Source organism: Notamacropus eugenii, chromosome 2 (genome assembly GCF_028372415.1).
Source record: "Notamacropus eugenii isolate mMacEug1 chromosome 2, mMacEug1.pri_v2, whole genome shotgun sequence".
NCBI classification, from domain to species: domain Eukaryota; kingdom Metazoa; phylum Chordata; class Mammalia; order Diprotodontia; family Macropodidae; genus Notamacropus; species Notamacropus eugenii.
In genome coordinates, this window is record NC_092873.1 from 523,066,140 (window position 1) to 523,311,113 (window position 244,974).

At 44.5% G+C, this 244,974-nt stretch overlaps 3 protein-coding genes and 4 long non-coding RNA genes across 10 annotated transcripts; 5 read left to right on the forward strand and 2 right to left on the reverse strand.

The window, feature by feature from the left end:
- The first annotated feature begins 1,906 nt into the window (after positions 1-1,906).
- USP1 (ubiquitin specific peptidase 1) lies at positions 1,907-13,534 on the forward strand. The gene is made up of 10 exons (XM_072649713.1): positions 1,907-2,031; positions 2,283-2,474; positions 2,630-2,756; positions 2,849-2,956; positions 3,983-4,143; positions 5,017-5,684; positions 6,286-6,456; positions 7,263-7,464; positions 7,881-8,618; positions 10,539-13,534. The coding sequence occupies exons 2-10, from the start codon at positions 2,305-2,307 to the stop codon at positions 10,615-10,617; spliced, it is 2,424 nt and encodes an 807-aa protein (XP_072505814.1). The 5' UTR covers positions 1,907-2,031; positions 2,283-2,304; the 3' UTR covers positions 10,618-13,534.
- On the reverse strand, positions 13,221-170,345 carry DOCK7 (dedicator of cytokinesis 7). Of its 4 annotated transcripts, XM_072649712.1 has the most exons (50): positions 170,188-170,314; positions 148,524-148,629; positions 143,172-143,347; positions 142,752-142,820; positions 134,783-134,912; positions 134,468-134,680; positions 133,838-133,923; positions 128,265-128,331; positions 126,707-126,856; positions 122,387-122,467; positions 118,951-119,116; positions 118,066-118,208; positions 117,728-117,821; positions 116,798-116,960; positions 86,424-86,541; positions 80,542-80,612; positions 76,572-76,710; positions 76,127-76,228; positions 73,931-74,017; positions 69,838-70,069; positions 66,035-66,199; positions 64,703-64,872; positions 61,047-61,139; positions 59,771-59,860; positions 58,775-58,870; positions 58,411-58,551; positions 58,195-58,308; positions 57,858-58,028; positions 53,918-54,057; positions 49,913-50,082; positions 48,571-48,725; positions 45,872-46,054; positions 45,592-45,727; positions 42,708-42,804; positions 35,313-35,409; positions 34,002-34,136; positions 33,158-33,310; positions 31,601-31,759; positions 31,323-31,423; positions 30,379-30,571; positions 29,380-29,523; positions 28,644-28,775; positions 27,430-27,444; positions 18,497-18,622; positions 17,473-17,562; positions 17,105-17,341; positions 16,614-16,757; positions 15,595-15,701; positions 15,165-15,332; positions 13,221-13,674 (listed from the first exon to the last, which is right to left on the reverse strand). In XM_072649712.1, exons 1-50 carry the CDS (start codon positions 170,223-170,225, stop codon positions 13,632-13,634), a joined length of 6,396 nt encoding a protein of 2,131 aa, XP_072505813.1. In that variant the 5' UTR covers positions 170,226-170,314; the 3' UTR covers positions 13,221-13,631. The 4 variants fall into 4 exon arrangements, with proteins under 4 accessions (XP_072505813.1, XP_072505811.1, XP_072505810.1 ...); XM_072649710.1 differs by lacking the exon at positions 61,047-61,139 and having other exon boundaries at positions 170,188-170,345; XM_072649709.1 differs by lacking the exon at positions 27,430-27,444 and having other exon boundaries at positions 18,497-18,631; positions 170,188-170,345.
- ANGPTL3 (angiopoietin like 3) lies at positions 97,382-106,694 on the forward strand. The gene is made up of 7 exons (XM_072649714.1): positions 97,382-97,942; positions 98,497-98,607; positions 99,851-99,965; positions 100,693-100,806; positions 102,993-103,088; positions 105,377-105,643; positions 106,464-106,694. The coding sequence occupies exons 1-7, from the start codon at positions 97,448-97,450 to the stop codon at positions 106,646-106,648; spliced, it is 1,383 nt and encodes a 460-aa protein (XP_072505815.1). The 5' UTR covers positions 97,382-97,447; the 3' UTR covers positions 106,649-106,694.
- Positions 126,220-133,666, forward strand: LOC140530265 (uncharacterized). The gene is made up of 2 exons (XR_011975882.1): positions 126,220-126,368; positions 133,099-133,666. It is a non-coding gene; the product is annotated as an uncharacterized lncRNA (long non-coding RNA).
- A 43-nt stretch (positions 170,346-170,388) lies between the features above and the next one.
- Positions 170,389-174,752, forward strand: LOC140530266 (uncharacterized). Its single transcript, XR_011975883.1, has 4 exons — positions 170,389-171,179; positions 171,512-171,695; positions 172,392-172,452; positions 172,762-174,752. It is a non-coding gene; the product is annotated as an uncharacterized lncRNA (long non-coding RNA).
- Positions 174,753-187,674: 12,922 nt separating this feature from the next.
- Positions 187,675-194,467, reverse strand: LOC140530267 (uncharacterized). Its single transcript, XR_011975884.1, has 2 exons — positions 190,263-194,467; positions 187,675-189,558 (listed from the first exon to the last, which is right to left on the reverse strand). It is a non-coding gene; the product is annotated as an uncharacterized lncRNA (long non-coding RNA).
- A 14,055-nt stretch (positions 194,468-208,522) lies between these two features.
- Positions 208,523-215,427, forward strand: LOC140524229 (uncharacterized). The gene is made up of 5 exons (XR_011973619.1): positions 208,523-208,607; positions 210,921-211,165; positions 212,709-212,763; positions 213,524-213,585; positions 213,953-215,427. It is a non-coding gene; the product is annotated as an uncharacterized lncRNA (long non-coding RNA).
- Positions 215,428-244,974: the final 29,547 nt, after the last annotated feature.

Below are 244,974 nucleotides of genomic sequence, written 5' to 3' on the forward strand. Positions count from 1 at the left end.
GTGACCACTTGGCATTTGTCTTTGAAGCTTCACAAGTGGCTGTGATTTCCTTGTCTCATTTGGGTCGGAACCCCCATCTCCATCACCATACTAACCATTTAGGGGCAGGTTCTTTTTCTGCAGTTTACTCATTTTAAAAGCATCCCCCTTCTTGGCTGTTAACTTTGTCTTCGGTTTCTCGGTTCCCAACGTGTGGGAGAGAGGGCTGAGAAGGGGGTATCCTCCCAGGGATCGCCCCTCTGGGCACAGCCCTTCCCGGGTGGGGCACCGGTGCATGGTTGGGGCAGCTGTGACTCAGGCAAAGAGATTCTGCTGCCAGGGGTTTGCCCCAAGGACATCGCCGATCAAAACACAGCAGCGCTTCGTGGGCTCCCAAAGAGCCCCCAGTGGCTGCCCATCAAGTGGGGAGTGGTGGAGGTGATGGCCCTGAGGAAGTGACCGCCCTGGGGAGGTGACAGTCCTGAGGAGGTGACCGCCCTGGGCAGGTGACCATCCTGCGGGGGTGACCCGTCGCTGGTGTGGAACGTGACCGGACACACACAGAGCCCGCGGTGCATGACCCGGAGCAGCACCGACAGCGGGCACTGCCTGGCAGTCCTCGCCCCTCCCCGTGCCAGCGGCCCGGGCAGGGGTTCTCAGGCGTCCTTTCCTCTGTGGCGGGGCTGCTCCGGGGAGCCTAGCCCAGGTAGACATAAAAGATCGGGATGGCGAAGGGCCCGGGGCACGCCGCGGTCCAAACGCGGCTCTGCCCCACGAGGCGCGCTAGGTAATCAGCACTGGGGGTCCTTCTCCCCCTCCACCCAGCGCAGACCGGGCACAAGGGCGGCCCGAGGCTGGGGGCCGGCGCGGCACGCTCGGCCTAAAGATGACCGCCCATGACAGAAAGAAAGCGCAGCCGGGTCAGGACCGCTAACCTGCGGAAGAAGGGAGAGGCGGAAGTCGGGGCGGAGGTCCCTGCTAGAGGGAGACGGGAAGGGAGAAGCCGGAACTGCCGAGAAGAGCTCCGGATGCCCCGCCCACTTCCGCTCTCGTCCAGGCCAGGCCCCGCCCCCGCTCGGCCACCGTCCTTCGGGGGCGCGCGGATCCGCCGCCGTTTTATTTAAAATCTGGTTTCCCCGGTAACGGAGGGGAGCTAGGAATGGGACGCCAGGGCCAACGTTCCCTCTCTCCCTCCCCTCCCCTGGTCCAAGCCTCATCGCTCAGAGCGAGGCAATCCTAGCTCGCGCCCACCGGGAGCCACCGCCCCCGGAACCCACTCCCAGCGCAAAGCGCGGAGCGAGAACGCGAGGGAGAGGGGCGCGCGGCGTCTTTGGGATGTTTCCCCGCCGTGATTGGTGCAGGCCGTGCCGCACCGCCCTCGCTCCCGCCCACCACCTCTCCGATTGGCTGCCCGGGAACGCGCCGGAACTCGAGTTCCGTCGCGGATTGGCCGGTTCGAGTAATTGGCGGCAGCCCTCCTCCGTCGGGGAGCTCCTGCCCCGCCTCCCCGCGCTCTGGGCCGTCTCCCGACCCGTACGTTTCGCTTTCGTCCCGCGCGCTCAGGGCTGGTGGGGGCGGGGAGAGCGAGCGCCCGCGAGAGCTTCGGCGGCTCGATCCCGGCGGCCAGGCCTCGGCCGGCACGCGCGCGCCCAGCGAGGACCCCGCGAGCTGCCCGCGCCGCCGCCTGCGCCCTTCGAAACCGCACAGCCGCCCGTTAGGTGCCCGGGGGCAGCCGCCGTTCGAGCCGGCCCCGGAGCCTGGGCGCGTCGCGGGGACTAGCGGCGGCGGCAGCGCTGGGCTCGGCCTGCCGGGCCCGAGGCCGCGGAGCCCGCCCCGGCGTTTCCGAGCGGCGCCTGGCAGGGTCGCGGCGCCCGGCGCGGGGGTCCTGGCGCCGCGGAAAACGCGCCAAGCCTGCGCCGGCGGCGGCCGCGTCCGGACCCCGCCGAGCCTCCCGAGCCCCGGAGCGCCCCCTCCGCCCCGCCCGGGGCCCCGGACCGCCGCCCGGCCCCGCCCCGGGGATGGAGCCGCGCCGGCGGCCGCTGCCATGAGCCAGTAAGCGCGCGGGCCCCGCGGGGAAACTGAGGCTGGCGGCCCGCCCTGCCCCGCGGAGGAGGGCGCGGGTGGAGACGGGCGGCCCTCCCCCCAGCCCCGTACGCCCGGGGGTAGGCCGGGGGTCCGGGGGAGGGTCGGGGGGGGGCTCCGGGCAGGTGGGGGCGTTGCCGGGGAGCGCTCGCGCCCACGCCCCGCCCCCAGCGGGGGGGGGGGTCCCGCGCGCGGGGTCGTGACCTGTGCGCGCCCGGCAGGTGCCGCGGGTGACGGGGAGAGATGCCCGGGGTGGTGCCGAGCGAGAGCCAGGGCCCGGCGGCCCGGGGGAGCCCCAAGAAGAGCCGCCTGTCCCTCAAGTTCTTCCAGAGGAAGGAGACGAAGCGCGCCCTGGACTTCGCGGACGCGCAGGACGAGGAGGAGCGGGACGGGGACGGCGCGGGCCCGGACGTGTGCGTGTGCGCGTGCGCGTGCACGCGGGGGGACCCCGGGAGGGACGGGAGACCCCCGGGAGGGGCACCGACTCTGGGGGAGGGACGGGGGGATCCCCGGGGAGGGGGAGGGGCACGGACCCCCGGGGCTCATCCGCGCGCTCCGCCCTCCCCAGGGACCAGGTGGTGCCCGCGGCCGCCGCCCAGCCCTCGCCCCTCGGCTGCGAGAAGCGGGAGAATCTGCTGCCCTTCGTGGGGCTCAACAACCTGGGCAACACCTGCTACCTGAACAGCGTCCTGCAGGTGAGGGGGCGGGGCCTCCGGGTGAGGGGCGGGGCGTGGGCGGGGCGTCCAGCGAGGGGCGGGGCCCGCGCCTGACGCCGCCCTCTCCGCAGGTGCTGTACTTCTGTCCTGGGTTTAAAACTGGAGTCAAACACCTGTTCAACGTCATTACGAGGAAGAGGGAGAGCCTGAAGGAGGAGGCCGATGCCAAGGCGGACAAGGTGAGGGGCCGGTGCGGCCGCCGGGACCTGGGCTGGGTCACCCCGGAGCCTTCCCCGGGAGTGCCGGGTTCTCTGCCGAAGCCTGGCTTCCTTTGGGGGTCTGCGGTTCTGTCTGAAGCGGTGCTGAGCCCCTGCGGTGCGGGCCCCCTGCGGAGACAGCAGGACCGGCTTGTTACCTGGAGTCCCTCTCTTACGGGGGAAGACAAGCCAGAGGCTGTGTGCCCTCGGGGGTGCATCGTCTGGCACCGCAGGAAAGCCTGGAATGACCAGCTTTGAGGTGGAGTCCTTCCTAATGTCCCGGACAGGGCTCATCTTGCCTCCACGATTAAATCTTAGGGGAGGTTAGGGCAAGGCCTGCTTCCTTCTCACACCTGTCACACTTGTCACAAACAAGCAGCTTCACTGATCTCTGTGTCTGGCTCTCAAAATAGAATTGCCAATTTAGACTGGCATAGGTTGTTCATTGTTGAGGTTAACCATAGAATTTAAGATCCAAGTGCCTTGGGCATTGTGTCCAGGGAAAGGGTGAGACATCCAACTTGATGGGCAATTTCTGAGACTCTCCGTTAACAGGCGTAGAAGTGATGTGTAAAATTGGGCAGTTTAATCTGTATTCAAACGAAATGCTGATGTTCCAGCTAATAAGGAAACATTTGAGTTGGTTTGGGAATAAGGAAGTGCAGGTTATTTAGAGGGTAGGCTTGTGTGGTCTTCCTGGCTCTGGCACCTGCCATGTGGACAATTTGAGTGAGCATCAAGACAGGAGCCTGCTAAAGCTTTCTGTCGGAAGCAAAAAGTTGTTTAGCCATATAGAAAAGCTTCAAGTTGTCTTTGAAGTAAAAGGTAAAATGAATTCCCTTTACTCAAGCTAAATTTTTATTTTGGCATGTGCAGGTAGCAAGAGATTGCTTCTGGAAACTACTCTTAGATGTTATTTTTTATAGTATGTAGAAAGGAATGAAGAAAAGGGGAAAATCCTTGTATTCATAGATATCAGATTGGTTTATTTACGTTTCTTTCTTGCAGGGAAATTGCAAAGAAGACAGCCTGGCAAGCTACGAATTAATATGCAGCTTACAGTCTTTAATAATTTCAGTGGAACAACTTCAGGCCAATTTTCTTTTGAACCCAGAGAAATACACTGATGAACTTGCTACTCAGCCACGGCGGCTGCTTAACACTCTGAGGTAAAGCCTAGAGTGAAATTTAAATGTTTTCTCCAAACTGGTGAGCACAGTGCAGCAGAACATTGATGTCAGAGCTGCGGTGTGTATGTTGTACGTGTTATATAAGTTCAGCCTTTTAAACATTGTCTGTGCAAACCCCACCCACTGCCACAGCAAGAAGCAGTTTAAATTGAGTCTAGGACTCTCTGGGGAGCTAGGTGGTGCGGTGGATAGAGTGCTGGGCCTGGGGTCAGGAAGACTTGTCTTTTCTGAGTTCAGATATGGCCTAAGATACTTACTATCTGTGTAACTCTGGGCAAGTCATTTTACACAGTTCGCCTCAGTTTCCTCATCTGTGAAGGAGTTGGAGAATGAAATGCAAACCACTCCATTGTCTCTGCCAAGGTTAAAAACCCCCCAAATCACAGAAATTTATACATGACTAAAATGACCAAATAACAGTTAATTGCTAGGTTCTTTTTGTTTATTGAATCATTTTTTGAAATTTTGAAAAGCATCAACTTTGGCTGCATGCTTCCTGAACAGGCGAAGGAGAAAAACTGGAGGTTCGGTGCATTTGTATACTGATTAAAAGAGAAAGGCCCTTATTGTTAAATTCTAATCTATTTCCTAGTGAGCGGTTCTTGGTCTTGACTCACCTGCTTTTTTGCTGGTTTGTTTGGTATTTGGGTATTTTGGTTGTGTTTTCTGGGGCAAGGGGAGAGATGTTGATTTTGGTCATTAAAAGGAGATGCACTATGTGGGAAGGAGGGGGGGTCTTATTTAAGAATATTGTCAATGTCACTGGCTAATGGCGCTATTTTAAATGGAAAGAATGAAGTTGCGTGTTAGAGAACAGTGGCAGTCATTTGAGTGACAGCTTGTTCTTTGCAGGGAGCTGAACCCCATGTATGAAGGCTACCTGCAACATGATGCTCAGGAGGTACTGCAGTGCATCTTGGGAAACATTCAGGAGACATGCCAGCTCCTGAAGAAGGAAGAGCTGAGAAGCGCGCCAGCAGAAGCATCACCTCCCCCTCCTCCTCCCAAAGAAGGTAGTGAAACAAACACCATTGAGGATGACGGAGAAGGGAAAGACAGGTTCCTGAAGGGAAATGGGAAAAGGAAAAGTGACAGCGAAGTGGGAAACCCCAAGAAGAAGTCTAAGCTGTCCAAGGAGCCCACGGCAGCCGAAGAAAACCAGAGGCAGACGCGGTCCAAGAGAAAAGCTGCTGGGGACGCTCGCTTGGAAAGTTCTCCTGAAACGATGCCTAAAAGTGCTGCTGATGGAGATAGTGCCCGGCCGAACCACAAGAAATCAAGGCTCAAAGTAAACTGGCTGAAGCCTGCTACCAAACAGCCCAGCATCCTTTCCAAGTTCTGCAGTCTGGGGAAAATCACCACACATTCAGGACCCAAAGGGCCTTTGAAAGAAACTGATGGCAGTTGTGAGGAGGACTTGAAAAGGGAAACCAAGGGCACCTTGAAAGATGACTCTGGGGAGCCTGCACCCCCAGAGAACAGTGTGGAAGACAAAGAAATGCAGTCTTTGAGAAACAAAGGTCAGTACTGATGCCTTCCCAGAATCCACCAGAAGCAGAGTGGAGCTTGACCCTCCTTTGTCGGGCTCAGCCCCAGGCACTTGGGGTAGGGGGAGTACTCTGGGGTGGGGGAGTGTTTTAAGGTGGGAAGATTTGGAGTCAGTGTTTAAAGGCAGCAGCAGAGTCAGCACCATAGACTTCTGTCTTTTGACTATTTATCTAGGCCTCTCATTAACAGTTTTAAAACTTTTAATTACTCTTGGCTGCTGTAGGGTTCTAGGAAAAATGAGTGCTATAGTGGGGGTGAGCTGTCATTGTGCTGATAGTGCCAGCTGGACTGCGGTACCCAGGTAGTTGAAAGGGCATATGGAGAAATTGCTTGAATCACCCTGATTTTCTGTAGAGGTGCCTTAAACAAGGAAAACCAAACCTTTGGGACTTTGTCCTAGAAGAGAAAGGAAGGTGATTCAGTATGCAGTGTTTCCTTTCAGGCTGTGCTGACTGGCTGAGAGAGTAGAGTGGGTCAGAAAAAAAGAGCTTCAAGTTTGCTCATGTGGTGTTCATTTAAGACACTTGGAGTGGGAGTTCTCAGTGTTTGAGTCGGAGTTCACCTTCCTTGTAGGGGTGGAACAAGTTTGTTTCGAGTTGGTGGAGAAATTATTCCAAGGCCAGCTGGTGCTGAGAACTCGGTGCTTGGAGTGTGAAAGTTTAACAGAGAGGAGGGAAGACTTCCAAGACATCAGCGTCCCAGTCCAAGAGGAGGAGTTTTCCAAAGTGCAGGAAAGTTCAGAGAGTGAGTATGATGAGCAACATCAGCGAAGCCCGCTAGGCACTGCTCTTGGCTGAAAAAAGGTGAATCGAGGCATGTGTGATTCCAAACAAGTTGGCTGTTACATCATAAGTGTAAACCAGTCTCCTGTTGAGAGCTGTTCCAAGGCTAGGGTTCCCCCTATCTAGTGTCATTGTCATTACATGTATCTGAAGACTGAAACCCTGCTCAGATGTCCCTGTGTAACAGTGTCCCTGTAGAACAACACTGTCTTGCTGTGTTTAAGTGGGGGATTCCTGGAAGCATTATTTGGGGGAAGCAAGACATTTTTGGATTCTCGTTAGATTGCACTCAAAGGTTGACTTTGAGGGACTTTTTGACCTCCACCCTTTTTAGGTCTCCCATGTGGTGAGTTGGTTTTTCTTTCTGCCCCTTGTTTTAATGGCTTTCAACCGTCTTCCACTTTAAAAGCATGTTGGGTGCCTCATTTTCTTGATTTTGGAAATTTATAAAATCTGGCTTATGTGATACAGGTCACGCTACACATATGAACTAGAAGAGGAGATTAAATTTTAGCTCCTTGACTCTCACCTTCCAAGAGCCATTTCTTACCATCAGCAAATGCACACTTGACAGTAACATTTGGTGTAGGCAAACAATGGTATCCTGCATGTATCTAGAAGGCGGCCAGCTTCTGAATCTGACCACCATCCATTCGCCTGAGCAAGTCCTGGCTTTTCTTTTAGTACTCATTTTGAGGTTTTGTGATTTTGTTAAATGTGACCAAGAAACAATGTATGTGAGTGACAGAACATGATTTTCTTGTGCAGTTTCTCCAGAGCCCAAGACAGAGCTGAAGAGTTTGAAGTGGGCCATCTCTCAGTTTGCTTCCGTGGAGAGGATCGTGGGTGAGGACAAATACTTCTGCGAGAATTGTCATCATTACACAGAGGCGGAAAGAAGCCTCCTTTTTGACAAGATGCCTGAGGTGATAACCATCCACTTGAAGTGTTTTGCTGCCTCTGGCTTGGAGTGAGTATCAGACAAAGTTTGATCAAAGTGGTGGTACCCAAACATCCTAGCACACACTCCCCAGCATTCCAGCTCTCTAGGGGGTGCTACCATTATCAGGGGAGAGGTGAGAAGTCTCTTCACAAATGGGGACCTGTTTTTCCTCATAGTATACATGGAATGTGACAGTCAAAGGACCAGAGGTCATGTAGCGTAAAAGACAAATGTCTCCTTTATATCATCCTGCAGTTGTGAGGCAGACCAGATACTTAATTTGTCCTCAGACTTTTGTCATGAATCCATTCATCAGAATGTTTGAACTACACACCAGAAACAAATTCAATTAGGGTTGTCATTTCATAATCCAAGTGGGCCCAGATGAAATATTTTTTGTCTGTGCGATGAATATTACACGACTTGTCTTTTCCTTTTGACAGATTTGATTGTTATGGTGGAGGACTCTCCAAGATCAATACTCCCTTGTTGACACCCCTGAAGCTGTCCCTAGAAGAGTGGAGCACCAAGCCAACCAATGATAGCTACGGACTGTTCGCAGTGGTAATGCACAGTGGGATCACCATCAGCAGCGGCCACTATACTGCTTCTGTTAAAGTCACCGACCTTAATAGTCTGGAACTCGATACGGAGAATTTTGTGGTGGACCAAGTGTATGAGATGGCTAAGCCTGACCCACTGAACGACGATGCCGCCAAGGCTCTGGCTGACGATTACGATGACGAAGTGTCCTTCCGAGTCAGCGGGAGCGCACAGCCCAGCAAAGTCCTGAGCAAAAAAAGTGTGGAAGCTGTTGGCCTTCTTGGGGGACAGAAGAGTAGGCCGGACTATGACTTCTGCAGCAGCCACCGAGCATCCAACGCAGAGAAGGGCATCGGGACCTTGCCTGAAAACAGAAGCCCCGAGTCCAGCAGCACAAACGGGACCCAGGAGCTGGACAGAAGCAAGGAGCCCAATGGCCAGATGGATGCTAATGCAAACAGGCCAGAAAGCAAAGTGTCCGATGTGCTGCAGAGCTTGAAAGAGTATGAGGGCAAGTGGCTGCTCTTTGATGATTCTGAAGTGAAAGTGACGGAAGAAAAAGACTTTCTGAATTCACTTTCCCCTGCGACATCCTCCACGTCTACTCCTTACCTACTGTTTTATAAGAAAATTATAGAGTGAGTGTATTTTCCTTGTGTATATAAACAGATTACAGCAAGGACTCCTGAGGTAGCAGCTCATTGGCCTTTGGAAGCTCCTGGGTTATTACTGGTCTCTAGTTTTTGTATGAATAGTGAAATCTGAATGACTGAAAACCTGGTTAATTTCTAGAATTCATTTTCCATGTTCACTAACCACTCTGCTGGAGACTAGCAATACATTAGCTTCTGAGGACAAACTTGTGTAGGTTCTGGAACAATTTGTCCAAATAGAGCTATTTAAAAAACACTTTTTAAAGAAAGTTTTACACCTGTCTCTTGTATTGGCTTTTAAAAATAAAGTGCTGTATTTGTATTTTCCATATTTTGGAATAATTATATCTACTGCCAATGTTTATAGATCGTGTGGTTTTGTAAATTAGGAGGCAGTCATCTCATTGCATTTAGTTTTATAACAAAGTTATGAAGCAGAATCCTTGAAGGTTGTTAAGACACACAGATTCTAGAACTTGCATGTTCACACTGGCGTGAATTCTGTGCCTTGGATCACTTTGGAAGGTGTATCTCAGAAGCCCTTGGACAACATCCTTGCCCATCACTACCTTAGGAGGATTTTATAGATATATATATATTTATGATTATGATTTTGTACTTTAGATCAGTCTAGGTTTGGACAAGAGTAGTCTGTATTTCTTCATAGTCACATTGCTATATAATTTGTAAATAGGATATAAAAGTTTAGAAGTATGACCTTTAGGGTTTTTTTTTTTTTTTAGAGAGGGAGGGCATTCAATTTAAAATGTTTAGCAGCAATGTATACAAACTCACTAAAGTTTTGTACTTACAGCTTTCTACCCTAAAGCATCTGGTTACTTTCAAGAATAGAATTTGTGTATATATGTGGAATAAACATTCATAATTACCTTTACAACATTATTTTCTTGTATGAAAAGTAATATACTAGCTTTACCAGTCCTTAAAGAATGATTCAGGGTGCTGTTTACCTTATGGTGGTCACTGTTTTACATGAAAAATGGGGAGGGCCCTACTCAGTAACATTTGGAACAAGCCAATGTGTCGATTCAAAATCACTCGTGATTTGATGGAATGATATTTGACCACAATTAAGATTTATCTGCATGGAAATTTTAAATATCGTAAAAGTAAAGCTTACTACCTGGAAAAGACCATTGTAAATGGTAAAGTCTTAGGGCTGTGTTTGGGTATTGCTTATTAACTAACAGTCATGATCTAAAATGTTCTAAGGAAATATTTTAAAGAAATGATTATTTCTGTACCACATTTATACGTTAAGTTTCAGCGTTAATTTGAAGTTCACCAAAATTTCTATCAGAATGAAGATATTCTACAAGGAAAAAGATAGTGTGGAGGTGAAAGTATTAGAGAGTGAGTGCCTACTATGTTAGGAAACATTGTTGGATGCCTATTCCTACGTTAAGATGCTGGAAAAAAAAGACCATATAGAGGAGGAAACTGGGACTTGAGAGTGAAATGATTTATGTAAGGCCACTGCTTGTTAAAAGTAAAATGTTAAATTGGGCCTAATGTTACTCCCTCTAACATCTGCTTAGTACCCACCTAGGCCCACTTGGTTACCACAAACCCTAAGATGTAGTCACCTCAGCTCTGCGTACTTGACAGGCCTTGAAGGATGGGCCGCACCACATGTGGCTCCAACGTCAGTTTTTCATCATCTAGCAGGATGGCCAGGAGTAGCCTCCCTAAAAGCACCCTGCAGTGGTCCTTGTTTTGTTGTTTGGGGGATGAGAACAACTCTTCCTTCATCCCATGTGTTACCCTTCAAATAATGGACAACTTTGGTTCCATGCGCGCACAGGCTTTTATAGATCAAATATCCATTCAGCTCCGTTGGGAAAGTCCCCTCACTGTTGTTTGTGCCCACAATTTACCTTCTAGATGGTGGTTTCCAGAAATGGACCCAGTACTCGGGGTATGTGCTGCTGCAAGGCTTGGCTTTTATTCCGGATATCGTTAAGGCTGCCTAAGGTTGCATGCAGTTTTTTGACTATGCTGTGCTGTTGATTCAGACAATGAACAGGGGCTGCATAATAGCCGTCACACATGGTAATGTGTTGTCTGAAGACTGGGTAAGGCGTTTTTTCAATAATAAAAATAAGTTAGGAAGTGCTTGAGATGGAATGTTTCGAGGTTTCTTCTTCCCTTAAGGCAAAGGTCCCCTATGTGAAGGGACTGGGTTATGAGTCTGAAGGTGGTCTTCAGAGGCAGGAAGTCAGACCCTGGGGCTAATTTGCTCTTGAACTGTTCTTGTGACAAGCCAGAGGGGCTCAGATGGGCAAGTTTTTCAGTCAGATATTTTTGTAAATAGGAACCAAATCCATGACGTGGCCATTAAGGGTATTCTGAATCACTAAGGAATCCTTTCTCTTCGCTGGGCTTGTAGGGTTAATTTGCAGCTTAATTATGTGGTATCGCTGGGACTGCATGGGAGACGAGCATCTCATATGACTTCAAGCTGAAGCGTGCCTGAGCTCCAATTCTTCATATTGTGTCACTTAACTGCTGGGAAGACTTGGCAAAGCCAAGAAATGAAAGAGCTTTAACTGAGATCAGTTTAGAGAAGGCAGACAGGAAGCTACGAGAGGCTGGCCAGACCTTTCAGGAAGCATACTTACACTGGAAGGAATCCTAAGGGTCCAATGAGAAGGCTGCAAAACCGCTTCAGTCCATGAGACCTCAGTAGCAATGGGTGAGGGCTGCCTCCATCAGTCTCTGCTCACATCCCTGACTTCCCCATCACAAATGCATCAGTTCTTAGCAGTCTTAGTGACTCATCCCTGGGAACATCAACGCAGTTGGGCTCCGTTAAGACGGCTCAGACGTGGTCCTGGCTGCAGGCAGAGGGGCTTCCTTCCCTTCCCTAGGACATGGGGCTTGTCAAATAGCCTTCCGCTCAGACCAAATGGGTAGCACCTCAGAGCCCCCCTTACTTTCTGGATGAGGAAAAAAGGAGCTGACTTACCCAGACACAGAAGGAGTAAAATGCCAATGCTCTAGCAGCTAATTATGCAGTGGAAAGTGTGCTGGGCCTGGAGGCAGGAAGATCCAAGTTCAAATCCAGCCCCAGACACCTCCTAGCCTTGGACACCTGGGCAAGTCACTTCATTGCTGCCTCAGTATCCTCATCTGTAAAAGGGTGATAATAACACCTGCCTCCCAGGGTGGTTGTGAGGATCACTGCTTAGTTCAGTGCTGGACGCACAGCAGGCATCTCAGAAATGTGAGCTGTTAGCATCCCCATCATTGTCATCATCGTCGTCATCATCGTCGTCGTCGTCGTCGTCGTCGTCGTCGTCATCATCATCATCATCATCATCATCATCTGGAGCTAGAAGTGTAGTGCCCCACCTTCCTTACTTCATGTTTTCCCCTCCAGCCAGACCTGAGTGATTCTCTGGGAGAGGATACATGAGGGTCTTTCTAGGCACCTACCTTTGGGTGCCCATCAACAGCCAGCCTTGGTATACATACACATACAGGCCAGACTAGACACTGCTCTCTGCTCTGGGTCAGTCAGACTTGATACTGCTAGAAGTCAGCTCAAGATGGTCTTGCCCATTTGGACATGTTTTACAGAATCTGGCTCCTTGTTTGGCTGTCACCAGCAGAAAGAAGTCATGTGCTGAAATACTGGCTCACTTGTAGACAGAAGAAAGATCTGCTTCCCTGGGATCAATGAACAATATCATTCAAATACAGGATACAATCCAATGATCGGAAATGCTATCAGAGCGTCAATTTGCAAAATCTCCAAAGATATTCAAATGTGTTCTCAATCCAGACACAAATGTTTCTTTCCTGCAAGAGGATTAAGTATTAACTGAGAACTTACAAATGACACCGTCCTCCATCTGGTACTTAGTGACAATAATCAATTTCTCCCTAGAAAATCTTTTTGAGGTGCTGACATAATCAGAGGTATGATTTTTCTTCAAGTAACAGGCAAGACAGATTCTGAAAACCAATCCAGCACCATTTCACAATCATGTTGAAATGACCTGACGCTCCCTTGGAGGTGGCTGATACTCTAGGAAAACCAGGTGCTGGGGTGTGGTTAATTGCTGTTTCACTGGCTGAACTGTCCAGGAATAAATACCCTGAATCCAGAGAACCAGACCAGAACATGCTCTAAACTCCCCCTCCCAACGCGTGGCCCCCTGCCACCATTTGGGACAGTCTAGCTTAGCGTCACATGTCTTCCTTCCATCCCTTGGCTAGAATCCCCAGGAATCCTCCCTGTTACATCAAGTCCTTGCCCCAGAGGATGCCCACCTGTTGTGTGTGTCCCGGCTGGGTCCTTTCTGCTCCTTGGCAATTGCTGTCAATGGCCGCCAGGACCCAGGAGAACTGAAGGGTGTAAGCTAACCTGTCATGTTTTCATTCTACAACTTCATAAGCTCCAATTATCCATCTCCAAGCAAGTCTGTTGGTCTTATTTGGTCCTACATGGTCATCAGTCATAATTTTCATTTCAACAGCTTTGAAAGCAATAGCTATAAATCAGTTTTCTATCAGCTTCTGCCACCATCACCAAATGGGAATGTTCACATCACAATAAAATAGGTGAAAACATCCACATATTTAATAAGTACCTTTAAAATAAACATTACTACATTAAAATGGTTCAAAAATGCATCTGGAAAAGCTCCTAATATAAATTAAATCTATGAACTTGATGTAAATAAATTTAACATTAAGTATGCTATAAATAATAGTAAATGTATTTAGTGTACCTTTGAATCTTAGAAATGGCTTTTGAAAAGCTTACACCATCTCCCAGGACACTGGAAACCACAGCCAGGATTTTTATGCAGTAACAGTCTACATTGGACAGTCCAGTATCATTCTGACCACCAAACTCTTCCACAGAAGGACATGAAGACACGTTGTCCAAAACGAAGTCCCAGGTTCTGACTGTGTTGAGAACATGACTTTCTTTTCAATAAACCGGGGCAAGTGCTCTGTCTTTCCCTAGAGGTCCACTTTGCGAAGACTCATTCTGCTGAAGGAATCTCTGCGGGGACAAAGAAGGAAAATAAGGTTCCCTGCCCCTCATGCCCCCAGTTTCTCTTAACTCAGCAAAAGGAATCTCAGGACGTCCTCTTGAGTTCTCCAGGCTGGAATGCGCTCCGCCCTGCATCCCTCCTTTTGAGGCCTCGCGAAGGTAAGATGGCGGTCAGGCACCATCTCCTGTGCAGCTGCTGCCCTCCCTCCTCCACTGTCTGGTCTGAATGACTGTCTAGGTTTACATTTGTTAACTTAATACTGACATTGCACATCTTTTTATATGACCGGCTGTCTCCCCATGAGAATGTAAGCTTACTGTGAGCAAGGATCACTTGCCTCCTTATACCTGCAGTAACCCCAGTGGCTAACCCCCAGTGGGCCTGATGCCTAGGAGGCACTTCGGAAATATTTGCTGATGGATTGCTTAATTCTCTGTCCTCTCCTGCATGCCCAAGGGTCTCTCTCATCTTTCTTACCCTCTCTAGAGCCCCAGATGCCTTGGAGCTCCCATTGACCCTCCCAGAGCCCAAGGCTCTTTGTCCCTCTGTTGGCCTGGCCCCTACCTCCCCAGCTGGTCCCCTCCCCTCCACACCTTCACCTGTCTTCATCTCCCTCTGGTGCCGTTTCTGCTGGACAGATGGCAGGAAAAATCTTGGTGACCCTAGCACTCTGCACAGAGCCTCACTTAATAATGTTGCTGGCCTCTCAAGATGCCCTCTCTCCCTCATTCTTCTGTCTCGCAGGCTCTTTGCCCCCTTGCTGTCCTTCCTTCTCTGACCCCTCCAGCTCCTCAGCAGCTCTGTGCACAGGATCGTCTCCTCTCCTGAGCTCCAGGATACTCCACCAGCCCTCTGTCCTGCAGGTGTCTCATCCCCTCGTGAGGCTCACCCCATCCTGATCATGGCACTGCCATTCTCCCAGTGACCCCCTCACTTATGCTTGCCATAGATGACCATCTATTGTCCTGTAGCTTCTACCTTCACTGCAGTCTCACCTACATCCCACCCCCTGGATGCCTGGCTGGTCTCCTTCCCTAGAACCTCTCCACACCCGCCTTTCCAGGTGAACCCTGATGATAACAAGGGCTGTTTTCTAGGGGAAAGGGTGACCTTCCTCCCACTCTGTGGACCCTCCAGGGCCGCTCCTTCCCCCAAATGGCTGCAGTGAGAGCAATGGGTCCTCACTTTGGACTTAGTCCTGGGCGGGGGGGAGGGGGGAGGGGCGGGCTGTCTGGATTACCGTGGTTTACACTTGTTCTAGGAGACAAGGGATTCAGGAATCCAGGTAACAGGAAGGCCACCCAGGAAGTGAGCTGGTGCGGCTGTTCAGGCAGTGCGCATGCCCCTCTCTAATACCCCTGGCAGGGTGCCGTCTCTCCAGCTCAAAGGTTTCCAAAGGTGGGACTTGTCAATGAGAACTACCCCTCTCCTCCCTGCCTTCCATTCACTCGTCTGGGCTCTGCCTTCAGGCCCTTCAGAGCAGCCTTGGGCCCAGTACCTGTGGCCAGTGCTAGGCAGCAAGGCCTTGTACAGCTGGGGGATCTTCCTGCTGATGAGTGGCTGCAGGGCCTCCTTCAGCCGGTGGTAGTTCCTTTCCAGCTCCCTCTGGTACTCCTTCTGGTCTGGTCCGATCAAACTTTTGTTCTTCCTTAAGGCATCCTCACACCTGTGAGATAAGACTGGTCAGTGGGCCACCACAAGCCCATGGAGCCCACTTTGAGCTCATGTTCACCTCGCTCCGCAGCTACAGCCTGAACGAGTGGACTGTCTAGACTCACATTCACACTAAGCTCAGGCCCCAGTCAATCACCTGGAAGGCTGAGGAGGCAAGAGCTTGGCAGCCCTGGTTGTGAATGTGCCCCCACCTAGCCAGGGGTCTGGGGCCTGCAGTGGGGCCAGCCACTCCCACTCCATCGCCCACCAACTACCTTTTAGTAAAGTCTTTGAAGCATAGACGCAGCTTGTTATGGTGTCTGAAGAGCTTGGGGTCATGGGGTATTTCTGACAGGAAAACTTGGGCCACTTCTAAGGGTCCCTGCAAGACAGAAAGATCCATCAAGTGAGGGGCATGCATGGCACAGAAAGACCCTGTCTGCCCACTCTTCTGAAACCACTGCAAACAAGCAATGATGAAAGTAACAACAAGCATAAAGAGAATGGCAATGCCCAGCTGGCACGTGAGTCACTTTACCAACATCTCACCGATCCTCACCACAGGCCCAGGAGGGGCTACAATCCCATTTGTTGTGTAAAACTTGGACTCAGTCAAAGGGCCACCCCCCAAGGACTTGGACTAGACTATAAGCTGCCTGAAGGGGCTGCTGCCTTCTGTCTGTGCCTCTCCAGCAACCAGGAAGGGCCTGGCTTCTAGCAGGTGCTTACTAAGAGGCTAATGAAACAGATGCATGGATGCATGACCTGGTCCTGATCTGTGTGTAGCCAGGATTAAACTCTCTGAAACACATTTCTACAAGGACTCCCTGAAGATAACAAACAACGTTTTCAGCTGATTTATTCTTTCCCTATCCATGGTCCTGATCATTCTCCTGCAGTTGTAGCTTTGTGGCTGTGAGTCACAGAACAATCACGAGTATGGCTCAGAGGGCAACAGGGAGGCAGCCCTTGGTGGCAAGAGAAGGCCGTGCACAGCACAAACAAGGGACCAGGGAAGACTGGAGCCTGGGTGTCATCAAAGAAAATGGAGAAGGGTGGACTGGTCACATGGTGAGAGAGACAGAACATGTTCAGGAATGCCCCAGAATGCTGGGCAGGCAGGCAAAGGTGGCTGCAATCTGTATCTTTGCAAGGGATGCTGAGTGATGGACCCAGATTCGATCCACTTGTACATTTTTAAGTGTTTACTAACCACCACCACAACAAAGAAACTCTGCTAACCATGGGACTCCAGATGACACCGAGCAGCGCTGCTTTCCTCTGGTGGCCTCACCTGGTTCACTGTTGTGCCCACAGACCCTTGGAGGACCATCTGAAGCATCTTGGGGTCTGCTGGGTCCTGGTGTGTGGCAAAAGCCAGCTCTTGGGTCTTTTTTTGCATGTCTTCAATAGCAACCTCAATGGGGGTCAATATGATCTATGAGAAACAGCATTCACAAGATGAGCACAGAGCCAGTTAAGGAATTTCTTTAAAATGACTGAATTCATAGAGTTAATGAAAATTGATGAATTTCACTTGAAACTAAGAAGTTCATTGTGGATTCTAGCCTCATCCTTTATTTCTAAACCCTGGTTACCCCCACAAAGAACCAAAGCTTCCAGGCAAAAAGCACCTGCTGGCCGAAGGGCCTGCTGTTATTCTGCTGCATTGGTGATAAGAGGCACAGCCCATGGTGCAAGGGTCCTGCTGGGCCATGAGGCTTAGCCAGCACCCACCCCTTCCTCCAAACCATTCTATCCCTGACCCTAAGCCACCGATCTCACCTCCTCCTTGTGAATGACATTGATTCTGGTTTTAATGTAAGGAAAGGCGTGGGATGTGGTGAGGACGGTCTTCCGTTTGAACTGCTCGTGCAGCTCCCCGTGGGCACGGCCATCTAACGTGAAGGGCGTGCAGTACAGGAAACGTCGGAGATTATAGTTTTTGTCAAAGTATGTGATTCTGTCCTTCATTTCATATGTGTCAAAGTAGGGCTCCACATATGTGATCTGAATATATGCCTAAGAGAAGAAAGACCACCTTGGTTCCTTCAACGTCACATCACGTCATCATCAATTTAGCTTTTCCCAAAGAAATCAGGGTGCATCTCCAAGGTGTCATTATACTTGATGTCTCTCTATTGTCACCATACCTTATTAGGATCTAATTTGCACTTGTCCACAGGGTTAGAATCTTTGATTACTTCAACTACATCCTCTCCAAATCTTTCTCCATAAAATCCCTAAAATAAAGAGAAAAAATTTCACTTGAAGGCTCTATTTTACACAAAATTAAAAGGTAAGAAAAGAGCTGTTGTGAAGACAGCTCAGAGAACATGAACATTTTAGATGACTTTAATGTGTAAAGCAGCCACGGGAATAACTTTAAGAAATCATTTGTTTCCCATGCCAACAAAACAGGCCCTCGAACTTCACACTGACTGCTCCAATTTCCTCTTTTCCTCCAATCTATCAAAAGTAAAAAAGGAACAAGCACACACATTTAGAAAATATACAGTCCTCAATACAGACTTTCAAAAAAACCAAACAATAAGGGAACAGGAAGGAAGGGTAGGTCACATTTAATTTCTTTGATGCCTAGGGTCTAGTTTTTATTGGCTTGGAAAGATGGAGACCACGTAAGTACAGTAAAAATTTGAAAGGGAATATTAGCCAAAAACTACGGATTAATCAACAAGGAAAAGCTCACAATATGCAGGTCAGACTGTTTCCAGGTGAGGTGCTGTCTGGGTAATGAAGTGCTTTCAGTGGCATGCTGGCTGATCTGGGAAATATCAGCGCCTAACAGAGAGGGGACTGCTCCCGTAACGCGAACAATTGGATTCTAATCCCGGTTCTATTAATAACGGTCATTTAATTTCTCTGCCCTTCATTACCTGTTATCTATAAAATGTGCATAATACACATCCCTAATTACCTTGCAGGGATCCTGAGGGGCAAATGAAATGTTGCATGGAAACTGGTTGGAATATCTTGAAACATGGAATTCGTATGATTATTATTTTAGTATTCTAATGGTGCTAAAAATGAATTTGGAGAAAGCCATGCTGGAAGCCCCTTGAACTCTGAGCACGAGCTTGTCATTGGCTGGACCCTTAGGGTGGCAACAAGAGACCAAACCAGGGACAACAGTGGCCGAACTGTCTGAGCGCTCACCTCCAGTCTGTGCGAGATCTCAGCAAGTTTAGTTATCGCGGGCTCTTTATATACGAACTCCTGCTCATCCAAGTCCCCAAACTTGGTCCCATAAAAACCCACGCGGAAATAGGTCCCAAACATCCGCTTGCCATCCTAAGTAAAGACAATGAATACTTCTTAACACAAAGAGCTGTTTTACACCATACCCGACATCCACATCATGGCTAACTGGCTTCTATTCACAAAATACATCAGTGCAAATTCACAAAATGGAAAATTCTAGAGGCAAAATGACTAGGTATTTTTTTTTTAGTTAAGAAAGGATTTAAAATAGAGAACATAGCATTATGTCCAAATTACTAAATGACTATTTTAAGCAGACAGCGAACAGATCACACGTGATGTTCTGACTGAAAGCTAAGCAGCTGAATGTCATTCTCTTCTGAGTTAAAGAAGCGTGTGTTGACATGTGCTTCTTACATATGCATCATGTCAGTGATGTCAGCGTCTAAAACAACAATCATGCGTGTGCTTCTTACACAGTCTGTCTTAGACAATATTGAAAGCCCTTCAGAGACCCTCTCTGCCAGCAAAAACGGAAGAGAGTGACCTGTGCTTGGAGGACGACTGTGAAGCAAAAATGCCAAGCAGAAACTCACATTCTGAGGGGAAGGTTGATTTATTTTTCTAAAAACCAAAAGCTGTCCAATGAAGAAACTATGACAAGCTCCCTTTTACTCTCACAAAAAACACAGAGAATCCAAATGTAAAGTAGTTTAAAAAAATGATTGAGATGCTTTGTGTCCCCCAGAAACACATTTGCTATTCAGGTTCACTGTTAGAGCTTTGGGTTATTATGCCTGCACAGAGACACCCACCAACTGAGTTGACATTGAATCCACATCTCATTTCATGCTCTCTCATTCTTATTCTCTCAATACCAGGTCAGAGGTGTTGACACAGTCAGTCATGAAAAATGGCATATAATGTAAGGGATGTGGGGAAAATGCAAGTCGCAGGTCTGCAGGTTGCCTTATACTGGCACCACAATCTCAGCAGGGGATGGAATCATGGAGCCTTTTTAGACTTCGGATCCACAGCTAGACTTGGGGACATTCCATGAACTTTAATGGGGGGAGATTATATTTTTATTTTCACTGAAATTTACCCTTTCTTTCAATTATAAATGGAAACACATACACATACTACTCTGAAATGGGGTTCTAGGTTTCAGCAGACTGCCAAAGGGGGCCAGGCCAATCTGGACCTGACTAGGAGAGCCATTTAATACACCCTGGACAAGGCATCACCCAGTCTTTGCATGAAGACACTGATTATGCTCTAAAGGCAGTGCGCACATTTCATCTTCAGACAGCTCAGCTGCCAGGAGTGCAGACCTGCCTGTCTTTCTGCTGCTGGGCCTAGTTCTGAGACCAGGCAGAACCAGGCTGGAGAAGAGCTGTCTTGGAAAGCTCTTGACCTGCTTTGTGTTGTTAATACTTCAGGTAAAGGAGTGGCCCCGAACACTTGCAGAGCTGAGTGTGAGTTGCGCTTATCAGGTTAACATCTTTCTCTTGGGATGGTTCATTTTGGTTCTGTGTCCCCAGCCCAGGGGCTTAGGGTCTAAATGTGATTCTATCAGCACTTGTGGAACTAACTGAAATCTTAACGTTTCCTACCTCAAAGGGATGGTGACCTCAAATAAATTACACAAATAACTACCCTGCTTTACTACAGATATGAACATCTCTCTAATGGTTCTAATTATAAACTAGATATCAACTGACTTCTCCTAGTTGAAAAACAAAAACCTTGTTAACAGTATTGGCATTTCAAAATCTGATATTCAAGTAGTCACCTAAAAACATCTTCCATTCTCATATACATGTATAGAAAACACATACACCCCCCCACAAACACACACACACACACACACACACACACACACACACACACACCCCCCTACTGTAAATACACATATTTATAGCAGCTCTTTTTGTAGGGCAAACAATTAGAAACCAAGGGGACATCCATTGATTGGAATGACTAAACCCCAAGTATAGCACATGACTGTCAGAGAATGTAATTGTGCTGTATAAACCTTTGCACGAACTGATGCAGAGGGGAGGGAGCAGAACCCGGGGACGATCGATAAAATACTATCAACACTATACAGAGGAAGAACTTAAAAGACTAAAGATCTCTAGTGAATATAATGATCAATCAGAACTCCAAAGCATCAGTGATAAAAGAAAGCTGCCCCATCCTGAGGGAGATGAGGAACTGATGTCCAGAATGAGAACAATGCCAATAGAGGGAGTTGTTCTGCTTGACTCTGCTCACTTGTTAAGAGAGTTTCGGGATGGAAAAGACAATCAGTGTCTGATAATAGGAAAAAAGACCTAATCAAATGCAATAAAAATAATCTGTACAATCTGAAGCTGGAGGAGGAAAACTCTCCATTTAGATTGAAGCAAACTCATTCAAGACATTAACTAAAAGTCTAGGGATGAGAATGACCCCAGAGATCCTTGGAATCCCTTCATCGCATCCTCGAGCAATGCAGGCAAGCGTTGGTTAGGAACCTGTGAGTTCACATTCTTCTGGAGGAGGCAACGGGTGCATAGACAAGTCAACGCAAAATGTTTTTCTTGTTGATCAGCCACCATGTGGGGTTTTCTTGACCTTGATACTGGAACAGTTTGTCATTTCCTTTTCCAGCTCCTTTTATAGATGAGGAGAATGAAGCCAAGAGGGTAAAATGACTTGCCCAGGGTCACACAGCTGGATGTGAACTCAGATCTCTCTGACTCTGAGCCTGGTGCTCCAACCATTAAACCTTGCTGCCCAATACAAAAGACAGACCAGGTAACTTGTGGCAGGAGGCAGCATTAACAAGAGGTGGGGCAGGACAAGAAAGGTCTTGAGATGAAGGAGGTGATGAAGGAGGGAGACAGATGTAAGGAAGGAGAGAGTCTGCGAGGGAGTCTTTGCACAGCTTGTGCAGAGAGGGATCTGGCTGAGAATCTTTGGAAGAACCGAGGGAGGGAGGAGCCTATTCATGGTTGAACTGCTTCCCCCCTCCTCAACCCTGGAGTCTCAGCTCTGCTCCCTGGAGCCCCAAACAAGAACCGGAACCCTCCCTGCACAACATCACTCTGTCCTTCAAATGCCCAAAGAAAGTGCCCCTGTCTCCCCCACTCTGTCTCTCTCTATGAACATGGATATACATAAAGAGCTTTGTTAACATACAGAGCTCCTACTGGTCCTCCAGGACCAGTCCTCATAGAACAGGATTTCCAGACCCTCACCCTCCTGGATTTAACTTTCCTGGAGATGCTTTAGCCTTTTATGGTCATATTTTCACTGTGGTTCTTGATTAACCAGTCTGTCAATTTTTAAAATAATGTCATTGCAGTCTGTCCTTTCTTTCTGAAGACTCATGATATCATGGGTGACATTTTTAAATTTTATTTATTTATTTTTAGTTTTCAACATTCATTTCCTCAAGATTTTGAGTTTCAAATTTTCTCCCCAGCTCTCTCCTCTCTCCCCAAACACCATGCATTCTGATAACCCCTTCTCCCAATCTACCCTCCCTTCTATCACACCCCTCCCTTCCCTTATCTCCATCTTCTCTCTTTTCTTGTAGGGCAAGATAGATTTCTATACCCCATTACCTGTATTTCTTATTTCCTAGTTCCATGCTAAAAACAATTCTCAACATTCGCTCCTAAAACTTTCAGTTCCAACTTCTCTCCCTTCCTCCCTCCCCACCCATCCCCACTGAGAAGGCAAGCAACTCAATATAGGCTGTATATGTGTAGTTTTGCTAAAGACTTCCATAATAGTCATGTTGTGAAAGACTAGCTATATTTCCCTCCATCCTATCCTGCCCCCCATTTATTCTATTCTCTCTTTTGACCTTATCCTTCCCCAAAAGTATTTCCTTCTAATTACCCCCCTCCTCTCATTTTCCCTCCCTATCATCCCTCCATACTTCACTTATCCCCTTCCCTAATTTCCTGCAGTGTAAAATAGATTTGCATGCCAAATTGAGGGCGCATGTTATTCCCTCATTAAGGCAAATGTGAAGAGAGTAAGCTTCACTTTTTCCCTCACCTCCCCCTTTTCTCCTCCATTGAAAAAGCTTTTTCTTGCCTTTTTTATGAGATAATTTTTTCTCTTTTTTCTTCCCAATATATTCTTCTCCCACCCCTTAATTTTACTTTTTTAGCTATCCCTTCCTATTCACTCTGTGCCCTCTGTGTGTGTGTGTGTGTGTGTGTGTGTGTGTGTGTGTAAAATTCCCTCCAATTACCCAAATATTCAGAAAAGTTGCAGGAGTTACAAATATTATCTTTCCATTTAGGAATGTAAAGAAGTCAACTTCAGTAAGTCCTTTATGATTTCTCTTTCCTGTTTACCTTTTCATGCTTCTCTTTATTCTTGTGTTTGAAAGTCAAATTTTCTATTCAACTGTGGTCTTTTCGTCAAGAATGCTTGAAAGTCCTCTATTTCATTGAATGACCATTTTTTCCCTTGAAGTGTTATACTCAGTTTTGCTAGGTAGGTGATTCTTGGTTTTAATCCTAGTTCCTTTGACTTCTGGACTATCCTATTCCAAGCCCTTTGATCCCTTAATGTTGAAGCTGCCGGATCCTGTGTTATCCTGATTGTATTTCCACAATACTCAAATTGTTTCTTTCTGGCTGCTTGCAATATTTCCTTCTTGACTTGGGAACTCTGGAATTTGGCCACAATGTTCCTAGGGGTTTTTCTTTTCGGATCTCTTTCAGGAGGTGATCGGTGAATTCTTTCAATATTGATTTTGCCCTCTGGTTCCAGAATATCAGGGTAGTTTTCCTTGATGATGTCTAGGCTCTTTTTTTGATCATGGCTTTCAGGTCATGGGTGACATATTAACTCACCTATGAACTGGACTGAAGTGGGTACGGCTGCACAAAGTTGTCAGCCTCACTCTTTGTTCCAGTCATCAGAGTCCAGTGGCAGAACAACAGTCAGGATGACTTGATGCAATGACGCAGTGGACCACCTTGGCATCTTCTGTGTCTGACAGAGCTCTCAGTTCTCCATGGCACTTGCTCTGGCCACCTTCTTGGCTACTGGAACAAACTGTTCTCATCCATCCACTCTGCCTGGGAAAGTCTCCACCTGATTGGGGCAGGCACCATCCTTCTCTTTCTGACTCCCTCCCCTCTGACAGCAGTCTCCCTGGGGCTGGATCTCGAACCTGCTCAGTCTCCTCCTACACTAGGCAAGTCACAGAACTGCACCAGTGTGGTGCTGAGCTGAGCTCAGTGGAGAGCTGCACTGCGGAGGGCAGGCTGGCTGTGCTGGGGCCAGATCTAACCCGGCGGGAAGAGCTGACTGTTACATTTCCAGGGTGAGCATCCAATCCTCAGGAAACAGCAACCTGCACATCAAGGCTTGACTGACACTCTGCTGACTTGTCTGGACTTAAGCAACTGCTGATTAGCCTGAAGAGCATGTGAGCATCCATTTGTTTTCAGGACAGCCCCAGCAGGCTGGACTTGTTCCACAAACAGGGTTTAAGCCTGGCAGGGGTCAGGGAGCGGTTCGGGGGGTGAAGGGAGCCCCAGTCTTGGGGCTGGGGGCTGCTCAGGACTCAGGACTGGCTTGGATGCTGCGCCTCAAGATCTAAGGCACCAGGGACCAGGTTATGTCAAGGTTTGACACTAGTGGTCACTGCTGAGGTGGGTGAAGCTCACAAACCCCCAGAAATGCTGGCAGAAGTCTGAGCCTGAGGGGCACACAGTTCATCACAGACATTTTTGGAAGAAAGAAGAAGAGGTTTTACTCTAAAAAATGGAATGAGAATTTAAGTGTGTTTCTGTCTTTGAAATGAATTCTGATTCCAAAGGCTGTCAGACCAGCCAGTGATATGCACTAGCTCACTCTGCCTGGGCACCTGTCCCACACAGACACAGATCATTCCCTAAGAAACAAAGGCAGAATAATGATTAATCAGCCTCAGGCCAGAGCACGACTCTGCATAATGCTTACTGGCCCCACTGTCACAGACTGGGTTCCCAGGCCCACTCTGCTGGGCTGACAGGAAAGGCAAGGGCCAGGGAGACCTCAGGACTCTAGCACTGACCACCAGGGCTCCAGGGATCTGCCTAACCCAGAAGTAAACTGTGCAGAGCATAAGGCAGTCTACAGATGCGTGGAGGTGACTGCATGCAGGGAGTCATCCTTCTTGAGGAAGACAAGACTCTAGAGAGGCAGGTCTCCCTGCCGGGGAGGTGTCCCTGCTAAAGTCTTTCTTTGATAAAAGGGCAGCGGGCAGCAACACTGTTGGCCAGGGAGAGTTAGGTCCCATAGTAAAACAGGACAGAGAATCAGAATTCTCAAGAACAAAGGCACTGGAAAAAAGAGGAGAGGAGGCGTCCTAGCTTGGCCACAAGACTCAGGTTTCCTTCCTCATGTATTCTGAGGCTAGCTGCTTTCCCAGTTCCACGGCAGCATATGAACAAAAAGACCAGGTGCTGTCCTTCCCAATCTGCTGTGATGGGGAGAGAGAGGGCTGGCTGTTTCTCAGGACCCCCACATCAAAGGTCATCTATCCATGGCCAGCCCCATTCTTTCCCCTGGTCACCTGCTGGACTGAGCAGCCACCAACCCAGCCCCTTGCCTCCTGTACAGATGATGGCATTCTTCTCAAAGAAATACATTTTATGTTTTCAAGAAATGAGAAAAAGTGTCTGGCTGAATGTTTGCTGTCAATACTTAGGGGTTACTCTCTCTAAAAACTGGAGGTTAATTTGAAAATCTGGACATGGTCTTATCTAGTCACATTCTACCAGTTATAGGACAAAGACAAAACCTCTGTATATATCCCACTAGAAAATTAGACCAGTTCACATTAATAATTGAAAAAAAAAATCACACTAGGAAACATGCCACACACATGCCACCATTTTCTAGACTGAAATTCAGAAAAAACTCAAATGCCTGGAAACTCATGTCTTTGAACCAGAGCAACAAATGCAGCCCCAAGAAAAGGAGTGATTAAAATGCATTTTCTTTTCTATTATTTTGAGAAAAATAATAGGGCTCAATAGAAGAGAGGATGGAGGTGAAGACTGCGCAGCCAGAACGGATTTGCAAGAGTAGAATGAAGCTGCTGCGATTCACGAAGAGCTCAGGATCGGAACTGCGAGGAATCAAGTCTCAAGAGTTATCTTGGATACAAACACACACAGAGCCAAAATGCTTTGCCAACTCAAGAAGCAATTTGTTCCAATTCAAAGAGGATGACGGGCAGCTCCAGCATCCTCCCAGCACAAGTTCTCCACTCACACTGCCCTGTTTGGAGGCTAGAATGACTCTCACTGGATGTCAATCCAGGGAGTGAATTTTGTCAAGTTTTTGGCAACTGATTGGCAGAGCTCTTTGACACAATGGAATTACTGGGGCTGCCACGGAGTCAAAAAGAAAAATATTCACAAAGAACAAACTTACCACAACAGACAATAGTAAAAGTGGGAAGGAGGGTCAGCAACCAGGGGCAAGAGAAGAGAAAACAGAAAGTATTTTAATTAGAAGAATTTCAATACAAATAAGCAGCAAATGGTAGCAAATAAATTTAAAAATGCAAGCATCCATTCAAGTATTTACAAAAGAAAAGCAAAAACCAAACATGCAACAAACTTGGAAGCTCAAAAGCTCGAGGTCCAGCAGAGGCGGACGGCAGAGTGATCGGACAGGACCGGGACATGAGGTGTCTCTGAACATGCAGTAACACGATGACACTCTAGCTAATGAGAAGGATCAAGCTCAGGGGTCGATTTAGCGTCAGGCCAGCTGGCAACAGCGGCGGCTTAGAGGTTCTAACTCTCATTCTTCGAGGTCTCATTTTTTAGTTGACTGATTAAGCCAAGTGCTCCAGGGGAGGGATATCAGAGGAAAGCCTTTGACTGATGAGACCCCCTGGAGGCACAGAAATGAGTTTCATTTCAGGCTGATGGTGATGACACGTTTTAAACATCAAACTGTTAAATTAACTTCACTGGCAAATTAGTTGCTTCATATGGAAGAAAAATAAAAGGTAGGTACTGATTTTGGTGGAGGAAAAAAATCTGGATGCAACAGAATTTTTTTACATTTTTAGGTTTAGACCCATAAATCTGGGTCATGCTGCCTTATCCCAAACATGGGAGCATGTGAATAGCAAAGATGTCACCTAATAGCTCAGCCTCACTTTACTGGTAAAACCTCGAGAATGGCTGCGTCTGACTTCCTTTTTGAAGTGTACTGGGTGGCATCTGAAATTCTTTGCTATAACTAAAAGGAATTGTAACAGAATTCCTCTGAAGTGCTAGTTCCAGTACTCGTTTTTCTGTGGATTCTAAAGTAAGTTTTATTTACACGCAGCTCTCCAATCACTGCGATAGTGACTACAGTTAACACCCAAGGGTATTTCCCTAGACCCTGTCCCATTGCTGAGAGGCATCCAGAAGTCTGGGAGAGTGAGGGGCTGTCTACATCTCCCACTCTCCCCTAGGACCAGGCTCAGCGTGGCTGCTTTCAGGCTTGGGCCTCTGAACAACATCCATAAATCGACCTCTGGGGTAGGAGGAGCACCACATGGCCTTAACCAAAGAGGATATTCTGTGCCAGGTGACAGGAAACATTTAAAAGATGCAAACAGATGAGGGGGATGGCACGGGGCTCATTCACCAGGGATTCTCATTAGTGACACATCTCGTTCTCCATGCACGGCCACAACTGCCCTCAGGTCAGTGTCTACAATGGACAGTGCTCCGAACAACATCTTTGGTTAATGAATGTGGTCAAGAGCAGACAGCAACACAGTGCCCACAGCTAGCACATGTGGGCCAAGCATGGGCACAAGGAATCGGATCAATCTAGGAGCGGCTTTACCTCGCTAAGATGGTACCTACCTCCCAGCCCGTGCTCTGTGTGATAGAAAGCAGAAAAGGCACGTCACAGACAAGCCAGTTCGGGGGCCGGGCCAAATCAGTCCCCTGAGACCCTGACTTCCTCCCCAAGTGCTCCCTGGGGCCTCCTCCCAGTTACTGCTGCTCACCCTGTCCCCTCCTCCATCGATGGGAGAGCTGAGGGGCCAAGTCCCTCTTGGCCAGCTGCTGCAGTGCGTCAAGTTTCCAGCTAGCTGCCCCGCACTCAGATCATCACTCTGTTCAACTAAGTCTTACACAAAGCCATGAAAGTTTCTTAGGAACACAGCTTTGGTGACCAAGATTGGGAGGGCATCATTTGCACATAGGCCAGCTTGGACCCAGGGCCTGATCTGGGGTGGATCTGTGTTTCGCCATGAGGGGCTGTAGTGCCCTGTCTCAGCCTTCTAGACTGGGCTCCTCAGCCCCCCAAGCAGAGGCTGAGCTAGCCCCTTAAGGGGCAGGGGCCCAGGAAGCGAGTCCCTTCTCCCAAGAGGGAGCCTGTAACAAGCAGCCAGGGAACAGAGGGCAGGAGAGGCCGGGAGGTTCCAGCCAAGTTCTAGGGGCAGCCTCTGCCTTATTCATGGGGACCCTCTGAGTGCTTGTGGGGGGCTTCATGGGGTGATTCCCAAGAACAGACACCAGAATGAAAGAAGCTGCTGTGGGACAAGGCCCCGGCCCGTAGGGACGCCCTGGGTTTTCTATCACGTACTTGCACAGAAGAAAGCAAGCAAAGGAGCATCTGAATACTGAAGCCCTGGGAAAAAATGAGAGCTCATCAGGACTCGTCTAAACCACAGAGAACCTGGAGGAGCTTTTCATATCACTTGGTGAGAAACTAAACTAAATACAAAAAGCTGCAGAGAAAAGCACAGACTTTGCATTTAAAACCCCAAGCTACTAAAAATGGAGGAGCACTCCATCATGTCATCATTCTAAAAAACTGCAGGGCCGATCCCACCCCCAGCCCCGTCACTACAGGCCCCATTCCCATGCATGGGCTGCCCATGGCTCCCAAGCTGAATTCTTGACTTGAAAATGGGCCCCACTTTGGCCCCAGACCATGACTCTGACCTTGTCCAGTTGTAACCTAATTAAAACGGTCAGTGCAGAGGACCTGGTCTGACGGGGTGCACAGCCCCACTGCCGCACTCCAACGTTCCTCTCCATTTATGGAGTGTTGTACATGGGGATCTTACCTGATGCACAATTTTGCTGAACGCCTCTTGGAGTTTACCATGAATTATGGACAGCTTCTTGGCATCCCGATTCGCTTCGTGGATAGGAATGAGCACTTTGTAAACCTCATTGACTGCTTCATACATGCCCGCCTGGGAAGGAATGAGAACAAAGTTGGTCAGGGGCATTCCGTGCTCGCTCTGAGAGAAGGCTGACAAGCTCCCAATGCACACAATCTAATGCAGCGCACAATCTAATGCAGCGCACACACACCAAAGACAGCAATGGGGACACTGTGGTCGGATTCCCGTGTGCTGGGCTTCCACCCATGTCCTCATGGAAAACATTTCCCTGAGAGTCTACACAGTGAGTCATCCCCCCAGAGATGACGTCTACAGGACCTTCTGCTGTCATTCAACCCACGATTATGTCAGGAGGGCAGATTCATAAATGTGCACATTGAAGAGTGTGGGGGTGCGTGAATATGCGTATGTATGTGTGTGTATGTGTGTGTCTGTGTGTGCATATATGTGTGAATGTGTTTGTGTCTATGTGTGTGCATATATGTGTGTGAATGTGTGTATGTGTGTATGTGTATATGTGTGTATATCTGTGAGTGTGAGCATGTGTGTGTATGTGTATGAGTGGGTGCCTCTATGTATGTGTGTGAGGTATTTCTGCATGGACTGTCTGAGATTTAGCCACCTGCCCACCCAACAATGACTTAGGAAAGGGGCCGCGGCCATGCTCGCCTACCATGGAGAAGGAGGCGGCTGCCTGCTCCAGCAGCCCCACCAGCCCAGCCTCGGTGAAGTACTTTCCCGAGCATATCCCCTCTTCATCGGGAGACACAACGTCGTCCGACACAGCTGACTCCTCCAGGACGTTGGACGAGATGTTCTGTGGAGGCAAGTCCCTGCCCAATGAGTAAACAGTGGCACTGGAAGGTCATCTAGGCCAAGGCCCCTCACTGGACAGGTGAGGAAACTGAGGCGCTGCCCCAGGTCATGTCAATGGGGGAATGGAGGAAGCCAGGGCCTGTGCTCACAACTCTACAGTCACAACCACCCTTGGGGGCAGGTGCTGTTATGATCCCCATTTTACAGATGAGGACACTGAGGCAGTAACTTGCTGAGTATCATCCAGCAAGGAAGTGTCTGAGACTAGATTTGAACTCAGGTTCCGCCAGCTCTCGGCCCGGCACTCGAACCCTTGCACTCCTTGCTGCCTATAAACAAAGAGGGAGTGCCAGGCCTTTGACCTAACATCTGGCTGAGGGTCTTGGCTTGGTTCCAAGACCAAATCCACCACCAAAATGCAGGCGTCCGATTCTCACACCCTATGGCTGAGAAGAGGGCAGCAGGGGAGAGGAGATGGAGCACGGGGTTCAAATCCTGCCTCTTCCACTGAACCGATCTAGAATCACGGCGACGCTCTCGCCTTTGTTTCCGTCTCCATTTCCTTCTGCATAAAACAGGGTTAATAGCACCTGTACTACAAGGCCCTGGGCAGGATCCACCGTGGAGGGGGAGTGACTGCCCTGCCACTCACTGAGACAAGGCACTGCCATGGCCGGAGCAGGCCAGCCACCTTTTCTGTCCCCTGTAACCTCCAGCACTAAGAGGGCAGGTCCCTGGCCCAGCATTACACAGACCAGGGAAGTCAAAGGTAGGACCTGAACCCAGTTCTTTGACCAATGCACTCAGAACAGACCCCGTCGCCCTCCCAGATGCCCCCAAACCCCACGGGGACCACCTGGAAAGTCACGCATCCCACAGGCAGGTACTTCCGATCCTCCAGCATGCTCAGGTACTCAGCCACCAGGGCAGCTGAGTGGACCAAGCACTGGGCAGCTTCGGCATGGTTGCTCCTCTCTGAGTGCTTGCCAGCCATGTTCTGCAGCCAGGTCAGACGCAGGTCTGGTGATGTTTGGTAGCCCTTGGCGATTCTAGTTGGGACAGAAATGCCACTGAGCTAGCGCCAGGCCACAGAGCTTCATGGGAAGACCTTCAGGAGACATGGAGTGCACCCGTCCAGGCCCCAGAGGTCAGTGCTGCACCATTCTCTTTGGCCATCCCCATGCCAGGAGCACCCTGGCCACCGACCTCCCCTCTCGCTTCCTGTCTCCTCTTCCCTCCACTGCCCAGGGCTGGTCTCAACAGGGCTGTCTGTCTGTCTGTTGTCTCTCCCCATCCTGATTAGGCTGTCCACTCCTCCTTCTATATCCCCAGCACACAATAGGTGCTTAACAACTGCAGACTGACTACTTCATTAAGGTGAGGATGAAGTCTGAGACGTGAGGAAAATACAGGAAAAAAAAGAGAAGGTGTCACCTCCGTGAAGGATTTGTCTGCCACCCGTGAGGATGCCACCAGGTCCCAAGTGTCTGGGCAAAAAACCCAACACCAACAACACTGAGTCCCACTGGCCCTGGGTTCAAATCTCAGTTACTACACTGACAAGTGGCCCACCCTGGGGTGGTGGTGGGGATGCCATCCTTTGTAAAATGAGGGGGCTGGACGAGGTGACCTCTGGGGTCCTAGAAGCCTGTCATCTGCAGAGTGGGGATGGCGGGGTCTGGGCTACCCGCCCACAAGACACTGGTGGGAGGAGATGAGCGTGAGCTGTGGCGGTGGGAGAAAAGGGAGCCCTGAGGGGGCTGGTGCTGGGGCTCAGCACTGCCCCCCACTCTGCCCTACCTGTACATGAGATCAATGAGCATCTCGGGGTCCTCTTGGTGTTCCTTCATCTTCACTGTGTCCGAGAGGATCATGTGTAGGTTGAAGACAAGATCCTGCACCTGAAGCCCAGAGACCACATCAGGGAGGCCTCCTCCATGGTGGCAGAGGTTGGCCACAGGTGCCCTATGCCCCTGTCCCTGGGACCACCCCAGTGCTATGTCCCAAGAGGGTCTAGATGCTGCCCAAATTTATGTGGAGAGGCCCAGAGGCAGGGCCGGGCTGGGTCAGCCACTGACCTGGTCTGGGAACGTGGTCTCACGCAGTTCTAGGTCCTCCTCAGCGTAGGTCAGGATGGTCTTCAAGGAGCGCCGCAGGAACTCCTCATTAAAGCTCTGCGATGTGCCCACCAGTGACGACAGAGACATGGTCACCTGCATCTTGACGCGGGCAAAATTCTGCAGCGAGACAAGGGTGGGCAGAGAGCATGCTGCTGTGGGACGGGCACACTCCTACTCAACACACATGCCCACCCCATGGGAGCACAGCTCACGCTCACCATGGCGGGGTAGCACCAGCCTGTGCGCACCCTCATCAGACGTTCACTGGACACTCGCCAAGGGATGGCTGACCCCACCCCCACTTGTCTGCCTCCTCATCCCAGTGGAACTGCTGCCAACAGCTCCTCTTCCTTTTGGCATGGCCAGGTTTTAGTGACTTTTCACTGTATTAGAATTAGAGGCCACAGAGTCATGCCTCTAAAGCTACTGCAAGCAGGGGCAGCCGGGATGCACAGAGCACAGTGTGCACAGAGTGCACAGAATGCCGGGTCTACAGTTCAAATTTGGCCACAGACACTTCCCAGCTATGTGACCCTGGGCAAGTCACTTCACCCTGTTTGTCTCAGTTTCCTCATCTGTAAAATGGGCTGGAGAAGGAAATGGCAAACCACTCAATATCTCTGACAAGAAAACTCTGGACACGGCTAATCAGCTGAACACCTGACCCAACTCCTCCATTTTACCAGTATGGAAACTGAGGCCCAGGCAGGCTGTGGGACTGCCCAGGGTCACCCAAGCAGTAAGTGGCAGAGGCAGGGTATGAACCTGGGGTCTGTGCACACGGAGCCAAGGCTCTTTCCACTGCCCACCCTGCCTTCTTCCTTTGGGCCCCTCACTCATTTTAGGACACCAGGCATTCTAAAGCACTACAAGGAAGTCTTCAGAAGCTCCCAGGAGGGGGATCCAGTGCACAGGCAGATGGCTGAGGGCAAGGGGCTTCCCCTGGACAGTGAGTCAAGGCAAGGCTGCTCCAGTTGGAGATTCTCCCTTTCTTGATCACCGTTTCCTTCTCGCCCCAAAACATCCTAGGAGCCTGGGGTGGTGCAAAGGTGTTGGCTACCACCAACACCGAGTACATCCGTCCCAGGCACCCAAACGACGTGCCATCAAGCGGTTCTCAGGCCGAGACCGTGAAAAGGAAAGACCGCCCCATGATTTCATGGAGCATGAGCAAGTTTCTCATTCAACAAAAGACAAGGAGGAATGACCCTCATGATAAGGACGGCTAATGTCTATGTACTGGCAGTGACCGAGGCAAAGAGACCCATCTGCAGCTACTAAGGAAATGCACTAAGACTCAAACTCAGGTCTTTCTGATCTCAAGCACTCAGCCCACCAGGCCATACTGCCTCCTTTGGGAACTGACATGGAAGAGGGGTTCCAATGCCACTTAAATCAGTGCTTGGAGGTGCCTGCCTCCAGCACAGCTCAGCCACAGCCGCCAGCTGAGTGGGAGGTGGGCAGCTGGCACTCTGGGGCAGGGAGGGGGTCTGCCCCTCTACCAGCAGGGCTTACGTTGCCAATCTCGAAGTTCTGCCTCATCAGGAGGTAAAGGGAGGCGCTGGCATGGGAGCGGATGGAGCTGACGCTGCTGCTGCAGTGGCGCAGGAGGCGCAGGCAGAGGTCCGCACACTGCTCTGTCTCCTCTTCAAAGAGCAGCTCAGGGAACTGTAAGGAAATGAGACTGTGATTGGAGAGGGGTACACTCCTGGCTCCAGCTTCACAGGAAGAGGAGGAAACACGCCAGTGCACAGCTTCCATTGATGATGCTCCCAGATGTCCTGTGCCCTCAGAACCTGAGAAAGTCTCCCATGCTGGGCTCCAGACCTTCGGGGGTTCATGTGCCCATCTGGCAGGGTGGTAGCAATGAGGGATCCCTTATCAGAAGAATGGTTTTTACAAAATACTCATAATCACAGGAAAAGCCAAAATTTCAGTTACAGTTCAGTGATATAATAAAGACGTAATTTTTTGACCCATCCAAGTTCATGGGCCTCTCAAGTCCATCCATAGGCTGCTTAGTACCCTAGCCATAGACCCCACTTTAAGAGCTGGTGTGCTAAAGGGGAATGGGTATAATGGGAGAATAAAACTCAAGAAACCCCAAGGTAAATCTAGCCATTAATTTCAATCTCTTCTACCCTTAAAACTTTTTACTTGGGTCTGGTCTGAGTTTCTTCTCTGCTACCAGAATCCCATCATTCCCCTGTGAAAGGAATCCCTTCATCCCTCTGGCACGTACAGAACACTGGCTAGGTGATGTGCAGGTTCACACACAAAATCCTGAAGCCTTGGAGGGAGTGAAGACAATGAGCCGCCCCGAGAAACAATTCTCTGAAAATGGTTGTAGGCTACCCACCTTGGAGACCAGGGCTCGCTGCGTGGCAAAGCAGTGCTGCAGGTAGAGGGCGCTCTGGTGGCAGGCCATGCTGTGCAGGAGCACCTTGAGCACGCCACCCAGGATGCTTTCTTTGGATTCTGCCAGGGAGACCGTCTGAAATACACAAACAAAACCACGGTGGAGAGACGTCAGCGACCCCAGAGATATGCCCTTGGTGGGATACTGCCTCTTACTGGGGCCCTCCACACCCTTAAAGGAGCTTTCCCTTCTGGGCAAGAAAACCAAGCCCTGAGGCTGAGGCTAAAACCATGCCCAACCTGTTCCCTGGCATGCCCCACTGTTCATGGCAGGGAAGGCGCCTGTGTATGAAGACATGCACAGACCTTTTCCTCTGGGGTTTCCCCTCACAGATAAGCAGGAAAGGGGGCACAGACAGAAGACCAGTGCCAAGGAACATCAGAAGTCCAAGTAGGGGAGATCACTGGCCAGAACAAGGTGAGTGAAAACTCCACAGCCCTGTGCCCGGTTCAGATCACAGCTGGAGCAGCCCTGGGCCAATTCTAGGAAGGTCATGAAGACAACAGAGAGGGTCTGCAGACAAGCACCAGAATGGGAACGGCCACATGAGACTCAATGGGTTGGTCTTCCTGTTTCAACATGCTACTCTGCATGGCCCCAGAGGGGAGGGCCAGAAGCAATAGGGACAAGCTGCAAAAAGGCAAATGTGGGTTGGATGTGGAGAAGAATTGAGTGATTGAAACCAGCCAGGATGGAGTGGATGCCATAGAGCACTGGGTTCCCTCTCCTTTGGAGCCCTGTCAGACATGTTGTGCAGGTGATCACACAGCAGTGCTGTCTACCAAAAAGGGGGTTGAGGGGGAGGCCAGTCTTGGGAAGAAGATTTGGGGAGTTTCTACGCAGGCGCTCCTACTCATTCTTCTAACGGGGACTTTTGGAGACTTTCTTCTATCACCTTAGAAATGTCACTCGGACATTCACTACACACACTTGTGTGGGTTTCTATGTAGAAATATTCACTTCTACCACACGGTGTTTGCTGGGCACATACTCTGGCAGCTCTGAGGACTGAGAAGTACAAGGGTTTCAGATTTTGGTTGTCATATGACAGAGCAGCAGAGGCTAGGGAGGACAAAAGCCAGCAGATTTTGCCTTAGAATCAGTCACTTTAGAGAAGAGTAAGTTTCTCTTCCTCCGAGGCCACGGTGCAGCTGCTCCTCAGCAAGAAGTCGTGTCCACCTCTGGATTCCATGAAACAGGGCGGCATCCTTCTGCACTCTGCCAGTTCTGAGACCTCTGTGTGACACTCACCTGCACGATGATCTCTAACGTATCCAGGATGATGAGGTTCGCTTCCGTTGCAAGGTTTCCATCAATAAGGGCTTCATGCTCAATCTCTGCCCTTGACCTAATGAAACGAAGTCAATGAAAATCAGCTACAAGTACATTTCAGCAAATCTCTCAAAAATGTAAAATATATTCTACAGGAAAAGAGGAGGACTTGAGCCAAGACCAAGACACAAGGCTAGGCCTCCGCCTTCCCCGGCTTCACACGGCCGCACACGGGAGAAGCGCCTTCACAGTCCTTTCTTGGGGCTCAAATGTGCAGCGCATTCCCAAGGGGCTTGCCTGCTCACTGGCTTATTACCATTCCAAGGATGTTCAAGAAATTTCTTTGGGATAAAAGCATTTATTTTCTCCAAAGATAAATTTGTTTCCCCAGAAAATTGGGCACATCTAATCACTTAATGCAACTTAATGCAAGGAAATAACTTTTCATCTTCATTCTCACAAATGATTTTTGTTACTATAAAAATACTAAGTATAACTATGGGTAAATATTTGTGTCCCGCTAACAAAGGCTAACAATTGTACATAGGACAGATGCACAGATACAAGAGGAAAGGACGCTGACATTATGATGGCTAATTCCTAAAACTCTCCCACCTAGACGTCTACGAATTCCCATGCACCGCATCATCACTATTATTTTCCCACTTACTCAGCAAAGGAAAGTTAACGGAATATTAGAGTTAAAACAGGTAAGTATGCTACCCATCAAGCAATGTTTAAACCTTCTAGAGCAGAGACTCAAGAAAAGACAAGTAAGGCATTTTTCTGCCTTTCCTCCAAACCCAGCAAAGTTAATGCAGAAAGAAAGCAAGGACACCAAAGTGTGGCAGCTTCTACAAAGCATGGCAGGAGGAGAAGTCCATCGAGGGAGGGATCAGGACAGAGAGTGGAGGAGGAAATGCACTCAGGCTTCAAGGAGTGAAGTTATGGCAAGTAGCTTTCACACCCTCCTTCACTCCCTGATTAAGTCTGTGTTGTATCTTCAGACCTTGGCCACAGAGACTCATTAAAGCCGCCTCTGACTCTCATTGTTTTGTAACAGGGCAGACTGGCAGAGAACTCAGTCTGCATTAATTAGCCTATAAAAGTATTTTTTAGGTCACCCCCAACCTGCATTAATAGAGTAGTAACTCACTTTACATCTTTAAGGAGATTCTGACACTTAACAATCTGAAGCATCTGTGCCCATGTGGGCATCTACCCCACCACAGACGACAACCCACTCCACATGATTCCGAGCTCGTGGCATTATTGTCTGGTTCGACTCTTTATAGACTTGGCCATGGACAGAATAAAGAATTGTACTGATTAGCTATATATAGGGTCCCTTCCCTTCCTAGCCTTAAGGCAGCAGTAAATTTAGCTCTGCTCCACCAAGTGAACCTGTCTGCCGGGTCCTAAGAGAGCCTAGAAAATATCTATCTCAAAATGGGGGACCTGAGATGTTGCTGTCTGTTATTTATCAATGTTACTGCCAGCGCACATTCTTCAACGTGGAGACTTTCAATCTCTAATCCCTGTTCACTCCACAGATGTAGCTCTGGCTGGCCCACATTCACTAAGCCCAGTTTCATCTGGGTCCTTGATGGTGTTCTCTGAGACCCAGGATCTCTTTGTACCACTTGCTTCATGCGTTTCTAAGCCGCTCTGTGCCTTTTTGATGCCTTTCTGCATCTCCCACTCCCACTAAGTCCCAAATCATGATGATCTTGGCGACCAAGGAAGCTACAATTCTCTTTACCTCTGCCTTTTGTTATTACATCATTTTTCCTGTTCTCTTTATTTCCAGAACACCAGATATCGCTCCTCCCCTTGCGATGCTCCACACCCTGCTCTTGGCCTGCTTTTAAGGGCTCTTACTCCCTCCATCATTCCCTTTAGTACTCCACCTACAATGTCCTTCTTGAACTCAGTCCTCAAACTGTGAACTACCAGGACCCTCTTGTTGCCTCAAGCAACCACAAGACATGTCTTCTCATGATAATGACCCACTTCCTCTTCTCCTATTTGATGAGATCTGGGGTACATCACTTAACCTCTCCTCACTTCAGTTGCTTGACTTGTAAAAAATCTAACAAGGCTTGATAAAATTCTATTGAATTGAATTGGTGAAAACATGAATGTATAGAAAATGTAACAGGGAAGAAAACTGCCCCCAAAGATCTAGTCAAGGAAAATTGCCCCATGGACCAAGCATGATAGTGAGGTGAATATGGCAAACAAGGACATAGAAACAGAAAGGTACAGCAGAGAAGGCAGGCAAGGAATCCATGGGAGAATCCAAGAAGTGAACTAGACACAAAATGCACAAAGTCCACCAAAAGCAGAGAGAACTAGATGCCAAAGTGCAAGGGGCCAAGTGTAATCTGGCTGTGGCCACTGAGACTCCTCAGCATCTTGCGAAGGAGTGAGGAAGAATCACACGAGGAGCTTGGAAAATCGATCACAAACTGACATAGAAGATGATATCGTGCTAATAGGATAATGATTGGGAAATCTTCCAGAGCATGTTCCTTCTCTCCCCTCTGTCTCCTCTATCTTTCTTTCCAAAGAGGAACAGCTAATCAATTTAATTTTAATTTTTTAAATTGAAAAGTTTTTGCACAAACAAACCCAATGCAACCAAGATTAGGAAGGAAGTTTCCCAGAAAACTGGGAAAGAATTTTTGCAACAAGTGTCTGTGATAAAGGCCTCATTTCTAAAATATATAGAGAACTGAGTCAAATGTACAAGAATACAAGTCATACCCCAATTGATAAGTGGTCAAAGGGTATGAACAGGGAATTTTCAGAGAAAGAAATTAAAGCTATCTATGACCATATGAAAAAATGTTCTAATCACTATTGATTAGAGAGATGCAAATCAAAGCAACTCTGAGGTACCACATCGCACCTATCAGATTGGCAAACATGACAGAACAGGAAGACAATAAATGTTGAAGAAGATGTGGTAGAGTTGGAACACTAATTCATTGTTGGTGGAGCTGTGAGCTGATCCAGTCATTCTAGAGAGCAATTTGGAACTATGCCCAAAGGGCTACAAAATTGTGCATACCCTTTGACCCAGCAATATCGCTTTTGGGACTGTATCCCAAAGAGATCATAGAAATGGAAAAGGGTCCCAAAGGTACAAAAATATTTATAGCAGCACTCTTTGTGGTGGCCGAAAACTGGAAATCGAGGGGATGCCCATCAACTGGGGAATGGTTGAACAAGTTGTGGTATATGAATGTAATGGAATACTATTGTGCTATAAGAAATGATGAGCTGGAAGACTTCAGAGAAGCCTGGAAAGACTTTTATGAACTGATGCTGAGTGAAAGGAGCAGAACCAGGAGAACTTTGTACACAGCAACAACCACAGTGAGCGAGGAATTTTTCTGGTAGACTTAGTACTTCATTAAAATGAATGGACTTAAAAAATTTCCAATGGACTCTTGAGGCAAAACGCTTTCCACATCCAGAGAAAGAACTATGGAATTGGACTGCAGATAGAAACAGATGATTTTCCTTTGTGTTATGTTTTGTTTTGTTTTATGGCTTCTCCCATTCATTTTAATTCTTCTATGCAACATGCATTTAATAGGAATATGTGTGTAGAACCTATATATAAGATTGTATGCCATCTCAGGGAGGGAGTGAGGAGAAATTGGGGAATGAGAGGGCGGGAGTGGAAAAAAATCTAAGATATATGGAAGTGATTGTTGAACACTAAAACAAATAAAATAATTCAATTAAAAAAATCTTTTTTCAAAAGTTCAAGGAAGTGACTGGGGGGTCACTATTTTGGGCTTGGTTTTGACCATAAGGACATTGGTTGCTTAACTGGAAAGGAGGGGAATTTGGGAATAGGACTCTCCATCATGGAATCCATGACAGGTAAGGAGAGGAAAGACAAGCCTCAGCTGATGCGCACAGCTCTCAATGGGTTAAGGCAAAGGATAAGTAGGATCCATGAGAGATTCAAGCTTCTCCAGATCCCAACAGTAGTGCCTGCAATGAGGAGGAAAAGGGAGCGCTACCAAGGTGCCCAGTAAAGAAGGCAGAGGGGACTGACAGACAGAGGAGAAGCAAACAGCTGGATGTGAATACAGAAGCAGTCACAGCCTTGTAGGAAGAGCACCACAGCCTGAAGCTTGGACACTAAGATGAGAAGGGGCGAAGGGGTGGCCTGGCTTTTGTAAAACAAACAAAAAACACCAAACCATTAAGGTTCAGAGAGCATTTTTAAAGGATGCTTGAGACCACAGCTTAGGAGAGGGCATGACAGTCTCCCCAGGAACAAATGCCAAGGGCCCTGAGCTGGCACCCTCCACTCTCTACCTGCTTCCATGCAGGCCTGTGGCGGCCCCTCGTGCTTCACTAGCGATCGGGCAATAGCCGATCTGTGTTCTGGAAAGACTGACTTAGGTGGGATTGAAGTGACTCAGGACTTCCCCGGAGTGCACCTTAATGAGGATTTGTGATTAGGGCAAAGGATATACTTTCAAGACAGCATAGGAGACTTTAAAGCAGTATTTTCTCCATTATTTTCTCCTCTTCCTTATTATTTTCACTATTATTATTATTCTGACTACAAACGTCATGCCCTTTTGTCCATGACAGGCTGCACCAGGAGATTACAGTGCTCAAATGAGAGACAGGAAGGCCACTCAGAGATCACATAATACAACCTAGAGGTGACTGAGTTTAAGGATGGCACCGAGAAAATAGTCTTTTTGGCAAGTGTACATTATGCATTCAAACAACATGGCCAGTCCATCAGACTTGCGCTCTCTGGAGCATAGTTTGAATACTTGGCAGTTCAGCTCAAGCAAGGACTTCAGCATCTGGTACCTTATCCTGCCAGGTGATCCTTAGAATTTTTCTAAGACAGTTCAAGTGGAAGCGATTCAGTTTCCTGGCATGGTGCTGGTAGACTGTCCATGTTTCACAAGCATATAACAATGAAGTCAGCACAACGTATCTGTAGACCTTCAGTTTGGTAGTCAGTCTAATACCTCTTCTCTCCCAAACTTTTCTTCGGAGCCTCCCAAACACTGAGCTAGCTCTGGCAATATGTGCATTAACCTCATTGTCAATGTGTTCATCCCTGGAAAGTATACTACCAAGGTAAGTGAATTTATCCATAGCATTCAAAACTTCTCCATTTGTTGTAACCAATGGTTCCATGTATGGATGGTGTGGTGGTGGCTGATGGAGCACCTGTGTTTTCTTGGTGTTAATTATTAGGTCAAAATTAGCACAGGAAGCAGAGAATTGATCCATACTTTGCTGCATCTCAGCTTCAGAGGCTGCACTGAGTGCACAATCATCTGCAAACAGAAAACCGTGCCCCAACACTCCCTCCACTTTGGTCTTGGCTTGTAGCTTTTTCAAATTGAAGAACTTGCCATCAGTATGGTTGTTGACCTTGATGCCATGTTCATTCTCATTGAAAGCATTTGTCAACATGGCTGAAAACGTCATGCTTAAAAAACATGGGAGCAAACACACAGCTCTGTTTCACTCCATTGGTGACTGGGAAGGCAAGAGAACTTTGTCCATTATCCAGAACCTGGGCAAACATGCCATCGTGAAACTGATGTACAATATTGATGAACTTCTACGGGCAACCAAATTTTGACATAATTTGACAAAATTTGACATGATAAGCCCTCACAACTAACAGTGTCAAAGGCCTTGGTCAGATCCACAAACGTTGTGCACAGACCTCTATTCTGCTCCTGGCATTTGTCCTGGAGTTGTCAGGCAGCAAACAGTATCCACTGAAGAGTGATGACAGTAGAGACAGACCTTCTGTTGGGGAGGAGCTTGGGACCATCAAAAGAGCTGCTGTTTCCCAAAGACAATCTAGTCCCTTCTCCTCCAGCTCCATTCTGGCTGCCCACGCTTGCTCCTAGATCCTCTAATTCTTTTCTTATAATATTTTTAATCTCAGTAAAAGAATTCAGAATCAGACCTTCAATCACAGCCTTGCCAGCCTCCGGGGTCGAGCATCTCTGTACCAGGACGGTCCTCAGGCAGTGGGGATATCTGATTTACTGGAAGCTCCCAAGATGGAAGGACAGACCCTGGCAGAATTTTCTCTCTGCCACCAGAGGCTCCAAAGTCAGGATTCACCTCCACACCATAATGGGGCACCAGAAGGGGACCTGGGTACAGGCATGTGCACCTACTTTTCTTAGCACTGTTCAAGTTACTGTGGAGTTGTATGTAACTAGTATTTAGGCAACAAAGTATATTGATTTTTTTTTCATTTTTTTCAGACTAGGATTCTTTCTGATTTCATTCTACACTTGCTAGGTCATCCCTCTCTAAGCAGAACACCTCTGTTGACAGGTAGCAGGTGCTTGGTTTTCAGGCCAAAGTGCCAAGTTCAATCAAGATGGGACACCTAAAAATCCAAACATATTTCAGTGACCCCCAAGAGGCTGCTCCCCACGGGCCACAGAAATATAGACCCCTTACACTGACGTTCAAGGTCCTCCACCATCTGAACCTCCATTATCTACTAACTACTCCTCCCCAGGGAACCCACCAACTGGGGTCTCGGTGCACTCCATACAGGGACTCGCTCCCACTGTTGCCCTCCTAGGGGAAGGGTCTTCCCCCTTCTCTTTGTTTTCAGACCCAGCCCCCTTTCTCAGGATTCAGCTCAGTCACCACATCCCCATGAGCCCATCTCTGCCCACTGCCACCACTGCCCCCAAGTCCCGTTCTTTGAAAGTGTGCAGCACTAGATCCCTTTAACTCATTCCAGTAGCCCCAGTCTCCATAGGGGTGTGCCTTCTACTCCCAGACTAGATTTCAACATCCTTGAGGACTAAGGGGTCTTGTATTCCTACTGGACTACTTAAGGCACCCAGAGGAGAACAAGGCTCACAGTACACTTAGTAATCATGTGCAGAATTAATGGATTTTGGATGAGAGTCAAAGCAGAAAATGTTCTCCAACAGAATGTCCTGTCACCTGATCATCACCTATATCTAGAGATGCTGACGTTCCCTGTGGGGATGAGGAGGATCACAGTGGCATTCCTGTGACCCAAGTGTTAGACACTGGTAAGTAGTGGCCCAGACATATGAGGCCTCAGAACAGGCCTCCAGGGCTGTCAGACCAGCTCCCTCTATCTCTGCAGTCTCTCTTGAATTTATTTACTTTAAAATAACTTTGGCCTTATGGACAAAGTAAAGTCTTTTCCCTTCCCCAAGGCTTCCTGGAATCCTAACAACAACATGGAAACAGCAGAAAATCAAACATCTCTAAAAGAACTTCCTCCAAATCAATCGTGTTCCCGGAGCACTCATCCTATGACCAGCCCATCAGTAACACAAGACAAGGCTCTATTACTTGTCCAATTTCTCTGTGTTCTGGCGCCAATGGGTCATGTCCTTCCTCCACCTCAGGTTTTCTTGGCTTCCGAAGGCACTTCCTGACGGGCTTCTCTCTGCCAAGTGAATGGAAGAACCAATCTGTAAATGGGATTTCCATTTGAACCATGCACATGTTTGCTTGCAAATGTACGGAAACCTGCACTAGAAAATTCATTTTACTCAGCGTTCTACACTTGAAAGCTCTGCTGAAACACCTATCATCACTACAGTTACAAATCACCTCTATAATCACGTGAAATGCAGTTTTTAAAAGGCAGTATAGGAACAAATTAAACTTGCAAAGAACAAAATGTGACCATTTTTGGAATCACAGTGTTTCCTTCACTCATCTTACAGTGACGCATCTTGACCCACATTTCTCACGGGTTGTGCTGGTTCCTATCTAACGCTTCTCCTTGTGTCCACACCTGTGGCCTTGGGCAGTGATGGATACAAAGCAGGCCTTCAATAAAGACTGGCTGCTTCCTTAGCTATGTTAATGGGAGTCAGAAGGACTCTGATGTTTTTAGAATACCACCTGAAGCACATGTTGTCTCTCTGTGGTTGGTGTTAGAAGCAGAACAGCATAGAGCCCCTCCAAAGGACAGAAACCCACCCACCCAGTGCCAAATAGTTTACACAATTGTCTCCATCCAGCATTCAGCTGCCAAAGTGACAAAGCATGACATGTTTTATGAGTTTACTTTTTTTTTAAAGAAACACTTGGCCAAATTATCTAGACCAGGCCAAACTGTAATAATTGGCTAATTTCATATTTAAATTCTTAGAGGAAAGTTATCACAGGTGCCTAATAAGTTAGAGTAATTCATATTAATTAAGGATCAGTAAACTTGGCCTCCATATTTCTTTCTTCTTCAGACCAAGGTAAAAGTCTCTTTTTGATATAAAACTATTCCTTCTCAGAATTTAAAAGTATACGTAAAATAGCCTGTTTCTTGGCTACAATCCCCCTCTTCTGCAGGAAGCCTTTATCAACTGCCCCTAATTTCAGTGCCCTCCCTCTGTTAATTCTTTCCCATTTTTCTAGTACAGAGCTTGCTTGTACATCACTGTTTGCCTCTTGTCTCCCCCAGAGGGACTGTGAGCTCCTTAAGGCTAGGCTGTCCTTCTGTGTATCCCTAGCACTTAACATAGTGCCTAGCACATAGGAGAGACTTGAGAGATGTTTGCTGACTGACTGAGAACCTCTCTCAGCCTCAGTTCCCTTATTTGTGAAATGGAGAGAACAATGCTTTCCTCCAAGGGGAGTTGTGAGGTTCAGAGGAAGTCAGGCATGGAAAGGCATTCACAAACTTTAGAACCCTACGTAAAGATCAGCTACTGCTGAGTTGGGAGCTTTGGTCAGGCCTAGGCTGGATCTGGCGGCTCCCAAGTCTCTTCCACATGAAATGCTGCAAGTGCAGGTGGTCACAGTGCACAGAGGAAGGAAAAGAGGACCAAAGGCTGGACCATAGGGGTCACCCGTGCTAAGGTGGTGACACAGAGAAGAAAGAGATCCAGGCCAATGCAGAGTCTCTGACATTAACAAAGCAGAGGGATCTGATCCAATCCAATCAGCAACTGCCAAGTACCTGTTCATGTAAGTCACCAAAAGGACTGAGCCAAAGACAGTCTAGTGACCCTCAAAGGAGGACAGGGTAGCAAACAGGAAGCATGAGATGCTATAGAGAGGGCCAGGAAAATGGGTCCCACTTTGGTCATGCTGAGACATGAACCAGAGACAAGCAGGCTGGGTCCAGACATCTGAGAAGCGGCTGAATGCCCAGTGGCCTACTGCTCAGGTCAGCCTGAGGAGTCTGGCAGGTGACACTGGAACCCAGGGGAGCTGGGAGGTCAGCCTCTTTTTTGTGACCTCCATGACCCCCTCAGTATCCAGTGCCACGGCCACCACCTCCAGGAAGCCTTCCCTGATGATCCTTCTGGAGACCCTGCCCAGCACTCACTCACCTCCTCTCGGGGGTGTGTTCTGTAAATTATTTGGGGAGGAGTCATATTGTCCCAGTGGGCTGGCTGAGCTCCATGAGCAAAGGAACCCCGTCCAATTTACTGGTCCTTTTTCTCTTCTAGTGCTAATACAGCATTCAGTGCTGGCACCAAGGACGGGCTGCCCAGGCACTGCTCCAGGACAAGGCTGGGTCTTGGGAGAGAAGAAGGGTGGGCTTTAGGCATCCCAAGAGATCACCACCAACAACTGTGGCTTATTCTACCTTCTGGTAGAAGTGACGGGTATGGCAGGGAGCCAGTCCATAAGCAAGGACTCTGTCCACACAACAAACTGAGGAGGGGGAGGAGCTCTGGTGTTTGTTCCCTAGCTAGGAGAGAAAAGTCCCTTTTATGAGAAGATGCAATCACTATATTTGGTGGGGGCAGACTGGGGAAATGATGAGGCAGAGAATTCAAAAGACTGTATCAAAGATCTGTGGGGGAAAATATTGGGAGAGCCGAGTTCAGCAGAAAAATGCACAAAGAAAAATTCTGGAAGTTGCCAGTACTAAGAAAAAAAGCCAGTCAAAGAAATACATATGCACACGCCAATCAATCTAATCAGTAAGCATTTATGAAGACCTACTATGTGCCCGCCTCTGGGCAACGCGCGGGGAACTCAAAACAAAACATGAGCAGTCTTGCCTCAGGAGACAACGAGAGCACATAAATTGGTATCGTGCACACGTATCAGAATCACATACAAAATAAATACAGGGTATGGGGAGGTGGGCAAGGCTGAGTGGGTCAGAAAAGGCCTTGTCTAGCAGATGTTGCTGCAGAATGGCCATGCCCCAAGATGCTCACCTAATGAAGAGTACAGACCCTCCCCAGCAAGGGAGCTCCGGGCTACCTACCAAGCTGCCCTCGGCTTCGACGCACCATTTCTTGCCTGGCTCCAATGCTTCCAAGGATGGCTTCTTCAAGCTTGGCTCTCATGTCTTTGGATTTCTTAAAGGTCAAACTATTCATCCTTTCAAAGACCTTTTTTCCCTAAAGTGGAAGCACAATACAACAGGGATATGCTGGAGAAAGGACCTCTTTCTCCTCTCTCCTCTTCTTCTCCTCCTTCCTCTCCTCCTCCCACTCCCCCTGCCCCTCACACAATGAGCCCAGGACTGCAGGCTCCCCACCTACTTTGTACTCGAAGCAAGACACACAGAGGTAGAGCAGATCTAGTAGTCGGTTGAGCTGCAGGACCGAGAGGTCTGTGAACCACTTCTGCAGGACCGTCTCATCGGCATTCTTGAGGACCCACAGCAGGCAGATGAGAAGACTCCTGCTTGATTCTGCTGAAAACATGGAGTGCTGTCGGCCGCTCTGAAAGCAAGGAGAAATAGAACAGACCATGCCGATGGCGGTAACTCACTGTTTTCTTTTCTCAAATTAAGTTCTGATTAGTTAAGTACATTAATACAAATAATTCAGGTCTTGTGATTTCATCAGCAGGGAAACTCCCTGAGTGGGACCCCCCAACCCCCAATCACAGACGCTGCTCTATCGAAAATGTCTATTTTTGGAGAGCTGCCCGATGCCCCTGAGCATCATCAGAGCGCAGAATCAGAAACTGAAAATACAAAATGATGGGGGGAGAGTCCATGACTTCCCCAAGATCCCACAGCTCAAATCGGAGGCAGTGTGCAAAGCCGGGTCTTCTAGACACCATGGCCAGCCCTCTGACCCTGCGCCCCAAGCTACAATGTATGATGAACTTGTATGACAGGTGATGGTTACTTAGACTGGCCTTTCAAGGGGGCTTGGGACCATGACTTCATGTCCCTGCAAAGGGCTGAACAAAGAAGAAACAGCTTAGTCTGTAATATGCATTTCAGAATGGAAGGAGACTGGGCGAGAGCCTTGTTTTCTTTCTTTAAGGCAATCTACGACGACAATTCATAACAGCTGAAAAGTGAGTGAAGAAAACGAGAAGAAACGTGAACAGATATCTAATAAACATAAGACATCATCCAGCAGCAAAAGAAAATGGAATAAAGGCAAAGGAGCTCCCACACATACACACCAAAAACAGGGCGGCTAGGGGGCACAGTGGATTGGAGTCAGGAGGACAGGAGTTCAAATCTAGCCTTAGATCCTTGACTGGGCGACCCTGGACAAGTCACTTAACCCTGAATGATGATGATGAAGAAGAAAGAACAAGAGAATCCCCGATTCCTCCAAGCCATGGTTCCTAACTCAGCCACTTCTCTCATCACAACCTTTGGTTTGTACTCACTCTCAGACAGTTTGGACCATCCAACTCTACCCCTGCCTTCAGGTTAAGCTGCCCCTTCATAAAAATTAAGGCCCTGTAGGACTGATCTCTCAAATCTGTTTTGATACAGTCATAAAAGCTGGTTATTCTGCCCCCAATCAGGAGGCAGCATTTCAGAGATATCACTGCATTGCTGTACACAGGCCATTTCCACAACTGACCTGTTCAGTGCTACATGGATGTCCATGGCTGGATCTAACTGCCACCCACACAGAGGCAGCACAGCTGTATAGGGAAAACACTTTCAGTCTTCCCGACAGCTTCTCCACTGAAGCGGAATGCTGCCTCTGTGGCAGTTCTGAAGTGGACATGGAAAGCTTTGTTGGTGTTTAGGCAAAACATTGGGGATCTCTATTTTTTTCTCTCCAGTTTTATGCTACTTGAGGTCATCAGGCACAGGTTTACTTTCACCTTTCTCTGGCTTCTTTCAAAGTATAAAGTAAGAAATCTCTAATGACTTTTATCTTTTTTTATTACAAACCTAACCAGAAACACAAACATTTTAATACACAAAGAACAGAAGAGAGAAGAGTCCAAGAAGCCACAAGCTTCTAACCCACATGTTTTCAAAAGAAAGGATGGACTGAATTTAACCTGAGAGCAAACAGAATCTTTCTGCTTGGCTTGTTGCCTTTTCAATTTTCTCCCATGTATTTTTAAGGTTTCTTCAAACATTTTTCTTCCCTTCCCCACCTCCTTCCCCATCATGCACTACGTCACACATGAGAGCTAGATTCTAGATTGGTCCAGATTCTTCCTCTGGTCCAGACCCCTCACATCTGGGATCATGCTTTTTTGATCACATGCCACATTTTCTCTCAGAGATTTTAGGCATCGTGACCTACTAGTGCTTCTTAAAATGTGAGTCACAGCCCATACAGGGCCATGAAAAATTTGGCAAAAATAAAGGTTTCTGAAAGCACAACGACCAAAAATTAACTAAAAATCAAGCGTGTGATGGATCTGAGGCATTTCTAGCAGTGCCTGCCCAAGCTGCATCACACAAGTGCACTGCAGCCTTGGTTCTGAACACACAGCATGGGCACTTGGTGCCATTAGGCCACACCATGCCAACTAGGGGTCACAAGTGGGAAGAATTGAAGATGCCCTAATTCAACCAATGCCAGGGCAGGTCACATAAAACATTTTAGTTTTAGAAAATACTACTGTATTTTCTCTAAAGGGAAAGATGGTTTAGAAATCTGCTTTAGTCCTCTTTTAAAGAGTGGGGGAAAACACAGCCTGGAGTGAATATATCATTTTTTTAAACATAAAAAAGTTATTTCCTTATACAAATGAAAGGATATTTGTCATACTTACCTCACTCAGACAAAAAAAATCTCAAAGCTGATAAAGAATAGGCCCTAAACAAGTATTTTGGGCTAATAAATGACTGAAAACAGGCCTACATAGTATCAAATCTCAGGTCTCATCCTCTAACTTGGGGGTCCTACACAACATGTTTCCCAGAGTCGCTGGACCAACTGCCCATCCCAGCAGGGGCTCTACTGTCCTTCTGTAGATCAGTATTTCCATAAAAGAAGTTTCAGTTATGTTTTTATACCGAAGATGTCAGCAGAAAACTGCTGGGCCTTGCAAGCTGGGGGACCGGCGCACCAGCGATTGCCATGGCCACCGTCTGGCTTATCATATTTCCACCCTCACTTTCATAATCCTCAATTGCCACACAGCTCGGCCTTCCTCGCTGATTGTGAGTCTCTGGAGAGAGTCCAAAAGAAATAAACATCACATGTAAGTTCTGTATCTCCTTTCCCCTCACTGCTGCTACCACCTGCTCACCCCTCTGCAAAACACTGTGTGCATTAACTACTGCAGGAGCCCCATCTTCAAAGCTAAAATTACTGGGAAAAACGGAAATCTGCAGGAAGAGTAAAGGAGAACTCTCCCTCTTAGGGGAAGGGAGTCTGGTCTGGTGCTCAGAATACCCCACTGGGAATTCAGGCCCCAAGGGGCACTGCTTCCATTCAACGCAACTCTGCTGTCCTGAAATATTAAATGACAACAACTGCTTGGCATTTACAGCTTTTCAGCTGGCCAAACTCTGGATACCCTCTCCACTGCCTTTCACAAGACTCTGAGGGTTTCGCTGGGGTTTTTGTTTCTTTTGGACCAGTGACTTCCTTGGTGTTGGGAGCTCGGGGTGGGTGACAAAACAGCCGTGCCTGGATCCACACAGGCAGGGAGCTGAGCCAGGCCTCCTGATTCTGACCGTGGCCCTCCACAGATGAAGCCAAGTCAGGGCCAGCGAGGCAGGCAGTGGGAATCATCCGACAGAAGTGCACAGCCAAAGCAGCAGCACTCTGAGAGTTCTTGTAAAACCAACGGCTGTCTTCAGAGGAGGAATGAGCCTCACAAAGAGTTGCTTTTCTGGGTGCCAATGGACACCAGAATCGAAAGCAAAGCCAACCAGTTTTACTTGGCCATTTTGTAGAACTCGCTTTATTGAGCCTGAGAGAGGCTTCATGACCTGGGCCATTTTTCTTTCAGATTTTCTTCAGATGATACAAACATATGCATTCTGAAATGCTGGGTACAAAGGGGGATTTTAGATGGGATCTTTTACATTCAATTTCTATTTAAAGAAACTTTTCACTTCTAAACTGAAGATTGTTAAAGCATATGGAAAATCACCTCCTAACTTACCACTTGGACAAATGTATTTTTTACATGAGATTCTTTTAAAATAAAGCATACATGTACACCCCTCCATGACCATCTTAAACTGTAAAGCACAGTTTTAAGGGAAAGGTATAACTGACTTTACCACCAAGAAATAATAAATTAACAGGCCATATAATAAAAGGCTGAATTTCAGAACAAATTAACTGCTTGCTTCTTCCCAGGTGGGAATGTGCATGACAAGCAGTCTTCAATGTAACAGATACCTGTGAAATCGTACAGCTGAGGCACAGTTTCCATGATGATGCCAATCAAAGGCAGATAGAGCATGGCCACCCTGGCCTTTACCTGGGGGTCAGAGTACCGCGGGTCTGAGTCATGGCTGGACAGTAAGTTGTGTACCATGCTGATAACCTTCTTATGCAATCCAAACAAACTATTAAAGAAAGGGAAGGGAGGTCACAGAGATTAGCAGACATCTGGAAAACAAACAATACTTTGCAACAGAAGCACTAATAGAAAAACCAGGAGCAAATCTTTTTTTCCCTCTAGCTAACATTACACACACACTACATATTCTTATAAAGCATTTCTAATATAGAATGAAAATGGGCCCATTTACAAAAAAAAAAAATTAGAAGAAAAACTATAGTGAGGTCATTGAGCTTCAGGTTATTTACATGAGGTGTTCATGGCAAGGATTGAGAGAGAACACACAAAGGTGCCACCTGGTCCATGATTCTAAAAAGGAAGAAAGAGTCCCGAGTGAAGGAAAATTCACAGACTTTGTCACATGAACCTAGAACGGCTCCAACTGCTTGAACCCAGGCCTTCACTTATAGCACAACAGTATTCCATTACAATCATATACCACAACTAGTTCAGACATCCCCCAACTGAAATAACTTCACATTTTTTGCCACCACAAAAAGAGCTGCTATAAATATTTCTGTACAAATGGGTTCTTTTCCCTTTTCTTTGATTCCTTTGGGAAACAGACCTAGTAGTGGTACTGCTGGGTCAAAGGGTATGTACAATTTTATAGCCCTTTGGGCATAGCTTCAACTTGCTCTCCAAAATGGCTAGACCAGTTCAGAACTCCAGCAAGTGTATTGGTGTTCTTATTTTTCCATATTTCCTCCAACATTTATCATTTTCCTTTTCTGTCATGACAGCCAGTCTGATAGATGTGAAGTAGTATCTCAGAATTACTTTAATTTATTTTTCCCTAATTAGTAGTGATTTAGAGCATTTTTTCATGTGAATACTGACAGCTTTGATTTCTTCTTCCGAAAACTGTTGATTCATATCCACTGACCATTTATCAATTGGGGAATGGCTCTTATTTTTATAATTTTGGTGTAGTTTCCTGTATATTTGAGAAGTGAGACCTTTTTTTAAACCAATTTCCTGTTTTCCTTTTAATTTTTGCTGCATTACTTTTGTTTGTGCAAAAGCTTCTTAATCTCATGTAATCAAAATTATCTCTTGCATCTTGTAATTTCCTCTATCCCTTGTTTGGTCCTATGTGCTTCTCTTATTCATGGGCTGGTATATTTTTTCATGTTCCCTTAATTTACTTATGATACCCCTTTATATCTAAATCATTTATCCATCTTAACCTTATCTTGGTATATGATTTGAGATGTTGGTCTGTGCCGAGTTTCCACCAAACCACTTTCTAGTTCTCCCAGTAATTTTGTGTCAAGTGTTGAGTTCTTACCCCAAAAGTTTGAATCTACGGATTCATCAACCACGAGATTACTATGGTCATTTACCATCGTGTATTGTGTACTAATCTATTCCAATGCTCTCCCTCTCTCTTTCTTAGCCAATACCAGATTGTTTTGATGCCGGCCACACTGTAGTATTGTTTGAAATCCAGAATGACTAGGCTACCTTCCTTCACATTTTTTTCACCGACTCTAAATATTCTTGACCTTTCGTTTTTCCAGATGAATTTTACTATTTTTTCTAGCTCTATAAAATAATTCTTTGGTAGTCTGTTATGACACTGAATAGGTAAATTAACTTAGGTAGAATTGTCATTTTATCATATTGGCTTGGCCTAACCACAAGCAATTAACATTTCTCCACTTGTGCAGGTCTATCTTTAGTTGTGTGAAAAGTGTTTTGTAATCGTGTTCATATAATCCCTAGGTTTCTCTTGGCAGGTAGACTCCCAAGTATTTTACATTGTCTGCAGTTATTTTAAATGAAATTTCTCTGGGAGTCTATAAAAACACTGATGATTTTTGTGAGTTTCTTACATATTCTGCAATTCTGATAAAATTGTTAATTGTTCCAACTAGTTTTATTGAAATATGCTGTCTAGACTCCTTCTTTGACCATGGCTTTCAGGTAATCCAATAATTCTTAAATTATCTCTTCGTGATCTATTTTCCAAGTCAGTTGTTTTTCCAATGGGAAATATCAATTTTCTTCCATTTTTTCATTCCTTTGACTTTATTTTACTGTTTCTTGATGTCTCATGGAGTCATTAGCTTCCATTTGTCCAATTCTAATTTTTAAGGTATTATTTTCTTCAGTGAGCTTTTGTATCTCTTTTTCCATCTGGCCAATTCTGTTTTTTTTTAAGGTTTTTTTGTTTTGTTTTTTACTATTTTGGGGTGACTTTTTCCAATATATTGTCTTTTCATTATTTTCTTCCCTTTCATTTCATTACCTAATTTTTTTCTCCTATCACTCTGATTTTGAAAATAATTTTTTAAACTCTTCTAGGAATTCTTGTCAGGATTGTGTCACATATTTTTGTATATTTTTTCTTTGATACTTTGCTTATAGCTGTTTTGACTCCACTATCTTCCTATTAGTTTGTGTCTTGATCTTCCCTGTCACCACAGTAGCTTTTTATGGTCAGGTTCTTCTTTTGTTTATTTACTCATTTTCTCACCCTAGTTATTGAGGTGGAACTTTATGTTCATGGTGGGCTCTGTTCCCAGCGTGGCAGGTGGAGGAGCACTATTTCAAGTTTCAGGCTTTTTTGAACTGCTGTTTTCAGAGCTATTTCTGAAAGTTTTCAGTGTTTCTAAGTGGTGCGGCCTAGTCAATATAGATATAGTCTTGGTTTGTACCTGGTCCTTACCCAGGAAGGGTCCCTGATACCTTGGGATTACATTTGATCTGCCCCTCAGGGTCCCTTCTCCCTTGGGAACAGAAGCGATAATGCCCCTCAGGTTCCCTGATTCCTTGAGGCTAGAAGTGACACTGCCCCCTGAGGGTTTCCATTCCTTTGACTGAAAGTGTTCTTCCTCCTCTCTGCCTTTGAAATACAGCTCAGAAGTGGTACTGAAAATGGAGCTGCCAAATAGTACCTGGTCCTACATCTAGTGCTAGCATGGGGGCACCCTATAATCTCTTTCTGAGAATTTGCCAGGTCTCCCTACCATCTCTTAATTGAGAGTTCTGGAAGCTGCTGTTGCTTGAATCTCTACCACCAACTCCCACCGTTGGTGTTTTCATCCACTTGGGTTCCAGGGTGGCCTCCTCCCCTATGTCACAGATCCCTCATTCTGACCTCCTGTTGTCTTGGATTGGGAGGATGTCTTACTCTGACCTTTTCTTGGTTTGCCACTCCAGAATTCACTGTGAAGGGCAAAGGGCAAAGGGATGAGCTCAGCCTAAGGCTCTGCATCTCAACAGACAAGGGGAACTGTCAGTGGTTCGAGCAAGCTGTTTGGTTCGCTCTGAATACCAGCATCTGCAAAAAGGGCTTCTGCTGATACAGACTGATGTCACCAGCATCTGACATTCCACTAGATGAGGGCTCTGAGTAACACACATGCCCCCTTTTTTTTTTAAAAGAAATGATTCTTCTTTCTGGCCTGAAAAGAACTCTGAATAGAATGCAGAGTGGAGAGAGGGGTCAGTCTTTACCAATAGTAGTGCAGGAGTAATAGATGCTTCACAGACAAAGCTCAAGTGAGAAAACTCTCAGTGTTCTCTCTCCAGGCTCCACTCCTGGCTCTTTGGACATTCCCTACAGGGCTACTTTGTCCCTGGGCTTCTCACCCTGGACTTTGGCTGTCTCTTCGGATTGGCTGGCTCCTCCCAAAACCTCCACTTTAGGGAGAGTGCCCAGGCTTACCTGAGGGCAGGGACCTTTCTGCTTCTACTTGCATTCTCGGCGATTAGGCTTGCGCCTGGCACACAGCAGCTGAACCAGAATCTGAACTCAGTTCCAGACTACAAAGAGACAGGAGGGACATTTCTTTGCCCACTCTGTTCCTGGTAAAGACTGACTCACTCACCCATCTGCATCAGGATCTAAAATGATTGCCAGTTCAGTCAGCACAAGTCCCGCCAGATAATGCTGCTGACGGAAGGGTAGGGACAGCTCAAACATGTTCGCTGTCTTCTGGTCTTGGACATTTGTGGAAAAGCCAGAGCTCTGTGGAAAAACCCAAGGAGACAGCATAAGAAGGGCAGAGCCAAAGGAAGGGGACCCTCATCTTCAGGGGAGAGAATTAAAGGGGCCTTGATCTGACCAGCCCATCTCCAAGTTTCTTTTATTCTTGGTGAGAACATTTTTCACTTAAAAAAATTATTTTCAGAGCAATAATATACATATAAAAGCACACACATAAATCCACACAAAAATACACACATAAAAACAAACACCAAAACCCCCTTTCTCCCAGATTTGTTTAATGATTTTCCTCAGAGTGCAAAAGAAACACTTGTAAACTCTGAGATCATTTCCAGAAAAATCATGAACTATTTAAAGGGAACTTCACACACTAACGGGTGTATTCACTTCCTGATCCCTTCAGAGTTCAGCAGGGAGAGACCAAGAAAGAAAATGATCACATTTGCTTGGCAAATGGTTACAAGTATATTCAAGAAGTTTTAACTGATCTCATTTGCAAAATATTTTCATTTCTAATAAACATATTTTTGCTCCTGATGGTTAAACCCATGAATGACTGGATTTTCACATGACTTATAGAAAACTGTCATCATGAATTTACTATTTTCAACAAGAAAACATCTCTGAATTCCTAACTAAAATTAAAATTTAGTATGTGTTCTGGTGACCTTTGAAATGATGATTTGCAAGTGAATTTATGTGATAGTCTAACATTAGTCAAAAAAAGGAAAAGATTATATAAAATAATAAAATAATAATGTTAACTTTTATTTAAGTGAGGACACAGAAATTTATGATGATTCGCCAAGTGTTTTCCTTTTAATTCTGCTCAGTTATGTGTATTAATTAAATATGGCTTGCTTCTTTTAGGAATTTAAAAAATTATAACAATTCATACCTACACCTATAATATTAAAATAAGATTATTAGTTCTCCTTGATTCCCCAAGCGCCATCATTTCTCTATGTACTTTTGCAATCCCAATGCTGCCATAGAAGGCACAGTGCCAGAAGCATTTAGCATTCCTGAAATCAGAATTTCAAATCCCCTATGCATCCTGGAAAACTTGAGTTTGATGTTTCATTTAGAAAAACATGATTTTTCTTAGTCACAAAGCAGACACAAACTCATTAGTAAAATGAGTTAGAAAAGAGACATTTTACTAAATAATTCAAAGAAGTATGCATGAAAGTGGTCCTCTATCAAGATAGTGGTTCACAATGCATTTGAATACCAATTTCTTTCCTTTTTAAGAAAATCTACAAGTACATTTTCTTTCTCTTCCATTACATCCCAATTATGGGGAAAAAAAATCCTTGTAAGAAATATTCACAACTAAGCAAAACAAACTCTCATACAGACCATGTCCAAAGAAATACCAATATACATTTTTAAAGTGCCTACTGTGTGCAAGGACAGCAGAGGTGCTGATGATACAATGACAAAGTTAAAAAACCAAACCAGTCCCTCCCTGCACGGAGCTTCCATTGGACTAAGAATTCTAGCATGTCCTGGATACCTGGCGGGGAGGAAGGTGAGAAGCAGGGACAGTGAGCAAGTGAGCACTAACCTCGGGAGCTGGGAGGGCTTCACAGGGGTGGTGCCATAGCAGAGATGGGACGTAGAAGGTCCAGTATGGAAAACAAATAAGAGGCTAGTTTGATGGAACACTCGTGTGCTTTAATGAGCCTGGCCTGGGAACACATTTTTTTTTTTTCACTTTGAGGCCATAGTAAGTCACTGGAACTTCTCAAGTAGGAGCAGGACACAGCCAAATGTGTGCTTCAAAGAGATTATTTTGGCAGGTGAATGGAGGAGGCATTGGAGAAGCCACTTGGTAACTTGCTGGATGTTGGGATCAAGGAGAGCAAGGGAAGAGATAAGTGGAGAATGAACACCAGGTGGTATCTCCACTAGAAAGAAGGAAGTTTAGAAGAGGGCCAGATTTTGTTGGGGAAGATGCCAAGTTCCATCTTGGACGTGTTGTATGTGGGATGCCTATGGAACATCATCCAGCTGGGAGAGCTGATGTAGGAAACGGTGAGTGGGGGCCTCAGAAAAGAAAGGAAAGGTCAATACCCAGATCTGAGAAGGGCCTGAATCCTTGGTCATGGTTGAGGTGATTAAGAGAATATGGCAGGAGAGATGAGGGCCCAAGCAGAGATGTGAGCAGCACGAAGGGTTAGGAGGCAGACCATGGTTCTTGTCAGGAAATGCAACATTGTTCTATAATAGCTCCAGAATAACGACCCAATGGAGTTCTAAACAAAGCCTCCAACTCAAGTTTTCCACGATGCATACAACATTCGATATTCTGATTTCGGGAATGCTAAAACTCTTTCAGAGACAACCCAAAGTCCATTAACATTCAGAAGTTAATGCGCCTGGACCAACATTTTCTTTGTGGTAACAAATGTGAATTTTTCCTTCCATTCTTTCTCCTTCCTGCTTTCTCTGGCTTTGACTTTTCCTTTGTTTTTTCAGGGCTCTTTCTGAATCAATCTGGTTTGGTTCCTCATTGCTTCTCACCTGGATCATCCCAGCCAAAGTCACCTTCCTAAAGGATGCCATTTCGTATCCCACTCACTGAGGTCCAAGGGATCAAATATACACGGAGCCCCCTCTGACACTTAATCTTTCTCACAACCTTCTCTAACTTCCTTTTCCTGTCTTCTTTGATTCTGCTCCTCTGTGTGCTTTCCTATCCAGATCCAACTAGTCTTTCTGCCCTTCCACGACATGCCCTCCTTTGGCCTCAGCCTCTTTCTGAGATGCCCTCCCTCCTCCTCCCTATCCTTGGAGCTTTCAGATCAAGTGCTAGCTCCCATGGAAGACCAGTCTTGATCATCGCAGAGGCTGCCATTTCCTTCTCCACAACTTAATGTGCATGTGTGCATGTGGATGTATGTATATGTGTACGTGTGTGCGTGCATGCGCATGTGCATGTATTTCCAACAGGCAGATAGGCACAAGAGTCTGGAAGTCTGGAGAGTGGTACTACCCCAGCACCACCCCCACCACCAGATCACCAGTCCTGCTTTCAGCATACACTTTACAGTCATTATCTGGGAAACAGGTCCTGGAGACAAGGGGGCAGCCATCATCCATGGACAGGTCAGCCAATCTAACTGAAGTGTCAGGGGTCCCTGAAGGAGCCAGGCGAGTCAGATCACTATTTCTCCCTTGACTCTTTACTCCCTTTACTCCCCCCTCAGATCTTGACTGGGACAGCCCAGTACCCTGAACCTAGGAGCCTCAGTCGTCATCCTGGGAAGCCCCCCCCACAGAGATGCTGACCAGGGACTGCTCCAGAAGATGCTGTAGCTCCTGGATACCCAGAAGGGAAAGGTCTTGTGACCATGGCCCTGCCCAATAGCTCAACCTGACAAACTGATGATCTTATCAGTGAGAATGACATAGAAGAAGAGGCCTGAGCACCTGCTTTGCTGTTTCACTGTAAGGACCAGGAGACCTTTATTTCTCTCTGGCTTGTGGCTGTAATAGTACTGTACAGTCCGAGTAGACTGTAAGTCCCTATAAGCAGGGGCTGCCTGGTTTCTCCCAGTGATTGGGATACAATAAGCACTCAACAGAAGCTTTATCTGCATACACACATGCGTGTCCCCATCTATCTTACAAAGGTACGCACTGACTTCTCCCCAGCCCATAAGCTTGTTGTGGACAGGGCTGCTTAGTCTGTCTCTGTACCCTCAGCCCCTGGCACAGCACTTGGTGCACAGCAGGCAGTTCATAGAGGCTCAATGACTGACTCCTACTGGTCTACTCCCTCCTCCCTGCAGGAAGCGCTCCCCTTCACTCGCCTGAGATGTGGCAGAAGACACAGATGGGGAAGGTGAGGCCGGTGGAGTGAGCAGACTGCAGGGCAGGTTCAGGGTGACATAGTGTTCATGGCTGCAGATGACCCTCAGGAAGTCTAACCTCAAGGACACCAAGAGACTTGGGTTTGGTAGCGAATAAAGCTTCGAAGACACCTGGTGGCCAAACAGAATGGAAGATTAGTGGGAAAAGGACCCGAGGAGCAAGGGCCAGGCCCTGAGAGAAAACGTGACACTTGGGAGGGCATAGGTCTGAGTCATTCCACTCTAAGCTCCCTACATGCCCCGCTGGCGCTTGAGAGGGGAGCCCAACACATCTCACCTGCTTGTAGCAGGCCTTGACGAGGCTGAACACGAAGCCTCGGTCCATGACAGACAACAAATCGTTGAGGAAGAAGGCAAGGCTCATGTTGAGTCTTTCCACCATTTCTGTGTCCTAGAGAAGAGGAGATAGGAAAACAGAATTAAGGAGTTACTCACTAAAAAGCTTGGCTTTTCCCCAAAAGCTGGTTTTGAACAAGAATGACATCTTCCTCACCTTCTGAAACCGTGAAACAACATCACTGGCGATTGTGCTGACAAGAGCAGCGATATCATCCATGAAGCGTTCTGGAAAGCGGTTTTTCCTTGGAGCATCAAGTTTATCAGTGAAATATAAATGGTGGACCATGCTTTTTACCTGAGGAGAATGAGAACTGCCAGTCACAAACACTTATGATGAAGAGTTACAGATGCTGCAAACTCTGGGACTGTTTCCTTTCATACGACCCGATGTCAGAAAGAGCTGAAGACGTGTGACCTGGCAAATAGCCAAGCCAATCGTCCAACCCTCTGCCCTGGAAGAATGGGAAGCCCAAAGTGGCAAAGAAGAACCACGTGAACCATGTGTGTGGCCTGCTCACCATCAGTTCAAAGAAGAACCAGGCCTGCTGCAAAGCTGCCTCGCGGACACTACCGCTGCAGACGACCCACTGCAAAGCCAGCTCCTCATGGAAAAGCTGTGCAGGAGGAAATGCAGAGTTAATACAGGGCATCATCAGGCAGAGCTCGGGGGCAATGCCAACACTGGGACAAAAAATACAGAGAAAACAATGAAAAGAAGCAAAGGGAGGCACATGACCAATCCGGGGGATGCAGTGATGACGTCCATTAACGAAACGACTGTGCAACCATGTAAGACAATGGGGTGCTGGCAGCCGAAAACATTACATGGCATCTTGGAATAAAATGGAATTTTACAAGGCCAGATGGAAAGAGTCCTTAAATTGTGCCTGCAAATATAAACCAGAACTAGCTCTTGTCTGTGGCATGGAATATTTTTCACATACTTTGTGGGTACAATTTAAGTAACACCTCTGAAAATCTGGCCTTTCTTCTTCATGTTATCAGGAACATAAGTTCATTTTCAAAAAATACAAAACTCCTTCCTCATTCTTATAGAATAATGGATATGCATACAAAGCAATTTGCAAATGAGTGCATATTAATTAATATGAGAAAGGACTAACAAAACTGTGCACGAGGGAAGCAAATTAACGTATCTTACTAAGAGTGATAATTTTTCTAACTCATCTTCCTTTCCCTGGAGATGTAAACACAAAACAGAAGCAGTATTAAGGGCTGATCCATTTTTGCAGTGAAACTAAATGACTAAACTTGAATTCACCAGGCTCTGAGTAAAGAGTCAATCCCAGTGGATTATCTATCAGATAAAAGAATCTACATTTGGCAGGTGCAGCAGAACAGCCCCCAGCCCCCAGTGAGAGAGAGAGGGGAGCCCTCTAGCTGGCATTTCGGTGCCACTAGTGGAAATATTCCTATGAGCCAGCCGGCTAAAGAGCAGTGACAAATTTGATGGTGTTTTCCCCCAAAGATCAATTGTCTTCACTTGAATCTACCTTTTTAGTTGGTAAACGTCCCGTTAATGTTTGTAAGAAACTTGACGTCTCTGTGTGCGAAGACATACGATTACAACTTCGATCCATTGCCTATGGAGTGAAGATGAATGAATGATGACAGAACATTAAAGTCCATTGGGGGTGACTTTGCAGCTCAAGGATAATGTACAACTTTAAATACTTGTAATATGGTTTAATTTCTGATGTCAAAAACCAGCATTTTTTTTCTTCCTAGTAGGCTATCCACCATCTTGAGCTGCTTCAGACAGATTGACAACAACGTATAAAAAAAGTTCAAATGGACTAAAAAAAGGGTTAAGAAAATGTGGGTATCTTTATGGAACTACATATAACTATTGCTGCAAAGAATGAAACCTTCATAGTCGTAGTATGTAAACATGCACATATCCAGTGAGGGAAAACACACTTTTTTTACAGCAACATACTTCTCAACGGTCACAGAACAAATACTCGAACAATTTTGCCCAATGAACACTGACAAAGTTTGAAGGTGTTATTTTTCTTTTGGTTGGTTTGTTGGTGGGGCGCAGCCAACGTTCTACAAATCCTTGCATTAGGAATAGCCATTTGTTATGCATTCGTTGTGCCATCTGTAATGATAATTACGAGGCAGCATGTTTGGGGATCAAGTGAACTTTCCTTCCGAGCTCAAAGACAGTTGAGATGTATGTTCCATGTCATGCAGTATCTAAAAGCAGCAGGCAACTAGAATTAAAGAAGTGATTTCAACTATTTCAACTAAGTTACTACCAATTTCATCCTTTGCAACACAACACAAATCAAAACATATCTTTGCTTTTGGTTCTTCATCTTTCAGTTAAAATTCAGCTTTGGTCTAACACCATTTTTGACTCTTCAGTGTTACGTAAATATGACAACATACGAAACATTTTATGAAAGCGGTAAAATGATCAGAGACTTTAAATCAAAGTGGAAAACTGTGGTTTTGCAGACAGGAGTGAGGACCAGCCCACCAGACAGGTGATGGACCTAAAGAAGACCCAAGCTCCATAAGCAGCATCCACGGAAATATAGGTGGGAGTGGGGAAGGGGAGTGGGGGAGGAGACATCACTGGTATGGTTGGCGATATTCATGCATGCATGTGGTGGGGGAAATGTGCTAATTAAAAAAAATCATGAACTTTCCAAAATTGAGAAAAGCAAGCCACTGAAACCATAGTATGGACTAAAAAGTAACGTTCTAGAGGGAAATATCAGCAGCCAATAAAGAAACCTCTGATGCTGTAGACACCACCTGTGTTGACTCTGCACTTGGACTGGGGTTGGATCCCCATGGGGCAGCCTTTGGACCACCAGTGTTAACCCAGGAATTGGAGCGGTCTAAGCCCTAAGCATATAATAGAAAGCAGTTGGGAAAGGAAAGAAAGATTACATGTTGCATGCCATAGAGAATTCTTAAAGAAATCCAGTCTTTTAAGAATTAATGTGTTCAATGCCAACATGTCTTTCATTAGTACTGTTAAAGGAACCTACATTTTTAGGCACTTGTCAAGTACTTTACTTCATTCAAGTTATCTGATTACACCCTACTATGTAAGAGACTACAAAAACTTATTAAATAGCTTCCTGGAATAATATAACGTTCTCAATTTCTACTTATGAAAAAAAACAAACAATCTGAGACGCCAGAGACTGAAGCTTTATTTTTCAAACGGGCATGATCTAATCATTATAAAGTGAGGGCTCAGGGTACACATGTGGATGAATGGGGGGATGAAGCTGGCAGGGCCAAGGGGCGTAAGAGTGCCAAACAAGGACATTCTTGTTCTTGCTGGGTTAAATTTCGTTTTATTCTGAACTTAACAAACATGGCGACTGTTTCCACGCAGGAAGCAGCCCAGAAGAGCGTGGCTGTGAACACTCTATTCAAAGCTGTCCCGATTGTTTCTATTTCCTTCTGTTCTCCTTGGGTGTTAAAAAAATGCTTCCACAAGCCTCTTGGTTACTTTTCTTCCCTTTAATAAAGCTTTGCTTTTTCTTTTTGGAAAGGTTTTCATTCCATTCAGTTGCTAAAGAGCTGATTAAGGAATGCCCGCAGAACACTCTTCCTCATGTCCTGCTCCTGCCTCTCCTGGGTCTGACCAGCTCCAAAGGCCATGAGCCTGTCCTGGGCTGGAAAGTAGGCCAGAACATGAGGAGGAACCCCCTGCTGGCTCCTTTTCTTCTTCCAGGCTACTCCCCAGCTCGCCCGCTCAGCTGTTTGCTCCCTGGCCAAAATGCCCGGTGATGTCAGCCCAGAAGATGGGCTAGGAGTCAAACAAGCCTATGCTGGGAGAGTTTTGTTTTGAATACACCTGTATAGTACCTGGAAATGCCTGCTTTATTTAGATGACTGTATTCCTAGAGCCCAGCACTGGGCCTGGCACACAGAAGGCAATTAATAAATGCTTGTTGATTTATGGATGCCACAAAGACAGTGGCTTAGGTTCAGACTTTCTATGGTTTTGATAAAATTCATTAATACCTGACTTTAAAGTCTTCCATTCATATTACATAAATTAATAAAGGAAAATATTTTTTCTTATCAATGAATTTGAAATGTGTAAAATACAGATAATAAATGATATTTTTGGTGACAGAAAAGAATAAAATCTGGATTTTTTACAATCTCAAAATTTTGTTTCTTCCTTTCTTAAACGCACGTTTCCCATTAGGATGTCTACTATGTGCCCAATATCACATGGATGGGTGACTGTCAGCCAGTCTAAGAAGAAGAGATGAGCTGAAATGCCCTCAAGGGAGCCCTACTTTCTTTTAGCCCTACCTTCCCAACAGTCTTGACCTGCCTGCCTCCCTCCCCTCACCCCTCTCCAGTCCAGCCAAGCTTCTTCTCACCCTGCTCGGGGCAGTCCCATGACTCCCTATCACTGGCAGGAGCCACACAAAAATGGTGTGCTCTCATCCAGCCCAAGGGCCCCTGCATCAAACCCTTCATCTCCAGGCTCTAGGTCTTTGTACGAGCTGGACCCCTGTCTGGCCTGGCCTGGATCCTCACCCAAACGTCCTGGAGTTCAACATGGCCTGAGACCCTCCCTGCCCCCACTGCTTTGCATGCATGTTGTTTCCTTCATTTTTATGGACACAGATCCTAAAATAGCCTTCAAGTTCCTTGAGGGCAGGAAATGTTTAATTTTTGTCTTTGTAGCCCTAGCTACTAGCACAGTGCTTAGACCATTTCAGGTCTTAATAAATGTTTTCATTGTTTTATAAAAGGTCCATGTTACTGCAGCCTAACTGCCCATCAAGGGCGGTCACTTTGGAAAAGTGTACGGACACTGTTAAAGTGGCTCCAACCAACGCTGTATCCCAATTACTTTGTTAAATATTCTAAAACCAAAATACATCACAAAGGGGCCAAGCCCTCTGCGAAGTCACCTACTTCTAACTTGTTTCTAAAGCAGAAATAACCACATTATGTCATTGAACGTACTTATTCCTAAAATATTGCTTGAATTAGGGATGAAGTCATTCTGAAATATTTACTATTTCTTGTCCTAACACCTTTTGATCCTTGGCAAGACAAGTCTTGGGTCAGTAATACTCCAGGAGGCTTCAATGGTAATGGGATATAAGAAATGCAGAGCATTCTACTTAGAATCCAAGGCCTCAGGCTGGGCGACCCACAGGTCACACTCACTTTCTGAGGGAATCCCACTTTCAAGTTCAGAAATGAAATGAAATCCTGGACTCAGCCTGTTCCCTGGAAGAGCTTCCTAAGGTGCAGGCTTTCCATCGTACTGTGTGGGTAAAAACGACTTTGGTCCCAGGATCCCCCGTGTGTCTGTGCTGGCCGTCCCTCAGGCCCCTCACAAAAGGTCGACTGCCTAACCTAGGAGGTACCAAAGTGGATCTTTATAGTCTTGGAGTCCTGTTTTAATGTTTTGTTTTGTTTTTTATAATTTTAAAATTATTAGGTTAAAGAATTTGCCTTGCATGTAAGAAATTACAGGTCAGTTTAAAAAGGAGTGGTGTGCAACAAGTTATCATGAAGGCTGATCAGAGAAAGCATGGCTATTGTGATGTGCAGATGGGTCAGGTCCATGACCCAGGGCCAACACAACAGCTCTTAAGTCTGGCAAGCTGAGGGTCTGCTAAACACCAGTGTCATCAGCCAACAAAGACAAGCCATTAGTAGGAACCTCCTACCTATTACTTCCTCTCTAAGACCCTAAAGTGCAGGGCAGGGGCCTCTCACATGAGGAGGGGGGAACCCCCTCTACCCAATCAAACTTCCCATTATGGCCTCATTCCCTAAAGCAAGGCAATCAAGACACTCCCTCCAGCAAAGGCTATCTACACAAGAGAAAAAAGTCAAGAAAACAGGCCTGGCTGTGGGACAAGAGCCCACCTCAATTCAATGTGATCAAACAAGCATTTATTAACCAAAACTAAGTTTATAATGAGTCACCAGGCACAGCTTTGTCTGAAGAACTGACAGTGAGTGTCCAGAAGAGTACCTCTGTCTGAGGCTGCGGAGGGTCACAAACTCAGAGATGCTGCTGTTGACAGGGGAATAGTGAGATGTGCATGGTCTACCTGACAGTTTCTACAGTAGAAAGGAGAGATTGCTTGGTACATATAGATTTGCATTAGATTGGCTTCAGTGTTCCTGGCCCAGATGATCAGATTTGGCACCCAGATTTGGGTTCTTTAGAGATTATGTTTTCTACAAAATACATGAGGTAGTTCATGATAATAGGGATATTTACATTAACATAAAAAATTCAATTATCTATTCAGACAACAATACCTACACATAATTCCCAGCTATCTGCCACTCCAAAGCATCTCAGAAATAAAGACTACAAACAACTGGAAATTTCCCCTCCTCACACTATTCATCAAATGCAAACAAAACTCCCAGAAATACACGACATTTTCTCAGCTTACCTTGTTTCCAATGATTGACCGTACTTCGTCATCTGGAGATGTGGGAGTCCCGGATATATCTGGATTACTGTTACTGAGGCTCCGGGAGCGATTGAAGTGAAGGCTGGCAGGTCTCACAGCAGATCGAGCCATGGTAGCATAGTGCACGGACCCTCCCAAACCCCCAGGTCCTTCAGGAGTTCATGAAATAGCACATAATCACACAAATGGAAGTCCATCAAAAAGGCTTCACACCCTGAACAAGCTTGATTAAATTTTTACCCCTTCCCTCAAGTTCCGGCACAAAGATAAACGACCTCTGCATTGAAAGGTAAACTAGATGGAAAGAAGGAAAATGTAGATCCTCAACACTCAAGACTAAATGGTCACTGGATAAAGAGAGTTCCATTGTAACTGCTTCAGCAGAGCCACAGAAACGTAAGGATTCCACTGTGACCTCCCATGGCCAAAAATGTCCATGATTGCCCAGTGAGAACCACAGTCTAGAGCATCTTCCTGACTCCTGGCTCTCTCATCACTCACCAGGAAATCCCCCCTCCTCATGCCACTCATGCTTTTTATCTACACAACCAACCAAGGAGACTTCTCTAGATTTGCTGCAAAGAATTATTTTTTTTCCCCAGTTAGGTTTCAAGAAAAATAAAAAGGCTACCAAAGGCCCTTCTCCTTCATTAAAAACAAGACCTAAGAAGATCTTCTGGGTTGAACAGACTAAAATTTGCTAGCTTGAGGACCACCAATAGGAAGTCCGCTGTAACTGTACAGCACCGTGCCTGGCATTCTCAACACCTTGAAAGAGTCAATCATTCCAGGCACTAGCAGTGAGTCACAGATCACGTGGTTAAAAAACCAAGAACTCACTGATAGCAGGAATGGCATATGCCTCACTGATTTGGGAGGAAAGGGCAGAAGTGGTCCAAACTTGGGGCGTGATTCTCACAATCCCTAAAGGGCTGCTCTGGGTGACTGCCTCTGACCTTCAGGAGATCACATCACCACAGACAACAACTGGTTCTCAAAGACTTGGGGTTGAACATTTTCTTTTCTTATGAATAGAAATATCTTTAATGAAAGGCAAACAAAAAATTCAAGTACTCTGATCGCAGCTGAGTAAGCAAATGTGGGTCTGTAGCCCAGAATCAGGCTGTATTTAGCCTTGTTTGCCAAGAGTGAGACAAAAATCCCAGATGAGGAGTCCTGGGCACGACCAGCGAGGCACACTGCCCACTGTCCAGCCTCCCAGACCATCATGCAGTTACCCCACCCACCCAAGAATACCCACAGTGAATCACATGGAGCTCAATCCGCTGTCAGCATCAAAGAATCAAGTACCTGGCGATGGAGAGTTGGGACAAGTGTTGGGCAGGCGAAAAACGTAATAAATGTACGATGTCAGGAGGCTGTTTCGGCCGTGCTGGTCCTGATTCCCTTCTAAGTTTTTGTGCAGTCGGTTGACGATGGAAGCCATGGCTTCGAAAGAGGCTTGTCCGAGGTTCACTTCAGAAGACAAGGAGGAAAGCTTTGTGTTATTTGGGCCGTCGGGCCGTGAGGGCTAACTCTCTGCCCTCTCTGTCTCTAGGAGGAAATACCGATGTCAATGGCAATGACAATTTTGAGGTTTTCCTTGTCCTGACTTGTTCATCAAAATACATTGCCCCCAATGGGCACGTGCAGTCCCATCATCAGGCCCCTATTAAGTGTCTACTGTGTGCCAGATAGAGGGCTAAGTACAGGCAATACCAGAAGAGGCAAAAAGACAGCCCCTGCCCTCCAGGAGCTCATGGCTGAGAGGTCTCTGCACTCATAAACGCAGGTGACAACAGCTGCCAGACACATGAAGAGAAAGGTATCTTAACCAGGCCTCTGAACACACAGCATCTGCTTCATTTAAAAGAGAATACTAAAGAATCTCATCAAGGCTAAAGTCTCAAAACGCATCGCAAGGAAAAATTAACGTTGCTTTTCAAAATTGTACATATTTCAACCCATAATAAAACAGTCACAGAATCTCAGAACTGGGAAGAATCTCAGAAGTCATGGAGTCCAGCTGATACCTGAACTAGAACCTTCTTCAACAACGATATTTGGCATTTATAGTGTTTTAAGGTTTGTAAAGCATTTCATATCTGTTATCTGAAGCATATGCTGCTATTAACCACCTCTTACAGATGAGGAAACTGAGGCAAACAGAGGTTAAGTGACTTGTGCTGTCTGGGTTTCACAGGCATACAACAATGAGGTCAGCACAATGGCTCTGTAGACCTTCGGTTTGGTAGTCAGTCTAATACCTCTTCTCTCCCATACTTTCATCCTGAGCCCCCAAACACTGAGCTAGCTCTAGCAATGTGTGCATCAACCTCATTGTCAATGTGTACATCCCTGGAAAGGACACTACCAAGGTAAGTGAACTTATCCATAGCTTTCAAAACTTCTCCACCTGCTGTAACAGATGGTTCCACGTATGGATGGTGTGGTGGTGGTTGATGGAGCACCTGTGTTATCTGGATGTTAACTGTTAAGTCAGAATTAGTCCAGGCAGCAGAGAATCAATCCATACTTTCTTGCATCTCAGCTTCAGAGGCTGCACTGGGTGCACAATCAGTCATGCACCCTACACTTTAGACTTAGCTCGTAGCCTAGAAAAGTTAAATAACTCACCATCAGTGTGGTAGCTGACTTTGATGCTGTTTTCATCCTTGTTGAAGGCATCTGAAACATGGCTGAAAATATCTTGCTAAAAAGCATGGGACCAAACACACAGTCTTGCTTCACTACACTGCTGACTGGGAAAGTGCAAGAGCACAGTCCATTATCCAGACCCTGGGCAAGCACGCTGTCATGGAACTGGCACACAGTACTGATGAACTTCTCTGGGCAACTAAATTCTGACAATTTTTCACAAGCCCACATGACTGACAGTATCAAAGGCCTTGGTCAGATCTACACATGTTGTGTACACACCTGTGTTATGCTCCTGGCATTTCTCCTGGACCTGTCAGGTAGCAAACACCATAGCAACTGTTCCTTGGTCCTTTCTGAAGCCACACTGACTCTCATTTAGATGATCATCTTCCAGGGAAGGATCAGGCTATTAAGGAGGACTCTAGAAAGAATCTTGTCAGCAATGGCCAAGAGAGAAACTCCTGTGACTGTCACAGGATTATCTATTTCCTTTACCTTTATGGAGACAAACAACGGAGGCATCCTTGAACTCCTGGGGGATAACCTCCTCTTGTCATATAACCTGGAACATTTCAGTCAGCTTCAGTCCCCCTACCTTGTAAATCTCAGCTGGAACAGAATCATTAACATGTGCTTTGCCACATGAGAGGAGCCTCATGGCATTCAAAACCTCTTCTTCCATTGGAAGTTCGCTAAAGAGAGACTGACCTAAGATATACAGTCAATGGCTTCAGTCTTGACGTTCTTTTGAGTACACTAGAAAGCGTTTAGCCCATCTCTCTTGGGTCATGTCCTTATCTCTATTTAATGTGGCTCCATCAGCATTCAGTAGCTGAGATGCACCATAGGGCTTTGGCCCATAAATAGCCTTCAGGGCAACAGAAAAGCACTTTGGATTGTTACTATGAGAGTAAAGCTGAATTCTACCCACCTTCTTGCTCAGCCAAGTATCCTGCACCTCTCTAAGCTTTGCTTGCACTTTACTTTTGATGGAGTTAAATGCTGCCTTCTTAGAAATGGATGAACTATCCTGCTGGTAAATAAATCCTGTGGAATTTTCATTATTTCTGAATTTCCCCATCATTTTTGTCAAATAAGTCTTGGGGTTCGTGAGTGTTCTGGCCCAGATGAGTAAATGCAGTGCTGTACACCCTATCTCTGAAAGCTGCCCACTCCCTTTCTGATCCACTGCTGCCAACTGTGTGTTGGTTCAGTTTTCCCTCCAAGTCAGCAATGAACTGTTCCCGCTAAGAGAAGTGATCTAACCTGTAGATATTAAGTCTTCTAGTAATTGTCTTGCATTGGGGCCACTGCTTTTACTGAATTTGAATACTTTGCTTAGAAAGGATAAATCTATGATTGGTCCAGCACTCTGTGCCACACATCGCCTTCATCACTGTCACAGCCTGTCTGTCTCATTATATCAGGAGATCCTCGAAGGCAGGATTTGTCTTTTGCCTTTTTGTATCCTCAGCATCTGACATGGTCCCTGGCACACAGTAGGCACTTAATAAATGCTTGTTACCTGGACAATCTCTCAGTTGCAAGTGACACTGCTGACCATTCTCTCCACTGAGTTTTCCTAACTCTCTCCCTTGGTTCACCTCTCTGACACCTTCTCTCCTTTTCAGTTGCCTTTGCTGGATCATTATCCATACTATAAATATGGCTGTCTCTGGGTCTCTTCTCTCTCTCTCTCTGCGGCTCTCATCAGTTCCCAGAGATTTAATTATCATCCCTAGGTGGCCTCGTGATCTCCTGAGCCCCACTCCCACACCACATTTCAAGCCAGTGTCTTGTAGACAATCAAAATGCAGCTGTGCAGAACAGAACGTCACCCTCAAAGAACTGTCTTCACTTCTGCCCTGGGCTGCACCATTCTTTCAGTTTCTTGGGACACCATCTCTAATTCCACACTCCGCAGATCCAGCCAGCTACCAAGCCTTGTCATTTCTATCTCCACAATGCCCCATTCACCTAGCTACCACCATAGTCAGTTGATTAACATTTATTAATGCCTACTATCTAACCTTATCTTTCCAGCCTGATTTCAAAATATTTCTCCTCTTTTGCTGAATATACTCTAGATTTTCTGGTCTCCAGGCAGGTTCCATTCTCTCAGTCCCAGAATGTCCTTCCTTTGCCTCTTTGCTGTTCAGACCCATCTCATCTTTAAAGTCCAAAGGAAAAGCACAACTTTCATACAAGCTTTCCCTGATGTCTAATCAGTAAAGTTGTTCCCCCACCTCACCCCAGCTTCAGAGAGCAGTTTCTTATACACTTATACTGTATTATTTTGTATTAAAATTACTTATCCCTTATCCAGAGTGTAAACTGATTTTCCCTTGAGGGATGGACATAATTCTGCCCTCACAAAAGGCCTGTACGTTGTCCTAGCCTGCCCAAGATGTCAGTTTATCAGGTTCAGGCCTGCTTACTCAGGGGTACATTACCTATCTGGCCAGCAATGACAGGCGGCCGTACAACGAGAAGAATCAGCTTGTCAAGCAGGAGGTGAAGAAATCGCACCACTGGCTCCAACTGAGATGAATTCAGTGCTGAAATACTGCTTTTCAATTCGTTTTCCAAATTATTTTCCATAATCCTCATGTCTCCTATTCGCACTGGGAACATGTGCTCATCCAAAGCATTAACCAGAGCAAAGAACTTGTCCAGGTAAGGATCCTAAAGGAGAGAACACAACAGGAGCAGGTGATGGGCATTTGCTGATACTTTCCCGGGTTTCTAGACTATGTACCAGGAAGGCTTAGTCGGAGCACTAGGGAAGTAAGGGAGGAGCGAGGGAGAGGTCAGTTTGACACACATTCAGTTTAAGATTCTGAAAGGCAGTCTGAGATGCAAGATGGGAGTGGTATCAGAGACGAGAAGGGGGCATAGTCAAGAGAGGCTGCAGAGGTGAAATCCACAGTCCCCGGCAACAGATTAAACATGAGGAAGGAGTTAGTGAAATAACAGGGAGGGTGAGAGGGGTGGGATAATGAGTTAAGTTTTACAAATATTAAATAAAAGATGTCTACAGAACATCCAGTTTGAAAAGGAGAAAGGCAGCTGGAGATGACAGAATCTGAGAATCTTCAGCACAGGAACAGTCATTAAATCCACGGGAACTGATGAGCTCACCAAGTCAAGCAGTACAGAAGGAGAAGAGAAGAGGGCCCAGGATAAAACTCTGAGGGACACCTGTGCTTAGGGGGCATGATCTGGGGGAGAACCCAGCAAAGGAGGTAGAGGAGGAGTGGGCAGAGAGGGAGGAGGAGAACCAGGAGCAGGCACCGTGTCCTGAGACCCTAGAGAGAAAAGAGGACCCAGGAGGAGAGAGTAAAGAACAGTCAGAGGCTGCAGAGAGGCCAAGGAGAATGAGGATTGAGGAAAGGCCACTGGGTTTGGCCAATAAGAGATTCTTGGTACCTTTGGAGGGAGCAGTTTCAGTGGAAGTCAGATTGTAAGAGGTTAAGAAGAGAGCAAGGAGATAAAGTGGAGGTGCCCAGTGTAGACAGCCTTCTCACAGAGTTGAGCCACAAAGGGTAGAAGAGAATTGGAATGATCATTAGCAGCGGGGGAAGGATCAAATGAGCATTTTGGGGAGCTGGGGAGACAAGAGCACATTTACAGGCAGGAGGGAAGGAGTTGCTGGGGAGGGAGAGACTGAAGAGAAGTGAGACAATGGGGAGGAGAGAAGAGAGGATGGAAGGGGGTTGCCTGCACAGGCAGAGAGCAAGCAAAGCCTGCTAAACCAGGACAAGGGAGATGGCCTGGGAAAGGACGGAGGGGTGAGGGATCAGAGGACATGAGATGGGAGAGACACACAGCCAAGAGATGGAGGACAACACAGAGATGCTATGATGGGTGATGGCAAGATCTAGAGAAGGACCACCTTTGTGTGTGACTGGGGAAGGATTAGAGAGTAGAGAGAGGGAGGTGAGTGGGTGGAGGGAAAGTCAACACGTATCTGGAAGTCCCCAAGGATGAGGGCTGGAGCTGGGGAAGTGAAAACCTTCCTTCCCTTCTCCCATCCTTCCTCCATGAAGCTGTCAAGCCCATGTTCCCAGTTCACCCAATGACTACATCACCCTTCCTTGGGCAAAAGCTCTTTCTGGTCTCACTTCCATTATTCTCCCCTGTGAATCCTGTATTCCACCTCTCACCTCCACTTTCACAGGGACAGGCAGTGTCCAGAGGCTGGAATGCTCTCCTGCCTCACTTCTGATTTCTGGGAATCCACAGCTCTGCCTAGCCCCAAATGACTTCTTATTCACTTTGTATCCATTTGAATTGGCTTATCCTTGTCCATAATCTTTCCCCTTGCTAAAGTGTAAGCTCCTTGAGGGAATGGACTATCTTCCTTTTGTCCTCACATTTCTAGAGCCGATCATGGTGCCATGTACATGGAAGGTGCAGCGTGAACCGACCAGAATTCAAGACTCTGCTTATAGACCCTGTGTATACTCAAAAGGAGAAGCTACTTGAGAAGGCTTTTCTGTCCAGAATATAAGATCTTCTGTTGTCATTCTCGCTCAGTGGGGCCTGATTCTTCATGATCCCTTTTGGGGTTTTGTTGGCAAAGATACTAGAATGGTTTTGCCATGTCCTTCTCAGATGACGAAACTGAGACAAACAGGGCTAAGTGACTTGACCAGGGTCATATAGCTAGCAAGTGTCTAAGGTCAGATTTGAACTCAGGAAGATGAGTCTTCCTGATTCCAAGTCCACTGCACTCAGCACAGTGCCACTTGGCTGCCATTATATAATCTAGGTCAATAATTTTATTAAAATACTACTTTCTACATTATGCAATACAAAATGGATAATTTCGATTACATTAAATTGGAAAGTTTTTGCACAAAGCTAATGCAATCAAGATTAGGAGGGAAGCAGAAAACTGGGAAAGAATTTTTACATCTAGGGTTTCTGATAAAGGTCTTGTTTCTAAAACATAGAATTGAGTCAAATTTACAAGAATACAAGTCACTCCTCAATTGATAAATGGTCAAAGGATATGAACAGGCAGTTTTCCAAAGAAGAAACTAAAGCTATCTATATTCATATGAAAAAAATGCTCCAAATCACTATTGATTAGAGAGATACAAATCAGAACAGCTCTGAGGTACCACATCACACCTATCAGATTGGCTAACATGACAAAACGGGAAAATGATACATGTTGGAGAAGAAGTGGGAGAGCTGGAACACTAATTCATTGCTGGTGGAGCTGTGAGCTGATCCAACCATTCTAGAGAGCAAACTGGAACTATACCCAAAGGGCTACAAAAATGTGCATACCCTTTTACCCAGCAATACCACTTCTAGGGTTGTATCCCAAAGAGATCACAAAAATGAGAAAAGGACCCACGTATACTAAAATATAGCAGCTCTCTTCATGGTGGCCAAGAAGTGGAAGTGTGCAAAAATTGGGGAATGGCTGAATAAGTTGTGGTATATGAATGTAATGGAATACTATAGGATCCTATAAGATGAACAGGCTGACTTCAGAAAATCCTGGAAACATTTATATGAACTGATTCTGAGAAAAGTGAGCAGAACCAGGAGAACATTACTCACAAAAGCAGCCCCAGTGTGTAATGATTGGTTTTGAAAGACTTAGCCCTTCTCATCAATTCAAGGACCTAAAACAATTCCAAAGGATTCATGATGGAAAATGCCATCCACATCCAGAGAAAGAATTACGGAGCTGGAAAGCAAAGCGAAGCAAACTCTTTTCTGTTTTGTTTTGTTCTTTCTTTCTCATGGCTTCTCCACTTTGTTAGAATTTTTCTATGCAACATGACTAATGTGAAAATGTGTCTAATAGGAATGGATGTGTACAGCCCATATCAGATTGCATGCCATCTTGGGGAGGGAGGGAGAAAGAGACGGAGAAAATGTAAAACTTATGGAAGTGAATGTTGACAACTAAAAATAAATGAAATAAAAATAAAATACTGCTCTTTTCATTGTAAAAGAGTTTCTTTCCAAGGGGTGCATTATTTTCATAATAGTATCTTAAAGGTACCAAAGGTACAAAGTTTTTTGTTTCTAACCAGACCCATGAATTCATCAGTGCTGGTGAAGTGATCCCTCTACCAATGCAGACAGATTCAAATTCTACAACTTTCAGTCTTAAAAAGTTAATTCCCTATGCCACTGTGAAGGTCAAGGAAGTGTCTGGGGTCACAAATCTGGCATACCAACTCAAATTTTGTGGCACATCTAGGCCTACTCGAAGGAGCCACAGGACTGAATCATGGTAAGGTACCCTCCTACTGTCCATCAGAATCAGAATGCCACTCGCTTTCACAGTCCTGTGTCAATCAGGACATTCAAGCACATATGCCAGCACAAAAGGACTGAATGAAGTCGATTAGAAGTGAACAAGTGGAAAGCTTAGCCCATCGAATGGAGTCCATAGCCAGAGCCCTTTAAGAGCCACATTTCTTCACACAGAATCCTTTTGTGAAATCATCCCACACACAGCAAGTCTTACACTGTTACAAATGAGAGCTGAGCACAGATTCACTGCACACTCACCTGGGTATGAACAGAAGACACAGCAACCACTTCGACATTAAAAACACCCTTGTGGTTGTCCACCCACTTCATTCCGGGAAGAGGCACCTGTAACGAATGACCAGAGCAATGCTCGGCTACGTCCGTTAGTTACTGACCCAGACATCCCCAACACAGCACCACCCTCCACCTCTCCACCACATGCCTTTTCACCAGCAATGCTCTACCTTCCCACACCTCTGGGCTTCCTGCAAGCTCAGGCTAAAGTGGCACCTTTGGCAACAGGACTCAGGTGTGTTCTCATGTACTGTCCCCCTCAGAATGGGGGGTCCCTGAAGGCAAAGACTGTTTTTACCTTTTTTCTGCATTCCCAGTACTTAACACAATGCCAGTACACAGCAAGCACTTAGTAAATGTTGGCCAACGGACCTAAGCCAACAGATCAGTGAGGGAAGAAAAGACTCCCGAGAGTGCTGTTCCATCAGCTCATGGCCACAAGAACAGCTCGGTTTAGAAAAGGATCTTACAAAGAGAGTGGGAGAGACTTGCTGGATGTCTGTCACTCCGATGGGAGAAAGTGTACAGAAGCAAAACATCAGTGTTCTCTTCCAAAACGGGGTTCAAAGAGATAAAATGATGCACTCATGTCTGAAGGGAAATAGGCAGCTGGGAGTTGTGCCACTGAGGCCCTGGCAGCCACCCAGCTGGAACAAGAAAAAACCCAAGGAAAAGGGAGCATTCTGGCCAAGTCATGCAAATGATCCGAAAACCAGGACATCTGCGGCGAGCCCAGGCTCTGAGAACACGCAGAGGGCTCCACTGTAGGCGGCAAGGGTAAGTCATCGCAGGCAGGACGATCAAAGAGGGAAAAGACCCCTGTACACAGACGATGATTTTATTTCTTTAGATCTGTTCTATGTTTTAGAGGACCCAGCAAGTGCAGTTTTCATTTTCCTGGACAGTATGCACTTATAACCACATATCGTCCTAGTATACTTGAATGTATATCCTATATAATTTCTGTGACTACGAGATGGAAGGAGAGGGAAGGTGATGGGACAGGAAAGACGCAGAGCAGCATAGGAAGCCCTCTCTGCGTGAACCTGTGCAGAGTGAAGGGAGCAGGGCCGGGCGTAGGTGCCCACGAGGAAAGGAAGGCCATCAAAGCATCCTGGCCAAGCCCATGCCCCAAGGAAAGGAGACAAGCACCCATTGAGCACCGGCTGGGCCTCTGCTGTGCACTGGGCAAACATTATCTCATCGGATCCTCACCATGCCCCTGAAAGGCAGGTGCTAGGAAGGCACCCATTTTACAGAAAAGGAAAGACGAACCACTCTCCCTTCTTGGCAGAGGGGAGCAGGGTCTACAGGTGTGGAAACTGTCAGAACTGGCTGATGGATTAACTTTTGCAGAACTCTTTTTTTTTTTTCTCTTCAGAATAACACGGGAAGTCCCTTAACAATATATTTTCTATTGAAAAGCCTATTGAAGGCTCTTTTGATGAAGCATGTATTAGATAAAGAGTTCAGGACTAAGTGAAAAGGAGGCTAGAAATGTACTTCCTGCAAAGGAGTGATCCTAGAAATTAGACTTTCATAAACAACTGCTTTATCGTTGCATATTTTCATAATGATTTATCTCAATTTTGGATCAATCACTAATGAACAGGGCTTGTTCCAACTGAACTTTCAGCTCCTTGGCCTTCCCAGTTTTAGTTGACTCAGTTGCCTTTACACCAGCTTGGGAACCAAAAGGAAGCCTGGAGTGAATCGTTTTGAATGATTTTCTCTAGGTGGAGTTTTCACAGACTGTCCATGACACCAGAGGCACAAAGCCAGCCCGTGGTCCTTGCAGTAGAGGCCTGAGTAGAGCTGCTGTGGGTCTTCATCTCAGTGGGACCAGCTCCCAGGACGAGCCAAACGGCCCACAACAGCCTCCCGAATAGGACAAGCCAGCTCGATGCTGAACACGCTCTGTGTGTTTCTGGGCACAGAAACTCCCAGAGAGTGTCTGCCCAGGAATGGAAAGGTTGTCATCCCTGGTGGTGGAGGGAGCTCTCATGCAAACGAAATCACACACCCTCAAACAATCAGAATCACTTTGTTTCCCAAAAGGACCCACTTCAGTAAAGCAGCCCAACAGAATTTTTTTCATATTTTCTTGGATTTTTACTTCTTTCTTAATTTCTCTAGAATGTCAGCATGAGAGATACTGACCTCAGGAGAGAGCACCGAATAAGCCTGTGGCGGCTTTTCCAAGGAGACAGGCAAGCAGAACTGACCAGTCTTCAGCCGTCCATTCTGAAGCATTGGTATCCACTTTAAAAAAAAAAAAGGAACAGGAGCTTAGATATCAGTCTATTTTATAAAAGACCCTATTTATGATAGAATGTTATCTGGTACAAAGAAGGTCTGTCTTGGTCTGATCCCAAAAGGACTTTAGTTAATGAAAAACCAAAAGAATGGTTCTAAGTTAACTGGCTTTCCCTGGCACAGGACCCTAGGATGTGGTGGGTTATAGCTGTAAGACTCATGACCATGAAGAAAAGAAACCTTTTTCTTCTTGAAAACAGTCATTCTTAGAACTATGATATTTACATCCAGCAATAGCTTAAATGTGATAGTTATTAATGTACAATACTTTCTCCTTGTCAATAACTACCGTGTAGCCAACTGGAGTCTCCAGGGGAGTGTTCTGCTTCTGCTGACAGCTCACATGATAGAAAGTAAAAAGCAGGTGGTGGTGGTCAGTTAAGGTGGCCGGAAGTTTCACTTTAATTTCTTCATGGAAATCTGGGGATCTTAACAGAAAAACAAAGATGCTTTGATTAAAAGTCAGCGATACAGTGCAAATGCACTGTCTATTTTAAAGTCACTCTTGGCTATTCATGGAGTTTACAACAATATTTATAATTATATGCTGACCTCAACACAATCAAAGGACACAAAAGGAAAGACACTTTCTTATAAGCAGATGTTTCACTCCTAAACTTTATTTCTACAGCACATAAGACTTCTGAAAAGAAACAAAACAGAACACTGCAACTTAAAAATTATTCCTCAATGGTCCTTTGGGAAAAAGAAGTTGATTGGGTGAGGCATACTATACGTTCACTGTGTCATCTTTTTTCTTTTGGAAGATAAAAAGCACTGTCCTACTTGGATCCATGGCACAAAAAAGCTTCCCATGACTACTGTAAACCATTTCTTTCTTCTACAATGAACAGTTAAAAGAAAATAAATCCAATTCTGTGGGCTTCCCAGTTTAGTCTTGTTCCCAAATGCTATGGTAATCAGAGATTCCCGTCAAGCTCCTACAATGACTGGCCCAGGATTCTGTGTCTATGAGTAGCAGCTTGGGATATTTTTGAAGAAAGTCTTGCTGACCTCCATGACACTTAGACTTCAGAGTTTGGAGCAGACTCTAAACATCACGGGCCTAATGTCCACAATCATTTCACTCAAGGGTTATACACAATCAAACTGAGGCTACAACGGACTCAAGCAGGATTCTTGCTCCTAACTGGCCAATGCCCATCACTCTCCCACAGAAACATCTCCTTGTCCTTTTTCTGCCATGTCTTTTTCCCCCACTGGCTTCAGGTGCTTTCATACCAAAGTCGAACTGGGAAGGAATGCCACTTGAGTGATTCACAAGCCACCACCCTAAAAGTCTTCACTAGCCTAGAATGTCCTTCATTCCCAAACTGGCATTTCTCCACTCTGGATAGCCCTCATCTTTGGCTTTCTCCACTCTGGCTCCCAAGCTGTTGAGCATTCATGGAAAATGGTCACGTATTCAAACTGAGAATACCTGCCACAGATCTTCTAACTTCACATAGGCCAATCCTCCCCTATGGGGCTCAGCAACCTTTCCATTCATGTCGACAAAGATTTACTTATGAAGCTCCCATTAGGTAGCAGACGTTGTGCAAGACAGAAATCAACCAACCGACCAAGACCCCGCCCTCGCCTTACACCTCCTTCTGTTCTCTCCCTCACTCCCCACAAGGGTCCAGACCTTTCCCTCTCACTTCCACCCAACTCAAGCTTTGGACTGTGATGCACACAGAAGTCCTATTATCTCTCTGCCCCAGGGGACAGCCTGCCATTCCTGCTGCAGGGACTAAAGCTAGACTCCAGATGCCATTCCTAATATATTAGTATTCCATTTCTCCCTCTCTGCTATTTCCTTCCCATGCTTACAAACAAGCTCAATTCTAATGAAGCTCTCCCTGGACCTTCTTATATCATTTCATTTACCATTTCATCCATCTCATTCTCTTTACAGAAAAAACTTCCTGAAAATAGTGTCTGTATCTGATGCCTGTATTTTTCCATCTTTAATCTGGTTTCTGCCCTTGCTCATGTCCTCCCCTCCCGCTTCTAATCATGAAATTCACTGGCCTGTTGTTGGTCCTCAAGCATCTTGTCTTTTTCCTTACACAATCTTAGACATGGAGACAAAGAACCCATATAGAAGGCTAGAGGTTACAAGTGTTCAGAGAAGGAAAGATTACTTCTTGCTAGGGCCAGTCAGGGAAGAATCTGTGGTCCTGAGATGGACACAGGAGACCCAGAGGAAAGAAACAAGAGAGAAGGTGCCAGATAAGGGAAACTCTCAAATGTCCAGCTAAGGATCTGGGGCTTCATTTACTAAAAAACTAAGGGAATCTTTATAAGTCATCTATTAAGGACAGGAATGAGAGCTATAACTTGGAAGATCAGTGTAATAACAACCCACTGGAGAGACCATGAAGAAAGAAGCCATGTGCAGGCACCACTCCAAAGGCCCTTAGAAGGGTTAATCTGGACAAGAGGCAATGAGAGTCTGAGTTGGGATGCTGGCCATGGGGAGAGAATGGGGCCAAGGGAGACCAAAGACACAGAGGGGGTGGGATAAACCAGACCCTTCTGCCCATGGATAGAGGAGGTGAGGGAGAAAGGAAATGAGGGTGATCCCAAAGTATGGTGGGAGAAAGGCAAAATGAATGGGAATCAGGAAATCATATCTACAAATGCTGGTGAAGACACAGAATGTAGATGTTTTGGGACAGTTTGCACTGAAAGGACTGCCAGGACATAGAGGCAATGGGTCAGCAGCTCAGGTTGGAACACTCGCCTTGAGTTCAAATCCTGCCTCAGACACTGACTAGCTGTGTGACCCTCGCTACCTCAGCTTCCTCATCTGTCAAATGGGTCTGATACTAGCACCTACCTCCCAAGGTTGCTGTGAAGGCCAAATAAAAGCCCCTCTTTTTACAGGAAGCCTTTTGCAATCCCCCCTAATGCTCCTTAGTGCCCTCCTTTTGCTATTTCCTGTTCATTCTGTCTAGAGCTTGTTTCTACATGGTTATTTGCATGTACAATCTCTTCAAAGGCAGGGAATGTCTTTTGCCTTTCTTTGTATCCTGAGGGCTTAGCTCAGTGCCTGGCACCTACTATGTGTCTATTTGTGAAGTGCTTTGCAAACCAGAAAGCACCATGTAAGTACATCCAATAGCCACTAAAATGTGTGATGGGAGGATGGCCCCTTGGCATGGGAAGGCAGAAGACAGGCAGGGGTTAGATCTGGTCCCTCATAGAGTGGTCAGAGGGAGCATGAGCACAGAAGTGTAACATAAGGCCATGGGGAGCAGGTAAGGAGATGCCAACCCAGGAGAGCAGAGGGAAGGAGCAGCCAAAAGAGAGGGGGATGGGGAAAGAGGAAGGACGTTAGCTCTAGGGACACCAGGCCAGGAGCCTTCTTTCTGTGTTGTGTGTCTGTGGAAGGGGAGACCTGAGCTCTGAGTCTGAGCCCAAAGGCGAGTCAGGGGATGAAACCTTGGAAGGGTTTCCATAGGACAGCAGAGGCACCGTCAGAGAACGCAGGAGCTGGAAGAGTCTGGAAGTCATCAAGGCCACACTAGAAGTAAAGGGAATGTTTTTGGTAGGGACGCAAGGTGGGCAGACTACTGGGGTGAAAAGGAAGGTTTAGCAAAGTCCATTTGTATCCACTGCTCTTACCTCTGCCCTCAGAGCAGAAGCTCATCTGGTGAGATCGACCAACGGAAGGTGGAAACAGAGGAACATAGACTCAGAAGTGGGAGGGACTTTGGGGGCTGCTGAATCCAATTTCACTATTTTACAGGTGAGGAAACTGAGGCAGACAAAGGTGATTTATCTAGGAAGAGTCAGAGTTTGAAACCAGATCTTTCTGACTCCAAGGTCACCCACTCTATCCAATGCACCACACTGTCATTCAGAGGGAAAAGACTATAAAGGTTTGGACGTATTGGATATGAAATATCGGATAAGCAGTTAACTAGAGATGAAATAAAGATAAGAACATCATCCAAGGTCCAGCAAAGGTCGGACACCTTGAATGTGGAGCAGACTTAGGAAGCACAACGTTGATTCTTCCAGCAACACTCAGCCCCCAGGGCGTCCGGGGTTCAAAACTGCCGTGTGGGATAAAGAGTCAGCGTGAACCAACAGGAAGGAGGCAATCACAAGCATGACAGTAGTGTTCTAGAATCGGGCACACTAATGAAGTACAACACACAGAAAACACAGGAAAGGCTCCATAATCATGTTAATGAGCAAGTACTTGGGAAGAGGGGACTGTGAAAGAAATCATGGGAATTTGGTACCTGTTGTGATACACTACAGCTGTGTAGGCTTCCTTTGAAAATTCTGAACAGCTCGATTTGCCAAAGATCACCTGGAACAAATAACAGTGCGTTGTTGAAATTGGGTCATCATAAAGCTGAATGCCGCATGCTGACGCAGGAGGAGCTCACCGTGCCTCGGCGGCCGGGCACGGAGCGTGATCATCAGCAGGAGAATCGACAGACCTGCTTCCAAACCCATTCGTAAATTCATGTTCCTTCACGTCTGATCCAAGGGTAATTTAAACAGTCACCAAAAATTCTTCAAGTCTTACTGACACCTAATGAGAGGCAAGAAACTACCTTCTCTTTTCTTCATTTTAAATTTCATTATGAAAGTAAATTATAATTTATACTTTATAAATAAACATGTAGGTTTGAATAGAGGGCCAATTCCAATTCTCCGATGCTGTGACCCTATGAAACACGGAAATATGTTCTCAATTTGAGGTTAAACATGCCCTGTTTTGGTGAAGCACCACTGAGAGGTTAAGCCTAAATAACAGCACTGTTCTCAGTCAAATATGCATAAACTGGTAGGATAATAAATGACAAGAAGGTTTCTATTTGTAGCTCATTAAGTACGAACATGGTCACCTAGGAGGGAAGAGGAACAGTGCAGAGAGGAAGGGATGCTGACGCAGAAGACCAGCCCCTGAAATTTAGAGGCAACAGGTTGTTGGGAAAGAGTCGCATCCAAAGCATGGAACATTCCTGGGTCTCAATTTTCTGGTCTACAAAATGAAGGAACTGGAGCAGATGACCTCCCGGGTCCCTTTCCGCTTGCTGACCTGGGCTCAAGTCTTTGACCCTGCCCCTGCTAGCTAGCAGCTGTGTGTGCAGGCAGTGGGACCCTGAACTTCCTCTACTGCAAAATGGGAAACGTGCCACTTGTTTTGTCTAACTTGTTTTGTTGACCTGAAAATGGAACGAGAGGGGCTGAGCCCTCTCTGAAGGCCAGCTGCCAAGACACCAGGGAGTGTTCTGTGAAGGTGTATGACACACTCTGGCCCCCACCTCCCCTTGTGCCTTGTATCATTGGTAGAGGCTGTCTCGGTACCCAGGAGCCGGAAAGGTTCTGCTCTGGGAAAGTGCCCAAGCAGGCACTGGTTGGGGATGTGGATTGTCTGTGCATATCTGTCTCTCCCACAAAGAGTAAACCCTGGCTATAGACTTTAGCCTCTCTGTAAACCAATGACCACTTACCTCCCTGGAAGCTGTGAGAATCCACACACTGCTCTGGGACAGGCTAGAGGAGAAGAAGATGCCATTGCGCACTACGACTTACAGAGGACGTCCACAGAGCTTCTTCACTGACAGGCCCAGAGGAGACAGAGGATGGGCCCAAAGTCACACAGGGGAATAAAATCCATGCCCTCTGGCTCCTGATCCTGCCTCCCCCACAGCTTCCTAGGTCAGGAGCAGTCTGAGAGGACACTGCTAAGGATAACATGGTAATGCCACAGAAGACCTTCAGCCCGCCCTGCCCCCATCTGACCCACAAAAGCCTCATGGGAGGCTTGGGCAAGCATCATGACTCCTGCTTTAGACAGGAGGAAACTGAGACAGGAAGAGGGGATGGTAACGTAACCAAGAGGGAGAAGCAGAACTCACACTCAGGTCCTCTACATGATATTCTCACCAGTACAAAAATAATATTACATCCAAATTGTGAACACAAATTACACATAATGACAATGCCCTTGAACGTGCTGTACTCCTTATACACATGACTGCTCAGCTGCACGGTGCTGACCGTGCCAGAGCTCATTGGTCCGAGGTCAGTAGCCGGGCGATTCTGAATGACCCTCTGCTCTATGTAGTTTGATTATTGCCCACACCTATAAACATACAGATTACTCAGCTCTGGAAGTCTCACCAACACACGTCGTCCTAAGCACTGAGGCAAACCTACCAATGACATCTATGTGAGGAACCAAAATAAACAGAATTTTCAGGGACAGGCCTCAGCTGTGGACACGTCCAGCCCAGAGGTGATGGCCCCCCGCAGCCTGCAGCATTCTGCTTCAATGGACAAAGAGGAAGGATCTGGCCTGGGCAAAGCTGGCCAAGTGACTTCTGAGCATGGCCTGCCTGGAGGACATGGAAGCCCTTGAGCTCTTGTCATGAATTCATGCATGCATGCATTCATTCATTCTACAGATCTCTACTGACAGCTCTCAACATACCCCCCAACAGAAGAGAGAGAGGGGGAGACGTGCAGGGAAATCCTATCCTGAGGAGGCCCAGTGAGGAAGAGAGAGTCCAGCGAAGAAGGGAGGGCGTCCATCCAAGAGCTGACCCTTGCAAGTCAACTCCACAAATACGGATTGGCCTTCTATGTGATGTGGGGCTGGGCTATGGCAGCAGGAAGGAAGCAGACCCTGCCCTCAGTGCACTTCCACTCATGGGCAAGGACATGCCACGTGCACAGGTAAAGTGATTCCATAAAGGGGAGTGGGCCATAAGGGGCAAGAGGAAAGGGCCAGCTAGGAAGGAAACCAAGTCTTCCCAGGGGCCATGGCAAGATGAGGGCATCCCCCAGATCTGGGTGACAGATGGATGAGTGCTGTGTGGAGGGGTGGAATGTCGTAACCAAAGGGTAGCAAGCAGGCTGGTGGGAAGGGGAAAGAGTGCACAAGGGGCACACATTTATTTTTAATAAATTTATTTTATTTTAAATTAAATTAAATTAAAATTAAAAATTAAAATTTAATTTATTTTTAAGCATGTACTAAAGCGTCTACTGCGTGCCAATCACTTCACAAGTATTATCTCATCGTAGCTTCATGACAACTTGGGTCATAGATTGGGAAACACCAGGCAGAGGTGAAACGACCCACTCAGGGTCACATAACCAGGGATTGTCTGCAGCCACATCTGAACTCAGGTTTTCCCAACCCCAGGCCCAGTGCTCTACCCACAGCACTACCTAGGGATTTATTATACTGTAGGTCATATTTATTATAATTAAATAACTTTAAATTATAATAATTATACAAATGGTGGTGCAATGGATAGAATGCTTAGCCTGGAGTCAGGAAGACTCACTTTCCTGAGTTCAGACACTCACTAGCTGTGTGACCTTGGACAAGTCACTTCACCTTGTTTGCCTCAGTTTCCTCATCTATAAAATGAGCTGAAGCAGGAAATGGTAAAGCCACTCCAGTATCTTTGCCAAGAAAACCCCAAACGGGGTCATGGAGAGTCAGACACGTCTGAAAGAGCCCTCAACAATCTTTTAGATGCTTACTATTGCCTTATCGGGGCATAATAAGAAAGAAGACTAGAAACATAAATGGGGGCTTTAAATGCCTGGCTGAGGGTTGTGGTTTTGTCCTAATGGGAGCCACAGAGGATTCTGGGCAGTGAGTTATTAGATGCAGACTTTGGGGGTCTCAATGTGGCTGCCGCATGGAGACGGGGAAGAGGAAAAAGATGGAAAGCCTGCGGCCAAGGCCCATGGCCTCTCTCCAGCCCGCCCCGTCCTCCTCATGCAGACCCTGGCCCTGTGCAGCAGCTGTGGGGCTCTGCCTGTCTGTGGCTCCTCAGCCACTCAAGTGATGTCCCTAAAGCTCAAGTCTGACCCCATCACCCTGCCCTCACTCCATGACCTTCCACGGCTCCCTGAGGCCTTCAGAACAAAGCTGGAGCACTGTCTGGCACTGCAGGCCCTCCCTGAGAGGCCCTCTCCTGCCTTCCCAGTCTTCTGACACCTCACACCTCGACCCATCCTCTCAACCCCATGACGCCAGTCTCCTTGCATCACTGCAAACCAAATCCTCCACATCTCGGCTCCGGGCACTTTCTCTGCCATCCCTCATGCCTAGAATGCCCTGTCTGCTCTGACTGACCTCCCTGGCCTCCTTCTCATGGAAGCCTCCCCCAACCCCTCTCTATTCCAGTGCCTTTCCCAGGGTCTCACTTGCTTTGTATCTCTCTGTCTGCGTGTTGTCCCACCACTAGACTGGAAGGCCCTTGAGAGCAGGGACTGCCTCCTGCCCCCTTTGTATTCCCCAGCTTAGCAGCACCTGACTCACAGCAGGGGCTTGATCTGCATTGCCTGACAGACCCAACAGGGAAACTGGTTACAAGACAGTGACAAGGTGGCTAGGCCTGAACTAGCACCGAGTGGACAAAAAGGGAGTACCGTGTGGGCACGAAAGGGAAGGACCGAGGCTCCCTATGACACAGCTGGTGCCAACATCATAATAGTGTTTGAAGGTTGGCAATGCCCTTCACATGCATCTTCAGGGTGATGGTGAGGTGGGGGTAATGGGTCACCAGCAGGAGCAGCTGAGCCTGGTCTGTGCTGCCCCACCAAAGGATGAGAATGTCCAGGGAGGCTGGGCTTCAGACACCACTGGTGTGGGCCTGGGCAGGTGGGAAATACAGGAGCAGCAGGTGAGAGAGAGAGAGGACAGAAAAGCAGTCCCAGCAGAGAGTGTAGACAGAGCAGAGGTCCCAGGAGCCATGGAGACTCCCCAGAAGCATGATTGTTCCCACTTGGCAGATAAGCTCACTGATCAGTTAAACAGTCACCCCACTAGTGAGGGGCAGACAGCAGGAGACGCTGGACCCAGCTCTCACATCCCTGCCCTCCTAGTCTAAAGGCCTCACTGCCGATAGCCCACAGGGCCAACACCTTCAGCACTGGAGCTGGCTGCCACTCTCATTCCTTCTTCCCATCAAATTCCTCCCCAATGCTGATGGCTCTGTGTACAGGCACAGGGGCTGGGAAATATTTAATAACCTCCTCCCCAACACACGCACACAGACACACATGCGCACATACGCATACGCACATTCACCCAGATGCATGCGCACACACACACACACACACACACACACGCGCACACACACGTGTTTTGGCTGCCATACTGCCATTTTCTTCACCATGTTCTTCAGTATAAACAGCCAAGAAAACACCAAACCAAGCCCAGCCTCCCAGCTTTTGCCTATTTCTGATGAAATGTTGATGCTCCCACTGAGAACCTGGCAGCCGAGAGCCAGTTCAAGTTGGCTCTGGCACACACGTGTGCACACGTGCTCTTCCAGGTCAAGCTCCAGGGAACCCCCACAATCCCAGGCCCTCAGACTAAAAAGGACTCCAAGGACACTTGGTCTGGAATCACAGACTCTTGGACATGGTGGCCTCAGAGGCGCTTCAGTCCGACAGAGAGCTGAACAAGGATGCTCTCCAACAAAAGTAACATGAGGCCATCCCCAATTCCACTGAAGACCCCTGTGGAGGGGTGAGCCAGCCCTTCCTGAGGGACCCCCTCCCCCTACATGTGCCTCCTCCATGGCTCTGTTCCCTACACAGAACCCTGTAGTTCAGGCACGTAGAATCTTCCATTCCTCAACATGCCCCTCACTTAGTGACCACCACACCTTTGTTCAGTCTGGGAATGCCTTCCCACCAGAGCTCCCCTGACAGACCCTGTCCCTGCAACGCCAATTTAAATCAGGCCCGTCCTGATCTTCCCAGCCAACAGTTTACCGGCTGACCCAGCTGGAGCGCTCTTACATGACGGGTCTATCACACATTGCCTCATGCTACAATTATCTGCAGGTATGCCCATTTTCTCAACTACACGATAAACTCCCTAGATAAGACACTACCTAACTTGCTCGTGGCTGTATTTCCCTGATCATGTAGACCAGTCCATTAATATTGGTTGAATGAACGAACATTTAACTTGGTTTGGAAATACACACATTTATATCCACACAGACAGCTCCATACTTAGATAGTTTTAACAGATAATTTGACAATTTGAGTTTTTTGGCTCCTACCCAAGTGTGAGAAAACAAAACCACAGATGGACAGGAAAGGAAGAAAGACAAATCCCATTCCTTACCGGCATAGCATTGCTTGGATCCTCTCCATACATAAACTGGACCTTTACAGTAATGTTTCTGGCAGAACCTTGGCGATTTGCAAAATTGAGGCTTTGGGGATACACATAGAGGAGATTCCTGTGAAGTCAACAGGGCAAAAAAGAGTTAGTTTTCACGTAAAGAAAAAACATATCACCAAACATCCTTAAAAGAAAAAATGACTTGAATAATAACGAATCAAAACGAGCCTGGATTCAGACACCAGTTTGAAGTTTACAAGACGTCTGTAATTTGAACCAATCCCATCTAGTAAACGTTAATTGGTCACAGTAGTTCTAGGTCACGGCAAGTTCTTCAAAACAAAGTTTTCCAGGAGGTTCTGTTTCTAGAGTCTGACGTAAACTAGTAATGGACAACTTCGGAGGAAGAGATACTAGCTTGGACCTTAAGAGGGAGAAATCCAGTTCTCATCGTGGCCATCTTATTTCACTCAAAACCCTAAACGTGAGGCTGGAAAGGTGAGGTTTTTCATTATAATGACCTAGGTCATCAAAGGCCGAGCCTGATTTCTGCATAAATGGTATTGTATAAAATGTTATACATGTTGTTTTAATACATAATTATATATGATATACAGTCAATAATATAATTATATATGTGTGTATGTATATACTATATATGTGTGTGTATATATATATATATAGATAATCATAAAATCATACCAACTCTGAAAATACCAGGAAAAATCTAGGAAGACAGGAATGAAAGAGGGGATGCCCGACAGAAGAAGGGCTGACATTCTGGAATCATGCATGTAGAGACTTCAAAGACCTCAGAAACTGCAGGCAGCTGGACTGTCCAGTCTCAGTTCCAAGCACATGAAGGGGGCATTCTATGTCACACCATGTCACCACTGAAGGGCTGGAGGTCTAGACCCAGAGAAGTCCTAGAAATGCAGTAAAGGGGCTGGTGCCACGTCCCAGTCAGCCCAGGCCTCGAAGCCTGAAGGCAGGCCTCCTTCCATCCTTGATGCCACAGAGCAAGAGACAAAAAGCTTCTCAGAACCCAAGTAAGAATTCAAAGGAATAGACAGAAATAGCCTCCTCGCAGCGGTGACCACTAAACATGGCTCCAAGACATGGCTTAGACACAGTGAAAGGGAAGGGTTAATCACAGGGAGAACACTGGGGGAGGGGGATGGAAGAAAGCTGCAGAAAGGACAACCAAAGCCTTCCCCACGTGGCCTCCTCCGAGTCTCAGCCAAGCCCCCCAGGCCTCCTTCACCTCAGAGCCTTCCCTCTGGTACTTATCCTGCCCCAGTCATCCCCAGCCCCGGTCCATCCCAACTGGAGTTTCCCTCTGTCCCCCATTAGTCGGTGAGCTCCCTGAGGGCAGGGACCCTTCTGCCCTCCCTCTGCATCCCCAGTGCCTCATAAATGCATGAGGACAACGGCCATCACTTGCACAACAGCCACCAAGTTCCTTTTGGCCACTTTCTTGGATTTAAGAATTTTAAATACCTCTGTCATTAGCTGCTTTCATTAAATTTAATTCAATCAATAGCTTTCAAAACACCCAGGATTCTCCTATCAGCAGACATTCACATGAATGTTAGCGTAGCACTGTTACAAATCAGTGTTTACCCGGGGCTCTGTCCTAGCTCCACAGTGCCCGGAGCCGCTCTTTGATCCGGACAGCATCACAAATCCTGAGCGCGCTTCCTCACTGATGATACAGGAATGATAACATTTCTGCTACCCACCCCCTCAGGATGTGACAGCACAAACCTATGTTTATGTATGTATATATGTGTGCGTACATATATGCTTGCATATATATGCATTACATGTATATGTGTTATTTCAATGTTTCTTAGGCATATTAAAAACTTAGGTGACATCAGCCCATAAAAGACCAGATGACTTCTCAGGTTCCTTCCAGACCTAACATTAAATAATTCTATGACCTTTGTTTACAATCCTTGGACTGTGAGGACAAACTGCCTTTGTGGACCCACTGTTAAACACAGCCACAGAATCCGGTTTGGAAGCACAGCAGTGAGAGGATTCACTGAGGAACATCCCAACCAGCGTGGGACAGAGGGAGCTGATGCTGGTCTTGGCTGGATTTGTCCAGGATCAGGCTACCAGAATCTCCATCCCGCTAACAAGGGAGGCTCTGCCATTTGATAAGCTCCCTCCAGGGTCTGCTGGTCCTTCAAGGCCCTCAGCCACCTAGAGGGCCCCCAAACGCTTTTGTGGCCAGTGCCCATCACTGCTCTCCATGAATGGCAGGTTCCGATCCCACAAGCCTTCTGCTCTTGCCTCACCTCCTGCCTGCACCCTAGACCTGCAAGGCTCTCCCTCCTCACCTCTGTCTCTCAGAATCCCAGGTTTCCTTAAAGTCTCAGCTCAAGCTTCACCTTCCCCAGGATGTTTTTCCTGACCCTCATCAGCTGCTTGTGCCTTTTATCCAAAGCACCTCGTATTTACTTGGCTTCCATTTTGTACAAAGTTATTTAAGTTGTCTCTACCAGCTAGGCAAGAAGCCCCTTTCACATCTCCTGCCACTGAGTGCCAGGCCCATAGTAGGTGTTCCTCCCACGCTGCCTGGCACTTAACAGGTGTTCAATACCAAATGCTTCTTCACCTCTCACCTATCCTTGCTGCTACCTTCTACATCTCTTTTAAAAATTTAACTGGGCTCGAGTATCCTCTGCATGTGTGCACCATTCTCTCCCTCATGAATCTCCCTCTCCCTTTAAACTGTTTCTCTTTGTTGCTGCAGCCCCCTTCCTGTGTTTGCTGAGGATGGCTTCCCTTGCAGAGCGTCAGTGCTTGGGCTTTCTCCAGACCCTTTAAAATCTGTTCTCCAAAAACCTACACTGCTTCTCAGACTTGGCTCGGCTGTCCTCTCTTCTAGTCTAAATTCTACAATCATGTGGTCACTTCTGCCCAAGCTTCCCATCATTTCTGTGCCAGCAACCAGTTCCTCCTTGCGGGGGAGGCTCGGATTTGCAGTCCCCAGCATTGATTCTGCTGCTTGGGAAGGACAGACGCACCAAGTCTGGCTGACACGTGATTAGATGCTCAGTCGACAGGCCTTTACTCAATGGAAGTCAAAGGTGAATGGGACACAGACATTGAAATAGTGGATCAGAAAGTAAGAATTCCCGAATGAGAAACCATTGGGGCAATCCACCCACTGCATGAGTAACCACAACTACGGGTCTACCTGGCAGAGGCCGGTCCTAGGAGTTCATAACTCCTTTGTCACACTATAGGCGAGTCAGCTCTGCCAGGAGCTGGGACCTCCAAATCAGACAAGGCTGTTGGCTCAGGACAGGTGTTCACTGAACCCTTCTCATTCTCACATCACAGGTACTTATCTCCAAGCAAAGCCCCTTGATTTGACACCACTGGGGGCTCAGCTCAGGACCTGGAAGAGACCTCAGAAAGCATCCAGTCTAATGCCATCATGGTCCAAAGAAGGTGATCTGCCTCCCAAGGTCACACAGGCGGCAAGCGACAGAGAGAGGCGCCAACTCTCTGGAGCCACACCAGGCTGGGCACTGACCACTTCTAACCTGGGACAGAGGAGATGCTCCCTCTTCAAATGTCCTCTGGTACTTGGGCCTAAACCTGTCCTTGACACTTGCACCACACGCCCTTTCAGGCTCAAGGCGGTATGGTGCGGTGTGGTGCTGGAATTAGTCAGGACGTCCTTGCCTCCACATCCTGTCTCCCACGTCAACCAACTGTATGACCTCACGTCAAGTTACCACCTCATTCAGCTTCTATGAGAAATGCAGATGATAGTATCCCATTCACTGATCTGCTTGCCATATCCCACTGATGAGTCATAATGATCCTCCAGTGAGTTCACTAAAACCCTCAGGTCTTTTTCAGGCAAGCAGCTGCCCATTTTATACTTGAAGAGCTAGCTTTTTAAAATCAAATCTAAACTTTTCCATGTTGCCCTCCTAAAAATTCCCTCTTACTTGATTCACGTCTGCCATGTTAGTGAGGCCACTTAGCTCTGTGCCATCTGCATGCCGACAGGGATATCTCCATCCCTTATCCAAATCCAGGTAGATGAACAGGAAGGTATCGCTTGCACATCAGTCCCTTGATCTACCTTGAGCATACCTCAGACCTTTCACTCCAAGCACCTTGCACAAAGCTTCTGAATAAATGCTTAAGGTCTCATGGCGTGGATATGCATGTGAGGCCTCCCTTCACATGTTTAACTCTCTCACCCAGTCTTCATTACAGGTGACAAAAATTAGCCAGTTGAGGCAAGATCATATACCCACATAAGAACAGAATGTCTTATGGAAACTTGTCCTCAACAACACAGATAATATATTTCTCCACTTGTGGAGAAATGTTTATGTTGAACAGATTTGCAAAGAATTAAAAAATTGCTACAGGGTTTCCTTTTACTATTCTTAGGTTGTCAAATTGGGGTAAGAGTGGAGGACTGAGAAGGTCTGAGAATAAAGCAGAGGCCAGGACACAGACAAGACTTAATTCATCATTATTTCATGAAGGGCAAGCTCATGCTGACTTCTTCTATTGCTGTTCTTAGTGCTATTAGTAATTATCTGTAAAGACCAGGGAGATAATTAGCTTTCCAAATATGCCACAAGATTCACATGTCCTACATCTATACTTGAGTAATCTTTTCCTGAATCAAATCCAAGTCATCCATCATGACCCACTGGATCATGTTAGGTGAACAGAGAAGCACTTCCTTATTCTTGCAGTTCTCCCAGGGAGCACAACGAAGCCCTACAGAAATCATGGTGAGAATACGCTGGCACGGAGGAATTCACAGGACAAGGGGAGAAGGTATGTACGGATTTCATTTTTACCCCAGTCAGTATAGGAACTTATTGACAGAATCTGGTCTTCTAACTCTCGGTTCATCTTTCCTGCATTCCACAAGGCTCGGCTGACATGAACACTAAGAATTTCTGTTTAGACAAAATGTACGAGTAAATGACAAAATCCAAATGCTTCTGTTCAATAAAACTGATGTAAAATTAATGAAATATGAAGATAAACTAGTAAGTGGAGACAAATCCTGACATAAAGTTCCACTGATGAAAGTATAGAATCCAACATGCATGAGGCATTGACACTGAGAAAGTGAAGAAGCCCTCCTCTAAGAGACAAGCTGTCAAACGAAACAAGGAGCTTTCAGAGAGAAAACTGGCACTTGCTGCAGAAGAAAAATTGTGATTAAAGAGGGAGATCATTAATCGTAGGATGGATAAATAACTGTGATGTAAGAAACACCTACTGGGAGAAATCCAGAGTGATATGAGAAGAATCAAATGAACAGATGCAAGGGATGAGGCAGAAACAGGAGGAAAACACATGGGACAAGAGGACAAGGCTGTACATGAAGGCATCCCTCGAGGTCAGCAGCCTCAGCTCAGAGGCAATGATCAATACGGGTGCAGGGAGCCTCCCTTCTCTTGGGGGAGAGGCGGAAGGAGAAAGGGCACAAAGTTCCACCCCTGGACTCAGCACTAAGCACAGCTTTTGATTTTGCTGCCACTGTTATGATAGAATTCACTAAGGGGGAGGGATGATTGGAAAGGAAATATGACATTAAAATACACTGATAAAAATGAATCACTGCTTAGATGCTGAGTTGGTTATTCTGGTCATGCCTCACTGTACAATATTGATCAATGGCAGCCTGCTAGATATAGGACTTTCTTAATACAAGAGGGAAATGAGCACCATGGCTGATCCTTTAACCATCCGACCCCAGGCTCTTCCACCCATCTGCTACATTCTCCAGACCACTGGATCACATGCCAGAGGCCCTGCAAGGAAACCCTCAGGATGCCTGGGCCTTGCCACTGACCCCTCAGTGGAACCCTCTTACATGTACCATCTCTTCTAATCAGAATATGAGCTCCTTGGAAAGTAGGTATGCTCTGGGGATACGCAGCTTCCTAGGAGGCTACAGTGAACGGATCCCTTCAGTTAGGCAGTTTTGAGCTGAAGGGGGTTCTGCCAACAGAGTGTCTTATTGGGGGTGGTCTGCCGGGCTGCTTAAGGAGGGATAGACCCACCCAGGCTGGAAACAGAGCAGGACAAAGCTCTGGTGCCCATCAGGGGCAGTATCAGGCTCACGAGTGGCCCCTAAACTCTCAGCCAGGGCAAGAATAGAGGAGTCAGTCTTTTAAAAAAGAAAACCTACTTGCATTTCCACAACTTAGCACAATACTTGAAAGTAAGTGCTTACTAAACACTTTTTTCATTCATTCAACAGGAATAAGCACCAATATACTTGTGATTTTCTTCCTTAAACTTCTTCTTATTATAAATATCTCCTGGAACGCAGTAAATAAATAACAAATAACTGCTGACTGGGTGACTGTGGATTTCTAAGCATTATCTCTTTCTGAGCAAGTGGAGGGAGTGAAATCTGGCTTCTTTTCGGCTGATTAAATCAATTATCACTCATTCATGTCAATGGGCATGTGCAGATTGCAATACTTTAATTAGGACCTTTTCAATGAGTATTAGAGGCTACCTGAGGAATGTGTAGGCAAAATACAAACTGAAGAGGTAATAAGACAAAATAATGGAGTGTGCCAGAAAATAAAAACAAATAAAACCAGCGGCAGTGTTCTAAGAAGCCCAGAAGCCCCGTGTTATATTAGGAAATCACACCTTCGTGGGATTTCACAACCACCACCCCTGAACAACCAAGGGAGGAAAAAGGACTTTGCTTTCCTGCTATTTCAAACAAGGCTAAAAGGTATCCAAATATTCAAAGGCCTGAGAGATCTGGGTTGCTCTAAGGTTTGTAAAGTTAAAGAATTCTCTTTTAACTTGCTCGGCAAATTTCCCAGTTGTCTTGAAAGCTGATCTTTTTAGTAATTGGGCTATTCTATAAGATAATTAGCTATGTCAATTTTATTTGCATAAAGGGAAGTTCAAGGAAAACAGGAGTTCTTTTTCCCTCAACATATAGTGTAAGTCAGACAGAAGAAATCAAAAAGACAAATGAAAATAATTTCTAAAAAATGCCACTTTTATCCACCTTTCCCTCCTGAAGCTCCTTTTCTAGCTTTTTACTCCTTTGAGTATCCTGTCAAATCCAGAGGTGATCCTCAAGAAAATTAAAGGCATGAACATGAGTAGGAAGGGGTCCTTCCTGAAGCAGGACAGTGAGAGCCCTATGGCATTGTGTTGTTCAGACTGCATGTGGAATAACATGTTCTAAACTCCACATTTCAGGAAATTCATTTTTAAGTTGGAGAATGTGCAGAGGAGGGCAGCAAAGAGTGGTGATGATGTGATGAGGCCCAGCATAAAGAACAGGGATGTTTAGCCAAGGGAAGGGGACGGGACAGCTGCCTTCAGGCATCTCAAGGTGGGGACTGCTGTTTAGCTTGAGGGCCAAATCAGGGACAAGGGAGAGAGGATGTAAAGAGGTCATTTAAGTCTGAGTCACTAGAGGGAAACGTTTTCCAACAATGCCCTGGTCACTCGTGGTCTTCAAGCTGGATGACCTCTTGTCACAGCAGGCTTTGGGTGGGACTAGCTGGCCACTGACTTTCCCTCCAGTTTATAAGCCTGGCAGACATGCCCACTGTCCCCATGGGAACAAGCCATGTGTGTCTGCATCTAAAGGGCTTTTCCTTCGGGACAGAGTGAGGGTTGCCAAGGGCAACCTTGTCCAAGTACCCGTCAACCATGGGCAGAACACATCTGGCAAACCAGTTCTAGGCAAGATGGCTTAGGAAGAACCTGCATAAATGAATGTCCAGAGGATGGTATTGGGGGTGATGCAGAACTGGGGCATCAAACCAAGGAATGGGGATGTTTTAACTTGGAAAAGAGGACATGTAGTGAAGTCACTATGGTCGTCTACAACTATCTGAAGGGCTAACAGACAGAAAAGGGTTATATCCTTCTTCTGCATGGTCTCAGAGGGAAGAAAGAGGGGTAAGAGGTAGAGACTGAAAACAGACAAATTAAATTTGATATTAGCTATCAAACAACTGAAGCTACTCCAAAGAGAAAAAGGTAGTCCTTCTTAGGGTGGGCAGTCAAATAAAGTCTAACTGACCAGTTCTTAGGATGCCGAAGACGACCTTCTTGTTCAGGGCCAGGCTGGACCAAATGGCCTCTTAAGTCTTTTCCAAATCTCAGATTCTGTGCTAGAGGTCAACCGAGAGTCTCTGGCCCTAAGTGCTGACACAGCCCAAGAAGTGTGAGCTTTACCAGACCAGAAGTCAGACAGTCATGGATGGGATCACAATTCTGGTTCTTGTGAATCAGAAATTTTTAGCCAATTAATCTCTTTGAGCCTCAGTTTTAACATCTGTAAAATGAAGATAATGGTATTAGTTCTGCTTACAGAGTTTTCAGAGATTAAAATTAATCAATTGAGATAAAAAAGTGAAAGTCCTTTAAAATGGTAACGTTATAAAAATCTAACATGCAAATTAAGATAGACAAATAATGCAGTGAGATGAGATAATTGAACAAGACATACATATACGATAATCAATTGATTCTATGCACGTATCAATGCCAGGAGCACAAACTTCAATTTCAGATTCTCAAATAAGTTTTACTCTGGAGCCTTCTCTGGTTCCCGAACACCCAGGAATGCCCTTGGTAAGCGCCCTCAAGGAGTCCTTCCTCCTCCTCTTCCTCTCTCAATGAAAACCACAAACACTAAAGTGTCGGCTGCAGCCAAAATGATGCCTATGCCAACGGTGGCCTGCCTGCCTTGGAAGCTGCTGCTTCTGTTACTGGCTGGCTGCTGCTTTTATCTCTTCATCATCTTCTGAAGAAGGTAAGAAGGCAGGCAGGAAAGAAGGAGTAAACAGAGCATTTATTAAGCATTTCCTGTGCTCCAAGCAGGGTGTGAAGTGCAGGGGAGACGGAGAAAAGACAACAGCTCTGGATCTCACGGTGCTCAGGTTCTAATGACAGCGGAGACAAATACCCAACCAAGCTGGGTAAATGTGAGAGGAGATTGGGGAGACAGGCATGGGAGACAGGAAGGGCCAAGATAAAGATCCTGGGGAGAAAGAGACAAGGAAAGGAGAGTTGGGCGTCTGTCCGTCAATGTGCACGCGTACAACGGGCTTCAGTATGTTTGTATTTATGTGTGATTTGTTTGAAAGAAAGATCTCAGTAACTCTGTTAGCTACCACATCTGCCTTAGCAGGGTTTCTGGTCTAAGTCAATGAAGGTGGAACTTTACAGTGGGTTTCAAAATCCCCATTAGCAACCTGGCACAAACAGAACCAGCTTTCTAGAGTCACAGTTTCCCTGCAGAGGTTGGGGAACTCTTGGAGAGCCACAAGGTTGATGTGTAAAAAAAAGCTGCCCAAGGTCCAGCCACTCTCCCTTCTCTGGGACCCTCTGGATGGCCACGCATTTCCACATTCTCAGCCTCCTGCTGCGCTCAAGGGAGACTCTTGGCCGCTAAGTGGTCCCTTCCTGCGGGTGACATGGGAGGCTGGGTGGCAGATAAACTCTTGGCACTCTTCAGCATAGCTGAACACCCTCACAGATGCACGACTGAACAAAGATGCCCCTACACACCCCTGGGACGGGAAAGAACCCAGTATTATAGGAGTGTGAGAGGGTCAGAAGGCAAGCATGAGGAAAAGCAACAGAAACTTGGCAGGGTGGGCAAAGCAAAGGTCATCCCTGATGGCACCATAAGTGAGAGGCAGCACTATCCCTTTCTCCCAACCTAACAGTCCCCTGGCAATCTCAAGCTAGGTTACAAGGGGTTGATTCTGTGTGGTAGGTGTTTTGAAAATTAAAATGTCTCTCTAGCAAAGACCTCTAACTCTTGGCATCGATGAGCCATCCACCTCACCCAGGAAAGCCTCTTCATGGCAAATATTAATATGTTTACTATAACGATAAATATAAACCCTACCAAGTGCTAAATGATTGTTAAAATTTCAGTATTTCCAAAAGCACAGGGAGGCATCCATGTTTTATCCATTACTTCCTCAAGGTCAACTGCACTCCATTTTCTGTGAGATAGAGGGACTCATTTCTGCTTCATAATTTGTTTTAGTAACGTCATAACCTAAAACCAGCTTTGGAAAACTGAAGAGAAAAAAAGGCAAGATTTAATCAAAAGAGAAAAATGCTGATGAACACTGTTCTAGACTATTTAAAGTCACTAGACATTAGACGGTTGGGATATGGATGTGGCACAGGAAATGACGAGGTGATGAACTTAGAAACATATGGAGAGACTTGGATTTATGAAGGAAGAGGGTGTCTCCCCTCAGAGAAACAGAGGACAAACAAGTACAGTAGGGTCTTACATAGATACATATAAATGCATATGTCGATGTGAGTATGACTACAGATATCTAAGCATATGTATGTGTACATATACGGATCTATGTGTATATGTGCATGTACACGTATGTGGGTGTACATCCACACTTAACTGTAGCCTTGGGGGTGGGAAGGAAGGGAGAAAAAAGGAGAAAGTAAAAAGTGCACAGCAGAGAACCAAAGAAAACTTAGTAGGAAGCAATGAAGAGATGGACAGCTCTCAACACAACACGAAGTATTTCTTATAAAGGCATTTTTGAAGTGGAAATGTATGGCTGTGTATTTTGAATCCTCTCATGTTCTGCTGTGTACATGGCAATGCGTTTTTTCTTTTCTTATTTTGTATTTAAGTTTTAATATCTCAGTTTATAAAATGTTTTTTTCTTTTCTTATTGTATATTTAAGTTTAAAATAAATTAATTTAAAAAAGAAAAAAAGGCCTCCACACATCATTCCACGTTCAACTTTTAACCCATTTGCTTTATAATTTCCTAAAAGTATGGCTTGGTAAAGCTGACCTAACTGAATAAAGAGAGTGGTTACCTTTGCTCAGGTTTACACAGCTTAATGATCAACTATCTCTTCTTCTGCAGCTCAGGATATATATAGAGTTCAGAAATCTGGGTCCATTACAAGAGGAAAGTCATTCCAAACCTCTTCTAAATAACACCAATCAGAAAAAAAAAATGAGAGCAATTTCCCTCTTCTTTTTAATTGTCCCTCTTGTTATTTCCTCTAGAACTGACCAGGAACATCCCCTGCTAGATGCTCCCCCTCCAGAGCCAAAATTGAGATTCGCTATGCTGGATGATGTCAAGATCCTGGCCAACGGTCTCCTTCAGCTAGGACATGGTCTCAAGGACTTTGTTCACAAGACCAAGAGTCAAATTAACGACATATTTCAAAAACTGAACATATTCGACAAGTCTTTTTATGATCTCTCACTACAAACCAATGAGATCAAAGAAGAAGAAAGAGAGCTCCGTGAAACAACCTCAAGTCTTCAGGCTAAAAATGAAGAAATGAAAAATCTATCCCTCGAACTGAACTCAAAGCTTGAAGATCTCTTAGAGGAAAAGATTCAACTCCACCAAAAAGTGAGGACGCTGGAAGAGAAGCTAATCAGGTTAATGAGCAGCCAGCCCGAAGGCCAGGAACACCAGGAGGTGGCCCTCCTCAAGGTAAGGACGGCATGGGCTTGTCTTCTGGGGCAGGTGTCTAAACACTGTGACCTCAAACAGGCCGGATCTGCAGAAAAGACCTTTGGGAAAATCAAAGCTCATCTAATGTTTCAAATCAAACTTCACTATTAAACTGAAAAAAAAAATCAAAGCAAAGTGGCTTTGAAATCATTAGTCATTTATCAGCAAAATTATATAAGATCAAATGAGTAGAAAACCAAATTATGAAATGAAAATTTTAAACAACTATTAAGTGGGAAACATTTAGGATGATTACCCATGACTAAAAGGCAGGTCTGTTTTGGGGGTTTTTTTTAAGGAATTTTAAAAAAATTCTCTACTGTTGAAATATTGCATTTTTACCACATCCATCTATGGAATGTTATGCTAAAAGAGTCAGTTCAGTAAAAGCTATAAAGAATATTGCCTTGGAATCCAACATAAAAGCACATATGGAGACGCCCAGGGAGATATGGTAGACAAGGGCTCCAGGGACAAAGGGTCAGGGTGGGACAGGCCGGGCAGGGTGACCTCTAACCAGACCCCATCTCCAGACTTTTGTAGAACAGCAAGATCACAGCATCAAAGAGCTTTTCCAAACGGTCCAAGAACAGTACCAGCAGCTTACCAAGCAGCACGGCCAAATAAAGGAGATGGAAAACCAGGTAAGGTCATAGTGAAAGGAGCGTCCCTAGGCTCTGCAGAAAGCTACCAGGCAGGTGCTCAGGAAAGGAGGCGAGTGCTTCCTCAGCTCCTGTCCAGAAAAGTCCCTCAATTTCAGCAAGACTCAGTTTCTTCTTCTGTAAAATGGGGATATGGTCATTTGCACCACCTATGCCACAGGGCTGCTATGTCTGTAAGCCATAGAATACCACTATCATTAAATGTATTGCTATTCTCCAGTAGGGTCTCCTTCACTGCCTTCTCAACCGGTGGCAGTGAGTGTGGTTGTTGACGAGTCCCCTTGTGCCAGGGGGCCCAAATCTTAAAGGTTCCAAGTGTGAGCCTTGGGGCAGCCTGTAGGCCGGCTGTCTAAGGGCCTCCTGAGCTCCTGGACAAATGCTCGCCTCCAAGGGGGCAGGTGACCTTCTCTGCTACAGCAGCCTCTAAGTAGCACAGACAAATTAGAGAAGGAATATCTGGTTGCATCCGGCAACTCTTGTTAACAGTCCTTCAGATGCTGAGATAAGTGCTTACACTGTTTTCGTGGTGAGTGGGAGAGGGACCATGGTGCCTCAGTCACATACCTTTCTTGAGACCTGCAGTGGGGAGAGTTCTGGGAATGGACTGTGTAAGAAAGGTGCAAAGGCTGGCTCTGGCATTTGTTAGCTGTGCAAACTTGGTAGCCCTGCCTCACAGGAATGTTTATAAAGAATCCCTTTGGAAAGGAGGAGAGGAAACATCAGTCTGCCAGGACTCTCACTGGCTGGGAGGGGTTGGGCTCTCAGAGTCTGTTTCCTCATCTGTCAAATAAGAATGAGTACTTGCACTACTAGCTTAATAGGGTTGTTGTGAGGAAAGAGGATCAGAGCATTCAAAGCATCCCCTCCACGTGAGGAGGGTGGTAGCCCCAGCATTCCTCCAACATTGGTGGGCAGTGAATTAAACCATCCTCTATGGAGCTGTATAAATGACAGTGTTCTACCGAGGAAGCCCCGGGGATGGGGCCGCTCGGATCTGGGCTCTCATCCCTGGGCAGGCTTCCCCCTAATGCCAAGTAGGGAGCTCTGAGGTCACAGGAGGTGAGGTTCCCTCTAGGCACAAAACAGGAAGACCAGGGGCATTTGAGTCACCCATGAAAAATGGGAACGTTGTATGTGTTCCTTGTCCTGGCACTTACCCCACCCTCCCCAGCCTGTCCTAGAGGTTTTTAGGAGATTGATCCTATGTCCATGTTTCTCTTATCAGCTAAGAAGAACAAGTTTCCAAGAACCTACAGACTATTCCCTTTCTTCAAAGCAAAGAGCACCAAGGACAATTCCTTCTCTTCAGCCCAATGAAACAAAGTCCACAGAACACAACAGTAAGATTGCTGAGTGTCTGTAAAACCTGTTTGGCAGGATCCCCCAGGCAAACCTTTCTGAACCAGGAATGTTCCACTAAGCCAATGGATTGAGCCTGAACAATACAAAACAAAGCTGGCTGATGGGAGCCCCAAGTATGTCCCTCTATAACACTCCCTGGGTAGAACTTTCCACACAGAGGCGAGAGAGGAGCTGAGAGGCTTCCCAAGTCATGGGATTTATTCCCAGATATACCACAATAGGCAGGGAACGCAGTTAGTGTAAGAAGCAACCTTGAAAATGACCGAGTCCAAGCCCATCACTTTGCACACGAAGCAACTTAAGCCCAAAGAGTCTGATCTCTCCACACTACACAAGTAATGAGGGGCAGGCCCACAGATGGGAGGCACGACTCTGCCCCAAACCCAAGCATTCTGAGAAACCGGCCTTTGGCCTTTTCCATCTTTCCTGCATCTACCACAAGGTGCAATGACTTTTCTCAGACACATTCTGTAAGTGTTTCCTCAAAGAAAAACCTGATCCATCACCAATTTCTTGGCTTTAAAACCTCATCAGATGCATTCATTGCATACCAGTACGCAGTAGAAGGAGCCCTGATAATGAAGCATTCTGTAGGCAGACACAGAAAAGCCTCAGACAAAACAGCTTGGGTTCTCCATCTACATCCTGCCACCTTCTGGAGTCCTTACTCTGCTCTGCTCATACTCTGCTCTACCCTAATTTTAGATGGTCCATCCGACTGTGCTGCCCTTTACGATGGAGGTCTGCGTTCGAGCGGCATATACGCCATCAAGCCCAGCCAATCTGAAGTCTTCAATGTCTACTGTGAAATGAAATCAGGTAAAAAGGCAAGCAAAGGAGAAGCAGTGACTGGGCAGGAGGGGAGCCTCTGTAATGGCAATGGCACAGCCAGGAGCTGGTCCAATCCAGTGACCTTTTAAAGTTAGCCCTCACCTTCAAGACTCCTCTGAAGTGCCTCATTCAATAATTAAATATTTAGTAATGCCTACTATGTGCCATGCAGCATGCCGAATGCTAAAATGAATCAGCTATTCTGGCATTTCTTAGGCTTTGCATTGAAAGCACTTTGATACGTTCTGGGGATATAAAGGAGAAAAGAACGGCAGCCCCTGGCCTCAAAGGTCGATTCACATGTGGAAGATTTTAGCTGCAAGTCATACAGAAAGGCCTGATGGTTCTTCAGGGGCGACAGCAAAGGAGAGTGGGGGTGAGAAGGCTAGGGAGGACAGCGGTTAGCGTGGCTTGAAGCCAGGAAGAGCCGAGTTCCTCAGACGCTTCCTAGCTGTGTGTCCCTGGGCAAACCACTTGATCTCTGTCTGTCTCCATTTGGCCATCCATAAAACAGGGACAACGGTAACACCTACCTCCCAGAGTTGTTGTCGTGTGTGTGTGTGCGCGCGCGTGTTTATTAGAAAATGTGATCCAAATCAACAAATATTCAGTGTCCAATGTGCCCTATGCCTGATGATACAAAGCTAAAAATTAATATAGTTCCTGTCTTGAAGAACTTATAGTCAATTGGGATTTTGGGGGGCGGTTGGTTCTTTTTAGATTAATTTTAATTTTTTTAACTAACAAATTGATTTTTTCATCTCCTCCCACTGTATCCACACCATTAAAAAAAGATAAAATCTTTGTAATAAAAAAAAAATAGGAGAGCCAAGCAAATTCACACATGGCCCTGTACCCAAGTCTTTCAGCCTCACTCTGCCACCTGACTCAATCCCCTCCTCTCAGGAGGGAGGAGCACACTTCATCCTAAATGCTTTGGAATCACAGGTGGTCATGGCCCTAGCCAGAGGCCTCAGAGCTGCCGTTACTGTAGAAATGCCTTTCCCGGCTTTGCTCGTTTCACTGTGGGTCAGTCAGTTCACATAAGTCTTCCCAGGCTTCACTGAAACTCTCCTTCAGCATGCCTACCACACAAAGCATTCTATTGCCTCTGGAATCCCTTTCTTATTCAGGCTCTTCCTCACTGATAGCCACTCCTGGATGTCCAGCTCTCAGCCACTACAGTGACTTCTGCGCACTCCTGCATTCACCTCCTTGGCTCACAGGTCTAGGAGTGCTCCCAAATGTGCCAGCTGAGTAAGCTTGTGGGCTTCATGCCAAACTGCTCTTCCAGAAGCCAGGCCAGTTGGCCAGACCAGGTGCACCTGACTTTCTGCAGACCCTTCAACGTCCACCATTCCTTTCTTTTTTTTTTTTTTTGGTCAGCTTTGCTTGTTGGTTGGGGAGGAGATGGAACCCAAGAACTGATTTGTTTGCATCACGACCCAAAGTGGTTTTTAGATGGCTATTGATAGCTTGGATTTCTTCATCAGAAAGCTCTCTGGTCATGAGCACTACCTGAAAGGGGCTCCCGATACACCTCCAGAAGGGGAGGTTTACCAGTGAGCAGGTGCCCATTCTCATCTGGTCTTTGTAGCCAGCGACAAGCACAGCAGCGTCCAGAGAGTGAGCAGTTAATGAATGCATACCAAGAGACATCAAGCACATCCTAATTAAAATCTATTGGAGCCCAAGGAGAAGAGATGACGTGATGAGCTTTCCAGGTGGTCTTTGTTCAGCTTTTCTAGACTTCTGTAAGTCACAATAAGGAAAGGGGAAAGGAACAGGCATTTATGGAACGGCCTGCTAGGTGCCAGGCCCCATAAGAAGCCCTTTACAACTAGGATCTCATTTGCTCCTCACAACAACCCTGGGAGGTAGGTGCTATTAGCACTCCCATTTTACAGTTGAGGAAATGGAGGCAATCAGAGGCTAAATGACTGGCCCAGGACCACACAGCCGCGAAGCGTCTGAGGCCAGATTTGAACTCTGGTCTTCCTGACTCCAAGCCCAGCGCTTTATTCACAGGACCACCCACCAGAAAAGCAGCCCAGATTTGTAACTATCATACGTTACAATGGAGCATAAAAATCTGTATTTCTGCACATATTCTCTCTTTGTGAGCTTTAAAGAAGTCACTCCACGTAACTGAAAATGTTCTTCACCCTTCTCAGGCAGCTCGTGGACAGTGATCCAACACCGAATGGACGGATCACAAAATTTCAATGAAACCTGGGAGCACTATCAGCACGGCTTTGGGAGTCTTGACGGTAAGGCCACCCGCTGCCCTTATTCACCCCCAGAACTGCAGAGGGAAAAAAGAGCTCTCTAGGCAGCTGTACAAGTGCAGGTCGGACCCAGAGCAATGGGGCTGGATGCGGGGCTTTGCTGGTGTGTAACGAGTCCTCTGATCAGGACGCCCTTCACTGCAGCTGGTGATCTTAGACTTAGATTTGATGATTCTCAATCTTTGGAGGTCTCAGGTTCCCTTTATTCTCTTAAAAATTGAGGACCCCTTCCAGGAGCAAATATGCTTCTGTGGGTTACATCTCAATATCTACCATGTTGGAAATTAATACTGATCAATTTTTGAAATATGTTAATTCATTTAAAAATAACAAACAAGTTACATAGTACATTTATAAATGTACTAAATAATAAATAGTACATTTTTATGAGGTAAATATTTTAAAAAACAAACATTTTGTGGGAAAAACAGCTTTGTTTTATATCTTTTTACAAATCTTTTCCAAGTCTATGGTAGAAAACAGCTGGATTCTCTCGTATCCCATCTGTTCCAAGAAGCCAGCCTCACACAGATATGTAGGTAGAGAAAGGGAGAGTATTTCCATAGGTCTTTAAAAACAGCTCTGACCTTGAGGACTCTCTGAAGGGGCCTCAAGGAGCTCCCCTTGGGGAGCCACTGGCCCACAAAGCTGGGGGGCTGGCTCAGGCAGGACTATCCACACTGTACGTGTCACAGAACCAGGTCTACAGACCCCAGGGCCAACTCCTTATCTATTGCACCACAAACATCTCACACAGAAAGTCTAATATTATATATAAAAATTTGTGATAGAGTGTTGGCTGACAGCAAATAAATTTATCCAAAGCATCTATCTGAGACATAAACTTTCTATGAACAAAAATACTAAACCTGTTAGTGGTGACCAAGGACTTTGCAGACTCCATTTTCCATCTCTTGAATGAAATAATAACAAAATTCACTGCAATTCAAGCTTCCTTTCTTAAAAATGCCAAATTTGATATGTTGTCAACTAACCTTTCCTAAAATGAATCTTTCCTCCAAATATCCTATTTATAATTTAAAGTGGGTGATTATTAATGTGATGCCCCACTGATTACCCAGTCTCATCAAGTCCATCCCTACGATTTCTGCATGACAGACGGGGAGGTAAGGCAGAAAGAATCCTGGGTTCCAATCCTGCCTCTGATGCTCACTACTGGGTGACCTTTGGAATATCACTGAACCTCACTGGGTCTCAGTAAAAGGAAGGGGCTGGACTAGATGGTGCTGAAAATCCACTCCAGCCCTAGATCCATGACCTTATGCACATTTAAGATACTAGTGACTTTCCATACCCATTGCTGAGTTGGCAGAACTCTGGGAATGGAGCATGGCCAAGAAGGACTACCGGGCCCCAAGGCTGCCACGTCAAAAGCAAACACTCGGCATCTGCAGGCTCCTTATCCTTAAATCGCAGCCTTTCTCCTCTGAGGTTCATGCATAAAGAAGCCAGCCAGCAATTACAGACAGTGATGGCCTCCTTCCCCCACCCCCTCCATCAGATGCTCTGTCTACCCTCAAAAGTCCATGGACCAAACCTCTACCCAGAGGGCCGACTACAGATGTGAGCAGTGCACTTTCAAGGACAAATGTCTGGGTTTGTCCATGTTGTAGTATGTTGTGCCGACTGAAGGTTACTCAACTTTTAATTTTAAAAAAAGTATAAAAATATATTCACATATCAAGCTTCAACTAGACAAAAACATATATTACATACTTCCGGAAGACATCAGGAAAGACAAGACCAAGTCTACATGTGAAGAGATAAAAGTGGTTTCAATTTAAGGCATTTAGAAACCAATTTATATTGCTGCTAAGTTTAAAAAACGATAACCTTCTGATGGCGTCTGAAATAGTTAATCCTCTTAATAAATAACTCGTCATATGTAACTGTATCCAACAATAGATTTGGAAAATCATCCAACGCAGAGCTGACCTAAACAGTTTTCTACAAATGGAACTACCTAGCAAGGCTCACATATATCACAGGCTGTCCCTTTTAAAAAGCAAGCTTCCAACTCAACCTGCAGATTTTAATTTTTTCTAAAATGTAAGATGTCACATTCTTATCCCAATCCCTCAGTTTTACTCCCCATGAAAGTAAACAAAGAGGAATACTTCCAGAGACCATCTGAAAGGCCCAGAATATTAATAAAATTGATTTAATTAAATCAACAGATCAAAGTCTTTTAAGCAACTGTGCCCTACCTGCAATTCCTACTTACAGATGCATGAAACTTCTCTTTGCAGGAGAATTCTGGCTGGGCCTAGAGAAGATCTACTCCATAGTTAAGCAATCCGACTACATCCTGCGCATCGAGCTGGAGGACTGGAAGGACAACAAGCGTTCCATCGAGTACTCGTTTAGCCTGGGAAGTAAAGAAACAGACTACACCCTGCACCTGTCTGAGATCCTGGGCAACATTCCCAATGCGATCCCGGAACACAAAGACCTCACCTTCTCAACTTGGGATCATAATGCAAAGAATTATGTGAACTGCCCAGAAAGCTATTCAGGTACTCTTGTTCAGACCAATATTAACATTTTATTTGCACGTATGAGAAATGCTGTGCTAAGGAAGTGAATAAAAATAATATGGAAGTCCTGCTTACATGCAAAAACTTAAAGAATTAGGGTCAGCTTTACCTTCTATCAGCAAAGCCTCGCAACTATCATGAAAAAAGAAATTCATCTGGTGCCAGCTGAGTGAGGAGATCTGCCTTTTTTAAAGCCCCAGGAATTCGCCTTTAGCACATTTGGTGAAATAAGCAATGTTTGCCAATGTATTCAAGTTCATAACACACGAGACGTTATCTTATTTAGAGAAAATAAAAGTGCACTCCCCAGGCAGACTTGGTAACAGCATCTAGAAGCGATCCCAACATTGACTGGGATGGGGCTCAGAAGTTAGTCGGAGGGACACATTCCGGTTCTGAGCATGATGACCTTTGCGTATACTTCAGAAGGTCACCTTACCTTTTCTGCCCCAATGAATTACCCTGAGAACATCATGGGCATCTGAACTGCAGTGGATAGTGTAGCTAAAATCCAAGGCCTAAACAGGAATGCAGAACGAGTAGCATGAGGCCTTCCTCATCCCCTCGAGCCACCACAGGCCTGGTCCTAAGGCCCTAAACGTGGCCCACAAGTACCTGGGCTTCTTGGCTGCTAAGCTCTAGGAAGGTCGAGAACAGGACCCAGCCTGGGGAGAGCAGAGGCCGACCAGCACAGCTGAGAACCTCTAAGTGCTCCAGGCCAGCGAGATCATCTGGTCCCTGGGGAACCAAGAAGGGAAGGCAGGGTGCTCTTGTGTGTCATACAGCCTCTCTTCCATAGGTGGCTGGTGGTGGGACAACGTATGTGGAGAAACCAACCTGAACGGCAAGTACAACAAGGCGCGACTGAAAGGCAAACCCGAGAAGAAAAGAGGCCTGTACTGGAAGTCTCCCAAAGGCAGGCTCTACTCCCTCAAGACAACCAAAATGTTAATCCACCCAACAGACCTGGAAAGCTTTGAATGAACGCAGGCAAGTTTCCAAAAAACAATAAATTGAACATTAAACTCAACCCAACTTACTGTGGTTTAATAATCAGCAAGTAAGGCCTTAAAAAGGCATTCAGAGCTAATTGATGTTCTAGGGTGTTTGCTAGGTCAATTTCACATAGCTATTTCTTCTTTAACAAGAATTTATCTGGAGTTTAAAACGATTACAAATGTATTTCAAGGTCAAAGCTGTCATCACACCACCTCATGAACTTTACCTTTCAAAATCAGATGCCTTCTGACATCGACTGTGCAAATATTTCATGATGTTGTAATCAATTTTAGATGGACTTTTCTAAACAACCTTGAACACCACAGCAAGGGCATGCCTATTTTCCATTTAAGGATCACCCTATTAACTGGAACCTTACAAAGAAGTATTTTGTTTTTAATATTCATAATGCAGTCTGATTTCACAGTCTCACCAAGTTCTTTAAAAACATAAACATGAATAAATGTGAAGGTCAGATACTTCTCCATTTATGAAGTATTGTCATATTATTAATTTAAAACTTGAACTCAATCTGTTCAGCAGCACATATGAAAATCCATAATGTAAAACTTAAAAACTGGAGAAAAATTTGTCACATCTTTTTATACTTTATTTATGAAACCAAAAGAAGCAGGGTAAATTACTGTATTTCAATTGGTTCACGGTTGTTAAGTAAATGCAGTTGATCATCATCATTAAGTCATATTGACTTTTATATTTTATATCACTGTATCTTATTAACAAATCTTTTGTACTTTATGGGAGTGTATTAATTTTATAGCATTTTGACACTGGCACCTGTAAAAATACTTCAAAAATTATCTTGTCAGAATATAACAAAAGGATAAATCAAAGTGCTACACCAAAGACAAGTGGATCCGGGACATCAGTCCCCTAAAACAGATACAAGAAATGATGCTGTTGGAAACTTCCAAGTAAAAAAAGAACAATTAACATTCTGAGAAAAAAAATGAGCAAATGACTTTGAACTGAAGCAGTAACTCTGATAGGCCTGTATGTACATTTTGCAATTCAATAAATAAAAGTCTATGTCTAAAGTGACTGTAACATGTCTAAAGAGTCCGAGTCTCTCGAACACTGAATGGTGGACCCTTCACTAAAATGGGGGGGCCTCATAATTACTCACCCTCCAGTCACAAAACCTTCTTTCCTGTTGCTCATTCTGAGACACTTTAGCCCCAAAATAAATAAGTCTAAGATAATGGAGCCTATAAAACCATGACTAGCAGCTCAAACACTGAGGCCGGAGAGATCACTAAACTGTACGCCAGGATAGACCAGCAACCGAGCTGAGTTTTCGAAGGAACTCTGCAGTAGCAAGCCAGAAAGTCAAATGTTTATCTAAACATAGTTTTTAGAGGCAATAGGGCTGTCATTTCAACACTGTTTAACCAAAAGTCCAGTGTTGCTTTAAAAGATCCCATAAAAATAAAATCATTTTGCAACAAACGATTTTTTAAAAAATAAAGAAAAAGCCTTCTTTTGTAACTAAGTAACGATCTTTACACTGCCTTTTCAAAATTCAAAATAACACTAGATTTACAATTTATTTATTCATTTAGTGATCTTTTTAAAAATTCCAAATAACCACCCCCAAAATAAATAAATATCTAGCCAGGTTACACAATAGTTTGAGTGTGGAATTCAGGAAGACCTGAATTCAAATCTAACCGCAGACACTAACTCTAATGTCACTTCTCCATCTAACATCACATGTCCTTTCAGACACCTTGAGCTAGATGCCTGGTTGACACCTTAAACTCAATGTCCAAAACTAAACTCATGAGAAATTCTCCCCTCCACCTTCCCCCCTCTTCCCAGCCCATCAGACTCACGATGCAGGAGGCATCCTGGACTTGTCACCATCTCTCCCCTCCAAGCTGTCACCAAGGTTTGTGGATTTCCCATTCCTAACATCTCAAATGCGCTCCCTTCTCCCCCTGCCTGCATCGCTGCCATCGCTGCTGGGCATCCTCCAGTCTCTCCCCACTCGAATCCATCCTTCAGCCACCAAAGTGATTTTTTTAAAGTACAGGTACAACCATGTCCGCCCCTATTCAATAAACCCCAGTGGCTCCCTACTGCCCCTAGAATCAAACATAAAATGCTGTTTGGCATTCAGAGCCCTTCCTAACCTGCCCCCTCCACCCTTCCCAGTCTTCTTCCGCCTCATTCTCCCACACCTACCCTTCATGGGCCCCCAGAATATCCCCCAACCAGACCCCCCATCTTGTAGCTCTTCCACTCCAACGGCTGACCTTGCTGGAGTCCTTGAAGAACCCTCTAAAATCCCCCTCCTATGGGAAGCCTTCCCCAATCCCCACTACTGCCTGTTTGCTGTCTCCCCCAAGAGACTCGTAATTCTCTGAGGGCAGGGGCTGTCCTTTGCCAGTGCTTAGCACAGTACCTGGTACACAGCAGATGCTTAATAAATGATCATTAATTCATTACCCTGGCCAAGTCACTTGCTCTTGGTCTTAGTTTCCTCACCTGTAAAAGGGTAATAATTAAAGCCTTTACTTCCTGGGTTGTGATGATCAAGCAAGATAATATTTCTAAAAAAATGTTACATAAATCCTGCTGTTATTGGATTGCAAAATTATTTATCGTTGAATTTTCTCTTAACTTTTCCTAATCGTCTTTCACAACTTCTACCTTGTGACACTATAAAAATAGAGCATTTCTCTTCGTTCCATTAATTCTATTAAGTTCAGCTTGAATAGACAGTGCATGGGCTCTGTGGGATGAGTTATTAGATGCTACAAAGTTAGAATGGATTCTGTCCCTGTCAATTAGCAAGCACTTATTAAGCACCTGCTGAATATGAGGTGCTGCCCTCTGCCCTCCATGGTGACCAATGAAATCCAAACTGCCCACTCTAGAGACCTTGGTTTAGCCCTTATCCCCTGACCTCTCTGGTGGTTAAGACAAGTCTTCCTCACAATACCCACTGCTCCCCCAGCCCCACCTTGCTTCTGGATACACAATACAGTTTCATCTCTCCACTGGTTCTCAATGTGACTCCTGCAGTGATTTCCTTTCCACTTCCTCAGGCTCCTGGAGAACCAGGCTTCAGCCCTTACATTTCTGAATCTTCTTTTCTTAGGAAACTCATCCTATTTTTAAAAAAAATGCCTCTGTGTGTGTTTGAAATGTCTATTCATGCCTTTTGTTTTTACACTCTAGTAACTGCTGGCCCTACTTTCTGCATCTTTCCCTCTGCTCCCAGTCACACATGGAGTGACTCTTGGTTTTTGTGGCAATTCCTTGTTGTACATATTGGATACTACACAGTTAGCAGCAATATTTAAGGCAAAGATGGTTCTCCCCATTCAAGAGTCTTTCTTTATTCTACATGGACTGTCTGTGCAAAAGCTTCCAAATTTTACAAAAAGAAAACTGCCTAAAATGATCACCTGAATCCTTTAATTAAGAATTTTCTGACTAGAGACATTTGTGAAAGGAATCTCCTCCTGTTCTCTTTAAAGAAAAACAAACACTACGCCACTGACACTTTTTACGCTGGCATTCAGAGCTTCTTGAAGTAGATCATGAGGAACGTGGCCCTTCATTAACTGCCTTCCTGCTTATGCAGCTATTCCTGTCACACGAGGCCCCTCCACAAGTCTTTTCTACTCTTGGATTTACTAGTTAATGGGCAAAGGTGCCGGACTCTTCCTGGCTCCTGCTGATTTGGTCTCTTCCTCAATTTAGTTGTTTTATTTTTAAAGCAGGACCAAAGAATTTGAATGAGACCTGCTTTATACTGCAGCTGGACAGTCAGAAGGGCTGAGCCCTCTTCATTCCTCCCTTTTGTCACTGCTTCATCTAGATGCCAGGCTTTTGTCTCCTACAAATGAATACGTTGCTATTTTGACAATCTCCACTAATTTCATGGCCTTCAACACAACACACATTTGTTAAGCACCTACCTTAGTCATAAAACAGGATGCGAGACAAGGGGAATACAAGGATGAAAAACAAGGCAGTCCTGCCCCTGGAGGGGCTTCTTAGCTGACACAGGAGTTAAGAGAGCTACACACAAACACCTGACACGGCGTTTTATCATACACTGTTTCTTGTGATCCTTACAACAGAACTTGGATGTAGCTGTTATTACTATCACCTGGAAATGAAAAAACCAAGGCTAGGAGAAATGAGACGGCTTCCAGAGTGGGGCAGCCCATCCCTGAGTAAGCTATCACCTGCCATATCAGCTGACTTCCTGAAGATCTCTCCACATGGACTGGTTAGCAGGAGGGGCAGGGGCGATCCAATGACAAGCTTTTCCTCTTTCTAAAAAAATTATTTTTTTATTTTGTTTTTAATTTAATATTTTATTTTTTCTCCAATTACATGTAAAAACAATTTTTTTCATTTCTAAAAGAATTCTGAGTTCCAAATTCTCTCCCTCCCTCCCTTCTCTTCCCCCTGCTCAAGAAGGAAAACAATTTGATATAAGCCTTACATGTGCAGTTGTGCAAAACACACTTCCAGATTAGTCACGTTATGAAAGAAAAACCAAACCAAAAAACAAAGGGTTTCGATCTGCATTCAGACTCCATCAGTTTTCCTCTGGAGGTGGGCAGCATTTTCCATCATAAGTCCTTTGGAATTGCCTTGGATCCCTGTACAGCTAAGTCAATCACAGTTGGTCACTGTGCAGCATCGCTGCTAATGCACGCAGCGTTCTCCTAGCTCTGCTCACTCTATTTTGCATCAGTTCATCTACGTCTTTCCAGGTTTTTCTGAAGGCATTCTGCTTGTCATGTCTCACAGCATAAGAGTATTTCTTCACAATCATATACTACAACTTGCTTAGCCATTTCCCCAACTGATGGGCATCCTCTCAATTTCTAATTCTTTGCCGTCACAAAAAGAGCTGCTAGAAATATCTTGGTTACCCATAGGTCCTGTTTCTTTTTTTTTTTCATCCTTTTGGGATGCAGACCTAGTAGTGGTATTGCTAGGTCAAAGAATATGCATGGTTTTATAGCCCTGTGGGCATAATTCCAAATTGTTCTCCAGAACGGTTCAATCAGTTCACACACAGTGCATGAGTGTCTCCGTTTTCTTACATCCCATCCAACACTTGTCATTTTCCTTGTCTATCCTTATTATCCAATGTGATAGGTGCGGTGTAGTACCTCCAAGCTGCTGCAATTGGCATTCCTTAATAGTGTTCCTTCAAGAGTGATCTGGAGCATTTTTTCATATGACTATAAATAGCTTTGATTACTTCATCTCAAAACTGCCTGTTCGTATCCTTTGACCATTTACCATTTGGGAAGTGCCTTATACTCTTGTAAATTTGCATTTCCTTCCAAGCATTTATCCTACTCCCTCTCTCCTTTAAACCTGTCCCTACTCAAACATATTTTGCTTCTGACTACCACCTCCCCCAATCCACCCTCCCTTCTATCAGCTGCCCTTCCTTTTTTATGCCCTTCCCCTACTTTCCTGTAGGGTAAAATGGATTTCTATCCCGAAATGAGTTATTTCCTCTTTGAGCCAATTCCAATGAAGATAAAGTTCAAGCATTCCCCCTACGTTCCCCACCTTCTCCTCCACTATAAAAGTTCTTCTGCATCTCTTCTATGTAGATAATTCACCCCATTCTGTCTTTCCCTTTCCTCTTTTCCCAGTGCGTTTTCCTTTCTCCCTCCTTAATTTTATTTTTTTACATATTATTCCATCATATTCAATTTTCACCTGTGCCCACTGTCTATATATACGCTTTCTAACGACTCTAATAATAAGAAAGTTCTTAGGCACTATAATTATCATCTTCCCACACTGGAAGGCGAACAGCTTCACCTTATTCATTCTCCTAACTGCTCTCTACCACATGCCCTATATCCTGAAGATCATGGATAGAAGACAATTCTACCATCCCCTGGGTCAGACCCACTTCACTGAACAAACCGTACCTTTCCACTGCACACCTCTGGTCCTGGATCTACCTCCACAAATCACAGTGAAACCAATGACACCAAGTCTGTCTGCTTTGCCAACAACAGCACCTATCTCATGGGCTGTTGTGTGGAGGAAAATGGCTAGCATGTAGGAAGCTGCAGACCTTCAAACTTTATGTAAATCCTAGCTATTATTTTGTGATACCTTCAGCCACGTTCTGTCCATTGCCTCTCCCTCTGCCTACTGTAACATATGCAAGAAAAAGAGAGAGAGTGGCTCCAAACTTCACCCTAGTTATTTTTTCCTATAAATTACTGGAAATTTTCTTAAACGTCATTTTTTCTGTGCTGTAGTTATTGTCTTCCAGAGGATATAGTTTTATTTTTCTTTACTTAGTCTTAAAACTGCTACATGCTGAAAAATTAATCCTTCCTTTCTCTCCACTGTTCATCATCATCTTCTTGTAACATATCAGTAATGAGATTCTCAACTATCAGATTAGAGCAAATCACAGTATATTATAGTAACCAGGATGCACACTGCCACTCAGGCGCTAGAACAGAAGCCACGGGGGTAAGAAGAGTTGGTGGAACCTTGCTCCCTTTCCTCTTTGGGTAAAAAGAGAGTACAACTCAGACAATGACAGCTAGAAAGTGCCATGGTCCTTTGGGTGCAGCAGCAAAGCTAGGGGGTAACATCTCTTTTTTAATGTCATTTCCATCCATAAAATCGTATCATTCTGAACCATCTACCAGTGCCAAGGGCTTTGACTGGAAGGTCTATCTTGGCCAGGCTTCAGAAGCTATGGCTATAATGTCGATCCAAGCAATTGCCAGGCATCTCCACCAAGGTTGTTTCTAGGGTAATGGGGGGGGGAGGGCAGCGCAGAAAGGAGGGCTGGGCTGGAAGCAGGGACGGGAAAAGGACAACCCCATGAGCTCTCAAGTTTACCATCAACAGCCAATGGTTAGATGCTGCTGTTGATAATGGCAAGGCAAAGGGGCCTTTTCTTCACAGAGATAGCTCCCCTCACTGGCAGCCACATGACCTAGGGCAGAAGGTGGGCAGGTTTTGGGGAGTCCCTGCTATTCTCAAGGTTCTTGGGCTTGAGGTTATCTGAGAGAAGGTGGTGGTAGTCATGGCGGCTTGACTTGCCTGGCACACTCCCACGGTGTGCCTGCCTTGTCTGCTTCTTCCTTCCCAGTCCCGGACCAAGAGTGCCACTTCATTCACCATCTTTGGATTACACCTTCTTCTCCCAGCTCGAGTGCCCAAACTCTTCCTCTCCTCTCCTCCCCTACATTTATGGTTTTTCTGTATTAGAGGATAAGCTCTGTGAGGGCAGAAACTAACTTGTTTACTTATATTTAATATTTCTGACACCAAAAACAGTGCTTGGCACAGAGTAAATTCTTAATAAATGTTTTTCTAGTTATTAATTTATAATAAATCAGGCTATCAAGTCTTGGTCATGGGCCCCTACATTCCAAAATGTAATGTCCTACCTCCGGTCACATAATTTCCAATTACGTGGCATTTTCAGTTACATATTTTCAATGAAAAGTGATTAATAAAAATGTTTCCATACAGAAAAGGGCTGCTAAGGAGGAGCCTAACCATACTCGACTGCTTCCATTTTCCGAGCTTTGTTCACTCCCTTGAGGACACCTTTATCTAGAAACCAGTTAATCTCTTTCCAGAATAAAATAATGTATCCTACTCGCTTCAACGGCTCTCTCTGGTAACACGACTCACACAGCAGCATGATCATCTCCGTAAAATATGAAACTTAATAACCTTCACGTCACATACCACAATTTATCAATGGTAAGGTTTGTTAACAGGTTATGGGCATTTTACAGGAGAATTTTTTATAGGGCTGCACAAATACAAGAAGGAATATGGTTAGGCACGATTTTAACCTGAAGCCAATTTACCCTGATGAAAACTATTAAAGTCTATGGTATGGGCTCCTGTTCAATAAATGTTTAAAAAGAATACGCCTAATCTTATTGATGAACATAGATGGGGCTACCATTTTCTAGGAATAAACTGCTCACTCATGGGAAAAGAAGGAATCCTCCTGCAAGATTTTTAATGAACCTAAGGAAAAAAATTGTGGTTCCTCTCTTACACTCACTATTTAATGCTTGGGATGAATGTCAGGTTCTGTAATTAGCAGGACAATTTAGAGGCAGTCACTGCTGAATAGAGTGGGGGAGTCTAGATGACCTTTCAAGGCCTGGTCTCATGCTCAACTTCCATAGACCTATTCCTAAAACTGGACGGTTTATTTGCAGAATTGTGTAGGCCTTTAACAATACGGTGCAGGATAAAATATAATGGTACTTCAAGATATTGATCCAACAAGTAAACTTCCTCATGGGATGGATTCACATCAAGTGTATCAAACAAATGAAAATTTAAATCAAAAACATTCCCCTTTGCCGTAGAGATCTTTCCAACCCATCAACGAAGGCATGGCACAGAGCCCCTAGAGACCATTCAGGTTCTTGAGCCATCCCATTTGATCAGCCACATTCAGATCAATGTGGCTCGCGCCCCATGGGCGTGGAAACGTTACTGATAATTGGCCCCACCTGCCTTTCTGGTCATTTCCTAGCACATCACCACTGCTGCTGGACATTTTTAGCACTCTGAGCACCACAGTGACATGATGGTAAATGAGGCCAGTTATCAATAGCATTTCCACTCCAATATTAACGTAAAAAGAAACCTTACTACAAATTCTGAATGTTGTCTCTATTACAATACACATTATTTAAATGTTCTAACATCTAATCTTAGCAAAAATGATACTAAGTTCAATGGGTGGCTGTTTTTAATCAGTAACAAGAGAACAGAACTTCTGCAAACCAGACTAAATAATCCACGTTTTATATACAGAATGAATGAATGAATGAATGAAGGCAGGATGAAGTAAGATACATCACTTACTGAAAAGCCAAGCTCTTCCCCTTCGGACTCTTCTGCATTCATTGGTAACAGGGACTTTGAAACTAGTCATTTGAAAATTATCGTAATTATTCTGTTCTAATTGCTGAGACTGTTCTTAACATTTAAGGAAAATGTCAGTGTTTCTCAAGAGCATTTTAAAAATGTCTCAGCTTTTCCAATAATAAAACAAAGGCTAAATGGAATCTCTGAAGAGCTTTCATTGATAAGCAAACAGGTACTGTGACTCAAAGCCCCTCTTCCACTATACCACCTGCCCCAACGTTCAGAATTACTAACAACAGGAATAATGCACGCTCATCCATGGAACACTGAAGTTAATGAAAAGCTCACTCAGAAATACATGACCTTTTGAGTAACAAACTGAAAATTTAATCCAAAACAGATTTAATATTGATCAGTTAAGATAGTGCAGAATGCCACCTGCAAACAGGGGATAATGACTGGGTCTATGACCCCAGAACAAGTGGGGTTTCACATCTAAGCCTCAGATTAAACATCTGTCAAGTTCAACTAAGTGACTCTCTGGGATGCAGTTAATTTTATCCATAAAATGAGGAAATTGGACTAGAGGACTATGTCCTTTCTAGCTCTAAAATTCTATGGCTTATACCAAGAGGCGATAAGAGAATTCATAAGAGGTTTCAGAGAAAAGACAAAAGACGATGAAATGGTTAAAAAAAAGGCTCATGAAGAAAGGTTAGGATGCTACAGTCATTTCACCTGGCAAAGGAAAACCTGCAAAGTGATTGAATGGTTTTCCAGCATATGAAGAGTTATACAAAGAACAGTAAAAAGCCATTTTACTCATCTGGTAAAGACTGAGCACAAGGAAATGAATTTAAACATGAAACACTATCTTTAGGTTAGATATTTGAAAGCATTTCTTAGGATAGGACATTTTTAAAGACTGAAATGGATTAAAAAATAGATTCTGGAATTATCTTGGCAAAGGGTGTTTAAAAATTTTGTAAATTCCTGACCTCTCGATGTCTGCTTCTACGATTAAGATTTTATGAAGGTGATTTCTTTCATTACTTCTAAAGGTTGTGTTAAAGGGTTCTGGGGGTGCGGCAGATGGCTCCATGAGAGGATAGTAAATTTCTTTGCATTGTGAGTCCACACATCCTTGGTTCCTCTTTCACGCTAGGTTCTACGTTTGGGTCTTTAAGTAGCTAATTTTTAATGCCCCTTCCTCGATGTCAGATGAAAAGCTCTTACCTGTAAGTAGTGTTCGGGACATACACATCCCTGGCAGGAAATTCCAGGATTTCCCTAGTAGGTCTAACTCTACTGTCAGGGTAGAGTTTGACTTGCAGCAATTCAGGGGTTAGGCAGTAATGGGGATTCTCTGGTGCAGGAGAAATGTCGATCTTCAGCTGAGCTGCACATTAAAAAAGGATTACTACAACAACCAAAAGAAAACAAAGTTTAGAATCTGTATTTAAACTTGCTTCTGATAAAGGGGTGACCTGAATGTGTCCAGTGTTCCTTATCTGGGAACCTGGAGAAACTCCAAAAGCAATAAAATGAGTACAGTCTGATTCCTGTCATTTCATGTTCCTGATTCGTGACCCAAACTAATCCAAAATGGAACAGGTCATCGAAAAACTCAACAACCACTTGTTAAGTGATGAGTATTTGCAAAGAATTTACTAACAGCTGGAGAAACTATCTCTTCAGTCCCAAGAGCTCTAGAGGAAGACATTCAATATTTCAAAAATGAGACAAGATGTCCCACATCGGCACCAGACTCTCAGCAGTCCAAGGGAGATAAACTGACATGGACTTTGGAAGGAATGAGCAAAAGTCTACTCTGAAATGGTGGACTCATGTCAACACCGTCATTATTATCTTCATAAATTATTGCTTTGTCCCATGGGTGGGAAAAAATCTATTTCTAGACATTGCATGAAACTATCTCCTCATTTCAGCACATAAATGATCAGTTTCCCAACTCCCTTGTGTTCAAGCCACATATTCTGAAAGTTTAATGAGGCGAAGGTGAAGAATTAGAGTCATACGGAACACCTAAGGATATAGGGCACTCCTGTGAAACCAGGAGACGTGAGTAAATACAATGGTAACTGTAATGTCTAGGAAACAAAACAAAAATGCTCACAAGCCTGTTCCTCCAAAGTCAACACATACCTGTAATGGGTCTTAATCTCCGTAAGACAGAAGACGGCCTTCTCATATCAGCAAGAAACTTATATAGATCCTCATCGCTTAAGCGGTCTCCTTCCTGTTTGGAAAAAATAAAACACATTTTATAGGGAAGATACAACTGAGAGAAGAAAAACTGTGATTTCCTACTGCCTTCTTGGATTCGGTGAGAAGGTTCCTAAGCCAACAAAAGTATCATTATCTCTCAATCTTTTGTATGTATTCAATCACACTTACAATCTGCTTGGCCTTTACGAAGCCAAAACTCAAGGAGACACATACATTGTCCCTCAAACTTCCTGATGGGTGTGACCAGAAAATACCTGCTTAAAAAAGTTTGTCACTGTGAGAGTTGCTGGTCGGAAGGTGGTAAGGCTACAAGTCTCGTCTCCACTTGTTGTCCTTTCTAGGGATCGTCTGCCAACAACACTGGAATTTCTCCTCTCAGACCATGATCCTTTACGTTCTACCAAGGGAAGGAAACGGAATATCCAGGGAATTAAAATCAGTGTGAAGCCATTAACTCTACATGCAGAAGTATTCTCGGCAGGGAGAAACCATGGAGTAAGCACATGGTTATGCTCAAGAGACCACAATCCTAAAGTGCCAAAAAGAGCAGGAGGCAAGGCTGGACATCAGAGAGAGGACAGGGCTCAGGAGAAGAAGGTCCCCCTGCCCCTCACCGAGTGTGTGAGGGACCCTGGAGGAACCTTGCTCTCCTCACCTATGAAATGGAGGGGTGCGGGGCCTACTTGGCAGGTTAGAGTGACCATCAAGGGGACAGCGTATTTAGGGCACCTGACAAACCTCATAGAACTATTGAAATGGCAGTTATTACAATTATTCCTATAAAGAAGAGAGGCCTGTCATTTTTTATCACAACTCAAAGGTGTGCTTTTAACTAGCCCAAGTCTTTATCGTGCAAGATTCATATCGCTCCTAAGGGGGGAGATGAAGTTCACAGTTTGAAAGGCACTCAAAATTAGCTAAAGAGATGTGCAGCTGGCAATCATCCACTCGGAATGCAGCTTTAACAGCGTGATCTGAGGTAAAAACAGATGACCTGCTTCCAAGTAGCCCCAAGGTTACTGCTTACTCTGCACTACACTTCATCATCTCTGACTCAGACTCCAAGGACTAGAAAGGCCAGGAGAAAACATCAGCAACAAGAGTAGGGCGCCTAAGCAGCAGCAGGCCCACTACCGTACCTCCAGGACTGATTTCGACATCAGTGGAATCTCTTTCCAGGCTCCCAGCACTGCTGACAATATTCATCAGGTGGATCGCTGTCCAAGCAAAAGGCATGCGGTACTTCCCCAGTCTTTGACAAAACTGGTCTGCTTGGCTCCTCAGCTTCTCTAGCTTTTCTTTGTTCTGAGAAAACAAGCAGAGAAGGCTATATGTACTATTACTGGGCTAACAGAAGTGCAGGAGGGATCACTTCAAAGAGTCCTGTGGAGAGAGCAAAGAGTCCCCAGCACTGACCACAGCTCCCTGGGCAGTGAGGCAAAGCAGAGATCATCCCATGATAAATAGACAGATAGGTAGATATATAGATAGGTAGATAGGTAGATAGATGGATAGACAGATAGATAGATAGATAGATAGATAGATAGATAGATAGATAGATAGATAGATAGATAGATAGATAGATGATAGAAAGATAGAAAGAAAGATAGATAAGATAGGTAGAAAGACAGACAGACAGAACGACAGATAGACAGACGGACAGGCAGATGAGTAGATAGATAGATAGATAGATAGATAGATAGATAGATAGATAGATAGATAGATAGATAGATGGAAAGAGATAGATATATAGATAAGTAGATAGATAGATAGACAGCCAGATGGATAGATAGATACATGTGTACAACTACTACAGATTAGGTATTTTTCTTATTGCCCTGCCAATGAAATCTTCAGCCTCTAAAGGTATCATTCATTCATTCATTGATTCAATACACCTCTACTGAGCACCTAGTGCACCAGAACTTGAGACACTGGGGGGATGCCAAGATGAATACAAGTCAGTCTCTGGTCCTCATGGAGATGATAATCCAGTACACGTAGGAGATTGGAAGAAAAAGAAATGGAGATTTGGCTAGACAAGCTTCCAAAACTGAAAATGCTTTTCCTCTTGCAAAAGAGTAGGGTCTAAAGGATGTTGGACACATCTGATTTACAGTCAACTATGTCACAAAAATAATTCATCTCACAGCTATATAAATATACAAGTAGTTCCAGAGGTTAGATATCTATTATAGTTCCAAACAATCCAGAGCTGAACTGTGAGACTTAGTCTAGTATTTCTCCAAATGCTAGGCCAATTTGCAAGGCTGGTGCAATGGTTTATCTTTTGGTTTAAAATTTGGGTTTTTTGGCAAAATTACGTTAGTATAACCGTTTTCTTCCTAATCATTCCTGCTACATCAGTGGGGTCAGAAGCACACTGCCCCTGAGATCTGGAAAATCCATATAAAATTTTTTGGCCGTCTCTTCATACCAGAAAAGCATTCTGAATTTTTTTTTTCTTTTGTGGGGTGTTTACAGTATCTTATTATAAAATCTGGGTTAAGTATCTGGTTATAAGCTATATGTAGGTCAAAAATACTGTATGAAAAAGAAAATTTAAAAATATGAAATAAGAAAATGTTTTTAAAATGAAACAAATTTGAGAATGATACTAAACATATGGCATGCATAACAAAAGACATTTTAAAAAATAACCATTGAATAGCTTGTACAGTGCACCTAAAACGTCCGTATTACCCTCTGATCAAGAGGCTGAATGAGAGACGTTATGTTAGGTGGCATGTAGATGACTCCAACACCTTCAACATGGAAATCATAGGTTTCTGGGTGGCCTGGGGCATTGTCCAGAAGCAATGACACCCACAAGGGGAATAATCCCTTGCTAGCAAGGTCTCTTCTAACCTCAAGCACAAAACACTGATGGAATCAGTCAAGGAAAAATGCTTTGGTCATCCATAGCTTCTTACTGAACATCCAAAGATAGGCAGCTGGCACTTGTCCTTTCCTTTCAAAGCTCGAGGGTTGGCAGCTTCAGATATCAGGGCTGCCCTTATTATGACCCCTACAACACTGGCACAAAAGAGCAGGGCTACCCTACTCCTCCCTTGGGGCTCGTTTGTCTTCTTGGCTAATGCATGTCCTCTGCGGCATTTAATATCTGTCCTGGTTTGTAGCCGTTCTCTTTAGTCAGATTCTTCAGGGTTTCAGCAAACTCCCCAGCAGTCTCTTGGGCAGCACATGCTGCCTCTCCCATTACTTTTAGATTGTGTGGGCTAAACCTTTTCTAAAAACTTTTCAAAACAACCTTTGCAGGCCTGAAAACCCACAGGGAAAGACCCCGACCTTCGCTTTTCTTTAGGAAATCATATAAGGACTTAGCCTTCTCTCCTACGATGCCAGAGCCCACCGGAATGCCTTTTTTATAACAATCCTGCACTCAAAGGAAGGTTGCACTTTCTACACAAGATGTAGATCTCATGGTTTATGCAAATGCCTTGCAGCTGGAGTAGCTGCAATGATGGGGTCTAGGATTTCCTCCTCTTTTTTCTTGATATTCCTTAAGGTCAACTCTTGAAAGTCGTAATGGTGTCCAACCTCAGCAGCCCTTTTGCTGAACAAAGCCTATCTGACAATTCTACTTTATCCTTCAAGCTCATCACTTTTCTCCGTTTCTTGGAAATGCTTTCTGAACTACTAGGAACACTACACTTGGGACCCATGATTTTAATGGAGTTTATGGCATTAAAGAACACAAGATATAGGAAACCTGAGCTGCAGAGATCACTGCAAGATCACTGCAAGAAATCACATGAGACTGTGCCATAAACACACTTAGCATCTCCAAACCAATGTGTAGGGCTGCAATACAGTGAAATACATACTATACAGATAATATTCTAAATAACAATGCCATGCATTTAATGCATTACAATTACTGAACATTTTAAGCTCCCTCTACATTTCTAGTCTTTGTGTTTCATCTGTTGGCTTTCACATTCTTTTCACAAACTTGAACTTTTAACAAGAAATTGTGTATATCTATGGTATTAAAAGATAAAATGCTGATATTATACAATAACGTGTGTGCGCGCGCATGTGTGTGTGTGTGTGTATAACATTTCTGAGTTTCTAAACTTTTTCTCCATCATCTGCTGGCCTTTGTGTGTCATCTGCAGCTTCCACAACAATGTCCCCCACATTCCCATTTTATTTCTTTTGCCAACCCATGATATACCAAAACCATGATGGAGAAAGTTGTGATATGGAAAGGATAACTCTGTTTAGGACCTACACTGAGAGAACTGATTAGAAGAGAAGACAATGCCTCAGAAGGTATCGAGGTCCACATCAAACACAGAGGGCTGAGGAATCACCTGTCAGGGTTACTGCAGATGGGATTCAAGACCAGGGTCAGAACTCAATGAATTCTGTGGTTCCTGTCACCTCAAGATCCATGAGCCCATGGCTTGAGTGGGCTTTATGGAAGCAATGAGGCCAGTCTGAATTTCTACTAAAAAAGAAAATTTAAAGGAATTTTAAGATTGTTAAATTTTAAAATCAACATGCTGTTTCCTTAGACAAAAATGAAGACAGAAAAGGAGTGATCACCTTGGTAGCATCTGCTTCTTTGAAGATCATATACGGCTCTGCACACTCTCCAATGTCCCCCTGTTGTAGAACTTTTTCCAGCTGAGAAAAGAAAGAGGACACCAAGTTATGTTTACAACAAAATCAACAATTTAATAATACCACAAAAAAGAGAAGAGGGGAGAAAAAGCATCTCCTCCTTCCTCCAGCACAGTGGGTGGAAGAAAGTGGGTGAAAGACTATCTCATGGACTGTCAGATGACATGAATCTGAATTGTTTTTTTCCTCTTTTTAAATCATTTTCAAAAGGGCAAAAGGGATGGTTCACCGGGAAGAGAAGGGCATACAGCAATGATAAATCCAGGAACAAATGTGACATTAAACAAAATTCAGAAGAAAATTTAAGTCTGTCACCATCTAAATACAGACAGACTTCTTCACCTTTTTTGAACAAGGCCCCTTCTGGCTGTCTGGTGAAGCCGAAAGATTTAATTTGCTCTTTTACTACATTTCTAGTTGCATGCCCAATTCACTGATCTGCTTCTTCTCTATTTTACTGATGTAATGCAATTAGATATTAATTTTCCCTTAAGTACCATTTTGGCTGTATGCCCAAAATTTGGCTCTATTGTCCCACTGTTGCCATTTTCTTTAATGAAATTATCATCTGTTTTTATGATTTGTTCTTCAATCCATCTATTTTTTAGGACTAAAATATTTAATTTCCAATTAATTTTGATTTCTCTTTCCACTGTCCATTACTGAATGCAATTTTTATTGCATTATGATCTAAAAATGATGCATTTACTACTTCTGCTTTTCTGCATTTGGTTGTAAGATTTTTATGTCCTAATATTCATGGTCAATTTTTGTGTAGGTTCCATGTATTGCTGAGAAAAAAAGTATATTCTTTTCTATTGCCATTCATTTTTCTCCAGAGATCTATCATATCTAACTTTTCCAGAATTTTATTTAGCACCTTAATTTCTTTCTTGTTTATTTTCTGGTTAGATTCATCTAGTTCTGAGAAGGGAAAGTTGAGGTCTCCCATTAGTAAAGTTTTATTACGTATTTTCTCCTGTAACTCATTCAACTTCTCCTTCAAAAATGTAGATGCTATACCATTTGGTGCACTCATATTTAGTATTGATATGACTTCACTGTATATGGTACCTTTCAGCAAGATATAGTTTCCTTCTCTTTTGATTAGATCTATTTTCACTTTTGCTTTGTCTGAGATCATGACTGCTGTTCTTGCTTTCTTTGCTTCAGCTGAAATATAGATTCTGTTCCAGCCCCTTACCTTTATCTCTCTGCTTCAGATATGTTTGTTGTAAACAATATATTGTAGGATTCTGGTTTTTAATCCATTCTGCTATCCACTTCCATTTTATAGGTGAGTTCATCCCATTTACATTTACAGTTACGATAACTGTATGTTTCTCTCCAAGCTATTTTTTGCTTGTTTATTCCCACCTCTATCTTACCCCTTACTCTTTCACAAGTCTTTTACATCTTGGCCACCACCTTCCCCAATATACCCTCCCTTTTATCAGTACCCCCCAACACAAATACCTATTATCCCTGTCCCTTTTTACTTCCTTATAAGGTAAAATAGATTTCTCTATCTAAGTGCATATGTTATTCCCTCTTTGAGCCAATTTCGATGACAGTGAGGTTTAAGATTTGCCACACCCCCCAACTTCCTCTCCATCATAATAGCTCTTTCATGCCTCTTTTGTGTGGGATAATTTACCCTATTCCATCTCCCCCTCCTTCTTCTTCCAGTGCCATTTTCTTTCTCAACCCTTTATTTTGTTTCTTGGGGCACCCTCTCAACGAAGTCACCTTACATCCACTTCTAACTGCTCTTAGAGTGATGAAGCTGCTAAGAAGTTAGAAATATTAACTTGCCATATAGAAATATAAACAGTTTAACTTCACTGAATTTCTTACATTTTCTCTTTCTTGTTTGTTTTTCTCTTGTTATGTTTCCCCTGAGTCCTGTATTTGGAGGTCAGATTCTTTATTGCGCTCTGCTCTTGTAATCAGAGCTTTTCCCTTGAAAGATTACGTTCAGTTTTGCTGAGCAGGCGATTCCTGACTGTAATCCTGACTGTAGCTCCATGATATTTGAACGTCTTCTTTCTGGTTGATTTTTCCTTGGATATGGCTATGATATTCCTGGGAATTTTCATTTTGGGATCTCTTTCAGGTGATGACTGGGGGATTCTTTCAATTTCTATTTTGCCTTTTGGTTCTAATATATCATCAGGGCAGTTTTCTTTGATAATTTCTTGAAAGATGTGGCCCAGGTTTTTTTTCTTATCATGGCCTTCAGGCCATCCAACAATTCTTATACTATCTCTCCTGGATCTATTTTCTAGATCAGTTGTTTTTATAATGACAAATTTCACATTTTTGTCTACTTTTTTTCCTGTTTTGATTTTCTCATATCTTGATGTCTCATAAAGTAGTTAGTTTCCACTTGTTCGGTTCTAATTTTTAAGGAATCAATTCCCTCAGTGAACTTCTGTACTTCCTTTTCTACTTGGTCAATTCTATTTTTTAGGGAATTATTTTCCTCAGTAAGTTTTTGTATACCTTTTCTCATCCTACTCTTTTTTCATGTTTCTCTTGCATCATTCATTTCTTTTCCTAATTTTTCTTCTACTTCTCTAATTTGCTTTTGAAAATCCTTTTTAAGCTCTTACAGGAATTCTTTTGTGGCCTGAGACCAAATTACATTTTTCTTTGAGGTTTTACATGCAGCCATTTTGACACTATTGGCCTCTTCTAAGTTTATGTCTTGATCCTCCCTATCACCACAGTAACTTTCTATACCCAAGTTCCTTATTTGCTCATTTTTTTCCTTCTTTTTTTTGTGACTTGCTGTTTTTACATGAGAGCTGGGCTCTAGTCCTGCACTGTTCCAAGCTTTCATGCTGCAGCTCTGGGTCTTACTGCTGGCTTTCACTGGGCTTTCAGAGCTTGGCTGTTTACTGTCTCTGTAGGATAGGCTTCTGGCTTGTACTCAGTTGGGGAAGGAGGAGGTGTTGACTCCTTGTTGGCCTCCCCTGTGTGTGGGGTTTAGCTGCTGGCCTGCTCCAGGGGTGGGGCCTTGCTGCAGAGTTGCTATGGCAACAGGGTCTCTCTGCTGATAGGCCTCAGGGATGAGATCTCCTTGTTGGCTAGCCCTATCGCAGGGCTTCAATACTGGTCAGCAATGGGGTCAAAGCCTCACTGGTGATTTGTCCTGGGGGTGGGGTCGCAGGGACTGCACAGACTACTCACTTGCTAGGGGGCTGCTGGTTTGCAGGAAGGTGGGGACTTGCTGGTGAACTGCCTCAGGCTGGAAGCCCCTGCGGCAAGCTCACTGGCTGGCTGGCTGCTGCTGCTCTTGGACCTCACTGCCTTCCTACCCCAGTGAGACAGACCCTTCCTGCTGGCCTGGTAACCTGCTTCTCTGTTCCTACATCAATTCTGAGGCAATTTTCTGGTTTGGAGGGGAATTTGGGAGGGCTTCGGAGGATTCCTTCCTCACTCAGTCATCTGGGCACGGGAAGTCTGTGTTGTGGTATTGTTTTTAATAAAGTCAATGAGGGACTTTGATATAATGCCAACTTCTACTCTTCATAGATAACAAAAGAGGTCTTGCTACTGGCTATACCCGCCCCTTTGTATAGGCCCCATGTGCCCTCTCATTCCCTGCACAGCTCAGCCCAGGCGGCATGTCCTGCACAAGACTCCCCTGGTCACCCCAATGGCTAGCACACACACCAAGTAACTTTCTGGTGACTTCTCTATTTTGCATTCACTTTTCCATGTTCATGTTGTTTTCTCCCACAGTAGAAACACCCTTTAAGAGCAAGGACTACTTCAGGCTTGTCTTTCTATGCGCAGAGGCTTGCCCTGTGCCACTGGATACAAAGTGCAGAGTCTGCAATCAGGGAGACCTGAGTTCAAATCCTGCCTCAAACACTGCCTAGCTGTGCGCCCCTGGGTAAGTCATTTGGCCTCTATTTGCCTCAGTTTCCTTAACTATAAAGTGGTGATAATAATAGCACCCAACTCCCAAGGATATTGTGAGGGTCAAATGAAATAGTCATTGTAAAGCACTTACTACAGTGGCTGGCACACAATAGGCACTACATAGATGTCAGCTGCTGGTATCATCACTAAATGAGATAATGACACTATTATTAAATGCTCATGGAATTCACAAACCTCTCCGTGGAACTTTGGGTCTAGGAAGAAGACAAGACCCAGGCAAGGACAAGAATACCCACAGGACCCAGACTAGAGAAAAAGGACAGCACATGTAAAAAATACTATTCTTACCTTTATTACAAGAAATACATCTTGGGATGGATAAGTGATAGAAAAAATGGCGGATCTTGCCAACGTGGTGATGGCAGCAGGCGGCACATGGGGACGCAGCATGCCTTTCATTTGTTCAGAGTTAAGGTCAAAGTAAAAATTCTCTGAAATCTGAAAGAGGGTTTTTTTTGTTTTTCAAATGCAGTGAAAATTCATTTTATTTAGCCATCAATTTAAGAAAGCTACCTGTACTCAATCAAAAAAATTACAGAAGCAATGATGAAAGTCTCTGCTAAAATAATTCACGAAACCAAGAACTCCAGCCAAACTTCTGATGCCCAACTCCAAAAAAGCTGACTGTATATAAGGGTAAACTATGACAAGAAAAAGCAATCTTCCACTACTCATAAAAGCTACTGCTGTATTCTCAAGAATCTTGTTCCAAATGTGTTTAGCAGACATATGTCTTAATGTGACGAATCAGGGAATTGTGTTTCAGAATAAATGCTCCCAAAATGTGTGGTAGTTTTTCGCTAAGAAGCCCTGGTAAATCTTAACACGCAAAGTACCAGCAGATACAAGTACTGGTGTCAAACAAAACTCAAGCAATCTGGGAGATGCCATTCCGAAGCGGCAGGTAAGCAACGTCCTTTTACCCACAGACCCCAGCTCTAACCCAGACCACATATATCAGTGTGAGCCTCCTTGGCCCTGGGTCTCATCATCTCCAAAATGAAGAGGCTGCATTAGCCAACCTCTAAGGTACTTCCCCAGTGAGAATCTCTGTTCATCTGTGCATGACTATGCTGGTCCTCCTGAGACATTAAAAGGACCAAAGCTGACCCCTGGAACAGTGGGTATGTATGTACAGCTGCAATGCTACACTTACTTTTTTAAAGAACTGGACAGGATAGGAAGGTACAGAAGTACCAATTTATATCAGTGAAAGAAGTATCTAAAGCAATGAGCTCTTATTAAACTATTAAAAGAAGCATATTCTTCAACACAGAATATTCTAAAACCAAAAATCCTCTGTATCCTTTTAGCTACTGAAAATCAGAGCAATGACAACATTCGATGACCGCTATCTTCTTAGTACTGCTTGAAATGCCTTTCCCCAAGACCAATTTTTTTTTATTAATAACAACATTTAAGAATGTTACCATTCACATCTAAGTCTGTATATTGTTTATTTTTGACACTTTCCCAATGAAATGAAATCACTCAATTACAGTGGGGTTTACCATCAAGTTTGCTTCAAAACAGAAAAATACTTAACAATCTTTAGAATTAACATTTTTAACTAAAGTATCTATTCTTTTTTTTGTCAAGATAGATCAAAAACCATTTGTTAAATGCCTACCATGTGCCAAGAACTCTGCAAAATGCTAGTCAAAGATGAATGTTTTTCATTTAATTATTTCACATATACCTTGCAAAATAATATTCTAAGAACATTTTTAAAAATTATGGCCTATGATGATGGTTAAAAACACCAAAATAAGATTTCAGAAAATTTTTTAAAGTTACAAATGATGATTATGACTGAAAAATAGATTCCTATATTCTCCAAACTTACCTTTTTCTTTTCCTTGACATCATATAAAGCCAAACTTGCAAAAATGGGTTCAATTTCAATTTCAAATCTAAAGAAAAAAATAAGTTTACTTTAAAAAAAAAGTTGTTTAAAAAAAAATTTTTTTAAAGTTTCCCATAAGAAGAAAATATTAAAATTTAACTGATGCATTTTTCATACATATGACAAATCACTTCTGAAAATACCTAGCTATATCAAGAGCTTTAGAGGGGTACATGATTACTGTCTTCAAATATCTGATGTGCTTTCAAATGGAATAGCATTAGAAATGTCGTTCAGAACTAGGAGCAATGGGTGGAGACTGCGTGGAAGAAGATCTGAGTTTGATGTAAGGACAATTTCCCAACAATCCCTGAAGTGGGATGACCTGGCTGTCTCAGGAGCAGCGAGCTCCCTGTCCAAGCCAAGGCTCAACAGTCACCTCCCTGGGATGCTGGGAGAGGAATCCTGGTCAGGTGAGGCCTGGGCCACATGGACTTCTGGGACAAAGAAAATCATTTCCATTACACCAAAGAATTTCCTCTTTTCCTTGGCTCCTCATCAAGAGATATGGGACAAACTACCAAAGTGTCTGCAATTCCAATCAGATAAAACACCAACGAATTCTGATTCTTTCCTCCAGATAAGCATCTGACAGGAGCTGCTACCAATGGTACCTTACCTATGAAAAGAGCTAGGAGCAGGAGGGGGCAGCCTGACCCCCTCCTGGGGAGGAGCTTCGGCTTGGCCGCACAACTCTCTGAGAGCCTCCTCTTTGCACAAGTTGCTAATCTGCATTAGTAATGTCATCCCTACGCAGAGAACTGCCCCGCGCCACTGAGATCTTAGGTCAGATACAAAATAACACTCATAATAAAAAAAAGTAGGCAAACAGTCAAAATGTTTCATTGCAACCTGGTGCTAAAGGTGGTTCTTTGCCATTCCCAATGCCAGCAGACAGAGCTCAAGCTTCCAAGCCCACTGCCCCAAGAGGCGTGTGTTCCCTTCTCATAGCAGGTGCTAGTGCCCTCGAGGAGGGCAAGCTCACAGAAAGCAGCTTCTGTGGATCCCAACACTAAGAGCTGCCATTTCTAGGGGGTTTATGTCATGGAGAATGCCACCCACCCTTTGCCTCATGGGAGTCTCAGAAGCCTGGGAGGGAGGGACTACAATCCCCATTTTCAAAATGACAAAAATGAGGCAGAGCCAGAAGACATGGACCCAGGCCAGGCCGTGCTGGAGGTGGCGCCCCATTAAGGAATTCAAAACAATTCCTCCTCCACCCTCCAATGAGCTGGAAAGGTTAACATGGGGGAGAAGGACTTTATGATGGTCTAAAGATGAATCCAACGAAGTTCAAAGAGGGTCATCGCTTAATCAGTGAATATTATTCACTGAAGTCTATGCTTCAGTCTTATGCACTGCTAAGTCCTAGGGATATAGAGTCAAAACATGGCCCTTGGCCTCAAGGAACAGAGAACCTAATGGGGTAGGCACCATGCAAACATGAATAAGAAATAACGAATCGAGGGAAGGCCCTGGAATTGAGAGGGTTGGGGCTGGCATCCAGGAAAAGATGGGGTTTGGGGCAGTTCACATGCAGATCATCTGTAGACAGAGAACCTTCTGGCTACAGCAGCTCGAGGCTACGGAGGGACAGTGCACTCACACTAACAAAGGAACAGCTGCACAAGTAGGGAAGTTTATCTCCAGGCCTAGAAGCCTGACACCAAGCTTACTTGTTAATTAAAAACCAATGACATCAAATGAAAAAAAGCCACCCAGCACTTCCCCCTAACCTGAATGGCAAGGCGCTCCCCGCCTTCCTCCCAAAGCACAGCGGCCTGAATGTCTGCTTCAGACACTCTGGGGCTGGGTGTCCCTGGCCAGGTCCCTTGAGCTCACAGGCTCAGTGTCTTCAACTGTAAAATGGGGATAGCGACAGCACCTGCCTCCTGGGCCGTTGTGAGGTGGCATCTGCGAAGCCCTGAGCAAAGGGCTTGGCACACTGCCTGCGGCTAGCGCTGCTTGGATGCTTAGGCCCTCTCCCCTCCCCTCAATGCATCTCCCACATACTTGGTACAGCACTGACTTACAAGGGTAGGTATTAGTGAAATTAAATCTGGACAACTGCAGACTGATTTTTTCTGAGACAAGAGTGGTTTCCAGTCTAGATATTTCATCAAGAAAGGGAATTCCCAGTGTGGAAGTACCCTCCATCAATGCCACAGGGGGACTTCCTGGAACTTCTGTTCTGAAGCAGCCAGGGGCCCCCAAGGTCCTTCAGTGTCAGAAGCATGGCTTAACTCCCAAGTTCAGCCCATAGACCGTGGCACCAACACTGAGTGTTCTATGTGGCTGAGTGCCCAGTCTTCATGAACCGTGGGCTTTGAGCAGAGGTCCCACAGACTTGGCCTCCTCTGCAGACCCTACCACACTCTGGCTGTACCACCTATCTATCCCACCCCACCAACTGCATGCTCAGCTACCACTGACCAGTGTTTCTTCTGGTCACAGTCCCCTGGGGCAGGGAGCCTGCTGAAGTGAGCCTTCCTTCTTGGAATCACAGTGTTCAAGGCACGAAATAAAATACATGGAGACCAATTACACAGAAACACCGTTATCCAAAGAGTGCAAGAGACAAGTCCCCAGACCCCAGTGAAGAGCCCCAGAGGGGAGGGGTCCATGAAAGGGAGGGGTCTGTGGAGGAGAGGGGGTCTGTGGAGGGGAGGGGTCTATGGAGGGGTGGGGGGGGGGTCCATGGAGGGGAGGGGTCTGTGGAGGGGAGGGGTCTATGGAGGGGTGGGGGGGGATCTATGGAGGGGAGGGGTCTGTGGAGAAGAGGGGGTCTGTGGAGGGGAGGGGTCTATGGAGGGGGGGTCCATGGAGGGGAGGGACCTGTGGAGGGGAGGGATCTATGGACGGGGGGGGGGGGGGGGGTCCGTGGAGGGGAGGGGTCTATGGAGGGGAGGGGTCTGTGGAGGGGAGGGGTCTATGGAGGGGGGGTCCATGGAGGGGAGGGGTCTATGGAGGGGTGGGGGGGGGGTCCATGGAGGGGAGGGGTCTATGGAGGGGGGGTCCATGGAGGGGAGGGACCTGTGGAGGGGAGGGATCTATGGACGGGGGGGGGGGGGGTCCGTGGAGGGGAGGGGTCTATGGAGGGGAGGGGTCTGTGGAGAAGAGGGGGTCTGTGGAGGGGAGGGGTCTGTGGAGGGGAGGGGTCTATGGAGGGGGGGGTCCATGGAGGGGAGGGACCTGTGGAGGGGAGGGATCTATGGAGGGGTGGGGGGGGTCCATGGAGGGGAGGGGTCTGTGGAGGGGAGGGGTCTATGGAGGGGGGGTCCATGGAGGGGAGGGGTCTATGGAGGGGTGGGGGGGGTCCATGGAGGGGAGGGACCTGTGGAGGGGAGGGATCTATGGAGGGGTGGGGGGGGGTCCATGGAGGGGAGGGGTCTGTGGAGGGGAGGGGTCTATGGAGGGGGGGGTCCATGGAGGGGAGGGGTCTATGGAGGGGTGGGGGGGGTCCATGGAGGGGAGGGACCTGTGGAGGGGAGGGATCTATGGAGGGGTGGGGGGGGGTCCATGGAGGGGAGGGGTCTGTGGAGGGGAGGGGTCTATGGAGGGGGGGTCCATGGAGGGGAGGGGTCTATGGAGGGGTGGGGGGGGTCCATGGAGGGGAGGGACCTGTGGAGGGGAGGGATCTATGGACGGGGGGGGGGGGGGGGGGGGGGGGGTGTCCGTGGAGGGGAGGGGTCTATGGAGGGGAGGGGTCTGTGATGAAGGCAAAGCCACTGGCAGGAGCTACTACCCTGAAATAACACTGACCAACAACTACAGAAGGCTTTAGGGTTCGCAGTGTTTTGTGAATGGTCTTGGATCTGATCCTCACAGCCCCTCTAGCAGCTAGGTGCCTCTGCTGTCCCCACTTTACAGACAAAGAAACTGAAGCAAATAGCAGAGAAGTGGCCTGTTCAGGGTCACAGGGCCAATAAGTATGTGGAGGAGGATTTGAACTCAGGTCTTCCTGGCTCCAGGCCCAGCACTCTGTGCGCTGTTCCACCTCGCAGCCTAAATGACTATCACTACAACAAATCTTTGAACACAGTCTGTTACAAGAACAACCTGGTGTGGACGAATCCCAAGCCTCACGTCGCTGAGGTTAACACAAATCAACAGAAGGTTGAATACCAGAGAGGGATGCCTGTGCACCTTCCTTTACTCTGCCCGTATGTGGGATGTCACTTGTCCCTACTCCCTTCCTGGCAGGCTAGCAGAAAGCCCAGGGAAAAGGACAATTTGGCCTTTCCTCCAGGAAAGGGTTAGAGGGCCAACAGCAGAGGTCAGTGCCACGCACACACTCTAGACGGCAAGAGCTTGGAGTAAAGACCCAAGTTCAAATTCTGCCTCCTACCCCTGCTGGCTGTGGGACCTTGGGCCACTCAGCAACCTCGCTCATCTCATCTGCAAAGTGACAGGGTTGGACCAGAGGACCCTGAAGCTTCCTTCCAGCTTGAGAACTAGTATCCTGTGATTCCTAATACAGAGACAATTCCTCCCAGGCTGATGTGAGGATCAAAGAAGATGACATAAGGAAGGCATTTTGGAAACTTTTAAAACACAGCACTATTTAAACATGGCCTATCATCATCAATCACTACTACTCTTACAGCCCAAATGAGTATTATTAACTGTACCATGCTAGATTTGCAAAGGATGCTTGGATATAATTAAAAGCTTATTTTAAGAATGTAATTTTCTACAAATGACTATAAAAATAGTTTCTGATGTTTTCTGAATTTAAACTGTATCCACGTTCTCTGTCACCTTGCCCCTTTAGGAAACGTACGCTGGACGAGGCCGTATCTCCAACACCGCTAGGCCAAACTGGAACAAGGGCTGGCCTCGCTGGGGATAAAGACGTTGGACATAGCAGGCAGGAAATAAGGGAGCAACGGTAAAATGTTGGTCTTGTTATCAGAGAAGAGTTCCAGGCAAGGACCCAGGCACAGGGAGCCTGATGAGCTAAAACTCTAGCTCATGAAACCTGCCTAACAGGTTCCCAGCGAAAGGTCACTCAACGTCTTAAGCGTCTGCTCTTAAGGATCCAGCTGAGGTTTCCAAGGGGGTCCCCAGGATCTGGAAGCTTGTTTAACACTCTTCACTATTACATCTTCCTTTTTTACTCTCAAATATTCTTTCTTTAAAGAAATAAATGACAGGATAATTTCTGATCTGCTAAAACCCTAAGGTTTATTAACCTGCTCATCTGTGAACAAAGGTGAAATCATATTCTATAGGCAAAGAAAAATTCCCGGCAAGATCCTGAAGAGGCAGCTTTAAAAACTACGTCTTACTATGGGAAACAGAGACTTCCACCTTAAGCCTTCAAAAATCATTTACAATAACAGATACTAGCACCTAAATGGAGACCTTGGAATGGAAATGGAGAGCTTGGACTGGATCTTCACATGAAAAAGCAAAGAGGGCAGACGAGGCAGGAGGGATGAGGTATATGCCATCTTCATGCAAAGTCACTTGGAAAATAAACTCGAACAGGAAAATAGCTAAATACTTACTTGAGGGACAAGCATTTTACAAGAAGTCTTTGACCAAAATGTTCTTTGGGTATTTCAGGAATGCTGAGTCGTTCTATGGGTTCTTCCTACAAATTGACAAACAAAATTAAAACGAACATGCTTTCCAAAGTGTAGCCCGGCAAGCCTACATTTTCAAAAGTCATCCTAGCACAAGTCAGACATTATGCTATACTCATCTGCAGGGAAAGCTAAAAAGATGTTGATATTTCTAAATAATAAGCAGCAAAGAGGTTCTGAGCACAATTCAAAATCACTAAAATACCAACGAGGCTCGGCTTAAGCCTAAGTAATGGCATGAGAAATTCATTCATTTCCGGCAATATAACTTTGAAAGTTAAGTAACTGGGGCAAGCTAAACTCCTTTTTGTTCCACAAAGTTTAAAAACTGTATTAATATTCCAAAAGAATCTAATGCAATCAATTCAACAAAGAATTCTCTGAGTACTCCCTACATGTGTGCAGAACATTATTCTGGGGAAAATCAAGGACGGAGGCTTCCACTCCAGTAGAGGAGACCAGACAGCGACCCAAGTGGCCAGAACAGAGAATGGATGCTGAGAAGCAAGGGAGAAGACCACCTGCCAGCACAAGGCACAGGACTCAGTGTACCTCATCTGGCGCTGGGTGCAGTGCAAAAAGCTCCTTGTGCCGGTTGGACTTTCTTTGATCGTCATTCTGATGGTCCATGTCTTCGTTTGGCGTCCGGTCAAGCAGGCTGGGGAGCAGGGCATCGGGCAGAGAATTCTTCAAGTCAAAGATGCTGCAGGCCCAGCTGCCCCTTGGCGTGTCATCAATGGACATGGAGCGTCTTTTAAGGTCATCCTGTGATGGGGAATGGCAGGCATACAAAACCAATGAGCAAGACGTAGTTTTTTTAGGCTCAACTTACAAATAGCTTTTCTGGTCAAATGTAAAGACTATTACTTGTTCATCTTGGTAGCTGTTCCCATCCGGGGCTTCATCAGATTCGAAGATCTGTCTGGGCAAACCTTTCTGCCTTTCCTTCTGCTTGTCTAATGTATTAGGGTTAAAGCCGGTTCCCAGTTTGTGGTACCTATTTAAAAAATACCAAACACTGAAGTCCACTTTACTTTTGTCAAACTCTCAATTCATCAGCGTCATTACTCAAATATTTCTCTGCAATATTTTCTGCCATTTTAAAAATAATATGGAATGATAAATGCATGCAGTAAACAAACGACCATTCACCCAAGGTGCCATAACATTTAACATTCATTTAATAATAATCCGTCTTCTAGGCCCATTTCCTGGTACTCTCAGAAATGTGGGAGACAGTAAGTCAGTCAAAAAACATTGATTAAGTACCTACTGTGTGCCAGGCACTGGACAAAGCACTGGGGACACAAGAAAAGAGGCAAAAGAAGAGCGTCTGTCCTTAAGGGGCTCACAGTCTGACAAGGGACACAGCACGCATACAGATGGATACTGCACAAATCACGCACAGGACCAACAGGGAACAATCAACAGAGGGGATTAAATGGGGCTGGGACTTAAAGGAAGGCAGGACTCAGAGAAGGAGGTCTCCCTGTGGCATTCCAGCCACAGGGGACAGAGCTGAGAGGGAGGCTGTTGTTCCTGGTGGAGCCTGGTGGGCCGTGATCACTGGATTAAAGGGGCATGGGAAGATGGACATCCAGGAGACTTGAAAGGTAGGAGGGCCCTCTGGTAGGAAGAGCTTTGAATGGCAAATCTGATCCTGGAGGTAATAGAGGGGCACCCCAGCTTACTCTCCTGGGGAAGGAAGGAAGGGATGTGTGGGTATGTGTGTGTCTGTGTCTGTGTCTGTCTGTGTCCATGTCTGCGTGTCTGTCTGTGTATGTGTGTGTGATGTATATCTGTGTGTGTGTGTCTGTCTGTGTGTCTGTGTGTTGGAATGGACCTGTACTTTAGGAAAATCACATTACTGGATGAATGGAGGATGGACTGGAATTGGAAGAGACCTGAGGCAGGCAAATGCTCCAGCACCTACTGCAGAGTCCATGTGTGAAGTGATAAAGGTGGGAGCTGTCTCACAGGAAAGAAGGGAGAGTCCTGGAGAGATGCTGCAAGGGTGAAATCAGCAGGCTTTTTAACAACAGCTTGGATGTGGAGGGTGTGGGATAATGAGGAGCCTGGGATGACATGTAGGTTAGGAGGGTGGTGGTGCCACTACAGTAATAGGAAAGGGATGGGAGAGGGGACATTTAAGGGTTCTATTTTGGGCATGTTGAGTTTAAGATGTGTACAGGACATCTGGTTAGAAATGTTTTAAAGGCAGCTGGAGGTGGGAGCTGGACGTCAACAGAGAGGCTGGGCAGGATGGCTAGACTTGAAAATCATTAGTACAGAGATGCTCACTAAATCCATGGGAGCTCACGACAGCACCTAGTGTAATATAGCAGGAGAAAAGAAGAGGGGACAGAGCCCTGAGGCTCATGGTTAGAAGGTGTGAATTGGCAGAGTAAGCAGTAAAGGAGACTGAGAAGCAATGATCAGAGAAGTAGGAGGAGAATGAGGAGAACATGGTGTCCTGAAGACAGAGAGAAGAGAATATCAAGGAGGAGAGAGTGACTCACAGAGGCAGAGGCTGCAGGGAGCTCCGAGAGGACGAGCGGGGAGGTCTGGGAGGACGAGCAGGGGGCAGGGTCTGAGAGGACTGGTGGGGGGTCCGAGAGGACGGGCGGGGAGGTCTGGGAGGACGGGCGGGGAGAAAAGGCCACTGGATTTGGCAACTAGAAATCTTTGCAAATTCTAGTTTTACTGAATCAGAGTATTCACTCCAGTCAGCTGGTGACCCAAGAAACTGGGGAATGGAAAAGAATGGACCAGCTGAGATTAGATGAAGAGGATGTCCTCATTACACAGCAGGTGGGAGGAAGACCATTTTAAACCAAAGTATTCGGCAATGATTAGTTGAAAGGCAGAAGAAAGACTGAGAGGCCAAGATAAAAAATGAAAAACAAATCTGTGTGAAAACCAACCCTGCTTTTATAGGAATCTGAGATTTAAACCCAGAGTAACTGAGACAGCAAAGAAAAGCTTCATTTCAGAAACTAAGGAAGTAACATATATACCAAATAATGCTTGTGTGCAAGATGACCTTGGACAGCTTGAAAAAAGAAGCCAGTTAATACCACCCCACCTCTGTTACACTCAAAATGTTTAGGGTTCCAACTCTTCTATCTGGACTCTCCATGCCCAGGTCTCCTCAGAATCCACACAGACAGTCACTGTTCATCCACGTGATCTGATCCCTCATCAATTCCAGCGGAAGCAATGACATAATGGATTCACACAAGTCTTCACAAAGTGCCTGCTGCCAGACACTCCTGGACCAGCATGAGGGCCATGCCTGAAAGGAATCTCTCGCCTCCTGTCTCCTTTCTAAAGCCTTCCAAACAGCAGCAAGCAATGCTCAAGTCCTGGCAGAGACACAGCGTGGGGGCAGCACACTTCCTATCTCGAAGCACTGCCAGAAAGACACTGACTAATACAAATGCAGTTCTTACGGTTATAATTTATGAGCAGAGGGTTTAATTCCATTATGAAAATTTAATTGTGCTGCAAATTGGTAAGTTTTGCTCCTACATCACTTTGATAAATCTGAAAAATGCTGAACTTCCTTCCCCACAATGCCTTTTATATTTATAAGAGAAGTCCTGCCTGCCCAGGCTGCTAAGGGAACACTCTGGAATCAACAAAAGACTTCCCTTACAACTACCCTCAAAAGCCGAAAGTAGAGGAATTATTATCCACACGAAACATCTGAAGGCCTGAAGTCCGGAGAAAAAAGAAGTAATGTAGGCGATATTACAATCAAATTTGGGGAAACTGGAAAAATTCGCCTCTCAGATCTATGGATAAGGAAAGAATTTAAGATCAAACAAGAGATAGAGGGTAAAATGGACAATTTTGATTACATTAAATTAAAAAGGTTTTACACAAAACCAACGCAGTCAAAATTAGAAGGAAAGCAGGAAACTAAAGGAGAAAACCTTTATGGCAAGTTTCTTTCATAAAGGCCTCATTTCTCAAAAATACAGGGAACTGAAAGAAATTTATAAAAATAAGAGTTATTTCCACACTGAAAAATGATCAAAGGCTATGAATAGGCAATTTACAGAAGAAGAAATCAAAGTCACATAAAAATGCTCTAAATCACTACTGATTAGAGAAATGAAAATTAAAACAACTCTAAGTATTACTTTACACTCATCAGATTGGCTAACATGACAGAAAAGGAAAATGACAAATGTGGGAGGATATAGGAAAACTGGCATACTAATGCACTTAGTGGAGTTGTGACTGGGTCCAACCATTCTGGAGAATAATTTGGAACTCTGCCCCAAGGGTTATAAAACTGTGCATGCCCTTTGACCCAGCAATACCACTACTAGGCCTATATCCCAAAGACATCCAAAAAAAAGGAAAAGGACATATATGTACAAAAATATTTCTAGCAGCTCCCTTTGTGGTGGCTAAGAACTGGAAGTTGAGGAGAGACCCATCAACTGGGAAATGAATGAATAAACTACGGTACATGACTGTGATAGAACTGTGTTCGTCCTTTGTTGCCGAAGCAGACCATGTCATCAGAGAAATGATGAGATGACTTGCGCTTGATTTTGCTTGAGTGGGGGAGGGCTGTGCAGGTCACCAGCCTCACTTCTCCTCCTCGTGATAGAACACTATTGTGTTGTAAGAAACGATAAGCAGGAAAACCTGGAAAGACTCACATGAACTGATGCAAAGTGACATGAGTAGATGTGGAAGATTACTGGGCATAGTAAAAGCAATGTTGTACAATGATCAACTGGGAAAGACTTGGCTACTCCAGTCAAGGCAATGATCCAAGACAATCCCAAAGACTCACGATAAAAATGCTGCCCAACTCCAGACAGAAAGCTGACGAACTCAGCGCAGACTGAAGCAATTGTTTCTCTTTATTTTTCTTCACTTTTTTTCATAACATGGCTAATGTGGAAATATGTTTTGCATGACTTCACATGTATAACAGATATCATATTTCTCGCTTCCTCAGCGGGAGGGGGAGTGAATACAGGGAAGAGAATCTGGAACTGAAAATAACTTTTTTTTTTTATGTTCCATTCAAAAGAAATGCCTCTTTTTGTTTCCTCTATTTAAAAAAAATAATTTGTTCCATCAGTTGGATGGAAGGCACTAGTACAATAAACACTGTTCCTGGTGAGTAATCAGACACGAGTACACTGAAATCACAGACCAGCATCAAGGTGAGGCCAGTCTCACAGCTTTTAACGCTTCAGTGAAAGACTTCTTTTTAAGTTTTATTGAGGGTTTTCCTACTCCTGACCACTTTTGCTTTGCAGTGACTGCTTCATGGCACCAGTGGGCCCTCCCTCAAGAAGTCTAGTTAGTGAAAACACACCGTTGTCTTCTTTAGCATCTGCCTTTCCATTTGCTCCAGCAGGAGAAGGGAGATAAGGTTCACTGACACCATCTAAGGTCAAGCCTGATCACTGCTTTGATCATACTTCAAATATTTGTCAAAGTTTTCGACCATTACATTGTTGTGGTCGCAGTATAAGACTGTTCCAACTGCTTTTTTCACTCTATCATTCAAGTAACTCTTATTACCAAGATTTCCTTAATTGTTCATATTTACTATTTCTTATATCAAAATAATAATATTCCCCAAATGATAGGCAATCCAATTCGTATGTGAGTAGAGAGAACATGATGGATGCTAGAGGTTGAAGATTTATTAACTGATCGAATATGAGGCTGCATATATTGACCTTGGCATCATCAGCACAAAGATGGTTATTAAACCCACAGAGGTTGCCATAGTCACTAGAGAGAGAGTGCAGAGAAAAGGGAGGAGGGTCTCAGATAGAGCCTTGGGGAACAGCCAAAATGAGGGGGAGCACAACATGGAGGAAGATCCAGACCAAGAGAATGAGATGGAAGCACTGGAACCAAAAGCACAACATCACATAAGCCCTGGGGAATCAGACAAGGACAATGTCATTTTAGAATACAAATTATGAAGGCCTGAGGACTTCAGTGGAAGATTATGAACAGGACGTGGTAAGATTCAGTGGAGGTAAAAACCAGTCAAACAAAGCATTGAGAAGCCACAGTCGCACCAAGATGACAATGGGAACAACAAAGGTGGAAAATGGAAAAAATCTGTAAAGATTTTTAAGAACGCTTTTTACCATCAGTAACAGTGATGCAGCACATCTGGGCTCCACGGCCAGTTACAGATGTGCTGAATGACAAGTGGAAATGTTCCTGAAGAAATTAAAGACGGAAAGAGTAAATAAACTAGATCACATAGACAGACAGACTCCTGAGCTTCAGTGAGAGCTGTCTGGGGGCAGCCAATGGATTCTATGCAAGTCCAGTTTTAGACACTCCCCAGCTGTGTGACTGCAGGCAAGTCCTTTAACCTCTTTTTGCTCAATTTCCTCAACTGCAAAATGGGAATATTAATGGGACCTACCGCTCAGGACTGTTGTTAGGTCAAATGAGATAATATTTGTAAAGCACTTAGCACAGTGTTAGGCACGTAGGAGACAATAAATGCTTTCTATCTCCTCTGCTTGGGAGAAATCATCATGGTATGAAGAAATGGAATATCAACAGTCTGGGAAATATTTCAGGCCTTACTGTTACCTCCAAGATGAATGAGATATTATCAACAACTGCCTACTTTCCTAGCGCTACAAAATTAATGTAAAACAAATTAAAATAATGTCTTGAAGGAGCTATGAGAAAGGAATAGGAAGGCTTTCACAAACTATACACCACAACAGACCACAACTTTTTAGGTGCACAAAAGACTGAACAAGGTATAGAGAACATGAGATTTTGCAAACCAACAGACGGAGAGATGGATGGATGGACAAATGAGCATATGTTAAAGCAGTTAGCAGGTGACAAGGTCTACACTAAGCACAGGTGTAGCTCCACACATTCCCTGCCCTCCAGAAGCTCACCTTTAAACAGGGGGGAACAACACCAAATAAAGGCTGGCAGTCAAGGAAACATGCCAGATAGAAAGATGGGAGGTGGGACCTACCCCTCCCTGAGGGACTCCCTGTAGGAAGTGAGGTCTCAGAGAGGATTCTGTTTGCACAGGACTTCGTGTGGATTGTATCAAACCCAGGAACGCTGCAGGCTCTCTTTCGTAAGAAGATCCACCCACATTAAGATGAGTGGGATCTAACCAACCACACAAGAAAAATGACCATTATCCATGCTCTGGCATGCATGCGGATGGACAACTGAAAGCCTTATCCATCAGTGTATATACATTAGACAACATGGTCAATATACACAGAGTTGAGTCCAGAACAGAACTAGAGGAAGAAAATGAAGTTGAGTCTTTGGGAACCTGAACAGGGCTTTTAATGGCCCCAATCATTTCCCTCAAACAAAAACCTGTCTTTTTTTAATACGACTTTTTCTGGTGGGACTGTGTAGCTTCAGGTCATGGAGTACTACAGCCTCAGGGTCACCCAAAGGACAAGGGAGAGGTACATAGTGGCTATGAGCAGAAACACTGTGTTAGCAACCAAATATTTTGCTGAAATGTAAAGAAAGTCATCAAAGAAATCTATCATTGGGAAAAAAAGGTAGGACTTACAGCAAGAGCGAGGGACAAACAACAAAGTCTGTGTGCTCCGCTGGTAGAACGTCAAGATCTAAGAATCTAAGTCCTCAGCATGTTGGGTGAAATGCCTAGGGCAGATTTATGAGAAGACCCAGGTACCAGTTACATGGGTCAAGAAGGTATAGATGGGCTACAGTCTGCACTTTGGAGGGAGGACCCACACTGGAAGGATATTGGTAAGAACCCTGGGGTGTATCATGGTGCAAAAGGCTAATGAGTAACTAATGACACCATCTACAATACAGGTTAAAAAAATGCATTGTTTAATTAGATGCTAGAGTTCCAAGATCTTGGTTTATGTAACCACCTTTGCACTCATTTTTAATTACCACTCTAAACACATCAGTGTTAGGTGTAGTTTACAAATAATGACACTAAATGGTAAGAGGAAGATTGTGTTGGAAGTGAAAGGTCAGAGAGCCAGACTCAAGTTCAGCCCACACCTGATAGAATAAGGCAAAAATAAAGCAGATTTCATTTAGGCACACTGGCTTTTGAAGAGGCTTTCTAGCAGGACTCGAACTGTAAACACATACAAGCTAGTAATGTTAGGTGTAAACACACACACGTATCACACACACACACACACACAGACACACACACACACCCTTTCTGCTCAACAGCTAAGAGACAGTGTTCCACATGTTTGTCAAAGATGCAAGTTAATAAAAGTAGCTCTCCTTTGCCAAGGCCTACATGTTTGCATTCAGTCACTGAAAAAGCATGTTGCCAGAATCCCCCAAGGAGTTCCTGGTACCCCATGAAACCCTATGAATTGTGACAACCAGCCCAAGGGCAGGACAGTAACCAAAATGGCCCTTTTCAGGACATGCCTTTAAAGGGACAATCCCCCACATCGTCAGGCTGGTTACTGTCAGTGACTTCATTCTCTTATGTGGATTCTAGCAGCCTTTACTAAGAGCTTACATGGTACCTCATGGAATTACAATCAGGAGTCCTGTCATGGTGAGTGGAGCAAAGAGACAAAGACATTTTCTTTCCTTTCTCACCAACCCTGGTGGTAACAGGGAATTCTATCAGTGGCAAAGGGAAGCAAACTGGGGAAGTGACCATGATGTAGCAAAAAGGACTCACTAAGGAAATGTTTGTTAAAATGTTCCCTTTCTTCCTCTCCTGTTTTTTCTCAGTTTTCCAAATCTTAAGGTTTTTAGTCACTGAGCCTGAGCTACAGAAACAGCGCCTGCAGACAGACACAGAGCGCCAGGGACTTACTTTCTGTTCACGATGGCCCAGTCTTCAGTGTAGCTCCTTACACAGTCTCTAACATGTGGATCCATTTCACTGTTGAAGAAAAGAATCCATTAGCGTTGCTGTCAGGAGGAAAAGTACTCAGAAATGAGGCTCCTTCACCTTTTCCATATGTTAGGGCAACCCCAGCCCACTCTACCTATTTGCAGGCTGGTGAAACCGAGGGAACTCTTGTCCGAATCATGTTTTTAAATATATAAACAAAGGTTTACAAAGCAGACAAATCATACTGAAATAATTACCAAAATGTTTTTTAAAAAACAAGTTCACAGATGCCATGTTAGGAGCCCCTGCTTTGTGTGAAAATATCCCTCAATGACACGATCAAAGGCGCTGGGTCCCAGTTCCCATAATCCAGTTCAGGTCACCTGAAGACGTCCTTACCTCTCTTCAGGTACAGCTGACACAAGGGTTCGACAGTCCCTGGGATTGTAAACAACTTCGATGTCATCTGGGGGAAATTCAAGCAAATCCCTTAAAGGGCCAGACTCCACAGCTAGGGGATGAGTGATTAAGTAATCTTCCAAATCCACTGGGTCCACAGCTTCAGTGAGGGGAACCTTAATACGAAAAAAGTCATTGAAGACTTTTGAATGAGGATGATCATTAAACTACCTTTTCTTCTGGATCTTCATAGATTCTTGAGCAGATCCCAGGGCTGATTCCCCAACTCCTGCCCATGAAGGAAGTGTTTCATCCTGCTGGCAGACCACCTCCTCCATAACTCCTGCTGACTCCAAGTTGGCCACAAGGGCCTTCGAAGTCCAGCCCATGCTTGAACCCTCCCAGTCTAGAGGCCCCCTCTGCCAGAGACACTCAGTAGGGTCCCTCTTCATGCCCATCCCTGAATCACAGGCTTCAATTCAGCTGAGGACTTTTGCATTAACCAAAAACCATGACACACAGTCCAAGACCAAAGATAAAAGGTCAAATGGACACCTGAGAACCCTCTCAGCTCCTCAAGTCAAACTGGCCATGCTCAGCAGCACTGAGGTGAGGTGGACTGAGAGCCCTTAGGCATCCCCAATGCAGAGTAACAGGACTCTGCGACTGCTAGAGACCTACTTCCAACCTGACATCAATCCATTACAACCTATTAAGGACTTGCGTAAGCCCGCAGCTAATGCTCCACAGCCCAAAGAACAGTCTCCCAGTTGCCATTTCTTCATCATATTCCTTTCTCATTGCCTTGCTGCCCTCCACCCCAAGTGGTTCATCCTAAGCCTCCTCCCCTTGTGGATGCTAAGACAGGCCACAAGAAAATGCCTAATGCTTCCTGTATCACAGCTGTGCTCTGTCTCATTCTGTTAAACCCAAGCACAGAACACTACATTTATCTCTGTTCTGATTTGTTAGATTCTACCCGTTCTTCTAAGATGTCAGCATTCTGGGATATTGACCCTCCTGGGTGTTATCCGTCCCTCCCAGTTTGGTGCATCTGCAGATTGGATAAGCAGGCTTTCTGCTGCTTCACCTAAGGCACCCACCACAATGGGGAACAGTAAGGACCGAGGGCAGCAGTGCCAGGGGACCTTCTGAATCCCCCTCATTATTAAGGCTCTATCTATCTCATCCAAGAGGCCGGTGGCAAACACTGTCAAATGCTTTTAATTAACCTTAATAACTACATTACTCATTAATTGAACTGCAATTATTATGTATTTGTAAAGAAAACATGGTATAAAACAGAGTACTAAAATGGGGGCCAAGAGGCCAGTTCAAGTACGAAGAACTTGGGTAAAGGTGAGATGACTCCAACACCAAGTGATGCATTAGAACTTCTCTTCCAAGTCACCCGAGAGCCTTTATCTGGTCCTTGCCAGACCCAGTCCTGACTGTACAGACTGGAGCCTTCTGGGACTTGGGTATCAAGCTTCTATTGCAAACACAGATACTTCATTAGAACACAATACAAAGTCATGTTCTTCTCCAAGTTGAAAGGGACCCAGGAGGCCAGAACAGCCTCTATAACATTCTGGACAAGCGGGGATTATTTTCCAATTATAAATTCTCTTATAATTTTAATTTTTCAATTTTACATAATCAATATCGTACCTTCTATGATGTTCTCCATGCCTTGTCTGGAGAACACTCCCTCCAATCACACTCATAAAGGGCATTTTCTTCCTCACTCCTCTAATGTATGATGACCACTGATCTACGTAAATCGTGTGTGGTACATGGTATAAGGTGTAGGTCTACTTACTGCCCAGGTCCTCTCTAGTTTTCCCAGTGATCTCTGTCACCACAGTCTTTCAGTTTATCAAGCACCATATCGCAATGATTGCTTCTGAATCCTCTAATCCACTGATTAACTTTATTATTTTTAGCCAGTACCAAACGGTTCTGATTAGGACTGCTTTGTAGTATAGTTGGAACTTAGCCTCCCTTCCTTCCTACTTTTTTGAGGATCTTGACTTTTGTTTCTCCAGATGAACTGTCATTTTTTAGCTATCCAAAGTTATCCTTTATCAGTCTGTTTGGTATGGCAATAAGTAAACTAAATTAGGTAGCATTGTCATTCAGCGTATTAGTACAGCCCAACCATAAATAATCCCTCCCCATTCATTTAAGTCTATCTGTCTTTATGTAAGTGACTTGTAACTGTATTCACAGAATTCTTGGGTAGAGTTCCTAATATTTTTACATTCTATAATTATTTTAAAAGAAATTTCTATCTTTTCCTATTGAGTTTTGTTGGTAATATATAAAAAGACATAATTAATTTGAGCTTGTTTTATATCTTGCTACTTTCCTCAAGTTCAATTAATTTTTCAATAACTTTGTAGAGTTCTCCAATGGAACATCTGCAGAAGGCAACAATTCTATTTCTTTTTTCTCCGTGATTATTCCCTTGGCATCTTTTCCTTGTCTCACTGCTTGAGTGAACATTTGTAGCACCGTGTCAAGCTACACTGGTAATAACAGTAGCACTTAGAAAGTGCTTAATGCAGGTTTACTGACTGACTGATGATGGCCAGGTTTACTTTTCCTTTGATTTTAATAAAAAGGCCGCTAATTTGTTTTCATTAGATATAATTTAGGCTCTCTTTTTTCCCCCCAAAGATAAATACTACTTACCATGTTAAGAAAAGGTCTATTTAATCCTATGCTTTTTGGTGTTTTTATCAGAAATAGACATTGAATTCTGCCAAATATTTTTCTATATCTACTGAATATAGAAAAATGTGTTTTTGTTATATTTATAGTTTTCTTAATATTGGCTTAATCTAGAAATTCTCCCTGCTAATAGTATGAAATCTTTCTGATACATTACTGCGGTCATTTGTAACATGTTGTTTACAATTTTTGTAGATTTATTACAACAGATTTTTTTCTGCAATTTTCTCCTTCTGATTTTGTCTCTCCTGAGATAATGAATCTGGGAGGACCCCCTCTTTTCCTGTTATTGTAAACAGATTATATAAAATTGCAATTAACTGCTCTTTTCAAGTTTCATAAAGCTCATTTGTAAGTTCACTTGATTCTGAGATCTTTTTTATTTGGGAGTTCATTTGTTATTCCTTGATCAATTTCCTCTTCTGAAATTGGGTTATTTAAATTACGTATTCCTTGTTCTAGTAATCGCATATTTTATATTTTTCAGTATTTCATCCGCTTCCTTGAAATGACCAATTCTGCTCTCATGTAATCGGGCAAAAGTGTTTCTAAGAGTTTCCTTCATTTCTTCTCCATGTGTTGTGATTTCTCCTTTTTCATTTTTTATACTGGCAAGAGCAAACGAGTTAACAGCTCATCAACTTTGTGGTTTAAAGCGTCCGACTGTACTTAACGAGTCAAGATTCCATCTGGTAACATTGTCTCTTTCAAGTCTCATACTTCACATGTGAGCGTGTGTATATATGCATATATATGTGTGTGTGTATGTATATATATATTTATGTGTGTGTGTGTGTGTGTGTGTGTGTGTGTGTGTGTGTGTATATTCCTCACAGCCACCACAGTGATTTCCCTGAAGCACAGGTATAATGATAACAACAGGAACCAGCATTATAGGGCACCTACTAAGTGCCAAGACACTCTTTATAAATATCATCTCATCTGATTCTCATAACAGTCCTCGGAGGTGGGTGCTATGACTAGCCTCATTTCACAGAGGAAGACACAGACAAGTAGAGGTTAAGTGACTTGTCCAAGGACACCCAGCGAGGAAGTGTCAAAGGCCAGATGTGACCTTCCTGGCCCAGTGCTCAGTCACCTAGGTGCCTGGGTTTAGCCAGGTCACTCCCCTATTTACTAGAAGCTCCACTGCTCCTTACTGCCTGGCCTTTAGGATCAAAGATCAAGGGCTTTGTTTGACTTGTAAAGATCTTCAGAGTGTGGCCCCAACCCTTCATTCCCCTTCCTGCCCTGGTGGTCTTTGCCAGGCCTTGATGCCTGAGGACACCACCCTCCTCCTCTCCAGGCCCTCAGACTGACCACCCCGTTAGAGGCTAATGTTCATGAACCCATTCCACAAAGTGCTACAAGGACCTCTCTGGTCCTCCATGAGGGAACTGAAAAAACAGAAAAGCCGCTGGGTTTGTGGGTGAATGAGGTTGGGGTCCCCTCTGGCTGCTGCCCTGAGGCCCAGGGCAGGGGTTCCTAGGAAGTAGGCTCAGAGATGACAGGCTGCTCCTCTCCCATTTACCTCGGGTTCTTCTGACATCTCTACCCTCCCCTCCCCTGTGCTTTATGAGTTCTTTCATGGCCACTATGTTAGAAAAAGGTCACAGTATCAGAACTAACATTTTGTCATAAAGAATCATCTGCTGAAAAGTCTGTTTCCAGCAATTTCTGGTGCAAGATGACTGGTTGGGGTGACTGCGGGACCCTACCCCCATCTCCTATAATGTTCTCAGCATCGTTTCCTAAGAACATTCCCCCTGTGACCATACTGATTTCTGTACAGACGGCTTCCTCCTCTACCTCAAAAGAAGGTAAGCTGCTTGCAGGTAGGGCTCATTTCATTTGGGTCTTTTTATTCCCAATTTACGAGAGAGCTGGGGACCCAATATGAGTGAAGAATGCGAATGAGCGCTCACGTGTCATAGCTAGGCCCCTCTTCCCTAACTCCCCCCCATGTGGGGGCAGGGGGTGGCCTCATACTTGTCCTTTTCAAGAGATCCCCCCTGAGCCTGCTCTGTGTTCTACTCTAGGGGGACAGAGCCCAGCAAGCCTGACCATCTTATTTTTGACACATATTAAATTGGATACAAATCAAAGCAGGTTATCTTCCCTGTGCAGGCAGGGCCTTCAGAGACAGCTGCTCCCTCTCCTCTTTCCTGACTTAGATGCATCTGAGACAGCAAAATCTATGAGAGAACCCAAGACCTCAATCCAGCACAGAAAGCACCAGTGCAGGCAACATCAGGATGACGTTTCAGTTCACCTATTTAAGCAACTCATACATAGGAAGTATTCACACTGACCCCTGGGGCTCAGGCAGGAGCTTACACCCTGGGAGGCTCTGACTCTTTATCCACTTTATCCACTCCTAGAGACCATTCTCCCACCCCCACCTACTCAGGAAACTGGTCATTTAAACTATCTAGTTCTTGTTCGGGTTATCTGGGTATTTTCTATTTTTATAGGTAGTTAACCATTTCTTCTAAATCATCAGTTTTTTTGGTATATAATTGGGCAAAATTATTTCTGATAATTTCCTTTATTTCCATCAGGTAGTCAAGAAATATTAAGGGTTTACTACGACCCCATTTTCAATGCACTACTTACACTGGCATGGTGGGAAACATTGCCCACGAGGCTGAGGTTCTTCAGAAGCTGGGGGGAGCCGCTGTACTGGCCCGAGATCTGCTTCCTCACTTCAGCCGCCACCGTTCTACGAGAAAGAAGACACGTTGCAGATTAGAAAAACTTACATAGGCAGAAAAAGGAATGTTGGAAACAGTGGCTTTGCACCAACGTTTGTGCAAAATTAACCACAATTAACTAAAATATGGTTCTGAGAGATGAACACACAGGCAATAGGAAGAAACAAAACGCAACACAGCACCACGTCAGCAGCAAGGTGGCGGCACCACGGAGACAGGTGCCTTGGGCACACACAAGCTGAGTGGGCCTGAGCCAGTCACTTAACCACACTCAGCTTCCGTTTTCTCACCTATAAAATGGGGATGATAATAGCTGCTTCAGAGTGCACGTGAGAATGAAATGAGATAATTCATTCAAATATATCTGGCAAACTTAAAGTAGTGGATAGATGTTAGTTACGATTATTATCTCTGAGGCTGTTCAGTCAGTTTTCAGTCATGTCTGATGATCCATGGCTCCACTGAGGGTTTTCTTGGCAAAGATATGGGAGCAGTTTTTTGCCATTTCCTTTTCCAGCTCCTTTCACAAATGAGGAAACTGAGGCAAACAGGGTGAAGTGACTTGCCCAGGGTCACACAGCTAGGAAGTGTCTGAGGGCAGATTTGAACTCAGGAAGATGAGTCTTCCTGACTCCAGGCCCAGCACTCAGTGCACTATGGCATCCCCAGCTGCCCCCAGTATTATCATGACCCAAAATCTATAAATGAGCTGATTCTTCAAAATAAAAAATGTAGAGACGCGATGAATTCACTTTGAGACTTGCTAAATTTAAGCTGTCCTTGGATGTCCAATCTGAGATGTTCAATAAGCAGCTGAAAGTGAAAGGAGATGAGCCAGGAGGTTCAAGGTAGAGGTCAGAGGCATCCTCACAGGGTGGTGACAAGTCCATAAGCGCTGCTGAGATCACTGAGGGAGAAGGGAAGGGGCCAAGGACAGAGCCCTGTGGGACGCCCACCGTTCTCAGGTAAGACTGCACAAAGATCCTGCAAAGGAGACCAGGAAGAATGAGCTGACAGAGAGGAGAAGCAGCAGAGAGGGCATCCAAGAAAGCCTCATGAAGAGGGGGATGGCAGGTGTCAGAGGCTGCAGAGAGGCCAAGGAGGACGACGGAGAAACGGCTACCATCTTTGGCAGACAAGGGAGGGCGGTCTGGGCAGAATGAGGAGATCTGAAGCCAGACTCAGAGTCAGGCAGGGAGGGAGAGGAAGTAAGTGGAGAGCAGCAGAGGGCAGGTGGAGGATGGCAGATGAGGACGAGGGGAAGGGAGGCAGCTCAGGGAGTAGTCACCATCTTTTCTGTGACAGATGAGGCCAGGTTCTCTGCTGAGAGGCTGGAGGGAAGAGATGCCTTGGGAAGCTCAGGGAGGGATGAAAAGCTCTGGAAGAGCCACCATGGGGAGCTGGAGAGGGAGGAGATAACAGGGCTGTAGAGGGGTGCCCAGCAGGATCTGGGTAATGGCAATTTGCAGTGGCCCCAGCCACGATAGCCGTGTGGTTTTCTCCATCTTTGCTGAGCAGTGCATGTGTGGAAGTGACAGTAACTCCTGGAGAATCCAAGGCTGAGCCATGGCTAGATGGGAACAGTACAGGGGGCACATACTGTCTGGGGGGCACAGGAGTTCCAAGCCTCCAAGGGAGGGCAGAGTTGACGTGGTTCCCTTGGGGCTCAGAATGGGGAAAGGAGGTGAAGGGATCTGAGGTCATGATGTGGAGGAAGAGGGTTACTAATAGCTCATGATCATCTGAGGGAGTTTTTGTGAAAGTGGAGCCCATGAGGGGGCCTATGGCCATCTTGTATATGACTGAGATAGGGTGAGAGTGCAGGGCATCTGAAATGAGCCATCTGAGAACCACAGTTCTGGTGCCTGAGGAATGAACACTGGTATGCTCATGGCCCCAGGCAGGGGGACCAAAGAAAGACTGTTAACCACTACCAAGCTCACATTCAAACAGGAGGCGGGTAGACAACAGCTACCAGAATTCAGATTGGGTGGCAAGTGTGGATGGAAGGACCCTGCAAGGCAGAGAGAAGTCACTAGGTGTTCGCAGTAAAGGGAGACCCTGGCAGGGAGCAGGGAGGATCCCTGCTCCCCCACCTTGACCAGTGACTCCAGGGAATGAGTGAAAGTGCAGCTGGCCTGCAAAGGGCATCCAGGGCAGCTGGGTCATCAGGAGGGAGCCAAGGCTCAGTCAGATTCAGAAAATGGAAGGAGGGAGGAAGTCTGTGACTTAGGGGACAGGCATTCCAGAGGGCACTGAGAAAAGACACGGGAGGAGGGGAGGAGCTGGAGGAAACAGGAATAAGGGACCAAGCAGTGGGAGGCAGAGAATCAGCTCTTTAAGGAAGTGCTTCCTAAATATTAAAGCACTGTGTTATTCTTCAACCCCTCTGAAACAGCATCATTATAAACATGAGTTACAATATAATACATTGCTATAAACTTGAGTTACAATGTAACAGCTGCCTCTGTCCTTGCCCACAACACCCAATAAGGTCTTACATCCAAATGAGCAGATAACAAGTCACCTGCTGGGTGAGGGTTTATTTTTCTATTATAAATTTACCAACAAAAACTAGCACTTCGATACTCAAAGACTAAGTAAGAGGACTGTATAAGTGAGAGCGCATTCATGCTGCAGACGGCTTAAGTCTAACAAAGTAGTCAAATAAAACTGCTCTTTCATCTTCCCTTCTGAACATTTTCTTCTTTTAAGCAGTAAACCAATGTTTCTTGGCATCGTGTCACTCCCACTTCTCTCTCTCCCCATGAGAAGCCTTCTGAAAACACGCTGATGCACTGGCCAAGTCTGGCTTGTGAGCACCCACTGGCAGTCATCGGAGCAGGAGGTGACCTCTGCCACAGCAGGGCCAAAGGCCCTCCCATGCCAGCTCACTTGATTGGACGTCACTTCTGATCCCATCACACTCAATGAAGCATCTCCAGCCTCCATGCCTCTGCACAGGCCATTCCCAAGGCAGCCTCCATTTCCTAGGAGATCCAGCTCAAGCGTCACCTTCTACGTGAGGCCTTTCCACATCTCCACAACTGCTGGTGACTCCCTCAAAAAGCCTCTTCTATTTAAGCATGTATGTTGTGTGCGTTATAGATGTGAAGGTCAGCATGACATGGGGCTAGAATGCTGGCTTCAGAGTCAAGACCATCTCCGACACGTGCTAGCGGTACAAGCCACAAGTGTCACCAAACTCTCAGCCCCTGCGCAATGGCAACAAACTCAGCTAGAGAGAGGGCCACTCAACTGTACAAAAGGATCCCTGTGGGCCATACCGGCTTAGAAAAACCACATTTTATTTTCTAAAACTATTATCTTTGAAAAATTATTATTCATTTGTAACTTTTTTTAAATTTTGAGTTCTGAATTCTCTTCTTCCCTCCCAACCCTCTCCTACCCATTGTGAAGGCAAAAAAGTGATCGCAATTATACATGTGAAATACATGTGACATATGCAAAGCACACTGCCATGTTAGCCATGCCGCAAAAAAGGAGGAAAAAAGAAAGTAAAAAAATGATGCTTTAATCTGCCTTCCACCTCCATAGCTTCTTTCTCTGGAAGTGCATGACCACAGAAAACCACATATTAATAGTATCTATGTCCTACTGTGTTTTGATTGATTTTGTTAAATATTTCCCCATTATATTTGAATCGGGTTCCCCTTACTAAGACTCTAAATGGGGGTGGGGGGGCAATAGTCCCTTATCCATGATCTGTACATGTCTCCTGAAGACAGGGAGGCCTTCTTTCTTGTATCAGCATCCCCAGCACCTAGGAAGCACCTGGCACAGGTGGGTGCTCCCAAGGTGACACAAGTCATCAGAGCAGCGGCAGCCTTCACCCTCCGTTCTCGGACTCTTTCCCAGGGCCACTCTGTGTCCTGGTGTTAACAGAACTCTGCAGTGACGAGCCCAAGGAGGCAGCCATGTCACTATGATCGAGTGCTAGCCACTTGGTACTGCACAGACATGGTACTAGATCTCAGGTCATCTCATCAGTCAGCCCTTTTTGTCTATTTACAACATAAAAAAGATAAATCATCAATGCTTGTTAAATTAAGAAGCTGTACTGAGACTCAAATGAGGTCATACATGGAAAGCCGTAAAGGGCTTTCTAAATACAAGTTATTATTACTTAGACACAGACACAGATCCTCCTCTAAGCCTGCACCAATTTCGTAATCAGGCAATGAAATTATTACCTAGCCAGCGTCCTGGAAAAGAGCCACTCCCTGCCTCCATCTTCACTCTTGGGCCTTCTCGGAACCCTTTTTCTTTCCTCCCCCACCACAAACACTTACAGATGCTCCTTTCCAAACAGCCCGGGCAGCCTCCCCATGATGGAGGACGCTTCCCTCCCATGGAAAGGCTGCCTCTGATGCCGAGGCTGCCAAGGACGGACAAAGAGCTAGCTTCCAATCCCTCTGCCTTTGAAAAATCAGGTCAGGGTAAGCAGAGAAAGAAATCTGAAGCTTCCAGACAGGAATCAGCCAAGAAAGAAAAACTAAGTGAAAGACGGTTGTCTTAGCCTCCAAATTCAGCGACTTTTCTAAAAATCTTCATTCACTGAGAAACTCACAAATGAACAGATTTTACAATACAGAAACAAAGACGTAGGAATAGATTCTAAGGCCTGAGTTTGTTGCCCATGAATATTTATTTCTAGGGGACAGCTTCCCAAATCAGAATTTAAGATCAGGAAAGTCCTGTAAAACAGAAGCATTCCCTCACTCTCCTGTATCATCACCTATTCTAAAACTCAGGCTAAGTCATGTGGTTGGAGTTTCACCGAAAATGCTAAAATCCCTGCATCCCGTGACTCCAAAGAAACCGCTGATGGAGCATCAGTGACGCCATCCATGCCTCCTCTTGGCCAGCTTTTGTGTGGGCATCTGTATGCTTTTGTGGGGATACTTTTAACCTGAAAAAAAAAGCATGCAACTAGCAGCAGCTCCACTGAAGACTGAATGAGCAAAGAAAGGCCTTTGATTCCCGGACAATTACAGGAGCCCCAATGCAGCCTCACGGATCCTGATCACTAATAACATGGTCCATGCTGATGTGGTCTCAAGGATGCATCCTGGATCTTGGGGACACTGCCATTGGCCAACATACAAAGTGATGGTTTGGTGAACGGGGAGTATCACAAGAGGCATCAAAGGCCTTGTTAACAGTGTGATATTAAACATCGTCTAACTCTCTTCCGTGAATTTTTTTATCTTGAAAATGATATTACTGAGCCCTGCTCCACTGCACACAGTAAATAATTTTTTAAAACTAAATAGCCAAGTAATGAGAGAGCTTAAAATTTTACAATCTGACATGCTAGAGGTATTTGTCATTGGTATCTGAAAAAAAATCGGGCTAAAAAATTCCACTCTTAAAATATTCAGTTCCAGAATTTGAAACGAAATTTTTGCTAAATCCCACTCCTCACCCATACTAAATAAAGCAAGATTTGAAAACAGTTTATGTTTCGTACTTTTTCTATGTTACAAGAGAGGATCAAATAAGATGCCATCTGTAAAAAGATGGGGAAACCTTAAAAGTGCTTCATAATTGAAGCTGATGTCAGATGCTCACGGCATAAAGCAAAAGTCACAGCTGTTTTAAAAGTGGAAAAAAATAAAGCCAAGGTTCCACTTACTCACATGCAAGGAGCAGATGACAGAGGAGGCATGTTAAAGTGTGAGTAGTGTTATGTTCCAGTATGGCCCACATTCAGAAACCAAGAGAACTAGAAAAATGCTGATGGGTTTACTGTGCCTTTCCCGGCCCTTGGGAGTAGCCCAATGTATAATGTGAGCCCAAGGCTGGGTCCAAGTGAGAAAAGAAGGGCCATCAGAACAGAAGAGGAAGAGCTAACTTCCGAGAACACGTGCTTGGCTTTCTCTATTTTAAGGATTCCACAAAATTACTGTTTTCTGTGATTATCCTTCCTTTCCCACTCAGCTGAAGTCAGTCAACAATACAGTGACTACGTCCTGTCCTTTTGGTCCCTCTTCACCTTTTTTATAAAATGTTTTGATGACCGCACTTCCACACAATTGAGCTAGTCTGCGATCCAAGATTGTGAACAGGGGTCTTCAGGCACCACTAGACTGCCAATGGGGCAATGCAGAAAAAAGGTCAGGTGAAGCACTTGGTGGGCGAGGGCTGTCTCTCGTACCTGAATCCCCACTACCTTAGAACCATCCCCAGCACCCAGCAAGCACGTGGAAATGGCGCTTCGTTCAGTCATTCTTTGGACAAAGTCCAATTTATACATACAGGTACTCAGCTTCAAATATATCAATCTCCACATGTCAGTCAGTCATTACATATCTAGTAAGTGCCTACTGTGTGCTAGGCCCTGGGGATATAAAGGAAGGAGAAGGACAAGAAGCTCATCATCTACAGGCAAACAATGTACCAACAAGCTACAGACGGATAAACGGGAAACAATCCCAAAAGGAAAGGCTAGAATTAAGAGGGGTGGGGGAAAGGCTTCCTATAGAAGGTAGGGTTTTAGCAGAGAACTGAAAGAAGTGAAAGAGGCCCAGAGGCAGAGGTGAGGAGGAAGCGGGGGTCCAGACATGGTGGGCACAGCAGGCATGGCACCAGAGAAGATGCCCATTCAGGAAGAGGGTCTTGTGTGAGGCACAGCCAATGAACCAGACTGTAAAGGACAAGAGGGCTGGGAGGTAAAGCCTGGGAGGGGGACAGGGAGGTCATGAAGGGCTCTGAACACAAACAGAGGAGGGATACTGGACCCTGGAGGTGAAGAGGGCCACTGGAGTGGAGAGGGTAGGGGTGGGGGGTCACATGGCCAGGCCTCTCTTTGGGCAGGGGACAAGCTGCAGTGCGGAGCGGCTCATGGCAACAAATTAAAGAGACAAATGCAAAGACTCAAGACCAGGATAACTGTGCCATAGTCACCCAAGATAAGTGTGCAAACTGGCAAAGTACCTGTGGAAGTCCCACTGCTGAGCACGGTCATTTCACACCTAGGAGACCCAGCACAGCCCAGTCCTTGTCTCTCTTCTCAGAGCTGCCTTGCTGGCATCATCACTCCTCCCCAGAACCAAGAGCCCAGAATAGCTGTCATCATCATAACAGCAGCAGCAGCTAGCCTATGACTGTCCTCCCCACTGGTTTCCCAGCCTCGTCCTTCTCTATCCTGATTCACCGTCCACACAACCAACCATGGCTCTCTTTAACTAGGGAAAGCCACATCACTCTCCCCCTCAAACTCCAGGGGAATACACTCCTGGTATCTCTAGAATCAAATACCATCTTGTCTCCTTGGCATTTCAGCCACATCTTCCATCATCCATCACGCCCCCACCCAGCCGCTGTGGCCCAGCCAGGCTGGCTTTCGTGCTGCTCCCGCAGCTCAGAATCCAGCTTCCATTAATGCTCACCTCAAGAGTCACCTTTCACATGATGCCTTCCTACCCAGAGGCTCCCCCAAACTTAGCAGGTCTTTATTTCATATGTGCTCTATACGGACACATTGTATCTCCCCAAAAGAACATGGCGCTCTTCACAGGCAAAGACTTTGACTCTTGTCTCTACATTCCCAGCATTAGCAGAGGGCCTAGACCAGAACAGTCCTCAACAATGTCTGTTGACCTGATCAGGATGAAGGGCATGGGCTAGCTGAATGAGAGCTGGATTCAGTCAGACAGCCCAGAAACATTTGTTAAGGGCCTACTATGTGCCTAGCCCTGTGCTAAGCACTAGGGATACAAAACAAGGCAAAAGACAATCTTTATTCTCAAAGAGGGAGAGAAATGCAAACAGACGTGGGCAGAAATGCTAGATTCAGGATAAAGTTGGGTGTTGTCCTTCATCTTCAAAGAGGACCAAAATGACATCACCATGATAAAGTGAAGTTTCAGTGTGTCTGACTGTGGCTGATCAGACCAATACGAGCTCAGAATGCTCTACCACAGGTTGGGCACAGATAGTCCATGTGAATATTTGGGGTGGATATTCTAAATTTGCACATCCTACATTTACTTTGTGCTGTCTCAATCCTGCTTTGCTCAAAGAGCACAGCACCTTTTCTTACGTGGGCACACCATGCTGAGCGGTCCTGTACAAGTGTCTCCCATGTTGCACAGTCAAATCCAAAGTTCTTGAGAGAGACCCTGAGTGTCCTTGTATCGTTTCTTCTGGCCACCATGTGTTTGCCTGGTGGTCCAGGATAAAGTAGGAATAAGCAAAAGTGGGAAGGTCCTAGAATGAGAGGGGATTAGGGAAGGCTTCCTGTCAGCTGCCTCAATGCCCAGTCAAGTTGCAGACGTACCCAGTGGGATAACAACAACTGAGCTTCCCCAAGCAGGGGGCCCCAGAGGCTAGACTCCACATCAGAGGTCCAAGTAGCAAAACAAAGACGTAGACACACTCCTAGAAGTGATCCCCGTGACCTCCTTCACTTGTCTTCATCGCTCTTCATCCGGAAAGCACGCTCTGGCTGAATAGCCACCAACCAGCCAACCAGGGGAAGGAGGGAAGTAGGCAGACATGGCAAGCATCAATCACAGAAGGGAGGCGCTGGGGCACTTTTGGAGTGAGGAAGAAAAATCAGAGATGCTATCCCCGGAAGAGACACAGAGACCCGAGCCTGCCTCTTACACATTCTGAAGCTATTTGTAGAGACAGCTGAAGCTGCAGGGGTTTGTGTACTCAGAGAACAAACGAGCTAAAGCAGAATATACAGAGAACTGTAGGCAGAGTCTTTGGAAGCAGTGCAGACTGGAGACAGGCACAAGTGTGGCACTACAGACAAGATCAGAGAAAGGCATGGGAATGGCAAATGGTCAGAAGGGGCTGCCCAACAGGGTAGAAGGCTGTATGAAGACCAAGGAGCCACAGATCTTGGAAAGCATTGATTTATCTTGCAAAAAGATCACTGCCTAGAGTGGTGGATCAGTGGAATAGATTAGGTACAAATTACATTACAGTAAATGACCATAGTAATGTAGTATATTCTAAACCCAAAGATCCAAGCTTTTGGAACAAAAACTCATTATTTGACAAAAACTGCTGGGAAAACTGGAAAACAGTATGGCAGAAACTAGGTACAGACCAACATCTCACACATACAGCAAGTTAAGGTCAAAATAGATACATGAGTTACATATAAAGGGTGGTAATATAAGCAAATGAAGAGAGCAGGGAATAGTTTATCTGTCAGATTGATGGATAAGGGATTTAAGACCAAAGAAGATATAAAATAGATCATTTTAATTATATAAAATGTGAAAGTTTTTGCACAAATGAAACCAATGCAGCCAAAATTATAAGGGAAGCAGAAAACTTGGGGGTGGGGGGAATTTTTGCAACAATCTCTGATAAAGGTCTCATTTATCAAATATATAGAGAACTGAGTCAACTTTTTTTTTTTTAGATAGAAGTTTTTTTTTTTTTTAATGTTTAACAATCACTGCCATACAATTGCGATTTTATCCCCCCCTACCTACCCCCCACTACCCCCCTCCCTCCCCACGACTGCATACAATTCTGTATAGATTCTACATATACTTTCCTATTGAGTATATTTTCACTATAGTCATGCTATGTAGTCAGACTAAGATAAATGAAAAAAATCGTATAACAAATCAGAACATGATACACAAACACATACACATACACAAACATGATCTGCTACATTATGTGAGTGACTTCCATATTTCTCTCTCTGAGTGTGGAAGGCATTTTGCCTTGAGATCCACCATTGGGATTTTTTTTTTTTTGTAAGAAGTTCTTGCGTTATTACAAAAATCTAAGTCTACCAGAAAAAACTCTCACACACTGTGGTCGTTGCTGTGCATAAAGTTCTCCTGGCTCTGCTCCTTTCACTCAGCATCAGGTCATATAAGTCCTTCCAGGCCTCTCTGAAGTCTTCTTGTTCATCATTTCTTATGGCACAATAGTACTCCATTACATTCATATACCATAATTTATTCAGCCATTCCCCAATTGATGGACATCCCCTTGACTTCCAGTTTTTGGCAACTACATAGAGTGCTGCTATAAATATTTTTGTACATGTGGGACCCTTTCCCATTTTTATGATCTCTTGGGGATATAGTCCTAGTAGCGATATTGCTGGGTCAAAGGGTATGCACATTTTTGTAGCCCTTTGGGCATAGTTCCAAATTGCTCTCCAGAATGGTTGGATGAGCTCGCAGCTCCACCAACAATGAATTAGTGTTCCAACTCTCCCACATCCTCTCCAGAATTTATCATTTTCTTGTTCTGTCATGTTTGCCAATCTTATAGGTGTGATGTGGTACCTCAGAGTTGTTTTGATTTGCATCTCTCTAACCAATAGTGATTTAGAGCATTTTTTCATATGATTATAGATAGCTTTAATTTCTTCCTCTGAAAATTGCCTGTTCATATCCTTTGACCATTTATCAATTGGGGAATGACCTGAGTCAACTTTTTAAAAATACAAGTCATTCCCCAAGATAAATGGTCAAAGGATATGAATAAGCAGTTCTCAGACAAAGAAACCAAAGTTATCTACAGTCATACAAAAAAAAATGCTCTAAATTACTACTGATCAGAGAAATGCAAATTAAAACAATTCTGAGGAACCACCTCACACCTATCAGATTGGCTAAGATGACCAAAAAAAAATGTCAGAGGGGATGTGGGAAAACTAGGACACTAATGCACTATTGGTAGAGTTGTCAGCTGATCCGACCATTCTGGAGAACAATTTGGAACTAGGCCCAAAGGCACATAGTTGATGTAACAATACCACTGCTCGGTCTATAACCCAAAGACATCCCCCAAAAAGGGAAAAGGACCTATTTGTACAAAAATATTTATAGCAGCTTTTTTTTATGGTGGCTAAGAATCAGAAAACAAAGAGATGCCCATCAGTTGGGGAATGGCTAAATAAGCTGTGGTATATGATTGTAATGGAATATAATTGCACTATAAGAAAAAACAAGCAGGATGATAGCAGAAAAGTCTGGGAAGACTTACATGAAGCCATGCCTAGTGAAGTGAACAGAACCAGGAGAATGTCGTCCATGGTGCAGCAATACTGAATGACAGCTCTTCTGAGCAACACCATGACCCGAAACAATCCCAAAGGACTCATGATGAAGCAGCCCGTCCACCTCCAGAGAAAGACTGATGTTGACTGAATACAGACTGTAGCAGGCTACTTTTCACTCTAATTTTGTTTCTTACTTATCTTGTACAGAACAGCTAACACAGAGACGTGTTACAGAGTTGCACGTGTGTAACCCAAATCTGACTACTCATCATCCCCGGGACAGGAGAGGGCTGAGAGGAAGGGAGGAAAGGATACAATTTGGAGCTCAGAACTTTAAATAAAAATGCTTAAAAATTGGGGACAAAACCCGAGATCACTGCCAGCCTCCAAGAGAGCAAGTTCCACCATCGATGCGGGAAGAGCGGCCACATGACACAGGGCTGTGTGAGGAGAGAGCTGTGCGGGAAAGGAGGGACAGAAAGGAAGGAGGAGAGGAAGGAAGAAGGAAGGAAGGAAGGAAGGAAGGAAGGAAGGAAGGAAGGAAGGAAGGAAGGAAGGAAGGAAGGAAGGAAGGAAGGAAGGAAGGAAGGAAGGGAGGGAGGAAGGGAGGAAGGAAGGAAGGAAGGAAGGGAGGGAGGGAGGGAGGAAGGAAGGAAGGAAGGAAGGAAGGAAGGAAGGAAGGAAGGAAGGAAGGAAGGAAGGAAGGAAAATGACCAGATGATCACTAGAAAGGGCAAGTTATTTTAGTGATCGGAAAAACCTAAACAAATTTAAAGGTCTAAAGGAAAAAGTCCATAGAAAAGAAAAATATTACAAATGTTAGAACTAGAAAGGGTAACTATGAGATGGCCTAAGGTCTGGAGAAAGCGGGAAAGGACAAGATGCACAGGATGGTGCAGACTTCAGCATTGGCCAAGACAATCTGTTCCTCTGACACTAAAGAAAATGATGACAAAGCTGGCACAACCAGCAAAATGTACAGTGAAAGCTGGAGACTTTAAAGGAGCTCACAAAAATTGTAACATTTTCAACATCGGAGGTGAGACTATCTACTAAAAAGGAATGAGCAGGAAAGAAATAAGGGTTTTAGGAAATAAGACCAAGTCTAGACTAAGTACTGTCCTTTGAAAAATGTTATAGGAGAAAAGAAAAGCTAAAAAAACTAATTTGATGGGGCCAAAGTTGAAAATATCCAACATGAAACTATTTTGCAACATGAGCCCAAGTCTCAGAGTCATGAGCCGGTCTGAGACCAGATTCTCAAATAACCAACCACTACTCTTGGATGGCTAAAAAATCATGGGAACAGAGGGCTCACCTTCTACACAGAGGGGTTTGGCCAGGTTGCAGTCTAAGAAGGAGTAGAGAGGACAAGGCCCCAAATCAAGGCCTGACCTGGGCCCTTCCCTTAGAGAGAGAGAACCTTTCCAAGGCCCCCTCTATCAAGTCGTGCCTGATTATTTGCATGTGGTGACTCCACTTGAGAAATGGAGTGCCTGGAGGCCAGGGTTGGGGTAACTCCAGCACACAGTACCTGGCACACAGTAAGCAATTAATAAATGTCTGTGAACTAACAGCAAAATCTTCATATATTAACTAAAGATGTTAGTAAAAAGCCAAACTTCCTAAGTTTGGAGAAAAATCTGGCTCCCAAATTGATCTTAAGTCACATCGCAAATCCTGACAGCCACTGAGAAACATTTAGTAAGAGGAGGGGAAAAGTCCCATTTCCCAGATGAAACAGGGAATGGAAATCACCAGCTTCTCTAAACAGCAACAAAGGACTGAGCTGGGCCAACCAGGTCATACCACTAATGAACAGGCTGCACTCACATGGGCTGAATGTAACACATGCCACATCTCTCCCCTTCTTTAACACAAGAGGTCAAATTTAAAATAGAATTTTTAAAATTTTGAGTCAAAAATACCATAAAACTGTGTCTATTCAATTCCACAAACATCTATTAAGTACCTACTGTGTACAGCGCACTATGGTCGCAAAGCCAAAACAAATATGGTCCGGTGGTCCACAAAAAGCTCCCATTCTACCAGGAAGACATAAACTATGCGCACTTAAGGAAGCACCAGCTGGTTTGAGGCAGGAGGCAAGACTGGAAAAGGGCCCCACAGGCTGACTATGAGAGGAGCCTCAAGCTCCAGGTGCAGAGAGGGCAAAAAACAGAGGAAAACTAGGAAAACCAGGCAGGCAGAGGGGGCACTGGAATGCCCAGATCCCCCGGGGGCTCGTATAGCTGGAACAGTGCACGAAGGGCAGTAACCACAAAAATGGAGGGAAAGGGAGGGTGAGTCAGACGGCAGAGGGCTTAAGCTCCTGGCCAGGTCAGAAGGCCCAGGAACAGACTGTGAGAGACTGCCCACCAGGGGATTCTGTCTTTGAACTGGGTGACCAAATAGAGGGAAGGGCCTTTATATTCCCCCACTTACTGACCCAGCCCTTTTCACCAGACAGCTCCCACCAGCACAGTCCTTTACACACACTTCATCATCAGATTCACAGTACAAATGTCAGTCTCCTTTTCTTTCAGGCTAACAAACTGATGCTCAGGAATGTTAGGGGACTTGCCCCCGATGTGCAGAAGATGCAGCCACAGACAAGGTCATAAGCTGGGATCCTAGCAAAGCTGCGGCCATGCCCACTAGCTGGGTGACCTGAGGCGAGCCATTTAACATGTGCCTCAGTGGCCTTCTATGTTAAATGAGGGTGTTAACAGTTATCTCCCAGAGCGTTGTGAGGATCACACAAGATAGTATTTGTAAGCACTTTGCAAACCTTGAGGGGCCACTCAGCACCATCAGATGGGGATGGGGATGTCTCCTGACTCTCCTAGATACCTCTTAACAGACTCAAAGACTTCAGCCCTCATCTTTCACCCTCCTCCTTACTCTATCGTGTCTAGGACTCCTCCAGGCATGAGCCTGGGAGCAGAGAAGGTGCCAACCTGCTTGGGAGACTGGAGGAGCTTCCTCACTCCGGGAGGGCCTTATATAATCTGTATCCATGAATCACTGGCTTCCTGCAAAGCCTCTACCCTTCCAAAATGCCAGCACTCCCACAACCATTCTGTCCCCTTCTCTTCACCACACTAAGACCAGTGGCCATCTCAAAGTTCCCTCTGACTCACTCCCACCTAAAATCCTTCTTTCCTCAAACCTGACCCAGATCCGTTACTTCATACATTCCCAAAGTGCCTTAATATGTCTCTTATAGTCTTACATACCTAAATGAACTGTATCTATGTTGTCTTTATACAATGTCTTACATGTCCCAGTGTAGATATCTTAACCTACCTCTGTTCAATTACAAATTATAAACATAAATTAATAGATAATGTCTTGTTTCTTTTGCATCTTTCCATGTTCTACTTTACAATGCTTAGCAAAACATTACTGAAAGAACAATTTACTTAGGAGTTTTAAATGTTTAAGTGAGCTTTATTTTTCCTGTGAATGTTCATGTAATGGCATCACAAATCTATGCTAAAAAAAAAACCATTAAACAGTTTTGTTTTGGTTTTCTGGCCAGAAATGAGACTTAGCAATCCTAGGAGAAAACATACAAGCCACAGCAACAGTCTGTAGTTATAGCTATCACAACACCCAAATGCACACAGGAAAAAGAGGGAAAAAATAAGGAATTTAGATTTTATCTTCAAAACACAAAGTTTAAAGAAAAAGTGTGATTTGCAAATGAAAAGGTCAAAGCCTAACACAAGTTAAAAGAGAAGCTACAAATGAAGGAGTAGGAGAGAAGGAAGCTGGGACGAGAGAAACAGAAAGGCCCTCGAAAGAGCCATGGGTGCCAGCCGGCCTCCGTGAAAAGGGATTGTTTTTATTCACGCTACTTCTGGCCATTGGACCTTCAGAGTTTCCTTTCCTCTGACTAAGTACCACAGATTGTGCCTCTTTCAAAGTCACTCCTTCTCATTTCCATAACCTCTCTCCAGGTCTCAGTTTCCATGTCTGTAAAATTCCAAAGTTAAATTTTAAGTGGCACAGTGGATAGAAGGCCAGATCTGGAGTCAGGAAGATCTGACTAGCTATGTGCCCCTGGACAAGTCACTTAACCTCTATCTGCTTCAGTTTCCACATCCGTAAAATGGGTATAATACTAACACCTACCTCAGAGGGTGGTTGTGAGGGTCAAATCAGGTCATATTTATTAAACTCTTTACAAACAGTTAGGTGCTAGATATCTGCTAGGCCCTGCCTGATGAAGGAACACGGGAGAACCTGAGGGTCGAGCCTGATTGAGTTCTCCTGGAAACATGCCCTCTGTCACAAAAGGGAACAAGCTTCTTTAGCGAGTCTCTTTCCCCAGGAGCTTCCCAGCCAGAAAGACTACTCATGACCACTCACTGTGGAAGGGGAAGAACTGGGGGATAGGCTCAGTCACGCCCAGAGGGCCTACACCTCTGACTGGTCAAGAGTCGGCTGCATGTAGAAATTTTACAGCCGCACCAGAGAGAAGGGTAGACAAAATACACCCAATACAAGGAAGGCAAATCTGGGAAGCTAGGAAGATGCACAGGCTTGGCAGAGGGCCTGGTGAGCACTGTGGGACCCTGGGCCTCAGTTTCCTATTCTGTAAAATGGATTTGAATGAAATTAGCTCTAAATCTCCAATTATCTGATCTACAGGGATGTCGTCCACCTCTGCAGATGTTCAAGTTGAGACTGGTGCAGAAGGAGAGCATGTTAGTGAGCAGACAGAGAGTGACCTCTGAGGAACAGGTCAAAGGCAGGGAACACAGGGGATACAATGTACAAAGACTATAAAGACAGGAAGGGCTTTTGGTGGTCTTCTAATCCTGGAGGCAATGGGGAGTCAGTGGAGTTGACTGAGTAGGAGGTGATATGGTCAGAGCTGGGCTCTAGAAGATCATTGCAAAGCTGAGGGGGGAAAGAATCTAGAGGCACAAGGTGAGGAGGACCGGCCCCCAAGGGCAGCTCTGTGAGGGACAAGAAGGTGATATGGAAAAGGGATGTTGTGAAGGGAGATACAAGTCTTGTGAAGAGAATGGGTATGGGGGGTAAGAGAGAGCAAGTCCAGGATGGCACCTTGACGATGAGGCCTGGTGATCAGAAAGATGGTGGTCCTTCCACAGCAACAGGAAGGTAACAAAAGGAGAGTCCAGGGGAAAGCTAACAGGGGAAAGCTAACAAGTTCTGTCTGGGAAATGTTGAGTCTGAGGTGTCTATGTCCGAGGTATCAGTCCACAGCTGAATTGATCATTGAAGATGTCCAAAAGGTAACTGGTGATATCAGACAGGAGCTTAGAAAAGAGGTCAGGGCTGGACGAACAGATCTGAGAATCCTTCTCATAGAGGGCATAACTGAACACAGAATTCCAGAGAATATCAAGATGTTAGAAGGTTTTCTTAAGTGAGCAAGGCAAAGAAATCAAAGACAACAACAGAATGGGAAAGATGAGATCTCTTCAAGCAAATTAAGGAATATCAAAAGAATGTTTCATGCAAAACTGGGCAGGATAAAAGACAAAAATAACAAGGACTCAACAGAAGCTGAAGAGATCAGGAAAAAGCGCTAAGAACACACACAAGAACTATACAATAAAGATCTTAACCTCACCCCATAACCACGACAGTGTGATTACTGATCTAGAGACACACATCCTAGAGAACGAAGTCAAGTGGCCCTTTGGAAGCACTGCAAAAAATAAGGCTAGCAGAAGTGATGGAATTCCAGCTGAGCTCTTTAAAATCCTAAAAGATGATGCTGTTAAAGTGATGCACTCAATATGCCAGCACATTTGTTTGGCCCGGAAAACATCAGTTTTGCAGCCCAATCCTACAGAAGGCAATGCAAGAAATGTTAGATTACTGAACAACTGTGCTCATTTCACACTTAAGTTCTACTTAAGATTCTGCGAGTGAGGCTTTGGCAATATGTGAACTGAGAATTACCAGAAGAACAGACTGGTTTTTGAAGAGGAAGAAGAACGAGAGACCAAATTGCCAACATTTGTTGGATTATAGAGAAAGTAAGGGAGTTCCAGGGAAACATCTACTTCTGCTTCACTGACTACACTAAAGTCTTTGACTGTGTGGATCATGACAAAATACGTCAAGTCCTCAAAGAGATAGGAGTATCAGATCATCTTACTTGTCTCCTAAGGAACCGTATGTGGGCCAAGAAGCAGCAGTTAGATGAGAGCATGGGACAACTGAATGGTTTCAGATTGGGGAGGGAGTATGACAAGGCTGTATATTCTCACCTTATTTACTTAACTTACATGCATAGTACATCATGCAAAATACACAGCTGGACTGATCAAAAGCTGGAATTAGATATGCAAATAATGCCTCTTATGGCAGAAAGTGAAAAAGAATTAAAAGACTTTTAATGAGGGTGAAAGAGGACAATGTAAAGGCTAACTTGCTGCTTAACATGAAAAAAAACTAAGATCTTGGCAACAGATCCCATCACTTCCTGGCAAACAGAGGGAGAAAAAATGGAAGCCGTGTCAGATTTTATATTCTTGGGCTCAAAGATTAGTGCAGATGGCAATTGCACCCATGAAACTATAAGACATCTGCTCCTTGGAAGGAAAGCTATGACAAATCTGGACAGCAGACTAAAAAGTAAAGACATTACCTTGATGACAAAGGTCCATATAGTCAAGGCTTTGGTTTTTCCAGTAGTAATGCATGGTTGTGAGAGCTGGAATGTAGGGAAAGCTGAGCACCGCAGAATCAACATTTTTGAGCTGTGGGGCTGGAGAAGACTTTTGAGAGTGCCATGGACAGCAAGGAGATCAAATCAGTTGATAATTAATTCAGACTCTTCACTGGAAGGACAAATACTAAAACTGAATCTGAAATAGTTTGGTTACATAAAGAGAAGACAGAACTCATTGGAAAAGCCCCTGATGCTGGGAAAGATTAAAAGTAAAAGGAGAAGGGCATGGCAGAGGATGAGATGGATAGTGTCTTGGAAGCAATGAGCGTGAGCTTGGACGTGGAGAGACAGTGGAGGACAGAAGAGCCTGGTGTGCTATGGTCCATGGGGTCACAAAGAGTCAGACACAACTGAACAATAACTGAACTCACGCACGCTGATGGGATCCCCAAACAAGATCAAATAGAGTACAGGTTCTTAACCTTTTTTTGTGTCCTAGACACACTACCTCTCAGCCCCAGGAGTCTTGCTCTAAAATGCACAAAATTTTAGTTTTACAAATAAAATACTTAATATTAAAATAAATAAGAAAATACTGAACACTTAAATACTTAGTATAGAAAAGAAACAAATTATATCAAAATATAGTAATCAAAATATCTTTAAAAAATTAAAATAAGTTCACAGACCTCAGGGCCAAGACCCTCCAGTAAATGTGGGAGAGAAGGGCCCAGGACAGACTCTTGGGAAACATCTACATGTGGTAGTCATGATCTGGAAGAAGGTTCAGCAAAAGAGACAGAGATAGGGCAGTCACAGAGGTAGAAAGAGAACCAGGAGAGAACAGTATCATGGAAACCCAAAAAGGATCAACATCAGCCATTTAAAGGCTGCTGTGGGCAAGGATGGGGAGGAAGGAGAAAAGGCCATTTTTGTTGTTTGGACGTTCAGTCAGTTCGGGCTCTTTGTGACCCTGTATGGGTTTTCTTTGCCATTTGCTTCTCCGGTGGAGAACTGCCACTAGATCTGGCAATGAAGAAATTGTTAGTGCCTGGAGAGACAGCTTCAGAGCAAGGCTAAGGCCACAGGGCAGAGAAGGAAGCACTCAGAGGAGGGTGAGAGGACTGTCCGTACACTGCTCTGCCAAGAGCAAAGAGGCAGGATGGCAGGGAACAGGGAAGGCAGGCTCGGGTGAGGGTCTCTGAAGGTCTGGGGAGATGTGGGAGGGTCTGTAGGCAGCAGGAGAGCACCAGTGGGGAGGGAGAAACGAGATTAGTGAGAGGCTGAGGATGGAGGAGGCAGTCAGCTGGAGAAGAGGCCTGGCAGCAGGGGTCACTGGGCAAGGGGAAGGGTGTGAGACAGGGGGTACTGTGGGGCATGTTGTAGGAATGTGAGATGGCGAGTGGGGCAAAGAACCTCAATGTTTTCAGGGAAGTCAGAGGCAAGGGCCTGGAGTAGGGGGGGTCAGAGAGGGTGCCAAGGGTTAGAAAGGCCACTGTGGGGATGGCAGAAATGATTGCTGGAGAATATGTAACAAGCTGTGGTGGAACTGTCAGCATGGTTTGTGATCTGCTCCACTCAACGGTATGTGAAAAAGAGAGAAAGACAAGGTTGGTGAGAGTGATCAAAGAAACGATGGATGACAGGGCAAGGGGCTGAAATCTCCCAGCAGGACAGTGGGCATGAGGCAGAGAGAAAGATGGAGCTAGCTACTGACCTCCCAGAAAAAGGACACTGCCCCAGGGCAGAAGGAACTGGCCCCCAGAAGCTTGGCTGATACAGATTTGGACTGAATCATCCTCAGAGCAGGGGGCGCCGCTGATCAACAGTGGTCAAGCTGGCGCCTAGAAGGGGCAATGGGGACACGAGTGGGAAGGTGACCACAGCTGGCCAGAGGACAACAGGAGGTGGGAACCAAGCTAGAAGAGGCAGAAGAGGAAAAGGCTTAAGGTGAAAGAGAGATGAGATAAGGAGGAGCTGCTTAGAGAATGTGGCCTCTGCACGTGAAGAAGGGGTGCCAAGGGACATAGGGGAAAGAGGGGGCAGCACTCCAGGCCCACCTGAGGCAGGCTCTGTGCTTAGGCAGCTGGTGACATGTGGGTAGAGTACTGAGCCTGGAAAACCTGAGTTCAAATCCTGCCTCAGACAGTGACTGAAGTAATCCTGGGCAAGTCACTTCACCTTTGTCTGCCTGGGTTTTTAATCACCATCACAAGGATCAAATGAGTCAACATTTGTGAAAAGATCCCAGCACACAGTAAGCATTCCCTTCCCTTCTCATCCATCAATAAAATACCTAAGAGGAAAAAGCAGGAACCCTACGTCCAGAACACTGATCCAGTGACTCACACACACTGCACCCCTCCCCCCAAACCTATTCCCAGTCCCACACAACCCACTCTACTCACCTGCCTTCATGGGGTTCCAGGGCAGGTCCACTCCACTCAATGTGGAGCGGAGAGTTGGTAAACTCTGACTGGGCCTGCCTCAGACACTGGCCAGTTGTACCACCACAAGCAAGCTACTGACCATGGGTAACTCCTGGGAGAAGTCCCCACACGTGGCCTATCCAGCCTGTCTCCCTCTGCATGGCACTCTTCTCAATGGCCCCTCCCTCCAGACCCCCTCCACCACTCGAGCATCCCCTCATCTCAAAGGCCAGTTAGATGCCTTTCCATCACCTCCCCACCCCCCACCCCCCAGCCATGTAAGAGCTCACTAGAAAGTAGGTGAAGGTCTCAATCACTTAACTAGCATTCATTAAGCACCTACTATGTGCCAGGCACCCAGCTAAGCCCTGGGGATCCAAAAACCGGCCAGAGAAGGTCCCTGCCCTCAAGGAGTTTCCCTTCTAACCCCAAGACAACAAACAAAGCACCAATCACAAACAGCTACAGAGCAGGCAGATCAATGGGAGATAATTAACGGAGGGAAGGCACTAGAAACAAGAGGGGCTGGAAAGGTTTCCTGTGGAAGGAGGATTTTAGCTGGGACTCGGAGGAAGCCAGGTAGTGAAGAGGAGAAAAGGAGAGCATTCCTGGCAGGGGGCACTGCCGGAGAAAATGTCCAGAGTCGGGAGATGGAGTCCTCGGTTTGAGGAATGGCCAGAAGATCGCTGTTCCTGAATCGGGGAGACTGGAAAGGCAGGAGGGGCCCAGGGGAGGAAGGGCACCGAATGCCCAAAGGAGGATTTGGGGTTTGATTCTGAAGGCAATGGGGTTACTCTGAGGGGTGACACGGTCAGACCTAGGCTTCGGGACAGTCACTGGGGCCCCTGAATGGAGGATAAACCCCAGTGGGGAGTTCTGGGGCAGGCAGACCCCCCAGCAGGTGTGCCCAGGGGCGCGGGCAGGGGCTGGGGTCTCCCAGGAGTCAGGGCTCCCTCCAGGGATGCCGCCTGTCCCCTGTAGCTCGGCCAAACGAGGCAGACGCCGCTGGTAACAAAGTATCCACATTGCGGTCAGGGGCGCCCAGCCCAGAGCCGCCTCGAGGTCTGCTGGGGGAGGGGGTCACCCCCAGCTCCCCCTTCGGGGCGCTGAACCCCTCCCGCCGAGCCTGGGGCCCCGCCCCTTTGGGGGAGGGGGCGAGCAGGAAGAATGGGAGAGAAGGAGGAGGGGAGGAGGAGGATGGAGAGAGAGAGAATGGAAGGGGAGGGGCGGGGGGCTCCCGGGGGCGGGGCCGCGAGCTCTCCCCGCGCGCCCACCCCTCTCCATCCGTCCGTCCGCGCGTCCGTCGGTCCGACAGCCCCCTCCCCCCCCGAACGGCCTCTCCCGCTCGGCGACGGTGGCCCCCCGCCCCGCCCAGCCCGAGACCCCCCCCGCGCGGTGCTTCCCCCCCGTCCGGGCCCCCGCCTCGTGCCGCTCCCGCCCCGGCTCGCGCTCGCTTTACCTGCTGATCTTCTGCGCGAAGGCTCGGCGCTCCGCCATGGCTGCGGCGCCCGGGCCCGGCCGACTGGGACTAGGACTGGGACTGGGACTGGGACTGCGCGCCCCCGCCCCGCCGGGCGCGCGCCTCCACAGCGCGCCGCCGATCGCCCCGCCCCCTCCCTCTGCGCAGGCGCGCGGCCCCACTCCCTCCTCCCCCCCGCCCGGGCCCGAGGGCGGAGCCGCTGGGGCGTTCCCAGGCCTCCGAGAGCGAAGCCCCCTCTAGGAAGGTATCGTGTGGCTTCGAAGGAGGGGCGCTGCCCTCCCCGAGATTCTGGTGCGGGGGGACCGCGGTCACACCCCCTCCCCGAGCCAGCGGGCACGTGGGGCAGAGCGCTTCCCAGGTCTGCCCCCGCCTCGCAGAGAGGTAACCTGAGGCACGAGGGAAGGCAGGGAGATGACCTGTCCTGGGCGATCCAGTGATCGATGCGGGGCGCTCTGCCTGCGGCACCACTCGGTGCTCTGGGTAAACGTGTCTCTACGGTGACCCCCCAGACCCTGGGGACCCCTGCCACCGAGTGCTTAATGTTCGCTGATGGATTAATTGGATTGAATTAAATTGACCGGGAAGTCTGATCCACCTGACAAGTGACTGTCCAGAAGCACGCTGAAACTCCGGCCAAAAACCTGCCGCACCCCGGAGCGATGCCCGGCTGCAGGAAACCCCAGAAAGGGGAAAGAAGGGCGGAGGGCTGGCCGGTACAAAACGGAATTAAACCGGTCTGCCGCAGAGAAGCGCTATCCAGAACCTCCCCGGACCCCCCTCTCCCTCCTTAGGGTCTTAGGAAATCACCTCGGAAAGACCCGACCAGCTGAAACTGACCCCTCAGCCAGCGGCCCCTCCTCTCCTCTGACTGGCGAGGGGGCAGGGTGGACCCTCCCTCTAAGAAGGGGCGCAGGGCACCCCCCTCAACGCCTCCCACTTGGCCACCACACTTTATCCGGCTCCCGTGCCAGGTACCGTTCCCCCTTCCCAGAGTCAGCTTTTAAGTCAATTTTTTAAAAAGTATGTTGAGATTACAAAGGAGTCAATTATGCCGAAATACAGTTATCGAAATGACTTAAAAAGTTCACAGACCTCAGGTTAAGAACCCCAGGTCTACACTCTGTGGTCTCTTTATGAGAAGGAAAACCTCTTTGGTTAGTTCTAGAAGTGAAAGTTATGACTGGCTAACCAAACAGGTTAATGGAGCCTCTGGGGGCTTTGGGGCTGGAGGAAGTTCGTGGGGTTGCTTGGTTTATCAAGCCTTGCTTGGCTCGGGGCAATAGCAACACACACCCTTTTGCAGGATTCCCCAGGGCAGGGAAGGGATACAGAAGTAAGCCAACGTGGAGAGTTTGGTAGGAGGCTACAAATCCAACCTGAAGCCCAGAAAAGTGTCCATGGAAGACTGTAACTGGGCTGCCTTTTCCGGTGTGTTTCCTTACGAGTCCGACCAGTTTCTTTCTGAGAACCTTTACCTGTTTGAATATGTAAGTTCTGTATCTGCCCTGTGACTGTTCCCTTGTAAATCTGAAAGCTAGCATGGGCTGTTGGGACTTTGCATGCTTAAATACAGATCTCTCCCTAGCACTACACTTAGAACACTGTGGAAACTCTTCTTTTTACGTTTTGTTTTTTACTTTTATGAAGACTTAGACTGCTTAAAAGTAAGCACGTGTCTTGAATCTAGACAGCTAGTCTAAGGCTTATGGACTGAAGGTCACAGAATCATAGAATTTGAGAGTCACAAGGGCCCTCACTGACCAGACACAGAAGCCCCTAGTCTGATCTACCTCACAAGTGATTGACAGAAGCAATTCAGAACTACAGCCAAAAAGTCACTAAACTGTGCATACCCTTTGAACCAGGCAATAATGCAGCTAGATCTATACCATAAAAAGCTTAACTGAAGAGGAAAAGGACTGCCATGTACAAAAATATTAATAGCAGCCCTTTTGGGGATGGCAAAGAACTGGAAACTGGAGGGGTGTCCATCAATAGGGAAATGGCTGAGCAGATTCTGGTCTATGAGTGTGAAGGAATACTATTGTCCAACAAGAAATGGAGGAGGAAAGTCTCAGAGAAACCTGGGAAAGCTTGGTAGGAAGTGATGCAGGGCAAAGTGTGCAGAATGAGGAGAGGGAGGAAAATTCATGTTGGGTTGTATTTATTACCTTTATTTCTAGGTGATCCTGACTCCAATCTCTGAAAGTCTGGCAGCCTTTCTAAAGGGCTTAATAGAATAAGGTAATTACCCCCAACCCCCGAGGCATCTGCTTATTAATTAGCTGGGCCAGACCCCTAGCCTCTGTTGTTGTAGTTGTTCAGAGAGGACCAATTATATCCCAGGGTGATATCTTGACTCTGTGTTTGAATTGACATGAGGCACAGCTACACAGAGTCATCAGTCACTCTCCCTTCCAGAGATGTCCAGTGGTAAGGCAAAAGTCAGGGTGACTGGCGATGGCTGGGGATGCAGTGGGTAACTTTAGCATCTTTATGTTCAACCAAGCTCTAAGCTCTCCAGGTAACGCAAAGCTTTTCTGTTTAACCCAGCAGCCAATGTGAGCTGAGGCCCTCCCCAGGGGGTGTCCTTGCTCCTCTCAACCCAAAGATGGAGTAAGAGGATGGAGCTGAGAACTCTCTTAGCTTACTTCTTCATTAAAATGTCCACGAATCAGGGTTACCAGGGAAGGTCCAAATGGTGTCCTTTTCAGGCCAATCAGAATAGATCCACCTAGGTATAACAGACCCTCCTTCCTGGTCTTTTGGCATCGATGGAGGCTAGCCAGTAAAAGTGCTTTGTTACCAGGCTGCATACCCCTGCTAATACAGGATACAATAGTTATCCAAGGACAACCTTATGAAGACAATCAGCTTTGAAAGACTTAGTAACTCCTATCAACAACTCAGAAGACTCATGATGAAACATGTCACTCACCTCCAGACAGGGAACTTGTGGACTCAGCCCACACATCAAAATTTTTTGATTTTTTGCTTGTGGCCAATGAGGGAATTTGTTTTGCCTAAATATGCATGTTTGTAACAGTATTGTTTTCTTGCTTTCTCATTGGGAGGGAGGAGAAAGGGAAAGACCTAAAAATAAATTTGGATTTTAAAAAATAAAATGGGAAAAAAATGGTTGTCCAGCTTCTTCTTGAAGATTTCCAAGGAAGAGAAACCAAGGACTTCCCAAAGTGGCCCATTCCACTTTTGAACCAGGTCTGATGATTACGAAGTGGCTCCCCACAGTGAGCCTCAAAAATGCTTATTTGCACCTTCTGCTCATAGCTCCTGGTTCTTCCCTCTGGAGACAGATAGAACAAATCTAAGCCATCCTCCTCCATGTGACAGCCCTTCAAATATGGATATTATGCGTTTCCTTCTCCCCTCAATCTTCTTTTGTCCAGGTAAAACTTGCCAATTTTTTCAACTGATCTTCAAATGTCCTGGACTGATAGCCCTATGCCATCTTTGTTGCCCTGCAGCTTATCAATGTTTTTCTTAAACCATGGTATCAGTCCTGCCTGTAATATTCTAGATGAGGTCAGAGAACTGTAGGACTGGGTCACCTCCTCATTCCTGGAAACTACAACCCTCTCAGTGCATTCCAAGTATGAGGAAAAGATCTCAGAAAAGGGGTGCAGACAGAAGTTGAAGGTATCTGAGAAAAACGAGGCTCCAAGAAAGAGGGGCTTAGGAACCATCTGGTCCAACCTCTTTCCTTTTGAAGAGGAGGAAACCCAGGAAGCCCAGAGAGATTAGGTCAAATAATAAGTAACAGAGCCAAGATTTGAACTCAGTTTCTCTAACTCCTTATCTGTTCAGGAGAACAGTTGGAAGAGAGGATTTTATAAGGAACCTAACATTTCTAAAGTTCCCTAGAGCTTTAAAATTAATTTGTTGGAAACCAGCCTGCTGAGAGTCTGTTTTGCTGGAAAAGGTGGATGAAAAACATTGAAGGGGAACTGATGGATCCCAGAATTCCATTCCATAACATTTGGCAAACATTAAGCAAGTAGACATATTGAAGATGGTTTGAGGAATACAAAAACTCAATAGCCTCAGCTTCTACTGGGAAAATGCAGCAGAGAGAGAAATAAATTTCAATTACAGTCCCAAATCATTGTCCATTTGCAGTGTCTGTCCAAGATATAGTCGCTGATGGATGAGTTCTGTAGGTTGTCAAACCAAATTCACATCGTAGCCAAGACAATACAAGATGATTTGAAAATACAGAAAACATGAAACCTCAGGGCTAGAAGAGACCTCGGGGCCCTCCAGCCAGACCTACACCTGACTGAAAATCCTCTTCTCTGTTAGGCATGAGAGGAGGTAGAATTTGTAATAATTTAGTTCCTATCTAAGCAGTTAAAAAGGGCTGAGGGAGGGCAAAGGGCATTTCAGACAGTAAATGGCAAGCTCCTTGAAGGCAGGGACTGGGTTGTTATTCATTTGGGTTTTTGTATCCCTGTGATAGGCCCTAAATAAATGTTCCATTGTGTGGATTAATTCTACTTTGGCCCCAGAACAGAAGGGAAAGGAATCCTCTTCCTGCTGCTCTTTGACTGTAATGAAAAGGACAAGAGACAAAACAGCAGACATCCTTTGAAAAGGATGCATCTTATTGGGGCAACTGCTTTTCTAGCTTTAGTTGTTGGGAAACTTTTCCAAAAATGAGCTTAAGTCTGCCTCTCTGTACCTTACGATTACAGGAACATCAGTGTTGAACTGGAGGGGACTTCAGAGGCCATGAAGTCGTGGGATCACAGCTAACGCTTATGTATAGCACGTTATAAATATGACCTCGTTTGATCCTCTCAACAACCCTGCGAGGCAGGCACCATTATTATCCTCATTTTATGGTAGAGGAAACTGAGGCAAACAGAGGCAAAATGAGAGAAGCCACATCCCAGCCCACACTAGTGCTTGCAATCCCAACAACCACAACAGACCCTCCAGGCAATAAACTGATTTGGAATATGCTTTATATTACAAGCTCACCCCTACCCACTAGTCCTATGGGTCTAGGATTCTACTCACCAACTTGTCCTCACCCTTCATGCCCTGCACCTGTATTTACACTATAAGTACTAGTGTCTAGGAGAACCTTCTCCTCCCCATCCCTCCCCCAAATCCCTTCCTCAACGTGTCTCTGTATTCCTTTCATTTGGAGGAAGCTAGGAGGTAGAAATGAGAAAAGAGAATGTTCCAGGCATGGGAGAGAGCCAGTGAAACCTCGTGGAGTCCACAGGTGGACTGGTCCATTCTATGACAAGCAAGGAGACCAGTGTCACCAGATAAAGATCTGGCCTCAGAGTGAGGAAACCCTAACACATACTAGCTGTGGGGCTCTTGGAATCACTTAATCTCTCTCTGCCCAGTGCAGATCCCTAAGACAGTCTGAGCATCTGGTTCAAGAAAATAATGTACCAGTAATGGTAGAACAGCCTCTTTACTGCCAGCTCCCTGTACATGAAATCAGTCCCCCTCAAAAAGGATTCTTGAAATGTTTTCTAAGAAAAAGTTAGCCTGCTCTCTTTCTTCCAGGGTGTCTTTGGTGGGGTAGGTGGTAAGTAGCCAATCATCCTATAGGCATCCTTCCAGTCCATTGGTTCAGTGAGTTTAATCAGAGGTCTCCTATGGGAATCCTCCTTTATAATCCATCCAAAAGTTTATTACAGGTGTTTGTTAGCTTTCCTTGTATAGCCACAGAACATCACACAGTTGTTTTTACAGAAAAGAGAAGAGTCTGTCTCGACAGGTACCAGACAGTTCTGAGTCAGACCCAAGCTGTGCTACAGACTGGTTCTAGTAAATCACCTGAGATCACTGAGATCCTATCTCCCAATCTTCCAAATATAAAGGCAATATAACCTCTGGTGGATTTTGTGTGGAGTAAATAATTCTGCAAAGTGGAAGGAAGGTCATAAATAGAGAGAGAGAGAAAAAGAGAGAGAGAGAGACGAAGGGAGAGGTATGCCGTGACATTATTAAAATCCTCTTAATGCAGAAAATTTAGTTAGATGGCATTTTTACCCCCGCTCTATTCCCTTTCCCTTTTTTCCTGCTCAATGTGTCACTGATGCTGGCTGCTCCTTGGCATGTTTCCCAAAATTTATATTTCCTTGCTCTCAGGCATGTCTTCAATAGCTCCTCATGACTTGAAGATGACCCTGGGCTTCCAAAGACCTTGTGCAGTGAGATTCAGGTTCTGGCAGGCTCTGTCAAGCAAAAGAGGCTTTGAATACAGCCCAAGTACATCCTCTGATGAGTAGCCCAGCTAAACTCAGAGAGACTCTAAGCAGGTCAGGTAAAAGAGGCTTGATTTCTCATCCTTAGCAGCCCACCAGGTCCACCTAATAAGGAAGGGAAGGATTGCTCTATCAGTGGGGGGGAATGTCCACATCAACAAACTCATAGCTGAAGTACAGCATATTCAGTGTAATTGTCTGACTTTAAGTGCTTAAAGTGGACAGTGAACCTGACAGAATCCAGAGACCCAAGTTCTAATCCCGAATTGACCACTAGCAATAAGCATAACATCAGCTCCTCGTTACTTACTGGGTATATGACCTTGAGCAAGTCAAGTCTAACTGAGCCTCAGTCTTCTCAACAGAAAAAGAGGAAGTTAAACTAGATGGACCCTGAGGTCCCTTCCACCTTTAGATCTAGGATTCTATGGTTTAAAGGCTTACAAAGCATCTTTTGTCCTAACAACTGACCTATTAAGTAGGTAACACCGGCAGGTACCCAATTCTCTTCATTTTATAATGGAGAAAATGCATTCAGAGAAGCTGTAAGATTTGTATTTGGTCACACAGTGAGGAAGTCACAGAATAACAGAAGCTGATCATTGGAAGAGTCCTCAGTGTCCATCCAGGGCAATACATGAAAAAATTCCCATCTTAATGTCAATGAGAAGTCCTCCAGCCTCTACTTGAAGACATCCGGTATGGGAGAGCCCACCATCTCTCAAAACAGTGCACTGCACTCAGACTATCAGGAATTATTTCTTTCCCATCATCAAGTCTAAATTGGTTTCTTTGCCTTCCTTATTCAGCTACCAAAGCTATCTTCTTAAAGGGCTGACCATGTCACTCCACTACTAAACAAACTCCAGAGACTCCTTACCATCTCCAGATCAGATAGGAAATCCTCTGCTTGGCTTCTAAAGTCCTTCATAACCCACCTTCGCTGCTGCCTTTTCAGGCTTCTTATGTTTACTTCCTTCCATGGAAATACTCTTTGTTCCAGCCTTTTTGCTTTTTCTCTAAGTAGGCACTCAGTCTCTCAACTCTTCGTTTTCATTGGCTGTCCTTCATGCCTGGAAGGCTCTCCTTCCCCATCTCTACCTCCTGGCTTCCCTGTCTTCCTTCAAGTCTCAGCTGAAGTCTTCTCTTCTGCAAGAAGCTTATACCTTCCATCTGAGATCACTGCCGATTTACCTTGCGTGTAGCTCAAGTGCACATAGTTTTTCTCGTGTTGCCTGCCCTATTAGAATGTAATCCTGTCTTTCCCTTTTATTTTATCCTCAGAACTTAGCACAGTGCCTGGCACACAGCAATAATCATAACTATTATTATAGCTAATATTTTAAGAGCTCTGGTGTTTATGATGCACTTTACATATGTTGTCTGACTTGATCCTCCCAGCGATGCTAGCTGAGTCATTGATTCCAACTTCCTCTCACAGCCCTGGCTCTATCTGGTGGCCAGGCAAGTGTCCAGCTCAGGCCTCCTGACTCCATATCCCGGGCTTTCCCCACCCTCCAGCACTTCCTCTCAAACTAGCTGTGTGACCTTGGGGGAGAAAACATTAATTAGCATTTAGTGGTGCTTCTGCTCTTTTATAATGGGTACTAACTAAATGCCACCTTTGTAAATACGTTCACTCCTTTTACTTCATTTGCTCTTTGAGATACTGCTCCCCTTAGTGCAATCGCTGATGAAATCCTGAGGTTCTGCCTATGAGAACAGCTCCCCAGAATTATGACTATTACCCCTGGAAAGTTCTTGCCAAAGCAGAAATGATCTGAATGGTGCTTTCTGACTCTTAAGCAGGTCTTATTACGTAGCATTCATATATAATTACATGGAAACACTCGTGCCCTCCCGCCCAAACTTCTTGATGTTTAGCTACTTTGTAGATGTGCCTATTGATTTTGTACTCATGCTATACGTTCTTAGATATGTGCTACTTTTCTCTTCCATGAGAATGTAAACTTATTGAGAGTAGGGACTGTTTCATTCTTTGTACTTATATCTCTAATACCTGCCACAGTGCCTGGCATATAGTAGGCGCTTAATACATATTTGTTAATTGATTGAATGTGTGATTAGTTGTGGGAGTTGAAGGCTGCCATGGACATATACCCCAAGGAAGCCAAAGACAATATCTCTATGTGAGACAACTGGCATGGCTGATTAGAATGCTGTCCTTGAAATCATGGACACAAGTTCAAATCCTGCCTCAGAAACTAACTAGCTGAGTGATGATGGGCAAGCCTCTTCAGCCCATTGGGACTCATTTTCCTCATCTGCAAAACAGAAGGTTGGACTTGATGACCTTTCGGGTCCCTTTCAACTCAAAATTTGTGATCTTTTACTAAATGTTCCATTTTCACCAACATTTTTATCAGAGCACTTTTATCCCAGCAAAGAAGTAAAAATAGGGTAGATTCTCATCCACTGGGGAACTGCTAAACGGTGGTACATGAATATAACCAAATATAAGAAATAATGCCATAAGAAACAATGAACCTAAATAGTTTCAAAAAGTACCAGAAGACATGTATCCACTCATGTGCTGATGCAGAGGGAAGTGAGAAGAACCAAGAAAACACTGTACCCAGTGACTACAATGATGGAAATGGAAAGAATAAGCAAACACAATAACTGAATGCTAGGTAGTTGTAATGAACCTGTTTGACTCCCCAGAAGAGATGGAAAAACACAACTTCCGCCTTTATGTGCATAGGTGCAGGACTATGGGGGCAGGAAAGTGCATACACTGTGATACGCAGTTGGTTTGTTGGTTAGTTTTGCTGAGCTAATACGTGATGACTCTCTGGGTAGGGGAAAAGAGGGATAGATAGATGGATGATGGATGGATAGATGGATAGATAGAGAGATGGATGGATGGATGGATGGATGGAGAGATATGGATGCAGAGGTAGGGAAAGGGGGAAGGAGGGAGGAAGAGAGAGAGAGAATGAAATTGGAGGGGGTGGTCAGCAAGGTCTAGATATCAATGAGAGGGGTCAGTATGGTAAGGGATTATGGATATAGGAAGGAAACATAACCTAGAACTGAGGCAATGATTTTTAAATATATAAATGTTTTTTATTTTTTAATATCTTCATCTCCAGAAACATCCTTCCTCCTTTCACCTCAAAAGATCCACAGTGATAAAGAATGAAAAAAGAAAGATGAGGGAAAAGAGGGCAGCAAAACTTCCAAACATAGCCTATTTCATATTGATAGTCCCTCACCTCTGAAAGGAAGAGAGGGAAGTACATATTTTGAAATATTACTGAAAAAGAAGTTATCCTCTGGAAAATATAATGGAAACAACAATAATAAAAACTGAGTTTTTAAAAGTTAAGATTTTTAATGCCTGAAGATCAGTTTCCAGGTACTATTTCTCTGTCGCCTTACTGCAAATATATGAGGGAAGGACTATAGGTATTATCCCCGTTTTACAAACGAGGAAAATGAGGCTTAGAAAAGGTTGGACGATTTGCCCATGATCATGTAGCTATCAACTATCAGGCAGGAATCTGGATTTAATTTTAATGTCCTATTTTCCAGTCAAGGCTCAGGAAGGGACTGAAAAGATCCAGGTCATGGGTGATGGGTTCATTAGGGCCCCATACCTAAGGAGACTGATAGTAGATAGCTATAAAGAAGGATCAGAATTTAAGAATATTTCAAAGAGTCAAGCAGCATAAGTTAACAGAACTTTTTTGTCATTCAAAAGGCAAAGAAAATAGATACAGGATGAAAAGTTTCATTTCAAAGTAAAATTGTAATGAAACTTTTGGATCATTTAACATGCCTGGATCTTCAAGTGTTAAGAAATCTTTCCCCATATTCCCCCACTCCCATCCCAGCAGATAGGACTTCCAGAATATGGATTTTCTTAAAGACAAAATCTCAGCTGTTCAGGGACAAGGAATGTCCTATCCCACAATATTTTTAATACATTTTTTAGGGTTTCCTATCTCAGTCACATAGTTTTATTGATCCTAGGGGTGCTAGTTTGGTTAAAATCCAAGAGTTAGATATGAGCAAAATATGTGCGCAAATAAAAATATAGTACATGCTACTTATATATCATTTCCTTTTTTAAATCCTGTTTTGAATGCTGCCTGCATTCAGAAGACAGAGAGGGAAAGGGCTACCTCCAAATACTCCGCCATGAATCCCTACTTGTCTGCACATGTGCTGATGCGTCTTCCCCCAGTAGAATGTCCTTGAATGCATGAACTGGCTTCATTTGTTTGCTTGTATTTGTATCCCCTGAACTTAGCACGGTGCTTGGCACATAGTCAGCATTTAATAAATTCTTGTGATTTGACTTTCCAGATTCTCCTACGTTATGGGTACCCTCTCCTTGAAATTACTCTATTTAATAGTCTTTTATGTAAATTTACTGTTTCTTCCTGGTAGGATGTTTCTTGGTTTTATCTATTTATCTTTTTGAGGAAACTGTGGTCACCTAGGTAGCAAATGTCTGAGCCTGGATTTGAGTTCAGGTCCTCCTGACTCCAGGGCAAGTGCTGTATCAGAATGTAAGTTTCTTGAGGGCAGGGACTTGACACAGTGCTTGGCACTTATATCTTGTTCCATAGATTTAGAATTGGAAGGAACCTCAAAAATCCTTTAACCCAATGCTGTCATCATATAGATGAAGAAACCTTGACCACAAAGATGAAGTTACTGATCTAAGATCGGAACGTGATTGAGGAGCCAAGTTAGGGCTCCTGGCTCCAAACTCTGTTCTGTCTGCCCAAGGCATACCCTTCAGTAGCCTCTTAGATGCTTGTTGAAGTGAATGTAATACTCCAATCCAAGGAAGGATTTGCCTTGGGGAAAATTTAGTTGATTTTGTGCTCTAGAGTTGGATTTCAAAAGTCAGACAGCGAATTAGTTGTAGAGGTGTCTTTTGGCTGTCTATATTGGCCGAATTTTTGCTTGCTGTCATATGGAAATGGTCTTCTTATGAAAGAGTACTCAACTACCAGAGAGCTGTGTGTTCATTCAGGGCTGCACAAACCCTCCTAAGCCAGTTGGGAGTCTACAATCAGTCCATTCATTCCTTACAAAAAGCCTACTCTTTCCACTTGTCAGCCCAAAAGAATCACCCTCTGATTTTCATTCTTTAATTCCACTTTTATTGGTGTGGTTGCTTAGGGAATATATTTCCCCAAAGAAGGATGCAACCTGTGCAGAGCACTGATAGAGGAAAGATGGCCTTCTGCCTAATCCTAAGAGCCTGCTTCCATAGATAGATGATTCCAAATGTAAACTTCCAAGGCAATAAGAGAATGGGCCAAAGGGTATCTGGGTAACAGATAGCATGATCTAAATAAGGCCCATTAACTCGCCTTTCTTCTGGGGTTATAGGTCACTAGCTAATGCCTTCAGGTGCCTTTCATTTGTTTGATCTAAATATGAAAAATCTCTAAAAACCGGGGGAGGCTTAGCAAGGAAATATGAGAAAATAATACAAATGTCAGTCATGTTTTCAGAAGTCTGTTATCCTCATACCCACCTACCCACATACATACCCAGGAACTCAGGCACACACGCGCACACACACATAAGCACACACAGACACAGACACACACATGCACACACACATACACATGCATACACACACATACACACTCCCATGCACACACAGACACAAACACACATGCACATGCACATACGCGCACACACTCACACACAAACACACACAGACATACACACACGCATACGCACACACACACTCACACAACAGACATGCACACACAGACACAAACACATGCATGCACGCACACACACGCATGCACACATACTCACATGCACAGACACGTGCAGACATACACACATTCATATGCATGCACACACTCGCAACACAGACATGCACACACATGCATTCACACTCACACACAGACACACACGCACATGCATGCACACTCACACACACAAACACACAGACGCATGCACACTCGCATACATGCACATGCACACACATACATACACATGCACATGCACTCACATGCTCACATGCACACATGCATACGCACACACATTCACACAACACAGACACACATGCACACATGTACATGCATGTACACTCACACTCACGCACGCACACACACATACACACACATGCACACACGCACACACACAGACACATGCACACACACACAAATGCTAGGTGCTATAGATATAAAGACAAAATGGAAATATTCCCTGCCCCCAAGGTAGAAAATAATCACAGTAAAAAAGAGTTTAGTGATGGGGTTAGAGTGTGTTGTGAGAGGCCCCTCTGGGGCAAATCACTGGACTTTAAGTAACTTGCCCCCAAGTCCCATTCCTTGGCCTCAGTTTCCTTATCAGTAAAATGAAGGATTTGGATCCTGGGGCCTCCAAGGCGCCTTCTAGCTATGATCCTACAAACATGCATAGGTGAGTCAATAAAAACACACGCACAGCCAAATTAAAGAGTGTTGAGATGGAGAGCACTGGCCACTGAGACCTGGGGGAGAGGATGGTGCAGTCTTGAGATGGGTCAGGAAAGAAGCTGGGGCCCTTAAGAGACAGAGTGGGGAAGGAGAGCAGTCTAGGGATGGGGGACAGAATGAACAAAGGCTGAGATGCTGGTGGAAGGGTCAAACACTGGCTACAAGGAGGCTGGGGAGCCAGGCTCTTTGGCTGTGAATCTTGGAGCGACTGCTAATGACCCAAAAGACTAATGTGCATGTGTCACCCTCACCAGTCAGTCTTTAGGCATTTATTAAACACCTTCTTTGTGGTTAAGGCTGGGGATACTACAAAGGCAAAAGACGGTCCCTGCCCTCAGGGAACTTATAGTCTAGTGGAGGAAAAAACTCATAAAAGGATGTTGAAAAGGTACCTGGAACATGGACAAATTAAAGCTATGCAGCTGGGTCATGCCCTGGGCCCCTCCTTTGGTGCAGGATCCTGGAGGACCTGCCCATATCCAATGATAATGTTTAATATAAAATTTTAGAATAATCTCTTTGTTCTCTCTGAAGCAAACTCAGAGAGTGCCTCTTCCTATGTCAGCAAAAGCCAGCCAAGGCTGACTCTACACTCCTTAAGGAGACCTTTAACCTAAGACACTATATCTTGAATAATGAGGCTTTCCTTTGTATCTTATTATCTATAGACATATACTATGTTATGGCATATTAATGGTGAAGAAAAATAGACATCTTAGGTCGTAATTTCTATTGAACTTTGTTTAGCCTTTTCCTATGTCAGTTATCTGTTTAGGGCAGGAAGCCTGCCACTCACTAGTGGTGGGATTTCCTTTCTCGTCACCGAGACATATGTTTACCCAGCTGGAATTGCAAGGCCTGACCAACATTACTTTGTTAATTGTCTTGTCTTACTAAATTTATGATTTGTTCAACTAGGAGAGTTCCTTTCTCACAGCAAAATGTATATAAGCCAGAAGATTTCTGCACTGGGTAGCCAGAACATTTCTGGCTCCATAATGCATTATGTTACCGTTTTCTTTAATAGGGAATTGATTAATTAATTAAATCGTAAAATGTATGCATTTAGCCATGTTGCCTTTTCTTAATAAAGTTTTCAGGTCAACACCACCCTTTGCCCTCTCCAGTCTGAAGCAGAGAGGACCTAGGTAGAGGGTGCTGAGGAGGGGCCACCTTCAGAATGGATTTGATTTTGCAGGAAGATGAGTTCCTAGAGTCGATGATGAAGCCCAGGAGAGCAGCCTGTTGGGGGACGATACCATTACTTGGTGAGCTCCTGGAGAGGATGGAGTTTTGTTTGGCTTTTTTACCTTCATCTCTGTGGTGCTTAGCACAAGGTCTATCCTATGCAGAGTAGGCATTTAATAAATGCTTCTTGTCTTGAACTCGAGGGAGCCAGAAGTACTTATTATATTATCAGAGAAAGAGGAGTGCAGAAAGTGGTATAAAAGACTTTATCAAGGACTTTGGGTTGGAAAAGGAGGAGGGCATGTAGATATTTAGAAAGGGGAAGGAAAAAACAATAGATGACCTGCATCAGCATCCTTCAAGTTATCAAGGCCTCTAGTACACTGGGTAAACCTCCCAGGAGATGTACAGGACTCACAAGGGAAGGGCAGGCACATAGACTGAGTGCCTAGTTAGAGAAAAAGCAAAAAGGCTGGAACAAAGAGTATTTAAATGGAAGAAAGTAAATGTAAGAAGCCTAAAAAGGCAGCAGCGAAGGTGGGTTATGAAGGACTTTAGAAGCCAAGCAGAGGATTTCCTATTTGATCTGGAGATGGTAAGGAGTCCCTGGAGTTTGTTTAGTAGTTGAGCGACATGGTCAGGTGTTCCTTCAACTATGAAAAAGATAGACAGCCAATTGAAAGGCTCCCTTTCTTCTCTTGGTACTCAGTCCAGAATCAGTACTTGAACATGCTTTGAAGTCCATGTGGGGAGAATGCTGAAAATGCTCTACCTCCTACTTCTCCACTTACCTCTGAATCATATGGATTTTAAATTGTTCAAAAGCTAGTTTTCCATGATTTGTAGCTATCCATCAATGCTGAGAGACATGAGGATTAAAAGAATGAGCTTTTATTTCTGGGAAAAATTGGGGGAAAACCATTAAAAGAGTTTGACAATTTCCCAGGAGCAAACTATGCCCTGCTCTTAAATAATTCTAGTGTCTGCCTAGGATATCTCTGAACTGCTGAGAGAGCTTTATAAGCCATCTCCATATCTGGATGTACTAGTCTGGATGAAAGGCATTCTCTGTCAATTTGAGTTTCCTACCAGTCTTTTGAGAGTAATGCTGCCTCTAACCCTAAGTGACCCTGTTAAATCACTTCATCTCTCTTATCATTAGCTACTTCACTTACAAAATTAAGGATAACAGCAAGGCCCTCACAGGGATGTTATGGGGATCAAGTACCTTGTAAAGCTTCAGGTGCTGTTTATGGGACTGGGGGCTGCTGGTGTTATGGCATCACCAACAGGAGCAGCTGGAGGGCATCACTATCTCTAGGGAATGTCTCTTCAGCTAGAGCAGGACTTCTTAATCTGCGGTCCCTGTGCTAGTTTCTGTAGTATTTTGATAACCATATTTCAATATAATCGATTTCCTTTGTACTCCTATATATTTTATCTTATGCATTTAAAAATGTTCTGAGAAGAAGGAGGTTCATAGGCTCTATCGGGCTGTCAAAGACAACCAGGATGCCAAAAAAAGGTTAAGAACCCGTGAAATGTGGGGAATCCTAGTTTGAGGCATTGGAGTCTCTAAAGAGGCCTTTTCTGATCCTCCTCCAACTCCCAAGGATGCCAGTGTCTCCTTCTGCTCCAAACTGCTTTGCATTTATGTCCTAATAGACTGTATATACATTACATTCCCTATAATATAAATATAAACTCCTTGAGAGAAGGAGCTGTTTGTTTTTTCTTTGTATGTCCAACATCTAGCACAATGCCTGGCACATAGTAGACACTTAATAAACACTTAATGACCCTTTGATTTCACCTAGATACCATACTCTTGGTCTCTTCCAATGCAGCAGTGAACACTTTTGGCAAGCATGTTCTCCCCTTCTCACTAGATGCTAATGATCAAAGGGTCCTTTAAAAAAGTCATCTCTGCCATTTTATGTTTCAGTATGTCATCATCTTCACATAAACATGGGAGGTAAACCTTTTTTGTTTTCTTAAAATACAGCCACAAATGCTAAGCACGATGGGATATTATATTCACTACATCTTTCAGTCATATGATGACAATAATATTGTTTGTCAAAGCCTACCTTCTCACTACTAACACGGTCATCAAGGATGCTGTTAATGGGTATGTAGAGATCACTCTCATAAGAATGTCCACGTAGAGGGATAAAGGGCTATCTAGATTGGTAGATGGGGATGTCCGTTCTTGCTCATCTTTTATTGTAATTGTAAAGTCTGAGACATTTCTCCACACTTTTGGTACCTTTAGATAGATTGTGAATGAATGGCTCAGTGCCCTTACGACCGTGCTACCTCCAGCATGGATCTCCTCTATATAGTTACGGTGTAGTTTGGCAACTTTCCTCATCTTTGTTCTCTTTGAGGCCATTTCTAACTCACATAAGCACATCCAGGGCTGCCATGGTAGATTCCAAATGTGGGACACTGGCCTTGTTGATGAAGAGAGTTTATTATAAAAATCCTTCCATCTTTTTAGCTGCCCTCCTTCAAATTTCATCTTTAATTGCCCTCAGTTGAGTATTTGAACTGGTTTTCCCCCTTTCCTATTTCTGTTTTATGAGGTGAAATAACTCATGATCTTCACTATCATTCTCTATAAAATTTTACAAGAAAGCTTATATTCTAAATCTATGTTGACCTTCGATGTCATTTTTTTTTCTTGTAGGTAAAGGAAGAATTTGCTGATTTTGAATTTTAATTTGCATCTTAAGTTCCTTTTGTTTTGATCATGATATTTCATTTACAGGAGTTACAGTTTCATATGAAATTTTGTAATTGTTATCTGCATCCTTTCTTCCCTCTGTATCCCATTTTTTTTGGCATCAGTAACTCATCACAATTTAAGTAGATCGGATGGAGGATATTTTAATTTCATATTTTTCTCATTCCTGTGCCTTCTTCTGGCTTTGCTCTAATTTTGATCTTTGTTCCAGCAAATCTGCAGATGGGGCTGAATTGAAGTTCCTCAGGCTGAGATGTGAGGAAGTCTATTGTTTAAAAAGGAAGCATTTGCACTTCAAGTATGGGAAATCACCAAACAATTAACTTCCGTGGAATGTATCTACTCCGGGTCAAGTGAGTTTCTTTGTTTCATGTCAGGCTATTGAGGAAATGTTTTGCAGTCATGGATCCTGGCCGAAATGTCACCATGGAAGACTTTCAAATAAATAGGATCCGCTGTGAGACATGTTGACCTGAAAACTTTGTTAAGAAAAGGCAACAGGCTAAATGCATACATTTTATGATTTAATTAATTAATTGATCAATTCCCTATTAAAGACAACGGTAACATAATGCATTATGGAGCCAGAAATGTTCTGGCTACCCAGTACAGAAATCTTCTGGCTTATATACATTTTGCCTTGAGAAAGGAGTTCTCTTAGATAAACACACTGAAAACAAAGTATCATCAGTTGGGTTTTATGATCCCAAGCTATGGGCATCTTCTTTCCGTAGCATGTGTGTGGGATGGTTCAGGTCCCTACATAAATCAATTACTCAGAGGCTTCTCAAAGTGATGACAGAAAAGAGATTTATTCGATTCTTGAGAATCTGGACAATCCTACAGCAGTTCACCTGGAGTAGGAAAGCCGAAGACAAAGAAAAGGCACTGATTTATATAGACTCTAATGCAAGTCCCTCCCCCCACACTGACCATTATTCTCATTAGCTGAGAATATGATCTTACATTCTAGACACAAAATCTAACCAATCCCTTTTGAAATGAAGACATTGAAGAATTAGGTAAACTTTATCCAATCATTGAGACCCTAATGTACTACACAGTTTTATATCCTTATATGGAATTATTCTGTTCTAAAAATATAGTAACCTTGAGCCTCTCAGTCTTACCTCACCCCTGGGAGAAGAACTACAATCTGAGAAGTCTTCACTAAACCTATCCCACTCAATCCCTCCTCTTATTTATTAACCTGAAGACTTCTCACGGATATTTTAACCACAGCTCTGTAACATGATCTCACACTGTCTATTAATCTCCTCATCCCAATCAGGATCATTCCTGTCTTTTGCCTCCCTGCGCAGGTGCCCATCCTTCCTTCTTTAGTATCATCAACTAAATGGCTCCTTCAGTCCTCTCTTCTACTCTAGCAAGTTTTAGTAGAGAATTTCTAACTATTTTAGTAATAAGTGAAATCAAACAAGGTAAACAAATAGGAAGTAATATGATACCACTAATTGCTATGATGCCAAACCACAGTAATCTCTTCCACCAGCTCCCTTCAAAACAGGACCACCAAGACGTATTGAAAAGGGAGTTCCAAGTTTGTACAGGAACATGAGTAACCTTCCTGATATTTTTGGTGATCTCTTTCACTATTCTTCCGTTATCATCAATTTTTAAGCAACATGTAGATAAATTGAGTTTTCCACAAACTCCCCCTTCTTCTGCAAGTAAATAATCTAAGATCAACCTGTGCTGCAGTACTGCTTCCCTAGTTTGTATGGCTTGATCGGCCAATAAGTCCAAATCTTCTGCTGTTTGATTGGTAATAATTTCAACTACTGCTTGGAGTCTGATTAGTCTATTTAATAGATATATAGGGGTTCTATAACCCCAACTCTCATCTTGAGCCCAAGTTGCAGGCCATACTCTCTAATTATCCTTTCAGGAGGCCAAGTGTCACCCCACCCATTTACATTTCCAGTTTGAGTGAGGGAGGTGTCAATGTTCCTCTTCCTTTTGGCTAGATCATCATATAGAGGAACCCCCAGATGCCGTTTCCCTGATTCAGGCAAGAAAAAGAATTTAGGTCTCACCAATCCAATATAACAAACACCCCTCCAGTTTAATGGATGGTGAGCATAAGCTGTCTGTCCACATATCCAATAATGTCCTCTCAAAGCAGGATGTTCCTCTAGAAACAGTCTTACCCTATAATCCACAGCCAGAAAGTACTTCACATCTTCCGGGCCTAATGGTCCTCCTTTCATGATCTCTGACTTACACCTCCATAGTTGTTGCTTCCTCTTCCATATACAAGGTTGATAATTCTTCCCAGTTCTATTGATTACACTCCAGAAAGTATCAAACATCATCCTATGTGTCCCATTCTCCCACTTCCATACCCATTCTTTATATTCTGTGTTATTCTTAGTACTATTCATATATATATGCAACTCTACAAATAGTCATAGTCATGACCCCTTCACATTCTTTCCCTTATGAATCTTTCCCTTCATACAGAGATTCAAAGGGAAAGGTAAATTAATGAATTGTCCATTTAGAGGTTCCATCTCATACAGCAGCCTGGGGAGAAGTATCATCTTATGCAGTTTTCTGATCTGGATGCTCCTTCAAACAGTCTTCAGCACAGCATCTCAGCATCTTCTTCTCTTCATCTTCTTGTAGAAATCCAGATGTCCACTCTCCTGCAAAACTGAACTTAATACCATCTTAGATTACCATTCCTATCACTCTTACAAAAATCAAAATTGAAACTTTGACAAATTGTCATTTTTTTTAAAAGAAAATTCACATTAAAATGCAGCTTCTGCATTTCACAGTAAGGCATTATTCATTCCCTCATTAGGAAGATGAGATTTCATTAAGGAGTCAATACCAGGCTCCAGTACTTATATAAATACAATAAATAATCATTTTTAACACAGTGCATATCACATCATAAAACAATTCCAACTTCTGATCATGTGATGCTTCTTTTAAAGCATTTACAATATAGTCCACAAACCATTTTTCATTTAACATTAACCAACTGAGACAAAATAATAACTATGCATGCTAGTCTCACAAGCCCTCGACCTAATCATCTCCACACTATTACTAAGAATTGAAGGACCCTAACTGATTGTTGTTGGTCTAAAGTCCTAAACCTCTTAGCTCAATTTTAGACTTAACCTCAGATGTTCCCCTACCAACAATCTATTATTCAACAGATCTGGTATTATTACTTACAAAACTTCTGATTTTAGGAATTTGCCACTAAAAGTGGGGACATTGCAGGGAAACAACATCTCCCTTACTTCATGTCAGTTCCAGGCAGGAGTAGATTGTCAACTGGCATTCAGCCAGGCTTCAAGTCTGCCAGGTGTCAGTGGGGAAATTGAGTCAGGAGAATCCTACCTCAGCCCAGGCTGAACAGTCGCTCTCCTGACCTTCCCATGAGATCACCTTTTGCAGTTCATACCAGCATCTCACAGGCTTACTGGCATCATGGATCAGTGGCTCAGATCGCCTCTCTTGCCATCCACACCTGGAGTTAGACTCAGAAGAACAGTCAGTTAATAGTCCCACAAAAATCTTAAAATAGCAAGCTCCAATAATCAGTTTCAAACATGACTAATTTCATATTGGCCAAGGAATATCTTTGAAGCAGGTCTAAGTAGCCTACATGCCTTTCTATACATGTTCTAATTCCTGATTGAATAACAATCATAAGTCATTGCTCTAGTAGATTTATATCTGTTTCCCAAACTACTTTATCCCTTTCTAACCCTGCTCAATCTAAAAGAATGAGCTACACATGTGATAAGTTCAAACACTAACTTGAATTTTTATGTTCGTGTAATGAATTCAAATCAAAACTATCATTTAACTTTCAATGCCAAATATTACCAGAGACTACCTACCTCTAAGAAAATTAGACTGAAATTCTTTTTCCCAAACTGAAGATGTCTCTGATTTAGTCTCAGTAATTAATTCAGTCAATTGTTTTAATACTAATTGCTTTTACATCATTTTGTAACGTGTAAAGATCTCATTCCAAGTTGAGACCTTTGTCCATTACCCCAAAAGAGTTTTAGTCTCATTTGTCTAAAGGCCCTGGAAAACTTCACCTTGAAAACTGCTTGGTTTTTTGTTTTGTTCCACATAAACCGGCTCTCCTAAGGTCCACTCTATCACTATGCCCAAGTCTATTCTTCTTCCCACTCTTAGTTCTATCAGTCCAAATCTCCATTTTACTGGCCACTCCCATCAAGCCCATTCCTGGAGCTCCCAGACCACCTGGGGCCACCCCCACCTTTTTTTTTTTGTGTAAGGGATTCCTTTCCCTGAATCCCCCTGTAAATAAAATACAATTATAGTTAACTTTAAATCCCAATCTTGTTCTATGTAACAATGATACAATATCTATTTATTCCCATTAGATTTAGAAAGAATGTTCCCAGGGATTTTATTTACCTCTTAGATCTTAAATTTGCCCTAAAAAGCCAATCACTGAAGATCATTTCTTATACATTTTCAAATTCTCACCAAAGCAAGTTCTATATACAATCTCCTCAGCTTCTGGGGCTGCACTTGTTACTAGCCTGAGGACTGCTTCTTCCCCCCACATATTCACACAGTGTACCAGCTTTAGGTTTTTAGCATTAAAATTACAAATGGCAAACATAATTTTTTTATAAGTGGTAACAAATTGTTTTAGCTATGAACCCAAACAATAAATTTCAGATGACATCAATTGCATTTTCATATCCTATTAGAGAAATTAAATTCTTCCCACTTTTGTAACTTACAAATACAAATTGGATAGGTAGGCCTTCCAAAAAACCATACAAAATATTTTACAAAGTATTTCTTAATACAACAAATATTTCGTCTCTTACAAACAGTTTACAATTTATCACAATCCCCTTGAAACTAATTGACAGAAATCACAAGAAAAGACCTAAACCCACAGCCTTTTCACATCTTCCCATAAACTTTCTTTTACAAACATAACTTTAGAGTAAATGCTTGATTCATGGCAAAAACAATTTTAGCTAAAATTTCCTTTTCAACAGCAGAAATAAACTTTTAACATAATACATGCTCAGATGAAACAGGCTTGAAAAATCACACCTATATATATACATGTACATTTTTAAACCATTCTCATTTTCTTAATAAGAATGCTACAACAAGAAAACTCTTACAAAAAAAAATTCATAACAGCTCTTTTTAACCAATTCACTAATTAACTTAACAATGCAATTTCTAATACAATATTTAGATGAATTACCTAAAAATTTAAACTTATTTAAGTTTACTTAAAACTTAAAATAAGCCATTAACCTATTCAACTCCTTTTTTTATAACCAAATGTAAGTTTCAAATTATCAAATTTCTATCACATCTTTTTAAAACCCCAGTCTATATGCAATAAATTACAAAATTTAAAATCGTGTAACAGTTACATTAGATTAATGTTGCATCTAACAAATACCTATCCTTTTGTTACTGGATCTAACATTTTTGGCAGAAATGCTACTGGGTGTCTCTGCCCTCCTCTTATTTGTGCCAGGATTCCCAAGGCCACCCCTTTCTGGCCCTCCCACTCTGCAAAGAAAAAGAAAAACCTAAACTTATTGTCTTTTTACTTTAAATACATTGTCTGGCATCAAATATATTGATCTAATTAAACCTAAATTCAAAACTCTCAGCTCTAAGTTGCTTACTTGAGATTTTCTTTTACTTTCTAATCTTCTGCTTACTTACACCAAACTTTAATAAATTCTAACCTGTCTTAAACATTAAATTAAGAATGACACATTCCACCTATTCACAATTCCAAATACAACCAGAATGAATTCAATTAACTTTCTGTTATTTCCCATTACACTAAAATTTCTTCTTTTGGGTGAGGCAGGAAATGGTTAAATGGTTGCTAGCATGCCTCTTTGATCTGAGGGAAAAAGATAAATTACCTCCCTCCCTTTTATACTTCTTCCAAGCCTTCTGATTACACAGTACCCCCGCTCATCATTTCTACCTGCTTAAATTCTCCTGCCTTTCCCTCAAGCCACTTTGAAACTGCACATAACTTATTTCTTTCTACTTCTCCTACATTCTTTTACTTGCTGTTACCAACTATATAAACTGAACAGTAAAATAATTTTTCTCTCCCTTTCTCTCCCTCCTTGTCCCTCCGCCCCTCTGAAACTAGTCTGGAAGGGTTGAAGAAGGGGAGTAACAGGAATTTCAAGGACAGTTCAGCTCAGCCTTTCTGCTCCTGCTGGCTGGCTGGCTAAATTTACAACCTTATCAGATAAAAACAGAGACACACAGACTTTCATTCACACAGAAATACCAACACAACATATACAGACAAAACATTTAACAGAATAGAATAGTACATATAGGTTTAAATTTTTGGCAAACCCAATCCTCGGAGGAACCATATTTGGGCCAGATTGTGCCTTCTCCTCTGATATCTTTTCACCCCATATGAAACAACAATACTTAATCATCTTCTTCTTGTCCTTTCCTCTATAATTTGGTAATTTGTGCCAATTTTGTAATTGATTTCCCAAAGGACTATTTACCGGTATTTCCTGACTCCATTCTGAAGCTCGGTGGGGTTTGGACTGCTCCTTCCCCATTCTTTTGGTCGAGGGTTGTCACCAACACCTCCGAGTCTATGACTCAACAAATTTTGCTAGCTCCCTCGCTAGCTCTCAGTGGGGGTCGCCCACCCACCCACAGTCACCCAGCAAACGTTTTTGGGGGGACCCTTCACCCTGGGGTCCTGCAGTCCACCAATTTGGTTGGGAGTCGTCACCTTCTCCCCGAGTCTATCTAAGACTCAACGAATTGACCCCCAGGTCCCCCCCCGCGCTTACCGCTGGGTTGTACGCGTACAAGTTGCCTGACTGCAACCTTCAACACCAACCGGTTGGCATTTTTACACACTTCACAGCTTTGGAGTCTTTGGAGTCCCTATCTCTATTCTTTTCTGTCTTCACTGAGTTCCTCTGCTTCGGGTCGTTACCTTGCAGAGAGGGAGGCCCAGCAGCCCTTTTCAAGGACTATGGGGAAATCTCCCCACTGGCGCCCAGTCCTTGAACTGAGCTGTTAGCCGTCTCTCAGAAAGGTCACAGATCCCGGTACTACGAGCCCCCAAACTATGTGGGATGGCTCAGGTCCCTACATAAATCAATTACTCAGAGGCCTCTCAAAGTGATGACAGAAAAGAGATTTATTCGATTCTCGAGAATCTGGACAATCCTACAGCAGTTCACCTGGAGTAGGAAAGCTGAAGACAAAGAAAGGGCACTGATTTATATAGACTCTAACGCAAGTCCCTCCCCCCCCACTGACCATTATTCTCATTAGCTGAGAATATGATCTTACATTCTACACACGAAATCTAACCAATCCCTTTTGAAATGAAGACATTGAAGAATTAGGTAAACTTTATCCAATCATTGAGACCCTGATGTACTACACAGTTTTATATCCTTATATGGAATTATTCTGTTCTAAAAATATAGTAACCTTGAGCCTCTCAGTCTTACCTCACCCCTGGGAGAAGAACTACAATCTGAGAAGTCTTCACTAAACCTATTCCACTCACATGTCTCGGTGATTTAAGATAAGGAAAAAGTCCCATCACCCGGATAACAGATATCCTCTCCTAAACAGGTCTTTGAAGTTGTTTATCTTAACAAAGTTTGACAAAGCTGAAGTCACACCCCAAGGTATTTGTGTTTTTCTCTTAACACTAGGATGCTAGAAGAAGGGTCTGGTAAGGAAGTCCCATTTGCTTGACATCAAAAGGCATCCTCTAAGTTAAACAAAGGGGACTATTAGGTTCAGGCTCTTCTTAATTCAAACTTTGGCCCTTATTAAAGTCTAAAATTTATATTAAATATTATCAGACATCAGCTGTCATATTTACGTTTATATCCCTGTCCAAACTCTCTTTAAAGTGGCCATGCAGTCCTAATCACCATATCCAGTCATTTTTTCAGTACTCATCATGGGAAAGGTAGACTAGTTTGCCTGAAGCAGCAGGGCACCCTGAGGGAGAGACAGGAGGCAGTAAGTACCAGGCAAGTCAGACCACTGCTTTGATCACCACCTCCCCTCAGATCCTGGTGGAGACAGACTAGGAGTCTGAACCCAAGAGCTTTGGGAATAACAGAGCCCCCCAAATCTTAAGACTTGCTTCCAGCCCAGCCCTCATAGCCATCAATGAGGGAGAAAGTCATTGTGGGAAGGGGGCTCACCTTCCTCATCACCAGCAACGATTGCTGGCCAAGTGCCATCAACAGGCAAATGGGCACAGGAGCCCTGGGAGGGCCAGCCCCCCAGACCATCAATCTTATTTCAATCCCAGACTTCACAGCCATCATTTGGGGAAGCAACTCCTGTAGGGAAGGGCCCAGTGAACCCCAGCAACTGCCACACCCAGGGCAGGCAGGCCAGCCTAGCTAAAACATTAAGGCACCCTGAGGGAGAGTCTGCAGGCAGCGTGTGGCAGCCAAGTCAGACTACTACTACCACTGTCAGCATATCTCCCCTCAGACCTTAATGGAGACAGCCCAGGACCCTGAGCCCAAGATCCTTGGGAATAAGTGATGCTTCCAGCCCAGTGACCTCAGCCATCATCCTGGGAAGCAGTGCTGCCTGGTCACTGCAGCCACCACTAAAGGAAACTCAAAGAGGAAAGCTCTTGACCCCAAAGTCCTTGGCCCTGTCCAATGGTTCAACCTCAGAGACTGATAGTTTTATCAGTAGAAATGACTTTAAAGAAGAGGCTTGATGGCCACTTCCCTGCTGCCCTGGAGGACTATGGGACTTCTCCATCTGACTTGATGCTGAAAGAAACTTTACCTAGGTGTTGTGTGTCCCCCTTAGAATGGGAGCCCTCTCCCAAAGGGCAGAGACTCGTTGACTTCTCCTTTTATGTCCCCAGATCTCAGTACAGTGCTTGGCACATACTAAGGGACATACTAAGCACTTTTTCATTCACGTGTTCATGTGTTCCTCTGCTTATCTTCCTTCACTTCAAATACAAATTTCTCTTTTTGACATTTAAAGCCCTTTACCACCTAGTCCTGGCTTACCTTTCCAGCCCCCATCCAGCCATAATGGCCTTGGGGGCTGCTCCCCCTCCCCCCCATAACACTCCCTTTCTGGTCTCTTGTCCTATGCACTGATTGTTCCCCTTGCCTGGAGTGTCCTTCCTCTTTACTCTCTGCTCTTCTAATTCCTTCTTCCTTTCCAGACCCAGCTCAGCCTTTCCTGATCCTCACAGCTGTGGGTCCCCCACCTCCACTCCACTCCATTAGCTTGTATTTACTTTGTATGTGCTTACAATGCAGGCCGAATTTGCTTGGGATATTCCAGGGAATATGCAGAACTTCCTTGGAAACTTCTGGGACTCTGAGGACATAGTGACTCACTGCTTGGGCCTTTTGGAAATGACTAAGTTCCTGGCTGCCATCTCCCATGTGAAAGGATTTGCTGTTTTGATATGGAGGCGTAGATCCTAAGTAGGCCCTTGGCCAACTTTCTTCTCCACCTAGCACACACAGAGAGGCAGAGGGGTTGGGGTCCTGTGTCATTTAGAAGAAGAGAGCTTCTGGCTGATACTCTCTCTCCTCACCTCCATTTTCTGGCTTCACTGACTCCCTTCAAGACTCACCTAAAGTTGGGGCTGCTAGGTGACACAGTGGATAGAGCACAGGCCCTGGAGTCAGGAGGTGAGTTCAAATCTAGTCTCACTCTAACAGCTATGTGACCCTAGGCAAGTCACTTAACCCCAATTACCTCTAAAAAAAAAAAGACTTCTCTAAAATCCTACTTTCTGTAGTAAGCCTCTCTCATTTTTTATGCTGGTACTTTTCCCCTGAAATTACCTTCTGTTAGCCTGTATATATCTTGTATGTACAAGGCTATTTGCATGTTGCCTTCCCCATTATACTGTGAGCTCCCCAAGGGCTGGGACTGTTTTTGCCTTTTTTAATGTTTAAAAGGTTAAAAACCAAATGTAGTAAGGAGCATATACAGAAAACACATGTGGCAAAGGTTCCTGGAAGTCCCTTTCCTGCTTCTTAGTCCTTAGGAAGTTACCTGGACCGGTAGCTCTCTACCTGCCTGGATAGGGTAACATGGCCCCCTCACCAGCCTGTAGCCATTATTTTTCTGCCATGAAGAGCCATGCTGTCTGAAGCTGCCTTTCCTCAGTCAGATGTCTTGTGTCCAACTGGTCCAGTCCCTCCAGGGACATGGCCAGTGATGGGAGGAAGGAAGAAAGAGAGAAAGACAGCTTCTCCTTTGCCTTCTCTTCACTCAGCACCACCCCAAAAGCAGTTCCTTCTCAGGGCCTTGGCTCTCTCTCTCTCACTGGAATCTTTTACACTATAGCTAGGTCCCAATTAGTGTGAATAACGTGATCACATGTAATCAAATTCACTTTATTCAAAATTTATCGTTGTTGAGTCATTTCAATCTTGTCCAGCTCTTTGTGACCCCATATTTGGTTTTCTTGGCAAAGATACTGTAGTGTTTTGACATCTTACAGGTGAGGAAACTGAGGCAAATAGGGTTAAATGACTTCCCTAGGGTCACTTCCCTAGGAAGATGAGTCTTCTGACTCCAGGCCTGATGCTGGATGCACTGTGGCACCACCTAGCTACCCCTCGGTCAAAGTTAGAATTATGTAAAATAGGGTCGTTAGATCTAATCCAATGGAAAACAGGCAGTGTGAGCACCTGAGGGATTTCATCATTTGCACTAATCCACCTAATTGTAGAACTCTTCCATCTCCAAACAAGATCACTGCTTGACTTACAAACTCTGAACTAGTTTGTTGGTTTTATATATAATCCTTTCTTACCTAGCCTTAATTACTGAGTGAGCATTGCCTCAGTTAAAGCTGTTAATTTAAAAAGGACAAAGTCTCCCATTGAGCCTGGATCCATCGTCAGTCGTCCTGATCTGTATTTGGCCAGTCGACCTAGATGGCTCCAGAGGAGAAGGTGAGGCTGGTGACTTAACAGCCCTGCCTCACTTAAATCCAATTCACTTGCATGTCCTGGAGTCACCTTCCTGATGTCATGGCTGTCTTGGAGAATGCAGGGCAAATAGCAACTATGTAACCCAAGAGATACAATTTAGTCTCCTTAATTAATTGCAAGATACTTCCTGTGCAGCAGCATCTGCTTTTCTCCCAGTGACCAAAACTCTTTCATTCTCTCTCAAAGTATCACCTTATTCACCCTTTCTATACACTTTGATTCAATCAAGGTGTGGTTGTAATTATGGGATTACATTAAGGAACACCTTGCTGTATACTTGGAATGCCAGCCCCTCTCATTTTTCTGTCGAATTGCTAAACTATCCTTTTTAGTCCAACTCAAGTTGTACCAATTTCATGACCTGTTTCACTTCTAGATTTCATATAACCCTCTCTATTGTTTTGTAATTATGAAATGTTATGTATTCTAGTTATTGGTATTGGTATCTTGTCTCCTTAGTAGACTGTAGGTTTCATGGGAGCAGGGACCATGTTCCTGGGTGCCTAGCACAGCTTTGTACACTGGAGGGGCTAATAGATGCTTCCATGTATAACGTGAATATTTTCTTATTTATGCAGAAAAGAGGAGAGAAAAAAAAAGGCCTGTTCCACAAGGAGCTAAGCTTAGATTCCTATTTAAAAGCTTTCCAATTTATTCCAGCTGCTAGTACTTGTCTCCAAAATTTGTTGCTCAGTCATTCAGTCATGTCTGACGCTTCATGACTCCATGGACCTTGGCATAAAAGGCCCTTCTATTCTCCACTATCTCTCTAAGTCTGTCCAAGTTCATCTTCATTGTTTCTATGATATTGTCAATCCATCTCATACTCTGCAGTCCTCCCCCTTTTCCTTTTGCCTTCAATCTTTCCCAACATTAGGGTCTTTCCCAGTGAGTCCTATCTTCCTATTATGTGGCCAAAGCATTTAAGCTTCAACTTCAATTTTTGACCTTTTACCTAACTTAATTTCTTTAAGTATTGACTTATTTGATCCCTTTGCTGTCAGAGGGACTCTGAAAAGTCTTCTTCAGCACAGCAATTCAGAAGGGTTGATTGTGCGGTGCTCAGCTTTCCTTATGGTCCAACTGTCACAGCCGTGCATCGCTACTGAAAAAACCATAGCTTTGATTATACGGTTGGCAAGGGGAGGTCTCTCCTTTTTAGTCTGCTGTCCAGATTTGTCATAGTTTTCCTTCCAAGGAAGTAGGTTCAGATTTTATATTCTTGGGCTCAAAGATCAAATCTGAACCTGCTTCTATTTCTTCTCTCCTTATTTACCAGGAAGTGATGGGACCAGTTGCCAAGATCTTAGGTTTTCTGATGTGAAGCAGCAAGCTAGCTTTTATGTTCTCCTCTTTCAACCTCATCCAGAGACTTCTTAATTCCTCTTCCTTTTCTGCTTCATACGTTTATGGAGGCATTTGTCTCCCCTCAATAGAACATACTGTTTCACATCCTCATCTCCTAGCCTAGTGCCCCGGACTAGTAGGTGCCTAATAAATGCTTGATTGGTTCATTTAACAAACCGGTTAAAAATGTTTTGCTCTTATTCATGGTCTTTTCATTTATTTCCTCTTCCCTTGAAGTAACAACAAGCATTTACACAGCTCTAAGGGTTTTGAAGCCTTTACCTATTTTAACTCCTCTGCTCCTCTCCATTTGATTAAAGACTAGTTTGGATTTTTGAGGCAGCTCAGATAGAGTTCTAGACTTGGAGTCAGGAAGACCTGGGTTACACTTACTAGCTCTGTGACCCTGGGCAAGTGGCTTAACCTCTCCCAGACTCAGTTTCCTCATTTGTAAAATGGGGATAATAATAGCATCTACCTCCCAGAGTTGTCATGAGGATCCAGGAAGGTAACAAAACACATGTAAGGTGCTTTGTTAGCTGTAGAACAGCCAGCTCTTATCTTGAAGACTGTTATCATTATTGTTGATTCCATCAAGGCGTGATTACATTTGTGTGATTGAGGAAGCATACCAAACAAGTGAATCAAAGTTTGCTTTGTTTTGTTTTGTTTTGCGGAGGAATGCGTCCAGCTTAAAGCAGTTCTGACTATCACTCTCCCCCCACCCTCGCCCTTTTTTTCCTTTGCCTCTCTTTTGGACGATGCTATCGCATTACTCCCACTCAAGAGCAGGGAAAGAAAAGCAGCCAACTTCTCCCATCCCCCTCTGGAGGCAAACAGGAAGAAGCCAATCATCTTCAGCTGCCCAGAGGAGTGGGGAGCCCTGCTTTTGCTGTCTGAGCAGGGCCTTCCGCTCATTTCATTGGATTTTGCTGATATTCTGCCCTCCCAGAATACTGATGCTGTGTGGGCCAGCTTCACCAAATTCAGCTCTGAGCTGGTTACTTGGAAGCGTTCCTGGGAAATGATTTTGAACAACTGGAAATGAAAGAAGGAGGAAGGCGTTCTGCCTCTCTCCTCAGTGGGATAGAAGGATTTCTATTTTCCTTCAGAATGGAAGCTAGAGACAGACTGACTCCATGACCTTGCCACGTTAAATCCAATTCCTAATTGGTAGTCTTTTTTTTAAATAATATTTTATTTTTCTCAATTACATGTAAAAACAATTTTTAACACTGATTTTTAAAAATATTGAGTTCCAAACTCTTTTCCCCTTCCCTGAAGTAGTGAACAATTTGATGTAGGTCATACATGAGCTATCATGCAAAACATATTTCCATATTGGTCATGTTGTAAAAGAAGACTTACCAAAAAAATCATGAAAAAATAAAGTAAAAAATCATGTGTTTTGATCTGCATTCACATTCCATCAGTTCTTTCTCTGGAGGTGGATAACATTCTTCATGAGTCCTTTGGAATTGTCTTAGGTCATTGTATTGCTGAGAGGAACTGTCCTTCACAATTGATTATTGCACAATGTGGCTGTTACTGTGTACGGATGTTCCCCTGGTTCTGTTCACTTTACTCAGTATCATTCATGTAAGTCTTTCCAGGTTTTTCTGAAATCCTCCTGCTTGCCATTTCTTATAGCATAATAATATTCTATTAGATTCATATACCACAGCTTGTTCAGCCATTCCCCAGTTGATGGGCATCAATTTCTAATTCTTTGCCACCACAAAAAGAGGTGCTCTACAATATTTTTGTACATGTGGGTCCTTTTCCCTTTTTTAATGATCTCTTTGGGATATAAACCTAGTAATGGTATTGCTAGATCCAAGGGTATGCACAGTTTTATAGCCCTTTGGGCATAGTTCCAAATTGCTCTCCAGAAAGGTTGGAACAGTTCACAGCTCCACCAACAATGCTTTAGTATCTCAACCTAACTGGTATTTTTTTTTATTTTTTTATTTTTATAATTAATTTATTTGTTTTCAGTTTCCAACAATCACTTCCATAAGTTTTAAATTTTTCTCTCCCTCCCTCCCCACATCGGCATGTAATCTTATATGGGTTCTACACATACATTCTTATTAAACACATTTTCACATTAGTCATATTGCATATAAGAATTAAAACAAATGGGAGAAACCATGAGAAAAACCAAAACAAAAGAAAACATAACAAAGTAGAAAATAGTCTGCTTCATTCTGTGTTCCAACTCCATGGTTCCTTCTCTGTATGTGGATGGCATTTTGCCTCAAGAGTCTTTTGGGAATGTTTTAGGTCCTTGCATTGCTGTGAAGGGCCAAGTCTATCAGAAAACAGTCCTTGCACACTGTGGCTGTTACTGTGTAGAATGTTCTCCTGGTTTTGCTCACGTCACTCAGCATCAATTCACATAAGTCCTTCCAGGTTTTTCTGAAGTCTGCCTGTTTGTCATTTCTTATAGCACAATAGTATTCCATTACATTTATATGCCACAACTTGTTCAACCATTCCCCAATGGATGGACATCCCCTCGATTTCCAGTTCTTGGCCACCACAAAAAGAAATGTTATAAATAGTTTTGTTCACGTGGGTCCTTTTCCTTTTTTTATGATAGCCCTGTGGGCACAGTTTCACATTGCTCTCCAGAAAGGTTGGAACAATTCACAGCTCTACCAACAGTGCATTGGTGTCTCACAACCTAATTGGTATTCTTAATAAACAAACCTCTTTGGGGAGACCACCACACTAGTCACTGGCTCTTTGGTATTCCCAAGACAGAAAAAATCATGGGGTATAGGAGTTTAGTGAGGTGGAGGTGGGGGGAGGGTAGGTTGGGAACTAGGGGATGTAGGTCCAAAACCTGGCTCTGGGCCTTACTCCCTGTATGACTTTGGAGAAATCACTGTTCAATAAGTCACTGACTCCTTGATCTACCAGACCCAGCCCCTCTGAGAGAAACATGATGGAATGAATGGGATCCTGTTCCAGGAATCAGGAGATAGAGCTTCTGACCCCAGACTTGCTGCAGGCTAATGACTTAATGGACTGTGGTCCAGAAAATAGGCGTGTGACTAGGCGTTAACATCCTCAGCCTTTCCATGAGATCATGGAGGGGAAGATGGGTCTGTGGCCTGGAAGTTCCCTCTCTTAAGGGGCTTTGACTCTGTTCTCAGGTAGCAAAAGGTTCAGTGTTGGGAGAAACTAACCAAAATTGGGGGTCTGGCTTTTCTGGCCTCCAGCCTGTAGTAAAAACCAGGAGAAAATCTCTAAAACAAGGCTCAAGTGTGGGTGACCTCAGTATCTTTCCAAAAAGGATGAACAAGTTCCTAGTCATGGATATTAGGCACAGAACAATCATTTATTTTCTTCATCACTAAAAAGAAATGTTTAAAACACACCTACACACACACTGTCCCCATAAAACCTCATAAGTATAAAATAACAAATATTTGAAACATGAAACAATAACTCATCACTTCTGTCATACCCACTTTAGAGTAAAAAACTTCCCAAGAGACCTGTGAGCCTCCTTGAAAGGAATTTTACATTCACCCTGGATGTGCACTGTCTAAACTCATCACCAGGTCTTACTCTTCCACCCTGCTAGGCATGGCATGGTCTTCCTTAGGTCTTCTAGCTACACCAGCTTCCTAGAAGTGCCCACTTTCTTCTCCAAGAAGGATGTCATCGAAGAAAGCACCTTCCATTGGGCAACTGAGTAACTGCAACTCAGAAACTTTTAGCCTCTGTGGTGATGGAGGCTAGACACATTCAGCTCTCAAGACTGATGAATTATCTGGCATCCATGTGACTCTAGTCAATACAAATTATGTGAAGCCAAGAAGCTGCTAGAATTAGGTGGAAAACTCAGGGAAAGAACTATAAAGCATAAAGGGCTGCCAGAGATTCAGTCTCAGGCTCATTGACGTAAGTTCTTACTCTCTTACAGTCATGGACATGCAGGTGACATTGTTGGTGGGGGCAGGGGGCAGGGAGAGCAAACCCCTTGGCAACTTACCCTAGAAGTCCAAGGGGAGGGGGGGGCCTTTGTCTATGTCCCAACATAAGAGACACTTTGAGGGAGGCTGGAAACAATCTCTCCCTGCTCCTAGAGCCCACAAAGAAAGCACTTTCTTCTTCTTTTTCTACTTCTCCTCCTCCTCTCTTCTCCTTCATCATCATCATCATCATCATCATCATCATCATCATCTTCTTCTTCTTCTTCTTCTTCTTCTTCTTCTTCTTCTTCTTCTTCTTCTTCTTCTTCTTTTTCTTCTTCTTCTCCTCTTCCTCCTCTTCCTTCTTCCAGTTATGGTTAAGTGACTTGCCTGGGGTCACACAACTAATAAATGTGTGAGGCCAGACTTGAATACAGGTCCTCTGAAGGCATTTCTTTTTGACTCACTTGCCAATCTTCTTTGCTGCAGCCTTCAGTCAAAGGGATTTGAAAAGATGAAGTTGGAATTGCTAATCCCATATGTCCATGTCCTTTAGGCAAGAGCCAGAGCGTGTGAACCCCCGGAGGGGTTATGCCTCCTGCTCAGCTCCATCCCCTTTGTTGCAACCACATGAAAAGATTAAAAGAAGTGAAAAGTGAGAGTGTCCATTGACACCCAGTTTCCTCATCTGTAAAATGAGCTGGAGAAGGAAATGGCATTTTGCCAAGAAAACCCTAAATGAGGTCATAGAGAGTCAGACAGAAATGAAAAAGAACTCAACAACAACTGGAAAAGTAAGTTTGTGTATTTGTGATTACACCTTTTGAAGTAAGTATTTCTTTGTAAAAGTTAATTAGACCGTAGTGATGAATGAAACTAGGGAGCAGCACCGCATAGCTAAGGGGATACCTTGGTGGGAGCTGGAGTCAATGGCAGTGAACTTAGACTCAGTCCCCTTGAAGGGAAGGGGAGAAACATAGAGGCAGTGGGGGACAGAGATCAGGGTTTCTTAAGTTATTCAAAGAGACTTAGTATCCTCTATGGAGAGCTCAATGAGGACTAAGTCAAAGCGCTTCTTTTTACCGATGGAGGAGGTGAGACCCAGACATATGCAGTGAGTGACCTTAGATCACCTAGAGAGCAAGACACTAGATGGGAATTTGAACTCAGGTCCTCTAACTTCAAACACAGTTCTCTTTCCTTTGTGCCATGTTGCAATTGTGTGAACTGATGCAGAATAAAACAAACAGAACTGAGACGTTGTTTACACAGTGACAGCCATGTAGAAGGACACTTGGCATGCAATTTTCTCTTTTCTTTCTTCCTTTTTCTTTCTTTCCTTTCTTTCTTTCTTTTCTGATTCTTCTTTCACAACATGACTCATGTGGAAATATATTTAATATGATTGAAAAAAAATTAAAATGTTAAAAAACAAAAGAATGGTGCTCTGGAAAAGGGCCTGTGTTCAAATTCACCTCCAATATTTACTACCTTAGGGACTTGAGGAGAATCAGTTACCCTCCTCATTTATAAAATGAAGGTGTTGGCTCATATTCTGAGGTTCATTCCAGCTCTAAATCTATGTAAACCAACCCAACAAATCCTGGCCCAAAGCAGATGAGAGGAGATGCACCACCCTCTTTTTCCATGGAGGGGTGGGGCACTATTGGTATGGAAAGCTGCATACACTGTTAGACATGGATGTTGCGTGGCTTAGTTTCACTCAATTGTTTTTCCAAGGGAAGACACTGGGAGGGCAAGAGTGGATCTGAAAATCACTGTGGAACACCACAAAAGGCATCGATCAAACTTCAGCAATTAAAAAAAGTAAAAGCTATGAGCCTTTGCATGGAGGTGGATGCTGTTGTTTGAATTTCAAGTTAATATGGCCCATGCCATATTTAGAGGAAGTTTCTGGACAAAAGCCTTTTTATTGAGTGGTATAAGGTTACAATTAGCCAGTCTCACATTACTTTATCCACAGGATTATCGCTTTATCAATAAAATGCAGAGAGAAAAAACCTTGGGGTCAACAAAAGCATGGATGACCATGCAGGCCTTTGTGTGTTTCAGGCCTTGGCAGTCAGTCGTCCCCCTCTCAGATGGTGTAAGAAAATACCAATGCTCCTAGATAACCAGCCCTGGCAAATTCAGGCCTATAAAAATGTTTTCAGGCTTTAATTATTAATGTGCTTCTTTCCAAATTCTGTTTGCTAATGGCCATTGTCAGTTCAGAACTGTGTGTGCAGCCAGATGATAATTCTTGGTCAGGCCACAAGTGCTGGGTTCACTTCTGGGTGCTATATGTTTTAGGAAGGACATTCTTTGATAAAGTGGCTTACATCCTACTGAGAGAAGCAATATGTATACAGATAAGTATAAAATGGCAGGGGTTGGGGGAGGAGGAGGGTACTGACAGTTGGAGGAATGCTTAGGTATGGTGCCTGGCATGTGGTAAGCCCCTAATAAATGCTTGTAGATTGACTGACTGAGGGAAGGAGGGATTCTAAAACTGAGTTTTCAGGGAACTAAGGATTCTAATCGGTGGAAGTGAAGAGGGAATGCATTTCGGGCATGAAGTACAGCCAACACAAAGGCAAAGAGACAGAAAATGATATGTTATATGTGAGAAACAGCAAATGTGCCAGTTTAGCTGAAACGTAATGTAGACAAAGGGGGGAGGGCATGGTGTAAGGCTAGAAAAGAAGACTAAAACCCAGCCCTAAGGATTTAAGTGCCAGTAGGGTTTGTATTTGATGTTAAAGGCAAGAGGGATCCAGAACTAAATCCCACACTTAGCTTTGTTCCATGGACGGTGCCTTCCTGTAGCCATTGTGGTTCCTGCCTGTTACCCCATGCAAACACTAATGTGACCATCCCCTGAATAAGGACCAGGGGCAGATGCAAGATTTGCCCAAACATTACAAGTCACAGCATTTCAGAGCTGGGAAATCACAAAGACCCATAGCTTACCAAGAAATCCTTCTATAATATACATTACCAATAGTCATTGGGGCAGCTAGGTGGTGCAGTGGATAGAGCACCAGTCCAGGAGTCAGGAGGACCTGAGTTCAAATCTCACCTCAGACACTTGACACTCACTAGCTGTGTGACCTCGGGCAAGTCACTTAACCCCAACTGCCTCATCCTGGGTCATCTCCAGTCATCCTGATGAATATCTGGTCCCTGGATTCAGATGGTTCTGGAGGAGAAGTGAGGCTGGTGGCCTACGCAGCCCTCCCTCACTCAAAACAAAGTCAAGTGCAAGTCATGTCATCATTTCTCTGATGGCATGGTCTTCTTCAGCAACGAAGGATGAGCACACACACCTTAGGAACCAATAGTCATTATGGTGATGACTTTATGCTTCTGAGGATCTCACCTCACCTGTTTGTAAAAACTAAGCTTTTATATAGTTAAATAAAACTGGGGTACAGGGGACCCCTTTAAAATTGAGGGAATGTCATTGTTGGGGGCTGGAGCCAATGGCAGAGACTAAGCAGAGAACCGAGCTAGTGGGAAGGGCGACATGGAACATGCCTTACCTCTGTTACTGTCCACTTCTCATTCTACTCCTAATTCATTAGATCAGACTAGTAATGTAAAACATTTCTGTGTTGTGATAATATACAGAAGCTCCTCGGGCCCCATTTTCATGGTACCCAAGTCCTGGAACTGTTTTGTATTTGTGTCTCTTCCTGGACATGCTCTTTTCTCAGGGTTTTGAGGACAGGTGTTTCTTAGCTTTCTGATGGTTCCTTTTCAGCTTCCTCTGCTAGTTGTTCCTCTGGATGTCCACTAACTGAGTGTGTACCCCAAGGCTAAATTCTGGATCCCCTTCTTTTTTCCCTCCATATCATCTCACTTACTGATCTCATAAGTTCAATGATCCTCTCCGTGTATATGAGACCAGATCTATCTATCCAGCCCCAACCTCTCTCCTAAACACTAGTCTTGAATCATCAGCTGCCTTCAATTGTGAACTAAGAACAAGGACTGTCTTTGGTCTCTTCTTATATCCCCACATATCTCCAGTGTGCTCCAATTAAGCACCTGGTACATAGTAGGTGCTTAATAAATGTTCACTGACTATTATGGACCAACTGTCTCTTGGATGTCTAGAACTGGATGATGTCAACATCTCCAAAACTGAACTTGTTGTCTTTCCCCCCAATTCTTCCTCTACTACAAACTTCCCTATCACTGTTGAGGTCAACCCAGATCTCCAAGTCACCCAGGATCACAACCTAAGCATCATCCTAGAGTGCCTCCCAGTATCCTTATCTATAAAACAGGGATGATAACAGCACTTAATAAGATAATGTTTGGGAAGGGCTTAGCACATGAGTGGCACTCAGTAGGTACGACATAAATTTTAGTTATTATTATTGTTATCCTTCCCTCTCACTCTCACTCTTCCAGTAGCCATATTTTTTGTGCCAAATCCTGTTATTTTTGCCTTCACAAATTCTCTTTTATCTATACATCCCCTTTACCCCACTTGCATTCCATTGGCTCTGATAAGTGAGATTTGCCTTATCTTGCCAGGGACCAGGTCTTCACTTCCCAATCCATTCCTCGCCTTGCTGCCAATGTCCCAGAAAAGAGAAATGGCAGAACCAGGATTGAAACCAAGGTGCCCTGAGTCCAAATTCAGCTTGGCTCACTCTGTAGCACAGTCACTGCTAGAGAATGATTTTTTCCAATTCTAATAATTCATCAAGGATAATTTATTAAAGGAATTTTCTTTATTATCACCGAATTTTGGGCCTTAAAATGTGAAATCCTTAAGACCAAGGACTGTCTGGCTTCTCTATTTGTATCCCTCAGGGCTTTGGACGTAGTAAGCACTTAACGAATGCTTTATTCATTGAATGGTGGATAGAAAGAAAAAATTAATCCCTGAGTCAGTTGGTTCATTGATCCATCAAGCACTGAACCTATAAGTATTTATTAGGAACCTACTATGTGTCAGGCATGCATTGAGTGCAGGGAACAGAAATTTTAAGAGTGAAATAATCCATTTGAGTCCTGCTTGATCGTCCCAATTTTGTTACATTTACTTATGGTTTTGTGGTGTGTCATTCTTTCTACTTCCATATAGTTCTGTGTAAATTGTCCTCCTGGTTCTGCTTTTCTCTTTCTGAAGCTGTTCATGTATCTTCCCATGTTTCTCTGTATTTATCCCACACATCATTTCTTACATCACAGTAATATTCCATTACACTCATATGTCACAATCTGTTTAGCCATTCCCCAGCCGATGAGCATCTACTTTGTTGCTAAATCTGCATCATCACAAAAGTGGACTCCTACATCACTTAGAGTATGTGGAGACTTTCCTCTTCTCAGTGGCTTCCTTGGAACGTAAGCCCAGTCATGGACTATTGGGTACAAAAAAAGGGGTGTGTTCACTTGATTTGCATCATTCTAAACTGCTATTCCAAAAATTGCTTTCTGTCACTGAGGCAGAAAGCCTTGTCTTAGATACTCTCTTGGGTCTGGTGTGGACCTGCTGAATTCACACCTTCAATAGGTATGATTTCTCTTCTGGGGAAAGAACTGGAATAATAGTGCAAGGAGAACCAAGTGCTTTGTCCTCTTTAAATTTGGGATTATTGAGGGAATGAGGTTTCTGGTTCAATCAGTAAACAAACATTTCCTAATGACGTACAGGTCCTAATCATTGTACTGAGACCTGGGAGTAGAAGGAAAGCCCAAACCAGTTTGTGTCTTCAAGGAGCTCAATCTAGTGGAGTAGATAGCTCAAAGAATCCGTTATATACAGGATGGTATAGAGTGGATGGCAGGCCATTTGAGAAGGGAAGTTTGGGGAACCTGGAGAGTCTCCTGAAGAAGGTGACATTTGAGGAGGGTCTTGAAGGAAGCCAGGAAAATTAAGAGGTAGAGGTCAAGAAGGAAGCCCCTTGCAGCCAACCAACCATTCCACAGACATTGATCAGTCATTTACTCTGTGCCATTACACTGTGCTCCAGGGGCTCACCTTTTAATGGGAGAGACCAGATGTCCACAACTAAGTACATACCAGATATATCCAGAACAGAATGCACTAGCTACTGGGGGGATGAGAAGGATGTTGCAGGAAGGAAGATGTTTGATTGAGTCTTGCAGGAAGCTAGGGAATCCAAGAGGTAGAGATTAGGAGGGATAGCATTCCAGGTCTGGAGGGACAAGCAGTGCAACATCTTGGAGTTAAGATACAAAAGGCAAAGGTGTGAGAAACAACGAAGAGGTTTATGTGTCTGGTAGACTCCTCAGGTGGGCAGAAGAGAGTAGAATGGAAGACTGGCCACTGGGAAGAACTTTAAATGCCACCCAGAGGACTTGATATTTGATCCTGGAGGTAATGGGGCACCACTGGAGTTCAGGGAGAAGAGAGAGTGACATGGTTGGACCTATGCTTTAGAAAATTCACTTTGGTGTCTTATTAGAGAATAGATTGTAGTGGGGAGAGATTTTAGGCAGAAAGAATGGCTGAGAAGGCTAATGTAATAATTCAAGGAGAGATGATGAGGGCCTGAATCAGGATGGTGGCTACATGGCTGCAGAAGAGGGGAGAGACATAAATGAGAGATATGGAGTTAGTAAAGACTGGGACTGACAATGGATTGGATTTGTGAGGTGAGAGTGAAGAGTTCAGCAGGATGGGTGGAGTCCTCAGCAACAATATGGAAGCCTGGAAATGGGGAAGGCTTGGGGGAAGGGGAAGATGATGAGCTCAGTTTTAAAGTTGCAGAAGTCTCTGGGACATTCACTTTTAAGTGTCCAAAAAACAACTGGAAATATTTGACTGGTTCAGTAGAGAAACTAGGCCTGCAAAGTAGATGATCATTGAGCCCAGCCAGAAAGATAGCATGGAGGGAGGAAAGTCCAAGGACAGAAGTGGTTGGGATAATCACTGTTAGTGAGAGTGGGGGTGATGAAGCTGAAGAACCAGCCAAAGAAGGGAGGAGAGAACCCAGAGAGATGATAATAATAGGTAGCATTGAAACCACCAGGAAGGTTTTCTAGTTACTTGTTAACTCTCTCCTCACAATTAACTCTTCCAAGCAGGTGCTAATCTCTTCTCCATTTATTTACAGACGAGCAGGATAGTTGTGAAAGTTACATGCTGCACTTGGGGACAGTATTCCAGTCACACCCTTGAGAAGGAATAGATGGAGGCTGGTTTGGGGTTTGGGGTGGGGGAAGAGCCTTTATCTGTGTTCCCCCTTCACCAGAGGAGAACTTCAGAGAACTGGAAGATTGAAACATTTTCATTGGCATCTCAACAATGTCCCTGGAACAGTAGTGGCTAGTAGTAATGTCTGTACTGGGGTAAGGGGTCAGGGCAATGGACAAATTAGATCCACTGAGGAAAAAGGTAGATTCAAAGTCAGCAGAAATGCAACACCATACCTAAGGGGAGTGTCTAGAGGACAACCTCTTTGGGCTTCAGTTTCCTCAACTGCAAAATGAAGGGTTTCCACTAGGTGGCCCCTAAATTCTCTTTCATCTCTGAACTTCTGATCCTATGAGTTCTGGGAATCCTTTCTAGCCCTATCATTCAGGCCTCTGTCATGGGGGGAAAGGGTGACTTAATTGGGCAAAAAAAAAGGACCCAAATTGCAAATGAAGAGAGCCATCTGCTGGCAGCACAGAAAATCTGCTTCATTGATTAGGTTCCATGGTTCAGTGTAATTTACATTCTCTCCTAGGTACCCTTACTAAATGTAATCTAAGACACTGACATCTAACACTTGGGATCAAGTAGAACGAAGTGTTTTAGGTTGAAGCCAAGTTCTTCAGTATCTCGCTGACTCATCACAGCCTAAAGCAGTCAGGTATCTCCTGAGACATTTATTCTCATGTACACTGGGGCAAGGATCTCTTCCATGACATCTTGAACAAGCGGTCACCCAGTCTCTGATGGAAGATATCTGGCAAAGGAGAACTCCTTCAGGTGGCACATTTCACTCTAATTATTAGGAAGCTTTCTCTTATATTGAGTCAAAAATCTGCTGTCCTACAGTTTATAGCCATTGCTACTTTTTGCTAATGATGATAACTGACATTTTTATGTCATTTTAAAGTTTGCAAAGCACTTTGTAGACATTGCTTTTTTTAAAAAAAAATAGCATTTTATTTTTTTCCAATTGCAAGTAAAGACAACTTTTAACTTTCATTTTAAATAAAATTTTGAGTTATAAATTTTTTTCCCTTTTTCCCCTCCCCTCCTTAAGCAATTTGATATAGGTTATACATGTGCAATCATGTAAAATATATTTTCTTACTAGTCATGTTGTGAAAGAAGAAACAACTAAAGGGGAAAACCACAGACATAGAAAGCCAGTGAAAATGATATGTTTTGATGTGTGCATTCAGACTCCATCAGTTCTTTTATTGGAAGTGGATAACATTTTCCATTGTGAGTCTTTTGGAATTTGTAGACTGTACTGTCCTTAAGCCTCAAAGCAGCCCTGTTAGGTAGAAACATGCTTCTATCAGGGTGAGGATACTGAAATTTAAGAGACTCTACTATCCTTATAAGGACAAAAGTACTGTCGGAGGCAGGATTTTCACCCAGATATCCCACCCTGAGACTTATCAGGGGATTCTGGATTCCAAGCTAGAAGGGAGGCACCCCAGAGGACATGTAGTCCACTCCTTTATTTAATTCTTTTCCCCATTCATTTTTATTAGTGGATAGATTTGGTTGAATATGTAAATGAGTCATTGCTGATGTTAAAATCAGCCCCAAGAGGAGCTGCCCCCAGGCCTGCCATAAAGCAGGAAAACCCATGTTGGTTCCAGCCACCAAGGACAGTCCTAGACTCTGTCCAGATGCTATCATTGTGGCCATGGCTGTGGGTGGAGAGCTGGTAGTCTTTAACTTATTCCTAAGGGTTGGGGAGGTAGGATGTTAGGATGCCCCTGACTCCCTTCACTGAGTGACCTGGCCCAAGTTTCTTTCCCTATTCCCAATTTCTTCCTCCTCTGTCAAGTAACAGAAAGGAGAGGCTGAAAGGATGATGGGTCAACTCCCTTTCTCTGGAGCTTACCTAGTGAAAGGCAGATGAGGGAGAACAAGATCAGGCGAGGAGAAGTTCAGAGGCAAGTGCCCTGAACAGGGAGGAAGAAGAGCTGTCTCTGGTTTTGGCTCTCCCATTGATCTGTTGCGTGACCCTAGTTAAGTAATCGCCCCTCTCTGGGTCCTGGTTTCTCCTCTGTAAGATGAGAGGTGATCATTGGTTTGGGATGTCAAAGAGGGTATTCCTATTCAGGCATGGATTGGACTAGATCCAATGAGATTAAGTAGGTAAAGAGCACTGGCAACCCAAAGAGACCACATCAGTGGTGGTGTGCAGTGGGACCAAGAGCCTGAGAACACCACCTAATGGCCTCAAGGTGATTGTAAGCAGAAAGAAAACAGCTCCCCTGGGAAAATTTGCATGTGACCATGGACTAAACCTTCTTTCTTCTGTTTCTGTGGAATATCTGGCTAGACCAAGGTGAAGTGCAGAGATCCACCACATCCTGCCCCTGACTAGGACTGGCCTTGTAAGTAAGCTCCCAAATAAAACCTATTTACCAGCATGCCAGCATGCACTACCCCTCTTTCTCTGGTATCTTGGTACCTTTCTTGGAGGTGGGACCCTCCCTCTGAATGGTCTGCCACCCTACAAGTGCTGGTTCTTACTCAGATCCCATAGCCTTTGAGGTCTCCTCCAGCTCTGAGGTCCTGTTGGGATTCTGAGGGACTTGAACTACCTTGTCTTTAGGGGACCTCCCACTCTAATATACTATAATGTGGCAGGGACATCCTGCACAGAACCCTAAGAGAGACAGACATGTTCCCTATTCTATTTTTCAAATTTGCCACGGGCCCAACTGTAAGGGGAACCATTGACAGCTAGGTCCTAGGGGAAGGTTAGGAGGGTTAATCTTAAAACCATGATTCCCCACCCCTGCAACTTGCTGTTTACACATTCTTTTTAAAAAATTTTTTGAGTTCCAAATTTTCTTCCTCCCTCCCTCCCTTTTTTCTTGAGAAGGCAAGTCATTTGGTATATTTATACATGTGCAGTTATACGAAACATATTTCCATATTGGCCATGTTGTGAAACACAGACCAAAAAGAAAAACCACTCAAGAAAAGTAAAGAATAAAGTAAAAAAAAAGGATGTTTGATTTTTATTCAGACTCCCTCAGTTCTTTCTCTGGAAGTGAATAGAACTTTTCATTCTAAGTCCTTCAGAATTGTCTTGAAACATTGTATTGCTGAGAATAGCTAAGTCATGCACTGTTGATTATCTTATAGTGTTCCTGTGACTGTGTACCATGTTCTCCTGGCTCTGTTCACTTCATTTTCCATCAGTTCATGTAAGTCTTTCCAGTTTTTCTGAAAGTATTCTTTTCATCATGTCACCAAGTCTTAAAAACTTGATGAAGAGTTCTTACTGGCCACAAGTTTTTAATAAGCTAATGAGTCCTTATTGGCTCTAAGCTCTTCATGGTTACTATAGTAGCCACAAGTTCTTATTGGCTCATCTAGATTCAGGCTAGAAAATAGACTACTGGAAGATCAGGTTTTCCCCTCTAGGTTTAAAGAACAAGAGAAGATGGAGGAATCTCCCTGGGAGGCATCTGTGGGGGGAAATGTGAACAGACTCTTCACCTTTGGGATTGTGGGAGCTGGGGAAAGCCAGGAGAGAAGAAGAAGAAAAGATAACTCATCTTTCTTTCCTAGGTTGAGTTTCCCTAGAAGCTCATGGATCTTGGGCTGAATATCCTCCAAGCTCTCACTACTCCTCATGCAGGACAACCAGGTACTTCCAGAAATTCAAGGTACGCTCCTCCTGGAAGACTCAACTACATTTCTGAAGGAGGCATTGATCCTAGAACCATGGACAGCAATCTTGCTTAACTTGTGGAAGACAAAGGCAAGATGGAAGGAATGAAGGAAAGTGGAAAGGAAAGAAGGAAGGGAGAAAGGAAAAGAAAGAAAGATTGAAGAAAGCAAAGGAGGAAATGCTTATAGCTTACTTATTATGTCAGATGCTGTGCTTTAACAGTGGGGATACAAATACAAACAAAAAGAGAGGCAGTCTCTACTCTCAAAAAACTTACTTCCAATGGGGAAGACAACTCATAAAAGGGAGCTGAAAAGTGGGGGGGTGGGGGGTGGAAAGGAAATTCTGAAGTCCAGAAAGCCAGGAACAGGTTTAGGAGGGGACTGAAAGCAAGCTAGCTCCCTGTGGGGAGGACAATCCAGAAAGGTGCTATAATCAATGAGCTCCAATGGTTCCCTCTAGGATCAATCAGATTCTACCACAAAGTCATATGTTTGGTTTTAAAGTTCTCCACAACCTGGCTGTTCCTACCTTGCCAATCTTCTTCCTCTTCAATGCTACCCAGTGACATTGGCTACTTTCTGCTCCTCATATGTGACAATCCATATCTAATTCTGTGTCTTTTCACTGACTACTCTCATAGCTGGAAGCCCTGTCCCCTCACAGTCATCTCTTGGCTTCTTTGGTTCCTCCCCTTACTGTTCTGCAGACCTTTGCCAGTCCCCCACCATGACCCTGCCCCCGACTCCACAACTGCTATGCTTTTCCTCTGAGCTTGCCTTTCATTTAGGGTGTGTATGTCTCACATGCAAATCATTGTTTACTTGTTGTTTTGGCTGTTGGGATGGGAGTTCCTTGGTCCCAAAGACATGCTTTATGCTTTTCCCTTTTTTTTTGCCTAGCACTTAGCACACTAACTAGCACATGGTAAACCCTCAGCCATTGTTTGTGGATTCGAGCCCAGATCAATTAATTCTATAGCTAATATCTCCTTTCCAAGTCAAAAAGTGTTAGGTGTTATAAGTCAGATGCTGTGCTTGACCGTGGGGATACAGATACAAACAAAAAGAGAGGCAGTTTCTACTCTCAAGAAACTTATTTCCAATGGGGAAGACGACCATATGTACTAGCAAGACCTAGTACATCTGGTATACTAGACATGGTGCTAAGCACTAGGTATACCCAGAAAGCTGCCCCTCCTATCCCCTCCCCCCAAACACTCCCTGTCTTCAAGGAACATATATTCTAGTGGTGAAGACAATATGTAAATTTTTTATACTATGTTTTGTTTTATGGCTTCTCCTATTCATTCTAATTCTTCTATGCAACATGTATTTAATAGGAATGTACTGTAGAACCTATGTAAGATTGTATGCCATCTCAGGGAGGGAATGGGGAGGGAGAGAAGAATGAGGGGGAGGGAGGGGAAAAAAATCTAAGATATATGGAAGTGACTGTTGAACACTGAAAACAAAATAATTTAATTAAAAAAAAGAAAATATGTAAATAGCGAGGTGTAAAGAAATTGAGTATATAAAGTTAATCTGAAAAGTGAAGGCATCCACAGCTGGGGTGACCCAGAGAGGCTTCCAGCAGAAGTTAGATTTGAGCTGAGTCTTGAAGGAACCCAGAGAACACAGGAGGTAGAGGTTAGGGGACAAAGCATTCCAGGGATGGGGGGAGCAAGTTCATGTAAAGGCACAGAGAGAGGAGAACAATACAATGTTGTAGTTGGATCATTGCCTGCCTGGAGAAGAATAAGGTATAAAAAAAGGCAACAAAGGTAGGAAAGGACCAGGTTATTTGGACTGAGTGATGCTAGTGCCCATAAAACACATCGAGAAAGACGGTTTGTGCTTTTTAACTGTAAACTTGGTGTCAGGCAGATAATGCCTATGGCTTTTGTTTGATGTAAGCCAGTCATCTTCTCTGCTGCCTTTCATAGTTAACATTAGATCCTCCCCCCTAAAAATGACAAATGTGGAAGGGGAAAATTGAGACATTAATGCACTATTTGTGGAGTTGTGAACTGATTCAACCATTATGTAGAGCAATTTGGAACTATGCCCAAAGGCATAGTTTTGATGCAGCAATATTGCTACTAGGTCTGAATCACAAGAGATTAAAAAAATAAAAAACAAAAAGGAAGGAGACCTATATATGCAAAAAATATTTATAGCAGTTCTTTTCTAGTGGCAAAGAATTGGCAATTGAGGAGATGTCCATCAATTGAGGAAATGGCTGAACAAGCTGTGGTATATGATTGTAATGGAATACTATCATGTTATAAGAAATGATGAGCAGTCCTCAGAAAAACCTTGAAAGACTTACATGAAGTGATGAAAGTGAAATGGGTAGAACTAGGAGAACATTGTACACAACAATGTTGCAAGATGATCAGCTGTTATAATTATTATTAGTTATTATTAATAATTATTAATAGCTTAGCTCTTTTCAGCAATACAATGATCCAAGACAGCTCTGAAGGACTTATGATGAAAAATGCTACATCCCCAGAGAAAGAACTTCTGGAGTCTGAATACAGATTGAAGCATACTTTTTAAAAAAACTTCATTTTTCTTGGGGGTTTTTTGTCTATGTTTTCTTTTGTGGCATGACTAATAGGGAAACATGTTTTGCATGGCCACACATGTATAACCTATATTACATTGCCTTCTCAATGAGAGGAAGAAAGGGAGAGAATTTGTAATTCAAAATTTTAAAAAACAAACATTAAAAATTATTTTTACATGTAACTGAGGGAAAATAAAATGCTAAATAAATAAAAAAAGAAAGAAACTTTCCTCTATCTGAGTCTCCTGCAAGCCTAGTATCATAAATGACCTTGAGAACTTCTCCAGCACTTCTGGGTATGATTAGGAATGCCCATTCCCACATCTGAAATCAATTATCTGTTCTAAACCAAGACCATTCTAACAGTATGTAATTTTGCCATCTGAACCTACACTTTGAACGCGTTTCCTTCCTGCCACCCACTTCTCCCTCTCGTGCACTGGTTGAATTTCTTCTGTCCCTGAGAACAAACTGCTATCTGAATATATTGTCATCTAGTGTATATGTATATGTTTTGGTTTGCCTATTTGCTGCACCATATGAAAATAAAGCTTTTGTTTGTATCAGCTCCCCAAGTACTGATTTCTTAGAAATTCCCCAACCTAGGTCTTTGCTTTGACTGTGCCAAATAAAGAAGGTTTTGAATGAAAGACAAAGAGCACTACTTTTGGCCATTTTGAGCTTGAGATAGCCTCGGGACATCCAGTTTGAGATGTCTAAAATTGGAGGCATGTGACCACTTCAGCAGAGAAACAAGGGCTAGATATATAGTTATCTGCATAGAGACGATCATTGAACCCACAAATGTCGATGAGGTCACCAGGCAATACAGTAGAGAGGAATAAGAGAGGAGGACTAAGAACAGGGAGCCTCTGGAGACAGCCGTGTGTTTGTGTGTGTGTGTGTGTGTGTGTGTGTGTGTGTGTGTGTGTGACAGATGTCTTCTACCAGCAAAGAGAAACTGAGGAGCAGTGGTTGGACAGTGGGAGATCTAGACAAAAGCAGTGGCAGAAGCACCTAGAGCCAAGAATTTCTAGGAAAGGTGATCGACAAAGTCCAAGGTTGGAAGGAGATCCAGGAGGGTCCCGAAGCCCAGAGAGAAGAAAGTATCATAAGAAGAGAGTGACTATCCTCTCAGTGAGGGGACAAAATACTTCTTAATTCCATGCAGCACCATCTGTGAGCTGTGTCATGATTAATTATTTTTTTTCCTGATTGCTGCTTCCTTTCTCTTTTAAAAGAAATTATTTTTACAAACATTTGGTATCTCCCCCTCTGATTCCTTCCCCGGATTGAACAATGAAAAATCAAAACCTCACAGCAAATATGAATTTTCAGCAAAACAGATTCCTACATTGTCCATGTCCAACAATGTCTGTGTTATTTTTCAATTCCTGAATTCCAAATTGGCCTCAGACACTTACTAGTTGTGTGACTCTGGGCAAATCGCTTCACTCTGTTTGCCTCTGTCCCTCATTTGGAAAATGAACTAGGGAAGGAAATAGCAAAACACTCTAGTATCTCTGCAAGAAAGCCCCATATAGGGTCACAAAGAGTCAGACTCGACTCAACAGAAACAACAAATAGTGTAAGGAAAAACTTTCACAAGTATCAGCATGTTAGCTGGACGGCAAAATAACGTGGTTAGGAGGTAGAGAAATCTATGTAAATATCTACGGGAAGAAATGAGTGAGAACAGTATGAGATGCCTGCAGTATCCAAGACCAAAGACAGGATCCATCACTGAATAATTGTAGGTGAGGTACCAAGAGGGCTTGCCTTTAGAATTTAAAGACCTGGGTTCAGATCTCAGTTCTTCCTCTGACCGCTAGTGTGATCTTGGAGAAGTTAATTAACCTCCCTGAGCTTCATGTATCTCCTTTGTAAAATGAATGGGTTGGACTGGTTGACCTCTGAGGTCCCTCCCAGATCTAAATGTATTTCACTCAGCATCATTGGAGTCATCTTCAAATCTGGAGACATTCTAGGAAAGGGAAAGAAGATCTAATTATTGTCATCTTTTGAAATCCTGTGGGGCTGAGCCTGCAAAACCCTTTCAGTATAAATCAGGTCTGGAGTCAGAGAGAGTGATCTGCATAATAAAGAGTGTAATGTAGGATTAGCATAGTTATTAGCATGTGCATAATCCTTCCAAGTGTGGCCTCTGCTGAGCATCCCTCTGCCTCCTGAGATTGATAATGAGGTTGACACAAATCCTATATGATGTTATCTCCAATGAGGTAGGTAATGGGGCAAGAAGAGGTCTTCCGAGGTGTCATTTGGGAGATCATTTTGAAGGTAAGATTATAATATCCCAGCAAAATGGCATCTTCTCCACAAAGAGCTAGCATACCAGGGAATAGGCCAGGTAGATTACAATAAAATCTATATTCTATTTCTTACTTCAGATGATGAATGCAACACCATAATAAAATAATATGGTTAATGTTTTCGGCCTCCAACAATTATCATGCAGGCTTTCCCAAGTATTTAAGAATGATTCCATAACACACACACACACACACACACACACACACACACACACACAATTGTGTTTCTGGGTCTTATAAATGAGACTTTACAGCCCTCACCTAGTAGGGTTCAAGGTAGGATTTGGTGACATCAAGTCCAGCTTTTGATCCATTATACCAGTCATGGTCATTTAAACTCTTTCGACCTCCATTTCCTTATCATAAAATGGCTAATAATAGCACCTACTTCACAGGGCTCTTTGTGGAGGTCAAAGGAGATAACTTTGCAAAATGTTTTACAAATCTTAAAGTGTTATATAAATGTTAGCTTTTATTATCATCTTTATTTTCATTTACTTATTTGTGAGGTCCTCTCATTTGAAAAAACCAGGCATTTATTAAGTGACTATTATGTTTGCCACTGCAGCTTTGTGTTTGAAAATTAAAGTAAACTGAAAGACAACGTTCTGAGCATGATTAGTTATTAGTTGGGGTGGCAGTAACCAGTAAACTGGGTCAATGACCTCTCTCAAAGACCAAGAATCCTGAATGAGGGCTGACAGGATCTTTTAAACCTCGGTGTATCTTCCTTCTGATTGGCTGGAGTACATCGTTGGGACCTTCCCTGCAAAGGTGTTTGTTGTTCATTCTTCCTTTTCAAAGAGGACCAGTGATACTATGCGTGGTGGCTTAACTTGTGAATGAATTGGATTTAAGTGAGGCAGTTACACAAAATCATCAGCTTCACCTCACTCTCTTCCAGAGTCATCAGAATTCAGTGGCAAGAAAAAGTAAAAATAATTGGCAATGGCAAGGAATGCAGTGAATGACCTTGGTGTCTTCAACATCTGACCAAGCCCTAAGCACTCCACAACACCTGCTTCAGGCACCTTCATGGCTGTTGGTACAAATTGTTCTGTCTGGGGAAATCTTCGCTTGCTTGGGGTAGACATCCTTCTAACTCACCAATGGATTTAAGGCCTGTCAGTTACCCTCAACCAGGTTTAGCTTTCTACTGAGATGGCTTACTGGGTTGTGACTGTTGCACATGCTACAACTTCTTAGAGCCACAGGTGAGAGTTGAATGACAAGTGAACAGCAAAAGTGAATGCACAGCCCTGAAAAGGGCTCTGTAAGCCCTGACACCAAAGGTGTTGGTCCTCCCTGAGCACCCTATACACTCCCTTGCAAAGGTAAGATAACCCTCATTGGTAGATTTTAAAGAGGAGCTTGGTTGAGTTACTTCAGATCCTCACCATTCCTTCCTGGGAGATGGGAGTAATCCTCAGGTGCTAGCCATTGATCTGCAATGACTTAGAGTGAATCAACTTGAATGTGAGTTAAGTGGGTGGTGAGTGAGGTTACTGGGGCAGTTAGGTGGTGGTCTGGATAGAGTGTTGGACCTGGAGTTAGGAAGACTCATCTTTATGAGTCCAGATCTGGCCTTAGACACTAGCTGTATGACCCTGGGTAAGTCACTGTTTGCCTCAGTTTTCTCATCTGTAAAATGAGCTGGAGAAGGAAATGGCAAACCAATCTAGTATCTTTGCCAAGAAAACCCCAAACGAGATCAAGAAGAGTTGGATACAACTGAATAACAGCAAAGGGTGAGGTTACAAAGGAACTTGAATGTGTGGTGGGTGAAGTTACAAAGGTGGGCAATACCAAGGTGGAGATATTCAGTTGTTTCAATCATTTTCTTGGTAAAAATACTAGAGTAGTTTTCCATTTTCTTCTCTAGCTCATTTTACAGATGAGGAAACTGAGGCAAACAGGGTTAAGTGACTTGCCCAGCAAGATTTGAACTCATGGATCTTCCTCACTTCTAGCCTGTTGCTCTATCGTCACCTAGCGACTCCAAGGTGGAGATATAAATTAAAATAATGGAATTAAAATGAACATAATGGACTCAAACCTTGGGAGGCTGCCTGAGTAAAAGGCTGGAGGTAATTACAAGACAAAAGCTTGACCTTCAGGCGAGTTTCTCCAGAATGTAGGTGAAGGGTAAAGTTACCCAGGTAAGGAATTTAGATTCACCAGATGTATGTGTATGTGTGTGTGTGTGTGGGGGGAGTATTAAGAGCTACGACAGCTTGATGAAGCCTTAGAAATAGAATTAAGATCAATTTTCAATATGAAAGTTGCAAACACTTTACAAATATTATCTGATTGGATTCTCACGACTCTGGGAGGTAGGTGCCATGATTATCCTTATTTCACAGTTTGTTCTTTTGTTGTTTGTAGAGAACGAAAGATGACCAATAATTATCCTTATTTTACAGTTAAATAAACTGAGGTAGACAGAGACTAAACTACTTACTCTGGGTTACACAGCCAGTAAGCTTTCAGGTCTTGCTGATGCCTGGCAGGACACTCTAAGGGGCCACCTAGCTGCTTGTCTAATTCCATGCCCCCCATCACACTTAATGTTAGTTTTTTAGAGTCATGTTCAATGACTCACAGCAATGACACAAAGTGCTAGAATAATATTGGTGTTTAAAAAATGGTCAAGTCAACATTTATTAAGCTCCAACTATGTGCCAGGCATTGTGCTAAGTTCTGGAGATACAAAGAAAGGCAAGGAATAATCCTTGCCCTCAACAAGTTCACAGTCTAATGGGGGAGGTGACTTACAAACAACTGTGTACAAACAAGATATGTACACACACATATGTAGTTATACATATAATCATATACATATATAACAACATATTGAGAGGGAAATAATCAACAGAAGAAAGGCATTGTCATTAAGAGGGATTGGGAAAGGCTTCTTGTAAAAGGTGGGCTGAAGGGTAAATGTCTTTAGAGAATCACAAGGACATCTATGTATTCATGTGGAAGAAAACCTCAGTAAATCAGATCAGTGATCTTGAGCCCATGGGAGGAGGGGGTTTCTTGCAGTCTCCTCTCCTCCCCATCCTCAAACTACATTATGTGAAACTCCATCATCCCTTTGTTCAGATAAATATTCAAGAGACCAACAGCTTGGAATAGGGTAAGAGTATTAAACTGAAAGTCAGAGGAAACCAGTATTGATTTTTACCTAGTTATGAGACCATAGGCAAGTCAGTCAACTTTTCTGAACTTATTTCTTCATTTGTAAAACTGTGATGGTAACAATACTCTTGATGTGTACCTTATAGGGTTGTTATGAGATTCAAATGAGATCATTTAGATTAAAGAACTAAGAAAACTTTAAAGCATTGCATAAAATAAGATAATATAGGTGTAGTGAGTACTCGCTGAGCTCACTGTCCCAGAATCAAGCTATTATATCTCACTGCCAGAGCTCTAGGGGTATCCCTGAGGGGCTCTAGTATCACTTTTTACTGCCATCTGATCAAACTCTCGTCCCACAAGTGTTCTTTCCACTGTTCATCACTGGTGACCAGCAACCCAGTTCTCTTGAATCATTTACTATCAATTAATGTTAACAAGGCATATTTATTTAAAGATAAAGAAAGAACAGAAAGACAAATATCTTCCCCCATCACCTAAGGGATTATATTCTCCTCTATAGCACCTTGGTCTCTGGGGAAAGTGGGCTCAAACTTAACATAAAGTATTATGTTCCCCTTATCAGAGAGAAATAGAACCTTAGAGCTGGAAGGAAGCTTAGAGATTATCAATGTAATCATTTGAGTAGATTTTAATCCAGTACCCTCATTTTACAGAGAAGGGGACTGAGGATCAGAGAAGGGAGTTGCCTTCTCCAAGGTCAGGTCACATGGCCAGTTAAAGGCAGTGTTGGGACTAGAACCCCTGCTTTCTTGATACTTAAATTCATTATTCTTTATGCTGAATGTTCTTATGCATATTAATATCAGCTTTTGGCTGTAGACAAGAGCTATGTAACTTCCCATGAGATCAATGATGTGGGTACAGATCATAACTGATCTCCCACCTTCTTATCCTTTGCAATCAATCCTTATTCATTATGTACCCTCCACAGAGGACCTACCAAATGAGTTAGGGGCCTTTTTCTAGGTTATTTTTTGTGGAAAACAGACCATTTTGTCTGGAATACATCTGTTATTCTTCCCTTGTATATCCCCCAGTAGTACTGATAACCAGCCCTCCTACTTCTCCAGTCATGCTTTCTCTCAGTAACATGCCCCTTTGGAAGTCCAGGTAATCATGAGAAATATACCTGTTTGCTTTGGGTGCACCTTGTCACTTTCCATTGCCATCAGTCACCTGATGCTTTGATTGATAAAATGCAATCAAATGCAGTGGAATACAAGGCTGGTCTGCGAGTTGGTACAGTGGACAAAACACCATGCCTGGAGTCAGGAAGACCCATCTTCCTGAGTTCAGATCCAACCTTAGACACTTCCTAGCTGTGTGGCCCTAAACAAGTCACTTACCCATGTTTGCCCCAGTTTTCTCATCTATAAAGTGAGCTAGACAAGGAAATGGTGACCCACTCCAGTATCTTTATTAAGAAAACCCCAAATGAGGTCACAGAGTCAGACACTACTGAAACAACTGAACAGTAGCAACACTGACTATGAGTATTATCACTTCCTGCAAAAGTTTAAGTGATGTTAAACATTTCCCACAGTGAAGGAGGCCAGAATAGTCCAGAAACCTCCTCAGCCAGTGTGGGAAAATTTTATGGCATTGTTTGAACCCTATGTGCCTGAGAAACCAGACCTGTTGCTTAGAGACCAGATTACTTTAATGCTTAACTCAGAATCTAGATTATACTGACCAGAAACCCAGTCTGAGGCAAAGATTGATGCAAGGAATGTAAGGGGAGTTTTGTCTCATTATACATCTCACTCAACCTATGTATCTTATGGGGAAATTGCCTCCATGCTGGCCAATCAGCTACTGTTTCCTTGCTCCTTTGTTTGAACTCTATATGATGTATAACCTCCAGACATTTGGGGTAGTGGCCACCCCTTTTGTTTGCTCTCCCCTTTGCTGAATGACTTAATAAACCTCTTTCTAAATTATTCCAGTTATGGATTTTGTTTTTAACTATGACCAGCATACATCAGGGAAAAGGGACAGAGGCCAAGTCACACAGAATATGGACACAAATGTATTTGTGAAATACTGTGGAGCAGGATGGCAGAAGATAACAGGATGTTCCTCTTAAAACAATGAAAAGTAGCAGAAACAAAATGTGAGACCCAAATGGGCCATATTCTCCCAAGAACTTTCATGGGTGAATCTGGTAAGAGCTCTCTCTTACATCCCCAAATATGCCAATTGAAGTTAGGATTTCGTTTAATCAGGATTTCCCTGTGATGATGCAGACGGCAACCCATCCATGTCTGCACTTCCTAGGGAGTTCTCATCCTTGGTCTTCTAAAAGTTCATCACAGAGAGGTCCCCCAACTTGCTAGAGCCTCTCCTCTCCTCCCAGCATCATGAGGGTAATAGTGGAACACTCTCACTGTCCTACTGCCATACCTCACTCTGGCCATATGGTTAGCCTGTCTTCTCATCCTGTTCCTTCATGGCATCCTTTACTCCTGTTTTTCTTCAGAATTCTTTATTGGTTATATTTTGTAACCTGATTGTGCCTACCATTTGTCTCTCAATGACTCTCTGTGTCATACCAGTCTTTAGTTCTCTGGAGGCAGGGATGTTTCATGTCTTTCTGCCAAGTAGCAGCCCAGGGTAAAATGCTGGTATTGAAAATATAACAAAAAAAAAAAGGGAAAGAAAACATGGCCTTATAGGATCATAGAATCATAGCTTTAGAGTTGGAAGGGACCTACAAGGTCATCAAGTCCAATTTTGTCATTTTATAGATGAAGAAATTGAGGCTGACCGAAATTAAGTGACTTTCTTAGGGTCACTCAGTAAGAATATTCAGGAGAATTTGAACTCAGGGTCTTCTTGACTCCAAGTCTAGTACCTTTGCTTTAGTGAGAAGATTGGGCTTTGCAATTTCGCAGAATCAATCCAATCCGCTCTCATCCCTTTCCTTTTCAACTCTGGGTCCAACTCATTGTCTATCTGTATTGTGTCTCCCAGATATATGAACTGTTGGATAAGCTCTATACTGTGTTCATCTAAGTGAGTGTTGGAATCTGGGCCATAGACATTTTCCCTCTACTTGGTCTTTCTTATGTGGATAGATAGGTTAAATTCCTTTGAATGCTTATGGATCTCTTCTTGGAGGCTGGATATAGTCAACCCAATGTCATCCTAAAATAAGATTATCCAGAGGAAGTTAGCATCCGCAGAGTTCCTTAGTCTGGATTCTGTACTGGATCTCTGTCATCATAGTGGTGAGTACCTTTGGGGGAGATATGTCTTTTATGACTCTTTGGATCTTTATTATTGGAAGATCATTGAACAGGGTCATTTCTATTGCTACATCACCCAAGGATTCTTGAATGATGTTGATATATGAATGGGATACAGCTTGTTGTAAAAAAACCTGTAAGCTGTCACTTAGTTCTAGCAAATCAAATGCTTTTCCATAATTGGCAAATAATAAGTGCAACGAGACCTTCTTTTCCCTATGCCGTTCAAGTAAATGTCAGATGGTAAAGCTGTGGGCCATTGTTGACATCAGTGGTGGCTGTTTGCTTGTTCTTTGCTAATGCCCTCGTAGAGGATGCTCATCATTTATGTAGAGTTGACTGTCATTAAGCTTTTATATAGATGGAAGAGTAGGCATCCAGGCTGGCAGTTATTGAGATTCCCTTGCTCACCATTTTTTGAATGTTAGTAATGTCCCAGATTTGTCCAACAATTGGTATTTTCTCCTTGAGATACCTTATATATCAGACCCTCAGTGACTTTATCATTATCACCTCCACTATGGATCTGCTCTGTCCATGTGCTCCAGTATGGTTGATTTTTCCATCTTTGTACTCTTTACTGCCATTTTTACATTCTCTGTTAATACTGCAGGACTGTGATGTTAGGTTCCAAGGGTGGTGGCTCTGTGGTCCTTGAAGGAGAAAATAATTTGTCAAAATGGTTTTTATGGTTATTTTCCATTCTTTTCTTCTTGAATATCCCTCTGGATGACTGTGCCTAGTTGTCTATCTTATCAAGGTTTCTTTAAATTGATTTTTATCTTCTATTGTTTCTCCCTGCTTTATGGATTATATTGCTTAGAATCATCCATTATTTTCCTTCATAAGATTTTACAGACAAGTTTACATTTGTGCTTGGTATTACCTTTGGCAGGCATCTTGCTCTCCTCCTATCTCCCCAACCCCTTTCCCCCCCAATCAGCTCTTCCTTATAGTTTTTAGTTTCTTTCTGTTTGAATCTCTTTGGGACCTGAATTTCCTTGTCCCTTTATAGATAACCCACAAGATATAACCAAGTTTCTTTGGTTCAGTGAATCAGACTGACTTCCTATTACATCTAAGGAGGTGATTGATTCTTGTTCAAACTAGTGAACAATCAAGATGTGATCTCACCTAATAAATGCATCAGAACCTGCTTTAGGTGGGCTTGGGTGATTTGATTAATTGGCCTCAGCCTTGCACTGACAATGAGCAGGGTCAAAGAACCATGGGAAAAGGATCCAGAACATGACTTCACTGCAATACTTGAAGGTCGGTATCATTCTCTCCCCTCCCCTCCTCCCCACAGTCTGCTCCAGGGCCAGGATAGACATCTCAGATTGTTTTAGTTCTTCCTCATACAGCATAGTCTCCCATCTGCCCATCATGATGGTTGCCTTCCTCTAGATATTTTCCAGTTTATCAATGTCCTTTCTAAAATAATGCCCTCACCATACTCCAGAGGCTGACCGAAAGAGACCCACTCCAACTTTCTCATTTTGTAGATGAAGGTCCAGAAAAGAATGAGGCCCAAAGAAGTTTGAGGATTTGACTTTTCATAGCAACCAAGTGAGGGGCTATCTTGAAGCTTGTAGGGAGTAGGTGTATGTGCAACAGATGCAGTAGGACCATCAAGAAGTCAACCTTTGCTCATTACATGGAGAAATTCTATGTATAACTGGACTAGGGCCAAGAATCTAGCTTGTCCCAACAGATTCGATAGGAATAGGTAGGGCCCTCATGGAGACAAGAGGGAACTCTAAAACTATGTCCATAGTTTCTAATTATCTAATTATTCTAATTAAGTAAGCTGGAAGACTTCCCTGCATTGTGATACATTCTCTTTCTACAGATCCTAAAGAGTGCTTTGCCAGGAAGTCTTCGGGCCCATGAGAGTGCTCTACCACAAGTGCTGTCAGATGGTTAAGGCTGGCCTAAGGTCCCAGGTTTCTCTCTACTGTAAATGGGGCCAGGAGGAGTTGGCTGGAAGGTATCATCAATGAATATCAGAAATGAGTCTGACATTAGGTCTGTTACATGGATGTGATATTTGAGAGTAGAGCTAGGCAGGTAACTGGGATTAATCACCAAAAGGTAAATACCAAGAAATCTGATCAAAGGGATGGGTAAGAGTGTGTCAGGGGGTTAGGATGTAAAAGTAGGTGAAAAGAGAGTCAGGGAATCCTTGGGTACCATGAGAGGAAGTCACAGGCAGACATCAATGCTAGGGAAAGAGTGGAAGCAAGTTTGGGCCAACTAAAGAATCTGAGAGAACAGAAAAATGGGTCAAAGTCACAGGATTTATAGCTGGAAAGGACCGTGGAGATCAGCTGGGTTAGCTCCCTTATTTCATACATGAGCAAGCAAAGGTTTGGAAAAGACAGACAGCTTGTTTGAGGTCAGATATCTACTAAAGAAGCAATGAGGTATAACATTCAGGAACAGCTGCTGGACCCAGAGGGCTTGGGATACTGTGCCCACTCCATCACCACTAAGGGAACCATCTGCTCTGGACCCACACAGGCAGTCTGGATCAGATTTAGCACTTGAGCACTTGGCCTCTAATGAAAATCAGTCTAGGATTTCTTCTCTCATAATCTTTGGCTTGTTAAACCATCACCCTGGCACCCCTGGGACAAATGATTTAAAGCTTAGGGTCAGGGTCACATCTAGGGTTTCCCCAAAGGGGAAGAAGAAAGATTCTTACCACACAAATTAGATTTTATTTACTATGCTTAAAGGGAATGCTAAATACTTATAAGCAGGCATTTGACGAATACTTCAAACAAGATGAATAACTTAATTTTTAACTACCGTTACAGTCTGCTAGGGGGTTGATATTCAGACCTCATTGGCTCATAAGAGAATCTGTGGGATCACTGATTAGGCATCTTACATTTCACCTTGGGTTTGCTCTGTCCAAACAGCTTCCAGTATGTGTTGTTGGACCAATCAGTGGTGGTCCTCTCTAATAGCACTGTGGTAATTTCCTCTCAGTGCTCTTCAGCTCTGATCTTTTGGTAGTAAGAATCTCTCAGACTCATAAGCTCAGCTCCAAACCTGGACATATACGTCCTAGAAGAGATACTCTTCCTCTTCCTCCTCCAGTGTTCCGCTCAGGGTAGGTATACTCCATGCCCAAAAGCTGCCTTTTTTCCTCTGGATTTACTGGCTACATTTCTTGCTCAGAGATCAAGCCTTAAACCCAATTCACTCTGGAGCTCATAGACTGGACAAGTTCCCACCCACCTGGCACAGAGTGGATTTAAATACTAAATAGTAATTGTTTCTCTCTTACCCAAGAACCCTCAGGGTCTTCTCCTCCCAGTTTGATTTTTTTTTTAATTAAAAGGGCCATGCCTTGAAAAACTATTTAGAGAAAACTATTCATTGAATGGGTGTATCTCACTCCAAGTGAAAATTCTATAAGATCTAGGCCTGAAAGGGCCAGAGTCTCACATTTTATCTGGGGCCATCTCTAGCCATCTTGATGAATATCGGGCCACTGGATCCAGATAGCTCAGGAGAAGAAAGCGAGGTTGATGACCTTGCACAGCCCTCCCTCACTCAAATCAAAGTCAACTGCAAGTCATGTCATCATCTTGATGTCATGGTCCTCTTCAAGAATGAAGGACAAACACAGCAACAGCAACAACTCAGTCATCTCAGCTCAGGGAAGTACAAACACAAGAGGGTCAGCCCAAATCTGGGCTCTGCTTTTCTAGGCAGAAAGTGTCATTTAGCTGCCATATTGACAAAACCTCATGGAGGACCGCACAAGGCCATAGGGCAAGATGCCCTTCCACAGTCTCTCTCTGGAAGTGCCTTGACTCAGTTCAGACATAATTCACTCCAGCAGGATCATGGTGTTTTTCCTTTTAAGTATCTGCTGAATCATTAACTCTTCAGTCAAAAATAAAGATGGTATCCTTTATCATGTGGAAGCCTTTTAGCCCTAAGTCACACATGGTCAGAAGCAGGACACAAAGTCCCCATGTGGACTCCTGGGACCAGGAATGTCATTTTTCAGCTGGCTCCCTAGAGAAGCAAGAGGTCTTATGCCATGACCCCTAGAGGTAGCCTCTGCTACAGTAAGATCAAAGCTTCAGAGATTGGGAGCTGAAGAGATCTCAAGAGGCCGTCTAATCCAGCCCTTTCATTTTACAGATGAGGAAATAGGCACAGGGAGGTGACTGGCATACAATGTAATGCAAGTAATAAGTGGCAAAATTTGGATTTGAATTCAGGTCCTGTGACTCTAAGTTCAGCATTCTGAAAAATGAGTGAGCATGTATATTGCCTTTTATGTTGCAGGAACTGTGCTAAGTCTTTTACAAATATCCTCTTATTGGATCCTCACAATAACTCGTCTAGGTAGGTGCTGTTTTACATTTTACAGTTGAGGAAATTGAGGCAGATTAGTGAAGTGACTTGGATAGGGTAGCATAGCTATTAAGTGTCAAAGACTGGATTTGTACTCAGCTCTTCCTGACTCCAGGCCCAGTATACCTTCCTGTGCTATCTACTGGGAGTCTGGAGCCTTGGGTTTGAATCTTGCTCCTATGCTCAAGGGTGTGCTGGCACATCCTTAAGTTCATTTTGCTTAGAACTAATAACCCTCTTAATATATCCCCTCTCTAATTTCCCCCACACTTCTCCCTTTTTCCTGCTGAGTGGAAAGGATTTTTGAACCCAACAGTGTGTGTGTGCGTGTGTGCGCGCGTGCATGTATTCTTCCTTCTTTTGATCAGTTCAGAGAAGACAGGTATCAGCCACTCTCATTTACCTTTTCCTCCTTGTTTGTATAAATGTCTATTTCTGCACCCTGATTATGTGATCATAAGCTTCCTTTCCTTTTCTCCCCAGTATAATTCTCTTCACTTTCCTTTCCATTTTTTCTTAAGATTATCAAGACATAATAGGATGATTCCCAAGCCTTGTCTAATTTAACTTTTTCTATGAATCCTGATGATGAGAAAGTTCAGAGGGGCACATGTATCATCTCCCCATATTTGAATGTAATCAGTTTATCCTTATTTATTCCTTTATCATTTTTCATTCACATTTCCTTTTATGCTTCTCTTTACTCCTGTGTTTGAACTGCAAAGTTTCTACACAGCTTTGGTCTTTTCATCAGGAATGTTTGGAAGTCCTCTATTTCATTAAAGATCCATTCCCACCCCACACCTCCTTGCTCCAACATTATACTCAGTTTTGCTGTGTAAGTTATTCTTGGCTATAAGTCCATATCCTTTTCCTTCTAGAATGTTGTATTCCAAGTTCTATGCTCCTTTATAATGGTGGCAGCTAAATCATGTGTGATCCTGTTGGTGACTTCTCCATTCTTGAATTCTTTCTTTCTGGCTGCTTGAAGTAATTTTTTCTTGACTGGGGAAACAATGAATTTTGACTGTGATGTTCCTGGAAGATTACATTTTGGCATTTCTTTTAGGAGGTGAACCGTGGATTCTTTTTATTTCTACTTTGCTTTCTGGTTTTAAGAGATCTTGATAAATTTCTTTTAAGATTTCCTAAAATAATATGTTTAGGTTACTTTTTAGGTCATGGCATTTTGGTAGTCCAGTGATTCTTAAATTTTTTTCTCTTTGGCTTTTTCCATGTCGGTTGTTTTTGGTATGAGATACTTTATATTTTCTTTCATTTCTTTGAGCCCTTTTGACTTTGTTTTATTATTTTTCATTGCCTCATGAAATCATTGGCTTCTACATGGTCCATTCTAATTTTCAAGGAATTTGTTATTTGAGCAAGGTTTTGTACCTTATGCCACACTTAATTTCCTTTCCAATTTTTCTTCTCTAACTCTTGTTTCTTACCTAGTTTTTCTTCTAGCACTCTCATTCTATTTATTTTTTAAAAGCCATTTTAAGCTCTTTTTAAAAACACTCATTCCATTTCCTCCAGGAATTCTAGTTGAATCTGTGCCCAAGTTGTGTTTTCTCTGAGGCTTTGCTCACAGATATTTTAGAATCATTCTCTTCTTCTGGGTTTGTCCCTTGAGTGTCCCTACTGCCGTGATAGCTCATCATGGTAGGGTTCTTGTTTTGTTTGCCTATTTTTACAGTTTGATTCCAGACGTTGCACTTGATGTGAGGACTAGACTCTGTCACACTTCTGGAGGGAAAGTCTGGCATGACGTCATTGCTGCTGGGCTATTGGGAGTATTGGGGTTTCGACTGTTGTCTCATTCTAGAATCCCACGGACAGGTCCAGGACTTTCAAGCTTTCTTCACTGTTCCCCCAAGGAGTTCTGATCTAGGGACAAATCTGATTACTATTCCTCCCCTACCCTCATGCATTCTGTAAGTTCCCAGTCTGGGTTTGGGTCTGTGTGAGCCTAGAGTTCTTCTAGACTCTGCCCTGATCAGTAAGATGGAAAACTCAGTTGGTTTAAAGTGGCAGAATTGTAGGTCTGAGTTTCTTGCCCTGGTTATTCCTCTGTAGGCTGGGGTCTGAACTGTTGCTGCTGGCTTCTGAACATCCTTCTTTCTAGATGCCCTGACCAGGACTTCTCCATCTAGGAAAGGCAACACCATTGCCTACCTGTGGCATGTGCAGGTCCCCAGCTCTGGATCTATGTTGCAGGAGAGGTAGTAGGGCAACAAGGCCACCACTTGGCCCCTGTCCTCTTTGCAGAGTTCTAGTATGGGTCTACTGGTGCCCCATAGTAGGGGTCTGGGACCTCCTTTGTGTTAGAGTACAGACTGTTCCTGGGTATTGGCATGTTCTACACGCTACGTGCACCTGCCCTCACTCTTTCACTAGTGCTTCCAAACCTCTCCGTCTGCATTCTTATGCCAACTTGGGTTGGACAATGGACTCGTGGTTTTTTCTGGATTTCTGCATCAGGATTCAGTCTGGTGCATTTTATAGATCTGTTTGGAGAGGTTACAGATGGGAGCTCCACTGCGTCGCTTCCTTCTATTTCACCATCTTGGCTCTGCCTGTAGTAGTTACTCTCAGAATAGCAGTTTGAGCACTGACTGGTATCCTGGGATTCATAAGAACAAACAAACATTCTCTCCCAGTTCTAAGAGTGATTTGGACTATCATGATATTTGAGGTGGATGAGTCATGCTAGGTAGTTCTAAAAAAGACCTCACAGACTTTTAGAAAACAGAGGGGAAGGATCAGGAAGACTGTACTCCCAGCCCTGCGTGGGACTGAATTAAAAAGAAAGCCTTAGTGGCTCAGGCGCAGCAACTGAAAGAAGAAATTGAAAGGAGAGCAGAACTGTGGTAGAGAGGGAAGATGTTCATACAGCCTATCGTTTCTGTGCAAGTATTTTGGAAGAGAGGACCCAGGTTGGAGTCAGATTTCCCTCTTCAAAGACTGAGTGAAACTCCCCAAAGGCCTATTCTTTCCCCAACTTCTCCTCCTGCTTGTCCAGTAGCAGATGCAGTAACATACTCTGTTTGCTTCTTTTACTTACATGATTTTCTGGATCTTTATTTTTGCTTCACATATAAAGAGGCCAATGGGTAATTGGAGATACACAGAAATTTAAGTTTGGGCAGAGATCCAAATGAATGTTAGGAAATTTTACCATCTGGGGGTTATGAGCTATTGTGACTATACCAATAACTTTTCATTTGATATAAAGTCCATAAACAGCAAAGGTCCAAGTGAAACCAAAGGCCTTTTTTTCCCTCCTAGCCCCCAAATGAGCTGTTGTAATAGAGAGTGGTTGATTATATCTCTAGAGAGAAAGGAAGTCGGTGATCCTAAATCACCTCCCAAGGAAAGGGTATATGTAAGACCTAAGAAGGATTCAGTTCTATGTCCCTACAAGAGGAAGAAGAAGGAGAAAGGATAATGTGTTGGTCAGCCGGCTCTACTCTCCACAGCAATGCCTGGCACTACTATAGTGTGATGGTGAAGTCATGTCTGTTTCTCCCTCCATTGAACAAATGTTCCCCACCAGGTTTCTTCCCTGTGGTTCCTGGATTTTCTGATGATAGTAGAGTTTCTTAACATATAAGGTAATTCCCATATTTTTCTTTACCTATTCTTTCTCTCTTTAAAAAAATTAGTATTTTATTTTTCCCCAGTCACATGTAAAAACTATTTTAACTTTCATTTTTAAAACTTTGGAGTTTGATATTCTCCCCCTTCCTCCTTCCCCACTCCATCCTTTCTCTTCAGAAAAAAGAATACCCTTCCAAAGCCATATCTGCATCATTGGTTTGATCGCTGAATCTCAATGATACCCACCTCCTTTGGTGAGGACCTCTAGTTTTTATGGTATAAGCTTTGGGGAATTTACCTTTAGACACATGAGGTCAAGGGCTTTATTTCTGCCTACTTTCTTGAATTGTGTTTCCTGTGAATTTTTGAGTGTCTCAAATGTTATTCATCTTCATTCACTATAGCTACCCTATATAGTATCTAGTTTGGGTCTTAGACATGTATTCCTTTCCTTAGGTTCTTCCATGACCTATGAGAACAGGTAGTATGGGATGCTGTCACCTTTCTCTCCAAAGGAGCAGGAGGTGAGCAGTGGAAAGTTAGGAGATAATTGGGTGAATAAGATAGAACACTTTACAGTTTGTTGCGATTTTATTTTATTATGTTTAATGAAACAATGTAACTCAAGAAAGTTAATTGCCTATGTATCACTTAGATGATTGGTCAACAACAGGAAATTTCCTAGAGGTGGCATGGGGGCTAGAACCATAGAGGAGCCCATATTTTAATAATCCTTGGCCATTCATAGCTTAACACTGGATTCATTCAGAGCCCAGGTCAGCAAACTCTTTGAAGCTAAGGGGTTTGTTAGGGCTTCACCGCTTGGGCCTGCACCAAGCTGGGTTATTTTGTATGAGTCAGGGCAGACGGGACCTTAGGGATGGTGCTGGAGTAACATGCCATCTGCTGGGGGAAATTATAAAATTAAACTCTCCTACTGGTTAAATGTAAAGTAACATTCTTTCTTTGTCTAGGTCAATAGAAAGCAGGATACTGACCCTGTGGCCTGCTCACACCAGCATAGGACCCTCTCACCACAGCCACAAAAGACATTGTACCTGTTTCCTACACTCGGTTCCCAGGCTTGCTCTTCTGGCCCAGACTTGAGGGCATAGGTCTTCTACCCTCTCCACCTTCTTCCTTCCTCTTCTGCGTTGAACCTTTACCTTTAGGCTCTTCTTTGGTCTTTAGAGAAATCAAGGTCTTTCCTTTGTGAACCTTTTACCTTTTGGTTGCTGCTGTCCTGGGTTCAAAAGTCAAGTCAACAAGTATTTATTAAGCTCTACTATATTCCAGGTACTGTGCCAAGCATTGGAGACACACAGAAAGGAAAAACAACATTTCTTGCCCTTGAGGAGCTAATAATGGGGGTGGGGGGAGAGGAGATAAAATGGAAACAATTATGAACAGGTAAGACATAGGAAGGATAAGTTGGAGATAATCAGAACTACCTCCATCATCAACTTCAGTCAGTCAATATGCATCGAATGACCGCCTCCTGTGTGCTGGGCAGTAGAAGTACAAACACAAAAGTGAAGGAGGCCCTGACCCCAGGGAGCTTCAGCTCTACTAGGACAAGACTCCTTAACCTGGGCTCCGAGAATCCTCCCTCCCTCCTCTGTCTCTGTCTCTCTCTGCTCCCATTCCCTGCTTCCCTCTGTCTCTCTTAATTTATACAGATTCTACATATATATTATAAAATATATTATATATTATTGTCGTCCACTTGTGTCCAGCTCTCTGTGACCCCATTTTCTTGACAGAGATACTGCTGTGGCTTGCCATTTCCTTCTCTATCTCATTTTAGAGATGAGGAAACTGAGGCACACAGGGTGTCTTCCCCAAGGTCACACAGCTGGGAATCTTTCTGACTTCAGGCCCTACACACTCTCTATCTACTATGCTCTATACACTGTGCCACCTAGCTTCCTTATATGACATATATAATATTTTATGTAGAGAGATTTGGGTATATAATGTTATATGTAAATTTGTGTGTATTTTATGTCATATGTTACACATCATATATATAAAATCCATACAAATTTGTATATCTTTTAAAAAAGTTTTATACATACATTTGAAACTATTTCAATACAATTCATTTCCTTTGTAATTCTATGTATTTTATTTTGTCTTTAAAAACAATTCTGAAGAAGGCTCCATAGGCTTCGCTAGACTCCTAGAGTTCTATGACACAAAAAACGGTTAAGAAGCCCTGGACAAGGAGATACGTTATAAAGACAAATAGAATACAGTATAAACACAAAATAAATCTACACTAATGGGAGGTACGCACAATAGGGGAACCAAAAAAGGCCTCTCAGTTGGTTGAAAATTAAAAACTTACATAGAACAAGAGAAAATGGTTCTGCTTCCATGAAATATGCCTACACACCTGATATAAATTCCAAGTTTAATGAATTAGTGGAGAATGATTCAACTTCCTAAGTTCATTTTGGAAAAGACTTTGAGTTCTTGAGATAAGTAATACTATATTTGTACAATGTATACACAACTAAACAACAAATTCTCTTACCTTGAACGGATAGAGCCTGGGACATTATGGTTAATCAAATACTTGCTTACAGTGAATCGTTAGTTATTGGCTGACTCTACCTAACCTGGTTAATTGGTCTACTGAAAATATAACATTTTACGTAAAACAACATCATAGGGAGCCATTATTTTCACAGTAATAATGTTGTAAATGGGAGATACGTTTAGAAGCTACCGCAATTCCTAGGACAATGATTTTCAATTTGTTTTTATAGGAAGCTAAGTCTTTCAGAAGGAGCCATACAGCTGGGTGAGGGAGAAGATGGCTACTTCTCTCATAGGCAAGACACCAGAAGTATGGAGACTTCTCTTGTGAACTTACCAGAGGATCCTTGAGGTGTGCGGTGCTGGGGTGGGCATTTATATAGTGAGGTTTGCAAAGTTCTTGAGATCTGCAGTGCCTGGGGATATCCTTAGGTCCCAAGGCAGTCCTACAAAGCTCTTCCAGGCTCCATGCACAGAGCGGGTCTACATCCCTTAACACTGTGGGACAGGAGCTCCTGCCTGGGCATTTACAGTAATAGCTGGAGAATGCAATTAGTTCCACACAAAGGCATTTCTTGAGACGGCTCAATAAGAAAAGCCCCAGTAAAATCTTTTCTAGTGACATTTCCCCTGTAAATCTAGAGTTCATTCTCCAGCCAATTCACCCAGCTCCAAGGGGAGGAGTGAGCACCCACAGAGACCACATGCAGAGAGATTTCTCCATGTAGGGAACACGTATGAGCCAGGTGCACACAAACAGGGTCACACATAGGAGGGCCATGGCCAGGACAAGCATGGGGAATATCACTCAAATTTCCAGGGAATCAGGGATGCTCCAGGACTCTAGTGACATTAGAACATGTGACTTTTGCTCCCCACCAGTCTCTGCTAGATGCTGCACAGCCAGACACAGTTGCTTCTAAATGCTGCATGGCTGGAGTCTCTCCTGGCTCCAGTTTTGGCTCAGTTGGAATCCTTGACCTTTTCCTCAAGGGAGGGGACTGCCATGCTCCCAGCTCCTCCATAGCTGAGAGCTCAGCTCTCTTCTAAGATTAAGAAACGCTTTTGCCTTGGCACTGGGAGAAGCTTCCCCCCTCTTCCTCCCTCAGAGGTTCAGCTACTGCTTCTTCATCTTCCCAGCAGGATCTTCTCAGCACCTGGTGTCAATCTCTTTAGAAAAAATGAATAGTGTTATTTCAGCTGCCCACGCTCCTCCTCACCCTCCAGGTTACCTTGTCTTTGTACATGTTTTATATACATCGATGTAACCATCAGAGGGCTGCTTTTGTGAGCAGGGCTCCTGGAAAAATGGCAACCAGTCAGCCATGGCCCAGGAAAGCTCCTCTATGCACATCAGAGGCCTCGGAACACTGCCCACTAGCCCCTCATAGTTTTGGTAAAGCCCGCCTGCCCCCAGACTACTGTCTCAGCCTTGGCCGCATCACAGGAAACCTCAGGGTGCAAATGTGTCTACGGACACAAGTGGCAGCTTTGTGATCTGCTCTACAGTGCATCTTCTGACTCTGAGTTTATGTGAAGCCCAGGTTCAAAGAATCTTTAATCTGTCACAAAGAAATTCAATAGGGTCTTTCTCACTCTCTAATTGACTGCGACCTCCCTTCCATCCCCACCCCTTCCAGCTTGAGCTGATGGAGAACATCTTTTATTCCTTTATTGGGAGGGTTAAGTACCAAGTAACCCTGCTATATGTCCATGTTGATTCTCCTCTTAAAATGTCAAATCTTGGAAAGGAAGGGCCATTTTGCTTTTGCCTTCATATCTTCAGTGCTGGCACACAATAGAGTAGATACTTAATAAATGCTATTGGTTGATTGATGGATTGCTTCCTCTTCCTAGTTCAGGGCTTGGGACCCTTGTTCAAGGACCTCATGCTCACTTATGGTGATCATTCCATATACTTCCCATTTTCAGTTTTTGAAGATTAGATTACAAACAGGTAAAGGTTATTTGCCCAATAATTACCAAATGGCTCTAGAGGTTTCTCTGTTTTTAAATCTCAAGTGATTTTAATTCTCCCATGTAGATGAATGGGTAGAGAAAAAGTAAGCCAGGAAGCCAATGTCCCAGCTGCCTGCTTTTTGTCCTTTCAAAGGCAGATTTGGCCAAAGTGGGAAACTTCTTTGTTCCACATTTGGATATCTGTTATCTCATTTGGACCTTACGACCACCCTGTAAAGTTCTAGAAATATTGGGGTCATTTCCAGTAGTCCATGTGAGTCTATCTACAGTTGTTTTGATCAATATCTGGGTGCTGGACCCAGATGACTCTGGAGGAGAAAGTGAGGCTGGTGACCTTGCACAGCCCTGCCTCACTTAAATCCAAGTCAACTATAAACCATGTCATCATCTCCCTGATGTCATGGTCCTCTTTGAGAATGAAGGACAAACCATTCTTGAGCTAGAAACATCGTCCTTCCTATTTTAGAAATAAGGAAATCGGCATTCAGACTTGTTAAGGTTTTTGCCCAAGGTCACACAAGAGCAATTGCTAGAGGAAGGGGGCAGGGTCACTGATCTCTTCATTTTCTTCCTGTTTCCATGCACAGCATACCTTCCATTATACTTTACTAGTGGGGTTTGTCGAGTAGTTTCAGTGTCTGATTCTTCATGACCCCATTTGGGGTTTCTTGGCAAGGATATTGGAGTGGTTTGCCATCTCCTTCTCCAGATAATTTTATTGACAAGGAAACTGAGGCTGGCAAAGGTCAAATGACTTGCCCAGGGTAACACAGCTCCTGACTCCAGGCCCAGTGCTCTATCCATTGTGCCACCAGGAGAGCTGGTAGTGGAGAATAGGGCATTTCCGTGCATAATGCAGCTTGGGGATCTGGGGGGTAGCAGCCACCAACTTGTGCAGGAGAGATCAACAAGAACAAGGTCTTCCAAAGATGTTTGCCGAAACTAAGTGTGAAAGGTGAAGAATCCAGTAATATCCCAGAAGGCAGGTAAGAAGAGGGGCTACCTTTTTGTTTACCTTGAGAATCCTCAGAGAGTAATTATTATTTTCTATTTTATTAATAAAGAGTTGCTCATTAGGATCCAGGTTTTTATTTCCTCCTTTAGGGCCCAGACCCTGTGGAAAATCAGTCTGAAGGATGAGATCCATCTATGAGGGATGAGATTGCCCTCATCATTAGGGCAGGATCCCACCCAACTAGGAGACCTAGAGTGTAAACAGAATCTAGATGACTCTTGCCCTTAGGGAATAAGCCCATGTCTTTGCACCCTTCCACTGCAGTTTAGGGTGACTCAGCACATGAAGGAGTGGTTCTGTGTAGAGATGGATTCCTCTGTTCAGATCAGTGGAGGTGGTTGAATCTCATGTTAAAACCACATTCAAGTAGGAGCTGAAGACTTTCAGCTTACCTCATTTAAATATCCAACAATCATGGTTAATTTCTCTTGTCAGGGGCATTCTCTTTCAAAACAATATTTAAGGCATTCAGTATCTCCATTAGGGGTCTTTGGTTACCAAGAAAAACCACTGACCATCAATTTATTGATATTAGCTAGCCTAATTAATAAATTGATTACTAATTACCCAGAAACTCTGTCTCTTGGGTTTTTCATTCATCACACCTCTAACCTCTAATTAAAAATATTGTTAGAGATCAGGATTCTTACCTAAATTTGCAAATTGATTTTCAAGTATATCTATGCCTATGCCTTTGTATTTATATCCATGTTTACATCTATTTCCCTTTTCAGCGGGTCATTGGATCTGTTTTGTTTCCATATTTACTCTTCTAAAATAGCTATAAATAACTTTTTGCACAAAGAGGTCTTTTCTTTCCTTTTATGATATCTCAGCATTGCGGAAGTAGATTGAGTCCAGAAGCCATGGGTGTTCCCTAGGCCCTGACGATATCACCCAGGTCCTCTGTGTAAAGCCAGACCTTGACAACAAGCTAGAATAAAGCACTGCAGAGGGCAAACACCACCTGGCCTGGGCTGACCTTGAGCTAAATCCTTTTCATGTGTGATCAAAGTTTTGTCTTCAGATCCTTTTCAAACCCCAGCTCAAGGTCAGTCATAGCAAGGGACCATATTCCTGTTTCAACAGAAGTACAGGTTTACATAGAACAAATTCCTGGTTCCATCTGTGAAATTCCCATGGAATTGACACATTGTGTTGGCTGGGGTCCCAGGATGTAGACCCCATTCATGTCATTCTATATTCAGTTCATCTCCCCATGTTCCACCTCCAGGCAAAATCCCCAGTTCCAGAGATAGTGAGTTGTTAAACTGGGATTCTAAGGTCTTCTGACTGCAAACTTAGGTCCATTGCACCCAAATCCTCAAGCTGTTGTTCTCTCTTAAAAAGTTTAACTCTTACCTCCTTTCCTTTATGTTTTAGAAGGAACTAAAACAGGTGTGAGGCAGTCAGCTGGCTCAGTGGTTGGAGCACTGAGCCTGGAATCAAGATGACCTGAGTTCAAATGTGACCTCAGATACTTAGTAGCTATGGAATCCTAGGCAAGTCACTTAATCTCTCTTTTAATCCACTGGAGAAGCAAACCACTTCACTATCTTTGCTAAGAAAACCCCATAGAGAGTATGGTCCATGGGGTCATGAAGAGTTGGACAGGGCTAAACAACAAAAACAGGGGCGGAGCCAAGATGGTGGAGTAACAGCACTGACTAGAGTGCTCCCACCAAGCCCAGCCAAATACCTGTAAGAAATGGCTCTAAACAAATTCTGGAGCTGCAGAACCCACAGAATGACCGAGTGAAGCAAACTCCAGCCCAAGACAACCTGGAAGGTTGCCGGGAAGTGTCCATCACGCCAAGCTGGGAGCAGAGCGCAGTCCAGCATGGGCTGCACCTGCACAGATGGGACCTGAGCAGGCCTTGGGGAGAATGAATCTCTTGCACCTGTGGCAGCTTCCAGACTTAAGGATCCCAAAATGCCAAGGACAAATTGGAAGGTCAGTGAAAAAAGCCTATGGGACCAGTGTGGGAGAGTGGAGTGGTCCGGCCTCGCCCCCAGACAGAGTGGGGAGGGGGCAGAGGAACCCTCAGCAGCCACAGCAGCAGCAGGGCAGCTGCAGCCACTGTTTTTGCAGCTCTAGGCCCACAGATTGTGGGGGAATTGAGGGGCTGACAGGACACCCCCAGCCCCCACTGGAAGTAGAGAACAAAGCTCAAAAGTCAAGTAAATGTCTGGGGAAATGAGCAAAAACCAGAAAAAGAATCAGACTATAGAATCTTACTTTGGTAACAAGGAAGACCAAAGCATGCCAACAGAAGAAAACAAAGTCAAAGCTCCTCCATCCAAAGCCTCCAAGAAAAATATGAGTTGGTCTCAGACCACGAAGAGCTCAAAAAGGATTTTGAAAATCAAGTTAGAGAGGTGGAGGAAAAACTGGGAAGAGAAATGAGAGAGATGCAAAAAAAGCATGAAAAGCAGGTCAACACCTTACCAAAGGAGACCCCCAAAAATGCTGAAGAAAATAACACTGAAAAAAAGACTAACCCAAATAGCAAAAGAGAGCCAAAAAGCCAATGAGAAGAATGCCCCAAAAAACAGAATTGGCCAGATGGAAAAGGAGGTCCAAAAGCTCACTGAAGAAAATAATTCCTTAAAGATTAGAATGGAGCAGATGGAAGCTAATGACTTGATGAAAAAATCAAGAAATTATAAAACAAAACTAAAGGAATGAAAAAATAGCAGACAATGTGAAATATCTCACTGGAAAAACAACTGACCTGGAAAATAGATCCAGGAGAGACAATTTAAAAATTATGGGACTACCTGAAAACCATGATCAAAAAAAGTCGACATCATCTTTCGAGAAATTATCAAGGAAAACTGTCCTAATATTCTACAATCAGAGGGTAAAATAAATACTGAAAGAATCCATAGATCACCTCCTTAAAGAGATCCTAAAAGTAAAGCTTCTAGGAATACTGTAGCCTAATTCCAGAGTTCCCAGGTCAAGGAGAAAATATTGCAAGCAGCTAGAAAGAAACAATTCAAGTATTGTGGAAAAACAATCAGGATAACACAAGATCTAGCAGCCTCTACATTAAGAGATCGAAGGGCATGGAATAGGATATTCCAGAAGTCAAAGGAACTAGGATTAAAACCAAGAATCACCTACCCAGCAAAACTGAGTATAATACTTCAGGGGAAAAAATGGCCATTCAATGAAATCAAGGACTTTCAAGCATTCTTGATGAAAAGATGAGAGCTGAATGGAAAATTTGACTTTCAAACACAAGAATCAAGAGAAGCATGAAAAGGTAAACAGGAAAGAGAAGTCATAAGGGACTTTCTAAAGTTGAACTGTTTGCATTCCTACATGGAAATTTAATATTTGTAACTTGAGACATTTCTCAGTATTTGGGTAGATGGGGGGGGGGGTTATATACATATAGGCAGAGGACACAGAGTGAGTTGAATAGGAAAGGATGATATCTAAAAAAATAAAATTAAGAGGTGAGAGAGGAATTTATTGGGAGGAGAAAGAGAGAAATGGAATGGGATAAATTATCTCTCATAAAGTGAGAGGGAAAAAGTGAAGTTCACTCTCATCAGATTTGACTTAAGGAAGGAATAACATGCACACTGAATTTGGTGTGAAAATGTATCTTACACTACAGGAAAGTAGGTGAGAAAGGGATAAGTGGGGAGAGCAAATGGGAGGAGGGAGTAATTAGAAGTAAACATTTTTGGGGAGGGACAAGATCAAAAGAGAGAACAGAATAAATGGGGGGCAGGATAGGATGGAGAGAAATATAGTTAGTCTTTCACAAAAAAAAAAAAAAAAACCAACCCACAACAAAAACAGGCTGTATCCATCAATTCAATGCCTGTGCAGGATCTGGGGCTGCTCCGATGTAGGTTTCCCCACACAAATGACTGGTGTGTGTATGTAACTCTTATCAGCTCTGCTGAGAGCCAGGCAGGAAGCAAAGAAGAAAGGCTCGTCCCATTCTTTCCCCCTGGGTTTTAGCTTTCAGGGGCACAGTTATAAAGTCATGTTAGCAAGAGCAACTTCGTACGGGCCATTCACGCATTTCATGCAAGCTTCGCAATGAACAGGATAACACTAAATTATAATTTGATCTGTATATTTTATGTTTAACCTGTATCAAACATAACGTAATGCTTTTTTGGATCACCAGAAGGGACTTCTATTCAAATAGCATTTTTTCTTTTTTAAAAAGTGTTTCTGTTGATTTATTTTTGTTTCTCCATCACCATGGTATTTCATACATCTCTTCTCATCTTCCTCTCAGAGAGCCATCTCATGTGACAAAAAATATTTCTTGGAGAAAAAGAAAATCAGCACAACTGATTGACGGGTCAAACAGCTTGAAAACATGGCATTGTCTAACACCTCCACCTTTATTAACCGCCTTCTCTGTGAAGGACACTGGAACAGTGTGGACAGGAAGGTCTTGCCTTCCAGTCCCTTCCAGTCCCAGGATGCCGCGTCCACACAGATGGTCCTAAGTCTACGCAGAGCAGGCCTATTTGAGGGGGGCCTCTTGCTCCCACTTTTCTCATGCCTTGGTTCACACAGAGGCGCTGGCTCATCACACAGAGGCCTTTTCAGATAAAAGGGAGGCAGCGGGCAGTCTGATTTTTTATCTTTGGGCCAACAGGGAGCTTCAAGGATTCTGGACCAGAAAGTGACTGGGGTCCCATCCGTCTTAGGTAGACTGTTGCCAGGGGGAGACTGGAACATTCCGGCAGGAAGTGAGGGGGGCTCCCTCCCGGGGGGGGGGCTGGATGAGGGAGGGGGCCACGCTGTTCTTTCGTTTTTCTTTGCTTTGGTCTGTATCTTCTTCCACAACACGACTAACAGGAGGAGAGATGTCGCAGGGCTGCCTATCTGTATCAATTGTTTTGGGAGGGAGGGAAGGGCAAGAATTGGGACGCAAACATTTTTAAAAAGGTTAAAAATTGTGTTTACACGTAATGGGAAAATAAAATACTCTTCAAAAACTTGTTACAAAGAGGCAAGGGGAGGACGGGGGAGGGGGCAGGGCTGCGCCCTCTCTTCTCCCTCTCGCTGGCTTCCCATTTCTCTCCTAGGTCTGAGTTATCTCATTCTCCTCTGTCTGGGAAGAGCTTCTTAATTCATCTCGGCTCGGCAAGTGGCCGGACCCGTCTGCGCCCTCCCCGCAGGGGTCCCGGGGGGTCCCTCCCTGCACGGTCCTGGAGGTTTCTCCCCGCAGGGGTCCCTCCCCGCAGCGGTCCTGGAGGTTTCTCCCCGCAGGGGTCCCTCCCCGCAGCGGTCCTGGAGGTTTCTCCCCGCAGGGGTCCCTCCCCGCAGAGGTCCCGGGGGCCCCCTCCCCGCACGGTCTCGGGGGCCCCTCTCGAGAGTGCTTTAAAGGCGCCCTCTGGCTCGTTCGCACGTGGCCATCGCACCCCAAAGGGATCAAAGGATGAGAAGTTCCAGAGGAGGGGCATGGCGGAGCCACTCCCGAGGCAGCGCCGCCTCGCGGAGGGAGGACTGGTTTGAGTGTTTATATGAAGCCGCAGATCGTTTTAAATGAACTGAGACTTCAGAGGTTTACCCCGCTGCCTCCCCCAGAACATCCTGCCTCCGCGCCTTTGCTATCCACCACTCCTCCCTCAGACCTCCAAGGTTTAGGCCGAGGGTCGCCTCCTCCTGATTTCCTGATTTCTCCGTGGTCCCCAGCATTGCGTATTGATTTTGTGTTCAGCTTACTGCAAACAAACGACGTTTCTCTAGTAGAATCTAAGCCCAAGGTCCGGGCCCTCCTGGCTTCTTCCAGGGCTGACTGGTTCTTGGGGGATGGGGCAGGGTTCGGCCGCACTGAATGCTGGGTCTTGTAGTCCCTAAGTCAGTTCTGAGGCCTAAGCGCCCCAGGTCGCGAGGCATGCTGGGTCTTTTGGTCTCTTGGTGCTAGTGGAGCAACAGCCGTCTCGAGGCATGCTGGGACTTGAAGTCAGGGCGCACTGCATGCTGGGCCTTGGAGTCTTTGTATTGGTCTTGCCTCGGAGTGAAGCTTCGCGGGGCATGCTGGGATTTGAAGTCAGGTCGCTTACAAAGAGACAACTAGTTCATCCTT

Coding starts and splice junctions, on each gene's coding strand:
- USP1 (XM_072649713.1), top strand. CDS start 2,305: ATGCCCGGGGTGGTGCCGAGCGAGAGCCAGGGCCCGGCGGCCCGGGGG. Junction 4,144..5,016: donor CGGCTGCTTAACACTCTGAG/GTAAAGCCTAGA, acceptor TGTTCTTTGCAG/GGAGCTGAACCCCATGTATG. Junction 6,457..7,262: donor AGTGCAGGAAAGTTCAGAGA/GTGAGTATGATG, acceptor TTTCTTGTGCAG/TTTCTCCAGAGCCCAAGACA.
- ANGPTL3 (XM_072649714.1), top strand. CDS start 97,448: ATGAGAGCAATTTCCCTCTTCTTTTTAATTGTCCCTCTTGTTATTTCC. Junction 97,943..98,496: donor AGGAGGTGGCCCTCCTCAAG/GTAAGGACGGCA, acceptor CCCCATCTCCAG/ACTTTTGTAGAACAGCAAGA. Junction 103,089..105,376: donor CGGCTTTGGGAGTCTTGACG/GTAAGGCCACCC, acceptor TTCTCTTTGCAG/GAGAATTCTGGCTGGGCCTA.
- DOCK7 (XM_072649712.1), bottom strand. CDS start 170,225: ATGGCGGAGCGCCGAGCCTTCGCGCAGAAGATCAGCAG. Junction 126,857..128,264: donor ATGTCAAGGAAAAGAAAAAG/GTAAGTTTGGAG, acceptor ACCCTCTTTCAG/ATTTCAGAGAATTTTTACTT. Junction 58,029..58,194: donor TCAAGGCCTGCTACAAGCAG/GTGAGATGTGTT, acceptor TTTGGCCACCAG/GTGTCTTCGAAGCTTTATTC.